The sequence below is a fragment of the Mustela erminea genome, chromosome 5 (assembly GCF_009829155.1).
Source record: "Mustela erminea isolate mMusErm1 chromosome 5, mMusErm1.Pri, whole genome shotgun sequence".
NCBI classification, from domain to species: domain Eukaryota; kingdom Metazoa; phylum Chordata; class Mammalia; order Carnivora; family Mustelidae; genus Mustela; species Mustela erminea.
Window position 1 is genome coordinate 102,911,864 of NC_045618.1, and position 256,188 is coordinate 103,168,051.

Consider the following 256,188-nt stretch of genomic DNA (forward strand, 5'->3'; position numbering starts at 1 on the left):
TCCCCCAAATTTAATAGGCTCTATAGCTCTTTTTTTCAAACCTGGAGGTAATCAAGGATAATACATTGCATATGATTGTTATGTGCCTTATGTCTCTTTTAATCTAGAACAGTCCTTCCACCACTTTTTCCAGACCAGTTGTCTTGGAGAATGTTCCTCTTTCTGGATTTGCCTGATTGTTCCCTCATGGGGTTCTACCAAAGGTACAAACAAACAAACATTCCCATACAAATATGTGTATATTGTATTTATAGCATTTTTTTTCCTTAAAGAGTTTATTTATTTATTTGACAGACAGAGATCACAAGTAGGCAGTGGGGGGTGTGGGGTGGGGAGCAGGCTCCCCGCTGAGCAGAGAGCCCGATGCAGGGCTCAACCCCAGGACCCTGAGATCATGAACAGAGCCAAAGGCAGAGGCTTTAACCCACTGAGCCACCCAGGCAACCCATATTTATAGAGACAAAGATTTGTTCGCTTTCTCCCATCCCACATAACCTCTTTCACTTCTCATTTCCCTTCTCAATCATATTTAATAATAACATTATTGAACACTTGCTATATGCCTGCACTGTCTTAGAGAAGCTTAAACATATTAACTGATTTACTCATATCAATAATGAGGTAGATCTGTTACCAGGTCACCAGTGAAACTAAGCATAGTGTGGGAAGTGACTAGTAAAAGGTCAAATGGCTAGGAAGTGTTGGGCTGTGTTCCAAGATCCAAGACTCTTGTTCTAGAGGTGGGATTCTTAATCACAAGAACAGGATCATAACATAGACATTATTCCACACTTTTATAAAGCTTATGTCTAGGCCAATACATGAAATTTGAATTATCATTTTGATTCCCAACAATTTGTTATAAACATGAACATACAAAAAAGTTAGAAGAATTGAATGTTAAACACCTATACACTCTAGATTCTACAATTAACATTTTCTCATATTTATCACATGTTACTTTACCTATGTATCCCTCTATTTATCCATCAATCCATCCTCTTTCTTTTTTTTTTTTTTAAGATTTCATTCATTTATTTATTTTAAAGATTTATTTATTTATTTGACAGACAGAGATCACAAGTAGGCAGAGAGGCAGGCAGAGAGAGAGGAGGAAGCAGGCAGAGAGCCCGATGTGGGGCTCGATCCCAGGACCCTGGGATCATGACCTGAGCCGAAGGCAGAGGCTTTAACCCACTGAGCCACCCAGGAGTCCCTCATTTATTTATTTGACAAAGAGAGAAATCACAAGTAGACAGAGAGGCAAGCAGAGAGAGAGCAGGAAGCGAGCAGAGGGCCTGATGCGGGACTCAGTCCCAGAACCCTGAGATCATGACCTGAGCTGAAGGCAGAGGCTTAACCCACTGAGCCACCCAGGCGCCCCAATAGACTTTTTCCAACTATAACTCATTTTAAAAAATAGCTGTGAAAGATTTATAGTACGGAGTTTTGATAATTTATCCTCACATTCCTCTACAGATAAGCAGTCTAGTGTTTTGTTTCATAAACGATGCTAAAATTCACATTCTTGTATTAACATTCTTGTATATTTTTGTATTCCTTGTAGTAATAATGCTTTAACTTCAGTAGGATAGATTCTTAAGAATGAGATTGTTGGGTTAAGGGATATGCCTCATTAAGTAGTTACTGTTGGATCGCTTTCCACAAGTACAATGCCACTAACAGTCTGGAAAGGTCTGCATTTCTTCTCCTTGTTTAATCTTATCGCTGCTAGAAGAAGTGTGGACTAAAAGTATAGAAACACGGAGTTCTCAAGACACTTTACTAGTACAAGGCCTCATACATCCTTCCTCCCACCAGATGCTGTCAGCGTTTAAAATTGTACCCATCTCTGTTCAAACTACTCATCCAATGAGCACCAAGTCAAAAAGCATCAGCTGAGCGGTGCCTTTCTGAATTTTCTGGAAAAATTTCTGCCTGCACGTTCTCATTCAACACTGTGTGAGGCCTTCGCCTATACCTACTGCACATCATACCTTGTAGTGAAGTGTGTGCGTGCACGTCATTTGTGTCCTTCACAGAGGTTGAAGACAGCGTGCCTTCCTCCTACCTTTGTATCCTCTGTTTGCCCAGCACAGCGATTTATACTCAATAAACACTTCTTGTTGAATGAATCAGTGAATGAAATTCGGGAGTCAAGTCCAGAGCAGCAGATAGTGGCCAAACGCTGGAGTCTTTGTATTTCAGGCCAAAGAGCCTGGAACGTATTCAATGTTGATTCAGAAACCACAGGAAGTGTCTGAACCGGACCTGGAAAGACTAGAGTTGAAGCCCAGAGATTTAGTAATGAGGCTGGAACAGGATCCCAGGAGGAAGCAAACAGACCCTTAAACAATTACTGGGAGTTGAAGACCCAATTTTTATAGTGCGGTTTTTTTTTTTTCTTAAAGATTTTATTTATTTATTTGACAGACAGAGCTCACAAGTAGGCAGAGAGGCAGAGAGGCAGGGAGAGAGAGGAAGGGAAGCAGGCTCCCTGCTGAGCAGAGAGCTCAGCAGAGAGCTCCACGCTGCCTTGATCCCAGGACCCTGAGATCATGATGTGAGCCGAAGACAGAGGCTTTAACCCACTGAGCCATCCAGGCGCCCCTACAGTGTGTGTGTGTGTGTTTTAAGATACTTACTGAATTTAAGTTTGGTCAGTGGTCCTGAGCTTATGCAGTGTTTCGTTTTGTTGCTATTTTAGTATATACGGTAGAAAAATTAGAAAATATAGAGAAACAAGGTAATAATTCTCAGTAATTCTACCATCCAGGGAAAATGATGAGTAGGTACAATTTTGGTGGAAATCTTTTTAACACCTTTTCCTATGCATAAATGCAATAAAATATATTTTAATATATAGAGGATATATCAAATTTTATTTATTTCAGCATTTTAAATTCTTATTTATTTTATTATTTATTACTATTTATTTATTACATTTTCCTTATAAATTAAGTATACTATATTTATATATTAAATACAAATATTATATATATACATATATATACATATATACACATATATATGCACACACACATATATAGTCTTTTATGTTAGAAAGAAAACACCATCTATCTTCAATATTGTGTCTTGAGGACCTGACACAGAATAAATACTCAATACACATCTATTAAATGACTGAATAACTCTTCATTGTCTTTTGCCTTTATGTGGAGATTTTAATAGTTTTACTAATTCATACAGCAAATAGTTAAAGATGACTTGTTCTAATGTCTCTATACCTAATGCACTTCTTTTTCTTATTTTATCTTATTACTACTAGAAGAAATGTGAATTTAGAATCTATAAACATGGGCTTCTGGAGATACCTTATTGATACAAATAATACCTAGACATCTTTTTTCCCAAAGATTTTGTTTTTTATTTGATAGAGAAAGAGAGGGAGAGCACAAGCAGGGGGAGCTGCAGAGGGAGAGGAAGGACCCTAGGATCATGTCCTGAGCTGAAGGCAGATGCAAAACCAACAGAGTCACCCGGACACCCCAATACCTAGACATTTTCTTAAGCAGTGATTTATTTATCTTTGAAATATTTGAACATGAATTATTTGATCAAAAGTATTATTATTCACTGAGAAAACACCAATTTCTTCCCTTCCCAGATTCTAGGAAGGAGAAAAGCAAAAGAGTGTTCAAAGAATGTTAATTTACAGAGCCTCTCTTGGTTGGAACATCATTATAGACTTAGTACTTGTGCTGTTTACTCACTGCCTAATGCAGTGCCTGGAACAAAGTAGGTGAACAATAGGTATGAATAAATAGAAAAATAGTGAACACAGACATATTAATAATCTCTCTTAACCCATATTTTCATTCCTTTTCTAAGTGGTGTAGAATTTTAGTACTTGTTAGCCACTTTTTTTTCAAGATTTTATTTATTTGTCAGAGAAAGAGAGAGTGAGAGAGCACAAGCAGGGGAATGGCAGGCAGAGAAAGAACCAAGCTCCCCGCTGAGCAAGAAGCCCAACATAGGGCTCCATCCCTGGACCCTAGAATCATGACCCGAGTCAAAGCCAGACACTTGACTGAGCCACCCAGGCGTCCCAAGCCACTGCATCATTATCCATAAAGGCTGGATAAAGGTTCATATGAGAAAATTCCACGTTTAATACAAAAACATATATTTAACTGTTAGTATTACTTTCCTTCCTTCAGTCTTGACTTCACTCAGAATAATGAAGCAGCATCACTGGGTTTTATCTATACTCCCTTTCTCATCAGAGAAAAAGGACAAAAGGCAAGGGAAATCACAAGGATTGTGAACCCACCAAACAAGGGGGACTAGCAACTCAGTTATGCTTATCTTTGTATTTCTCAAAAATAGCTAAAAAATTAGCTAAATCAAGATCTTTTTTTAGGTTAAAGCTTGGTGTAAGGTACATTTTTCCAGTAGGTGGCAGTGTTTTCTTTCTTCAGTAGAAAGTAGTAGACTTCAGTAGAATTCTTAAACATTTGCCTCAAGGTTTGTTGGTTTTGTTTTTGTTTTTTAATTTTACTATTCCTTCAGAAACCTGCAGGTGACAATAAATAAGTTAGTGAAACTGAGGTTTCTATCACGTTTTTATTTTCTTTTTCTTTCACTTCAAAAAAAAAATCACCCTTGTTGATTTCAAAAGCCTCAGATGCCCAACTTGAACTTCTGCTGCCACTGATAGCAAGGTATATGTACACCAGGGTAGATGGCTCTAATCCTCCTCCCCATTTCCTGACCCAAGTTATTACTAAGGACTAGCTAATAGATGGCAATGACTCGGAGCAAATGCCGACAAGATTTTCTGCCTAATAACAAAACAAAACAAAAATAAATCACCGACTTTAGAATTCTCAATTATAGGGAAAAGATTTATTAAATTATGCAGATGTCTTTCCTGGTTAGTTAATAATGAGCTTGAAAAATTATTCGCATACCCTATTTTAATGGTAACACCTAAACTTTTGTAGTTCCACAAGATCTCTGAATACTTCCAACAGATACGGGTTGTCCCATGTCTGACACGAAGTAAACGGTGCAGAAACTAGGTTTTAAGAAAGAAAGCAGGACTGAAATTCCAGTGGCATATGCTGGAGTTGAAAAAACGGAAATGTGAATTAGTGGGATAATATCTCGAATACTTTATCTACAAAAATATTGTGTTAGCCAGAGTAGGGAAGGCTGAGACTGAAGCGCGCCTTTCACCGATTTCTCAGAAGTATTCTTTTATAAACAAAGCTTCAAGTCACAGGAGAAAATGTTCAAGGGCTCAGTGTTTCATCGAAAACACGGAGAGAACTGGATTAGGCCATCAAGTCCCCCCCCCCCATGAATATTCACCTGAAAATAGAAGGTACAGCGATTTTTAGGATTTAGGGTTTTTTTTTAAAGCCATCCTCTACTTCCCAGACAATCCGGCAGCACTCGTGCAGCCCACCGGTGCCTCTCTGACCCGCGCCGCGCCCCCCTATTCTCTCCCGCACGCTTGGACCTCTGACCCAAGCCCGGCGTCGGCCTGGCGCACTGTCCAGGTCCAGGTAAACTGCCCAGCCACGCGACTCAGACGCGCTGACAGGTGGCCTCGCTCTCCTTCCTGCCGCCCAGGGCGGCGCTCTTCCCCACTCCGGGTCTGCGGCCACAGCCCGCGCGCCAGACACAGCTCCCAAGCTGGCCCCAGAAGGCCGCCGGCTTCCCCAGGGAGAGCGAGGCCCGAGAGGGGCGCCGGGTCTCCCGCGAGGCCGCGGACAAGAGCAAAGGGCAGCCAAGGCCAGAGCCCGGTGAGGGGTGATCAGGCCGGGCACTTCTCGCGCCGCTGGGACCAGGGACACAAGGAGCCCGACACCCACGCACGTCCAGCCCTGCGTACCGCCCCCTCGGTTTCCTTCGCTTTGCTCTGCGACCCTCGGAACCCGCCCACGCCCCCTTCACTACCAACCCCCCCCCCCCCCCGCCCAGCGGCAGTGACCCCATCTCTCCACCGCCCGCCGGCCAAACCGATCTGCTACCCCCGGGCCCCAATGGGACCTAGGGGTCACCCGAGTCGGCGAACCACATTCCCAAGGACAAGCAGCCGGTGGCAGCACCGCCCCTTCTCAAGTGCCCTTCGGGTCCTCTATGGCCAGCACGCCCGCGGCTCTAGGGCCCTGACCTCTCCAGGACTCGCTGGCGGCCAGGGGAGGAATTCACTCGGACCCCTCCCCTTCCCCAAACTTCTTCCCTCCGCCGGGCGGTTCTTCCAACCCGACCCCTCAGCGCCATCCGGCTCCTCCCTCTCTGCTCCCCTCCCCTTTTCTGGTCCCCACTTAGGAATCCGCCCCCCCCCCACCCCTGTCGCCGGCCGGGTCCGGGGATCCTCCCCCCGCCTCCCCCCCGCGTGCCGCCGCCGCCGCCCGGGTTCCTCTCCCCCCTCTCGGGCGCTCCCTGCCAAGCCCATGATGTAATGGTGTATGTTAATCAGTAGCATGTGGGGAGCTCCGGCTCCGGCGGCTCAGTCCTCCGCGAGCCGACACTGGAGGCAGCAGCAGCGGCGGCGGCGGCTGCCCGGACCCGCAGCGCCGCACTCTCTCAGCGCCGCCCGCCCCGACGGCATGGCCCGCGGCCCGCGCTCCGGGCGCCCGCAACCTCTCTGAGAGCCGCCGCGGCCCCCGACCCACGCGTGGGGCCCCGAGCCGCCGGGATGAGCCGCGCCGAGGTGAGCGCCCCCACCCTTCCGACCGCGGGAGGGGATCTGCCGGCCACTGGGTCTCCTTCCCGAGAGACCTCCCCCTCTGCTCGAGAACTTCTGGGAGGCGGGAAGAGGGATGCTGGCCCCTCGAGGGCTGAGCCGCTGGGCTCCTCTCTCCGCCGCTGGCGGCCACCCGGACAGGGATAAGAGTGGGGGAGCCCCCCGAAGCTGAACTTTCTTCTTTGCGGTCGTTGGGGGGCGTGTGCGGGCGGCGTGGAGCCGCAGTCTCCGCGGAGCCGCCCAGCCCGCCGGGGGAAACAGTGTTTCGGACTCAGGCGGTCTCCGCGCTTGGTGCGCGCCCCGGGCCGTGCAGTCTCCGGCCTGGGAAGCGCGGGCGAGGCGCTGGGCCGGCGGGACCCGCCCGTAGGCGGTGGCAGTCAGGGCAGAATGCCTAAAGCGCACAGGCTCGTACACACAAACGCACACGCACGCACACATCTGATCGCTCTGGGCAAAGCAGGCCCTTGGAGACCTCCCGGATGGGCAGGAGCGGCGCGGCGCGGCGCGGGGGAGCCGGGGCTCCGGCTGCGCCTCCGCCCGCTGGGCTCCGAGCTTTGGGTGGGGAGTTTATTTTTGTCTCGAGCTGCTGCCGCGGCTGCTCACGGCCTAAATCCAGAGGGGCGCCTGGCGGTGGAGATGCTGGCTGTTGCTGTAGATGGAGCTGCAGCCGCTCGGCTGCTTCTCCGGGAGGTGGAGGAGGAGGAGAAGAGGAGGAGGAGGTGGTAGAGGAGGAGGTAGAGAAGAAGGAGGAGGAGGAGGTAGAGAAGGAGGAGGAGGTAGAGGAGGAGGAGGAAGAGGAGGAGGAGGAGGTAGAGAAGGAGGAGGAGGAGGTAGAGAAGGAGGAGGAGGAAGGAACTCGGGCTGCTGCTCCCTCCGCCTCTGTTTTGCATTAGCCCCCACCCCCACCCCCGCGCCCCTTCGCAGCCGCATTGCAAGTTTTCCGCGCGAGGATCTGTTGCTGGTGCTGGCGTTTGCAGGCTCAGCCCTCGAGGCCACCCCGGGTGGGGTGTGTGGGGAGCACCAGCGGTTGGCGGCGGCAGCAACAGGAAGCCGTGGGGTCTCCTCAAGCACCTGGGAAAGAGCCTTCTGGCCATTCCCAGAACGGGAATAGCTCCTCTCGCGCATCCGGGTTCGGAGGGGGGCTGCCAGAATTGGGGGGGACCAGCCCCCCGCAGGGCGCCCCCCCCGCCCCTTCTGGTGCACTCGTTTCCCGGGCGCGCTCTCTCCCTGGCCGAGGTCTCACTGCAGCCTTTCTCTCCTTCCAGTGGTGATCGCCGCTCGGGAATGCGGGTGTGAAGGGTCCGAGCTGCCGCCCAGCGGGGAAGAGACCCCGGGACGCCGGAAATCACCATCCCGAAGCTGCGAGAAGGGGGGGAAAGAGAGCATTCTTTCAGTTTGTGTGCCTTGTGGGGAATTTTTTTAATCGTTATTTTTTTAAAAAAGAACATTTCCGTGCCACTGTCTGTCATCATCTCTGGGGAAATCAGCCAGAACCACCGGAACGTAACCGAAACCAGACGACAGAGGCAGGAGCCGAGGCCGTACCTGCAGCGTCCGGGCACCAGAGCCACCTTGGAACGGGAACGCGTCTCCGGCGGCCGCGGGGCTGCGGCTCCGCCAAACTTTGGGGCGGGCGGGGCGGGCTGGGGCGCCGAGGGGGCTTCGTAGACCGAGGGCCGCCCCCTAACCATGATGTTTCGCGACCAGGTCGGGGTGCTGGCGGGCTGGTTTAAGGGCTGGAACGAGTGCGAGCAGACTGTTGCGCTGCTGTCGCTGCTTAAGCGCGTGAGCCAGACCCAGGCCCGCTTCCTTCAGCTCTGCCTGGAGCACTCGCTGGCCGACTGCGCCGAGCTGCACGTCCTCGAAGGGGAGGCCAACAGCCCCGGTAAGTGCGCGGCCACGGCTGTCCCGCCTGTTACCCCCGCCCCCCAACCACCTTCCTCCTTCACCCACCCCCTCCTGCTTCCCAGCCTCCGGCCAGGGCCCCGCCCCCGCCCGCCTCCCAGCGGGTACGCGGAGGGCGCGAGCCCGGGCCCTTGGCATCCCACCACCACCCCCCGCCCCCACCCCGTCCCTGCCGCCCACTTACCTCCGCTGGCCGCTTTGGTTTTTTGCCCACTGTCAACTCCTTCAGCCCATTCCGTGTGGTAGCCACGGTAGCATGAATGATTGATTTTTCTCTCATGCAGTTTCCTGGGAAATAAGTAAGTCAGGTCACGTAGAGTCTGGATTTTCTGGGCTTCCCCCCCCCCCCCCCTTCTTCTTCTTCTCCTTCTGGGCAACGTGGCTCTCTGGATTTCAGCAACACATGAAGAAGCCGGACTGCCCTTCAGAAAGCCGAGCTTTGATTAGGCTGTATGAGGAATACATGGAAATTCAATTTTATCATTCGTTTCCCCCCATGGATATTCCAGTTTTAGAGCTCTGTCTTCAGACTCAGACGCAGGTGACGCTACAGACTATTAAAATGATATTTGCAGGTTGTATTCTATGGGGTTATACTGACCAATCACGACCTTATCGTGTTGATTATGGATCTTGTAGAAAGGATCTTATGGAAAGGGTCTCCGCGGAGAGAAGGCGTGAATCAGGGTCTGTCATGCTCTTTGTTGGAAAACTTTACTGAATATAACAATTGTTTCATACTTGGCTAGTATTTACAGACATCTCAACTAGTATAGAAAGTGAATATACTGGGAACGTGCTGCAGTTTTCTATTTGCTAGTATGGGTGGTGACAGACTGAAATTATATCTTGGGGTGGGGAAGTGGGGGTAAGGATGGGGGATGGGGGAAAGGTCTGTTGGTCGTATGATTTTGGATAGGGGAAATTCTTTCGTTTATGCTGCAGCAGGAGGGTGAACAGAGCCCCCAGTGTTTATGCAGAGGAAAGAATGCAGGGTCTTCTTCCAGCTGTTCCATGTTAAAGCCACCAGTCTGCAAGACTCAGCAGAGGTCTGGGCTGCCTTTGGATGACAAGGTCCAGTCCAGGGCAGCAGGGCCTGGGAGACACCAGAGTGAGTGAGTGTGCTGTCTGGGCAGCAAGAGGAGAGCTGGCCTCCTCCTCACTCCTCCTCCCTGGTGTGGTGCTCATGAGGCTGAAAACCCTTGGATGGGATGTTTCCATATATAGAATCATAGGCTGGAAGTGAGCCGGGAAATCCTCACAGCCCTTTTCTTAACCAGACAGGACTGGACCCAGAGGTCCCTGTGCTGCCAGGTGTGGAAGGCCACATGAGAGAGATCACACAGGCAACACTGGGATTTAGCCAGAGCCCAGACAGCCCACCCCCTTACAGGGGTGGCAGTGTGGGGGGGGACCCTTTCTGTTCAGTTCCACATTTATAAATAGCTGAAGGACCAGCCTCCTTCATAAGGGTGTGGAAGCATAACGAGGAAAAGGGATGATCTGCTCTCTTGACTTCTGTCCTTGATATGACAGGGTGGCCTGGTTCAGCAGCTCAATTTTGTTTTCTCAGGTTTGACAAACAAGGTTATGTAAACTTTCGGGTGTTAGAGAATGCAGGGGATTTCAGTATAGCCATTGATGTCCAATGCTTGACTTCACCGCTTGTAGGGACTATTTCAAAGAATGGTAATGAATCTTTAGGTGACTCAAATGTTAGAGCAACATTTTTACCCTTCCAGTTAAAGGAGACTTTTCCCCCACGTAGCAGCAGTTCAGTAAGTGAAAGCATTCAACGTGTGGTGCAAAAAGAAGTTGCTCGTTTTAAAAACCTTGCCATTGAATAAACCAAGAGAAAAATGAATTTCTCTGAGTTTTTAAAAGTCACTTGGTAATTCCCCCCCACCCCAAATTTTATCTCACTACACTTAACTTGTGTAAGCCTACCTGTTCCTGTTGCCAAATGCCATAGGGATACCAAATCTAGAGCCATTATGTAAGACAGGGACCCTTTTCCAGTTTCTGAATTAATCATTCCACCTGATTTTGCTTCCTTGGAAAACTTCACACTTGCTTTGTTGTATGGCCAGGACAGAAATTCATTAGTAAGGGTGTGTGTTGAGTCGATTTACTTCTCTAGGAGGATCATAAAGAACATCAAGCTTTGTCATTATCCATCCATGTCTGGAGTATGACTCTCTCACGTACCTGGAACCTAGCCAAGGGCCAGGAAAGGGGCAAAAGTACCCACCCAGCAATCAGAATAGAGGGCAGAAATTATGGGAGAATATTTCAAACCCTTTCTCAGAACATACTTACTCTTGTTTTAGACAACAGTCCTAACAATTTTTTTAATGGGAAAAATTAATCCATAGTCTTTTAGGGGTAGCACCTTTAGAATGGGATGAGGGGCTGCTGTCACCAGCAGTGCAAGGTGACCCTAGACAGGTTGGCCACCGGGAAGATGATAGAAGCATTCTTACTTTCGACACAAGAATTGGGAGCAGAAGCCCTAAGGTTTGGATATGTGAGGATAGAAACGCTCAATTGATCTTGCAGGCATTACTCTGTAATAATGTAAATCAATAATTACTATTTAGCATGAATGAGCGTGAACTACCAAAAGGTATGCTTTCAAGTACAGTCTTTGAGAAGAGAAGGAATTATGCCATAAACTTTGAAAATATTGACACTCAAGATAATTAACCTCCAAGGCAGTTTTGGTGTGTAAAGCTCTTACCCATTCAGAAAACTAGGCTGTGTGGAATGACTCATTCATTGGCTGGCTGGGGTTTCCTATACCAAAATCATCATGTATCACTTACTGTACTTTGTGATCATCAATTAAAAAGCATATATTTCTTTTGGTGTTGAGAGATTTTAAACCTTGCTGGATGGGAACTAAATTCCTATCTAAGGCATGATCTCAGTATAATAAAAAATTTAATTAGTCATAGTATGAACTTGGCTCTGTTTTCTCCAGGACTGACTTTAAATAGAGAGAGAGAGAGTTTTTCACGTTAAGCATGGCTTGTTTGAGATCTGTGGGATGTATTTTGATACTTTTTAGTCTCTTAAATTTAGCACTTATTGAGAATTTAGGGGTTCACTGGTTTATCCTTTGCCTTGAGTTCATGGTCATGTGAGATCCAAAAAAATGGTTGAATCCATCCCTGTGGGCTTGTGTGTGTGTGTGTGTGTGTGTGTGTGTTTCCCTTCTAGATTTACCAATGGGTATTGCTAATGGTCACCTTCCTAAGTAGAGGCTGAATTCCAGAACCCTGAAATCGTAGATTTTAGTGCACTTTGACCACCAACCCAGATTAACCATGAGACTTCCGGCCAGCCTCAGTTTGTAGGTGAGTGTTTCTGGGGCTAACAATTCCTTTGATGCATTAAAATGGCAAAAATGGAACCCACTGACTTTATTTGCAGTTTCCTAAAGAAAAATAGGTTGCATGGCATTGTTTATTCATGACTTTTGTCATTTGGACTTGAAATATGTTTTGCGGTGGAAACAGTTTTACAAATGGAGGGTCACAAGTGAATCCATGAAGACTTCCAAAACAGTGCATACTCTGGGGCAGTTGCATATGTTTGTGGTAAATAAATGGCAAAAAGATTGTTGCTTTACTTATAATTAATACAACAGAAAAGATGATCTGAAATGGCAGTGCTTGAGACAAAACCAGTTGTGGAAATTGTACAAGGACCTGTGTGCCCATTTACTTTCATTTGAGGATGAAGATGTTGACTCTGTGATTTTTATGGTGTTTGGTTTCCACAGTGTGGGTATGCCATACCCCAGGGTGCTTGTTTTTAGATCACAGATGGAGTCAGAGGAAAGCAGAGGATGGAGATTTTCCTGATGATCCTGGAGGAGACCTTATGTGTAGTTCTTCCTTTCCCTTATTCATTCAACATTCATTTTCTGACTGCCTACTACTTTCCTGCCCCTGTGTTATGCAGTGTGGGGCACAGGTGCCTTGCTATATTTCAGAGCCTGGTCCATAGATGCCCAGTGTCGAATAAATGACTAATACAATATCATTGTGCTGAAGCACAGTTATGGGAATAAAGAAGGTGGAGGAAGGGCTTCTGGGAGCATTGTGAACCTAGCAGCTAATTAATTGTCTAGGGGAGTCCGAGAACATTTTACTGGAAAGGAGATATGTTTGAGTTGAATTTTGAAGGGTGACTAGGAGTTGGTTCAATGTGTCCAAAGAATTGTAAAGAGTAGGCATGAAGGCATTTTTCAAGCAGAAGGGATAGCTTTGATAAGAATGTTGCCTCTTGAAGGGGCTTGTGCAGGAAATAGTGAGTTCAGGGTGGCTAGAGGAGAGCAGAATGTTGACCATGAGGAGGCGAAAGTTAAAACAGAAGCTGTGGGTGTGTGGGATTTGCCAGCCTAGGATGTTTGGATTCAATCCTGAAGAGATGTTAGAAAGCCCAAGAAGGATTTTAGGAAAGGAAGTAGAAGATGGAAGGGGTGTGTGTGTATTTGTACACTTTTGGGAAGGAGCTTCTAGTATTTGCATGATCCTCTGAGAGGCACAAAGGGAGAAGTGAGGTAAAGTGTGGTTCATTTCCATTTCCATTTCCATTTTGGTCACCTGGTGGCATCATCAGCTCTGGACAGCTTTGTTGCTCTCAGCATTGATCTGTGGGGGGAGAAGAAAGGATGGATGTGGAGATGAAAAGAAGATATTGTCCAGGTGGGCATTTATTATATCCATGGGAGGGCATCTGTTGTAAGGGATTCTTAGAGTATGGATTTTGAAATAAGAGTGGGCTAGTCAGTTACTTTCTGAGGCTCAGTTTTCCCATCTGTAAAATGGAGCTCATAAAACCTTGTTATTGTCCAGAAGTTACTTGTTAATAATCCACTGAGGACCTCTTCTATGCTACATGGCTTCAGTTTGCCTGTAACTTATGTGGGATTGCCTCCAGTGGATGTGGAATGTGGAATATGAATTGGAGATGAGAGGAACTCTTTTTCTCAAAAAGATGATCAAGAAGAGAGTGAAGATGACGAAGCCCCCGAAAAGATACAAGTCTACCTCCCTCCACCTTCTGCATGTCAGCTTTCTTCTATTCTTTATCATGTTGGGTCCTAAAAAAAAATTGACCCTGGCCCACTGTTCCTACATAACTTGGTGATGCTTTTATTTCCCTTCCAGTTGGTGAATGTGAAAAGCAGAAGTCGTTTTGTTGAACAAAATGTGTAAGGACTTTATATCTGAAGCACTTTCCACCGAAGGTGTCATTTTCTATGGGTCGGTCTAGCATGACAGGTGGCCGGTCACGCACGTTTATGCTCTCTGTTGTGAAGCACTTGGATTTGGCCGTTCAGCTTCCGTGCTCAAGGGCTTCAAGCAACGGCATATGTGTCATAAGCAGGTCCTGTGAAAGCGAGTGAGAGGTAGACAAACTTAACAGCAGTACCATCAGTGTGTTTACGTTTCAATAAACAAAGCGGGGTGAAATGAGGGTCACAGGGGCTTGAGAAGTAGCCGGAAACTTCCCAGTATATCCTGCACAGGTGTGATTCTAAAGAGAGCCGGGACAACACCAGAGAAGGCAAAATACTTCTCTTCCGTGATCTGAGGAGAAATTCAGAGGTTTGCATCTCTGAGTGAAGTGCTCTGTGGAACTCATCTGCCAGGAAAGGTGTGGTTTTTTGTTTTTGTTTTTGTTTTCTTTTTAAAAGAGAACTGTTGCCTTGAGGTTTTAGCTGGTTCCTTCTTTTCCCTTCCAATCATTCTTTCTAAGGCCTTCCTGACTTTTACCAGTTCACATAGATTAAGATGCCGAATCAGATGTCTCCTCTGAGCTATTTTTTTGCTTCTGTGTAAGCTGCCTGAGGCAGGGATCTCCCAAAGAAAGCAGAACTTTCAGAATGAGAGGTGAACTTTCCCTCTTGGTGAGTGAGTCCAATGCCAGGGCCTTGCTCTGAGGCCTGTACCCAAAGGCCAGCATGGGGTTTGGGATGAAATCGCCTCCTTTTATGCAGGAGCACATCACTTTGGGGACTCATAAGCTACTTGTAGGAATTTGTTCCCACTCCACATAGCAACATTGTAATAGAGTTTTCCTTGCTTGATTTACTAGGGAAAAGAAAAAATCAAGCAAATAATTTGGTGGTTTCTTTTACACAGTAAATGATACCATCAACTGGTACCTGGCAAGGACTAATGGATAAGAAACTGTGGTACCGGGGCACCTGGGTGGCTCGGTGGATTAAGCCGCTGTCTTCGGCTCAGGTCATGATCTCAGTGTCCTGGGATTGAGCCCCGCATCGGGCTCTCTGCTCAGCAGGGAGCCTGCTTCCCCCTCTGTCTCTGCCCGCCTCTCTGCCTACTTGTGATCTCTCTCTCTGTGAAATAAAATAAATAAAAATAAATAAAATCTTAAAAAAAAAAAAACTGTGGTACCAAGTTCCTTATGACCTATTCATTCCTCAAATATCAGAGCAGAGAACGAGGTCCACGTCAAAACATGAACTATGTGTAATGATTCCTTTTTTTTTTTTTTTTTAAAGATTTAATTTATTTATTTGACAGACAGAGATCACAAGTAGGCAGAGAGGCAGGCAGAGAGAGAGGAGGAAGCAGGCTCCCCACTGAGCAGAGAGCCGGGTATGGGGCTCTTTCCCAGGACCCTGGAATCATGACCTGAGCCAAAGGCAGAGGCTTTAACCCACTGAGCCACCCAGGCGCCCCAGGTATAATGATTCTTCTCAAGGAACTTACATTTGAGTTGTGAAGGTAAAGCAAACCTCAGTATATGGAATGGTTAGACCATAAACAGTTACTACATGCTGGGGTTCCCGTGACAGAACGAATATGGAGCTGAATGGAAGGAAGAGAACAGGGTGGGCTGGGTAGTCCAAGAAGTAATGAGCAGAAGGAATAAACCTGAACGTGTCATTTGAAACGAAGTGCTTTAAGACTCTCACACTTCTTGCCTTTGTAGTATCCGTAATGCAAGTTTTATAAAGGAAACCACACATATAGGGGGATTCTGTGTGTGAGCCATGAAAGGGGAAGACTTCCTGGGCCTTTGAAGGATGAATATGATTACGTTAGAGATAGGGGAGCATGATGTCTGTTGTTTATCAGGAATGAATTCCTGCATAGCAGGAGTAATCCAAACACTTCTGTGGTCTCTAACATTTAATTTTTTTTTTAATTTTTTTGTGATCTCTAGCATTTATTTATTTTTAAAAAGATTTTATTTATTTATTTGACAGAGAGAGATCACAAGTAGGCAGAGAGGCAGGCAGAGAGAGAGAGGGAAGCAGGCTCCCCGCTGAGCAGAGAGCCCGATGTGGGGCTTGATCCCAGGACCATGAGATTATGACCTGAGTTGAAGGCAGAGGCTTAACCCACTGAGCCACCCAGGCACCCATGTGATCTCTAACATTTAAATGAAATATCTGTTCCCCTAATATTTTTATTCCTAATATTAGCCATAAAATTATGAGACTTAGTCATAGTTCTCTTGGCTCCTCCCAGCAGAGTACTTTTAGATGTTATCTTGATTAGAACTCGTGTTCAGCAGAAACATTTTGAAAGGCATAAGTGGCTTAGACTAGTTCTCAAAATATAATGTGCTCATAAATCATTTGGGGATCTTGTTAGACTGAAGACTCTCATTGAGGAGGTCTGTATTTCTTTCTTTAGTTTGTTTTAAATTTTTATTTATTTATTTGACAGAGAGAGGGAGATCACAAGTAGGCACCCAGGCAGGCAGAGAGAGAGGAGGAAGCTGAGCAGAGAGTCCCATGTGGGGCTTGATCCCAGGACCCTGAGATCTTGACTTGAGCCGAAAGCAGAGGCTTTTTTTTTTTTTTTTAAAGATTTTATTTATTTATTTGACAGACAGAGATCACAAGTAGGCAGAGAGGCAGGCAGAGAGAGAGAGAGAGAGAGGGAAGCAGGCTCCCTGCTGAGCAGAGAGCCCGATGCGGGACTCGATCTAAGGACCCTGAGATCATGACCTGAGCCGAAGGCAGCGGCTTAACCCACTGAGCCACCCAGGCGCCCCAAGGTCTGTATTTCCAGTAAAGTCCCAGGTGATGCTGCTGCAGATCTGTGGACCACTCTTTGAGTGGAAAGATCATAGACTGATTAGAGATGGAAAGTTATTTAGAGGTGATTGGTGTACTGGCTTTCACGTCTTATGGATGCCTTGAATCAGAAGAGTTTTGTTTGCTGCAAATGAAACTTTACATGAAGGCTTATGGGAAGTGGATGCTCCTCCCCTCCCCCACCCTAACTCGGAGGAGAGCAGTTTGAGAATCATTTCTGTCCAAGCACTATGATTTCTTCCCCTGGCTCAGAGGCTTTCCAACCGTCTCTTCCCCAGCCCGAAATGAGTCTGGATTGGAGGAAAGCAGCGCCAGGCTTTGCGGTAGCATTTCCCTGAGCTTTTTCGAGGTAACCCTGCTGGAATTTAGGCGTTCTAATGATCAGTGTCCCATGGAAAATGAGGCTCCAGGAGAGATTCGTTTTTTGCTGATGCTGTGGGCTGTAAAGTTGAGCTGGAAAGAGCAGGAATGTTAATTCCAGAGACCGGATGGGAGAGATCTCTTCCTACTTCCCCAGCGCACTCCCATACAGCACAATCATCGGAATTTCTGAGGCAGCTCACCCTGGTCTGTCAGTAGAATTCAAGTGTTTGTGTGTACAGCATAAATACATATAGAACATTGACTTTTCATTGTATACTTTTCTGTCAGTGTGCATATGTGCACGAAATACGTGATGGAAATGTGTGTGACTAAAATGGCAATGTGGAACCACTTGTGAATTTCTGAAGAGTGGTCAAGGAATAAGGCAATCATGAGAACCTTGAGAAATAACCTTGTCTCAGTTTGTAAAAGAGCAGGAGAAAGTAGGTTCTGTGCAGGGACCTATGAAGTTAACACTAATCTTGTGTCAGATACCAGAAGAGTAATTGAAATTTGATTTGCGAGTGTTTGGATGAGGAAGTAGGAAGTGGCCTGGCTTTCATAAGAAGGGGAAGAATGGGTTGTGGAGAACTAATGTCATTTCCTTTTTGATGGGAGATGGGGAAAGGAAGGGAGATAGCATACGGGAGACTTCTGTATTCCGGGCAGATCACAGGAATTGGTAGCCAGCCCCTATCTGAATTTTAGCACAGCCTTTGACAAATCCCCTTGTTTCCTGCTGAATCAAATGGAGATGTGGAGACTGGGTCAGAGTCTAGTTATGTGGCCTCAGTGTGGCATCAGGAACTGACAGGCAGGCCTGGCTCGGGCGCTGTCAGCCTTAAGGGAGGAGTTTGGTGCCATTCCTCAGAGCTCAGGTGTTTTGTCTACCATCATTATTCGTGTTGACATGTGACTTAGCCTGGGGTCCCCAAGAAAGCAGAGCCCTAGGCAGGGGCTGTCGTTCAGGTAGCTTATTTAGGGCATTGATCCCAGAGACAGGAGAGGGCACTCTGGAGAGAAATAGAAGGAGGGAAAGCCAACACAGGATTATGTCATCCAGCTTCACTGCTGCTGCCCGTGCCTCAGAAGGGAGAGACAAGGTGGCACTGGTCCATGGCTCCCTTCTCCCCTTGGTCAAGGGCTGCCCTGGGGTACCAAGTGTCTGCATTACCCAGTTTGCACATCGTGAGTGCTGAGTCTTTCCCAGGGTCCCACACTGGGGTGACAGAGAAGCCAGAAGGCAGAAAGCTGGAGAGAAGTGGTACAACTGAGGCGTGGCGCTGTCAGGTCACACCCGCCCAAGGCTGGTGGCTACGACAAGGACTACAGCGTAAGCCCAGGTGTAGTTATCAAATCCATGGATGAACCTAGAGGGACAACCAGGCACCTGGTGACTGATTCATGAGCCAAAATACTTGAATGTAACAGGATCACTCTGAAATCCCTGTAGGCAGAGCCCTTACATTCGTATCCCCCAGACCCCAGCCCGAAGAGGGACGACCCCACAGTAGTGTGCAGGAAAAGGACTTCTCGCTTTCAGTAGACTTCGAGTTCAGAATGAATAACGGCATGATGCGGTTGCCCCAAAGCCACTGAACCTTTACTAATACATTGTATGTTTAATATAGTGTATAATAATATTGTCTTTAGAAACAGGTCTTCTCTGCCGGCCAGACTGTCCCTTGAGTCCGGAGAGCAGTTCTGGTGCACATGCTGAGGGAGACGGACAGGTGAGGTTGTAGCCAGAGGAAAAAGGATGGGGGACACTTGAAGAACCAGGGGAGCATTTAGGCTGGAGAAGAAGGTGGGCAGAGAACATGACAACTGTCATTGGTCCCTTGGAAGTCTGGCTTGGAGCTGAGGGCTTTAATTCAGTATCCCTGTAGAGGATAATATATGGAAGCTTAAGTTTAGCTCAAAGTAAAATTTTCTGATGGTTAGAGCTCCCGGACAGTGGCTTTAGTTGCTGTAGGAGGTGGAGGCTGGCTTTTCACTGGGGGTGGGTGAGCATTCAGGACAGCGCCAGACACCGAGTAATGCTTCTGCATGAGACCCGCTCCTTGTTATGGAGTGCGTGCTGTGCGCCAGGCACGATCCTGAATTCTTTGCATCCATTATCCCGGGCACGCATCCCAACAACCCTATGAAATGAGGTAGGAACTCTCATTATTCCCTTGGTCAGGGAGGAAACAAGCAGTCTCACTTCCAGACAGTCCCACGTGCTTCTCCACTGTAGGGACCCCATGGTTTTTTGTTGTTGTTTTTGTTTTTAAGATTTTATTTATTTATTTGACAGAGATCACAAGGAGGCAGAGAGACAGGCAGAGAGGAGGAAGCAGGCTGCCCACCTGAACTGAACGCAGAGGCTTACTGACTGAGCCACCCATGCGCACCCCCCACTCTATGGGTTTCTTTAAAAAAGAAACTATGGGGTGCCTGGGTGGCTCAGTGGGTTAAGCCACTGCCTTCGGCTCAGGTCATGATCTCAGGGTCCTGGGATCGAGTCCCGCATCGGGCTCTCTGCTCAGCAGGGAGCCTGCTTCCTCCTCTCTCTCTGCCTGCCTCTCTGCCTACTTGTGATCTCTCTCTGTCAAGTAAATAAATAAAATCTTTAAAAAAAAAAGAAACTATGACCTCCTTGATGACCTCCAGAGTCCCTTCTAACCTTAAGATTCTATGGCTTAGGCAAATCAGGAATAAAGATACGAATAACAAAGCTGTTGGGAGCAGAGGAGAAAGAGAGAGAGACTGCATGAGTGGTCTTAAGGGCCTTCTTCAGATTGCTTCCAGTGGATTCCTTCTGTACTTCTTGGCCTGTTGGTGTCCCTGATTTGTGGCTTTTGTTTAAGAAATATGTAGGGTGGGGCACCTGGGTGGCTCAGTGGGTTGAGCCTCTGCCTTCGGCTCAGGTCATGATCCCAGGGTCCTGGGATCGAGCCCCGCATCAGGCTCTCTGCTTGACGGGGAGCCTGCTTTCCTCCTCTCTCTCTGCCTGCCAATCTTCCTACTTGTGATCTCTCTCTGTCAAATAAATAAATAAAATCTTTAACCCCCCCCCAAAACCTTATAAACATTAACGCTTTGGTTCCCAAACTTAATTAAAAAAAAAAAGAAAAATATGTAGAGTGATTTTCTTTTCTTTTTTGAAGTAGGCAGTGAGGTGAGGCTAGATCACTATGATGAATCTGGCCATCCTATTTAAGAGAAGATGTGATGAGCTGAATTGGATCTTGTTTCTTTTGGGTCCCACCAGAGCAGTGATAAAGCCCTGCCAGCGTCAGTCACTTATTAGCAGAGTTAACTCATAATTGCAATCTCTATCTCTAAATCTTTTTTGTTTTCTCCATGGGGTTCTACAAGTGACCATATATAGGGTAATAGCTACCTTTTCTTTCTTTTTATAAAATTTTTCTTTTTAAGATTTTATTTATTCATTTATTTGACAGAGAGGGAGAGATTACAAGTAGGCAGAGAGGCAGGCAGAGAGTGAAAGGGAAGCAGGCTCCCCGCTGAGCAGAGAGCCCGATGCGAGTCTCGATCCCAAGACCCCGAGATCATGACCCGAGCCAAAGGCAGAGGCTTTAACCCACTGAGCCATCCAGGTGCCACTATAGAAAATTTTTAAAAGACTTTATTTATTTGAGAGAGAGATTGAGAGAACGAATGGGAGGAGGGGCAGTGGGAGAAGCAGACTCCTTGCTGAGCAGGGAGCCTGACGCAGGGCTTGATCCCAGGGCTCTGAGATCATGACCCAAGCCGAAGGCAGATGCTTAACCAACCTACTGAACCACCCTTGTTTTTTTAAAGAAGCACTTTCAATGTGTTGGGCACTGTGCAGATAGCTACACATAATACTCAGATGCCATCTCCAGTTATTGAACAGATGAATGATACAAAGGAGCAGAACTGATGGTTGTAAAAATTAAATGCACTATATTTCAATAATTAGATAATGTGCTTATGACCCAGAGTTTAGCACGTAGTGAGTGCTTATTAACTGGCTTCAAAATTATGTAAATCCACAAAGCAGATCTTATCTCCATTTTCTGGATGAAGGAGCTTAGGTTGAGAGCCGTTGGAAAGGTACTAAGGTCCCTGAGGTGTTTCTGTTCCAAAGGCCCGTGTTGAATCCTCACCACCACCTGAACGCTGCAGGGCTCTTCCAGTTCTTAGGTAAATAAATATGTTGGCGGTTAAATGAAAGGTACGTAAGGATATTTAATGATAATTTTAATAGGTTTCCCTCTAATATTTTAGAAATCTAATCTAGGAAGAATTCTTTGTGGCTTGTCCATTTTAATGCTTTGTAGCTTGATACAGTTTGGCTTCTTCTTTCCACTGGCATTTTTTTTTTTCTTAATTAGCAAAAAGCATCGATTCAGACATTTCCCTTCCTGTAAGAAAGACTCGTGGAACGGAGGCTTCTGCCGCCTGTGCATGAACGGGCAGGACTTGGGGAAGGAAACAGGCTAGGCAGGCTGCAGAGAGGAAAGAATGAGGAATGTGTTATCTAATAGCTCATGGCATCCTTGACGTTGACAAGCTAGCAATTGATGAGCTGGGTCAGGATCTCCTTAGGATCTGGAATTGGGCAAAGCACCAACTTGAGGGCTGTAAATTAAAACAAGCTCTCCCATTGTTTGTAAATGGTGGAAAATTTCTGAAGATTAGTTTAAGAAAACACATGTTACAGTTGATGTAAGAGTGAATCCCCCTTATTTTATTTTCGAACAGCATAGAATTCAGGAGGTGGGAGAGACTTTAACTATGCCAGCCCCTCTGTTGAAGATTGGGGAAGACTCAGGTCAGCTGGGGGTACCTGCTGGTGAGGAAGTTCTGCTGTTACCCACCGTCACCTTCTGACCATCTATGACCTAGAACTTGGTATCGTGCCACTTTCTGTGGCTGCTGCAGTCACCCCATTCAAGGATTATTGGATGCTCTATTTACTTGAGTGTCAGAGGCTGTTCATCGGGTTGGTCTCCTCGAATTCAGGTCCACAACCCATTCCGTTTTTTTTACTCACAGTAAAGCACAGATTCATTTTTATTGGAAGATGACTGGCATTCATATTTTGAAACACCAGAGAGTAACAGTGTAGAAAGTTTGGGCTTTATTTTTTCAGCATCATCACAGTTCCATGATGTCCTCTTGTTTACGGGGAATCCGACTCGGCCACGCTGGAGTCACTCTAAATCCCAGCAGAGAGCCGGCTGTTGTTCATGACTGTCCCCATGCCTACGAGAGGGATGTCATTCACTGGTTGGTGAAGCGGTTCCTTTGCATGGTGAGGTGGTGGACCAAGCAGGACTCCTCCAGAGGGTGTCCCCTGATCCCCTCGGGCTTGCCTGCACCCTGCAGGTACCTCCTTTAGCGGTACCAGTCACGGGGTGCTGCCATCATCCACCTTCTAGGCTAGCCCGTGTCTCGTTCACTTTCCTCCGCCAGTACCTAATAGCGTGCATGGCGCCTGGGTGGTCTCCGTATGTTGTTGTTGGAAGAATGGTGAATGAGTACAAAGACATAGAACTTCTAGCCCTAGCTTGGTTACATCTTGGTTGTGAGAGGAACCTAACTGCAAAAAGATTTCATAAGAAGAAATAGGACGTGATGATAATCCCGAGGCTGGTATGAAGAGGTAGGGGATAAAGGCCAGATGGGATGAGAGAAATAGAGGCTGTCACTTTTCAGTCCCTTAGAGAAGGCCCAGGTTGGGGTCTTGGCATTCTTACATAGAAGTGTGTCACCCTTGTAAACATTATTTAACTTCTGACCCTCCATTTCCTCATCTGTGAAAGGAGCCCCCCCCCCCCCACCGCCTCTTGGAACTCACAGGGATAACTCCCAGGATGAAGCGGGATTCTATAGGCAGGTAAGACTTGGGAAGCTGCATCACGTTCTACAAATGCGGGCTGACATTATTCTCAAAGGACTCACTGAAACCGTGGGATACAAAATTCAGGAATGTGAGTGTTCAAAAGGTCTAGGAAAACATAAGCATAGATTCTTTTTCAGATCTTTTGCTCGTTCGCAAGATTCTCTTGGTAAACGCTGGCCATCTCTGGGCCTGGAAAAAGGCCCGAATCTGTTGATTCGATCAGAACTTGGAGTCGATGACCCGCAGCCCCCACAGCCTGGCCTGGCTGTCACTTGTCAAAGTTCTGTTGGTGTCCACTTTCATCCGTTCAGTTGATTAGGTCACTGGGTGCATTCTCTTTGAGCGTGAAGGACTTTGATGTCAGTGCTAAAGAACGTCTTTTGGGGAAAGCTCCCTAAAATGCTGTGTTGTGACCATGATACTCCTGCCTTCAGATATGACACTATGAGTGTTCAAGAAGTCATTGAGGCATAGGGATTCTATGCATAAACTGGCAGGCCTAGATTCTTTGAAAATCTGTGATAATTACAGTTTGGGTTTTGTTTTGTTTTAGTATTAAAGAAGGAACTCCTCATAAAAGTTATTATTCAACTTAAAGCCATTGAGTGGGGAACTTTTGCATATTTTTGTGTACCTCAGCTAAACAAGAAAATATTATGCTTGGCTTTTTATTCTTTAATATTACTTCTGCCTTTACCTGTCACCGAACAAAATTTTAGTAGAAAGAGGAGAATGGTTTCTTGTCATTTGTATTTAACAAAACCTCCCTATTCTCACATTTCCTTTCTGTGGCAGAATGAGCTGTGTTAGCACATTTTCCAGATTATTGTGGTACTTGCCGATGATCTGAACACAGTTGAAATATTGAAATTGTGATCCGTAAGGTTGAACTTGAACCTCGTGTGTGATTCTGATATTACGCCACGGGTGGGTTACAGGGAAACAATCGTGTGCATATGTTGGGTTCATGGTATTGTAGAGGTAATTTGGAGGTGAATTGCTGCTGTTGGTTTTCTTTCAGATTCTCCCCTTTTCTCCTTGAGAGAGAGGGTGAGACTCTCAGAGAAATGCTTGGATTTTTTTTCCAATTAGGGAGAAAATGCTTGGATATTTTGTTGAACTCCTCAAGAGTTAAAACATCAGTATGGTTTGGTCCTTAGGTAGAATGGATATGGGTGGGTGAAGGCAAGAGAAGAAGATGCCCCATGGTACCCTGTGCCCTCACCCCCCACCCCTATACATCACCAGCTCAACACCTGGCATGCTGGATTGCAGTTACTGTGTTAGCTGAGGAACTGTCCCAGAGCAAAGGAAATCAACAGAGGGGACACCTAAGTGCAACAGGAGGTTCTGGAATGGAGCCTAGGTTGGGGGGAGGGGGCATTGCCATAAAGGATAGTGGAACAATTGGTGAAGTTTAAGTGTGGACTCTATCCATTTTAGGGGATAATAAGGATAACATATACAATTTTGACTTTTCTTAATAAAATTAGACCTTGATCACATCAGAAGATGTCCTTATTATTAGGAGATGTGTACTGAAGTCTTGGGATAAAGGAACTTGATGTCTGCAACTTACTCTCAAACGGTTATTTAAAAGGTGAACAAAGATGAAGAATTAGTGAATCCTGGTGAAATGTACAGGAGAGTACATTTTTAAAAACAACAAGTTCAAAATGTTTACCTTTTTATACCAATATCCTGCACTGGAACGTTGGCTCCCAAAGGGAAGAGACGTGTTTGAAGACCTTTGCATAGGACGTCCAGTTACCTTTGGACTGCTGATACCCTGTGAGCCATGGGAGCACGCTTATAGCACGCACAGTGCTCAGAAACTCTTCGTGATGGGTCTGCAGTTCAAGGTTAACCGGGGGTCCTGTGTTTTTATTTGCTGTGTCTGGCAACTCTGCCCTAAACGAGCAACGGCCCTGGTAACCGCAGCATGCGAGGCCCCTAGGACATGTTCCTCTGTTCCAGGAATGAATGCCGCGTCTTTTCAGAATTCTGTTCTGTAGCTCCCCTTAGGTAAAAGCCACTGTGTCAGAGCGTGGAGCTGGGACTTGGCCTGTTCTCGGACCTGCTTTCCTCCTCGTCCTTCTCTCTTTGAATGAGCTTTTCTCTTGGAGCTGCTTCAAGCTTTCTCCATTTCTCTGTCAGTTGGTGGAGTCGTCTGGGTTACATGTTATACTAAGTTACCAGCATCCTGACACTCCTGACAGTTTTAAGATCTTCTCCTAACACACTTGAGTAGAATGGATACTGGAATCTATTTTGACAGCTGTTGGAAATCTAGGCTGTTGCTCCTGCGGGTTAAGGAGGTTATTCGTAACACCGATATTATTCAGTGAACTTTTTGAAAAGAGGAGCTCGCTGCTCAGGCAAATAGTATTTTATAGAATTTAAATGATGATGATGTTCACGGTTAAATTATCAAATATAATGGTCTTAGAAATTACACACTTGGTAATATTTTCCAGTAACTTTCCCCACCGATGTAGTAACAGTGTATTACAATGTTCTCGATTACCAGTGCCCTTTAAAATGCAGGTGTGGAGTCTTTAAAGACAGCTAGTTTATTGCCAGCTGTCCCATTGATAACCTTCCCCTTCAAAGTGACCTTTGAGCAATTTCATAAAGAATGAATATTTATAGTATTTTGTTGCCGAGCTACTAAAAGAGGGGTCTATGCAAGTAACAGGTGGCTTCGGTTGGCCTGCTTTCACTGAAATGTGATTCGAATAAAGCACAGCATTATTTTACCGTTGGAATTGTGATTAAGTGCTAGGCTGACTTCATCTTTGGCAAATTGTATTTCAGTGTTGAGGTTTGGGTTCAGGGTGGGGTGTCTTGCATGTGCAGGAGTTGGAAAGCTTACAGATAAGACATAGCAGCTGAGGGATAAAGCATCCAGAGTCTTCTTTATGCAGCAGAGGAATTTTTACCAGAGGAACTGTTCTCCTGGGCTTTAGGCTTAAGGGCAACTGTTCAGATTAACCCCCTAGACTTGAATTTTCTTTTATCTCGGGTCCAAGGTACTGAAGAAGGCTCTGTCAAATTAATAATCGGTCCAGTGCTTAGCAAACAGTGAGCACTCAAAGTAAAATTTGTTTGATGAAATGTACTAGATAATTATGTTTGGGATGTTACTTAACTTCTAATATGATTTAATTATTGGAAATAGAAGATCTTTCAGTTACTGCCCTTTTCCCAATTGCTTGGCAACACAATTGTTAACATGTTTTCTGATTAAAATAAATGTTCTAAGCTAAGTTTATACCAGATCAGATTAGAATATAGAGAATTAGAAGCATTGAATGGATGAGATGGAGTTTGACATGAAAACTATTACTGAGAGGTCTATTTTATTAAGTATACTTTCTTCTGTGTCTGAAAAGATTTATCAAATTGTGCAAATCAGGTCCTAGCAAATTGGGTAGAAAAGTTCTTCAAAAGACACCGTTCTTGGGAAGAATTGTGTTCCGATGATAGAAAAATTGAAAAAGGGAGAAAATCACATCAATTAGCACCTATGATCCTGTTCTTCCTTTTATGGAATTCATTTTGTTTTCTTTCCCAGCACAAATACACAAATAAATTTGCTTACATGCATACACAAAATTAAGACCACATGAACGTATTGTAGTAGTAGATACGTGTTTATGTGCCGTTCTGTGAAAAAATCTTATTTAAACTGTCTGTTTAAACCGAGTATGTCATTCATATATTGCTGCATCGCCATGAATTGTCTTACAACAATATTTTTAGTGACTGTATGGCTTCTCACAGTACAGTTGTGCCTCCCATGGTCCTTCAGGTTATTTCCGGTTGCTCGCAATGCTGTGGTAAACATCCTTTAAAACACGGTTATTACCTTGGATCTATGCCTGTAAGTACAATTTCTGGGTCATACACTCTTAGAATTTTGTATATCGTGTGTTAACCATATCGTCCTTCTGAAGGTTTGGCCCAATGAACGTTCCTGTGAACATTTAAGTACTGACTTCCTGTACCCTTTTTTTCTGAAATGGCTATCATTAAAAACAAACACAATACCTCTTTTTGATAGACTTATTATTTTCAGGTGCATTTATTTAATGGTACTTTTTCCTATATTTATGATCCAGTTGTGGTTTTTATTCTCTCTCTCCTTTTCCGTGAGGGCATCTGTTTTTACTTTCTAATTTATGAGCACTCTTTCTTACATGTGTTGGTTTTTTTTTTTTTTTTTTTTTTTCCTTTCCATTCTTATAGTGTGACTGGCTTGGGAAGTGCTAAATTATGATGCAGCCTGTTGATAGGAAAATGAGTTTTGAGAGCAAGTGATATTTCTATCAAAAGCTTATTTTTCTCCCTCTGTGTGATGTCATTTAGTTTTCCAGAAGGAAGAAAGAGGTAACTGCTCAGTTTTCCTTTAATCCTCTCAGGAAGGTTTTAAGTTGTTAAAATGTATACAGCTTATATATTAAGAAGACATTTCTGTATTTACATTGTCTGAACACTATGTCAAAGAGCTCAAATTAGTACTTTATGCTAGAAAGTCCTCATATTAGAGTTTGGTTTATTTTATGCCAACTTAAGACACATTAGAGGTGGGATGAAAGTTAAAAGGGATCAATGAGTCATTGTGTGTGAAATTTTCTAAAGACAGACAATTTGTGTACTCATCTCTCAGGAATGCCGAGAGATCGATAGAAACAATGACAGCTATGGGCCAATCAAAACTGATGGTTTTCTGATTTGTAGACACCTGCTGGGTCAAAAAGCTCATTTCTTCACTCCAGTGTGTGAGAATCTTATAGCCATATGTAGTGTGGATACTTAATATTGGATTTTCCATGTTGTTATTTTTCCGATATTTTCAGCATCAAACTAATGTTACCAATTGAAGTAGCAAGACTCAACTGTAAGCAAATTTATTTGAGGCCAAATGATATTAACATCAGTTAGAGCTAGTGATTCTCAATTTGGGGAGGACATATGTCTTTCCAGGTGGTAATAAGGTGGTTTGTGTCATTCATTTTTTTCAGAATTTTTATTTTGTGGCATTCAGAACTATTTTTTAAATTTTATTTAATTGGGAGAGAGATTGAGAGAGAGCATGAGAAGGGGGAGGGTCAGAGGGAGAAGCAGACTCCCGATGTGGGACTCCATGATCATGACCCAATCTGAAGGCAGTCACTTAACCAACTGAGCCACCCAGGTGCCCCAGAACTATTTTATATGGGAAGGAACACATACCATGTTAGAAGATGAGGATACAGCTGTAGGCAAGACATTTTCTCTTCCTTCATTTGAAAGCAAAGTCCATTCCTTTGGTTTATTTTAACCATGATATATGTTAACTTTAGTTTTCAAATAATACAGGAGTTCCCTCTCATTGCTCTGATTCCCTCTGATGTCTACATGGATCCCTTCTTCATGTCCTTCAGGTCTTTGTACTCTCCTCAGAGAAGTCTTCCTGACCACCCTCTTTAAAACCCTTACCCTGATTTATTTTAGGCATCATGTTTATCACTGTAAGAAGTATTACGTTATGTATCTGTCATCTGAACTACCCCCCCCCCCCTAGAATGTAAAGCCCATGAAAGAAGGGTGTTGTCGATTTTGTTGACTGCTTTTTCTCAGCATCAGAAGGAGAACATCAAATATTGCAGGTATGCAATAAATATTTGTTGAATGAATTATTTCACTGAATATTTCCGTACCTGTGGTGTGGTTGACACTATGGTTGGTGGAAAGAGCTATGAAGAAAAATGAAGCAGGTTAAGGAGACAGAGAGTTCCTAAAAACATCTATTTTAAAAGTCCCTGGGTTATAAAAGGTGAGAAGACACTGATAAGGCAGTCTTACCTTCCCTTTTCTTTCTCCTGAGTGTCTTTGAGTCCTCCCCTTTCCTCTCTCCTAGCCCTGTCATGGCCACTCTGTCAGCTGTGCCGAGTCTCTCGAAGGAGTCACGCGACATTCTTTTCATGCCTCACTCCAAGTTGACCTTCCCACTTGAATGGCATGAAAACCCAAAGTGGTCAACTCTTGAACAGTGTACTTCCCAGACTCCCAGGTAGCAGGCTTTTTAGTAACTAGCTCCTTCCAGAAGTAGCCAAAGGCTATCTTAGGGGTTGATAGATAGGCAACTGTTAGTAAGCATTCACAGATACTTTTATTATAGTCTTCATTTTCTGTTCACATGATTCTGAACTTAATTTCTTTGACAGATTCATCATAGATTCATCTCTTCCACTCAGTTGTGTAACTTGTCATTCAAATCTTCCAAGATCTCAGCATCTCTCAAAAGCAGAGAGGTAGCACCCCGGAGAGGATGGTTGAGGGGCTGTGTTTTGGTTTTCACCATGACTGGATTTTAGCACCTGATGATAGGATACCCGGCATCGTACATTGCAGGAGACAGCCATGTCCCAGAGAAATTGGCCTGTCCACAATGCCAGTATTACCTCAGCGAGAGGTGCTGACTCTATCCCAGTGGTTCTCAGCAAGACTGGTTGTGGTCTCTGGGGAGTACCTTAGAAATTTGTGGGATGTTGTTGGTTTTCACAACATTAAGGGGTGGTTTACTAGTGGCATTTTATGGGCAGGGCCAATGATACTAGCAGCCCCGCAATGCCCAGGGCAGCCGCCCATGCCGGAGAATTGCCCAACATTCCCCTTGACATTCAAATGACCACCTGGCAACAGAGAAGGGAAAAGCCCTATCAATGCTTGTCAGAGCCTACAGCCAACTCTATAAGAAGAAGGTGGTTTTTTGCACAAGTTAAGTAAATGGAAGTGTGTGTTTTGTTTTCTTTGAGATTTTACCAGGAATCGCTTCCCACGTTGGCAGCACCATGACTTGTGGTCTGTAATGGGTGTCTGTGTCTGTATGTGTAACTTTACATGGTGATTGTAGTATTGGGGTGAGGATGTCTTCTCGAGATCTCGTGCCCGAAAGTGTACCTATGATATGTTAGACAGTTACAAACTATTTTCCTTTTATTTATTTTTTATATTATAGCTAGGCCGTAATACTGATTTCCTAGAATTATGTGTAGCTTAGAGTATATGAACTGTGATTTTCATTATAAGATTATAAAAGGGGCATGGAGTCTGATGAGGTTGAAGTCCTTCATTCCAACCTAGTTCGGCAGCTCTATTTCTCACGATTCTGCGAAAACTCTGTTTCAGCCAAAGTGCTTTACTGTGTGTTCCCCATTTTCTCTTCCCCCATGTGAACCTTAAACTCAAACTATCCCTCTTCCTCTAACTTCCTTCCATCTCCCCCTCTATAAATCCCACTCATCCATCAGAGCCCAGTTTCAGGCGACCTTGTGAGGCTGTCATTCCTCAACCACTAGAGCTCTGTGGCTTTTTTTTTTTTTTTTTAACTACTGTAGCACTTGTAAGAGCTCTTCATTCAACACCTATCTTCAGCCTGGTAAGGTTACGTATCTTTTTATGTTGAAGTTATTTCCTCAAATAGCTTGTAAGCTGCCTGCAGATGGTCAGCTTGATTTGGTCTTCTTTGGATCCCATGCTGTGTCCAAGCATGCGTTCTGAGGAAGCAGCTCCCTCTCCTGAGCTGTGCTCTCCTGTCCTCTTTCCTTCCCCAGATAGGAATTCTTCCCTGTCATTTTGCTAGTTATAAGAGTAAAATCCATACATTGTTAAGACGTTTTTAAATATGGAGAACTAAAAGAAGAAAATAACAATTATCATTGATCTGCTATCTAGAGCCACTCATTGCTGTCATTTTAGAAAACTTCTTCTATGTTGTCTTTTCTGTGTATATCTATGTTTTTGTTTTGGTTTGTTTTGTTTTTTATAAAATTAGAATTTTGTATTTTCTATAGTTTGTATTTTACTCCTCACCCATTTAGCTTGATATTGTATCATGAGCATTTCCTGTGTCACTGAATAGTTTTAGAAACTGTATTTATATAAAACATGTTTTATGGAAAATTTAGGCATGAAAGAGTAGGATAATATGATAAACTCTTAGATACCTGACATTCAGCTTCACTAATTATCAATAGTATGCCATTCTGAATGTGTAGTTTATAATGGATGCACACTGTTTTGTTGTTTGGATGATACATAATTTATTTAACCCCTTCTCTCTTCTTGAAAATTTCGATGATTTTTGTTTTTGTTATAATTTTAGATGCTTATGTTTTTGTATTTCTAGTCATAATTACTATTTTTGCTCTTTGGAGAACCTAATTAGTTTCTTCATTTTTAAGTAAATCTGATTATTAGTAGTTTAATGTTCTGGGGTTTTTATTGTATTTCATATCTGTAACTGGTTTCACTATCATTTTTCTTTCTCCATCCATCAGGTATTTCTTGCATTAGCCAGATGAGTCTCAAGTGAATTAGAATAACAAGTCATGTTTTCCTCTTCTTCTTTTAGAAGAAGAAATATCCAAAACTCACTATGTAGGAGATGGCATTTGCTTTCTAGATATTTTAAGGGGCAAACACAAGAAGAAAAGAGAAAATGGCTTCAGGAGAAACAATATCTGGTAAAATATAATCTTTGGTCAATGGAAAATTATTTTTTAAATGCTTAATTTTGCTTGAAAAATGGTTGAAATGGTGAGCATCTAAAATGTACCTGAACCAATATGTGTATTTCTTGAGCTGATTTAAATGTACATTTTAACAAGTGTATTTGGTATTTTTAAAACACAGCATCTTTAAATGGAGACTTCTGGTATGCAGCTTCTTTTTCAAAGAGGTACTATCTCAGGCAGTGGCGAGAGATGCTTTCCTTAGATGTGGCCCGTTGTGAGCTGTGGGAGGATGAGCGAACAGAGAGTCAGATGGGCAGTGGGATTACTGTTGCCCTCGAACTGATGGTTCTTCTGTGGCACCTGCTGAAATTTCTACACCGGGTCATACGCGTGAAGATGACTCATGTGCCTGCCTACTCTAAGAAAATGTCTTTGTTTCTTCTATTACAAAGTAAAACATGGTTGGGGCACCTGGGTGGCTCAGTGGGTGAAGCCTCTGCCTTCAGCTTAAGTCATGATCTCAGGGTCCTGGGATCGAGCCCCTCATTGGGCTCTCTGCACAGCGGGGAACCTGCTTCCCCCTCTCTCTCTGCCTGCCTCTCTGCCTACTTGTGATCTCTCTCTCTGTCGGATAAATAAGTAAAATCTTTGGGAAAAAAAAAAGTAAAACATAGTTCCTATAAAAAAAAAAAGACAGATAATAGGTTTTCAGAGATTTATACTAGAGATGTACAGAAAAGTGAGAGAAAGTGAAAGTCTCCTGTAATCCACCCCCCTTCCCACTGGATGACCACTCTTAGGAGCGCTGGATATGCTCATTTTGATTTCTCTAGGCCTGTATTAGCATATATTATCTGCATAACACACAGAACAAAAATGCTAGTGTAATCAGGAACTTTGAAGTATACAGACCACATACAGTTTCTCCTGGTTAGAAGTAAAATGATAAGTAGAAATAACAGGACAGAATTGATTATATATGGAAAATACAGCAGAAGGGGAAGCTTAAGAAAAGGAAGGCATAAGAGCTCAATAATGAAAGCAGTAGAATTTTTGCATGTGAAATCCCACTTTGTTCATTCATTAAAAAAACCTGCTCTGTGCTGTTATGTTCAGTATTAGAGATACAGACTTGTGAAACCTGCCCCTGTCGGCCCTTTTGGTGTTTTGCACATGCTTTCCCATCCATCTGGAATACCTTCCTCTCCTCTATCTGACAGCCTCTCTCTCATCCTTCATGTCCCAACACAAAGGTCACTTCTGATGTCCGGGCTTGTTAGCCCTACAGACTGACTTAGCAGATCCCTCCCAGCTCACATTCGAACACCTCTCTCTGAGGGCATTACTTATTGTCCTGTAACTACACAGTAATATAGATGTCGAATTCCTGGAGGTTAGGGCCTTCGTATGTTCATGGCTATAGAGTCAAAATGAATACGTAGTAGGTGCTCAAGACAGATAGATAGATGATAGATAGATAGATAGACAGACAGACAGACAGGAGCATACATTTGTTGAATAAATGGTTGAGTGAACTAAAAAGCTAGTAATGTGGACCAAAATCTTTGTATTCCTAACAGCAATACAATGAGTCAAGGAACAGTGTCAAGAGGAGTAGAGGGACAGTCTGACGTCCTTCTTAATATAGACTTTATCATATTTGTATATTTAGACAATGGAATTAAGCAGAACACCTAAAAGTGTTTAATGAGTTAAATGGGAAGAGCTTCAGTATAATATATTTTAGTGGCATGTCTCATTCAATGTTATTTAGGAATTGTTAACTGTCTTATGTGGACATTTTAGGAAGATAGAAGAAAAAAACCTTTGCCCCGTGAGCCTATATGATTTCCAAATTATATTTTTAGTGGGAGGATACTGGTTTTTGCCTTCCATGTTAACAGTCAAGAGTGGGACTGCTAATCTAAAGGTTTTAGTAATTCAGAAGTATGATTTAGAAACTAGAGTTCATGTAAGGCTCAAGAAATAATATTTTTTCAAGAAAAAAAATTAGTGTCAAGGTAGCTTTACTAGCAGATCTCTTTCCTCTCTGGAATTAGACTCACAGGTCTGGAAGGGAGGGATCTCGATCTTGTCTGTTGAGTATCTTAACTAGATCATGGTCTATGACCTGATATATCCATCTTCCTGAGAAGATGGATTGGTCAGGTTCTGGCAAGAAAGACATGGCTCGCTTGAAAGGGAAATGGAGGAAATAAAGTGATTATTAACAAAGATGTACGCAGGGGTCAGGAAAATCCACAAGAATCCTAGAGTTAACAACAACAGAACATCATTATCCCTGGCAGGAGCTGTGGCCTTTGGGGGAAGATTAGAGTCACTGCCAAAGCAGCCCAGCAGGGCAGGGACCAGGGGGGATAAATATTGCCACCTGTGTCTCTTTCTTCCATTCAGTTTCTTGCTGCCCGTTCTATTGGATGACCCAAATGGACCCCAGAAAGCACAGAGCCAAGAGAAGTAGTCTGAGGAGAGTACTCCTGGAGCACAGATCAGGGTGCAAAGTGGAGGAGTGTGTATCTGGAGGGACAAATGGAGAATATCCAGATGGGGGAAAAATCTTCAAGTTATGAAAAGTGGCCTTTATTGTCCATAGCATTCATGTGTTTGTTTGAGGGGTTAAATGAAGTGCTTCATTTGTTAGGATTTTTTTTGCCTGTAGGCCTCCAGATCAGATATTATGAAGGGGAGACCCATGTAGAGGTATGTTGTGTGGTTCATGCAGCGTTTTCTTTTAAAAACCACAAATGGCAAACTATATTGTCGCTGGGGAGATTCACCTCAAAGTCTGAGTCTCACAATTCTTTTGACAAATGGAAAATTTGGCAGCACTGAACATGCATTGGGAACAATCTGCGAAGCCTAGTAGGAGCTGCCCCTTTGGACAGATAGGAACTCTTCATTTTGCCTCAATCCCCACCACTCCCTATTGTTGTCTTTAACCCACATGGCTTCTGACTGATCCCCGTAGACATTTCAGTTTGTGACCCTTGGCCTTACCGAAGCACTTAAGAGAAGGAAGGATAGATAGATAAGTCACACTTAACCTAGAAAGACAGTAAGGTCTGTCTTGGAAGACGCGTTTCTCTACAGAGGGAGTAAAGAGACAGGGAGATTAATCTTGTCCCTGGAGACACAGCCTGAGTGTTTGTTAGACTATCTAGGAGAAGTTTTGCTAGATACATGTAATTCAATTGGATTTCTTAGATCAGTCTCTGTGTTTATCTTTAAACTTTTAATTCTTTTCCATAGGACAAAGATCGTTGAATAAAATATGTTCCAGTTTATTCCTTATTTCAGTGCAAGAGCATGCTAAGGAGAAAGAAAGGCTGAAATGAGAAAGAAAGAAAGAGGGAGAGAGAGAGAAAAAGCAGATAACTTGTAATATGATATAAACAAGCTGTCAGAAGCATCGTGTTTCTTATAGTTTTGCGAAGTTAGCCTGATTTCTTTAGCATAAATTCCTAGAAAAGGAATTGCTGCAGTAATGTGCATTTAAATTTTTGAGAGACATTCCCAAACAGCATACCTCTTTTTTAAGACTTTTAATTCTTATTGTCAAATTGACCTATATGTCTGGAGTAATAGTGAGGACATCTAACCCAAAATAAAGGCAGCCTGTTAGATATTTACGACAGAAACAGACTACATTTTTACCTACTAGGACCATATATTGTAAATAATCTCAGCACTTAAGTTTTGGAGGTTTTTTTTTTTTCTTTCTCATATATTCTTTTTTTTTTTTTTAAAAAAGATTTTATTTATTTATTTGATAGAGATATCACAAGTAGGCAGAGAGGTAGGCAGAGAGGAGGGGAAGCAGGCTCCCAGCTGTGCAGAAAGCCTGATGCAGGGCTCAATTCCAGGACCCCGAGATCATGACCTGAGCTAAAGGCAGAGGCTTTGACCCACTGAGCCACCCAGGTGCCCCTGTGAGAAGATTTTTTAAAAAATACTATACTGCTTTGGGGCGCCTGGGTGGCTCAGTGGGTTAGGCCGCTGCCTTCGGCTCAGGTCATGATCTCAGGGTGCTGGGATCGAGTCCCGCATCGGGCTCTCTGCTCAGCGGGGAGCCTGCTTCCCTCTGTCTCTCTCTGTCTGCCTCTCCATCTACTTGTGATTTCTCTCTGTCAAATAAATAAATTTAAAATAAATAAATAAATAAATAAATAAATAAATAAAATCTTAAAAAAAATACTATACTGCTTAGATTGTAGCAAGAGAAATGGGCTATGATAAAAGATTGGAATCAGAAGAGCTGAATTTTAATTCTGGGCCAGCTGTTTCTCTGTTTATATGATCTTGGACAGGTTAGTTGACTTGTCTTAATCTTCTCATTTACTCAGTGGAGAAGATACCGTAATTGATTCAGAGTGTTACTGTAAGAGCGACACACTACTATTGATGAAAACATAGAGTATTTTGTAAACTGCAAAAGCAATATACAAATTTCTTGATAATATTAGTAATAATAGTAATATTATTCTTAAATTTTTCTATGCAGTTCCTTCTGGTTACTCCTCAGGTTACAGATTAATTAGTTGGATGGACATTTTCTTGAAACTTGGTGCCTCTTTTCTTCTTAAAACACTGGATCTCTCTATCTTGAAAGGAACATTTCAGGAGAATTTATGAACCTGTAGTCTTGGAACTTGGAGAGAAGAGACACGTATTCCTGCCTATTCCCAGATCATTAATCCTGCTCTTAATTCTGCTCCCAACCTTGTGCCACATCATTTCCTAATGCCCAACTGCAGTGAGTAATAACAACCTTTGGGCAGATCGGATTTCAGTTTTTTAAAATCCAGGAAGCAAAGCTGTGCTTTGGTCTTTCTCCTTTTTAAATTAGAGCTAAATGTCCCTTTTCTCTTTTTAGGCGAGTCAGATGCCTGGCTTCTGCCAGACCAAAGGGAAGCCAGGCCCCTCGTCTGTGTATGTCACTGTCATAAACCCAGACGGTCTGGGCTTAGGAAGCAGCTACTTACGAAATCATGTTTTGGCATTAAATGCCTCACACCTGAAATGAGGGTCTTTGGAAGACATTTTCTGTGGTTTTGTGGTGGTAGTTGTTGCTTTTGTTTTTGTTTTTATGCTTGTTCCTGTAAGATCTTTATTATGAAGTATTTCCAGTGTTTCCGTAGACCTAGCTGCTTGGAATTTGGTGAATTGCCAGTAGGGTATATTTTCTCTCCAAATTTGTCATTCTGCTGGAACCATGCCGTGGTGGTTTTGTGATTGAGCTAGCCACCAGATAACCCCTGCCCTTAACTTTCTACATGAAAATTGTTTCTCTCTGTCATCCAGAACAGGTGGGTTGGTATTCCTCAGGTAACTGTTTCGCATTGTAAAGCTTATTAAAAGCTTGCTACCGAAAAATAATAGGACTCTTGCCTATAGGAGCCATTACAGAAGGTGAGAGCCCCTTTTCTGGTAAGAATTCAGGTCAGACCCCTTCGTTTCCTGAATGGAACAGCAGCTGATTGTACCCTATAGGCCGCACTCGACATGCTCAAGCAACCTTAATCATTCCTTGAGGAAGACAGTTTGCAGGGGGGTTAGTCATGAGTTACTGTATGTTCTCGAAGAGCTTCCATTTTATCATAGTAGCCCCAGTAAACAGCTTGCTTGGGCTGTGTCAACCAGCCGTGCACAGATACGCCGTTACCGAGCTGCATTTCAGTATCTGGCCTTTGGCTTCTACCAGCGGTTGAAGGAAGAGTCTGGCTTCAGCTGGAATCACCATTCCTTATTTCTAACTTATTTTATGGAGGGACTATGCCATAAATTCCTCTTTCAGCTCAGCAGTAGAAAATGGACGTTCCTTCCGACAAATCCATCTGCTTCCACGTTTATGAAATTGAGAATTCATAACCTATCATGTTTCCTTTTTAGCTTTGGTTTCCTAAGCTCAGAGCCAAAATTAGTGCTTCATTACAATAACTCTCGTCTCCATTTCCTGGTAGTTATCTCCCCTTTCTTCCATGGGGATTAGCTCTTCTTCTCTTTATTTCAGTGATCCTGTATGTGTGTTTATTTTAAGCCATTTTAAAGCCTTTATGGAAGTCGGTAGAGTTCAGATTATAAATAAAATGCTGTCGCTCGTATTCTTGTCACAGTCACATTATTGATTTATGTTTGGCGTTAGTCTCTTGCTTCCCTCTGAACTTCTCCTGTATCCTTTTTGATTCGCTCCTATTTCGATGGGGATGAAAACCAGAATAGGAACAAAAAAGGGATAGGATCCTCCACAGAAACCTGGCAACATTTTTTGTAGTTTAAAGTATAAAGTTACAAGGCTTACTGTACAAATATTTTTATTTTCATGTGAATCAGATAACTATCATTTGTCTTAGGTACAGCATAGGAGTTAAGAGTGTTTGGGTAGGGGACTTTGTTGAGGTTAAATAATGGACTTCATGGCCAAAATCTCCCCTGCAGCCTTCAGTGTTAGAATTACAAAGTGCTTTTTGGTTGAATCTCATATCGGTGTTTACAGTTCCTGTTCTAGGCAGAAACCAAGGCTGATGACGTGGAGGAAAGAGTCTGACCTTTTAGATACTCTAACATCACTATCCATAAGAACTCATGCATGAGCACTAGGGTTGGAAAGCCAGTCTGGCTAGAGGGACTTAAAGACTTTAGGATAAGATGACAGTTCTAGGTCATTGGGTAAAGAAAAAAACTCCAAAGACATCTGGCAGGAGTGGTGGGGAGAATATCAGGCAAAAACTATGTAGAAACCAAGGGGAAAGCAAACCAGAGATAGCAGGATCCTGAGATCCAGGTTGAACCAGAGGCTTCCTTCCTGTCCTCTCTCACGGAGTCTCAGCTGGGCCCTGGGGAGGGCTTGTGATGTAGCATGTGGGTGGGACAGTTGGCCATAGATTAGGTCCCCATGGAATCAGTGTCCTCTTTACTTGGAACATCTTTCCAGGACTGGACCATTCCTTTAGGGGGAAGTGAAAAATTGTTGTTGAAAGAGGAAGCACATTCACGTGCTGCTGCTTTATTTTAAACCAAAATAATTTGGTATTTGCCTATTGCTAGAAGACTGCCCTTCTAAAAACAAAACAAAAACAGAATGGCCCAGACGGTGGCTTTCAGGGATGAACATACTTCCCTTTGTGTCTGTTCTAGTCAAGCCTCTTCCAGTTGCATGGGACAGAAACCATCATGAACCAGCTTAAGGAAACAGGGATTTAGTGCAAGTATGTGATTACGTTCTTGGGAGAATGATGTGAGACTTTCATGGTCAGGAACCTTCCCAAACTCAGGGGAGCTAGAATTGGGATGCTTTTTTGGGATCCAGGACAGCTACGTTCTCACTTTCTCTTTCCCTTCATTGTGTTTGTCAGGCTCAACGTCTAGGTCCTGTTACTCCAAGTGGAGACTGGGGACCGGCAGCAGGGACATCACCTGCAATCTTGTAGAAATGCAGAATCTCAGGCCCCACCCCAGATCCGAATTGGCATTTTAACAAGACCTCCTGGTGATTTGTTTGCACATTAGGGTTTGAGGAACACTGTTGTAGTTCCCTGGCTATTTATAGCGATGTTCCCTTTACTCAGATGCCCACTCCAGTGTCATCATCTTGGGTGAGGGGATGGGCAGGGCCATGTGACAAGCATGAACTTGGCCTGTGGGAGGGAGAGGCCAGGCTGGCTCATCTTAGACAGTCTCTAAGACTTTCAGGCTTCCCTTAACTTGTAGCATCTGTTAGGACCATGGTGGGTTCCCAACTGCAGAGACAAAGTTAGTAGAGAAATCTTGCAATTTATTTAGGAATAAATAAAACTGGTTGCAGTGTCATTACTACTTGAAAATGTCATTGTTTTATTTATATCTTATGTTTCATTGGCTCAAAGATAGTTAAGCCTGGAAACACTGTAGACTGGGTATAAATTAGGCAGTTGTATGAATAGGAGTTTTTCGCTCTGACAAAAATGTGCTCAGGTGATTTAACACAAGCTACGTCTCACTTCTAGCTAGCAGACACTGATCAGTGCTAGCATTCACAAAGCTCGTGGTGCCCAGCTCTGTCTGGAGTCCCATGTGCATAGCTCTGTCTCCCATCATGCCCATTAGCCTGTGAAGTTGATTCTTTTCAATGATTATACAGGTCTTTGGCCTATAGCCAATATAGGACTGAGCATGTGAGTGCTGTTTTCAGGAATTCTGTGAGTCAGATCCTTCAAGGACCGGGGTGTGTGTGTGTGTGTGTGTGTGTGTCTGTGTGTGTGTGTATCAGTCACTTATGGCTTCTTTATAGATTGGTACATTCCACATCCTAGAAAACATTTTCTCAGAATGGAGAACTCTTCTACTTACATTAGTTTATTTTAAAGAGTTTTTTTGTGAGTTTTTTTGATTTTATTTTTTTAAATTTCTTCATATTTTTTATTAAGACTTTTTTTTTTTTTTTTTAAGTGTAGTCTAAGCTTCCCAGGAAAATTGGAGGGAAAGTACAAAGATTTCCCATATGCCCTCCCCCTCTACACAATTTTACCTATTTGAATGCTTCATTCCCTTGGCGTGCCCTTGCTGACCATACCTGTTTGAGGTGTGATTAACTGTTTGTTCCTTGCTTGGCTGGTTGAGTTTATGGTGTTTCAAGGTGCTGGTTTCTCCCTGCTTAGTTACCGTTCCAGCAAGAATAATGGATTTTCATACTGCCTTTTAAATAGAATAGGTCTCTGTAAGGCACATTGTCAGTTTCTCTCTGAATTTAATGAAGACACAAATTAAATCTATATCTTTATTGAAGCAATTCAGGTGATGAGAAAGAGGCTCTTGAATCAAGAAAAAAAGGAAGTACCAGGGGTGATGTCTGCTACACAGAGACTTAGGGCCACTCTTCTGAAATGCAAAATGAGCTTCAGTGCCAAGAAAACTCCCAGCTCTGAATAAGGAGTTGATTGTAAGTCCATGCAAGATGGAATTTTATTTCTGGGACATTGTTGGAAACCCATTAGATGAGATGATCTTCAGTCTTTTCTAGTCTGAAATTTTTGAACTCTTTATAAACGTTGTTTATAAATTCTAAATGAAGAGAAAAAGGGCTCCCTGCCTTAAATTTACATTCTATCTAATATGCACTTTAAAGTTGGAATTCCCATTGACTTCTGATCTTTTCTTAAATTGTGAAATTTATCACACATACAAGAGTATATCACATTTATGTACCGTTAAAGACTGATAGGATGAACGCCTCAGTGCCTACCACCCAGACCAAGAAAGAGAACATTACGCAGTGTCTTTACGTTTTTTAAAGATTTTGTTTATTTTTTTTTGAGAGAGAGAGCAAGAGAGCCTGAGCTGGGGGGAGGGGCAGAGGGAGAAGCAGGCTCCCAGCTGAGCAGGGAGCATGACTCGGGGCTCCATCCCTGGGATCATGACCCCAGCTGAAGGCAGACGCCTAACTGACTGAGCCACCCAGGTGCCCTACCAGTGTCTTTAAAGCTTTCTCTGTTAACGTGCATTTCTAGACAGCTCTAATGTGCCCCTTGATGTTTTATTTGTGAGCACTCGTTTTGGTGAACACCCAAGCGAGAGAGGCTCAGTCAGTTTTATCTCATGAGCAGAGTTTCTCTTATTTCTAATCTGCCTGACACTGAACTTGAAAACAGTTAAATTCTTCTTCTTAGAAACTGATCTTTAACAAGCTAATTATCCTGCTTAAAAATAATAGCATCCTTCACGACTTTAATTTTCCTGTTCACGTAGCAGTGACAGCAGTGGTAGCTTCCCTGAGCCCAGGCTGAGTATCCATCAGCTTGAGCTTCTGCTGTAGGGAAGTCGAGGGGCCTAGAAACTGATCTATCCAGGCCCGGGAGAAAGCATAGCTAATGGAAACTGCCTTTAAATTGTCGACATTAAATCCATTGAAGGTGTCATTATTTTCTAGATGTGTGACGGGGACACCAAAGTTCTACCCTGTCACTTCTGACGTGGATTTTTTGTTGTCACCTACAGTTCCAAAGAGCCAAGGTTGGATGCATACATTTAATAACTACATGCTTTGATGAAAATCTGAGTTTTGAAAAAGAGAGAGTGAAGGAATTGATAACCATTATATTATATCATTTAGAAATGGGCAGGGAAACCTCCCAGTGATGTGGAGGGCTAGTACGACTGTTCTCAAGAGGCCCGGTAGAGTGCCCATCCTGCTGGAGGTATGGGCTCATGGCCAAAGGCACTGGTTCTTTTTTAGGAATGAGCTGACAGTGAGTGCTTCCCGTGTGCCAGGCATTGTGTTAAGTGTCTCATAGCAACTGCTTTGATAAGGTCCTATTATAAATGAGGAAACTGAGGCCCAGAGAAGCTAAGGCACCTGCCGGGGTTGCATTAGTCACTGTCTCTACTACAGTCTCATAGAGAAAGAATTACAGAGTGTTTGGGGATGAGCACTGGACAGGCCATTTGGGTTCATGGCGCATTCAGCCACTTACTAGCTCTGTGACCTTGGCCAAGCTACCTTAACCTCTGGGTGCCTCATTTTTCCTCATCTGTAAAACAGGGATACTGACACTGCCTTCCTCTTAGGGTGGTGTTTAGGATTAAGAAGTAATGACTGTAAAATGCTTGGTCCAGTGCACACCATACAATGCATACTTAGGAAAGTCTAGCTATTTTGCAGTAAAGAGTCAGTGTGGAGCATTTCTCTAAGTCTGAGATTAGTCAGCTATTTTTATTTATTTATTTATTCATTTATTTATTTATTATTTATTTGTTAAAGATTTTATTTATTTATTTGTCAGGGAGAAAGAGTACACGCCAGCAGGCAGAGTGGCAGGCAGAGGCATCGAGAGAAGCAGGCTCCCTACAGAGCAAGGAGCCCGATGAGGGACTTGATCCCAGGGCCCTGGGATTATGACCTGAGCCAAAGGCAGCGGCCCAACTAACTGAGCCACTCAGGTGTCCTGAGTCAGCTATTTTACTATTTTAGAAAATAATTAATTTTTATTATAAAAGCAACTATTTGTTATAGAGCAATTTGAAAATATATAGAAATAAAATGGGGAAAAACTTCTTGCCACTATCCAAACATAATTTCTGTTGATATTTTGCCCTCTTTTCTGTACTACTTTAATATCATTGTGATCGTTATCATGCTTTCTAAACAATTCTGCATCCTTTTATACTTACAATGATAATATAATGATGATATGAGTATTAGCATCATGATATCTTTTTAAATATAATTTTAATGACTCTAGTAATTTCTACATTGCTCCACTGTTTGGTATTGACTGTTATAACTAATGTTTTCATAAACATATTTGTGAATAAACTATTTTCTTAAAATAGATTGGGCATCTAGCAGGCACACAGGTATATATAACTTTAAAAAGCTATTTTACTGAATTAACACTTTGCAGTGTTGCTAACTTTACATATACAGACCTTAAAAGAAATCCAGGCCTTTACAGTATCCTTGTTAGTTAAAAGCAGGTTATCCTTAACCTAGAATAAAACAGTAATGAACTCATTTCTGTGAGTATTAGGTGCCCATTTTTACCTTGGGACTGTTCTAACTACTAGGAAGGGGAAGAAGTTGTGCAAATAAGTTTAAGGATTAGTCCTATCTTTTGGAAAATATGAAGCCTGAACTTTCCACTGTAAGGAAGCAATCACGACTTTATCTGCCTTAATTCTGAGTGGGTGCGTGTGTGTGTGCATGTGTGTTCGTGCACACTTTTTTCTTTTTTTTTTAAGATTTTATTCATTTATTTGACAGACAGAGATCACAAGTAGGCAGAGGGGCAGGCAGAGAGAGCTGGGGAGCAAGCACCCCACTGAGCAGAGAGCCCAATGCGGGACTCGATTCCAGGACCCTGGGATCATGACCTGAGCCGGAGGCAGAGGCTTTAACCCACGGAGCCACCTAGGCGCCCCTAGTGCACACTTTTGCAGCGCAGCTTCCATGCCATGGGCTTCACGTGGTTTCCAGCAGAGCAAGTTCGAGATTAGAGAGCACCTTATTACCATCCTGACTGGACATCACAGATTGGTATGACGTCCATGTTTACAAGCTGTTTGCAAAATGTTGCTTGGTGCTGCCTCATCTGTGGCATGTGCCTCCTTCTCACACGTCCCCTCGAGGGAGGCAGAGCTGAGCCCGGGGAGGGAGGGTGCACCCCGCCCAGCCAGGCTGGGGGTGAGGCTGCTTCTCCCCGGCAGGCACAGTAACCTCGGGAAGAATGAAGGCCACGGGCCCCGTTTGGTCTCTGTGCTCTGGAAATCATCACTAGACTGTCAGCATTCATTCAGCACATTTCTTTGAGGTTTTCTGTGAAATGTCTTCTCATAATGTCTGGTTTAAAGGTTTAGCTTTCAACGTCCAGAGAGACTGAGTGACTCAGATGGCTCTCAATTCAGCACGCTGCATGCCGCCTGGCGCCATGTTTTTATACCCTCACCCCCTTCCTGCTTTCATTTGGTGGCTGAAGAGATTCTCTGGCTCCTGAAAGTGCTGCTGAAGGTGTATTGGTTTGTCAGCCCATCTTCATACATTTGCCAGCACTGTCTTTGGTGCTGTCCTAAGAGAGAAAGGAGCCGACTCTACTTTAGAGGGAAATTCTCCTCCAGGTTGTGTAACCATTACTTCTTGCCTGGTGGGGAGGCAGGGGTGAGGTGTGGAAGACAGGGGGGTGGCATCGCCCATGGAACACAGGCAGCCTTTAGAAGCTAGGAAATGCAAGGAATGGGATTCTCCTCTAAAGCCTCCAGGAGGAACGTAGCCCAGCTGACACCCCAATTTTAGCGCAGAGACACCCATTTTTGGACTTCTGGCCTCTAGAACTATGAGCTAGTAAATGTGGGTGTTTTAGGCCACTAAGTTTATGGTGATTTGTCATGGGAGCCAACAGGAAACTCAAGCCATTCCAAAATGGTCACCGAAAGGTATGCTATGTCTGTTCCTGATGGTTCATCTCTGGAGAATTATGTCCTTTCTGGCATCTGAATGCTTTCCTGGAGGGCTGATTTCTGCATCTGGAGGGGAAGGCGAATTTCACAGGACACAGGTTTGAAAGAAATAGCAGTGGTTGACCTGTACATCAGTACCAGTGCCTCTTGGCCACACTGTACTTCTCTCTGCCACATGATTACTCAAAGAAGTAACTGACTCTCAAAGAAGGTGAAGTTTGTTCTGTCTCTCGTGTGTTAGACTGATAGCAGAAGTTACCAGAATCATTTGGAAAACTTTGTTGGAGTGTTTAAGCTTGCTTGCAGCAACGGAGGCATGATTTGATCTTGGAAATAAAAGAAGAATTACCATGTCTTTGTGGTTTTCTTTTTCCACTAAGGAATTTATTGCTCCAAAGAGTGGGAGCCCATTATGACCTTGAAAATCTCCTTTTATTGGCACTGCTGCCCCTAAAGTTGGAGGTGACTCTTGGACACTGTGTTTCTAACTTCCAACCAGCTAGGGAGTTGCTTCGTCTTTCGATCTTTGGGTAACCTGGTTTTTGTCTTTAACTATAAACATGACCTGTCCCTTCCAGAACTAGGTGACTTCCATTTTGGCCGGAATAGTTAATAAAAGTTTCACAGGGAAACAAGAACTTCTGCAGGATTCTCTCTTCTAGACGAGCCAGGATGAAACTGAAATGGGGCTGTATCGGCATCTACATTTGAAATGACAAGAATGTATTTCTACAGAAATATAAACTGAACTTCACAATGTAAAGAAGGAACAAAGTCATCTATAGAAAAGCAAGCCCAGGCCCCAGAGCTCACAGAGTACCCATTATAGTCCTCCCAGAAAAGCGTTTTCTTCACCAGAGAACTTACCAGCTAGCTCGGCCTGGCACTGCTGTGGACGGACACCAGCTCTCACTATTCTCTCGACTCGGCGTCTGAAAAGTATTTATTTCTTAGCCCATGTCTCTCATCTCTGTGCCCTACAGCTGGATATTGCTTACAGCTAAATGTTTTTGATGACGAAGTTAATTGCTGAAGCTTTGATTTTTTTTTTTTGAGCCAAGTTGCATGAAACGTGCAGTTACTGTTGATAAAGTCTCATTACTATAAAAGTCCATTCTGATTTTAAAAAAAAAATCAGAAAGTTCAATTCTCCTGTGACATAATTGATAGTGATATAATTCTTTGACTCTGATACAATCTTACAATAGTTCAGCTCCAGTGCATTTTTTAGGGGTGAGTATGGAAAAAATAAACTATGAAAAGCACTTTTAGTCAGATGGAAAAAAAGAGATTTTTTTCCCCTCTGCCTTCGGCCAGCAGATAGGCCCAAATTTGTAGAATTAAAATAGTAAGCTCTTAGTGTTCACGATAGGTATGTGTTTTTTCCTAAGGTTTCATCAAATAAAAATGATTTAAAAACCAGCATGATGATAATTAGAATTTATAGCAGTTTAATTTATGCATTAAAAGTTATATTGATTGTGATTATGCATAGAGATACAGTACTTTAATTCATAAAAGGGAGCCTCTGAATCTTGGCTGGACATATGGGTCTTGAAGGGAAAAACTAAAAGATTCAAAGAAGGATCAATGAAGAAGATGAATGTTAATAATGCCATAGCTCACTCCCCTTTTCATCCATAAAGCCCCATTTATTAATCATAACAGCATCAAAAATAATGAGCATATTCCTTGTTTGCCCCATGGGTGGCCTTCGAGGTTTCTGTTGTGCTTGGCAATTGAGTAATGTTCAGAACTCAAGTTGCCTTCCAGAGTGGACAAAACTCCCTGGGGAGTGCCAGGTCCCAGCAAACCACTCCATCAGCCTTTACATAGAAGTCATGTCCTAGGGAATAGCCTTTTCCCCTCTGGGTTTGGCCTCTGGTTGCCTGTAAGGTTACAAGGAGAGCATGATACATAGATTCAGGTATCACACTGGGTTTGATTGGAAATAAACCAGCAAGAAATGTTGTCACAACTAATGATGAGTGTAGACAGATGTACTCAATCTGTGGATGGAAGCCCTCAGATCGGGCCTTCCTTTAACCCATCTGAATGTGCAGACTCCTTTGCTGAGCTGAACTGGGTGGGTAGTACTAGATACCCGTACCATTGAAATGGAGTTTCCTTTGGTTTCCAAATTGCATCTCTGAATAGCACAGAATTTGAATTATTACTTTAAAAGTTTGTTGTTTATCTTTGGAAAACAATAACTGAAAATTTACCTAGCAAAGAAAATTTTATTCAAAGAAAATCCTTTCCATTTTCATTTGGGTTACATATAGTTAGCCAGTTTCTTCTAATTTTTTTCATTTCTTTTACTCTATCCCTCAATGTCCATACTTTTGTGTTAGGATACCATCATTCTTGTATTCACTTGAGTTTGGTGAACTAATCTGCATGTCTCCAACCATCCTTTGAGTCATCAGAAGCTCTTCCTCCTCAACAGAGTTTGGGCTATTATTAGTTTTACCTCTTATTTAAAATCTTATCTTTCTTTGAATGTGAATGTCTTCATTTCCCCTAATGCCTATTCAGTCAACTCTAATTGCTGTTTCTTCAGTCTAGGGTCATCTTCATTAGTTTAATTATGGGAGAAGCCTGTTTCCTAAATGTGCTAATACCATGAAAATGACTTATTTCCATGTTCTCTGTTGTGCTATGCTAAGAAACAGACAAAAAGAAAAATTTGTACAAGAAGACTAGAAAGCATCAGTTTTCTAGGATGGCCTGTTCAAGCTTGCTGCACCCAGCCTCATCTACCTAGGAGTCAGGACCTGAGAGGGGGAGCTGAAGGTGGGGAAGGGGCCACCTGAGGCAGTCAGTAACAGAAAAAATCACAAGCCTCATAAGGAGGAAAAGCCAAGGAAAGCAAATACACTTGACACCGAGAACAGGATATGTATAAGAGCAGAAGTCCTGGGTCAAGAGCTAGGTGGTGAAGAGAGGGAGGTGGGAGCAGGTAGTGATGAAATGAAGCAGATAGCAGGCATTGCTTGGACGAGAAGTGGGTATTCTTGATTTGCCTCTGTTGGTAGGTAGGTTCGTGGAGTGTGCGTGCCAGGCTGGTTGAAAGGATTAGGGCTGGTTGCGAATAGTTACAGTGCAGTAAATGTCTTTACAGTGTCCCCAGACAAACTGTTAAAAAGTCATCCTCTGAGACGTTTGGCCTGTTAGGGTGCACCAACCCTTGCCAGGCTCCAGCTGGGGCCATTTCTTTGGTGCTTCTTTCCTACAGTGCTTGATTTCCAGCCCATGTCCACATGAAAGTGGACCATAGAATGAATGATTTGTTTGCACGTGATCATTCTTCCATTTCTTTGTAGCTTTCTTTTTACATTGTTTCTTGAGTTTCACATAGTGTCTCCTTTATTCTACCAATTATATATCTAAACAATTTGTGTCTTTAAAGTGAAGGTTCTTGGGGCATGTGGGTGACTTAGTTGATTGGGAGTCTGACTCTTGATCTCAGCTCAGGTCTTGATCTCAGAGTTGTTGGTTTGCATCCTGCCCAGCGTGGAGCCTATAAAAAAAAAAAAAAAAAAAAAAAAAAGAAAGAAGGAGAGAAAAAAAGTAAGTTAAAGAGGTGGTTCTCAAACTGTGGTCTGGGGAACCCAAGGGTCCCTTAGGCTCTTTCAGAGAATCTGCAAGATCAAAACTATTTTCACTACTAAGACATTGCTTGCCCTTTTTTGCTCACATTATCTCATGACTATACAGAGTATAAGTTCATCAATAAGGATTCAGCTTCCATGCCACAAGTAACCTTTAAGAAACAGCCAGTTGTCAAGTTTTAGTGTATATCAAAGAAGAATTTTAAAAAGGTTATTAAAATACTCCTTTCTTTTCCAACTACGTTTCTGTGAGGCTAGATTTTCTGCATATACTTTAACTGAAAGAGCAGATCACAAAAGATTGACTGCAGAGGGAGATAGGAAAATCTAGCTGACTTCAATCAAAGCAGACATTAAAGAATAGTAAATATGTGAAAACTGGCTCTTCTCACTAGTTTTTTTTCCCTGGAAGACAGTTATTTTTCACAAAATATTTTATTTATGTTAATATATAATTGGTTTACTGTTATTTTTAAATAAATTAATAAATATTTTAAAAGTTTCTTTGTTTTAATTTGTAATATGGTTCATCTAGATAGGTATAAGCCAAATAAACAAAAGTTTTTTGGGGTTCTCAACAATTCTTAAGAGTGGAAATGGATTTTAAGACTAAATAGGTAGAGAACCACAGCTTTAAAGTAAGCATGTGTTTATAACACAGAAATCTGGTGGTTTAATAACACAAATGTATGGTCCATAAACATACAGTTTCAAAGTCAGAGATTGATAATGACTTTTACAAAGTAGTTGGTCTGGGTCTCTCCTGTCTTCTGTGCCAGGAATTGCTACATCTCCCTCTTCTTTCTTGCCCTTACACACCAATAACTGTAAAACCTGACTGAAACCTTATATAAATATGTGGGAAACAGTTACTATGTATTCTCTTTTCATGAAATGTTTCAAGTTGTCAATAATACTTTAATAACAGCAAGCAGTTTTGCCCTTTTTGCCAGAGGGACACAGCTTTACGACAAAATTTCATTGATTCTCTGGTTATTTATCTGTTAAAATAAAAGCCAACGTATCAGTCTCCTAAGAAGACTGGAGAAGCCACATTATTTCTTCCAATTAAAGACATAGAACTTATGAAGTGGAAAGTGACATCTCATAGAGTCATAGATTTAGAGGTGAGACAGGTTGTTACTTGGTTCTCTTGAGTTCAGCTAAGTCACTGCAGAATGTGCCATCGTTACTGTCACCTTTCTTTGGTACTCTGCCCGATGTGTGTGTGTTTTTTTTTAAAGATTTTATTTATTTATTTGACAGAGAGAGATCACAAATAGGCAGAGAGGCAGGTAGAGAGAGGGGAAGGGAAGCAGGCTCCCCGCTGAGCAGAGAGCCTGATGCGGGGCTCGATCCCAGGACCCTGAGATCATGACCTGAGCTGAAGGCAGAGGCTTTAACCCACTGAGCCACCCAGGCGCCCCCCGATGTGTTTTTGATAGAGATTAACTATTGAAAGACTGTCTGAGATAGTGCATATCTAGTAGAGTGGGAGATGGACCCGAAGTCAAGGGTCCTGGCTTCTCTCAGCAACTCATGAGCTCACCCTGTGACCTTGGATAAGTCATCCAACCTTCCCAGGGCTTCTGGGTCATCTGTCAAATAAAGACATACTGGCCTAGAGAAGTGGGGGGCACCGCTAGTGTTTATAATGTAATTTATTTGTATGCTGTCTCATGTCATGTTTACAACAAACCTCGAAGTAACTAAGGCAGGTGTCATTATTTTCACTGTAGTTCAGGAAGTACCGGAGGTTATATGATTAGTAGGGATGACACTTCGTTCTCTTCCTCATCCTAACAGCACAAAACCTCTGCCACGGTGTACATCAACCGGGCTCTGGGTCCTTGAGAAGTGCGTGCTCAAAGCATAGGAGATGTATTGGACTCCTCAAGCTGGGGCTCTGAATGCTTTCCCATAGCGACATAGCTAGTTACAGGCAGTTTTTAGGACTGGATATTGTAAGAACTACATTTGAGGAGTACTGTGGGCTAAGTAGATATTTGTGGGTATCAACCTAAATTCCCAATCACCTCTTAAGGCATTGTTCCATAAAAGAGGTGTTTCTAGTTCCACACAACCTGTATGTAAATGAGCTTTTGAAATACAAAGCATTTGATAGTTGGGGACTATGTTCTTTTTAAATGTTTATCGTTTTCATTTTGTGACTTACTTGAAATCGTAATATGGTATCACTAAAAGTCAGAATACTTCACCTGAAAGCGATAGTTTTACAGTATACTATTTTATTTATTTATTTTTCTTTTCTTTCTTTCTTTTTTTTTTTTAAGCTTTTATTTGTTTATTTGACAGAGACAAGGAATTTGGGAACAAAAGGAGGAGGAGTGGTAGAGGGAGAAACAGGTTTCCACCTAATGGGGACCTGGATCTGGGGCTCTATCCCAGGACTCTGGGATCATGAACTAAGCCAATAGTATTTCCTCCAAAGTCAATAGCTTTACTTCATTATTTTATTTTGTAGAGGGAGTCCCCCTCCTCTGCTCCCTCAGAAGGCACATTTAATTTTATAATAGAAGTGAGTGGGGGGAAAATTCTTATCAGAGATTGCCTATATAAAAATAAAATTTTGACGTATTCTATCATCTTTTAAGTAAATTTTACTTGTATTTATAGGTGGCTGTACAGTCTGTGGTATGCCCCATGTGACTCTGTATAAAACTACACACTATTTCTAGAGGCGATAACTAAAGGCAGATAGCTGCCTCAATTTAAGCATATCCCATATAGAGAATGAAAATATAAACCCTCCCATAGGAGAGATTATAAATTGCCTTGTTCCCTCCAGTCATGCACATTTAATATCTGTCTCTATTGTTCTTTTTAAAACTATTCAGTTATACTTTCTTATTGTTAGGGAGAAAAAAAATCTTTCCATAACTCTCCCCTGAATTAGGTGACAATGCTTATTTTTCCTTTTTGATTCTTTCGCACTTCTTAAGTCTTTTCTGAACAGGAAGATCACATACTAATATACCACCCTTCTTTTCTTTTCTTATTCCATTAGAAGCCCATTCTGCCAGTTATGGTTTTGTGTCATTGTATGAAGCTCTGTATGTTTTGGTGATTGGGTCAATAGCCATGAAAGCATAGGATCTGAGTGTGGGAAAGCCCCCTCCTGCGTGAGGCCATTTATTGACTTGTTCCAGAATTTATAATATGAAGACTTGACTATTGTGAATTCCTCTGGTTAAGCTAAGCTCTTATAGAATTAAATATACTATTATTGATTTCTTTTTGCTAAATTGATGTGATTATTGTTTTGACAATTTTGAGGCCCTATGATGACTACGTTGTCACCAATCCTATGGTTGTGTATTTTTTCCCAACATAACAATGTGCAGTTTTAAGGGCACTGGATTTTCAAAAGTATGTGAAATTTCTTTTTATAAGGTAGCAGGAGAAAAATGATGTCCTTTAATTGCAAAAGGTGAATTTTGAATGTGAGCTATAGTGAACCTTGAAGCCAGAGCTGGAGTTTGTTTCTAGTGGATTTACATTTGAGTTAAATGTATCCTTACTTCACGGATGTGTCAAACAACTTATTCAAACTCTGATGAATTTTAAATATATATTTATAAACCAAAGGATTTTTAAAGGTGCTGAAACCAAATAGTTAATAAATGTGGGGATGTTTAGATATGGTACTCTTCTTTGTGATTCTGTGACAATAAAGGAGGGAACATGAAAGGATCATTCATTTCCTTGAGGTAATAGATTCTGTAGGATATATACGGTGTTTCCTTCCCAGCGGTATATGAAAAGATTGTAGCTCCCCAAACACGATAGGCTTTTTCAACCAAAAATAAGTACAACCGTGCATTCACGTACGTAAATGGTCAGTAAGTTATATTACGTGAACATGCAAACACGAATTTCTATGTCAGTAATTTCACTGCAAGTAATAGACCATTTTTTTCACTCAAAGACAGGAGTTCAGGCTGGTTTTTTAAATTATGTGAGGAAGAACCTGACAATTCAGAGGAAAGCAGTGTAGGAAGATAGTTTAGTTTAGCCCATTCCCTAGAGGCTTCACATTTTTTGTCTTCCGTGAAGTTGAGAAAATGAGCAAATGTCTGGAATTCTATGTACTGATTCAGTCATTCTGATGAGTCATTATGTTGCACCGTTAATTTCAAGAAGTCATCCAACCTCTTTTTCCAAGAGCGTTCTGACGACCCCTAGTCGCACATCATTCTACAGGACTAATAGCGAGGTCCTCTTAATAACTTTAAACTGGAGCACCATTCGACAACTATTCCCAGGAAAATTCTTACCTCTGCGACTCATCACTGTGCCTAGTGTAGAAGTTTCTTGAAAGTTGAGTACCTGTTTTAATCACAATATATACTATGTTTTCACAAGTTCATTGAGGACTGTATTGTATGGGAATGGACTCAGAGCCTTCCCGGCATTAGGATGGATGATGTCTTTTTGGTATGTCCCTGAGTTTTTGGAGATTCAGTAGGAGAGCGGGTGTTCTTTAAGGAGCGATTCCATTCATTAGCCTGTTTTTTTTTTTTTTCCCCCTCAAGGAGTTCACAGTTGATTGTGCCCAAACATTATTAGTCTTTTGGTGACAAACATGGTAAGAATACAAAATTAAATGCTTTCAAATTAGATGAGGTGGCTTCTGGTGTAATTCCGATTACCATTGGCCTAGAGCTTTATAGTGTTGCTGATGTGCTTTATCTGTACTAGTGTGCTGGAGACAATTCACACCAGCACCCAGGAGCTGACAGTGCACGCCTCTTTCCAATTAGACTTTTGAAGACTTAACTGTGGTAGCCGGAAATCAGCCATGTTGGGAGTCTTCATACCAAGGAAATTGGCACCCTGCATGTCCTCCTCTCCACTCTCCTAGAGCCAGTTATTAATAATACTTTTACTAACACACTGCTGCTTTCAAACCAAGACGTACAAACTCTGCAGTTTTGAGATTTTTAAACTATCTACCCAGGATTGATCACAAAGGAAATACCAAATAAGGCTTTTGACATTAAGAAATCACAGGTTTAGGGACGCCTGGGTGGCTCAGTTGGTTGGACGACTGCCTTCGGCTCAGGTCATGATCCCGGAATCCCGGGATCGAGTCCCGCATCAGGCGCCCAGCTCCATGGGGAGTCTGCTTCTCCCTCTGACTTTCTCCTCACTCATGCTCTTTCTCACTGTCTCTCTCTCAAATAAATAAGTTAAAAAAAAAAAAAAGATTTAAAAGAAATCACAGGTTTAGCCAAACTACTTCCCTCTACTCAAGCATTTATTAAACTTGCTTCTTTTCAAACTTAAAAATGAACAAGAGATTTTAAGCCTGGGTTAGAATAGATAAATATGTTTTAAAATGTATTTTTGTATTGTATTGTATTATTATTATTTTTTGTAATGTATTGATTTAATAGATACTTCTGGGTGTAGGTCTTTTCCCTTGGAGAAAGCCAGTTGCCGTTACTAAGGAAGATTTCCTTGGGACTGCTCATCTTGCCTGGCGTGCAAGAGAAGTGGGCCAACAAGATGCTTTCCGCTTTTTGTTTGTTTGTTTTATTCTTAAGATAACACTTGTTCTTTGGAAAATTACTTACTCAAAGATGGCTTGGGCAGAAAAGAAAAAGGTTTTACTTCACTATTTATTGGATCTCTGTAAAGCAATGTACTTCTTTCCTAAGGCTTTCCATATAGTAGGGCTAGCATCGTATAAAAAAGTCATGTCTTGAATAAAAATATATAGCTTTCATTAGAAAGATAAGAAAGAGTCCCTTTATTGACCAATATGTCACTTAAATATGTGTTGAGGTAGATTTGTAGAATTATTTCCAACATGAATACAACTGCTGTCTAATATATTCTTAATAATGATTTAAAATGGAATGAATTATAAATGGAAAAATTGCTAGGAATGATAATCTACTTATTGATATAGTTAATAGATAACTATTTCAAGTCAGTAGTTAATTAGCCAGGATCAGTTTCTGGTATTCAGATATAGTTGTTATCAAGACTGAAAATGATAACTCTCTTCCCACAGTATCCTAAATTATGTTTAAAATCCTTTAATCCCTTGGGGCAGAAGGGGTAATCTTGAGCTCCTGGCTTCTCATTTACATTTTTCTTTTCTAGCTGTGTCTATAAGACACATCTTAACTTCTAGTGAATTTTATATAACAGGTGTTCTTTCCGTATGTAGCATATATTGAAGAAATGACCAGAACAAATTTAATACAGAACACATTAAGAAATCAGAAAAGGGGAGCGCCTGGGTGGCTCAGTGGGTTAGGCCGCTGCCTTCGGCTCAGGTCATGATCTCAGGGTCCTGGGATCGCGTCCCGCATCGGGCTCTCTGCTCAGCAGGGAGCCTGCTTCCCTCTCTCTCTCTCTCTGCCTGCCTCTCCGACTACTTGTGATTTCTCTCTGTCAAATAAATAAATTTTAAAAATCTTAAAAAAAAAAAAAGAAATCAGAAAAGGGATCACGCTTGTGGCTAGGGATAACCTTTTTTGTTTGAGCTGGAAGACAAAAACAGAAACAGGCAAGTCAGTTAATTTTTAGGAATAATGTCTTCTTTTGGATTTGGGAGATGCTTTTCTGTTTTCATTGATCTCTAGAGAATGTTTGTCTTCTGGATGACCTTAAATGTAGCCCCATGAATGCTGCCACCATGTCTCTAATTCAGCCGCAGCTTGATGTGAGGTGATGCTTAGCCATAAGACCCTGTTGGTCCTCTCTTACACCAGGCATCCCACTAACACTCACAGTTACCTTTCGGTGGGCACAACATGAAGAGAGCCTTCCATACATCAATCCGTGAGGTCGGCATCATCATAGGTTAACTTGCCTGGGGTCTCACAGGTAGCAACTGTAGAGCCAAAACTCGTCTGCGAAGGGACCCAATATCACTGCCCACTGCAGAAGGTTGTTCTGAACACTGAAAGAATTAGCCATTGGAAACGGCCCGTAACATTGCCTCTACAACAAAAACAAGCAATGGGTATGTCTCAGCTGTTATCATCATCATCATCATCATCATCATCATCATCACTATTATCATTAAAACTAGGTCAATTTGGAAAAAAAAAAAAACTAGGTCAATTTGATCACAAATTCGGTGCTATCACCCCCCCCCCATGCCAGGTGAATAGGAGTGCCCCTCCCTTCCCTTCATGCGGCTGTGGTCTACTTAGAGGGCGCGGATTTATAATGGCGTTGGTTCTCCCTTGCCAGTTTAGAAACACTTGCTCTTGCTGCAAAGTGGGATGGTTTTGACTATTTTCAGGTCTGAGGTCTTTTTCTTGAAACTGGAATTAAACCAGATAGGAAAGAGGTCCTAAGGACTATGTGCTAAAGCCATGGTGTTTCCTCAGCAGACTGAGGTGTAATTTTAAATTGCACCTAAGAAAAGAAAACACTGCTCCTTTCCCTTTTCCTTATGTGCAACTGAAGTTTTACACCAGATCAGGTGACAAAGGAGAAAGGAAGAGCTGACATCTGAGAGCTGTTTTGAAGGCGTGACCTCTAGGAGAAGGTCTCGTGCATTGCAACTCACAGATTTCCTGTTCAGATTTTTTTAAAATAGCAACTCTTGAACTCAAACAGCACAGTCACAGAATAGCCTTCCCTCGCTGACACTCACCACAGAGAGCCCAATAAGGCTCATTTTAACCCACATGGTTAAAATGCCTGAAGACTGTTGCCTTCGTGTTAACTTTCAGAATGCCTTTTTGAAGTACATACGCGATCCTAGATTCCATCCTTTCTTTCTAGTTTCCCGTACCCAAAGAAAACATATCTACCACCTAAAATGTATACATATCGATGCTTTGTAATGTGTTGTCTAAGAGGAAAAAAAAGGAAAACCTGATTTCGAAACCATTAAGTGAGAACTGGACTCATTTTTGGTATGCCAGTGAAGCAGGGGAGGACAGTTTTTTGGGGGAGAAGCAATTAATCTCTTAATAATTATTTTTATTCATTTGGGTTCCTTTGTGTTGCTGGTAATATGTGAAATTTAGGATTAGAATAATGAATATGTCATGGAAGAATTTCTCTCTGGAGGAAGGGAAGTATTTCACTGAATTTTTTCTGTATATAAAAACGTGTTACCTATGCACAATCTTTGTGATATTGACTTAAAAAAACGAATTTTCTTGAATGGATAGAATTTTGTGGCAGTGACACTATGCTGTGGCTTGTAAATGAGGCGAAAAAAGCACTTTCTATGAAGGTTATGTTGTTTTGTTTAAATTAGAAATTAATCATTTAGTGTTTGTTATTTTGTCATATCAATTTTGGTGTTGTACCGAGAAGGCCACAGTTACAATGTCTCTCTGCCATTTTTGCGCTCTCATTATCTAGTTCTCAGAGAACAGTTTTCTCAGATAACCAGGCAACTAATGGAGGCACTATTCTGGGAAGCAGGATGGGAGATTACGATGAGCCTCACATGAACGCTTGCGATGTTATCTTCAAACGAGCATATCCGTGAAGTTGTACTTTGTGTTAAAGGCATTGGCTGGACACCTGTAAACCCTTAAAAAAATGTCCCGGTTTGCCTTGACATTGAGGACCTTCAAGCAATGGCAGTAGCCCAGGCTTCTGCAAGACAGAGTCTTGTTATGTGCTCCTGCATGTAAAGTGTAGTGATGCTGGCCAGGGAAAGTCTCCTGGCCCTGGAAAAGCATCTTGGCCAGTGGCCCAGGAGGCGGGGGGTGTCTCAACCTTGGCTGCCTATGGGGTCATCCAAAACTCAAAGTATTCCTGACTCCCTGTCCCAATCCCTGGGACTGTGATCTCCTGGGTCTGCCATATAGCCTGGAGACTGGGACTTTTACTTCTCTTGTGTGTGTTCTGTGGAGGAGCGGCAGCTGAATCAGCTGGGAGCCTGTTTCTAAGGCAGTCTCAGGTCCCACCCAGCACAACTGAAACAGAGACTGCATTGCAACAAGAGCCCAAGTATGTACATTCAAGTCTGAGATGCACTTTTGATAGCTCAGGGTCCTAATGGCACCTGGAAATGGTTTAATTCTGTAGCTGAAAAATGAGTTGATCCAGAAACTACTAGAACTCGCTGGATGGTGTCTAGAATAGGTTTTAAAAACAGGTTTTGAGTGGAATGAGGATAAGCTTGATTTGGACTTGCTGAATTTGAAGTAAGGGTAAATATCAATGTAGAAATATACTGAACGTAGTTGGGGATAGCAACCTGAGAGGTCCCGGCTATTACAGCATACCTGCCTTTGGAATCTCTTGACCTGGAATGTTCTCATTCTTTCTACTCTCCCTGAAGCATTGGAAGGAAATGGACGATGACTGCCCATGGCCCTTCTCCTCTAACTTAACAACCAGGGAGAAAATAAGAAGATCTTTCATAAGACCTTAGGGTGAGGGGACAGTATAATGGATGGTATCAGGAGGAACTGGTTTGATTTCATGTATTCCTATTTAATTTCCACCGAGTCCTCTCCCATCACATGATAACTTACATGTCAGTTTGTGATGTGGGGAGGAAAAAGACATCAAACGTTACAGAATGACGATTTCTTTTCTGGAACCACTTCCATTGACTCTTATTATACAAACCCTCACTGAGCCAGGGAGCCCAAGAATTACTGATCTAAGACCTTTTGGAGACCACCTGCTTTGACATCTATTTCAATGCTAGCAGGAAATTTCAGAAACAACCAATTTAACTGAGCCCAAATGATGTGCTCACTGAGGTTTGGTAAAACGCCTACAGTTGAGACCTAGAAAGTAAATGCAGTCTTCCCTCTGAGTCACTTGTGACTTTTAATAGATTTTGAGAACTGACAGAATTGCCAAGAAAGCAAGTAGTTTTATTCATATGACTGTGCAGTTATTCTCAATTACCAAATTCAACTGATGAACACCACAATTATTTTGTAATGTAAATGGCGACCTGAGAAAAGAGATTTTATTTATTTTTTTATTGGTGGGGAAAAGTAACCATAAATTACTAAAACATGAAGGATACGACAAAGATATACAGTGATTAAAAACGTATATATCAGGAAAATCAATACCACCTTTCAGAGTGCTTTTCAAATGTAAGGATTTTGTAGGCTAATAGAAGTCTTTGGAACACATATCTGGATTTGACAGCGATAGGCGTCTGTTTGTTCTTTAGGATGAATTATGGCATGGGTTTGGTTTCCCATACTGTCTCTAAATGCTGTGCTACTATAGCAAACAGCCCAATTATTTCTTTTTAACACTTATTTATTTTTTGGTGGATGGCTTCCCATGTTCCTCCTTCCCTAGGCGCTCTCCCCACCCCCACCCCGCCCCAAAAGGCTTTCAGGAGATTAGGCAACCCAAAGAAACTGCCAATGATAGTGTTTTGCTAATTCTATAAATATTTCTGTAAACTTGACTAGAGTGAGACATAATTTCAGCAATTGGAGTAATGGGCTTTCCTGCTGCTGTGTGCATCCAGATTACAAGCACTCCGCCTTGCTAAGTAATTACTCCCACAGTTGCTGCCTCGCGACACTGTCATTAGGCTTCCCTACACTAGGTGTGGGGTTGTAGCGAACAGAACGTAAACATCGCCGTTCTGAAAGGAGCTGCCCCCACGTTCAGTGAACATAGCCAGAATAAGTTTCCTTCCAGAACCCGGAGTACTGATTTGTTGGTAGACCCAGGTGGGGTTTGTTTGTTGATACACTGTTATTCTCCTGGTCCCCTGGTGATGTTTATACAAGGAGAGGTTAAATCCATCACGGGATGCCTCTTTAAAAATTTAGTTCCGGAATTTGCAGGTCTTCTCAGAGAGAAGGCCCTAAACAGTGGTTTGCCTGTTTTGAAATACCAAGTCCTCAGGAAGTACCGAAGGAATAGAACTTTGTAATAAAACAATTTTTTTAAATTAAATGTTCTGCGTTCCTGTGTGCAGCTTCGTTCGTCGGGCATGTTCAGCTCGTAACTACTGGTCTCCCTTGCCTTGTTCTCCCCACTTTCTTCCCTGCTTCATCTCTCCAGACACTGTACCTCTCTGTCCACCAATTTGATATCTCTGTGACTTCTGCTTAAAAACCTCTGGTTGGGGGCGCCTGGGTGGTTCAGTGGGTTAAAGCCTCTGCCTTTGGCTCAGGTTGTGATCCCAGGGACCTGGGATCGAGTCCCACATCTGGGCTCTCTGCTCAGCAGGGAGCCTGCTTCCTCCTCTCTCTGCCTGCCTCTCTGCCTACTTGTGATCTCTGTCTGTCAAATGAATAAATAAAATCTTTAAAAACAAAACAAAACAAAAACACTTCTGGTTGTTTCTGAAGCATGCTTAGCAGGGTCTGGGTTTTGAGCCTGACCCAGGTTTGGAATCAACTTGTGTGTCAGACCAGATGGCCACTCCTCTGTGAGGTACGGGCATGAACTTGTGTGTGTCTGAATGACCTTGTCCTTTTAGACCCTAGGTTTCAGGAGGTCAGGAGAGGTAGTAGCTCTCCTTTAATTAACACCCTACATTAGCCCGTGACACAGGGTCATTAACACACTAACAGTTAGATGTTAGAGTTTATCTGCTTTCCATAGAATTTCACTTCCCACAGGTTACTGTATTTCTTTCATGCTGATCTATATTTTAATGGCCTCTAAATTGTCAATTCAGAGGGTAATTAGTTCTAATTCGGTGTTAATGCTATGAACATAGAGTAAGCAACTAATTGACATGGCATACTACCAGCTAGAATTTTACGAACTTAAACTTCTTAACTCTTGCCCAGCAGTGAGTGATACGATGATGGAGGTGCCATGGAGGACGGCAGGGCAGCTCTTCCTCAGGGTGCTCTGGACCTCGTGAGTGGTGAATGCGGTGCTGATGGTTTGCTGACGGCCCACCACTTTGACTTTCCCAGTCCAACAGCACTCCCTTAAACCTACTTTAGGAAATACCGGTCTAAAAACCTAGATGCAGATTTGGTTAGCACATTCTTGTTTTCAGTTGCATTTGTTTGTTTTTCCAGCCAGATACAAGGAAATCCTTAGAGAATGCAGGAAACACAAAGCGAGAGAATAACCATTCCCTACATCCAACAAATCTAGAGTCTAATAGGAATGGCAGTACGGAGCACCTGGGTGGCTCAATCAGTTAAGCATCTGCTTTTGGCTCAAGTCATGATCCTAGGGTCCCGGAATCGAGCCCCGCATTGGGCTCCTTGCCCAGTGGAGAGCCTGCTTCTCCCTCTGTCCCTCTGCTGCTCTTCCTGCTTGTGAGTTCTCGTTCTCTGTCAAATAAATAAAATCTTAAAAAAAGAAATAAAGAAAGAAATAGCAATATATTCACCAAGCAGTGCTTAATATTTTATCTCAGACCTCTCCATGTGTATGATTTCAATTGATCTTTACCATGATTGAGGTCAAGGCAGGTATTATTATACCCATTTTATAGTTGAAAGTACCAAGGTTCGGGGAGTTTACCTAACTTGTCTGTGATTATGTGGCTGGTTAAGTGGTAGAGGCCAGCCAAGGGGTTGACTCTTCTGACTCCTGCACCAGAGCGTTCCCTGATCACATCCTACTTCTCCGGTCTGTTTATTTATGTAATCTTATTATGTGATTCTAAGCAATTGCTGTTCCCTTAAAAATTCAGAAAATTTATGTAATCATAACCCAGCGAATGCACCACCTTTTCCCCTCCGCACTCCCTGACCCTCGAGTTAACAAACCCCGGTCTTGTACTTAGCTCTGTTGTAGCCGGAATCTGGAAGACTATATTGGAAAAAGAGGTAAAGAAGCATGGAAAGCAACAAGAATCAGATTGAAGAGTTCTTCTTTTTTGTTTCCTTTAGAGAACATTTCAACTGCTGCCCTAAGATGTCAGTGCTAAGTTTAACCCAGAGTAGTTTCTCAGAGAGGAAGCCTGTCCGTCTCTCTTGCTGTTCCCTGGCTGATCGTAGCCTGGGTTAGTCTACCAGAATTTTCGTTGGTCCATTTCAGATGATTTCACACCTGCATATGTGAGACACAGTCTTCATGCCTGGTTTGTGTTCACGTGTTTGACTGTGATTTATCTTTTCGTTTACTATTGCTTAGAAGCTCCCCCAGAATGTTGGCAGGAAAACAAAGACAAGGAGATGGAAGGTGTGGGTTCTGCGTGGGTGAGCGGCTCTGCTATGGTGTGGGCAGGGTAAGGAGTCCCCGTGGAAGATGAGATCTATGTGTCCCCAAGGCAGTTTCTTTCATCTTTCTCTGCCGTCCTCTGGCTCCTCCCAGCCCCCAGGAGATGTGAGGGCCTGAGTTCTATTTGTGTCCCTCTGGTAGTTTATTTGTAAACTGCAGGTCAAAAAGTAATATTATGTATAAAATCCCGACTGGACAATTGCTCGTTTCATGCGGGGAGGGAGCGTTAAAGGAAATCAGCTGACTTCCTGACTTGCTGAATGAAGTGCGAGTTTTAGTTTCTATCCTGTTAGGAAATGACATGTGAATAGAATACTTGTAGAAGCAGGCTTTTATTTTTGTCAATGGCTGGAAACTTGTAAAAAAGAGAAGAGAGGTCTGTTTATTTTAGCATATCAAGGTTCGTATCTTCAAAACAAAGGCAGAAAGGAGAGAGCTTCTGGATCCTTTGGTGGTCTCTGTTGGTCCTGAAAATCCAAGTCTTCTCTCCTCCTGCCCGGAGCTGTTGGGTTGCCGCGGCAACGTGACTCCTCCCCCACAACCCTGTAAGATTAACTGGATACAGATTTAGCAGCAAGGGAGGCCAAGATCAAAATCCAAATTTAGGGCACTGATCACAGAAAGGGAGGGGGGGTGCTGAGGCCGAGGACAGCTCAGCGTCCCTCTGCAGGGCTGCACGTGAAGCGATGGGCGTTTGGCCCTGATGGCTTAGGTGCCGCTGCTCAGGGACCCCAGTCAGCCCTGGCGAGCTTGTCTGCCACTCAGCAGCTGGGGCGCCCCCAGGAAGGTCGTTTTGGATGACTGTGTGGATGAAGAATATTTAGTGCAATCTTTAGCGTAACCTGTATCTAATGAAACTGCTGGTGCTCTGAAAGTCAAGCATGAGACTGTTTGGGCGAGGAACCATAGAGAAGGACTTTGAGTAGGTGCTGCAAACATAAAGCTACTCTGTCTTCCAGAGTGCTGTCTGGAGGGGGGGGCCCGGTGGCCTTAAGAACCCTGAAGGTGGTGAGAGCGTAACCGTTGCTCATGTTGACTGGGCACGTCCTACATGCTCAGCACTTTAGAACACATTTACTCCTCATAACAACCTTTTGAGTTCGGCGCTGTTATTTGAAAGACAGGGAAACTGAGGCGGGGGCAGTTTGTGAACAGACCCGAAGTTCTGTGGTTTGTAAGTGGCAGACTGGGATTTGAACTTTTGTAGTGTGAACCTGAATCCAGGGTCTTTATTCTCATAAAACTGCCTCCAGAGGATCTTTACTTATCCCCTTGTGGGCTCGTAGGTAGAGTATTCCAGAAAAAGTAACTATTTTCTTAAACATGAATGTCGTTATAGGTTGAATTGTGTCCCCTCAGAAATGTTGACGTTCTCACCCCCCAGTGGCTGTGAATGTGACCTTATTTAGAAATAGGGTCTTTGCAGACGTAATGGAGCTAAGATGAGGTCATTAGGTGGGCCCTCGTCCAATGACCGGTGTCCTTACAAGAAGAGGAGAATACACAGTAAAGACAGACACACTGGGAGCATCGTGTGACCACAGGGGCAGAGGCTGGAGGGATGCAGCAGGGAGCCAAGGGACGCCGAGCCAGGAGTGACAGCCACCACCAGAAGCTAGGAAGAAGCAAGGAAGGATTCCACCAGAGTCTCAGAGGGAGCTAAGGCCTGCTGGCTCCTTGATTTCGAACTTCTAGCCTTCAGAATAAGGAGAGAATTTAAGCTCCTGCGTTTGTTAACAGCCGTCCTAGGAAGGGAATACAAATATATGCTTATTATACCAGAGTCAGTCGAGACATAGACATACAGAGTGACAGATGAACATTTCCTATTCCACTTTATCTCCCCCTTCCCACCATACTGCTAATTGCTAAGGATGATTTGTCTCCTTTATGCATATATATTCATATTCGTTTTTATATAATGGGCCTATATTATATGCATTTTGCTGTAAGCTTTTTATTTTTTTTTAAGATTTTATTTCTTTATTCCAGAGAGGGAAAGAGAGAGAGAAAGAGAGCAGGGGAGGAGTAGAGGGAGAGAATCTCAAGTAGGTTCTGCGCTGAGTGTGAAGCCCAGTATGGGACTCAATCTCAGGAGCCCAAGATCATGATCTGAGCCGAAACCAAGAATTGGATACTTAACTGACTGAGCCACCCAGGCACCCCTAGCCTTTTTATTTTTGAGTTTACTTGTGGATCTTGGAAATCTGTAAGTCTTTAGCTTATTTAATGGTAAAATGCATATAGCATGAAATGTACTGGCTTAAACACTTTTTTTTTTTTAAGATTTTTAAAAAATTTATTATTTGACAGACAGAGATACAAGCAGGCAGAGGGGCAGGCAGGGGCGGGGGGGAAGCAGGCTGCCCACTGAGCAGAGAGCCCTGTGCAGGGCTCGATCCCAGGACCTTGGGATCATGACCTGAGCTGAAGGCAGAGGCCTTAACCCACTAAGTCACCCAGGCGCCCCATGGCTTAAACACTTGTAAGTGGACAGCTCAGTGGTATTTACACTCCTTTCTTGTGCAGTCACCAACATCGCCCATCTGCAGAACACTTTTCATCTTGTAAAACTGAAACCCTGCGTCCATTAAACAGAAATTCCCCATTCTTCTCTCCCCTTAGCCCTGGGCAACTACTCTTCCACCGTCTGTCTCTAGGAATGTGACAACTCCGGGAATGTCCTAGAAGTGGAATCATAGAGCATTTGTCTTTTGGTGGCAGGTTTATTTCACTAACCATATCCCTCAGGTTCAGCCATGTTGCAGTGTGTGTCAGAATGTTCTTCCTTTTCCAGGCTGCATAGTATTCCACCATTTATCTCTACCATGTGCATTTCTCCATTTATTTGCTGAGGGACACTCGAGTGGCTCCCACCTTTTGGCAATTGTAAAGAATGCTGCTATAAACATGGGTGTGCAAGTGTCTCTTTGAGATCCTGCTTTCAGTTCTTTTGGTTATATATACCCAGAAGTGGCATTGCTAGACTTACAGTATCCTGTTTTTAATTTTGGGGGGACTTGCCATACTGTTCCCCACAGCGACACCAAAGTTTGCATTCCCATCAGCAGTCTCTGAGGCTTCCAATATCTCTACATCCTCACCAACATGTGCTATATTTTTTTATAGTAGCCATCTTAATAGATAGGAGATGCTATCACATAGTGGTTTTGATTTGCATTTCTCTAATGGCTAGTGATGCTGAGCCTCTTTTCATGGCTTATTAGCTACTTGTATGTCTTCTTTAGAGAAATGTCCATTCAGATCCTTTGCCTGGCTTTATAATCAGGCTGTTTGGTTTTTTGTTGTTGAGTTCTGACAGTTCTTTATATATTCTGGGATATCCATCCCTTAACAGGTATTCTCAGAAACTAGAACTTGCACTTCATTCACTCTTGCCACTAGCTGAGAATACATTCATACATTTTCATGGGAAGGGGGTCACAGATGGAGAAACACTGTATTCCCATCTCAGGCTTGTAGTGATAGGTAGTACCAGACAAGGGCTATTGCGCTCTGTCAGCTTTCCTAACAGAGGAAGCAGCATGTATTAACCAGGCTTCTCCAGAGAAATAGAATCAATATATGGATTATACTTATTATGAGGCATTGGTTTACACAATGTGGAGGTTGACAAGCCTCAAGATCTGTAGGGTGAGTCAACAAACTTGAGACCCAGGGGAGCCAGGGATTTAGTTCCAGTCTGAGTCCAAAGGCCTGAGAACCAAGAGAGCCTGTGTTTCAGTTTGCGTACAAAGGCAGGAAAAAGCTGATGTTCTAACCCGAAGTCGGGGGTAGGAATTCTTCCTTTCTCTGGAGAGAGAGTCAGACTTTTGTCCTCTTTAGACTTCAACTGATTGGATGAGGCTCACCCACATTAGGGAGGGCACTCTGCTCTACTCGGTCTACCAATTTAAATGTTAATTACATCCAGAAACACCTTCATGGACACATCCAGAATAATGTTAGACCAAATAATGGGGTACCCCATGGTCTAGTCAAGTTGATACAAAGTTAGTCATCACATGCACTGATAAATGATACATCCTTCTCTGTCTTGCTAATTGGTTTGAAAATGAAGAATATTCTCAGGATCATCATTTTTTGGTAGCTTTTATGGTCTGGGTCTGTTATTGGGCTCGGTTCTTTGTATCTGAAGATATGACCAGATAAAGCATATCTGTTGGGCTCGTGGAGGTTGTTTCTAGGGCAGATGTTCTCTTTAGCATCATGCAGCCTCAAAGAGGGAGTTTTCCCCTGACTGAATCAACAGTTTTTATAACCCAAAATTACATACCCAAAACAGTGACGGAAGCTTTGTAGATTTCTGTATAGCATTACAAAATCATTCCTGGTTTTTAAGCTTTGAATTATTTTTTTTTCTTTATAACCTTACCACTTTTTGCTCATTAGCAGCATTTTCTGACCTTATCTGACCCCAAGTAAAGTCCCATGGGAAGTAGGGCTCAGGCTTATCATTGTGAATATTGCTTATTTAGAATCTCTACTTTCAGCTGTTAATAGCATGGGCTCTTTGAACTCAAATCTTACTTTTTCATACTAAAAATTACTGTTGATCTGAAACATTAAAAGCTTTTGTGCATTTTTGATAAGAAGCTTCTTACTGTTTTGACTCTGATTATCTAAGCCTTAGCCTCTTGGGCACTAATTTTCATTTGTTCATTCATTCATTCATTCATTCATGGCTGCTATGCTCAGTTTTGGGGCTGTGGAACTGAACTCCTATTCATGACTCCTATGCTCGGTTTTGGGGCTGTGGAACTGAACTGCATGCACACAGCCCCTGTCCACATGGAGCTCGCATTCTAATGGGGTCTAGTGAGCTTGTATACTTAGTACAGTAAGTATTCACTGCCCTGCCCACAAAGAAAATACAAATAATTTTAGACAGTGACTCTAGTGAAGTCATAAGCATGCATTAAGAAATAAATCATTTATTAGTACATAGATAAAGAAAATACAACAGATGTCATGAGAAAGAGTGACGTGGGTATGCTCTTTTGTTCTTCTGAAAACCCTCAGCAATCTGTTTTCAATTATTTCGTTCTTTGAATAAGCAATGGGTATATATGTCTGTGTGTATACAACAGAACCAAAGGCACAAAAGAGTATGCAGTGAAATGTTGGTTTTCTTCCACCCCTGCCCTTAGCCACCTGCTTTCCTTTTTTAGGGTAGCCACTGTTTCCTACATAGTGTCCTACTGCTTCTTACTTGTCTTGCAAACATATATATTTGCCTTCTTTAAAAAGCACTGTCCTATACTTTTTTTTTTTACTTAATAACATATCTTAAAGATGAGTACATATAAATATGTTTTGAATGCCTTTAATGGCCACATAGTATTTCACCATGATACATGTACTGGGAAGATTAAAGTATAAAGACTAAGAACTTGGGGTCTGAATCCCCCCTTTACCACTTATTAGCTGCACTTCTTGGGTTGGTTACCTAAACTCCCCTTAGCTTTCTGCTCACAAAGAAGGCTTACAATATTACTTAGCTCTTAAGGTTATTAGGTATCAAATGCATTTACTTTATTTGTTATTATATATAATAGTTTATCTAAGGAGTTCTTACTGATAGACATTTAGGGTGTTCCCAGCCTTTTGCTGTTAGAGGCAACACAGCAATAAATAATCCTGTAATATATATCATTTCACACATGTACAAGTTTATATTTAGAATGAATTCTTAGAAGTAGAATTGCTGGGTCAAATGGCTAGGTATGTGCATTTAGGTTTTGATGGATATTGCCAACTGGCTGTCTAACGAATCCAAAGTATAGTGCGTAAGAGTGGGTACGTGGGTGGAGGCAGGGGCTACTCTACGTTGGGTGGTCAAGGAAGATTATTCTGTGGACGTGACATTGAGGATGAGTCCCAGATGATGAGCCAGCGGCCATGTGAGATCTGGGGTCACAACAGCTGGGACTATGCTACAAGGCAGAAGTAGTAGTCCTGGTGTGTTCAAGGACTGGAGAGCAGACAACCACAGCTGACGGCTAGTGGATGAGGGGGAGGGTGCCTGACTTTGAGTTGGACAGGAAGACAGAGTTCATATTGACTTAAGAGTGTGTTCTAAGTGGAATGGAAGCTATTTGAGGGTCTAAAGGTTGGTTTTATCAGATCACTCTGGTTGTGAGGTAGACACTAGACAGTTGGGGGCAAGTGGAAGGAGGCAGGGAGATTAGTGAGGAGCTATTGCAGTGACTCATGTGAGAGAGACCATGGAGCTCGGGGGCATGTGGTGGTAGTTGGGACGGAGGAAGTGGAGTCTGCCGGCTTTGCTGATGGATTGGATTCGGAGGACGAGGGGTGGGAGCAGAGTTGCAAGGAGGAGGAAGACAGGGAGAAGAGAACTCAAGGATGATGGTGCCCTCTTGGCTCTGTCACTCACTAGAGGTGTGACCCTAGACGATCATCTCACCTTTCTATGCTTTACTGTCCTTTATAAAATGAGAATAATCTCAGCATTCTCATATAGTGGTTATAAATAAGTGACTTAATGTGTGTGTGTTAAGGGCCTTCAGTTTGGGACATGTTGAATTTGAGATCTTTATTTACTTCCAAGTCCACTGTTAAATAAGCAGTTGGATATACAAGTCTAGAATTCAACAGAGTAATCGAGGGTGGGGATATGGACTTGGGTGTTGATTGCTCTACAGACCATCAGCCTGGCATGAAACTGCATGAGGTCACCAAGGGAGCGAGGGTAGAGGAGAGACAAGGACCAAGAACTGAGTCATTTTAGCATTGAGAGGCTGTGAGAAGCGTGGGAACTAGCAAGGAGGATGAACAGGAACCACCAGTAAGGTTATGTTCACTTGGTTCTAAAATCCTAAAGGATTCCCTGCAGATGAAATTTCCTTCCCAGTCGTTTTGTGTGCCACTCGAGATCTTTGGAATTCTTGAAATTCTTACTAAGAATTCTTCATATGCCAAAAAACAATGCCCAGACTCCGTAAACTCTCTGCTAATATGTTCCTATAGTAAGGAAGGACTCAGACATCAAAATAGGTCCGTCTTGCACCCAGTCCCAACATGGGTAGCTTTTTGCCAAATGGTCACCATCCATACATCCTTTCTTCCTGGAAATGGTATAAATCCCTGAGGCTATTTTTGCTACAAGAAGATTACGGCACAACATATGGAGTCCTCACTCTCCAGGAGCAGAAGAAGTCTTGTCTTTGCTCAAGCAAGCCACTTGGTGAATGCCACAGGCTTGGGGCAACTGTGAATCCTCGTGATTCACAGGTGATTGTACCAGGGAGCTCCAGCACGGAACAGCTGGTGTTAGGAGCATACTAACCTGATGTTTCCATAATGTTGTGCATAGAATTTGCCCCATTTGTCATACTGAGTTGGCTCTGTTGATCCTATACAAATTTCTGTACCCATTAATATTTTACCTTGAACAAAGGCAATAGAATTCTAGAATATTGACGTCCTGAGGGTGAATATTTAGTGATTGGTATTATAAACTTTTAACAATATAACTATCCTCTGTCTTAATGAGAATAAATGTGGGGAAAAAAGAGAAGTTAAAATAATTATCAAAGAGGCTGTTAAATTCCTTGATTTAAGGAATTGGTTCAGTTGGTTAAGCGTCTGCCTTCAGCTCACGTCATGATCCCAGAGTCCTGGGATCGAGTCCCACATCAGGCTCCCAGCTCCATGGGGAGTCTGCTTCTCCCTCTGACCTCTCCTCTCATGCTCTCTCACTCTGTTTCTCTCTCGAATAAATTAAAAAAAAATTTTTTTTTAAAAATTCCTTGGTTTCAAAGCATAGTCATCTATAAGTCCTTGGTTTTTAAGAAGATTCATCTGTAAGTAAAATTGTTTCCATTACTATTCTTTGGGCAACAAGAGAGGGTTTTTTGTTTGTTTGTTTGTTTGTTTTAAGATTAAGCCAGTCACTTACTATAATGTTTCAGGATAGGTTATACTCTGAGTTATAATAGAATCTCAAAATTAATTTCTATTCTCATGGAAACTATTCATAATCATTTCTAGCCAGGCTAGAAATTGAAAAGTTGGTTCTGTTATCCGGATCCGGTATCTCCTCATGTTCTAGGGGAGTGGATGTCCGGCCATGCCTATTTTCAATGCTGTCTTCGAAGAAACGTTCCTCCCTAAATCAAACAGGGTTGACTTTGCCTTTTGGCATGTTTTATTTTTTAAAATCTGACTAAGTTTAGGCTTATTCACCATAGGGCTCAGAATCCCATTCATCTCTCTAGATGCTGGAGTAAGGTTGGCATGCCAGAGGGAGGGGACACTGCTCCACAGATCTGTGGGCCATGACACATGGCACTCGTTGACCCCAGCAAAATACTGGAATCTCTCCAAGCTTCTGTTTCTTCACCTCTGTTATGGGGGAAATAACCTGCATCACAGAGTTATTGCGAGAATTAAACAAAATAATTGGCTGGAAAGTTCCTCACGCCGTGCTCCATGCTTAGGAGCTCGGAGCCATGGCAGCTTCTTGTGACATTCTTGTCGCACTCCAGCCTGCCCTCCAGTCTTGAAGACATAAGAAAAGAAACACGGTGGTTGAACCCCCGTGAAATCTCTCAGCATCTGTGCTTCTCAAGCATGTCTGCGCTCTTACCTAAAACATCTTGCCTTTACTTCACCACCTGCTACCTTCTGTCTCAACTGAGGCATCAGGGTTGGGGATGAGGGGATATCGAGGTGGTAGGGGGTAGCCAGCCTTGCTGGGCGGGGACGGGGCAGGGAGGAATGGGTGGGGGAGGGGGTCCTTCTCACAGCAGCCACCATCCAGGCCACAGGAAACAATGGCAGCCAATGTGGCCTAATGGGGTGGGTTGGTGGTTCCCTTCCTTCCCTCCAGGAGGGCTCCTCATACTCAGACTGTGTCAGCATTTCTGTGTAGACCTGTGTCCCTTGTTCAACCCTGGGGTTTTTAGATTATTTCTCCTTTGCTTGGGGATTCCAAACAAGTTAGTTTATCCCACACTGCTTCCATTTCCTCAGTATGCCAGCAGTGCCTGCTACTTGCCTACCTTTATTAGATGTTTTAATTGGTGTTGATTAACACACACACACACACACACACACAATTACTTGCTACCAGGTTGTGGTTGTAACACATCTGGGTCAGTGACGAGGTAATAAAGAGGTCTTAGCATTCGGCTGTCGACAAACTACTCCCTTTTAAAATGCCAAATCTTTGCAATTGTGTTTATTTTTGACAGAATACATTTGGCCGAAAAACGCCAGCATGCATTGGCTAATTAAAGCAGAATATTTGTGTTTGATAAAAAGATAACCTACATATTTCGTTTCCCGCGTGCTTTTAAATCATCATGTGCAAAACCTGTTACCCTGAGCAAATCAAGAAAGAGAGTGACTAGTGTTGGCCTTACCCCAATCAAACAAAACACAGTACAGGATTACTGCCTTTTTTCCCTTTCCTCAGAAATGTTTTCTTTCTCTATCTACCCCCCCGCCCCCGCCACACACCAGCCACCCTCTGTCTTCATCCCTTTCTTGTAATAGGACCTGGCAGCCTTTGTGCCATGGGCTTCCATGTTTTACTCTGGTTTTGTAAATTCTTTTTCATGGCCGTAAAGATCTCTGAAATCTCTTATCTGTGTTTGGGATAAGTCCCAATTGACACAGATTCAGTTACTTACTGATGTAGAAGGAGAAGACTATGGAACGGCAAAGACAGTGTCAGGATGTATGTATCTCCTTTTGGTTGATGGTCCCTTAAGACAAGCCTGTTCGGGGACTCACCACTGAGGAAACCTGTTGCCCGTGGAAGGGACCCCTTTTCCGAATTGATTCTCTTCTGGGTGGTCGTTTCATTGTGAAGAAGTTGGCAGTTTTGTTTGTAGACTTACTGTTTTCATTAGCAGTCTGGTGGTGACAGCTAGCTTTAGCTGTTTCCTCCTGTCGTTGCTCACAGGAATGGCGCTGAAGGCTCAGAGGGGGCACAAGCAGCTTCATCAGTGTGCTCTCACCCCAGCCCTCAACTGTCACAGCAGTGGGGTCGTGCCTCCGAGAACGAGAACATTGCTGATTAGTGTGCCTGGTGCACTGGGCAGGCTGTGAGGGAAATGCCGTGGTATGATCTCTGTTGATTTCCTAACAATTACATTCTCCTTGCTTCCTACTGGCCTTCGCCTTACACACAGAATACATTTTGTCTTCCATTATGAAGAATGTCCTTTTGGTCTTTCCCGGTAGGATTCTTGTGGGTTTCTTCCAGCATCTCGAACCTCATCCCACTCCCGATCTTGAGCCTTTCTTCTCTTTGCTTCACCCTTTCAGTCCTGCTGAATAAATGCTTTCCTTTCACGTCCTCATTTCTTTTAAAAGGATCGATTTGTTTACTTGAGAGAGAGAGGGAGTACTGGCACGATGGAAAGGGAGAGAGAACCTCAAGCAGACTCTGCTCAGCGTGGAGCCCGGGTGCGGGGCTTGATCCCATGACCGTGAGATCATGACCTGAGCTGAAACCCAAGAGCCGGGAGCTGTGCAGACGCCCCTCACTTCCTGATGTTTTTTTCCTCTCTCCCAGGAGTCTACTAAAAAAATAAGTATGCGCTCAGGGAGAATTGCACTTAACCATGAATTAAGCTCTCTGGGTCTTAGTTCATTTTCTCATCTGTGAAATGGGGATAATAACATTACTTACTTCATCATTGGGTTATTGTCAGATTGAACCAGATAAAACAGATAAAGTGCTCAGAATAGTGCCAGGTATATGATCGTCACTCAGTAAAGACATTATCATGTCCTTCATCACCACCATCTGTAGACATATACTGGGTCTACCGTCAGGGAGCAGTTGTCATTTTGATATTATGATTACGTGTTAGACCCTACAAATCACAACCCAGGTCTCCTCTGAAATGCATTTCCTATGGTGCCAATTTTCTCTTCTCTACTCAATTCTGGATTTTCAAATAGTCTTCCTGTCCTTCTTTTCTGCACTGTTTCACTATACTCACTCATTTATCTACATTTCATTCGACCAAGCAGCATTATAAATGTCACTGCACTTAATCTAAGTAACAGCACCATGAGATGCGGACATCGTGCTCTCCATTGTACACGAGATAAAATTTCAGATCAGAGAGAGTACATATATTGCTTAAGATAACCAGCCAATTAGAGGCAGACCCAAGCCTCAAGCCCCCTTCTGACTCCAAGTCCAGTGTAGTTTCTGTGTGGGTCCCCTTTATGTGTGTGTTTGTAGAGGAGCAATAACATTGAATATTCTACCTGGGCTTTTATCAAGAAGTCATTCAATTCTGAGTTCTTGGAAGGTAGATGAGAGTTCTGAGTCTCTCTCTACAATGCATTTATCTCATCTTCTCCCAGTACTATGGCTTGAACTTGCTCACTAGGTTTCTTTCCTGACATCTCATTGAGGGCTGAGGACTGGGGTCATGATAATATGGACAAAGCTTTGTGTAGGCTGGAAAAGTCGTGCTTGGGGAGTACAGCACAAGGGCTCCCATTTCACGAGGAGGGCACTGTTTACAGCTGGGGAATTGGAAGTGGGGAGAAGCAACACAAAAACAAGGGCCGGTGTGGCAAACCTGGCATGAACTGCTGCCCTCACATCGGTCAGGCATTGACTGTCTGTTGAAGAATCCCTTTTGAAGCCATCTGGCATTGACTCTGGCCCCAAATCCAGGCAAATCTTTGCTCATTCACCAGACATTCACTCAATACTAGCTACGTGCCTGTATTAGTCACTGAAATAACAGGGATGAAATATCCTGTTGAATGAATGATCCAGCTTCCTGGTTGCTGGGTGGGAGATGGGGGAGGAGGGAGACGGGAGGGAAGGGTCAGAGGGTCAGACGAAGAGAAAAGCATTCTGAGTCAAGGGGAAGTGAGTCTACTTGAACCGAACGAACAAATCCTACATTTCTGAACACGGTATCCTAAGTCCGTGAGCATTAATAGATAAAAGGAGATGTATCAAATGGGGTCACTTGCCCAACCAGAGCCTCTGGATGATGGGGAGCTCAGCAGTGGGCCCAACATGTGGCTGGAAAGTCCTGGACTCTATGGGAAAATAGTCCGTTTCCTTAAAGGTCTCAATGTGATTTACTGATTCAACCGCATCTTTAGTTCCTCTAATCTCTGTACAGGAAGGCAGATATTCAGTAAGAAGAAAGCCCTGGATCAGCAAGGAGCTTGGTAAAGATCGATATGACAACAGGCAGGAGCGGAAGAGTTAGAACCCTGCTCCAGGAACCCCATCCTTTAGGTAAAATGTGATCTATGTAGAGCGGAATATGATTTAGCCATAAAAAAGAAGGAAAGCTTGCCGTTTGCAACAACAAATGGACCTTGAGGGCATTAGGCTAAGTGAAATAAGTCAGACAGAGGAAGAAAAAATAATGTATGATCTCCCCTATATGTAGGATCTAAAAACAAACTTCAGCCAAACTCAGAGGTAGAGATCAGATTTGTGATTACTAGAGGCGGGGGTGGGGAGGAGGATTAGGTGAAATGGGTGAAGGTGGTTAAAAGGTATGCACTTCCAGTTATAAGACCAATACATCTTCCACATGGACGTAACGGGCATGAGATGTACAGTGCGGAGACTCCGTGAACTGGCCTAACAGAGTAGATCTGAAAAGTTCTCAGAACAAGAAATAAAATCTGTGATGATGTGCAGTGATGGACGTTAACTAAACTTATTGTGATTATTTCACAATATATACACATGTCGAACTATTATGCTGTACCCCTAAAGCTAATAAAATGTTATATGTCTATTATATCTCAATTAAAAAAAAAACCCAACAAACTCCATTGCCTGCTCTACTCACTTTCCTTCCGCTGCTCTTCAACAGATCTGATCTGGAAAAGAACTATAGGAAAGACGAAAAAGGAATACACCCTTCGGGATTGTTTGCCCTAATTGTGAAGGTCACAGAGTAATTGTTGCTCTGACTCCCTGCAAATGAATTGACTTCGAGCCTCCTTGGCTTGGTTGTTGGTCACAGCCAGTGCCTGCCTCACACCCTTGAGTGTTTGGTTTCAAAATCCAAAGCTGTTCTTTTTGAGTTTGTCACCAGACCAGATGCTGGCCAATGTCCGCCCTTTTATGGCTGCACCAGCCTTGAGCTAGGAAGTCCTCTGGGCCCATAGGTCTACAGCCTGAGCTCTCTGTAGGTTGTAGTTGTTTCCAGCAGGCATTTTAAAATATCCTCGAAATGCCTTGACAGTGGATTTAGATTGCTTGACTTCCATTTAAGCTGGTAGGCAGGGGTTGGTTTGCTGTTTGAAGTTTTGTGCCATTATAAGACACTCGAGAAATATGTGTGGCAAAGTATTCTAGGTATGTTTAAATTGTCAGTTATTGCTTATTCTGTTGTGCCTTCAAAGAATGTTTTTGTTAGAGGTCACAGGGGTTTGACTGACTTCTTTGCTCAAGAGAAGAGTGGAAAACTACCTTCTCCAGATTTGAAAAGAAATTACTCACAGGTTTTTTGTGGTTTGTTTCTCCCCCCTCCCCCGCCCTACCTTGGGTTTAGAGAACAGCGGTCGCTCCACCAGCAGGACAGAGAAAAGAGGGGGCTTTAATAGAGGGGCAGGCCTGGGACTTCACACTGGGCTGGAAAGGCTGGCTGGCCCAGGAGGGACCTGTTAGAGCAAGTTCTTGTTTGGGCAGCTAGCTGGAGAAGCCATCAGAATCGTTTGGGTGATCAGGAGAGCTGAGAACAAACCTTGACTCCCAGCCATGATTCAGGGTAAGCTAAACACAAAATCTATCTTTTGTTTGGGAGACTTCGCCATTCCACAGTGTTTTCACACGCATTCATTAATTCGAGCTACTCAGCCCTGAGTGCTGGGGAGAATGGGGCAGGGAGGTGCGTCTTTTCTTAGGTTACTAACTTGGGATAAATGCAGATCTTCGCAAAAGACAAACACTTACAATCAAATTTTAGGGTGGTACTATGTCTGTAATACGTTAAAAAACAGCCAGAGTTAGTGTGGAAGGTTCTAGATTGTGCCTAGTTTGATAATTTAAATTGTAATTGATGTTGGCTAACATTTACTGAGCACTTACTATGTATCAGGCATTTGGCTACAAATTTGACATCTATTATGTCATTTAATTGTCACAGTTCTATTAAGTAGCTAGGTAGTCTTTTTTTTTTTTTTTTTTAAATAAACGTATAATGTGTTATTAGCCCCAGAGGTACAGGTCTGTGAATCACAGGGGTTTACGCACTTCACAGCACTCACCATAGCACATAACTTCCCCGATGTCCATCACCCCACCACCCTCTCCCTACCTAGATAGTCTTTTTAACTGCAACATTGCCAATGGGAAAAAGAAGGCATCAAGAGGTTATGTGCAAGAAGTCTAATAGTCATTAAGTGGAGGAGTCACATTCAGGCAGAAAACTGCTGAGTTCCTGATCTTCAGCACCACCCCCCATGCCTCTGCTGCTTTGTATGTAGGTCCTCTGCCTGGACCATTGCTAGGTGCAGGGTTCGGTTACAGTGTCCAGCTTTAGTTCTAATGGAATCATGTCTGTGTAACACTTTAGTACCTTCGTGATGATGATTCAGATCGTAGATTAATGCATGAGTGGCGTGTAGAACATGGGATGGGCAACATGATAGGATTAAAACAAAAACAAACCGAGCGTAAACCAAGAAGGCCTGGAGCTCAGGCTGAGCCTTGCCCCGGTATCGGTAAGTTTGATGACATGGACCGACTTTAACCTCTCTGGACCTTGGTTTCTTCATTGGCAGTGTGACTGAGTTGTACCAGATGAGAGCCTTCTGCCATCTGGAGACAGTGCCCCCCAAAGTAGGCAGAGTTGGCAGAAACTGCTTCCAAAGCTATCGGGGGATGGACAATGAAATGGATGCCAAAGGTTAATGGTCTGGCAACATGGATTTATGACTTTCAAGTTCACTCATTTTAGTTCTGCCTAGTGTAGTTAAAAGAATTTTACAAAATATGTACAAAAATAAGCTTGAATAGGGCTTAAGAATTTAGAGGGGGAAAAGTAAAGTCTTATTTCTCTGTCCCCCAACCCCAGTCCCATTGCCCAGACATTACTACTGTTTTCTCCTTTCAGAAATTGGCTATTCATATACAAATATGCAATAGGTCTGTGATAAAAATTTGTGAAAGAGGGACACCTGGGTGGCTCAGTTGGTTGAGCGGCTGCCTTTGGCTCAGGTCATGATCCCAGCGTCCTGGGATCGAGTCCCACATCGGGCTCCTTGCTCAGCAGGGAGCCTGCTTCTCCCTCTGCCTCTGCCAATGCTCATTCTCTCTGACAAATAAATAAATAAAATCTTTTTAAAAAATTTGTGAAAGAATCTGCTAGTTTCTTTAAATTCTCTTATTTGCAAAAGCAGTGTATGACTATAGGCACCTTATAAAAAGATCTTCAAACGAAACCTGTTTTTAAAAAAGCACAAGAGTTCAGGGGCGCCTGGGTGGAGCAGTGGGTTGAGCACTTGTTTCTTGATTTGGACTCAGATCCTGTTCTGGGATCCAGCCCTTCCTTGAGCCGGTCTTTTGGTACAGAGTCTGCTTGGGATTCTCTCCCTCTCCCTCTTCCTCTGTCCCTTCTCCCTGCTCATGTACACACACACTCTCTCTCAAATAAATAAAGAAAATCTTTTAAAAAGCACAAGACTTTAAATTAATGCATGTTGAGGGGCACCTGGGTGGCTCAGTGGGTTAGGCCACTGCCTTTGGCTCAGGTCATGATCTCGGGGTCCTGGGATCGAGTCCTGCATCGGGCTCTCTGCTCAGCGGGGAGCCTGCTTCCCCCCACCCCTCTCTCTGCCTACTTGTGATCTTTCTCTGCCAAATTAAAAAAAAAAATCTTAAATTAATGCATGTTGAATTCCATTGCCTGCCACCAAAAGATGAGTAAGGCACTGTGCTGGAGAAAACATTTGAATTGTGAAAATGTAACTGAACATTATGGAAGCATCAAAGTATTAAAATAAGCTTCCATTTTGTCTTAGAGCCTTTTAAAAAATCACAACAAAAGTCACTGAGGGTGACTCTTGCTTAAAAGTACTTTTGAAGGATGAAAATTTGAGGTTGAGCATGTTTCTCCATTTCCCCTCTAAAAGAATTTAGACTGTTTGGAAGTGTTCTGTTTTGAAAAACCTCTGAAGAGGGCATCTAGTATCTTTACTTTTTGTTTGTTTTTCATATAGCTGGTGCGATTTTGTTATATAATCATGTGACTCTTTTGTTTCCCCAAACGAATTTAAAAATAAACAAGCATTGGGGCGCCTGCATGGCTCAGTGGGTTAAGCCGCTGCCTTCGGCTCAGGTCATGATCCCAGGGTCCTGGGATCGAGTCCCGCGTCGGGCTCTCTGCTCAGCGGGGAGCCTGCTTCCTCCTCTCTCTCTCTCTCTCTGCCTGCCTCTCTGCCTACTTGTGATCTCTCTCTGTCAAATAAATAAATAAAATCTTTAAAAAAAAAAATAAACAAGCATTAAGGGAAATTAGCCGCAGTCCGCCAACCTTTCTGTTGTTCCTCTATGTCTCGTTGTAGGTCAATAAGTCTTCTTATAAAGCTGTAGGATTCAGGGCCATGTAATTTTGACTCCATTCTAAATGTGATAGACAAAATGTGTGGTATTGTGAAGACTTGTTCGTGCCTTAGAGCCGTGGGGGGTCCTCTCTTCCTGGGCTCTGCTTGGTGTCGTTAATGAGTCCATTAATTTTCCCATCAGGGGATCATACCTTAGTGAGGGAAGCTGAATCTGTATCACGTGTCCAAACAAATGAGAGCCAGTTGAAGATATTTTCAATACAGTCTGTCCACGAAAAGGCCTAACGGCTTCCCTGCAGAGCTGCCTCCAGTAGAGGGCCCAGGTGCAGCCCCTGGTGTGCCTCCCAGGCTCCGGCTCTAGAAACACCTGGAGGGCTTCTTCAAACGCACGTGGGTGGGCCCCACCCTCAGAGTTTTCCCAGTGCGGTAGGTCCAGGGTGAGGCCCAAGAATTTGCAAGTTTCCAGGTGATGCTGTTGCTATTGGTCCAAGGTGCAAACTTTGCTAACCACACGGGCTTAGTGCCTTCAGAAGCCATCGAACGAGAAGGATGGATATCGGGTTTGGCAGAATTCATATACTGGCTTTGGCTACTAAGTATACACAGCCCCTTCTGAATTTGAACTACTGAAGGCAGGGAGAGATAGTTCATGCTCTGAATGTGTGGAATAGTGCCTGGCTGGCTCAGTCGGTAGAGCATGGGACTCTTGATCTTGGGGTCGCGTGTTCGAGCCCCACACCGGGGATAGCGATTAGGGAATGTGCAGAATATATATATTCATTTTAGTTGTTCACTGGCATGTGGACTTGGAAGCAATCAATACAAAAAGATGTCCACATGTGCTTTGAATTATGAGTCTTCTATTATTGTTTTGTTTTTTAGATTTTTTAAAAGACTAGTATGATTAGTTATAGCCTGCCCATTTAACTACTTTCCACATTTCACTTTTAAAATGAAATCATCCTTCTTGCATTTAACTAATGGAAAGTTCTTCAACTTGCCAAGCAAGGTTCCACTGTTCCTGAAGAAAATTTTCCAAAGAACTGGAAACTCTATGCAGTTTTTACACAAGAAGCAGAATAGAAATGGCTCAAATTTGTGTTACTTTGATACATATTTTCCACCGTTTGATATTTAAGTAATATCCATCACATTGTATCTGAAGACACTCACTTGACTCAGTAAGAGGAGCAGTTTGCATTCATGATTTCTTTTTCATCAGGCTTTTAACCCCCTCAAGTATTACTTAAATTTATTTTGTGTACAACTAACTAAAATCATTGATATCTTCAGCTGACATTAATGAGTGATCATCATGTATCAGCAATTGCTAAGAGATTTGTGGGCTCGATCCCATGCAATTATCACAACAACCCCATGTTCTCTGTCTTATGAATGTTTAAGCTGAGAATGAAGGATTAAGGAACCTGCCCAAGATCCAAGTGGCTAGCAAGGATCAGGACAGGAACTCGGAGCAGGGTAATTCCGAAGCATAGGTGCTTTCCCACTACGCTCTCACCCTTATTAAAAACACACTTTTTGAAGAGCTTCCTATACTTGGCATCATTAAATATTGGTTTTGCCTGCAAGGGCGTTCAGTCTAAAATAGTTAACGCTATTGAGCAGACAGTGAAGAGCAGATCTGATCAAACACTGAAAAAAAATTGAATAGTAATATGCAAATATTTGCACAGAAAAGAACTTTTGTGAAAGGAAAGTCATGTTTATGTGTGTTAGGGCGAAGGGTATGGTATTTATCCTTCCCTTAAAATTAGGGTGGATTGCAGGGAAGACTGTATCAGGAGCTCCTTAATGTTGAAGCGTGAGGTTTTGACAAAAATAGGTTGAAAGGGCTCATTGGTTATGGGATTTGTTCTCACAGAAAGGTTTGCTTTGGGAGGTGAGTAAATTTTCCAGAGGGGATAGGTTCCAGCACTGCCCAGTAGCACTATCTGTAAAGATGGAAATGTACAGCAGGGTCCCCAACCAGCCACGTGTAGCCCTTGAGCCCTTGAAAGGTGGCCAGTGCAGTGGAGGAACTGAATTTCGGGTTGTATTAAATTTTAGCTCACTGTAGTGTAAAGAGCCGTGTGTGGCTAGTGGCTGTCATTATTGGACAGCATAGGAAGAGTAAAAGGCAATAGGAAGTTTAAGTGGTGGGAGGCAGAGATGGAGGCTGACATGTGTGGACTTAAACTCGGGTATAGAAAGAAGTCCTTGTCTGCCCTCTGGAAGGACAGAGGAAGATAAGCGACAAGTGGAGGCGTGGGATTTCAGACATGAGATAGATCGGGACAGACACAAACTCTAAATTCAGGGAGGAAGAAAAAAGGGACAAGGTGATGTGTCCGGGGTAGGGGACATGGCAGGGTTTGGTCCATGACTGATGGTGGATGACAGTACAGTGGAGGTTGGCGGTTGGCAGCTGCCTCAAGGTTTCCACCCTGGTGATAGGAAAACGGCTTCTTTGTGCAATGTCTCATTTGTGTTGGCATAGGAACATCTAGCTTCAGATGCCTTATAGACAGAGTGTGTATCCTGAGGATGTATCAGAGAGCAGGTGTAGGTGGATAAACAGACTTAGCATTTGAATAGTGATAACATGTAATCCGTGCACCCAGATAATATTCAGAGTTACGTGTTTTAAAAAATAGTAGGAAAGTCAGTGTGAGTGGAGTTGGGAGAACAAGGCAAAGTGTGGTTAGAAATAAAGTTGGAGAGGTAGCCTTGTAGGTTACGGGGCTACTAGGGGTCATCCAGTCCTTATATAACTTTGGACGGTATTCTAAGTATGATGGGAGGCATTCGGAAAGTTCGAGAAGGAGCATGAGTTTTCTTGGGCTTTGTAAATGACCCCTCTGAATGGGGTTCAGAGAACAGACTTCAGTAACAGAGTAGGTGTGGAAGCTGGGAGCTCAGTTAGATAACTACAGTACGCCAGGTGAGAGAGACTGATGGCTTAAACTGATGTAGCCATGATGGAGACAAGTAACCGTTGGATTGCAGAGAGATATTTTCAAAGCAGAGTCAACAGAAGTTGTTGTTGGATGAGACATATGGTGGTGGTGGTCGAGGGAGTCAGGAGTGATTCTCAGATTTCGCCCTAAGCATTTGAGCAGTGTCCTTTGTTGCTATGGGGAACTCTGAAGAAGTGCCAGGTTTACAACTCCAAATCAAGAATTCTGTTTTGGACATAGTAAGCTAGAGATGTCTACTAGACATCCTAGTGAGGCTGTCAAGGAAGCAGTTGAACATGTGATCTTGGATTGTCTCATGAGTTGATGAGTTATGATTTGCTAAGGTCTTTGGGGGAAGGAAGGAACCAGAAGAGAAGGAGAAGCTGAGTGGCCAGAGTATTCAAGAGTGGGACAGAGATTTTAGGAAGTGTGAAGTTACAAGATCCTGTTTTGGAATGGAGGTGCTGACCCAGGGGGTGGGGGATGGGAGAACTTGCCATTCTGGTTATGGTGTTGTTGAAACAGACCAGGTGTTTTTTCAAGAGGCTGGTGTAGTGTGGTGGCAATCACTGGGAGAAAGCCCACGCTGGGAGGATTTGGTGTGTTCTCAAAGAAGGGAGAAGGCAGGGAAAGCAAAAGCCGACGATGGATTTAGGAGGGCTCCAACAGAGCACCTGGGTAGAAGTCAAGCTACAGCCTGACTTTGTCATGGCATAAGCCAGTTGTTGCCTGCTCCTTGTGCACGAAGGCATTTTTAGGCTATTTAATCAAATTTTTATGCCTCGGGGTTGAATAACAGAGTGGGAAGTGTTGACTTAAATTGTTTTTTCAAGCAAGCATAAATGTCAGAATTTAGGAGAATTGTGCGCTGAAAAAAGAGGAGTTTATTTTAGAAGAGGGAACTTTTTGCTAGTTTTTCTCATTTGCCTATAAGTATTTGTCACACGTAATCATCTTGCCTGCTTTTATAAATGTAGGATTTCCATTTACATGGAAATGTGTACTTCATATTTTTTTCCCATTAAAATGGCCAAGTGTTGAAGTATTCGGTATTCTAGTTTATTCTTGTCTCTGGTCTACTTAGGCTTTTAACCATAAGAATGTTTGCTATTTAAAAAAGCAAGGTTTTCTATTATAGTTGTTGGCTTCTAATGGACCAATAAGGGCAGTGGAAGGGGTTACTGAGAACTCTTACTAAGGGATTGGTTACTCCAGAGAGAAAGGTCTTGTCACTCCAATTACCACTTACCTCCTCCACTGATTCTCACCTGACAGTCAACAGAGGAGAAGCAAATGCAGGTAAATTAAGTCAAACAGACTCCCCACTTTTACCAGATCAACGGCTTGGAATAGAGGGTTTACATATTGTTTATAGATAAATCTTCACATTGCATATGATTCACCAGTCCATCCTGTTTCCAAACCTGTGTAAGTAATTAATAGCTGCTTGAGGAGATAAAATGAGAATTTCTTCCTTGAGTCCTGTTTCGAGACAGGGATCCCCATGTCATTGGCTCGTGCTTTTTCCCTTCGTGTGTTTGTTGGCATGGTCCCATCGTCAGAGGTCCGGGGCCACTGATCAGCAGTGACTCAATCTTGTCCCCCTTTGCCTCATTATAGTAGCTCCCGCGACTGGATTATACTTCTGTCTTGTGGGTTGGCAGTAGGGAAGAGGACTTCCTTCCGACATTCATGCTCAAGCAGCTGTTTCTCTTTCTCCAAAAACACCAGTTTCCCCACCCCCCAGCTGGTTCCTCCCTGCTAGAAGCCCAAATCTGCCAAAGTCATGGCCAGACCACGTTTGCCCTGTGACAGTGCAAAGAACACCAGTACCGCCACCCGCCCCACCCCGCCCCATGAAGCTTTTCCAAACATAAGCTTCTGTCCTCTTTGTCAAGAGCTTATTTTGTCATCTTGTTTCTCTTCCCCTATAAATAATCCATTTTCCTTCCACCACACTCCTAGGACAGAGGCGTGCCCCGTATCATATGCTTGCAGCGAGCATTCTTTCAGTGTTTCTTACTCGCTTGACCTTTCGGTTCTTTTCTTTTACCCCTCTTAGGATCTCCCAACCGAGGTCATGGAAGGTCAGAGTAAAAACGAGATTGACAGACTGCTTGTCTGCAGAGAACCGAGGGCCACGCTTTGTGGATACGCGCAGAAATCTTGCCTCGTCTGCAGTGACCCTCGCCACACATTTGCTTCACTATTTTTGTTTCATGGTCTGGAGGCCCTGGTGATAGGAAGGAACTATAAATAAGAACAACCCTGAGAGTGATAGGATGAGCTCAGATGATCCTTAACTTTTTGGCCTTTCTGCTGGCTTAGAATTCCTCAAGGCCTATTATAGTGACTTATTTCACTTGACTGAGAATACCAGTGGCTCGGAGCTCCTTAAGTCACTTACAGAAAGGACTCGTGGTGAGGGTGTCTGTCCACTTGCTGCTTGTTGAAATACCTTGTATTCTGATGCTCAAAGTGAAGTGGGCAGTAACGGAGTGATACTTTACAGACACACTTCAATGCCCTTAAGGAGTTCAACGTTACGGGAGTCGTAACGTCAAATAACTAAGTTCTCTACTTCTTTTTTGTTGGGCAAGTTCACTTGTCACTTCACAGATCTTCATGGGAAGTGAGCTTGTGCTGTCTAAGGGTGAACGAGTGCCTTGCCCTTTGTGGCCAGGGTGTTGGAATTGAAACATATTAAAGAGTTAATTCTTGTAAAAAAGACTTTTTAGTCAATGGGCGCTACCCACAAAGAGATTTTGAGAAAACAGTCTCTTCAGAATGATGACGATGGTATGTTCTCAGGCAAATACCATATTCTGTGATTTCCATGAAATCAATATTGACGTGGCCTTCTGTCATAAGGAATGCTCTGTCCGTGTGCCTGTGGGTGTACGTATATATTCTAAAGCGATAATATAGTCATCATAGAGTAATCCTGCTTAATCTCAATTAGGAGTCTGTGACCCCTGAAGGCAGCCTGAATGTGGAAGGACCATTGACTGTTTCTTGTAGAGAGAGTCCCAGGCTTTTATGTGGACATCCAGGCAAAGGCAGGTGCCGCAGCAGCCCTTCTGTGCCCGCTAGTTGCCACCCAGTCACCACCCAGTGCACGATTCCTTATGGCTCATTCATCTCGCTTCTCTTTGTTCCCCTTCCCCTTGTGAGGGCTTGGAAGATGAATTACACCCCAGAGTTAGAGTTTATCCACAAGGTCACAGCCCAAGTTGTAGGAAGAAAACCAGAAATTGGCCCTTCCACCCTTTATCTTAATTCCTGGCCTGAGCGAAACCTCTTAGGATCTCTGTCCCCCTCCTAGGATGGTGGGGAATTCCTGGGTCACTCGGCCTGAGAGGACTGTGGCACTGACACCTCCCCTCTGCATGTTTCCTGTCCATAGAGCAGAAATCGTGAAAGAATGAAGTGGTCCAGTCCCTAACCTTTCCATTTCTTTGCTTTATAAATGAATAACAGTGATCTAAAAGTGAAAGAATGTAGCTAACCAGTGTCATTTGGGATCTTCTAAAGGAGTACGGAAACTCTGCATTCTTCAGACCAACTTGGGGCACGCCAGCACATTCCTCTCCGATGAGGTGGAGGAATACTGGTGGCGGGGCTGGGATTTGTAGGGCTGGGGCGGGGAGCTGCTGTGTAAAAATACATTTAATTATATTCCTTCTCTGCAGTAATATTGATACCATTTTTAGCCCATTACAAATACTGTGATTTTCATTTAAATCACGTCCATTATCTTATTGACCTAGTTTTTATTTTGTAATCAAAATGTTCTATTTCTGGAGAGCTCAGCCCAGAATCATTTTTTCCCCCTAAAGGTTATAGACCTTTTGTGGAGGTTTTTTTTTTTTTCCTTTTCTCTGTCAGATCTGTGGACAGATGGGCCGCCTCTGTTTTCGCTGTATTATGGAAAATGGTACTATATTGTTCTCTAGAAGAGTGAGGCGTTTCTCTATTTAATTTGGCGGAATGCCGCGGGACCTCACATCTGGTGACGTTTTTGGTGTGTGGATGGTAGAAGAGCTAGGAAATTCTATTGCTATCCAAAATGAGACATAGGGGTCTGGTCCTTTCTTCCCCTTCTTTCTCTACTCTTCTTCACTTTTCCTGTTTTCAGCTTTCTCTATTCAAAGGATCACACTTATTGTAAGTTCTGCCTTTTCTCTGATTTTTTTCCCCTCCTCTTTTCCTTCTTTCTTTCTTTTTTTTAAAAGATTTTATTTATTTATTTATTTGACAGAGAGAGAGACAGAGAGAGTACAAGCAGGGGGAGCAGCATCCAGAAGTAGAAGCAGGAGCCCGATATGGGGCTCGATTCCAGAATGCTGGGATCATGACGTGAGCCACCCAGGTGCACCCTGGACCCCGCCCTTCCTCATTTCTTCCTGCTCTTTTCCTTATTTTCTCTTTCCTGCTCTCAGCAATGTAGGGCCACTACGTTTGCTCTGGCTGGAAGTTCACTCTGGGGAGACCCCTCCCCGGAGATGCCCCTGGAAACGCACCATGTTTCCTTTCCATGTTATTTCTTGGTGTCCTTCTTGATTCATGAGGGTACTTCACTCTTTGCTCCAGACAGCGAATAGAACCAGAGAATGTGAGGTTCGAGAGTGACCAGACATCTTCTTTGGCAAGTGAGGAAGGAGAAGGGCAGAGATTGATTTCTCCTAAGATTCAAGGGCAATTTAATGGTAGAGCCAAGTCAATGACCCCATCTCCTGTTTCGGGGTTCTCCTCTTATCCCTTTTAGCCAGAAAGTCATATAGATGTGATGCCTAGTTCTTTTTAGCACTCATTTCTCTTAGTCACCATCAGCCTTCTCAAATATTTTTCTGTGTAAATGTGTTTTCAGGGAATGGAGTCTTTCATGTGCCATTTTCTTGTGAAAAGAAGACACAAAAGATGGAGTGCAGTCACAGGAGTCCCTCCCTGGGTTGTTAGGGATTTTCTCAGGAATGGTATTTTGCTCCAGGCCATTTCTGTGGATGTATTCATTCCTAAGAGCCGGTAGATGACTATGACATATAATATTCGAGCTTGAACTCCTTCCTGCCTCACTGGAGTCTCTCTGTTAATCAGGAAACCACATTTAAAGCTGTGTCCTGAACTCTGCCCAGCATGTCAGCTTGGCCAGGAAGGATAGGGAATTCCTACTGGTAGCAGCAGCCACTGGGGACCCAGGGAGTAACTAGAGGTCAGATAGGAGCTTAGCAAGGAAGACATTGGCAGTGCAGGTACTTTTCTGAACCTGGGATTTTCTCTTTGTTTCCTGAATTCCCCCTGTGGTTGAGGTCGGACAAAATCCAGGCTATCAGCTTCCCGGGCCAGTGACCCCACACTTTGGAATTTTATGATCTAACAATTTTTTTTTTTTTTTAAACCGAGAGGCTTAACATAAGATTGTTAGCTTTTATCTGGAGAAGTTAGGATGTTAAAAACAGTAAGAGCAAAATTGTCATATAATGTTACAATCCTTTCATAAAAGAAAAGATATTTTAACACCAGAAGTAGGAAGAATATAATCTCAGAATAAAAGACAGTCCTCAGGCACCTGTGTGGCTCAGTGGGTTAAGCATCTGCCTTTGGCTCGGGTCATGATCTCCGGGTCCTAGGATCAAGCCCCGTATCAGGCTCCCTGCTCAGCATGGGGTCTGCTTCTCCTTCTGCCCCTCTCCCCCTGCCCATCTGTGCGCACGCACTCTCTCTCTTTCTCAGATAAAAAAAAAATCTTTAAAAAAGAAAAAATAATAAAGGACAGTCCTCTATACCACACACATACAGCTTCTGGAAAAAACCCTTTTGTATTGTATTGTGTTTCTCTTACTTAGCCATAGGCCAACATGAAGTTTGTCCCAGAAGCTGTGTTGGTCTGTGATGCATTGGAACCACAGCCCTCACTCTGGGGCTGAGAAGCCCCAGCCTGTCTCTCCAGGGAGAGGACCAAAGGATGCATGAAGGACAGCACAGGGAGCAAAACGCATCAGTGTCTGGCACATATATGGTGTGCGTTGAGTAAATGATGCTTGTTTTTATTCTCTCCTAGAAAAGTGAAGGGCGCTATTTTATGATGACTATTTCAGTTTGGTCTTCAAGGGACACTGTTCTGTGGAGCTTGTTTTCCTTGTAAAGTAGGGTCTGATCTTCAGCTACCCAGATCTTGAGGATGATTTCATCAGTAGTCTCATGGACAGTCAGGAAAGACTTGCCTTTCCCAAATTCTCAGGCAGCTAACCCATACATAAAAATACAGTTCATTGTCTGCAAACAGAAGATAGGCTTTTTCAGACCAGTCAATCGATTGGTCTGCCCAAATCCCATGTCCTTCCCACAGTGGGGTTGAGCTGGGATGGATGCTGGTGAGGCAATCACTGTGTTCACTTTCCTTGGAAAACACAGAATCCAAGCAGTAGGAATGTACTCACTGAATGTGTTCCAGCAAGCTTAAGGTAGAGCCCATTTTATTTCACTCGTACAGTTTTCCCCCTTTCCTTTGGATGTTCCTCTTCGTTGAAAGACACTGAAGTATAATGGTTAAGAGGACTCTGAAGCCAGAGTGGCCGGGTGTGAATCTAGGCATTGCCTCCTACTGGGTGTGTGATATTAGGCAATTTATTTGACCTCCTTATGCCTTTTCTTTTTAAGATTTATTTATTTATTTATTTGAGAGAAATAGAGAGCCCGCATGCATGTGAGCCCCCCAGGATGGGAGTAGGAGCAGAGGGAGAAAGAGAAAGAATCCTCGAGCAGATTCGCTGTTGAGCACAGAGCCCAAGGTCGGCTCCATCCTAGAACCCCAAGACCATGACCTGAGCCAAAATCAAGAGCCGGCCATCTAACAGTCCGAGTCACCCAAGCACCCCTGATCTCTTTGTGCTTTAATGTTGTCTTCTGTAAAATGGAGATAATTATAATACAATTTGCCATTTGTTTTGATAAGGAAAGGAGTTGAAACAGGTAACGTGCTTAGAGTGGTGCATAATCTGAATGATCAGCAATTATTTATTATTTATATTATTGAGGAAGCTAGTTTTGTGGTGGACATGGAAAATGGATAAAAATCAAATGGGCAGGGTTATAGATTCTAAAAAGTCAGATTCCCTTCCTATAGAGTTCACCTCTCCAAAAATCTTTGGTTTCTGTTTTCACCCTTCATCGTTTCAGTAGATTTTCACATCCGGTCACTGTTGAGACTGTTCTTTACTGATCACGTTTTTGGTTGGCTAGTCTCTGTTGACATGGAGACGCACTTTTAAGCTGTCAAGGCTTTTCTCCCCAAGGTGCTTCTTCGGAGAAGCTTCTGTTCTTGGTGAGGTGGACCCGTCCCAATGGGACTTCCCTAGGTCACCCCTTCCCAGCTTTTCCCCTTTTGAGCTTGGACTTGCCTTAGTTGGTGGTATTAGGAGACGCCCCCTAACTCGTGATAAGTCAACCATGAACCTGTCTGCTGAGATACTACAAGATGCTGAGATATTTGCACAGATATCCTCTAAAATAAGTAGCCAGAATTAGAGTAAAGCTGATTCTGGACTAGCTTTTTATGCACTTTCTCCTATTTTCTCAAGCCCACAAGGCAAGGTGACAGATAATGTGGGTTTTTTTGGTTTTCTTTTTTTTTTTTTTGGCCATTTCTCCTTTCCCTGAAGAAACCTAACATCTGTTGTCCAGTGGACGTCAATGCCAGGTTGATGAGATTTTAAGGTGCCTTTTATAAGAATGTAAGCGTTCTATCTACTCTTACACATGTGTCTAATACCTATAGTCTGGGCACTTTTCAATTTCCTCACCAAACTTACAGTGACGCTTATCGGCCATTAAAATACTTTATTATAAAATATTCCGGGTACCTTGGCCACTGAAACAAATTAGTCCGCCCACCACCTATCTGCAGTGTAATGAGAAACTGAAACTGATAATTAGCTAAAACTTGCCTTCGGTAAGTCACACGATCACGATGTTCTTGTAGGAAGATTTTCCTCGCTGCTCTGCTGCATTCCTAACCCTGTAGGTGCAACTCTCTTCCCCGACTCCTTTCTCGCTTTCCAAGGCAGCCAGAATGAACTGTGTGATTGGGGTCTTGCTTGCTCACTGCCGGCTGAGGGCTCAGAGAGATGCCAGGTTTTTGAAGGGGAAGAGGAAGGGTCAACTGGAAGTACGATTTCTAGCTTCGTAGTCAAGGTTTTTTTTTGCCAGGAGTGTTGCAGCCTTGCTGTCAAAATCCTGCCAGGTTCTCTGCTAAGGCATAGGCACTGTCCATCCTCTGCGGTGGGATAGTCACATCAGATGGCCCCCTGCTTGTCCTTACGGTCCAGCTGCCCCGGGAAGACAGTCAGCCTTACAGAGTAAGTGACAATATTAAGAAACTCCATGTGAGGACGGTTGAAATTAGCCAGTGGAGAAACAGGCTTCTTTCCACCCATTTCTTGGAGGTGAGAATGTCCACTTCGGGTTCTACTTTGCAGTTCTGTAGATCTGGCTAGTCTGAAGATTGCACAGTGAGAAGATCCCCCTTACCCCCCTCATCCCAGGACCTGGGGCTCTGCAGAATGAAGATTCCTTTAACAACACAGTTCAACTTGAGGTTCTGGGACCTTGAGGTCAAGAGTACTCTTTAACTGACTCACACAACATAAATGTATGAGGAGCTTAAAGGGAAGATGTCATTATTTAGCTCTCCAGTGAATTATAAATGTTAACCTGGGGCCACAGATCTTCCAGACCTCCTCATGGAAACTCAGGGACCCCTTCACATGCCGGATCTGGGCCGTATTCTCCTACAAGGCCTCAGCAAGCCAGAGTTTCGGCCTCCTTCTTTGGGCAAATGACTGCCAAATTCCATCTCTCGATGGCCTCCATCCTGACACCTCTGAAAGATTGTGTGACTTCCCGCTCTGGGTGGGTAGCCATCTGGCCCTACGACAGTCAAATCCCGACTGCCACCCCACACCCCCACCTCCCCCAAGAGACTCTCCCATCATCGCCTGGGGCCGGACTTCTCCGTGCCGTTTGTGAGATTTCCACTGTGGTATCCACTTGGCCTCCAGGTGAAGTTCATTCCATCTTGCCAGCCTTCCCCCCAAGCCGCTCTACCCTCTTCCCATTGCAGTGTCCTTACTTTTAACTCTTGGTTTCCATTCTCACATCTTCTAAGATGACTTTCATTAGAAGAGAAGTCAGACTGAGGAATTAGGCCCACCTCTGGCTGGCTATGGTTTACATGCTGTGCAGGAGGTAGAGAATGAGAGAATTGGGGCCAGGCTGGTGCTCAGAGGCACCCAATGTCACTGGGTAAGTCACTGGGCTTCTCAGAGGCCCCATTTATGCACCTGTAAATTGTGGCTGCCTTGTTCACAGGCTGCTTGAGAGGGCCTAATGTCATAGAGGAGGAATCAAGCCAGGAAATAGATGAAATGGGGCAGCCAAGTATCCTATCTAGCTCTGGCTCTTTGTATTATGAAGAGGAGATATTTGGGATTGCAGTTCCGCATTGCTGTGGCTGTTTTGGGGTCCCTTAGATGATCAGGAGCATGGAGAATGCTAGCGTTTGTTCAGCACGCTGGTGTCACCCAGCTGCCTCAGGCTGTGCCCAGCTGCTCGAGGTGTGAGAGGATCAGTATCTCCACAGACCTTTGACGATTCGAGGATATGTCATGATCAGGAACTCAGTCTCACAGGGCCTGAGAGGCCTGCCATCTTCCTGGGTGGTATCCATTCTTTTCAGGGCTGTTAGCAAAACGTTTTGTGGGGGGGATTTTTTTTTTTTGGTGGTGGCATTTGGTTCTTTTATGGCCCTTCCTTTATCTGGACCATGAATAATCAACTGATGGATCCCTATCCCTGTTCTCATTCTCATTCCTGGGGATGCCCTACTTGGTGCTTTAGGGAGCTAGAGGTCATGAGGTAGAACATAGCACCTGAAAACAATCATGGAGCCCAACTGTCAGAGTTCTGGCTATCTCTGGGCCCTGAATATGTCCTTTAGAAACTATCTGCTGCTGCGTCACTTCCTGGGACTATGCTTAAGACAACCTCAGCTCCCTGTATAACAACACACTGGGACGGAGCTTAGGTGGCCTGCTCTCACCACCAGGGAGGGGGCAGGGTGTGTGCTTGGAGCTGGGAAGGAGAAGTAGAGAAATGAGCCAGGCCCACTCTAGAGCCCCTTGTCAGTCTCCCTCCCTTGGTCCCAGGGTCTTGGCCAGTCTAATTTTCCAGGCTACCATGTATCTAAACTCTTCTTTGGATGGTGCCACACTGTTCTCAAATCACCTTTCTTCCTTTTATCCCTATAGGAATATGGGATGTAGGTATTATTTTTATTTTCTTCCTAATTCAGACGGAACCAAGAGCCCTCTGAGAAACTAGATAACTTGTTCTGGAAAGTGATAGGCTGGGGACATAAGCCCAGGCAGCTGTCACACTGTCATCTACTGCTCTCTCGGGACATTTGCCCCGGCATAAGTTTTGCCACAGGTGTCTTCTGTTTGCAAAGAACAGGAGAAAGTTCCTTCTGTGGCTGAGCAGTGTTCCTAGAGAGTTTGTGGGAGCAGGAACCTGGGGGCCCATAAGTCCCCAGGACTGAAGCAGCACAGTCCAGGGGGACAGCAGCTCAACAACGGGAGGCACCACCTTGGTCTGCCAGTGACGGAGAACATGCTAGTCACAGCGACTGTCAAGCAAGATTTCCATAATGAGACCACACAAGGGTAGCATTTGGAAGTGCTTCATGGAGAGAGAAGTGGGATTCTCTTTTGATCTATATGCATTTTTATACCCAGGACATGGATCTGCATTTACTTGCCTTGACTTCTGAGATTAATATAATATAGAATAAAAATTTTACATACCTATCTTCAGACACATAAAATAGAGGCTATAGATTGTTTTGTTGTCATTTTATTCGTGAAGAGTTCAAAGCCCTGCCCTTGGCATGTCTAGCATGTTCTAAGTCTGTAACTGGTTCGCCAGGTGGTTGGGACAGACTGCTGAGTAGCAGGTAAGAATGGATCACTGAGGTAGACCCTTGGGGAATCTAGCCCAGAGGTTCCTCTTCTATGATTTTCTTCCATTCCAGTCAAGACCAGCATGTGGATCATCTGTCTTTTCGTTAACCTTAGTCCTTCGTGAATCTGTTAGTGTGGGTCATGGATTCGTTCCATATGCATGCGAGCTAGCTGCACGGTCTTCTGTGGCCACGGGTCACTCCCAAAGACTCCAACAGCGGCTACCATTTTTGCAACGAAAAGCCAGGAGCAAGGGGTTGGGTGCTTGAACAGGGGGTCAGATAGGAGCAGCTGTCAGGCTCAGCAACCTTCAGGGGCTTTTGCTGGACCCACACATGGTAGTTGTTGCCCTGGGGTTCTAGAAGCATGCCCGTGACCAGTGTTTCCATCACTGGAGGTCTAGATGGAAAAACCAAGCATAGTAAAGTTAGGTGATCTGTTCAGCCCAGGAAGATCATGGCAAGTTGAAGTAACACCTGTGGATGCTTTGCTCCATTGGTTAGAGTCTTGACTGGTGAACCTGGAGGGGTGGGCATCCATAGAAGCTGAGACTGAGGCTTTGCTCATTCTCCTGTTTCTCACAAAGGGGTGTATGATTATTGAACGTATTGATGGAGACCCCTGCTAGATGGGACACTTATTGACAGCCTAGTCCTCACCAGGGAAGGTCCTCGAAGCCACTCTTCAGCTCCCTCCGCACAGGGTGTGGAACTGATGACAGCCTTGTGGGTCTCCACACCCCATGCCACCCCTGAGAAGTCCTGACACCAAAAGGGATGCCCTGGGAAGGGCTGCCAGCATTTCCTGTATCGCTGGGGCAGTAATCCAAAGGTCACAGACTCTGCAAAGGCACAGCCTTTGTTGCTCAGTGGAAGGCCCAGACCACAGGGGTCCGAGTTAATTGATCACACTGGGAAGACTACTCCATTGAAGCAGGATGAAGGAGAAGGGACTGAACTGATTAAGAATGGGCTTAACTGAAGAGCTAAGCTGCCTCCAATCCGCGGAAGTAGGCAGGATGGAAATCATAAATCATAAATAAGCAAAATGCAGGTGCTAAATAAAGGCCCTTTCAATCTACCATCCCTCACAGCTGCAAGTGTTGCAAGGTGGCAAAGCGGTGACATTGTTGCGGGTGACTGATCAGGGGTGGACACCCCTTGACACTGAGTCTGGATTCAGCTGCAGATACTTTTCATCCACAATAAGTTTATCCAAACCCTGGAGAGCAGCTGGGATGAGTAAAATGATGGACTTCGGTCCCAATGAATGAACCAAGGCGACTAGGTCGATTTCTCAATCCACCTGGAATTTTAGGGATTAAAGCGTTTAGTCAAATTATCTTAAGACAGAGTGTGAACCTCCACACCTCATGAGGCAACATCATATAAGTGCACACACACACACACACACACACACATACACACACACGCCATAGACCTGCATAGGTACTCTTATAGACATACAGACACACATATATGTAACTAAAAGGCAGAATACGTATAATTAAAAGGTGGAATATAAGAATACATACAGAAATATATATATATACATCTTAAAACATGTATAAAAAATAATATGTAAAAATATGTACTTTATGTAGAATATAAATATGTAATAACACTTTACATATAAACATAACATAAATATATACAATATATATTTTTACATAATATGTACCATTATAGGGGCGCCTGGTGGCTCAGTGGGTTAAGCCGCTGCCTTCGGCTCAGGTCATGATCTCAGGGTCCTGGGATCGAGTCCCGCATCGGGCTCTCTGCTCAGCGGGGAGCCTGCTTCCTCCTCTCTCTCTCTCTGCCTGCCTCTCTGCCTACTTGTGACCTCTCTCTGTCAAATATATAAATGAAATCTTTAAAAAAAAATATGTACTATTATAGTTGAATATAAATATAAAATATGTATAGTTTTATATATATGTTTTAAAGTATGTATACTTAATACAACACATATCTTACACAATGTATATTCCTCCTTTTTAGTTTTTCTCTGTTTGGCCAGAAGCATGACTACTTTTTCTTTCTGTTCTGTTTACAGCAGTGTTACTGCATCTTATAAGGAAGTTTATCCAATACTATGTAAGATAAAAATTGAGCAGACAGAAAACCCTTCAAAGCCATAGAAAGGCATCAGGTTAGAGACTGGCCTATAGTTTCTCCCTAGGGCGAACCTGGTCAGTTTTTATCCTCTCTGGCATGAGAATAGCTCACTAGCTGTTTCTTTGGTTGAGTCTCAGCTGAGATTCAGAGAAGCTCACTGGGTCCGCTCCCAACCAGGCTGTGCCCTGGTCCCCCAGCACACAGGCCCGATGCCTGTGTGCCTGGCGCCTCTGTGCCCGGTGGTTGAGGCAGCTGCTCTCTCGTGGCCCCTCCCACTTCCCTGATCTCGGCTATTGGTAGACAACTGAGACGTGTTTGTTCCCAAACCTGTTTACACCAGTCGTACTTTCTCCATTTAAGACATGTAACTAAATGTTATGTAAACAAATGTTGCGTGAGTGTGACAAGGAGAGGTATTTCTGTGAAGCTAAACCATTGTCTTGGAAAGACTTGTCAAGGCTGAACAAAAATGATGGGCAAATTAAGTAGAAACAAGATAGCCTTAAAAGATGGTGGGGAACATCATAAAAATCTAGGCAGAGTTCGTAGTCGCATTGCTTCTCAGCTTTCTTTGGAATTTTTTTTATCTTCTTTAAAGCTGGGGCGCCTGGGTGGCTCAGTGGGTTAAAAGCCTCTGCCTTCAGCTCAGGTCATGATCCCAGGGTCCTGGGATGGAGCCCACATCAGGCTTTCTGCTCAGCAGGGAGCCTGCTTCTTCCTCTCCCTCTGCCTACTTGTGATCTCTGTCAAATAAATACATAAAATCTTTAAAAGAAAAAGAAAGAAAGAAAGAAAGAGAAACTAGAACCTGAATATCATAGCAGATTTCTGGTTTATATAGGAAACTGGGACTTTCAGAGAGTGGACCCATTTTCAAAGACAAGGCATTACTCCTGTACCAAATTTGCGAAAGATAGTGTACACTCATATGTTTAAATGTCTGTGAATGTGGTGCTGGTTTTGGCAGCACATCTACTAAACCTGGAATGATACAGAGATTAAGCATAGTCCCTGAGCAAGGATGACACGTAAATTCTGTAAATCTATATAATAAGTATCAATGAGTATATCTAGGTAGATAGATAAATAGATAGATTGATTGATAGATAGATAATATAATGAGATATCATAGAGATAGATAATATAATGAGAGTATCACTTTTATGATTCCATGCTTTAACTGGTTTTTTTAGATTGAGTGTCAACCCAGTCTTGTACGGGAATGTCTCTTTTGCAGCTGTGGTCTGTTGTGTAAAATACACATGTCCACTGAGCCCGTCAAGATGCTTATACTACGCAGGTTACAAGAGAACTGAGCCAGGCAGGGGAGAGAGCAGACAGACACAAGTCTTCCTGATAGTGCTCATCAAGGACCCATGTAGCTGGGGGACGCTGTGGGCAGAGCTGTCTATGAAAGCTTGCTGACTTCACTCACTTTCTTTCTCCCACTCCCTGCCCCACCTCTTCTCTTTTCCTCTCTGCCTCTCTCTCCGCTCTCCCTAACCAATGCAGTTTAGTTCAGAGGACTCTGAAATCAATAAGGGAGAGAGTATTTGGAGTTGAACAACAGTATATTTCAAAGTGTGCTCCTTTCTTTCTTTCTTTCTTTCTTTCTTTCTTTCTTTCTTTCTTTCTTTCTTTCTTTACTTCTTTTTTAAGATTTTACTTATTTATTTGAGGGAGAGGGAGAAGCAGACTCTCTACTGAGCAGGGAGCCCAATGCGGGGCTTGATCCCCATGGGGGGCTCAATCCTGGGACTCCCTGAATCATGACCTGAGCTGAAGGCAGACGCTTAACCTACTGAGCCACCCAGGTGTCCCTTCAAATACTTGTTTCAAGAAAGGTAGTCTTGGCTTAAAAAACATTTGAAATATTTGTTTGTTTATCTTTGTTTACACCCCCTCCAACACACACAGAGGGAGAGAGGGAATTCCTGTAAATAATGAGATGATGCAATTTGATTTATTAATATGTGACTTCCATTAGATAGTTCAGGAATACACCTACTTCCCATGAAGTGAGATTGGGATATAAGGAAAGAATTCTTTTGTAGGTATCCCCACATCCAATGTGTTTTAAGTCAGTTTTCTATCCTCCCTGTCTACAAAAATTTTGGAAAGACCATCCTCTGTCTCTGTGGCTGGTGTCTTTCACAACAACAGTCATATGAACGTGCTTTAATTTATGCTAACCTGAAATGCTTAAAGTCATCAAACAGGTAGGATTATTGGGTTCCTGTTCATCGGGGGAATGCAGATCCCAAAGATAAGGATGCCAGAACACAGACATCGTGGGAAAGCATGCATACCCACCTCCAACAAATAAGACACCATCCTTCATTTCAGTAATAGCTCTTCAGGGTTTAATTTTGATAGATGGTGAGGTATTTTATTCTAGCACATAAACCAGATGTTTCTCTCAATTTAATGGGGAACAACTGATGGCTGCCAGATTAACTAGGAAAGAAATGTTTCTCTCTGCAGTTTTGGACAATAATGCAATTTAATGGCATTTCACCTGGGCGGACTTCTAAGATGGATGCGTTTGTCTTTTGCCTCTCAGGGCATAGGTCCAAATTTGGAGCAGATGGTGAAAAAGATGGATGGCCACAGAGATCTCCAGGTGAAATTGGTCGGATTTCCTCAATCCTCATTAATTCCTGGTTGACCATTATCCATCTCCATCTCTCTGACCCTCCGTAATGAATTCTGATTTCTGAGGATTTTCTGGTTCCAGAATAACCAAAATGTTCTGACTACAATCTGAACAGATTGAAAGAAAGCAGTCACCTGCTATTTTTCAGGCTTTTAGAAGAGAGGGGCTACCTCAGCCTGAAATCTTGTCCTTCCTTCTTTTCTTTCCTGGTAATGGGACAAAACTGGGCAGGGTATGAATTCGAAAGCTCAGGGAGTAAGTTTAAGACACAAGTTTCTTCCGCTGTTGTTCAGGGAAAGGAGAGACCTTTGGGTTCTTAGATTAAGTTTAATGAGAGACTCACTGCCCATCACTAAGCAAGACAGACGGGGTCACTCCTGCTATGGAACAAGGTATAAGGAGAAGCAGATGATTGTGGGAAAACCCCAGAAGCATTGTTTCAGGCCATGGAGGTAGAGAGGAGACCCCCAAGATCAAAGGAAGGAGGCACCCATGGGCAGTACTAGGAACAGCAACGCCTTGTTTGATTTAATTAAAACAATGCCTGTGTGAGCTTCTTGATCTATGGCCTGATATTCTCATTTACTCCCACATTAGGGTAGGCTTATTGACATAATTGTTTTTGCTCATATTGAAGACTTTCCTGCTAAACAATTTGTATTACTGTTATTTTTTATTGCAATTGTATTAGCCCCCGTTCTGAGCCAGATGCCTTCAGTTTATAAACATTGTCAAAGACACTTAATAAGAGGACAAATGATCCCCATTTAGGATGGGAACTTATGGGTGACTGACAAGGTGAGCGTTAAACCTTTGGTTGCCATAGACCTACAGACACATATGTATCCGCACGTGTTGGAGGAAGGAAACATACCGGTGAACAAAATCTGGCAGATCATAGGGGTTTAAGTCCACAGAAGAAAATGCCCAGGAGATGTACAGTTAGTTTTAAAAGCTAAATAAGTGGGGCATTTTCCATGGGCCTTTTCTTCACTTGAGCAGAATGACAGTATTTTACTAGTCAACCAAGACATGAATCAAGATTTAAACCAACTTCTCACCTTTCATGCAAAGCCTAACCTCAGTAGTTACTAAAAATAAATGAGATTTAAATAGATGTAGAAGCACCTATTTTATTTCCAATTTCATGCTCCTGTATTTTGCACTGTGGTTTTTAGATCTGTTTGTGAAGGCTGATTGGGGCAAAGAACAGCCCTGAGAGACAGCTGGGAAGGAAGCAGGCTTTCAGGTCCATGACAGAGTCCCAGGCTCTGGGTTCAGCTGTTACCAACTCACCAAGTGACCTCAGCCCAGTTTCCTCCCTTTGAAAAATGGGAACAGTTACACAAACTGTCTTTTTATGGGATGCAGTGGTGTCTGTGATTGGCACCATTGGTGGTTTTAGGCTGAGAGTCTGAGGGTGTAACTCTCCTCTCTTCCTCAGGGACCACGAGTGTAGGTCAGGGATCCAAGTCCAGGGAGGACATTGGATTTAATTTCTCTCTAGTCCACATAGCAGTTCCAGCGTCCAACAACCCACGGTCATTCGGACTGGAGAGTCAAGGAGAGGTACACGCCGTTTCTCCACATCCTGACATTCTCCTGGATTACCAGCTCTCTGTCATATTCTCCCTGCTCACAGGGCTGGTGACCTGGGCGAGGTCTCCATGGGTCCCCTCCTTTTGCTTTCACCTGCTATGCGTTTCACCAATAACTGACTTCCAAGTGAATAGTAATTCTTGTTCACAACTATTCTCACGCGCATTATTTTGCTTTCTCGAGAATGTGTACTAAGTTCTGATCGTGTGCAGGCACCGTGCTTAACACTTTTTCTGTCATCCTCTCGTTAACTGGAGAGAACTGTGGAGAAGAAAGGGGACAGGAGTCCCCCAGACCAGGCAGCTGTCCTGTGGGGGTGGGGAGGTTCCCTCCCCAGCCTCTCAGTCTTCAAGGCTGCCTTGTGCAGCTGTCTTCCAACTGTTCGCTCTCCACCTGGTCCATTCTGCAGGCCACCACCAGACAGACGTGTCCCCTGTACCGCCGTCCTGCTAGGGTTTCCGCCTTGTAACCTTCCCAGCGTTGTATGCACACCAGCCCTCCAAAAACTAAGCACGTCTCTTTTCCCTTCTGCTTTCCCCAAACCCGTTCTCATCTGCCAGCAAAATGTGCTGTTAACCCAAATACTCTTGTGCCTCTGCACATTATCCTTCTTTTCGGCAATTCCATCTCCCAGCCTCTGAGCTGCCCTTCAGGGCCACGCATAAATCCGGATCCCCGAAGCCTTTCCTGACTGGCCCGGCTAGAGATCCTTTCTCTCCCCTCTAGCTGTGGTACTGATGGTATGGTGTGTGGGGCCTGGCTGGGTACGCTTGCTTTCTGTTGTCACAATCCCTAGAAGGATCTTGGGCTTCCAGATGAGGAAGCTACAGAGAGGTTAGTGATGGTGCTGGGGCCAGAGGCCCATTCCCATTCCCACCAGTCCCAGACTGGTGATCTTTTTCTACTATAGCGTTTTACCTTCTGTCCTTCCTTGGAGGACAAGGACTCTACCCTGTCAAAGTTTACCTAACATCCTGCGTAGCATCTTGTATCTAGGGGTTAATCAATAAGTATTTATTGAAAGAAAGCAAAAGAAAGAAAATAAGAAGGGAAAAATCAGTAATAGCTACCCCTTATATGGCCCTTTTGTTTTAACTTAATCCCCTTTCTAGTTGACTCCCTTTAAGTCCCTAGGGGGCGCCTGCATGGTTCAGTCAGTTAAAGGTCAGACTCTTCATATCACCTCAGGTCTTGATCTCAGGGTCGTGAGTTCAAGTCCTGTGCTGGGCTCCATGCTGGGCGTGGAACCTACTTAAAAAAAAGAAATCCCTACGAAATAGGTCCTGTTATTCTCAGCCTCATTTTACAGGTGAGAAGACCAAGGCAAGAGAGACTAAAGTGACTTGCTCGAGGTCACAGAGCTGACAAGTGAGTGTCAGGACTTGAACCCAAGGGGTCTGGCCACTGAGCCTGTGCTCTTCTTCCACCATGTTCTGCTGCCAAGTCATAAAGGATGGACAGACAGGGAAAGATACATGAAGAAGGATGAGCCTCAGATCGGTGCCCAAGACAACAGAACAGAGGACATTTAGATGAGGCGGCCATGTTTTGTCTTCTTTGAATTTCCATTGAGAAGGAGCTCCACTTAAACATCAGAGTAATGGCCGGACCACGGGGTTTGTCCCTGCTGCCTGGATCATGGGTTGCCGTGAGACTCCCTGAAGGCATGGCACCCAGATTGCATGCCTTGTATCCCAGTCGTTATAGGAGGCTTGGTCTAGGGACTCTTAAACCGCTCCTGCGCCCCCAGTCCGGAGTCCCTTAGCTGGGGAACAGTTGCTGCTCTCTCCCCAGATGCTCCTTCCAGAGCTTGTGCTTTTCATGGAAGGCTGCCTTCAAGGGAACAGTCACAGACTTAAAATCACCACAACTAGACATGAGTAACAAATGCGTCAAGTTTGGCTAAAGCAAGCTGATAAAGAATATTGAATGGGAGCTTTTATCTTTAGAAGCATGACTGTTAATGTGGCTGATTTCTAACTAGGCTCCCAGTAGCTATTAGGATTTCTGCTCACACTGGTGCCGCTCAGCCTTACACACAGAAGAATCTATCTTAAACGTATTGTGAACTTTAGAGCACGTTAGCGGAAGTGGCCTATCATTCAGGAGCATGGGAAGATAATTTTGCCAGCATTGAGAGAACACTTTGCACCCAGAATCCTAGAGGGAACAGAATACTACTCCAGCTTTGATGAATCACAGCTGAATCATGTTTAAGTGTGTGCTGCATTTTGAGGGATTCCCTTCTCCCCCAACCCCTCCCCGCCCCTGCAGGGTGAAAAGCATTGCTCTTCCTGTGTAAAACCATTGTTTACAGCCAAGACCACGAAAATGTTTTTGTGGTGATGTTGTGAACGCATCAAGTGTTTGTTGTGGTCTAACTAAGACAACTTTATAGGTTGATGAAAAGTGATTTATCTTCCTTCTAAGCAGAACGTTTAGTTCTCTGTCTGCCTCTTGGACTCCACGCAAATCTGTCTGGCCCCACCCCTTGCTGCCCTCCCGCATCAGCACCACCCTCTTGGATATCTCCTGGTACATTTTTATGACCACGGTCCTGTCTGTTCCTAGTAATTAAGAACTCTCTGAGCAACATGAAAGTAGGTTACTGTTCATTTGGTTTCTTGGAAGCACTGGGTGTGTGCGAGGGTCATTTTTCACCAAAAGACAAAACCAAAGAGAGAGTCCGGGAAGTAAAGAATGAATGGACCAGGTAGCTTGCCGTTCTTAGCCCCCAGGGGACTGTAGGCATTGTTGCTCGAGTGGACAGAGCCCAGACCGACCCTGAAGGAAGATCTGGGTTCACGCTACCGCACTGGGTTTTAACTTCTTGTAACCCTGAGCAGAAGAATTAGCTTTTCCAAATCTCAGTTCCCATCTGTGGACTCAAGATGACAAGGCCTAGCTTACAGGGTTATTGAAAGGATCACAGACACTGGATGGGAAGTGCCCGGCACTAGTGTGCTGTCGCGGCTGGTGTCTTTCCTTGTTATTTCTGCTGTTGTCCTCTCTGCCATTACTACGGCCTCTCCAAGCAGCTCTTGTACTTGGGAAGCACCAAGGGGAACTTGACCCCTGCTTCTTCCCATGCATGTAGGACACAGCTTTAACCCGCCAGACAACTTGCTATCCTTACCAGAGCACTGTCCTTGCTCTAAAAACAGTAAAAGTAAACATAAAAGTGCGACTACATAGGGATGAAAACAAAGAATGACGAGCTGCTTCTCTCCAACTGGGGGACCCACCCACATATATTGACAGGTACCCATTGCCTTGTGCGGGGCTCACAGGTGAGCCCTAGGGGCCCAAATTGAATCCCGCGTGGATTCTGTCCTTATGAAGCTTACCATCCACCAGGAAGGAGGAAATGCCCATAAACATCCGGGAAGTTGGGTAGAAAATGGTAAGACCATAGGAAAGACAGTACTCATGGGCTATGGAGTTTGGGAGAAGAACAAAATTTTAGCTAGAGTTGGGACATGCAGGTTTTATGAAAGAGGCAGCTTAGTTAGGATCCTTAGGAGCACAGATTTTGGGGTTGGGCCATTAGGTTCAAACCTTGGCCTTACTACTTCCTTGTTTTGGGCTACTTGAGCAGGCTAGGTCACATCTCTGTGCCTCTGCTTCCCCATCTTTAAAATGGGTATAATAATATCGACCTCTCAGGGTTGGTGTAAGGATTCAGTGAGATGAGTGACATGCTTAGAACAGGTTTGAATTTACCCTCCAAGCAAAGGTGGGCAGAAATGTTGTTTCTAGATGGAGGAATAACATGAACGAAGGCAGAGCCTGCTCTGAGGTACAGGGTGGGAGAAGATGAGGGGGGAATGCCGCTCGAGCTGAGACTATGGATGTTGTGGAGTGTGGGCCAGGGGCCTTAGACTTTACTGAAAATGTGCACTGAAATCAGTCTTCTAGAGTTCCCTTGTCCGCGCGTGTGAAGCCAGAATCTGAACGTGTCTCCGGGTAGGTCTCTACATTTCCGTGGCAGGGAACATGGCAATGAACCAGATGCCAGTGGGCATGAAGTTGAAACTTGGATTAACAAGGCTCAACACATGGGCCTGAAATGATACCTCAGGGAAGACAGGCAGCGGAGCCTGAGCAGGAAGCAAAACCAGGGAGCGAAGGGAGGCGAGGGGCAGGAGGAGGGGGGCGGGGCGGCAGGAAAGGTCACACCATTACCCCCACCTACTGCTTCCTTTTTAGGGTACAGTTTTTTTTTCTTTAGGGTATAGTCAGCTGTTTTGTTTGTTTTCATGTGTCGTTTTATTTCTTTTGAGCTTTGGGATGCGTGTGTCATCTTTACCTTCTGTGCTAGGGTGGCGGGGAGTAGGGTGGGGTTGATTAAAGCTGACTTTTGGAGACTTTGGTTTCAGTGACCTATAGATGTATGCTTCTTCAGGATGTGGATGTTGCCCTCTCCTAGGCACCTAGAGCAGGATTCTGTAGGAACTGGGAAAGGGCTGTACAGTGTTCACAGCCGAGAGGATGACTTCTTCTTTTGGTCTTTAAATGAAAATTGGAGGGTTTGAATGCCTCAGGTTTGGTTTACTTTTGACTTTAGCTGTGTAAATGCTATCTTCAATTTTTAAAATAATCATCCAAATTATTTTACGTAAGTAATATTGTTTTCAAGTTTTTAAGTTAGATTCATTGTTTTTAAGTGTTACGGGGATGCGGGACAGTTCCTAAGACCCCATGGAAGTCTTTTAAAATTCGTTGCTGAATTGGGCACCTGGATGGCTCAGTCAGCTAAGTGTCTTACCTACGGTTCAGGACATGGTATCAGGGTCCTGGGATTGAGCACCGCATCTGGCTCCCTGCTCAGCGAGGAGTCTGCTTGTCCCTCTCCCTCTGCCCCTCCCCCACTTGTTCTCTCTCTCTCTCTCTCTCTCTTTCTCAAATAAATAAGTAAAATCTTTTAAAAAAATAAAATTTGTTGTGGAACAACGTAGTATACAATAAATCTATATAAGTACCACATCAAGATCAAATACCATAAAATGTCTGTGTGTAGCCTGGGAGCAGGGAAATGAGAAAGTGCGACTTATAACGTAATCTGTTGTTCTAGAACTCACTATGTATCTCCCCACCAAGTGACTGGGAGGGAGACACAAGCTTGTCCACTGTTGGAAGTGGGGTCTTCCGGTCCCGGCTGGATTTCTCCTGCAGTAGAAGCTTTCCCAAAGAGATCTTGAATGTTCTTCAGACTGGTGCCTGGGCCCTCTTTCAAGGGTTTCCTTGTAACCCAGGAAGGTCCACAAGCACATTCCTAAATGATGGGAAGTATTTGTTGATTTGGGCTTTAAAGGCATTTTTTCCATAGTCCTCTAGTGTCTCTTTATTAGAACGTTAGATTCCAATAGTCTTGGAAACTATTACTTATCCATCACACTCTTGCTGAAGAGTGAAGTTTGCCCCCAGCTGTGACAGCCAAGTTGCACTAACTTCAATGGGAACGACACATGTTTGTGCAGAGGCAGAATTTAGCTTTTAAACTTCAGCTTAAAGGGCCTGTTTAGTATATTATGTAAGAAGGAGTGAGGTCATAAAAAGAGCCATGTCTCCTACCTTGAACCAAAAGTCGTCCTTATTTGGTGTTTCCAAAACTAGAAAACAATACAGGCAACCAGCTCTCTCTGGACCAGGAGAGAACTAATGGCTTCCTTGTTCTCGACCATGGGTTTTGTGACAGTGTCAGCAAAGCAGGCTTCCTGCTGCTTTTTAGCACTTGAGGTTTGGACCAGTTTCATTTACCTGCTCTGTCTGCTTGGAAGGAACATTCTGGAAGTCTACTGAAGCCCCACCTGCCTTTCGGACACCCAGTATCATTGAGGGGAAGCTCTGCCATGAGGTCCTGGGCCTAGGATCCAAGGGAGGGAGCAGCAGGTGTCAGCCCTCCAGCCCTGCTGCTTCTGCAGGACCCTGCAGCCGCTGAGTTTCAGAAGACCTAGCATTACACTTCTCTTGGATCATCCTTTTGGCGGAGCTGAAGGTAGATCAAATTTCACCCTTAAATAACCGTCTTCTGTCTGTGTACACAGTCACAGCCATTAGTCTTAAAAACGTCAAACCTCAGCCCATGGATCTGGACCGGTTTCTTGTTCAGACCTTAACTTTGGAGGCCACTCTTTTCTGCTTTCTCAAGTCTCTGAGAATGCAGCCTACTCCACGAGTTGTAAAAACCCCATGCTGGGACACACGTGATTCAAGGGGGAAGCGAATGAAGAAGATTCTTTCACTTCTCCTTCCTGGGACCTACATCCGTTTTGGTATCCTACTTGCATCCAGCAAGAAATGCCAGAAGATGAAAGCATAGCACTCTCATTCTTTTTCTTGGGAAGAAGAGGTTATGCAAAGGAGGCCTATGTCCCTGCAGAGTGGGTGAGAAGCCTGGCAAGAGATTTGTCTCATTTAAGAAGTAAATATATTCAGTGGAAGCAAAGATGCTGCCAAGTAAATTTATTCCATTTTTAGGGAGAAAAGGACAGGAGCTTTGCTGCTCCTTTAGGTTGCTTCTGGGTATACATTTCTGCATGAGGTTCTCTAAAAAAGCCAGAACGCAACAGCAGCTTGTGTGAAACGTGACCACTTCAGCCTGCCCAAGACTTTGAGAAACAAAAGAGAAAGCAGAGGGTAATTGATTCTGTTCTCCAAAGGCCCATCCTGACACGGAACGGAATCCTGGCTTGGTTTCTTCCGTACAGGTGTTTAGTCTCTACCAGCAGGAGGACACAGATGGAGTCTACCTTTCTGCAGATGTCTTTAAATGTCAAAAACATGAGGAGGAAACCCATTGACTTTTGTCATCGTGACAGTGCAGTATATTCCTTAATACTGAGGTAGCCATGCCCCAAATGATGCTCCCATCAACGGGATGAGGAGAGATTTTATAAGAAGGCAGAGAATCTCTTATCATGGAAAGCAACTTGTGTCACAGCCAGGAAGCTGTGGAATCTTTCTCAAATTTTTGCTTGAGAGCTAGACGTGAAACTTATTCCTTCACCGCGTATCAGTTCTGACAAAGCAACAGTGTAAGAACATGAGAATCCATGCTTCAGCAATGGGAAGCTTCAAAATCTTCAGTCTGCTACTAAATGTAAAATTTAGGAACCCTGTGGTTTAATGAAAATGATTGCTTCTGGGAGCAGTTCAGTAGGGATGTCATGTCAAATTAAGTTTTATTTGGTGGGTTTTGTCCGATCGGGATATTCACCAGTCTGGATCCCAACACTGTACAGGCTTGCTGCATTGACAGAAGTGAAGCTAGTACCCCGTCCTTTCAATGAGGTCACCTTGACTGGCCTGTTTGAATGCTCTGTGGTTATGGGGACCTCATAGCCCCAGTGAACAAGCGAGGAGCCTCGTAGGAGGCAAATCTCATGGCAGAGACTCCTCGCTCGCAAGGTTTAGAAAATTCAGTGTCTTGCGCTGAAATTGTGCTTAACTAAATATAGAGGGCTAAAAGAGAATCCTTCCATGGGAGGGCTCCCTTAATTAGCGTGGTTCATCTACACTCCTCTGTGTGTGCTGACTCGTGCCTAAACATTGGAGGCCAAATCCAAAAAAGAGAAAAAGTAAGCCTGTGGCTCAGTCCTAGGAAAGACATAGAGCAACAGAATATAATCCTAGACAGGGGGAGCCTATGAGATGCCCGTGTTGGAGAGAGGGGCACCAGCTTCGCGGAATCACTCTCGTTAACTAACTTCACAGTGTGGCTTTGCAAGTGCCGATACCGTATTCAGATTTTCTCCACTTGTCGTGATCCTGCTGTTTTCAAAGCATTTCATGATCCAGGTCTCAAACGTCAGATAAGATCAGAAGTTCTGAGAAGGTGTTAGCCACTGATGCTCACTGTACTTTGAATATTTCCGCCTTGCCATTCCCCAAAAATGCTCAGATAAGGTAATTTTTTAAAAAGATTTTTATTTATTTATTTGACAGAGATCACAAGTAGGCAGAGAGGCAGAGAGGACGAAGCAGGATCCCTGCTGAGCAGGGAGCCCGATGCCGGGCTCGATCCCAGGACCCTGAGATCATGACCAGAGCCAAAGGCAGAGGCTTAACCCACTGAGCCACCCAGGCACCCCAGATAAGGTAATTTTTTTAAAAGATGGCCCGGATGACAGTGTTCTAGGCCTTCACCTCTTGAATATGGGAACAACTCTCAAGGAAAAGGAGGGCTAAAGAGATCTGGAGTCCTATCTCCTAGAACAGCACCAGGGAATAGGACAGAAGGCAAGGGTCCTGACAGTGTGGAGCCTCACAGAATGCACTCAGTTTCCCGCTGATGCCAGAGCTTTGTCTGTGTAGTTAGGGATCTTGTTACTGCTGAGACCCTGTCCCTGCTTTGCCCAAATTCTGGCCCTGCCTTTCCCTCCTTCCCTTAGCTGACTTGTCTCCCTGTGAGTCCCATTCCCGTGCGAAAGTCAGCTCGTGGAAGACACCTGAAGAAGAGAGCCAGGGCAAGAGAAGATGTTTGGGACTGTCCAGAGGTAGCACCGTGTGTGTTCGAGTGACTGCAGAATGGTCCTCAAAAAGCTAGAATTGATCCCAGCCAGTTCACGCACCCTGTGCTGCGTTTGGGTAACCAATTTGGTCCTGGTGTTAGAATCCTTATAACTGCATGGATCTATGCTTGCTGCTTTTTGGAGAAATGAATTTTATGGAAGTTTCTATTTAAGGAGAACCAAACAATAACAAACAAAAAAAAAGCCCCAATTCCTATTACCCGAACTCCTCTTCACACATAGTATTCTAATGCAGTTTGTTCCTGAAACTGACTCATTCAGCTTTTCTCCTGGAAGTTGTCAGTATGTGAGTCTGGTTAATGGAGAAAATCAGCGCAATGCCCAGGCACAAAGCCATGACTCATTCCTGGCATTTCAGGGGCTTTGTAATGGAAATCATAGTTGCAAGCTACAGTTCTTACCAAGTGGATATGTGAATATTGATGAAACACACCACGTCTCCCAAACTCCTGCATGAGCCTCACTCACCGGTGACTCAGTGTTTGCTCATGAAGTGAAGGTTTCTCTTCATAACCCACCGTGCTTGAACACCACAATATTGTTTTAATTAGTCTTTTAATGTACAGTAAAATATTTGGCTTTGGTAGAAGGAGGACATTCTCTCCTATGTTGGAACTGTTTGGTTAAAAGGGCGTTTTTGTCTACAGAATTAGTCTCCTGGGGTGTATACGCGTATCTGAACGCTTTTTAAGTAGTCTCCAATTCTTGCTCATTCATTCAATTGATCTACCCATCTGTAATTGTGTTTGTGTGTGCGTGTGGTGTATATACACACACACACACACGTGCGTGTGTGCACGGACACACACACACACACACACATAAGGTCTACTGGGAGAGCATAGAAAATTGAAACCCTGAATAATCCCAGCCTTTTATTTTACATTCTGTTTGATCCAACTTTGTCCCCAAACTTCTTTCTTTTCTTTTTTAAAGATTTTATTTATTTATTTGAGAGACAGAAGGGAGAGAGAGAGAGAGAGAGCACAAGCAGGGGGAGGGGCAGAGGGAGAAGCAGGTTCCTCGCTGAGCAGGGAGCCTGAGGTGGGGCTCTATCCCAGGACTCTGGGATCATGACTTGAGCTGAACGCAGATGCTTAACTGCCTAGCCAACGGGTGTGCCCCCCACCCCAAATTCTTTCAAGTAATATTTCCCCTTTCTTTGTGCATTGTAAAATTTAAAAGTAGTAAAATAGCCAAAAAATAGACTGCAGGAGGTTGGGCCCAATCAGGAGCACATGTGTACCTAAAATTGTGTGTGACTTGCTTATTAATCCATTGTATGTGTCTGAACCGCTTTTGGGGGGGGGTGGGAGGGTGCTACTTTATTTTTCATTGCAGTAGATCTTGCCTTCAGTTCAGGGTTATATGAAGAAATAAAAAATAAGCTTGTAAAACAAACAAAAAAAATAGACTGCAGGAAGAAGTGGGGGAAACAAGGAAGACAGGTATTTCAAATGCTTGTTTTTTATTGACTCAGGTTTGAATTTTGTGTCTGACAGACTAGTAGGACTTTCTGGAAACACAGATGAGCCAGTTTCTCATCATTCTTGGAGGCTGGGACAGAAGGTCAAATATTTAAAGTCAGTTTTTGGTGAATCTTATATATCTACGGTTCTTTGGACCATGAATATTTGGGAGCTGCTAATAGGAAAGTAGACATTGAGGAGCTATTTTCAGCTAAAGAAAAGAATGAGCAATATAGCTTATAACTCAGCCACTTTATTCTGATCCTGTCTTCTCTAACAATAGCTCCCTGCTCCGTGCTCTTAAAACACAAGTGCTAATATTACGAGAAATGAGTTACATGAAAAACAGTCTAATCTTTTCTAAAAGTGCTAAAAATACCAATCTGCAACCAAGAATGTTTAAACTCTCTTCCCTTTCCAGATGATGCAGGATTGATTCTAGGCAAACACTGGATTTCAGAGGATGCCCTGAGGCATGGGCATGGGGGAGTGGGGGTGGGGGAGGGGGAGCGTGGGGTTGGGAGAGATTGTTATTTATAGGAGTAAAGATCTTTAGACAACCATATTCAAAGTGGATGCCTTCTCACTCTCCCAGTACTGAGTCTCTAGAGATCCACACACCATTATTTTCCAGGTCATTGTTTGGAAGTGGCTGGTGGCAGGAAGGTTATCATGTTTTCTTTTTCTTATGAGAAGACCAAAAACTGAAATCTGAAATACAAGAGATTGCCTCCCAGACTAAGAACCTACTACTACGTCCCTGAGTACCTCTCTGCCATTGGGCACCTGCTTTTGCATTGCTGGTTCTTACACGGTAACTCTTCCATCTGCTTATCCTTACCGGATCAATCTCTCCGAATGGGCCAAGGGAAACACTTTTATGTGACAGCCTTCAAGATTTGGTTAAGAGGGGCGCCTGGGTGGCTCAGTGGGTTAAGCCGCTGCCTTCGGCTCAGGTCATGATCTCAGAGTCCTGGGATCGAGCCCCGCATCGGGCTCTCTGCTCAGCAGGGAGCCTGCTTCCCGCTCTCTCTCTCTCTCTCTGCCTGCCTCTCCATCTACTTGTGATTTCTCTCTGTCAAATAAATAAATAAAATCTTTAAAAAAAAAAAAAAAGATTTGGTTAAGGGATCTTGTCTGGGACCTGAGATAGAGAGGACAGGAGGGGGAAATGAGCTGAAGGAATTCGAGGTAATACCGGGGTGGGGGGTGCTGTGGGACAGGTGCATGTGTGTCCAGAGAAGATGGAACATGTGTGTCCAGAGTCCCATGGGGGCCATACTTCCTTGTCTTCTGCTCCTGGAGGGCGCATGCCTGGTCCTCCACCACCACTGATTCCTGTGTTGTGTCTGCCTGGAAATCTCACAAGCGAGTCTGGGGTCACTGTGTCTTTCTGCACCCAGTGATCTTTTCTTAGGTTTTGTGTGATTGTAGGATAAGAATTATTCAAGTGAGAAGTAACAGTGTTGGTCCTGTTACAACTGTCACTTTTTTTTTTTTTTAAAGATTTGTATTTATTTATTTGACAGAGAGAGAGACACGGCAAGAGATAGAACACAAGTAGGAGGAGTGGGAGAAGGAAGAGCAGGGAGCCCAATGTGGGACTCGATCCCAGGACCCTGAGCTCAACGACTGAGCAACCCAGGCACCCAACTGCCACATTTTCTATTTGGAAAAAAAGTTACTTCTCAAAATATAAAATTAATAACATGATGCCTGGCAAATCGGGCTTCAGAAGCTGCCACTCTTTTTTTTTTTTTTTTTTTTTAATGCATCTGCTATAGTGTTGCTTCTTGCCAGTGGGGTGTAATTTCCAGTCTGTGACTGAGATTTGGATGGTGCACGTCTCTGGACTGTGTGGAGAGACAGTCTTTAGGGTTGTCATGTGAGGACTGAGGCCTTTTTAGTGTACGATTACTTTATGGCGTGGTTATTTTAAGGGAAAGTTAACTAAGCTGAAGTTGCTTAAATTTAACCACATGTGTTAACTATCCTTTCCTAAAAATTGAAAAGTAACAAGTTAAAATACGATCCAAAAGTCTCTGTTCCAGCACATTCTTTAGTTTAGAATGTTAAGGGGTGAGGAGTACTTAAAGTAACCAGCATCCCTGAGACTTAATGAAGCAGTTAATAGTTTTACTTTTTTTTTTTTTTTAACTTCAGAAGCTAGTTACCATGTAAAGTAAAAAGAAACCGCATGCTTTTAATCTTTTCAGTTGACATTGCCAGTGAGAGTGTTGTTATTGTTAGATAATCATAATGGTATGTTCTGGAGGCTCTCCTCCCCTTCACCCGACACGCCCAACTCACTCACACCCAGCCAGCAGAGCCGCAGAAAAGAAGAATAAAGCAACGTCTTATTTGCTTTCAGAATTTGATTCTCTATTGTTTTGGAGACACGCTGGGATTTGCTCTTAAACGGCTGTGATTTTCCTAATGTCCATCTTGACTTAGATTCATGTGTAAGAAGAACCAAGAAAACAAATGAACTGGTCGGGCTGCACTGCGCTGACCCTTCTCCCGGCGAGCCTTCGCTCAGCCTTACCGTGAGAGGACAGAGACGCCGGCCCCGGGCCCGGGGAGCAGAGTCAGGGCAGCAGGGGAGCCCCCGACATGGCCCTTTGCCTCCCCCAGCCTCAGGGTCCCCACCCACTCATGCTGGTTTTGAAAATTAGATGTGATGATGTTTACTAAGAGTTGCGGAGTTTTTGAAAAAGTACTCCACAGACTAAGTTAGGAACTAAGCCAGAGGCCAAGTAGGTAAAAGTTTAATTCTATGTGTGCATTGACCATTATATGTGGGGGACACGGGTAATTTTGGAAAAGTTTTTAGTCGCTTTTCATGGGGCCTCAAGTGAAAAATAGGCAAGGAGACCAGTTCAGTTCAGCAGTTTAAGTTTAACCAAAGTGAGAATTGGAAATTTCCCCAAAGGCGAGCAGTAGAAGTAAGTTATGACAGACCACTGGTCCCAGTGATGGAAAGATTGATGGCCAACACAAGGTCCGGCTTAAGGAGAAACCCAGAGCTCTTGAAGAGAGCTATCATAATATACAACATTTTGGGGGTGCCTGGGTGGCTCAGTGGATTAAAGCCTCTGCCTTCAGCTCAGGTCATGATCTTAGGGGCCTGGGATCGAGCCCCGCATTGGGCTCTCTGGTCAGCAGGGAGCCTGCTTCCTCTTTACTCTCTCTCTGCCTACTTGTGATCTCTGTCTGTCAAATAAATAAATAAAAATATGTTAAAAATATATACAACGTTTGGTTACAGGGCTGGCCTTACAGAGGGTGTGGGGGTAAACATTAAGGAACACACGTGAGGTGGGCAGTCCATGAAAGGGGTGTGTGATCGAGGGATGCACAGATGAAGAAGGAGCCGTGTTCTCATCCCACAACATGGCCGGCTGCTCAGGGTCACAGGGAGTCTGCCGTGTGCATGGAAAAAGGTCAAAGTGTGAGTTCATCAGGGAGAAAAGTCCAGAAGTTGGGCTTACTCCCAGCACTCAGAAGGCTGCAGAAGCCGCTGGGGCTTTCTGGGTTCCATGTCTGCCTCCTTTCGCTACCGTTTCCTTCTGTTTGCTTTCTTCTGCGGCCTCTCCATCTCCCCAGACCGGGTCTGTACAGGAGGGACTCACAGAAAAACAAAGTAAGGTAGTTTGTCAGGGGCTGTTGGTTGCTGGTAGCAACAGTCGCCAAGTGACACGCACACACCATATCTGGGTCCCCGACTTAATCAGCACACAGCCCATTGAAGGCTCAGCTTGTGAGCCTGACATTCCCCAATTCCTGGTAACCCTGGTGGCATTAATACTTACTAATCATCAGTTGTATTTTAAGCATTTACTTTTGTTCCCAGAAATATTTAAGATGGAGTTTCTCAGCACGTAATCAAGCTCCTGAGGTGGGTCTCTGTACTCCGGCCGTGGCTGCCTTCCTAAAAAGATAAATAAAAAAGGTAATGGAATGGGGAATGAACATGGGCCAAATTAAAGCATCAAAGGACATAAATTAAGACCAAATCCCCACTCTGTTGACAATACGGCTGGTTGTCTTTCGGGCGTTCAGTGACTCGTGTCGAGCCCTGATGCCTCATACGTAGGCCTGGTGGGAAGGAAGGAAATGAACGAAGAAGGAAAACCACTGTGTTCAGCATTGCTGGCTACCTGGATAACCAGCCCTGGGTTCTCTGCACCTGTTTCCTTCCCTCCGGTACTGATCAGACAGGGGCCCTCTTGGGGAAGCTGTGTCCCCCGCCAGCACCCGGCCTGGTTCTCCAGGGATGGAGGGGTGTTCTGATGCTCTGGCCTTCGTGGGCTTAAGCTCCAGGACATTGAGGGAGGCTGTCATCGCTCGGAGTCACAGAGTCCTTTCCTTTCTGAGGACCCCTGATGGGAATGGGATAGCAGGTAGCCAGCCACTAATTCCAGGAAGTCTTATAGGCTTGGGCTAAGACCCAGGCATAAGTGGTTTTAAGATAGGACAGAGTCGGAGGCCCAGGACCACATCGGGGTTCAGGGAGAGTCAGGGGAACCCTTAGTTCTGTCTGGGAAGCCCGCAAGGGTGGTGGTGACAGCTGAACCTATCAGTCACACAGGATTCCTAAGTTCTTTACTATACAGGCTTGTGCAGAGATACAAGAGTGCTCGAGGGAGGCTGGTGGGGAATCCAGAACGACTCTTCTCTATCAGATGCAGAAACTTCCACGACTCTGGCCTTGAGGATCACTTCTCCGCCTGATTTATTCATCACTCAGAGCCCACCACACACACAAACTTATCTTCCCAACAGAGCTCCAAAAACACTCATCTAGCTGCATACTTTTAATCAGAAAATTTAGATGACTTATTGCAGATTGCCTGTCTCGTGAAGACGGGGGAGAAGATGGCACAGGAGTCTTTTTGAAAGGATCGTTTAAGTGATCATTTGAGCCCCAAAGAAATCACCTTTTGATTATTTAAGACAAAAGGCTCTTTCAAGCCAGCTGATTAAAGTGTGAATTATTCCACACCGGAGAACTGGAGGCAGGTCTCCAGGTACAGGCAGGTGGGCACAATCTTTTAGTGAGTGGCAGATACATGAGATCTTCTGTATGCAATCCCTGAGGCCAGGAGACTTACCAAGAAGGGATTTTTAAAAATCTTGTCATTTCAAACTCATTGGCATGGAAAAGAGTTTTCCAAAGTCAACCCATCATTGGCTCAGATAGTCGTAGAAAATCAGGAGTCAAAAAAAATTAGAAGATAGAGACTTTGAGTCAGGCCTGGTTTTAATTTACATGTGGTTATTCTAACTAGTCAGACAAGCATACCCTCCCCCCGCCCCCCACGAATACCTTGTCCCAAGGCATAAATTACTCACCCGTTAGAGACGAATTAACGTTTTTTTTTTAAGGGTTCCACCTTAAGGGTCATTAATTTAGCAAATTAACTGACATTCCTAGAAAAGCTCCATGGCTTGTGCCTGTAAATATTTACCCAGTGAGAGACACTTCAAATGGCACCCCAAAATCACTGGTCCACTTCCAAAGGGTGAGCAGTTTACTTTCAGGAAATGGATTACTCACTTGTGGAATCAGACCAACACCCAGGCTGCTCAGTTTCAACAGACTTTAAAATGCAAAAGGCAACTTTCCTACCTCAAACGTCCAAAAAGCTATTCCAGAAGGGATGGACAGGGGCGAGTGTGTCGAACCCAGGGAGGCTGATTCAGCTTATGGGGTGAACACCATGATGGCGGCTACAGACCGGTGGTGGGTGGCTGCCAAGGGACACCCCCGAGTGCCTGGAGAGAGATGCCTCCTGGGCCTGCCCTGTTTCCGTTTGCCAAACACAAGCATAGCGAGGAAAATCTGTGGAAAGGCCTGAGTGTGTTCAGCTGACTTGTTGCCCCACCTCAGGTCCCCCCATCTGCCCCCGTGCCCCCTCCCCTCTGCAGTTAGAGGAGTATGGCCGGGAAGCTGTGAGGGTCTAGAAGTCCTATTATCTAAGATTTTATTTATTTATTTGACAGAGAGATATCACAAGCAGATGGAGAGGCAGGCAGAAAGAGAGAGAGAGAGGGAAGCAGGCTCCCTGTTGAGCAGAGAGCCCGATGCGGGACTCGATCCCAGGACCCTGAGATCATGACCTGAGCCGAAGGCAGCGGCTTAACCCACTGAGCCACCCAGGCGCCCCCCATAGAAGTCCTATTATCTAAAGATTATTAGAAGGGACTGGGGGTTTGGAGCCTGAAAAAAGAAAATTCAGGGGACATAGCTATGTCATGAAAGGGGGAATAGAACTTTTTAGTATTTCTGATTGGAGTGACATGTACATGAAATTTGGCATTTTGATCATTTTTCAGTGTACGGTTCCATTATCTTAAAAAAATTTTTTTTATTTGATAGAGATCACAAGTAGGCAGAGAGGCAGGCAGAGAGAGAGAGGAGGAAGCAGGCTCCCTGCTGAGCAGAGAGCCCAATGTGAGACTCGATCCCAGGATCCTGAGATCATGACCGGAACCAAAGGCAGAGGCTTAACCCACTGAGCCAGGTGCCCATACGGTTCCATTATCTTATATTCCCACTATATTCCCCTCACCATCCATTTACAAAACTTTGTCATCATCCCAAAAAGAAACTATTCACACATTGAACAGCATCTTCCCCCCTCCCCTCAACCCCTGATAACCACCATTCTACTTTCTGTCTCTTTGAATTTGCCTACTCTAGGTATTCATACAAAGGAATCCTATGATATTTGTCCTTTTGTGTCTGGCTTCCTTTATTCAGCATAATGTTTTTGATTTTTATCCATGTTGTAGCATGTGTTAGAATTTCATACCTTTTAAAGACTGAATAGTATCCCATGGTGTGTGTATACTGTACTTTGTTTATCTGTTCATCTGTCGATGGACATTGGGGTTGCTTCTGGTTATTGTGAATAAGGCTGCTATGAACACAGGTGTGTACGTGTCTCTAGATTTATTCTTTGTGGTTTCAGAAAAATGACCTTTGTTGAATGGAAAGAAGTTGCAGAGAGCCCGATGATAGCTTTAATAATCCTAGCTCCCCTTGATGGTGGCTAGGGAGGAGAGGAGCTTGGCCCTGGTGACCGCTGGAGAGGAATCATGGGATGAGACCCCCACAGCTAGTAAAGAAGGAGCCAGACTCTCTGAGGGCCCTTCCATCTCCAGAATTCTGTGATTCTCAGGTAGATGGAGTGAGCATCCTAAGGGAACCATCCGGAAGGAAATGAAAGTGGTATTAGATCAACTTCCCTCCCTTCCCAGCTCCCTGCCTCCAGGAGAAATAGGAGAAATGGGATGGTAAATTATGTACCAGTCAGGAGAGTGACTTGTGGAACAGCCTCTGGCTGGGATTTGAGATCAGAGACAGATGATACTGTAAAGTTCAGAGGCTCTGCTCACTCTTGGGGAGAACTTCCCAGAGCTGCTTAGAAAACTTACTTGCACAGTAGCAGCCCAGGCTGAGGGGGTGGGAGGTGAAGTCCAAGGTTCTCAGCACAGTGCCCTCATGTGTACCCAGAGAGGACGGCCGCCTCTGGGAGACCTGGCTGAGCCCTACCTCCTTGGTTATGCTGGGTCCAGGACAGGGAGTTAGAGAAGATGGAGAATGCTGGGCCAGGGAATGTTCAGGAGAGAATGTCTGCTGAGGTGGGGATATCCTGAGATCCAACACAATTAGCTCCATTCTGTCACAGTTGGGGGTTTTCTTATCATTAGCTAGGGAGGCCTAGCCAGAGAATTCCAGTATTCCAGAGTGAGTTTAATTGTGGGTGATTTCATTCTGCCCTTTTTATGTTGAAGCCAGAGGCTTGCGTCATATAACAGTGAATTCAGGGAGATTTTTATTTGCATGTGAATCATAGCTTTTCCAGCTGAATGTCACTTACTTGGAATTTTTGTCTGATTTTGTTTTTGTTTTTGTCTCTTGGTGTTTTTCCATCGGGCTCTTTGGCTAACCAGAAAAAAAAAAAAAAAATAGAGGAAGGGCTCAATCTGACTGAGCAGGGTTTGAGTTGGCAACTCAAAAAGGAGAGTATTATGAATGTGAAAAAAAAAAAAGAAAACGGATGCTTTATTTTGCTTTGAGGGAGGGACCGAGGCCAAGTCAAATTGAGAGCTCTAATTTGGGAATGGTGTTATTACAGGTCACTGGGAGTTGGTTATGCTCTAAATTGGGAGGCCAGTCACATGAGGAGGCAGCAAAGACGGATCACATGGGGGACGGTCGGGGCCCTTTTACAATGAACTTTTATTTTATTTACTACACAGTCGAAATGTACCTCTGTCCCGTTGAGAAACCAAGTCACCTCACTGGCTAGTGAACAGTCCGTGTTTGGGCCCATCAGTGGTTCTCTTAGTGAGCTGGTTCTTCCGGTGTGTATGTTTTCTGGGGCTTTATTTAGGCGCTGGAATGTGTTCAGTGATTAGTGGAACAAATCATGTGCTAAAGGCTCTATGTCTGCTCTTCACCTTTGCCTATGGGTCTTACTGGGAGGGGCTCGCATCCTTCTGTTCCAAAGGCCCTTCTCTTCTTAGAACTCAAGGTTAAGACACTCTGATAGCTTCATATATATTTCTATCTGTGCGGGTGTATGTAACTGTATTGAGGTGATGATTTCTACTTATTAGATCATCTTTCATATTCTGTTACTATTTCTCTCAGCTTGCAAAAAAGAAACCAAAAAAGATGGGCCCTGCCCACCATGGGCAGTTAGGAGCAAAGTATTCTTCTACTCAAAACTGCAGATTTCTGATGTCCTTGGGGTCCCAGAGATGATCTGAAAAGGATGTGGGTGGTAAGCCGCTGAGTTTTCTTGGAGAATCGAAGTTGGCTTTTTTTTTTTTTTTTTAATGTAGAAAACCTGAGTTAGCTAGCTGTGTTTGAAGTAAAAACAAAAATATGGCCCTAGAAGGGTATCTAGAATTGAACATCACGTGCAAACAAGTTGTGCTCATGGTCCTAAATGGGGCGCGTTACTAAGTCCATGACACACAGAGTCTGCTGGTGCTTCCAAAGCATGCGGACCGGCGATGCTTGTGATCAAGGTTAGGAATAGAAGGTGTGTGGAAACTTTCTATAAAAGGCAGCCGGGGCCCCTGGACTGGTGTGGATGAGTGGTCAGGAAACTCTGGCACTGTTCACAGTCCTACCAGAGCATGGCTGCATGACCTTGGATGAGCGTCTCCATGCCTCAGTTTCCCCAAAGCATCATATCGGTTTTGAGAGGGGACAATGAGGGGTTCCAGAGATGTGTATGAAGTGTGAGATGTTACTGGTAAATGGAGGGAGCGTGGTGTCCCCTGGTGTCACGGGAACTGGAACCAGGGCCATGTATCCTCAAACACGGCTGGGCCGCCACTCTCTCCTCCAGCGTTGCCCGCAGTGGGGGATGCCTCTGACATCACAATACCCAGCTGGACACTCAATAATGAGGAGCCGTGCCTAGGGGCCACCAGAGGAGGGGAGAAAAGGAGGAGGACAAAGTGGAGAGGGAGGAGATGGAGCAATCCCTTATGTGATCATTCCAACAACTCACAGCTTTTCACCTAACATCCGGTTCAACTGTAATGTGTTCAGCTCCATATCACCTGTACAGCGTCTGTGCCCTCTCCCTCAAACTCAGCAAAATCTTACGGTCCTCTAATCAAGAGAGTTTTGCTCCTGTTGCTGCATGTCTCGTGTTTCACCGTCAGACCTGTGAGTTGATACTTTTTCACCAAAGGGCTCTCCGGAGCAACAGTCTAGAGGTAACGCTTCCCAGGCCCCCCTCCAGCCTTCTGGGAGCAGCAGAGAACTCTGCGGGGGGAGGTGGGGGGGGGGACCATGGGGAAGTGGTTTGGGAGTGGGTGGTTCTGTGGGAAAGATGCTTTAAACCAGAAATTCTCACCTTCATTTTATCGAGAGCTGTAACCCCAGGCCTGGAGAGACTGTACTGTTCCGACACGTCCCTGCAAACTCAGGGGAGGTGGGTTATGGCCTCCCTGTCTAGTGCTCACTCTTTTCTACTAGCACGGTTGTTTATGGATGGAAAACTGGAGAGATCACCCCTGTCCTAGAAATACGATGACATCTCGCTTGCTTATTTGTTGATGACTTTTTAAAAATTCAACAGCTTCCTCTTAAAAATAGGTCCCTGCCCTCCCCCCTCTCTTTGTATTGATTCCTCTTAGCTCCTCTCCTTGTAGGCAATTATTTTTCCTACCTGGTTACACATCAGGCCTAAGCTGCTGATCGTCCCAAAGCTGGAAATTGGAGGCCTTGATTTTCTCCTAGCTCCTTTGACCTGTGGTTCTCAAACCTAAGCCTGGATCCCGATCACCTGAAGGGGTTTTTAAACAGTTTCTGATTCAGTAGATCTAGGACGGGGTTCCAGAATTTGCATTTCTTACAAGCTGCCAGGTATGTGTGTATGGTGGTGGTGGTGGGGGGGGGGGTTGTTACACTTTAGAACCAGTGTCTTAGGCCTTTTCGGCTCTCCTGTCTTCTCTTCCTCCCCTTCCCAAGTCTGTAGGAGAGGAGTCCATGGAGCCTTTTCCTTAGATGATGGTAACTATCACTGACAATTACACACCATTTACTATGGGCCAGATAGTGGTCCCTTGCTTTATACAGATTAGAGAATTCCAACATCCTGACGATCCTATGATGTATCCCATTTTCCAGATGAGGAAACCGAAGTGTACTGAGTGGTTATGTAAATTGCCCAAAGTCACACAGCTAACCAAACGGAAGATCAGGATTCAAGATTCCATCCCATACAAGATGGCCATTACCTTTCTTTCCCTTTCCCTCAAACCACTTAGAGCATCTGATGTGCCTACAGTCCTTGGAAGTGATTACCTCAGAAGGGCTCCCATCTGTGTGTGTGTGTGTGTGTGTGTGTGTGTGTGTGTGTGTGTAGGTTGGTGGGAGGTGGCTGTTTGAGAGCCGACTGAGACTCAGAGATCCTCTGGAGGGACGAAAGTGAAGATTCTGGGAGCATCCACCCCTGAAAGGAGGCCAGAACTCCCCTTCTGCTGAGTCCAGTGTCCTCTCATGATTCTGCCCCGGTGCAGAGGTTTCCACTGTTAACACTGAGCACCCTAACCAGAGACAGACAAAGCTGAGAAGGGAACTGATCTGCTTTGTCATCGGCTGTGATAGAAGAACACATGGATCTTTTATCCAGTCTGGTCCAGCAAGCCTGTGTGATCAGCACTGACCTAGACAAGCATTAGAAGACACGTCAGGGGAGGCACTGTCCCTGCCCTCCGGGAGCTAGCACTCTCACCGAGGAGAGTGTCACACAAGTGCGTATGTCATTGAGCTGGTCTGTGCAGTACAGAGAGGCAGTGAGGGCCAGAGGAGATCAACGGGATTCGAGGGAGTTGGCAGATTCTTAAACCATGTCATGGATGATGATGGGGGTCAGGAGGCCAAAGGTTTAGATGTATACAGGCGTTTCTGCAGCAGAGAATCTTTAGTAATAAAAAACGTTCTCTTTTAAGATTTGAATAGCCAAAGTTGTCTCCATTGGTGTAGTGATGATCAATTAAGCTTTTATGTGTTTTTCCAGTAAACAGTGTTGGATGCTGGTTGGAGGTCTGCTGGAGGCTCTGGTGTTATTTTAGAAAATGGATTCTATTCCTTACAGAGTTGCCAGTTGGCTCTATAATTGAAGACCTTCTTAAAGTATTTTATCTACCTCTCTGCTCTGATTCTCTCCAAATTCTTTGTATTGCAGACATTTCTATGGGGTATAAAACTTTTCCCATGGTTATCTCTGAGCCTGCACACCCCATCGAAGAGGACAGATCTTAACAGTCACCATCTACATTGGAGTAGATGATAAAGATAAAGATAAAGACCCAAGAGCTTAATAAATACACCTACCCTTAATGGTGGTGACATAAAGGTAGATTAAAACAAAATAGGCTGCTGTGGTCACTCCCAGCTCTGGACCAATGTTGCCTAAGTCTTCCTACTGTCTTTGGGTCTTCCTTTGGTTTAGAATTCCAGACGGCATGTTTGAGGCTCAAGAAGGTTAAGTGAGAGGACTTCATAATCTTTCTGTGAGCTCTGAGCTCTTGTCTCTTCCGGCAGTATTCCCACAAAGTCTACTCAAGCAAAGGGTCCTCAGCTGGTCCGCGCTCCTTCTTCTGGTCCAGCCAGTGGCTGGTGGGCCTATTAACTTCACGGTGGGATGCCCAGAAGGAGAGAAACAGCCTTGGCCACTCTCATTTCTGGTTGCAGAGTTTTATCCCTTGCCATTGTCCTTCTGCTCGTCTTCCTTCTTATCCCGCTGCCTCAGAGGGCTTTAGAAATTAAAAAGGACCTCCCCTATTCAAAAAAATCTGTGAAAGCTTGTTCTGATTTCATCGACAGACCTACCAACCTGAACACAAGTTTGGTACACAGATAACAGGTGAACATAAGCTGCTTACCTTTGCATAAATTCTTGGATTTGGCTAATAGCTCAAGAGAACCCCAGAAAAGGAGGCATACCTCTCACTCCCTCTATGGGGCTATACCTAGTAAGGACAAGTGAGTGAGATTGGGAACGTTCTAGGGTTGCTCACCCAACTCTGTCCTTGTACAGAGTTGGACACGGGCCCTTCTTTTCAAATACAGTGACAGTTAATTTGTGACCATGGATTCGAATATCTCCCCTCCACAAAATCGTCCATTCTCTCCTCCGTGGAATAACTTGTACATGTATTTCAGATTTCATACCTAAATGAGGGATATATAAGTCTTACTACCAACTTTGCTGGCACGTCTGTTTTGGGGGTGTATGTACGCTGTTCCTTGGTGGCAGTGTTTACACACATCACAGGGTTCTTACATTCACACTTACACTTTGGATTCCCATCTCTGAAGATGGGAAATTTTGTCTAGAAGTTTTAAGCAACTTCCGCATTTTAGAACGCGTGGGACCCAGTGACTTAATGATCCAGACTCCTTTAAAGATGTAGAATGACTCCCTGTTGTCAAGAGGTAAAACAGCTCTTCCCAGACTTTGTGAGGTTTGTAAACCTGTTGTGGGAAGTGGCTCTTGTTCAGCTTGGTCTGTTTGGTCCGGCACAAACTATTCTTTGGAGACTTGACCTGTTTATATTCCTCCCAAGGCACTCCTTATTGACTCCCATCTGGACATTGCTGAGGATTTTGGTCTTGGGAGTTCTTCACTAACAAATATGATTGCAGTTAGGCTACCTGGACAGCAGGGTGCTGCTTGCAAGGTTCTCATTTCTAGTGCTTCTCCTCAAAGAAGGCTCAAATCTAAGTGTTGTAGTGCAAAGCATGGTTTTCTCCTCTGCAAGGTCAGTGTCAGGATTGCTAATTCATTATTTTGAAATACTATTGGAGAGTCATTTTGTGGTATGTGGGGTTTTGTTGGTGGTGGTCTGGGAGCATGAGAATGGTACTGAATATTAGTGAGTGGGAAAGCTTCCTGCTTTTGGAACATTTATAGCCTCTCCTCTGAGGGGTTTCTGATATTAAAAAATAGCCGAATGTGGTTTATAAGGATTTGTCTTGTATGTGTTGGGAGTAAGGTAACATTTTCTTCATCTCTAATTTATATGACTCTTAGGAGACCCTTTCCTGTGAGGTTTTATTAGAACATAATTACTCATGGCCAAAAAATTTGGATATACAATAGTCTTAACACAATCCTATTGGCAATGGTTTTCTTTCTTTCTTCAACAGATGTTTGCAAAAGAGTCATATTAAATACATCTAATTCTGCTGTCTCAGCCTAACGATACTTTATCATGAAGATTACTTTAATTGGTGTCAGTTATAATCAAGAAAAGCACCCATTATGCTTTTGTTTTCTAGCACGTAGGGAAATTTTCCATCCTAACAAAATCCTGAGAGGGGAATGGACTAAAGATTTTGAAAAATAAGTTCATCATTTTATTTTCCTCTTTTACATGTTCCTATTTATATTTGATATTAAAGCTAGAAATAATCAGAATTCTGCAGAACCAAATGAGAAACGGGTGACCAAACAGTTTTGGGGTGACATTTTGTACCCCCTATAGTCTGCAGGTCACCCACTCTGTCAGTCTTCATTTACAAGAAATTTCTAGGAAATGCTAAAGATTTTGAGTAAGAAATCCCAAAGTCTAATAAACCACTATCAAACAAAATGCCTGGGGACAACTTTATATAGCCATTATAAAATGTGATTAATAAGGAAATGAGAATGGATGGGAAAATGGAGTCATCATCACTCCCCTCACAGAGCCTTTGTCTAATGGAGGAAGACAGAAAATAGGTATTGTCCACACCAGGTCACATGATGAATGGTAGGGAGGAAAATAAAGCAGGGCATGGGGGATAAGGAAGTGTAGGGTGAGGCAGTGATGTGGGAAATTTAAAATACTATGGATATAAAAGTTCTCATCAAGAAGGCAACATTTAAGCAAAGACAGAACTGAGGGGGGCTAGATGTGGATCTGGGGATAACAGCAGTCTAGACAGGAAGCAGCAAGAGCAAAGGTTGGGGGGTAGGCACGTATCTGACATGTTGAAGAAACAGCAAGAAAGCCAGAATGGACTGAAAAGAATGAGAGACCAGTCGTCCGGTCTAGGGCTGTATCACAGAGGGCCTAATCGCTGTTGTATGGCTTTTACTTAGAGTAAGGAGAGAAGCCATTGGAAAGTTCGATCAGAGAAGTGACATGACCTATATTCTAGTATAAAAAGGATTGTTCTGATAGTTACGTTGTTTATGGGTCAGGAGGTGGATGGTAAGAGGTAGTCAGAATCTGGGTACATTTTGAAAATTTGGTGCACAGGATTGCTAACAGGTGAAATACGGGATGTAAGAAAGAGCAGTCAAGGATACTCGAAGCCTTCAGCCTGAGCTGCTGGACAGATGGAAGAGCCATTGCTGAGATAGAGAAGAGGACCAAAGGAGCAGATCTTGTGAGAGTGATGGGGGAGCTCATTTTGGGAAAGACTAACTTAGGAGATCATCTGAGTGGAGACATAGAAGATGCAATTGAATGTGTGGGTCGGGAGCACAGGGTGAGACCTGGGCTGGAGATACAAATGTGGGAGTTGTTTATACAGATGTGAGGTCAGAATGGAGGCAAGTGGTCAGAGGAGCTGGCTGGCTTTGTGCACCTTCTGGGAATGAGCAGTCTCAGTCCTACAAAAGTTAGCCATAGCCAGGAAGAGGTCAGAAACCTGGATGTGAATCCCAGCTTGAGCTCTTGGCTGAGATCTCAGAACTAGTTTACTATTGGACTGGGTCCTTCAGCTATGCCAGTGCCCAGGACGAAACGTGACTAAGATGGAAAGGCCCCATTGAAGAGATGACCAGATCACTCTGCAGTGGTAAGTGGATCATTGTAGGTATTTTGGAGTCAGGGGTACCTTTTGAAGATGGTCAGGTGTCTTTGAATGTCCAATAGCTAATGACCTTCATGGTCTCAGAGAAAACTCTAGTTTTGGGCTGTGAAGTCTGCTACACAAATCCCTTTCTTTTCTAGTGAATTCTAGAGACAGCATTTTTGAGTGATTTTTTTTTCTTTTTACCAAATAATGTGAAGCCCTAATTAGTTAACTAGTAAGCTATATTAGTTAACTATTGCTGTGTAACGGATTACCCCAAAACCCAATATCTTCACACAGTATTTCCCTTGCAGTTTTCCAAGGGTCCGAAATTTGAGACAACCTCGCTGGGTAGTATTGGCTTAAGGTCTCTCGCAAGATACTGATTAGAGCTGGAGAATCCATTTCCAAGGTAGCTCACTCACATGGCTGTCAAGCTGGTGCTGGCTGTTAGCCAGAAGGCCCGATTTCCCACCACTCAGGCCTCTCCCAGGGCTGCCTGAATGTCTTCATAGCTGATGTGGCTACCTTCCTGCAGAGTGAGTGAGCCAAGAGAGGAAGGTGGGAACTACAGTGCCTTTTATGACCTAATCTCATAACACCTTACCACACTCATTGGTCACATAGACCTGTTTGGATTCAGTGTGGGAGGAGAGTACACAAGGGTGTGACTACCAAGAGGAGTCAATGGGAGCCAGCTGAGAAGCTGGCAGTCACCCTCCTTGAAAACAGAGAAGGTTTCTGTCTACTCAGCCCTTTGTATCTGCTCGAAGCACCACTTGTAACAAGAGGAACTCAGTAACTACAGTCTGCCCAGGTCCCCCATAACATCTAGTCTAATCCTTATGTTTTTCGGGGCTTCACCAAATCATGGGACTGTTTCTCCAGTCATTTCTAGCTCAAGAAGTTATCTTGGGAGACAGTAAGCAAGTGTCAGTGCCAATACAAGAATCCCACCGTTTGCCATGTTGGTATTTGCCATTTTTAGGTGCCCTGTCAGCTCACACCCCTACCAAATGCATAGTGTGTGCTCTCTGTCCTTGAGTTGTGCAGAGTTGCACTTCATTTAGAAGGTTTTATTATACGATGTGTCTAGGATTGAGTTTGTCATATAGAGAGAATTTGACCATTTAAGATCCCCTTGTATTCCTGCCTTTTAGTGCATTTATTTGAACAGTACTTCTTATATGTGTGCACTTACTTTCCAGCCATCTCTCACATAAGCTAATTACCTAAATATACTTGTGAGAAACCCTTTTATAGTAAATGTTATTAAACAGAAAACAAGGGTATAATAAAATAGCAATTTAAGGGTAATTTACTAACAACTGGAGCACTTAAGTATTGACATACCATTGGGTAGTAATATTACCAGACTTGGTATTTAAACACAATCTTTGTCACTCTAAGAATCATTGGGACAGTTTCCTAATCCTCATGGTCTTTTATTATAGTTCCTTTAGGAATTTTTTTACTACTCTTATGTCACTTATAAATCATCAACTTTTACCCACTTAAAACATCTAGCAAATAATATCTTTGCTCCTTATCTAGAGAAAATATTCAGAGAAAGTAATGGAGGTGAGTTTGTACCATTGAACCTTGCCATTCTTGGACCTCTGTAATCCAGAGTGTCTACTGAAGAGAGTGATATTGGGGTATATGGTAACAGAAACTGCATCACAAAAGTGATTGACTAATTTAAACTTTCAAGATTCCTAAATCTTCCCCAGTGAGGAGAATCCATTGAATACACATCTCAGTAAAAGCTCCTTGCTCTCTGGAAGATGGCGCAGATGCCGCCAAAGAAGACCAATGGACAGGTGGGCAGGACCCAGAATTCATGTCCCAAGTTCCCACCTAAAGGACCTGGCTCCCATTTTGAGGTAGAGATGCTTACTCTCATCAGTGTCCTGGGGATGTTCACCCTAAGAGACTGACTCAGTACTAATGAGGAAGCAGGGAAGTAAACCCCACAATGCTGGCTTATTAATTTGCTATGAGGAGCCATCACCAGAGGGACCAGATGTACTCAAAGTCTATATACCATGAACAGGAAGGCAGCCTCCACAGAAAACCAAATCACAATCAGAAACCATTAAATCGCCCTGAAAACTCATCATCACAGAATCTAGAAATACCTTAAATCTGTGTGATCAGTTCATTCTTTCCCTAAAGACACTGGAAGATTAGTCACTGTCGGAAAGTTGTTGACAAATGGATAATCAGGATGAAGGAGGCTGAGGTGAATGTTCAAGGGCACCAGTTGGCTTCAGGAGTAGATCTCAGAATCTGAAGGAGTGAACTGCTCAAAGCCAAGTGGCTAACACTTCCATTTTTCTAGAGGAAAACTCTTGAAGACATATATTGGTTTTTTTGGGGTCACATAACAAATAACCCAGAACTTAGCGGCTAAAATAACATTTAACATGTTACCACATGCAGTTTCTGTGGATCAGGAATATGAGTGTTTCTGGCTCATGGTCTCCCAAATGTTGTCTGGAGTGTGGTCATCTGAAGGCTCAATGGGCTGGGAGTTCTGCTTCCAAGATGGTTCCCTCACAGGGCTAGCAAGTCACTGTTGCCTGTTGGCAGGAAGACTCAGTCCCTCGCTATCAAGACCCATCTCCCGGGGCACCTGGGTGGCTCAGCGGGTAAAGCTTCTGCCTTCGGCTCAGGTCACGATCCCAGAGTCCTGGGATGGAGCCCCGCATGGGGCTCCTTGCTTGGTGGGGAGCCTGCTTCCTCCTCCCTCTCTGCCTAGTTGTGATCTCTGTCAAATAAATAAATAAAATATTTAAAAAAAAAAAAAAAAAGACCCTTCTCCCTAACTGGGTGGTTTGAGTATTGTCACAGCATGGTGGCTGGCTTCTCCAGAGTGAGCAACCCAAGAGAGAGCAAGGTAAAAGCTTCAGCGCCTTTTTTTTTTTTTTAATTAATTTATTTATTTGAGAGAGAGAGAGCAAGTGTGAGCAGCAGGAGGAGCAGAGGGAGAGGGGCAAGCAGACCCCACGCTCAGCACAGAGCCCAACCCGGAGCTCAACCCCATGACCCTGAGATCATGACCTGAGCCGAAATCAGAAGTCGGATGCTTAAGCGACTGAGCCACCCACATGCCCCTTCAGTGCCTTTTGAAACCTAATCCTTGACCTCACACACCGTCACTTCCGCCACGTTCAGTTTGTTAGAAGTGACTCCCTAAGTCTAGCTCTGCCCTGAATGGGAAAGGAATTAATGAGGCTCCATCTTTTAGAGGAATATCAAGGAAGTGGTGGACATATTTTAAAACCACAGTAAGTGTCACCCTGTAACTACTCTTCTTCCTGCATGTCCATAGATGGCAAGTCTTCTGCTGATCCATGCACTCTATTCAGATATTTGTAAATATCATACACATCTTCACTTTTTACATATGGTTAATGTATTATGTATCTTATGTATTATAGAATCACATTTTACCTATTTCTAAACATTAATGTATCTAATTTATGGCCAAACTCTTCTAGCATGGTAACCATTATATATCTTTATGCTAATTTGCATACCCCCATTCTGCCACCTCCCCTGCCAGGGGGACTGGAGGCAAATGGCTTGACCTCTCTGCGCCTCTCTGTCCTCATGAGTAAAATAAGGCTGTAACAGGACCTACCTCATCAGTTCCTTGGGAGGATTAAATGAGTAATGACATGCACAAAGCTTACAAGAGTGCACATAAACCCCATTCAACACCATTAGCTGTAAGCGTTGTAGCTGTAGCTGCTTCAGGAAACGTTCGATCCAGTAGTACACCTCAGAAGACTGCCCTCAGGGGGCAGCCTCACGTCCAGGTTCCTGGTGGTAGTAAACAAAAGTCATGGTTGTCTTCCTGGCCACACCCCAGTTCCACACCACCCAAGCCCTGTCCCAAGGATAGAAAAAGACCCATTTCAGGCGTGGAAGGGACCAGGGCCAGGGCCCTTGTTTTCCTCTCCCCTTTGCTGCTAATCCCTGGCAGAGAGTACTTACATGGAGATAACGTGGTTAGTTTGCACTCCGAGTCCTATTTATGTTCTGTTTTTGTTCCTTTTTTTTTTTTTTTTTTTTTTCTCCCCAGGCTGACCTTTTGCAGAAGGGTAGAATCCCCAAACAGGAAAGTAACCTTGCAAAAAGCCAGGGTGTTCCTCAACCCCGTGAATTTGTATTGAAACTGGTTCCTGAATTTTCTTTCTACACATACATTTTCCAGATGTACGCCAGCCACATCTGCTCATTGGGCTGGCATCAGACACAGCTGTATCTTCCTCTCGGGGCCTTTTGCTTCTTGCCAGTGACTCTTTAGTTCTGTGGACTTAATGAATAGATTTCATCTTTGTCCGAAGCATATTCATAATTAAAAACATGCTGGGTGTTTCCTGAAAATGTGTCGATGGAAGCTGGAACGGGTGCTTCCTCTGTCTCCCAAAGCTGCTTTAAAAGGGAGGCCATACTCATGGAATGCACCAGGATTGTCTTTTGTCAGGTGGCAGTTAGCTAAATATAGAGTTAGGGAGGCGGGAGGGACCTGCTGAGGTCATGGGTGCCCTCCTGCCATCCTCTTTCCCCATCTGAATGTCTCCAGCCCTGTGGCTGGGCAGCCACACATGGCTTCTGAGCCCTTCAGCTGTGGCTAGTCCCAGTTAGAGATGTGAGGTCAGTGGTAATATACACCCTGGATGGCAACGACTTGATGGAAAGAAAAGAATGTATAATATTTCATCGATGATTTATATTAATTGCAAATTGAGAATGTTTTGCTATATTGGATTAAAGAAAATATATCATTAAAATTAATTTCATCTCCCTCTTTTCACTTTTCCTTTAATGCTAGAAAATTTCAAATACTGTGTGTGGCTCACATTACATTCTACCCAACAGCGCTTCCCTAGACCGTCTATCTCTATTCTTCAGGCCCCCAGGACAGATATGATAAAGCCTTCCTTGGCTACTCCTCTGGGTCTTTTGTCACTCTGACACTTCATTTCTTCTACACATCCAGTCTTAATCTCTGCTGCTTCCATTTGAAGACTTGGACTTCAAATTGCTGAGTCTTCGTCTTCTTATGAAATCCCCACATAGAGCATCTCTTCCTGTTGTTCAGTTATAAGGCTTGTTTTCTTTCACCCTTTGACTGACTTTCTTTCTTTCTTTCTTTCTTTCTTTCTTTCTTTCTTTCTTCTCACCCTTTGACTTCCTACCTCTTCCAACTCTGATATTTTTTAATGACCTTCCCCGGGTGGTCTTTAGACTCTATAATTATTTTTAAACCTCGGTATCTGAAACCAGCCCACAAGCGTCTAATGTGGGACCTGATCAATGTAGAGATGAGTAGAAGGCATTACTTCCACCATTGAGTACTTGACCTGTCATTTTGATTCATTACCATGCAAGGAGGGACAGATGCTGCTGGTAACAGTCTTAAATGATGGCACAATTGAGGCTCCTACAGGCAAAGTAACATACCGAGGTCCCACGACAAATTAAGTAGCAGACCTGGGATCCGTGCCCAGGGTTGCCTGATTCCAGAGCCCACATTTTTGCATTATATATCATGCCTTCCTTGCCTGACAATTTTCTTTGCATATACCCTTGGTCTTGACGGGCTTACGGTACTTGGCTGATGCTTCTGGTCAACAATGACTCTTGAGTGTGTCCTGATATGTTTGTGCCTCACTAGAATCGTGAAGCCCTTCTGCTAAATTCCACAGACTCTGCAGATACTGCATGAAAGCCAGGAGGACTGCCCTGCCCTACCCTATATAGGGTAATCAGTAGGCCAGAGACAATGTCTTCAGGTGTCAGGGGTGACTTTTCAGGATAACTACCAGTTTCCAGAACAAGCTACTTCTCAAAGGCTAGTCAAAGTCAAAGCACATTATTTATCCACGTTTACCTAAAGGCAACAAGTTGTGTTTTGGGTAGAAGGGGACAGGAAGGGATCCTTGAGAGTGTGTCACAAATGGATCTTCTCATGAAGGAGCCTTGAAGACATGACGCTAAATGACGTCACCAGTCACAAAAGGCCAAACACTGTAGGTTGCCACTGATATGAGGTAACTAGAGTGGTCAAATAGATAGAGACAGAAAATGCAACAGTGGTTGCCAGGAGCTGGGGGAGGGGAGAGATAGGGAATTGTTATTCAAGGGTTACAGAGTTTCAGTTTGAAAAGATGAAGAAGATTCAGAAATGGATGGCGGGGATGGCTGCACAACATTGTGAATGTCCTTATTGCCACACAACCGTACACTTAAAAACAGTGAAAATGGTAAATATTACGTTATACATACTTTACCATAATAAAGATAACTAAACAGGTTGTCTATATTTAAAGAAAAATAGCTTTGCTTCTCACGTGTGATCAGAAGTGCCACCTGAGCTAAGTCTAGCTTTGAGATCTAGCTTTGAGGTCACAGTGGTTTTCTGAGGCAGCTTCTCATGAGAAAGGTGTAGTCTTACTTCACTGAGATGAGGGGAGTCCTTTCTTTTCCTGACAGGTTTCTCTATCTAGGAAGTTTTGCCACCTTCACACAAATGCCTTGGCTAGGGTGTAAACCACTTTTCCACAGATGTCTTCAGAAGAGAAAGCAGGCTGACCCCCCGCAAGGATCCAATGAACCTCTGACAAGACAACACTTTTCTCTGTGGAGATTTTCTTAATCCTTATCCCCGTCTATCTGAAGGCGTAGCTAGGCTTTTCTAAGAACACCGCTCTGTAAATTCTATTTGATTGTACCAAAGTAGCTGTTGGCTCTTTGGAGACGTGAGTGGGAATTAGATTGGGCACCCCAACATCTAAGAACATTTGTTCTGTGTTTCTTTTATGTCACTGCTTCCTGACAACCTGGAGTTAGTTATCCAATCCAATGCATGGGCTGTTTAAAAAAAAAAAACTTAGCCAGGATACATAGAAGGAGACTCTAACCCATAGGAATTCTCTTTACAGTGTGGTGTTTCATGCTGTGGTGGGTGGATTTGCTTATTTGCCCTGTATATTTTCCCTTCCAGGAATCATTAACCAATGGCAACAGGAATCCAAGGATAAAGTGATTTCCCTCCTGTTAACTCATCTGCCTTTGCTGAAGCCAGGAAACCTTGATGCAAAAGTAGAGTATATGAAACTGCTGCCCAAAATCCTGGCGCACTCTATTGAACACAACCAGCACATTGAGGAGAGCAGGCAACTGCTGTCCTATGCTTTGATACATCCGGCCACTTCGCTGGAAGACCGCAGCGCGTTAGCCATGTGGCTGAATCACTTGGAGGACCGCACATCGACCAGCTTTGGTGGCCAAAACCGAAGCCGCTCGGACTCTGTGGATTATGGGCAGACACACTACTATCACCAAAGACAGAACTCCGACGACAAGCTCAATGGGTGGCAGAACTCTCGGGATTCTGGGATTTGCATCAATGCCTCCAACTGGCAGGACAAAAGCCTGGGGTGTGAGAACGGCCACGTGCCCCTCTACTCCTCCTCATCTGTCCCCACCACAATCAATACAATTGGAACCAGCACAAGTACAAGTAAGTTCCCTGGAAGCCCTCTAGAGCAGTCTGGTGTGGTGACTTGCCGTGTGTGGCACGTCTTGCTGAGAATGTCTGCTCCGAGACCCCTGTAACCCTGGGAGAGAGGGGCTTACTGGAATTGGCTGTGGGAAAGGGATCTTTGGATCCCGTCTTTGTTGCTCCTTTCATTCTGGAAAGATAAAAATGCAGGGGGTGGGAGGGGGTGGGTAAAAGTGATCGATGGTCCAAATATGGTTTACAAACACACTAAAAAATAAATAAGAGAGAGAATAAATGGTAAAAGAAGGAAACTTCCTGTTTCCACAAGTAGAAATGCCTTTTACCCACATGCCTTTCACCCTGGGGTTTTTGGATTTGCCAAGACACTGAGTTACGTGTGATTCTCTAAACCTGATTCTAACCCCTGGTTAACCAGACACCCTCATGGGATTTGTGCATTTTCTTTTTCTTTTTTTTTTTCCCTTCATTTTTTTTCTTTTTCTTTCTTTCTTCCTTTTTTTTTTTTTTTTTTTTTTTTTAATATATTTCACCCTGGAATGTTCCCTCCCTTGCATTTTCTGGTTTTTGTCCCCCTTGTTGGGGGCACTTTTTCCCCTGACTGGGGAAACAGGTTTGCTAACTGAGAATGCTGCTCTGTGCTGTGGCCTGGTGTGACTGCTGTGGCCTTTTCTCGCTCAGTCTAACTTAGGAGAGGTGGGTCGGGGACAGCCCTGTGGAAGGGGAGAGCAGAGGACAGCTTTCTGCTCCTTTGACCACTAAAGCAAAGTCCCCTGTGCACAGCCGGGACTAGGGCCAGGAGTCCTCTCTGCGGTTCCCCACGTAGGTTAAGCAAAGTGACAGACAGTGGTAACCTGGGACAGGGGCACCCGTCATTAAACGGAAATCCTTGATGCTAGTTGCTTGTGTCTGTGAATACAGTGTCAGCACTGAGATAACTTTCTCGGGGGAAAGCTTTTGTCACATCTTCCGTGCCTGTCAACATGCAGGACCCCCAATTAAAAGATCTAAGAGTAGTAAGAATTAACAGTGACGGCTTCTTGGCCTCAACCTCCACTCGGATCGCTCAGCTAATGGGCCCTTTGAAAGGGCTTTCTCAAATACATAGGAGCATCGAATTAGAACTACATTAATTGAAATAACCAAGGAAATACTTAAGATACTGTGTTCATAAAGCTACAACATGAGATTTTTAATTCTCCTTTTTTTTTATTTTTACACCGAGATTTCAATAACTCATACATTTGGGGAATTAAGGGACTACTGCTCTTTACTTGATAATGTAAGAGTCTGGGGGCAGTCTCTTTCGCAGACTAGTAATCCAGGGAACATTTTCACTAGCCGCTGTGTGACAGAGAACGGTGGCTGGGACTATTAAGGCAGACACATGAAGGCTGAATGACAGAGCTTTTTGGCCCAAGTTTCCTGAGTCCGGGACAGAATCTAGTAATTATTACAGAACTCTTTGATAGCTGGGAGAGAGGCGAGCTCCAGGCTGCCTGCCCTCTCAAAACTGAATTTTATGTCATTAATCTTAGGTCATCCTATTTCTGTCTCTCCTGATTTGCACACTCAGGGCTATAAGTCTTGACAAGATTAGTACTTTCGGGGTGGTTAGCAGATTGTTGTCCGTGGGTACTTTCATTTTTCACCATCGCCGCCCAGCCCCACAGAGGGGAGGAAATGCAGAGATGACTGTCATGGCCTCCCAGATCTTTGGGTCCCTGTGTAGTACTTGAGTAGAAAGAGACTTCAAGGTTTGACAAGATAACTAGATCACATATCTCAGGAAGAAGGAAGGGCCTGGAACCCTGTTTCAGAACGTTGGCAAAGAAAACTGAGATCTGTCTTCCAGAAACTTTCATGCAAACCCTTGGGCTGTGTCAACACTTGTATCTCAGTATCTCTTTAACAAAACAGTGCTACTGCTTTAGTCTTCTGTATTGTCTATGGTGGTTTAATGGTGTTTGTCAAAGCTACAAATTTTGGGGTCATTCATTCATTTGTGCCTCTATCACATATATCCTGGGCACCTGGGAGGTGGTTTGATGAAGTGGAAAGAACAAGGACTTTGATGTCAAAGCCTCACCAAGTGCAAATCTCAGATCTACAACTGGGCCAAGTTACTTAACCTCTCTGAGCAGGGTCTTCACTTGCAAAATGAGAACATTCATGATATCCATCGTGGAGGGGGGTGGTGAAGGCACTTGAGATTCTGTATGTGGATGGCTAGCCCTGGTCAGAGCTGGCAATGGTGTCTGCTAAGCGAATAAATGAGAGAGAGTAGGAAGGACACGGAGGAGCAAAGCGCTAACACTGACCCACAGAATCTGTAACTTCATTTGCATCTCTGATCCTCACCTGATGAAAGCACCTTTCCCTGAGCCTGGGCCTTGCAGAGTAGACTAGGGGTTCTCGCTGATGCCATGACCTTTGGCCATTTCACTACAATAGAAAATGGGTTGGGCTGAAGGCTGCTGGACCCCTCCTGCTGCACCAACAAGCTACATGTCTTCCTTCTTTCAAAATGGGGAAGATAGTCACACACTACAACAGGATTATAAATCACAGTAAGAGAACAGAGATCAATTGGTGCTTCACATTTTCAAATTACCAACCACATTTATGACAGTTAACGAAAAGAAACTAACTAGAAGACAACTTCCTTACATAGTTTTTGGTTTTTGATCTTGGCTTTTCGCATGAACGTTTTCTCCTTCGGTCCTTACGCTCCAGCAAAGTGCCTTAGCATCCATGACCACCTCCCTATGTGGATCCTGCATCCTCCATTCATTGCAAACACTACCCCTGTCCTGGGTGCCCAGCACTATGTTTGAGGCCATGGGAAATATAAGGAAGCTTGAAGAAAGTGATTCCCTTTCAGAGAACCAATAATATAAGTGGAGAGAGAAGATGTATCTCTCAGTCTCACAATTAAAAGTGAAATCTCTCCCTCTAGCCAGACTAATCTGCAAAAGCTTTACATAATAACCCATGCATTACATAAAAGTGCAGTTAAAAAATAACCCCAGTAGCTGCCATAGGGCAATATAGGGTTGTGTCAGCGGAACAGGGGGTGTTCCCTGTGAAAGCATAAAATGGAAAGATCCTTGTGGACCAGAGGGTCAGGAAAGCCTTTGCAGGTAACAGGTAATCCAAGTAAGCTAGGATAGAGATGGCAGGGGTCGGGACATGCATTGTGAACAAAGGCGTGGAGGTTGTAGTACACGGTCAGGGTTGGAAGACAGTGAGGAAGAAGGAGGGGTTCACGAAAGGAAAAGAGTAGTGAGAGAAGGCAATAAAAGTAGACTGGGGTGGGGAATTGGAGAGCCAGGTAATCCAAGTAAGCTGGTAGAGCTCTAAGGAGTCCAAGCATCCCACCATGGACATGGCAGTGATATGAGCAATGCTGTAGGAGGACTGGTCTGCTGGGGGCAAACCAGATGAGTGAAAAGTGCTGAGTTACCAAATCTCAGTTGTGTGGTAGTAAAAGTATCATGAGGATAGGAACAGGCATGGAGCAGAAGGAATGGGTCCTAGAATTGTTCCTAGGTGTAATTATGAGAATTAGGATTTAATACTGACTGGGATATACATTATTGATTCATTTATTTGTTCATTCATTCACTTAGAATATGTTTATTGAGCACCTGCTATATGCCTGACCTGTTTTAGGTGATCAAGGGTGCAGGTCAGGCAAGGATAAGACAAAGATACTTTCCCTTGTGGAGTTTGCAGTCTAGCGTATATAAATTATAATATATAAGGAAATTATATAGTGCGTTAGAGATTGGTGAGTGACACGGAAATTAAAAAAAAAAAAGAGTAGGGTCAGGAGATTCAGGCATAAGTGGTGAAGTGGTTTTAGTATTAAGTAGGATGGTAAGAATAGATCTCGTCGAGAAGGTAACGTGTGAACAGACTTGAAGGAGGTAAGGGGGTTAGCCAGGTGGAATAGTCCAGCCAGAGAAGAGGCTTAAGCAAAGATCCTAAGATCTTTTCCCAGCTTGTTGGGGAAAAGAAAGAAAGCCAGTGACTGAAAGGGAATGACTGAGTGAGGTAGAGAGTGGCAGGGGTTGCAGAAGTATCAGGGAAGGACAGATCCTACAGGGCACTGCAGGCCATAGCAAGGACTTTGACTTTTGGTCTCAGGAAGCCAAGAAGCCATTGGAGGGTTTCTGGCAGACGAGTGACATGGTCTGGCTTACATTTTAAAGGGATCACTTTGCCTGCTGTGTTAAGACTAGGCTGTACCAGGGCAAGGATGGAAACACAAAGACCAGTTCAGAGGCTATTGCAGTAATCCAGGTAAGACACTGCTGAGTCTGACCAGGATGGCTGAGGTAGAAGAGAGAAGAATGGTCAGAGTCTGACTGTATTTTCAAAGTACAGCCAATGGGATTTCCTGATGAAAGAGATGAAGTGTATGAGCGAAAGAATTCAAGAATGACTCCAGAGGTTTTGCTTATGTAACTAGAAGGATGGAGAAAGTTTCTATTAAGTTTGAAAACAAGATTGGGAGTTGTGTCGCAGGTGATGCATCTAGGAGCCCATGAGATGATCAGACATGTCTCGTAGGCATTTAGATGTATGAGTATGCAGTCTGGGAGGGTGATGATCTGAGATAGACATCTGGGATTTACCAGTGCAGAACTAGTATTTAAAGCTCTGAAATCGAATGAAATTACCAAAGCAAAGATGTAGGTAGAGAAGAGGACCAAGGACTGAGCCTGGGTACTTCAACATGAAGACTGAGGAAGAGGAGGATAAAGTAAAAAGAAACACAGAGAAACCAATGAAGTCAGGAAAAACTCAAGTGTGTGGGCATCTTGCAAAATGAATGAAGAATGTGTTTCAAGGGGGGAAAGTGATCAGAAAAAATTCTGCTGATATATCCAAGAAAAGGAGGACCAAGAATTAACCACTGGATTTATAAAAAAGGAATATTAGAGATAAATTGGGATTACTTCACACATGGTAGGCATTTAAGGGATAAAGAAAGTTGAGGTAGTGATGCCAAAGAGAGAAAAAGCAAGATAGGGAGAGAAACCAGCTACAAGCTCAATTTTGGAGTGTGTTGAATTAGAGAAGGTGCTAGAACATTGAGATGGAGAAAAATAATGTTTAGAGGATATTTAAAATGTACATGATGGTGCCATGGGAAGTTTTGTAAGGAAGGGATTAGCATGAGGCTAAGAGTAGGGGGCAAAAACTAAACCCTGTATGAGAGAATTAACCTGTTTTCATCCATTTAAGCAGAATCAAGAGTTACTTTTATCGGTTGCTGGCGTTAAATCAAGTGAGACCACATAAGATCTTTGAGCCAGAACTTCCATGAGAAAGCAAAGAATGGGTTGGGACAGTTGAGAAGTCAAGTAAACATTTTGGATAGCACCAAGGTGTTTCCGAAAAGCGTTACTGTACTTTTCAGTACCTCACTCTTCTTAAGGCTATTCACGGGTCTGATCACTAAAAGCAAGAACATGCAGATTCTTCTTCATGAGCCCATGGGACCAGAAAGAACCAAGGCATTGGCTGTCGCAAACCATACACAAGCCTTAGTCAACTTTGTTTTGGCCGTTATAAGCAATTCCAGTTGTAAAGTGCATAGAACCTGGCTTAGCATCTCTATGTCTGCTTCCTGTCTGCAGTCTGCTATAGAAAACAGTAAACCATTCAGGAAAAGAACATTCAGGAAAAGACCTCCTGGTTTTTTGAAGAGCCCATAGAATTCCCTTGTGTGGAGGTCAGTGCCACCTCTTTTATGACAGACTGCCTTTCCTTTTTTTCTTTACTTTTCTCTTTCTTTTTTTATTTTTTTCAGACTGCCTTTCTAACCATTTTCTACTCTTCGCTGGTGGATGTGGACCTAGAAAAAAACCATGTACTATGGTTACGAATGAAAGAAACTTTTTCTATTCAAATTGTTGCAGTACTTGATTTTTCTTCACATTCTTTACATTTGAAAACATGCTGCCCTTTGCTCAGCCTAGTATGAGGCAAGAACTCAGAAACTTTGGGTAACAGAAATTCTTCAAAAATGTTCCATTTAAACTGCTTCTACAATCTTATGGTACACTTTGGAACCTTAGCATTTCTTTTCTTAGTCTCAGTTGATTTTTCTTATAATAAAAACAATACCTTAAAAAATATTGGCACCAGAGATCATGAAAAGTAAATTAACAGTGATAGCACACTGCTGTGTATTGTTTGCTATGTGCTGGGTACCATTCAAAACCCTTTCCACAAATATTGACTCATTTAATCCTCATACCTCCATGATGTGGGTATCATTGTTATCCCGACTTGACAGAGGAGGAAAACTGAGGTACCAGAGAGGTGAAGTCACTTGACCAGTGTCACAGACCAACCAAGTTTGGATGAACCGGGGTTTGAACCCAGATGGCCAGCCTCCAGAGTCTGGTTCTGAATCCTCTGCCCTTCAGCATTTTCTTACAAGACTAGCAGCCATTTCAAGCTCATTCCGGTCAGTCTCCTTAAGGAGACATGACTGTCTCTCCTAATCCTATTCCCAGAGATCGACTCAGTTACTAGCTAGTAGACCCTTGTTTGACTCTGACTCTGAATTTGCCACCACATGGTTCTCCATAGCGCACAGATCTAAGATCCTGCCAAATTGGACCCCCCTTCCCTGGTACTTTGCACTGACCCTGATGTTTCAATGTCAGCCCTTAGCATTCTGTGTCACAGTTCTTGGCTGACATGTTTACCTTCCCTTGGGGAGGCAGACTCCTTGGAGACAAGGGTTATGTCTTCTCGATCCCTCTTTCCCAGCACCTAGAACACTTGCTTGGCTCAAAAAGTCACAGAAACTGTGGAGATGGTCATTTCCTGGCTCATGTTCAGCTCCCATCTTCTCGTGGTAGTGCGTCTCTGTTAGATTCTGGCTGTCTCATGCTCGGGCCAGATGTGGCCTCCCAGTCCTCCTCTGTAGACCCCTTAAGGCAGCCACTATAATTCAATAAGAGATGACATGTGAGCTGAAGCCTGTCTGCCGCCCTGCCGTAAGTGTTTGCTGAACAGTAGGAACTTAATAAATTCCTGGGCTCACCAGGCAGATGTTCTTGAAGTTAATGAATTTCCAAAATAAATGAGAAAACGTCCTTGGGAATTCACTAAATATCTGGTGATGATATTGATCATTTTGCCTTCTGTCATAATCCTCATAGTGACATTTGTCGTTACTCTTGCTTTTTTTTTTTTTTTTTTTTTTTGCGTGACTTATTTTGCCAACTAGGTCTCAGTACTAGCAGACGTTTAATAACATACTGTGATCGAGATTGTGGAGGTGGTTATATGAATTTATTCATGTGAAAAAAATGCCGTAGGGTTGTACGCAAATTTATAAGCACCCCCCCCAGATATGTGTACCAAACTTCTGAGACAAAGTCATGTCCGTAATCTCATTAATTGTATTGCATAAATGTTGATTTTCTGGGTTTGGGTTTGGTTTTTTTTTTTAAGATTTTATTTATTTGACAGAGATCACAAGTAGGCAGAGAGGCAGGCAGAGAGAGGAAGGGAAGAAGGCTCCCTGCTGAGCAGAGAGCCCAATGTGGGGCTCCATCCCAGGATTGTTAAATCTATAGTTACTTCAAAATTAAAAGTGAAAAAAAAAAAAAAAAAAAAACTACCGAGGCATCCAGTACCTGGATATTTCTTAGGCTTTTGTCCTTGTGACCTGGCCTTCCAGAACCGTGGAGGGTCCATTCATTTATGGGAAGGAGGGTGGCTAGGCCCCATGGAGCCAACACCTGGAAAAAAACACTCCAGCAGGCAAGGGGAAAAGTGAGGGTGAGTCTCAGGGAAAGTGGCTCCTTTGGGAACCCCTGGTCCGCCACTGGAGAAAACCCCTCCCGAGCCCATGGATTGACCCCTTCAGCCAGGGCCAACTCCCTTCAGAAATACATGTTTGGTTCAAGAAATCCTCTGCCTTTTAGCATTTTCTTACAAGACCAGCAGCCATTTCAACTCATTCTACTCAGTCTGCAGAAAACCATCAGAACCCAGGTATTCAAGGGAAGGAGGGACGCCACACAACTGTAGGTAGCCTGACAGCAAGCAAGGTCTTGGGGGTGGCCTCTTGGAAACTGAAAAGAAAGGGCAAGGCCTGCAGACCCCAGTTCTTCTTTGCAGGCTGCAGATCTTCTCCTTCCCAAGCCGCTGGTGCCGTATAAATAAATCTTCATGGAATTATTTTGTCTTTTACCAACATACTTCCTGGTTGGAAAATTTCTTCCTCCCCCAAATCTAGCCAAGCTGGCATGTAACTGAAAAATTCCATTATTTCCTTAACCCCTCCTTTGCTCTTCAAAGAGGTAACTCTAGTTGCTTTGCTTCCTTTGAGAAGCATTTATAACAGCTGGCATGATATATTTTTAGCCTCAGCTTCCTTCCCCTTCAGGGGAAACTTTTTTTTTTTAAGCATGGTGCTGGCCTTCTGGATAGTACGGTGTGAAGGTGGCTCAGCGAGATCTCAGAGGACCTGATATTGCCACTACCTAAGGCTTCCCTTCCAAGTATCCAGAGGTCTTACAGGACTGTGCTTTTCTTCACCATGCTTCATGTTCATTTTCTGGGGCAACAGTCAGAAAAACACTACAATAAGCAAGAAGTCTGCTGGTTTATTGTGAGTCGACAGAGATCCCACTGCTTGGGAAAAGTCAAAGACCTCCATGGGCTCCCTGCACCTTGGGTCGGGATGCTGTGCCTTCCGTCCCTTATCTGGGAGGATTTTTCTTCGACCCTAATTCTAGGGAGGGTTATTAAATACTAGATGAGCTATGTTCTAATTCTCTACTGTAATGCAAAAATAGGATGGGTTCTGGCTGGGGTACATGGCTTGGATTGGACTAGCCTGGAAGAGGGGAGGGAGGAGGAAGAAATGAACGTGGTTTCTTTAAGACTTTTTTGAGCCCAGTAGTCTGTTTTTTTTTAAAGATTTTATTTATTTATTTGACAGAGAGATCACAAGTAGGCATAGAGGCAGGCAGAGAGAGAGAGGGAAGCAGGCTCCCTGCTGAGCAGAGAGCCCAGGGCAGGGCTCAATCCCAGGACCCTGAGATCATGACCTGAGCCGAAGGCAGAGGCTTAACCCACTGAGCCACCCAGGCGTCCCTGAGCCCTGTAGTCTTACGATTTCTATTATTTCACAAGATTTAGGGTTATAGTATAACAAAGGCTGCTCCACACACAAAAAAAGAAAGACAGATAGACAGACAGATGGAAAGAAAGGTAAAAGAAAGAAAAAAGAGGAAAGGAAAGGAAGAAATTTGACAAGAAAACTTTTAATCTTATACTTGTTTTTTTCTTTTCTCACTTGTAAGACTTCCAGGGACAAATTCAGTTTACGTTGAAGAAAGATGTATTGTGAATGTACATTATTTGTGTGTGTGTGTGTGTGTGTGTGTGTGTGTGGTGTGTGTGTATTTGACATCTTTAATATCAGCCAAATTAAACCCTTGAATTTCATGGTTTCAAGTGAGGTTGAATCTTAATGGCAGTGCTTACTGTCAATTCGGGGTATATTTTCTAGCTCTCCAATACTGTACATACCATTCCTGCCACCCCCATTCTCAACATTCTATTGGGTAAAGTACGGTGTCCAAGTATAGGAAATCTGTGGCTAGGTATCTGGTATCTGGGTATCGGAAATCTCAGGTATAAGCCAATTAAGCAAAGGATATGGAGACGGGGAAGCAAGGAAGCAGGGAGTTCCAAAATCTGGAAAATGCTATATAGGATTTTCTAACATACCCTGGAGGAATCATTCTTTGCCAAAAGTCTGGCCCATTTCCATAGACGAATTCCATGGCTAGAATTAGAGGAACCAATGAGCGCACAGGGTTTGCTGTACAGATTTGTTTCACAGCCAGCCTTGCTAAGATGCATCCTTTCAGAAAAGCCCAGCAAATCCATATGGAGCTAAAAGATTCATAACAGATTATTTTATACTTCGGTCTACTCCACTGCACAGGAAAATGTTGCTGTGCAAAGGGAATTACAAGGCTAAGTGGAACATTAGATATTCAAGTTTGGGGTATAGATTACAGGGCACAGTCCATGAAGATCGAGAACATGGCTTCAAAGTCAGATGCTGTGGTTTTCATCCCATGAGTAGGTGTGTGGTGATGGACAAGTTACTTGGCCTCCAAAGCTTTCTTTGTCTGTGAAATGAAACTGAATTTCAGTAGGAGACCTCTTAAATGATTTGATCAGGATTGGTAGTTGATGTGTTGATTGTAATAGCTGTTTAAAGCAGGGAATCATAAAGGAATAAAATCGTAAATATTAACCTAAAGACTGAATAGATACCTTCTGATGCTGCTTCTGTGCAGAGTGATGGGCCTTTCCTTGAGGATAGCGCTCTTGACTGTGGCTGCTCTGTCTTTCCTGCATAATTCACACCCTGGGTGCATGATTGTGATCTCTTCAAAATGGAGCAAGAAACTGTGAAGACATTAACCAAAAAAACCAATCAGAGAACAGAATCTTTCTAGACTTTTTGTCTTTTTATCATTCAGCTTATAGTTTTCTCACTGAATTCAATGGATTTTTTAAGCAAAACAATGACTATTTCTAAAGCGTGTAACACAGTTTTTGTGCAATCAACTTTTCTATAATTCCTTTGTCATCATCTGTTACACTCTTCTCAGTGACATATTTACAGTAAATGCAAGTGGCATAAACAGGTTTGGGAACAAGATTAATGAACCCTTGGTCCCCCTCCAGGTTTGCTGGCGGGAGCAGAAGTGCACAATGAAATTTCTGTTGAAGAGTTGGTGTCCCATGGGCCTCAGGAAGTAGTCTAAGGAAAAGGAGGGTACTGGTTGGTCTAGCAAGTTGGTTAAATGCAGATGAATTGAGAGCTGCTTAGGGTTGTTGTGAGGATTTATTTCTTTAAAATATTTTTTAAATTTTTATTTATTTATTTGACAGAGAGAGAAACAGTGAGAGAGGGAAGAGAAGTAGAGGAGCAGCAGAGGGAGAGGGAGAAGTAGGCTTCCTGCCGACCAGGGAGCCCCATGTGGGGCTCAATCCCAGGACCCTGGGATCATGACCTGAGCCGAAGGCAGACACTTAACGACTAAGCCACCCAAGTGCCCCTGTTGTGAGGATTTAATGAGAAATGTGCGTAGAGCTCTTGCCAGTAGGAGACGCTCAACAAATAATAGCCCTCATTATTATTATTATTTCTGTACTCGTTGCTAATGCTGATATGGTAAGGATTGCCTCTTCCACCAGCCAGGCTCTGCAGGAAATGGGGGTGGACTAGGCTCCTGGGGTAGCCCTATGACAAAGCTCTTCTTATATGCTAAATTGAAATCAAGATACTTTGACTTAGCTCTATAAAGAGCTGGCCCTCCACACATATCAGTATACCCATAAGGATCGTTCCAGTGATTTATCTTAATGCCTTAAAATGGACTAGAAAAAAACACGAGTAGAGTAAGGTAAACATTTGTTGTTACTTCTTTGGGATCCACTGCTAACAGGAATAATTTTTTTAAATTAGTGATAAGTGTAAGGATATTATTCAAATTTATAAAAATGATCCTTGACGGGGGAGGTGCCTGGGTGACTCAGTTGGTTAGCGTCTGCCTTGGGCTCAGGTCATGATGATCCCGGTGTCCTGGGATCCAGCCCCACATCAGGCTCCCTGTCAGCGGGGAGCCTGCTTCTCCTTCTGCCTTCTGCCTCTTCCCCTGCTTGTGCTCTCCCTCTTAAATAAGTAAATAAAATCTTAAAAAAATAAAATGATACTTAAGGAACGGGACTGGATTTACGAGAGACAAAGGAGGCTATGCATATAGATACAGGCCAGGGAAGTGCTGCCGGTCCCAAGAGTTTAAAATATTTGGAAGGAAAAAGATGTGGCATAGTGAAAAGAGCAGTGGGTTGGGAAAGTCACCCCACTTCTAACTCAGGGTGTGTGATCCTGCAATCTTGGGGACTCCCACATCTTCATGAAGGCATTAGGTTGGATGACTGTAAGGACCCTTGTTAGTATTTGGATCCTACACTTCTAAGGTAGGAGCTGCTGCTGTTAGGTTGTGGTGAGTGGGGGTGGGGGTGGGTGCTGGGCTGGGCTGGTGTTAGAGCAGTGGCACCTGCCAAAGCCAGGGGGAGGCTCCCCGGATGTATTTGGCATTAACTGCACTCTCAGTGAGAACCTGGTAAGATTTCAGTTCCCGTCGTTGTTAAAAGAATGTGACCACCAGTAACTGCTCGCTGGAACTGAAAAGTCTGGCAGACAGGGACTGCAGGGGAAACACTTTTTGAAATGAGTACCATGTTAGTGCCACATACCACCTACTAAAAATAAAAAATATATAAAATGGAAACAACATGAAGATGTTCCCGAAGAAAGAGAGGAAAAAAAAAAAGATCTAAAAGAAAAGGCAGGGTGATCTAGCCTGGAATCATAAGGCTAAATAAGGAGTGATTTGATCATTGAGAAGGATGTCAAAGCACGTTAATAGGAAGGGCGTTACCATGAGTTCTTTGGTCTCTGCTGTATAGAAAGAAAAGAAAATTGGCAACAATGATAGGTAAAGATCTTGTTGGTGATGAGACTCCAGAGCACGTTACGATGACAAATGTGGATTTGCTGGAATTAAGACACATCAGAGGATCGACAGGTCCTGTTGCCCAGTGCCCGCATCACAGATGACCTGAGAGCCACTCTTTTTTGTGATTGTGGCATCATCTCGAGATTCTTTTGGGAGAAAGTGGACTGCTTGAAGGTTCTTTGTTTTCAGAGATCTGGTACACATTCGGCGTGCTACTGGTTATTCCTGTGCCATTAAGTCAAATATTTCCACAGAGGAAGTGGAGACATGCAGCTTTGAGGCTCTATGGCAAAAGCTACTACCCATTTTGGACTAAAACACACACACACACACCGACAACAATTTTTGTAATACCCAAGTCAAAATAAATTTAGACATGTATCCCTCAGTGCCAATTCCCTGAGGAGCAGTCTCTGAGTGGCATCAGTGGAGGGCAACAGCACCCAACACTATCTCACACAGCCCGGAAGTTCTGCTTCCCAGGGGAAGAGGGATATAGTGGTGGCAAAGAAGAAGACACTGAGCACACTCTCCTAATCTATCGTTAGTGTCAAAGTGAAGCCTAAGGAGAGAACATATAATATAGACAAGTCTCATTTACATGCTGGGTACATTATTTTAAAATGGCCTGAAATGACCTTTATTGGAATCAAATCATTTTTCCTTTGACTAGAACTTTCATTTGGGGTGCACATTATCCTGGTTTCTAATGATCTTCATTGGCAGGAACTCAGTTCCTGAGATTTTCTATCAAAGTTAATAATTTGTGAAGTATCTTAAGATAACAAATATTCGAAAGATTTCATCAGGTGATTTTTTTTTTTTTTTTTTTTTTTTGGTAATGTGTATTAATAGTCTTCTTTGCTAGTAAGGTGGAATTGTTTAGGTGGCTTTTTTTGGTTTGGGTTTGCTGTCTCTAACAAGTCCCTCGGGCTGCATTTCTAACTGTGGAGAGTGCCTCTCTCCCCCTGCCAACCCCCCCAACAGGAGAGATATTGACCTCGGGCGTTGGGGGGTGGGGGCGCGGCATGGGGTGGGGATGCTTGGCTAGAATAACGCCTGGGTCTGGATCCACTGGGTGCAGTGGGAGAACATTCAAGACCGCAGCATGTTTGGGAAGTTGGAAGAGTTGGGGAGTAGTCATTAGGCCTCAGGGAGCTAGGTTGTGAGGAAGGGAATTATTCACATATGTTCATCATTATCTAAGAAATTATTCTGTGCCTGTGATATTGTTATTAACTCTGCTGGTTTTAGCAGGATAATTTAAATATCCCAACTGAATGTTCTATTTAAGTATTATTCTAAAAACCAGAGCTCACTGCAAGTGTAATAGTGGCATCTTTGGGTAAAAATGACCACATGTGTACATTTGTTTACTTTGGGCAACGTAGCTCCAAATCCCAAAGCTCTGTGAGCTCAACTTCAAAGTCAGAGTTTTTGGTTCCCCGAAGTGTCTCTACTTGGGGTGTGAGCTGGGAACGTGATTGAGGCCAGCCGGTCCCTAAGGCTGGATCTGAGCTGCAGATCCTCAATTCAAGGTAAGTCTGGGTGCATAGCTCACTGTCGTTAAGGAATAAGAATTGTCAGTACTCGGAGAGGGTAGATGTCTTGCAAGCAAATGATGTGTTGCTTGAAGGCTTTCTTTTCAATCTATGAGATTTGCAAAAAAAAGAATGGAAAACTTTGTATGGTCATAGTTCTTTCCCTAATTTTCTGTGGGTGATCTCTCTCTCTCTAGCTAGAGACAGCTGCATAATTTTTATTTGCTTTTAGAGTTATTCTCTTGCTCCTCTTCCCCAGCCACTCAATCTGTATGCAGTTCTGAGAGCAGGCTAATTATGGGGTACTAGAGAAGCAGTTGTTTGGAGAAAAGCTCTTTAAGCATTCAACCAGGAGGGCTTGATGCCGAGGTCATGCTCATGACCCTCTCCTCATTCACGTCCCCACAGTCTGCATGGGAGCAGCCTTCCATCCCTTGTGCAGTTGCAAGAACAAACTTTTTAGAAAGGTCAACACCAGAAATAAATGTTTTTTCTGACAGGATGGAGTGAGCAGAGGATTTCTTGTTTACTTCTTGGGTCTTCACTCCAGAAACACAGCCACAGAGTGGCCAAGAGAAAAGACAAGTGCCTTTCCTTAACCAAGGCTTTGTCATTTTGGCTGTCCCTGCAATGGCTTGGGAGCAAGACGCTTTACACACTCAGGGTTCAAACTCTCAAACTGATGTGACTCTAAGCAAAAGGGCTGCTAAAATTCCTTGACCCAGCAGATTGCTTTTGCTTGCAGGTCAATGTTTTCAACTCCACTTTATTATTGAGTAAATAATGGTCTACTTCCAGAGATCCTCCTACCCTGTGAGACCACTCTGCCACCCTAAATGGTATGGACTGAGAGAAACAAAGTACCAGGGGAAAAAAGTTCATTAGGAACCCTGACTTCGAGGGGAGGGGAAAGGATCCTGACTTTGGGAAAGAAGGATGCAAAGGAACACCTTTCCCTCTGCCTTTCCCTCATTTAGATCAGCTTAGACCTAGGCCCTCGGAATCATCCAGATTGGCAAAGATTTGAATGGGCCCTTGGCCAACCTAGAACTCTAAGAAAAACCATCTTGATACCCGGATTTCTCTTCAGCTTAACGAATCCCTAGAATCCCAAAGCCAAGCCTACCCAATTGGAACTTTGGTGGAATTTCTAACTCAAACTAGTTCTTGATGATTGTAAGGACTCTCTAGGAGTTCTATCTCTAGGCCTGTCACAGAGCGGCATTGGCGGGAGCCTTCCTTCGGTGCTGGAGAAATTTGTTTCTAGGATTGAAGGGAGAGTTGGGGCAAATGACCCAGCACTTCCCAATATTCCCTCCTTTGTCATACTCTGGTGAATTCGGGAATTCATGCTGGTGGCACAGATCTGGCAGGGCCATTAATATGCTAGGCTACAGAAAGATAACAGAGTCAACAAAGATCTCAGGCAATACCAGTTGTGGTTCAGAACACATGCTTTGGAGTCAGACCGACCTGTGTTTCAGTCCCAGTTCCACTGATTACTAGCTGTGTGACCTTGGAGAAATGCCCTAACCTCTCTTGGCCTTGATTTCCTCATATTATAAAAAGGGGACTAATTGCCACCATGAGTGATTAAGAGAGTCTTCTGGGTGTTTTCTCTTAAAGATATCCCTTGTGGAGTCTCCTATCCTTCCGTTTCTGTCCTGGTCTAAAAACTTGTTCTTCATTTTTTAAAAAAAGTTTTTAAAAAATTGTTAAGTAGGCTCCATGCCCACTGTGCACCTTGACCTCACAATCCTGAGACTCAGAGTCACATGCTGTATCAGCTGAGCCATCAGGTACCCCTAAAACTTGGTCTCCTTTAGTTATAGAAAAGTTTCTCAAATTTTAAAAATATTTTCCTCTCATTCATTCTGTGTTCTCTTTTCTTGGAACTCCTTTTAATTACATAATAGCCTTTCTCTAATGATCCTGTTATCACCTTAATTTTTCCTGTCCTATTTCCAATCTTTTTGTTCTACTTGCTGGATGATTTCTAAGACTTTAGTCCTCCAAACCTATTATATAAACTTTAATCTCTGCTATCACATTTTGCTTTTGACAGAGTTTCTTTCTTGTTCTGTGAGTCTTCCTTTTTGTATTACATTCTGTTCTTGTTTCATGGGTGCAAAATCTTTGCTAATAGCTCTGAAGACATGACAATTGAGTTTTGGAGTCTTTTTCTGCTCCCAACCTTGTGCTTCCTTAGAGGTTTTTTTTTCGGTTTGCTTTGGACCCTGTCTCTCAAGTGAGAGTCCTTTCTTTTACTGGGAAGTTGCTAGAACCTTATATGTGTGAATTTTACCACAGGACTGGCTGCTTCTGTTGGAGGCTCACACAAAACACCCAGCCATAATTCCTTTCTCATGGACCAGTCCATTTCCCCTAGAGGAATCTTTGTCTCCTCCTGGAAGATTCAGGCCTGGCTGCAAGAATTCTAGGGACTGTTATGAGAAAGGTGCTAAGATAGTCACTTGATTTTATGGGGTGTGGGAGAGAATCTAGGGGTCTCCTTGTGCTTTCGATATACTTTCTACCAAACCTTTAATTTTGGCCCCTCCCCGTACTCCTGCCTTGAAAGATACCTGGTCTCTGAGTCCGGAACTTCTTGGGATTCCTGTGTCAGGAATAGTCATGCTTCTCCTTCCTGTGGACATACATGTCATCTTTCTTTGCTCTACTGAGTCAGTTATCCCATGTCCTTCTATTTCCAGTTTCCAAAATATTGACTTCTGGTGTCTTCTTCTGTCATCTCGTCTGAACTCTTTTCCTTATGGGTTTTTGCATTTGCTGTCATTTTAGTGAGCTTCCAGAAAGAACAGAGGAACATCTGCATAAATTGGAAGTATATTTTAATGTGTTTACTTGTTTGTGATCTGTCTCCTCCACTTGAATATAAATCCAAGAAGTCAGGGGCCTGGTCTTGTTCCCTGCAGTACTTTTATCGTCCAAACCCTGCCTGGCATATCACAGATGTTGAATAAATACTTATTGAATGAATGCATGAATGAAATACTTGTGATATAGATCTCTTTGTACAATGTCTATATCCCACTAAAAAATAATACCTTACCCATAACTATTTCTGTCTTTGAGGATTAAGCAGTGAAATAAAATTTTATGCTACTCATAGCCATTGATACTAAATGGGGATAAACCTGCTGCTTTTTTTCTTTTAAGTTTTTTATTTATTATTCTAAGTAGTCTCTATACCCAAAGTGGGGCTTGAACTCACGACCCCACAATCTAGAGTCACATGCTTTTCCAACTGAGCCAGCCAGGCACCCCAAATCTTCTGCTTTTACATTAAGATCTTTAATGGGGGTACCTGAAATATCTTTACCTTCCCTAGAACTTCCTTTTCAAGTTTGAACGTTTCCTAATGATGATCTTCTCACCATCAGTCTGGATAACTGATAGGGTGTCGCCTGTTTCCATTAAAGCAAGGGCTGGATTTGGATGCTAAGAGACTGTTGAAAGGTCCCATGGCCAAGTAGAAGGATTCCTGGAACTCAAGCTCGGTGCCTCTCATTTACGATGTGACTTTCAGCCTGTCAGCCATCTTCGCTCAGTTTCCACTCTGAACTAGCCTGCAGAGAAGAGAAATACTGATTAAATGATCTCTGAAGTTTTTTTCCAGCACCGAAAATGACAGACTCTGCAGTTCTGCTAATTACAAAGTGTCAATAAATAATAAATAACCATCTCTAAGGCCCATGTCAGACAATAGTGACATCCCAGTGAAAATGTCAAGTCTTTTCAAATGACAAATCAGTTGATTCCTTAGATAATTAGGTATATAAATGATGGCTTCTAGGTCTGTCTACATATAGACATCCTAGCTGCAAATCTCTCCATAAATGTATTATCTAATTAAAACCATGGAATTAAGGAAATAAAACCCAAACTGATGAGCAGGATTAATCATAGTAGAGAAAGAAGTCTTCCAAAGGTGAAGACTTTGACTAAAGAAGGTGTTGCCTTTTCCAATCTATAAACAATACTTGATTTCACATCAGTGGTGGCTCGCTCTCTGAGCAGTGAGATAAATATGAGAGGGTTCTGTGGCATATCTGGATTGGTGATGGCTAAACAGTGTAGACAGCAAATAGGAGGAGGACAGGTGCACAGAATGCCCAGATCCAGAAAATGCTGACATCTGTGAAGATGCAACAGCCCTCATTCTGGAAAAACTCTGATGGCATATGATCATTTTTCAGAGGTCCTCACTGTGTGTGGGTTACACTGTTCACCCTGTTGTACAAATCTATAGTCCTCAACATCTGGGTTCTACAATGTATTACTCTGGTGTTAAATGAGGGCTTATCTGTTTTAGATCACAGTTCTATTATTCTATTCCTCTTTATCAATATCACTGATATGAAGACTAATAACTGTCGATATAATATGAATGATGAAGACCACAAAAACATCAAGGCTCTCATCTTAGCTTCAGTATCAACTTTGTTGAGTGGCCTTAGACAGTCGCTGTATTTCTCTAAGCCTCTGATTCTTTAACTGATAAAATGCAGGGGTTGGGGGGCAGTGAAGGGAGAGACGGATGTGGAATAGATGATTCCTAAATCTTATTTATCAACTCCCTCTCTGCTTTAAAGTTCTGGAATTCCAAGATAATTAGGGAGTAAATAAACGAGTGAAGCAAATTGTAGTATTATACCTTCCAGTCTTCTGAAAATATTTTTGGAGGAAGGGCCCAAAAAATGTAGCACCATCATTAAAATTCCATCAGGACCAGCTCTACTGGGCACCCAAACAACAGCAACATCTACTTTTCAATAAAATGTTGGTGTTGCTCTTGACCAATTCTCCTGAGGTCTTGCCTCAGGAATGAAAAGCTCACCCCCTCGGGCACCCCCGTTGGGCTTCCTTCATTTCATAGGGAAACATTTTTGAAGCATAGCTTTTTGTTCAGGGACACATTATGTGGTTATCTTACTTCTCTGAAGGGAAAAAAAAAAAAAAGCCATGTTGTTTCTTTTAAGTCTGGGGCTCTTCCAGCATTTACTTTAAAATGAAAAGATCCTGGTTTGGCTTTTTTATGCAGATGATTGCCTGACTCTGCCCTCAGACTACCCACACAAGACCCAAACCATAAGCTTTGTGAGTCATTTGGGGAAAGCCCAAATGGAAAAGAGATGCTTTCCATGTGGTTGAGCAGGTGATTTCTAATTCAGTCATAAGGAATCTTCATGCATCTCAGATTCACGAATTTTAAATGATTGTACGGAATAGCCAACTTACAGCCAAGGAAACAACATGCACGTTTACTGCGGAAGCCAGAGAGAAGAGCTTTGACTTTCACAAGTATCCTGTTACTGTCATTCCAAAATAGAGGGCCAGGCCTATTACACCTCCTGGAAAACGCTCATTAGTCCTTGAGATACTTTGGTGAATTCATTGAAATTGAAATCACCTAAAATTTTTACTTTTTCAGCACTTCTTCACCTTCGTGCAAGGTGTTACTTAGAATATTAGCACTGCCTTAAGCTCCTTGCTGCAATGTGCTTCTCACCACAGCGGGCGGTGACTTAATACACAGTAGAAGATACTGATGGCTTCTGGCTGCCCTGTCTTCTGTTATACTCTCCTTGGCATCTGGGACCCTGGTGACTAGTTCAGTGTCCTATGCATACACTAAGTGTTTGCTGAATGAGGAGATTAGCTGAACCATCTCTTCCCAGGAAGGGACATTTAAAAGAAATTCCAAAAATTTTTTTGAAAAATTTCAAAAGCAGTTTTTCACCTATCATCTTAGTGGGTCTTTCTTGATCGTCCTTCCTAGTGCCCAGCATATGCTCTGACCACAGGGCACATGCTCAGCAAATGGATGGATGGATGGATGGATGGATGGGTGGATGGGGATGAAGCAGGGAGCATGTGATCCCACAGCAACCCTGGGAAGTCGGTAGAAGAGGCATTACCATCGTTAGAACTGTGTTCCACAAGAGCTCCTGAGACCTGAGGAGCCAATAGACTTGCTCAAGATTTTGGATATTGAGTGTTCAGGGTCAAGGCTGAAAGTCTAAGCACACGAGTTCTTTCTGCTGCAAGAAGCAGTGTAGTGCTGGTCACAAGAAGGCAGTCTCGCAAGTCAGAGGAACTTGGTCTTGAACCCTGGCTCTTGCCCCTTCCTAGCTATCTGATCTTTGATGAGTCCCTTACCCTTTGCAACTCAGCTTGCTGTCTGTGAAATTTGTGTTGGGCAGGGTGGAGGGAGGAGCAATGGTAGAACCTACCTCAGAAGGCATTAAATGAGTACTAAATGAAACAATGTCGATCTGTAGTTGACACTTAGTGGCATTGGCAAATTGTAGCTGGTGCCATGCTCACTGCCATGTGGTCTCTTCTTCAGAGAATGAAAGACCAGGAAAGGTGGTTCTTAGGGATGGGTCTTTTAGATTGCATTTGGGGAAATGACAGTACAGTAACCCCACCCTGGGGCAGGTAAGAAAGAAGCAGAGTTAGGGGATAGGGCATTCATTCATCCGGTCACCCTTTCGTGAGATCCTAAAATGTGCAGGGAAAAATGAGAGCGTTGGGATGAGCCAGGAGTGGGGAGGATGATAAAATTTAGTGCCTTCCGGTCTCCAGAACCTTGCCTGTAGTGAGCAGCTGGCAGATCCTTTACCCTGACACCCTTGGCTGGCTGTGCTATTGGTATTACAAGGCAGACTTTTAAAAAATATGCAGAAATACATAATGTGGGGAAAATACCTTGTCCAGATGAGAACGGCACTGCATCAACATGCTAATACCATTGCAGAAGGTTGGCTCAGAGAGGGGCTGAAAGAGCATCCACTGGGCTGTAATGGCTTTTTCGATGTTGTGCCCTCAGCTTTTAGAGCATGTAACATGGTAGGCACTCAACACGTATCTGATGACTGAGTTAATTAAGTCATCTAGTCCACGCCCTTGTTTTGCATATGAAGAACTCAGTGTTACCCAGCTACATAATAGGTTTATAGCTTGAATTTCTAAATATACTGGCGGTACTTAGCATTTTCAATAAGACTTTGGGCAATCAGTGTTGCTTACCAACATCAGGACAAAGAAAGAGAGGGTCTCATGAGGAGTTCTGGGTACTGAAATCTAATGATAAAGAAGGTGAGCCACATGCCCTGGCCCTCCAGAAAATAGAAATGAAACATGAACGCTAAAATGTGTGAGGGGAGGAGCACTTGGGTGGCTCAGTTAGTTAGGTGTCTGACTCTTGATTTCAGCTCAAGTCACGATCTCAGGGTCATGAGATCAAGCTCTGCATTGGACTCTCCTCTCAGTAGTGAGGGGCGGGTATGGGGGAGTCTGCTTGGGAATCTCTCTCTCTCCCCCTCCCCTAGCTTGTGCGTTCTCTCACTCACTCACTCTCTCTCTCTCAAAAATAAACATATCTTTAAAAAATAAAACATGTGAGAGGAAAGGAAAGACCCAGTTGAGTCAGAATCAAAGGAAGAGGATTCTGATTAGGGCAGAGAAAATTTTGTCAGTGTAAGAATTCTGAAAGAGCAAGGAAGATACTCCTTTTGGTATGACAGACCATGATGGAAATTTATCTCTTGTAAATCTGTGAAACACTATCAATAATCAGAGATATTTTTCATGTTGTCCATAATATGCTGAAAAAGATCCATGAATGTCATTAGATTGGCTAACAATTTGAGTTGATTTTTCCATTAGCAGTGTTGGTTTCCATTTGAGGTTTTCTTACTCTGACAACTAATAACTAGTATTTCTGTAGCACTTTACATTTTGCAACCCCCCTTTTTTTCCCAAAACCCTTTTATGTACATTAAATGGCCTTTTCCCAACAATCCCACACTGTATCCTTTGATATCTAATATTGGGGGAAACTGAGGCACAGAAAGGTTATATGACTTATTACACAAACCCCAAATTTTTCTCATTCTAGCAGGATGCTTTTTGTGTGGTTGATGCCTGTCCCAACATCAAGAGAACAGGTGCCAAGCTAGCAGGTCAGAGCTAGGTACATAGGCAGTGTATCTTAACCTTAAATATGCACACAAATCCCTTGGCATCTTAAATCAGATCGTGGTTCTCTGTAGGTGTGAGGTAAGGCAAGAGAGTCCAGCCTTTCTGCGAGGAAAAAAAAAAAAGGAAAGAGCTCCCAGGTGGTGTCCGTGCTGGTCAGAACACAGTTTTTGCTGTTTGTAAATCATTTCTGCTTTCACCAGCAGAAATTTCCAGACTTAGAGAGTTCAGAGAGGGCCTCCCGCTGACCCCGATCCTCTCTTCTTACTCAGCAAGAGCAGAATGGCCACAGCAAGAAGCAGGCACTCTTGTTCAGGAGTAAAAACATGTGTCTAAGGAGTCTTCAGAAATTTCTCCTCAGGTATCCTTCAGGTTGGAATTCTGGAAGCAAAATATTATTTATTTTATTTGGAGGGCAGAACGAGAGTGATAAAATCCTGAGCTGAAGAGCCCAAACAGAATTCTACATGTGAATCCAAAGCAAACAAGACTTGTTTGGTAGGAAAAGCAAAGATTTGTATGTTGTCCTTTAAAAGCCACTTGAAAAGGAAACAAGATATCCATTGTTTGTGGGCATCTTTTTAAGACCAGGCAGAAATGGCATCCAACCTGGGGAAGTTTGCAATGTCAAAGACCCACTTTGGGGGTACCCATAGGCCAAAAGATAGCCTAAGATAGTAGTTCTCAGCCTGGCTAGCTATTACAGGTCCTCAGATGCATTAAAAAGTACAAATGCTCCAACCCACTACAGGGATTGTCTCTTTCTTTGGTCTGGAATGGAACCCGGGCATCAGGTTTTTTTTTTTTTAAGCCTCCAGCAAGGTTGACTGTGTAGCCAAGGTGAAGAACCACTAGCCTAAGGAAAAAAAAAAAAAAAAAAAAAAAAAAAAATATGTGGCAAATGTGATAAACATGTCCCAGGATGGGAGGTGGAGTTTGTATTCAGCATTTGGATGAAGAGTTGGTATCAACATATGCATACAGTGAGTTCTTAGTATTTGCAGTAGTTAGATTCTATAAAACCACTGTGAACACTAAATTAGCAAATCCTGAACCACTGCTCCTAGGGGAGATAGAGGGTGACGTTCCTGCAAGCCTCACATTTTCATCCGCAGATCAGTACATAACTTTGTTTCATATGTGTTTAAAGACATCTTGTGTCTTATGTATTGTTGATGCATTAACCTTGAACTCAAGGCCAGCAGCACTATAACTCATGCTTCAGTGAAGCTTATTTAGCACATGTATTCTCTCTGTAAGGCACATTGCAGCCTTCCTGCACTTAGGAACACCAGGGAGCACCTCAGTTCTGCCACACTTGGGGCCATCAGAAATAGAAAAATCACCAAAGAAAAACACCAAAGAGAGAAAACCATGACCCTACACAGGCCTGGAAAAGGCCACTTGCTTACAGGATGAAAGCCAACACAGGAAGGCAGAGCCTCAGTTGGGAGTCTGTGCATGAGGGACTCCGATTTGTTGCCCCTCTGAGCACGTCCACGAATGACCATGAAAATGAGACAAGTGTTGATTTGGGGGCCTACAAATAAAGCTTAGCAGATCAGTGAATTCACAAGTATGGAATCTGTGAATATGGAGGATCCACGGCAGATAAGACACAGAATAGGAGAACAGACAACACGTCACACAGTTTGTGGGACAGGTGAGGGGGACCCCACAAACGTTATACAGTATGTGGGACAGTTGGCGAGGAGCAAAGGGAGGGGACCTATGGATCTGAACTGGCTGCCTGGGTTCTGGCCAGCCCTCCTGATGGCCCTATGGCCTCTTTCTCTCTGCCCCCCGGGATCCAAAGTCTCCATATAGCCCTTCCCATCTCATCTCCAATAAGAAATGAATGCTGTTCAATTCCTGTCCTTAAACTAGAACAGTCCCGGGGGCTGAATTATGCCAGCAACCTCGTGCCTGCAGTGTCTCTGGAAGTCTTTTATTGCAGGACTGATTTATAATACCCAAGTAGATGAGTTGAGAGCAATTACGTAAATGCTGTTTCTCTGGGGTAGAGAAGAACAGTACGGTTTAAGTGAAAAATGCAGTGTCGAGTCAAAAATTCAAATCTGTATGTGTAATTACAGGCCACAGTAAATCAATTTTACAAACACAGTACCAATATCACCACATTCCAACACCCACCGGAGCTGGCTGTGACAGTTTGGAATCTGAGGAGATACCAAAGGTGAAGCAAAGTGGGAATTGGGATGTGTGAAGCCTCGATAGCTTGTCTTGAATCACATGGTGAATTCAATCAAACATAATTAAGAAGCCAGGAGAGCTTAAACCATCCAATTTCTCTTAATTAACAACAACAAAAAATCATCTAATTAGCCATGTAAGCTCAAATTGTGGGGTTTTTGAATGGTCATTTATGTGTATTATTACATTTGACATTTAGATTGAATGCTTTAATGAAAACAAGAACCAGTTCCCTAATCAGTAAATTGCCCCGCGAGTCACAATGCTGAGAAACTCCAGTTCTCATTCTTCTATCAAGTAACTAAGTTAAGAATTAGTCAGGACCACATAATACATCCTAATTATTTATCACCCTTCTCCTAGCACTAGAAAGAGAAGAAAAAAGATTTCTGCTTGATCAAGGCAAAGTTCAGAGTTTCACGCCCAGAGAAATCCTGGCACGGGTAGTGCATTGGGCTGGGGTTGAGCTGAGCCCCGAAGGCAGGACTTAGGCATCTAATGATTCCAGTCCTTGCCTAATGAGAGCCATGACATTTACAAGCCATACCGGCCTCTTATCTGGGAGCCTTGAAGTTCCAGCAGCAGACTTCGCCTTCATAGACAAGGTTTTTAAAATAGCCTTTGTGAGCCCGTTTCAAGGGATTGACCTGCTTCTCCTCTGGAGAAGACTTGTTAGCAGTGTCAGGTTGTAGAAGTCATTGACTATTTGTTCAGCGACTCTGCTGTGGCCTTGGGAGCACTGATGCTCTGAGAGGGTCTGAGTTGCTCAATCATGAAATTCCCGCTGTTTGCAGTTCCATATCAGGATTGCTTTTCTGGTACCCATGCTCAGTGAACAGCCCCAACGTCATTAAACACAGGATGGACATTGCATTTTGTAAAGCTAAGAAGGACCTCCTGGGTAGGCATGTGAGCAGTTACAATTTGACAGCTGTCTTTTAAGAAAGGGACAGGAGAGATGTTTTTTCATCGAACATCTAGTTTTCTGAGTGTCTCCACTTTCTTCCTGAAACACAATGACTGGGGCATTTTTATGGATACGGTGGAAAATGAAAAAGAACATGCCCTCTTAAATCCACTCCTGGCCACTGGCTTGACTCAATTATTTACTCTACTTGGTGTCATCAACAAAATGATTCCAATTCTGTGTCTCTGTCTAAATTCTTTTCTGGATTTCATCTCTTCAAGTCTCTATGTGGGTAGAAATTCCATGGACAAGCCTCAGGGTTGAACGTGTGTAGGTATATAGATAGGAAAAGAAACAAAATGCAGGAAAGTAGAAGTTAACTCAACTTCAGAAGTGGCTGGGTTGATCCCGCTGTCCCTTGAATTGGCTTCAACATCTGCTTCCGTGGTGTCAGATTACTTCCATAGTTGATGTCATTGGTTTTGATGGAATGGAATGAGAGGATTTGGGCAGTTTCCTTTTAGGACTGCTTGATTTGAAGTTAAGCTTGTGAGTGAGACTCAACCAATTTCTATAAAATGTCTATATTGGCTTCTTGTCTAGCTTATTTCGTAAATAATGACAATACAAAGTCAAATAGCCGTTATCTAAAATAGATTTTCTACTGGATGACACCCAGTTTTGCCATTATAGAAACTGACAAAAGAGGACAAATGAAATGTACCAGAGATTAATGCAGCAATAAAAGTCTGCCAGAAACATCCTAATTTACTTCTTAAAAGCCCAAATGTTTAAGTGATAGCGTGAAGGCAGAAACATACATCTTTCCTCTGCCCAAAGGCTGAGCCGACCGGAGAGTAATAAGAGCTGACATCAGAGACAAGGACTCGCGTTATTGAAAAAGCCTCTCCAGGTGCTTTTCCCTGCATCAGAATGCTTTTGTTTCAATGCTGTATGAAAATGAGATTTAATAGGGAAAAAGAGGTTTGGCACTGTGTATTTGTCAACCTCGTCGCGATGTTCTTTGCGACTTTCTCTTCTTTCAGACTCTCCATTTGTTTTGTTGCTTAAGCAAATGTATATTTTCTCTTTCCTGAGAGTGTGTGGCTTCCCCTTTGGGCTCCTCGGGAACACCCCATCCACCGACCACGTCTTTGCTTTGTAGCCTGTTCTCTCCCCTTCCCCCAGAATGAGGTGGAGTCTGAAGCTGTTTTGGGGGAATCATCTTCTGGTGTCCAGATGTTGTAAGCACTGGTTTTCCAAACCTTTCAACAAGAAGCAGAGAGCAAGCATGCAGAGTTGAGGCATGAAACCTTCTAGATGGGCTTTCAGTTTGTTCCCTGAAGCAATGATGGCAGAGCATGTTAATTTTAACCTGAGTAATTAATAACCCCTTCCCCCTCCTTTTACACCAATCTGTACTTGGCTGTAAATGTGAGTGGTGTTATTTTGTCTTCTTTTGCATGATGTCACTGATCAAACACTCTGGTTTTGTTTTTGTTTGGTTTGGTTTTTTAATGTATTCTTGCAGTACTATTAATCTTTTCTTCCCCAAAGATTCCCACTACAGGGCCTCGGGTTACGGGTTGTGGCCCCACAAAACCAACTAAAGAAGAGGAATCCAGGCTCTGGTATCATTTCACCACTGAGCCTCGAAAATGCTGGCTTTTTTTTTTTTTTTCCCCTTAAGCAAATGCCTGGAATCATTCAAACAAGTGATGTTAACAGAACTCTACTCTTTGAAAATGGAAAGCCTTTAGTAGCAGTTCCTTAGATGCCCTGAAAGCACTCTCGAGAAATTCTTGGATGGCACCTGAAAAATGCCTGAGAAGCAGGCCTTAAATCTAAAGAAATGATCAGAATTGCTCCCCCAGTAACTTTGAAACAATAATTGAAGCTATTTTGTAGCTGGCAGTGGGTTGAGTTTTTTCTCCTTTAAACTAGTCTAGTATCAAACCCATCTCCTATAGCAAAATGTAAGAATTATATGATTGCTGTATACAGTAAATTGCTGTATACAGCAAAGGTTCTGTGGATACTCTGAATTTCTTTGGGGAGTAGGTCTAATAGACACTGTTAAAGTTACACCATTAGCAGCTCACATGTAGAATATTCCTAGGCTTTGTCATAGTGTGTTGACATGCCCAGCGTGTATCCTGAGAGTAGGGAATAGCCTAGGATGTTTTAATTTAGGAAAAAACTTTGAAGTTAATATTTTAAAATCATGTGCTGATGTTTGGTTTCCTCGTTCTACTTCTTCAAATCCCTAAATTAGAATGAGTTATTTTTGTCAAGTTTACTCGCAATTTTGTCAAGTTTTATCCCGTGAGCATCTAGAATTTGGAAATTTTGAGGAAGTACATGTTTTCCTGTGAGAAGGGCAGCTTGTTGAATTATAAATTGAGAGACTGCCTGAGGAGTAAAAAAGATTAAGATTTCCAATCCCGTCTGAACTCTTAGGGATGTGACGAGACAGAACTCAAGTTTGGGTTGAGAAATCAAGCTATTTGGTTTGAGGAAAGAGGGCGTGATTAGGAATATGGGAACACTTACTGCCCTTATACAAAAAGAAGTCAGCTTCTAGATTATAAACTCTAGAACGAAATGTTAAGACTATAAGGAGGTGAAAACACATAGTAGTAGCAACGCAGAGTGCTGGTGGACAGGACTGGAAGGAATATCCTGACGATGAAAGACATGCCAGGGACTTCGAGCACGACAGTGCCCAAGGCTGCCTTTACTGCCCATGAAAACCTCGGTCAGCAAAACAGAGAATAGCAGTTATCTCTACCATTTGTTGAATTTGGGGCTCCGTTGTTAATATATAAAAAAATAGGGGTCCCCAAAAAGCAAGAATTGTACCCTGAATCTGCTGATAGAAAAAAGGGACCAAAAGAGCTATGAACTCAGCAACATGTAAATTAATTTGTCTTTTATTAATGTTCATACTCTGCCTATATATAAAGATTATTTGCAACACAGTATTTCATTCATGAGCAAAGTGTGGTGCACACAGGGATTTTAAGGGAATTTCATTCCCCAGGGGCCCAGAGCTCATGACTTAGGAATTCTTGAATTACCTTTCAGGGGGCTTCCAGCTCTGAAACATTATGAATCTAGGCTCCTAACAATAATTTTTAAAGCAGAAATTGCATTCAATGCATAAGCTTCAGGAGGACAGGGAAGTATGCAATGTATCTTTGAAAGATGTCCATTAAAGTTTGTGAGGATAAAGTTTCGCTGACAGTGGAGTCCAATTATCTGTACTGTTTGCTTGTGGGGATCTCTTCTCTGCTCCACGGTGAGGTATAATGCTTAACCTAACGGTGAACCAAAGAGCTCGTGGGCCAGTACCTCCAAACTTCCTCTTTCTGCAAACCCTATTATTTGTCACATTAGAAAGCAGAAAAAGCAGTTATTCCTAATTTTCTTAAAAGAGTCTGTCCCCAAAAGCCTGTCACTGAATTTTGAGCTGAAATTGAGCTGAAGTCAAGTTTGGTCAAAGGAAAGGGGTTAAAAAATCTGATTTCCAGGCTTTTAAGAAAATACTTAAAAGAATAGGTCCCAGGGTCAGGTATGGTCTTTTCCTCTAAAAAGGCATTGACAGGAGTCTCCTTAAAGATGTTTTGAGATGAAAAAGAAATCATAAGTTTAAATAAGGTCAGAGAAATTGGCTAGCCAAGAATGATATGGCAGAGTTTATTGCCAGATTATAAGACCCTCTCAACCTGTATCACACGGCTCCATGGCTATAACAAGATTATTTTTAGCTGTTTTTTCCCCCCATATTTCAACTAGACTTATTCAGTATTTGTTATTTATTTTTGGTTCACTTGAATTTATAAATGCCCCCTAAATCACAATATTCTATTGGCCAACCTATGTGTACATACGTGAATATGTGGACATTCCTGAAATTTCCTTTAAGAAGACGTAAGCAATATTGAACCTCTATTTCCTTCTAAAAATAATAAACAATATTGAATTTATACTCTACACTATATTAAGTTTTAGCTTCAGTTTTTTAAGGGCAAAAGAGGCGCAACCTTTGTTCCCTGAGTAATTTTTAGTAGGATTTTCAATATAATAAATCCATCCAGAAACACGCTGTCCCTCCAACTCCCACTATTCTAAAGTCACGAATGCAATATAAATTCAGGACTTCGATTCTGCCGGAACCTGCTGATTTCTAATCTATATTGAGATTTTTTTTTTTCCCCAAGGTGTACTTAATTCTTCAGGGTTCGGATACCCAGGGGCAGCTTAAGTCTGAATGAAACATTGACTGTTGTCATTCTAAAGGTCTGCCTCTAGCTAGAGTCATTTTGGGACAGCTACCAGAAGACTATTTTCACTGCTCTGCCTCTCTACTCACAGGAAAAAGGAATTTTTTATTTAGGTATTTACTTTTGCTTGAATATCCATTTTTCCTCTATTTATCACCACATCAGAAGAATTCTTTGGTTAAAAAAAAAATGGAGTGAAGGGACGACCATCAGTGCTGTGCCTCTGGCCACCTCATTCATGCCACAGCGGTGAGGCCTACATGCTGCCCATGGCATTGATCATTGCCTCTGCCATTTTGTGCCGAACATGAAGTAACCCTAAAATTGGCCTTGTGGTACAAGCCTCTACCTACTATCTCTACCTGAAGAATTGTCTTTGCCCCAGAATGGCACATTGGACAGGTCACCTGTCACCTGCTTCTGTCTCCTTCACACTGGAAGACGAGCTGGTCTTGCCTCTGGGCCTGGTTCTCTTTGGAGAAATGAGGCATTTGCCCAGCATGACTTCACTCTTACTGGGGTGGGTCCCATGCCTGGATCTAAACACACGGCCATCTCTGTAAATCGGAAGCTGTGTGTGAGGCATTTTGCTTGGTTGCTATAGGAGGTTGACTCCTAAGGAGACCTTGCTGTTTGGGTGCCAGCTGCGGGAATCTTTATGATGCAGACAGGGTGGGCCTTCAGTAGAAAGTCACTGGGGAAAAGCCCTGGTTTTCCCTCGGCTATAATTGATTTTTTATTAGAGGCAGAGGCCAAGTGGATGCCATGTTCCCTGGATGTCAGTCAAACTCAGAGATACATGAAGACATGGGTGTAGTTATCTATGAGTAAAACCCGATAAGTCCCACTAAGTTAGGTAACGATCTTGTTCCATTCTCAATAACTGGTAGAATCCTCAGATATCGATCGACACGCCTCCCCAAGGATGCCCATCGATGGGGAGGTAGCATGGCATTTAAGAAAAATTTAGGTGGAAAGTTGCAAATGGATTCCATCCAGAAATGGAATTCAACTCCTACATATTTGGGGTATCGCTGTCAGCACCCAAAGAAGGGGATTCTCTTAGTGGTGTGCCCACCCCTGATTACATACAAGTTCACTTGTTACCTCTAACCAAGCTAGGTCCTAAGGGTTCTTCCAGTTCAAAGCTGGGTGTCTCTCTTTAGCCTGTTTTTGTGGTGTGGGGTTTACCTCTAATCCTGCTGTGAAGAGGAACCCCATTTCCACTTGAGGCACACCTGGTCGGAGCATCAACCAGTTAGATAGTCTGAAACAGTTGCCAAGGTATCAGAAAGCTAAGATGTCTAAGCTGGACTGTTCCAGCACTCAGTGAGCCCTCAACAAGTCTGCCCAATTTTATATAAATACTTAGACAGGCATGAAATGGATTTTCTGGATGTCTGGCTTTTTTTTTTTTTTTTTTTTCCTATTGGCTTCTCTCTTCATTTTTGCTGCTGCTTCCTTTTTATTTACTTTTTTCCTTTTTGCTTTTTTTTTTTCTTTTCTTTTTCTCTTGGTAATTCTGATCCAACCAGGTAGGATTGCGTTTTCCAGGGAACCTTTTTCAATAGTTTCTTCCCTAGCCTATTTAGTGGAAAGGCAAGCTGTTTCAGATTGTTAGGGTCAAAAAAATTTTTTTAAACAAAGTTCCCTTTGCATTTTTTTTAAAGTCCAGTGATAATTCCTTGCCTTTGATAGAATCTGCCTCAGGTGGGAATCTCTCAGGTTACAAATGGTAAACTCAGGCAGCTCCCTTTTTGCCTCCCTGTTCTGCTAATGAAGAAGCTTCTCGCCTTTCAGGCTGTCCCTCTTTTGCACAAGTTGTCTCCCTTCTGGCCACGTGAAGCCACATGGAAGGAAACATTGACAACAGAGATGTCACCCCATTGCTCTCAAGGCCTGGTTGAAGCCAGCTGACCATGAACTACCTTCCCACACCACCACTGCCCCCAAATATGCTTTCTGGAAGCACCCAGCCTTTTGGCTCTGGCCTTTCTCTTTGAAGTGGGGGCAAGGTAGTCTGCTGCCCAGGTCTTTGTGGTGTGGGTGCTTCTTACACTGTGGTGTCAGCTCTGCTTACTAAAAAACACAGGTTCACACCAGCCAGGAAGAGCTTGTCCGGGCCTGGGAGAGCAAAACCTCACTGTAAGGGATAAGGCCCGAGATGGAACTTAATGGCTTCCCTGAAAAATGTTTAAAAATGCATGTGGCTCAATTCCATGTGAGCGTGGCTGCAGTCAAAATACCCCAGACCTGTCAGGAAGCGGGCCTCAGAGACTCTTATGAATAGACTTATTTTGTAAAGTTACTTAAACGCCCAGAAAAACCAACCGAGGGTAACGCCGGCTCCCCGGGCATTGATTTGGGTGACCCACCGGCTTCTGAATGAAGGCCTTGTTACCTGGCAGTGTTGTCAGTGTGAAGTTTGGCATTAACCTGTGAAGCTGGGGAAAGAATCGGCCCTTTCACACACAGCTGCCTGTGTCCCTCACACACCCTGAGGTCTGTGTGCACCCTGCGGCCCCCCAGGAACCCACACCCCTCCAGAACTGAGAGGCTCCCCTGCTTCCTGGCTGCCAGGCCTAGTCCACCTTCTCGTCCAGCCCAGCCAAGATCCCAAACGGTGACCAGCCTGCCTACCCTTCAAGGAGTCCACCCCTAATGACATGGGTAATGTCGGGTTCTATGTGTTTCCCAAAAAAAAAAAGAGAGAGAGAGAATGTCCAGCCCATGTTCTCTTCACTCTTGGCCCATGGCTACTTTGCCAGGCTGTCAAGCCTTACCTGATTTATAGGCCTCCTGCCACAGATCCTGATTTCTAGAGTTAGAATGAAAACCAGATCCGGACCCACAGAGGTGAAGGCCAGATGGGTGGGGCCTGTAGGTTTAGCCTCTTTGGGGAAACCCAACCCACTAAGAGGTGCAGATGCATCCCTTTGAACCCCCTGAAGGGAAGGCCCCTGCCAGGCCTGTATTCAGCCTGCGGGGACCACAGATAGTTAGCGTCATTTCTCAGGGTTAAAAGGTATTGTGGGTGCTCTGTGGCCCAGACTAAAGGGGGGGGAATAACCTATTTCATTTTATTTTTTTTTTCCAGTTCTCTCAGGCCAGGCACACCACAGCCCTTTGAAACGATCTGTGTCCCTTACCCCACCCATGAATGTGCCAAACCAGCCTCTAGGCCACGGATGGATGTCTCATGAGGACTTACGAGCTAGAGGACCCCAGTGCCTCCCATCCGATCATGCCCCCCTGTCTCCACAAAGCAGTGTAGCCTCTTCAGGAAGTGGTGGGAGTGAACACTTAGAAGATCAGAACACTGCTCGTAACACATTCCAAGAAGAAGGTAGTGGTATGAAAGGTGAGTGACGAACGAGAAACCACTGGGAACAGAATCTGTCCCTTTATTTAGAGTCAGAAGGGTGAAAAGAGAGGTAGGTAGTCAGCAAGAGAGGAGCCCAGCCCCCTCCCCAGACTCGTGCATTTGACCCAGCCCTTGCAGAGCTCCAGGGTCCACCCTGGCGGAAAGGGCTCCGATTCCCCTTCCAGGGTATCTTGCCAAACAAAACCTGGGATGCAGGAACCAGAGCAGGAGAGGTCAACGCTCTTCTTTTTTTTTTTTTTTTTTAAATGCAGTGACTTGCAGGCAATTAAATGAGTCACCGCTACCGGCGGTAGGATCTCCTGTGCACGTACATTGCTCAGCCTGTCCTGTTTGGAAAGGCGCTGAGCTCCTCCAGCCTTCTACCTCATTGGCTGTGGCCAGGGAACTGTCAATAATTCAGCAACACAAACCACAGGCTCTTTCTTTTAAGTCTCTCCTAATGCAGAATGGTAGTCGTGCTTCCTTTCTCTCTCCCTTTTCTTTTGATATGCAAAGAAACTTTTAAACCCTTTCCTCTGCACCTGTTTAAGGAACGTGAACACAGTACCACTGAGAATCTATGTCAGGGTGTTAAGCCTGAGAACAGCTTCGCGTACAGTGATAAAGGCCTTCTCGTGCAGCATAAATAAATGTTTGTACATTGCCCTGTAAATCTAGCCTCTTCTTAAGCTACTCATCAGGAGACAGAGATTGCCAAATTACCCTCGACGGGTTCAAAGAGGATACGTGCGTTTTGTATTTTTAGACGCCAAGTTGTTCAAAGTCTGGGAAGTCCTCGGGGAAAGATGCTCGTCAGAGACCCAGGAATAACAGATTTAGATGGAGAAACAGTAATTAGCTTTGCTTCTGGGAGTACAATACTGCAGGGGGGCTCTGAGAGCGGCCCTCTTTGCTGGCATCCAGAGTCCTGAGGACTGGCTGTCTCCAACCTTTCCCTCGAGAAGGCTGTGTTGATGTAGGAGTCTCTCCACCAAGTCCCTTCCCCGCCATGGAAGCGTGGCACAGAGAGACACCCATGACCACCCAGGGGCCAGTTGTGTGAGACCACCAGGCTGACGCAGGGAGCCTGTCCATTAGGGGCACAAAGCTGCCGGAAGTTCCTTCCCTGGTGCCTTCCTTGAACATTCCTCTCCCTCAGCGGCAGGCCCGTTTGCTCCCATGCCACCCCCATCCCATGGTGAGTGCCCAGAGTGAGTGGGATGTGTCTTGATGCTTTCCTCCGCTGATACAAGTGGGTCTTTAAAGGTGTTTAACAGACAGCACAAACAATGGCTCATTTTGGCATGGAGGGGATGTGTGTCCTCTTTCTCTTTCACAGTTTTCGAGGGAATGTGTCATAATTTTGGAGACCTAGCAAAACTCATTTCTGAGTTCATGCTGTATGGTTCTGTGCTCTAGCAGCTGGGCCCCAGGTGATGGGTAACCAATGAGCCTCAGCCATGTTTTAGGTAAGCCTGTAGGACATCTGTCATGGGGACCCCCCAAGTACCCGAGGGACCCCAGGAGGCCGGGCCAGTCGTTCCTCTGGACTAGCTTCTTCCTAGGCCTAGTGGAGTGTCCGGGCAGCACATTTCCAAGAAAGTGTACGTGTGGTTCTAATCGGTGACTATGGGAAGGAGGCCTTGGCCCTTGTGTTCACGGGCAAGGAGGGTCCTACAAGAAGGTTGTTCTCTGGGTTACAGACATCTCCCAGAGAGGAATGCTGGTCCTGTCTGGTTATCAGAGGTCTGCTTTCTTTCCTTTCTTCCTTTTACTTTTCTTTCTTCCTTCCTTCTGTACATCCATTCTTTCGTTCTTTTTTACAGCTTTAATGTATACCTTCAACATCCTCCCAAAGTAGGTAAAGGTGTGCTCATAATGTGCTGTTGTTTTGAGGTGAGAAAAGAATAATGACAGAAAACCCGAATAAACTTCTTATTGCTGTTTTAGAATACAAGCCAAAATATTCCAAAGTTCAGGGAATATCCCCTATGTAAGCATCTTCTATTCTTTTCTTTAGAATTGATAAGAATTGTCTCCTCAGAGATCCTTCAGTCAGAAAGTGACACAGATAAGCTCTTACATCCAAGATTTTCTTTATAGGCCCAAGGGATTTGGTGACCAGGTAAAACAGAAGACTCTATATACACCCACCTTCTGCTGACCTAGCAAACTGTCCTTTTCCCAAAGAACTGGATCAGGATTCAAAATATAAAGTCTGTAGCAAATTAGAGGGCAAAACATATTTGAAAGAAGGCAGCAGAAACAACGGAGAGTTGTATTTGTGGGAAAAGTGTGTTTGTAGTTCAGCTGATAGGTCAAATCATAGAAACGTCCACACCTGAAACAGCGGCCTCCCAGAATGTGGGGGGGCCGAAGGCAGCCCCCTAGTGGTGCCTGGAGATGTCTTCTCGAGATGGCAACTCTGTCAGTGAAGCCTGTACAGGGTGGCCTCCCAGGACAGTGCCCAGGAGGCAGCCCTCACCAGGCCCAGCTCAAGAGTTTCTCATTTGGTTCCCAAGTCCGAGAGCAGACACAGGTTTAAGTTTCCAAATTAATTCATACTTTCTGAGAAATGAAATATGAAATCAAATGAAGCGCTTCTAAAAAGAGCCAGCTCTTGCCCTCAGATCCACATCCCCTTCTTCCATGTTTTTTCCAGGTTTTTTGGCAGGAGTATCAACCCTTTTAGGCTACTTTCTGGTCCACCTGAGGACACCATCAGTAAATTGCTATTTTTCTAAAGTTCTTTTAAAAGCCTGGTTTACAGAAACAACAAGGAATCTGTAGTTGAATTTGGAGGAGTTCCAAATCTCCAGAGGATGCGTGTCAGCCCTCTCCCTGCACCTTGGGGAAAGAATAAAAAGTCGCCATAATTGAGCTTAATTTAGTGTGAATTCATCTTTCTTGCCAACAGCTGTGCATACCTTGTGGAAACACGGTGTTCATCCATTCCTTCCTTTTCATCTGGACAAACTGGCCAGGCCTGGCTACGAATTGTCCCTTAGGAATGGGCCTCTTGGGTCAAGAGTGTGAAATAAAGCTCACAGCCCAGTATTCTTCTTTTTTTAATTTTTCACGAACATCGATCTGATCTCGCCCCTCTTTTTGTTTTGGGGTCAGCACCCTGCCAGGGATCATCGCAAAGTTCTCTCCCAAGTAGACCAGCTTGTGCTCTCAGGGGAATAACATCATCTGCCTGCTTTGCTTTGTTTTTCCTTTTATAGTAAATACCATCCCGAAGATGTAAGTCAGCTCCAAAGCCCAGATTGGCTATCCCTCCGGGTAGGGATCTCAGACTAATCTCAGGCTGAAGCAGGAGTGGGATCAGCTACTCGATGAGAAAATAACGAACAGAAGTAGGAAACAACAGGAATAGGAGTTTCCCCCTTAACATGCCCCGTGGAGGCTACTGGTTATACATTGTTGGCCCAGATATGCTGATTGGGGTTTCTAAATTCAGTTGTCCTCGTTGTTGGCAGAAACATCACTGTGACTTATCCCAGGGGAAAGATTCATGATTTCCAGGTTGCTTCTCAATCATAATACCCTCCTTTCCCTCGGCTCTCTTGCCTCTTCTCTCAAGCAAAGCCTTCAGATGGCCCAAAGGAAGAAAAAAGACATTCCCCTAATGTCCTGCAAGGAAGAGAAACCTAGACGAGCAGAAGTCTGTTGGTTGGGGAAACACATCTACCCCTCATAGCAGCATCATGTGCTCAGAAATAATGTAGAGATATGACTTCCAAAGACTTCTCAAAAGGCTGTCAACAGGTGGTGGGCCGGTGTTCTATGGAAGCAGAGAGAAGGGAAGAAAGACTGGTTCATGGGTTTTACTTTAGTTCTTATCAAGTCAGTTGGCTTTTAAGCACCTGCTGAGAGAGGCTTGGACTAGTTTACTGGGGACACAGAGAAGAAAGAGATGGGACCTGCCTCATGGGAGTTCCCGTCCCATGAGCCACAAACACGGACTGGACGCAGGTGCACAGCCATGAAATTGTCTTGTCTTTGGAGACTTGCCCTGGGTCAGGGTAGGCACCAAGGAGGGCCCTGATGCCAAGTCGAGAGACGTCAAGGGAAGTTCCTGAGGAGGAGAGGCCTGGACCTGAGTCTTGGAGCCTGATTACATGTTAGCCAAATACATAAGGTGAGGGAAGGGCATTCTGTGCAGAGGGAAAAAGATGCAAGAAAAGCATGGTGATGAGACAGATCAACCAAGTACCTCCTATAGCCTGAAGGTCAAAAGGACATGGGAAGGAGTCTGGAGAGGGGAAAGCCAGGCTTTGCGAAAGGTTTGGGGTTCACAGAAGCTGTCAAGGGCATTTAGTAGCAGAATGACTAGCATACCTTTGCTCCTGAGAAATCGGACCCTAGTGGAAGACGGGGAGGGGGGCATAGGAAGGGAGGAGGAGCAGGGGATTCTGATTTGGGAAACCAGCTGAGAGGTTGGGGGTTTTTAGTAACGGAGGAGGAAAAAGAGATGGGACCAAGGCAAGCAGCAGTGAGAATGGAGTCCAAGGAGTGTGTGGGCATGGTCTTTGTGCGAGAGAACTGAGACAGCTCGGAATTGAATGTGTCCTCTTGAAAGTAGACCGCGCAGGAGCGGGAGGAGTTTAGGACGATGCCCAGGTTCCTGCCGGGGCAGCTGGATAGCCCACGGTGTCCTCTATAGCAAAGAGAACAGAGGAGAAGAAACAGATCCTGGGCCAGTGTGGGGCCTGGTGAGTCTGGAAACCAGTAGGACACGCCGAGGAGCTGAGCCAGACCTCAGTGTGCCATGTTCTTCCCTGGCTGGTCTCCCTAAGTTCCAGCTTCTCTCCCCACCTGCGCAGGTTAGCACTCTGACTGCCTGTGGGGAAGCTGGTGTGGAGTCTCCATTCCAGATTTCTAGCTAGTAAGGCCCATAGATTCGGGCTCCTAAAAGTGGCAGGCCCCATGACTTTCTCGTCACAGCTGTCAGCAGGAGAGGGGTGGAGGTCGGGGGCTGTTTCTCTTGACACGAGCCTCAGCCTCACCATCAGGAGTGGACTTTGACTGGGTTGCCTTATGATGTGTGGTGCTCAAAATATGGAGGTAATAGAAATTGTTACATTATTTGTATTCAGACATCATACAGATTCAAAAGAAACTTGTGGCTCCAGTTACCTTGATAGAAACCTAGCAGTTAAGAGTGGAGGGAACCAGGGACTGGGAGTATAGGCGTGGTTGCCTTTTCTCGGGTGTCTTCAATGAAACTGAAGTAAACTGTTTTTCACTCACAGTGAAGGAAATGCATTGCCTGTTCTGAAGTAGCCAGTTTGGGGTTTCGAGTTGGTTTTGAAATGTAAACCTTTGAACTTCTCTGCCTCTCTTAGAATGCGATTAGAAAAATTATTGACAAGTGTGATCCTTTTTAAGATGAAGAACCCTGTGATAAAGCTTTGTGAGAAAAGTGGTGAATCCAGCATTTCTAGGGTCATAAGGGTGTGAGTGATGGGCTGGGAGTGTGGCCGGGACTCTTCTCAGCATGGCTCTCATGGGAACAAGCCACCATGTTCTGAATATTGACTTTCTAGATGCTGTCTTGAATTCATCTAACTTGAAGGCCAAGAGTTAGTAAATTCCCTTCACTCTCTTTATTCTCAAATGCCAGCCTATATCCTGCATGGGCAGGTCCTCATGGGCTCAGATTGTGCCCCCTTTTCTCAGGTAGGCCAGAGGCCCGTTGTCTTTGCAAAGTTTCAGGATTCCCCCAAATTCTAAAAGATAGAAGTCTTTTAATCACCATTCCTTACCAAGCATGAGTCTTCAGCTGTGGTGCTTGAAGAACTGTGCAGGCTTGGGGAGGGCAGCTTTCCACATGGAACCCAGCCGCCACTTAATGACGCAAAACAAGCTGCATGTAGAACACCACTTAGGAGTGTCACAGCTCATGGAAACATTGAGAAATTTAATTCCTGTGTTTGTAATTGAACGGTCTAAGTTAGTATTTTACTCAAACCATTCCTTCTGAGATCCACACAGGCTCCCCATCAAGGTGAGCCCTTCTTGGAGGCCACAGCAGATGTTTCCCAGGATTGAGGAACACACTCTCAGCTCCCAAGAATCAGAAACCAAGGCGTGTCTTTCTTTTGCTCAGAGGCTGGAGCAGCATTGAGCTGCTCCTTCCACTCTGACCAAAAGTAGACATGCTTCCATAATATTGATGCCGTTCCTGAACTTCTGCTTCATTTTTGAAAGGAATCTTTGCCCTCTCACTTCAACACTGAAAAGTACGTCTCTTCTTACCCTCAGCTGGTTTCCTCTTCTCTCCCTCAAAGATCAAGGATGCGCTTGTATCTTGGGGAGAGAGAGAGAGTTGTCTGAGAGTAGCTCAGCTCTCTGTGGTGAATGGAAGTTGCTCTCCTGTCTGCAGGTACCAGGACAACCACGGGTGAGGCTTATTGTGGAAACCAAGGCTGTTCATGTTTCTCTCTTCCAGTGGCACCTTACTCCCTGCCCTTACAAGTCTTCCCATATTGGGCCCTTCTGCAGTATTGTTCCATCTTTCATTCTTGTGGAGCCTCTTTGTTTGTGAGGCAGTTGATGCATGGCCCATTGAATGGTATATGCAGCCATTCTGGCAGCAAACATTTGAAAAAAGCAACTCAGGTTCTAATTGGACCCCAGCCTCTGTGTGAGCTGTTGTACGTGCCACAAAGCTTCTCTGTGGCAAACCAACATAATTGGAAATTGAATCCATTGGTAAAGACCAGCAGGTAAACATAGAGCATGTAAAAATTGAGTGTAACGCTATTACCAAAAATGGCCATGTGGAGATAAACAACTGTGGACTGCAGCAAGATCTAGAAGGAGCTTCATGAAAGTTGGACAATAAAGGACTTCATGAAGGATGGTGCTTGGGGACCCACCATCTGCATATGAATGGTGATACTTTCTCCCAGAACCTACCCTTTGGATTTGTCCTCCCAGTTTTCTTCCTGGGCTTCTCTTCTCATCCCTTCCCCTAAATACCTCATGCTCCCAAGGCTCTATCTTGGATCACCCCTGTTCTCACTCCATGTTCTTTCCCTGACTGATCTTACCACTTCCATGGCTTAAAGTTACCACCATATGCTGCTGACAAGTTCTCCCGTTCAGACCTCTCTTCAGAGATCTTGTCCTATCGACTTCTTCACCTAGATGGCTCAAAGGCAGTGTTATTCAGCAGACATGAAGTGGACCTCATCATTTCTCCCTTGTCACCCCAAATCTGTGGCTCCTCTATTCTTCTCTGATCTTCAGATACTACCCATTTTTATCCTATTCCTTGCCACTGCCCTTCCAAGCCATCTCCCAGGGCTTCAGTTCATCTCCTGGCCTCCATTCCCACATCCTCCAGTCCAGCCTTTACATGGACAGCCATCATCTTTCTAATATCCTCATCGGATTGTGCCTCTGTTGCTCAGATTCCAGCAGTTCTTCATCACCAAAGACCAGGTCTACCCTCCTTGTTTCAGCATTACGGATCTCAATCATCAGACCCTGTGTGCTCCACCTTGTACTAGCCATTCTCTATCACCCACCCAAGTGTTTGCTTGGCCCCAAATGCTCTCTTGGCTCTGTGCTTTGCTAATATGCTGTTCCTGCTTCCAGAGAGGCTTCCTCACTGTGATCTGCCCAGTGATTTTCAGGCTGCTCCTACTGTGAAGTTATCCCTCACTCCCCAAGGGAAATCAAAATGCTCATTGTTCTGTGCCCGCCTAGAACTTGGAGTTAACCTAGCACTTGTTCTACAACTGTTATAAATGTATTGTTTGAGTCAGTCATTCTCTCTGGATTAAAATTTCTTTTATGGAAGGGACATGCCTGGCCCTCAAACACTCAATAAGGGTTGAGTGGGCAAATATCAGGATGCTCACACGTGGCAAGGAAGTCAATCCAGCATATAGCAAAAGCATCTTAATCTTTCTCACACTGCGTAAGAGAGTGACTTTCTAGTCTGGGACCTCCGTTGGCAAGTCCAGCAGAAGCAGCCCAGTGGAGGCTAAATGGCTGTGTGCCAGTTAGAGGGGGGAGCCCAGGAGGCATGCATGCCTCCAATCATGTATCAGCACCTTTGAGAAACATCCCTACTTGTTTTTTTTGTTCAACCGTAGCCATAGCTCTTCAGAATGAAGAAACAATGTCTGAGGTTATATGAGATGGTTCTCAGCTTTGCATCCACCTGTAGCACCTGGACCATGGGAAAGGATCTGAACTTTCATTTAGGCTTCATCTCTGGGTAGCATCTTAATAGAATCTAGCATCCAAATTATTGGGATTCCTGGCTTGGGAGGAGTGGAATGGTGCGGGTGCACACCTCTCTGATTTTTTTTTCCCTCTCAAAGGAGTTTTGTTTTAATCCCTGGCAAAAGAAGGTGCCTTGTCTCCAAGCAGGGGGTGAAAGATTAATAGGCTGTGTTCTTAAGAACTGGGATTTTCTCTTCTTTGTTCATGTTTGAGGAAGGAGAGCTCTTTAAGCATGGAACACCAAGCAAGGCATGGAGACACTTGCTGTACAAGCAGAGTCAACATGTGCCTGCCTCAGGGAACAGTGGCCAATGGGTGCTTACCAGGAAGATATACACAAATAAATTCTCCAGAAGGCCTAACTCACCATGTTGTGAAGTTGGTAGGAAGACAACTCCCTCTGGCCCACATTTTCACTAAATGGGTGAGGCGGGCTCTTCCAACCCTCTGACAGGAATTCTAGTTGTCCAAATCTTTTATAGAAAGGAGCTGGTACTGACTGGAGTGCTAGTCTTGCTGAGTCAAGATTTATACCCTACTGTCCCCAACTCTCAAAACACCATATTGCCCTCTTGGCTTATAAAATACCCACTCTTTTGAATGATTTAGTAGCTCAGGATTCTGTTTTACCATGAGTGGCTTTTGCCTGATAACACTAGGGCACCGGTGAAAAGTCGGCCCATGAGATGCTCCATACTCTGTGACAGATTATGCCCAAGTGTGCCATGGGGTCACTCAGACTTTGCTGAATCATGATCACTGAGTTTTCTGAGCAGCAAGTTGGGACTTTTCAAAGACGTGAGTAGCCAACATGAAACCTGATGCCAAAGCGTTGACAAGTCACTGGCCCCAAAGCTGGAGCTGTGGTTATTTGCTGCTCACATTGCAGAAGGATCAGCATTGATTCAACAAAAAAACATGGTGGAGAATAAAGTCTGGTAAGATGTGTCCAGGATGCCGCAGGAGGGAAAGTACCAGAACCTGAGCTGGCAGGGCCTGGAATCGATGCAACCACAGTTTGAGTCAAGAAGGACTTAAGTAGTTGGTACTCTGTGCCTGGGGAAGCCTTGCCTCTTTGTGGTTCCTGATGGTCCCAGAGGGACTCTGTGCTTGTCATGGTAGAAGCAAGGGCCTAGAAGCACAGAATCAAATTGATTTCTTGCCTAAGATGACTGAGTTTGTTCTTCCAAAGGCATTGGGGATATCCAGTTCTGTTTCTCTATAGGTTCCCCTTCTTCAGCCTTCACATTATGGCAGGTCATGAGGTAACCTTACCAGGCCTACCCTCCCCTTATAATCTTTGAATTTGGGGAGATATCAAATACCCACATTCCATAAGCCTAGGTCAGGTTCTGTGGGGGGGCTGGGCCTGATTACACAGTGGGCCAGTTTTCTTCATCAATCAAAGTTAACTACTTTAAAAATTGGAAATTGGAAGTTTCCCACTCACTCTGGGTGTTCGTCAGTGCCTCAGAATAAAGCACTTGGCACAATAGCATCTTGTGATCAACATGGTTAGTAATGGATAATACTTGATAGGAGACGTGAATAACATTTACCCAGTGCTTTAACATTTCAAAGTACTTTGATGTCATTGTTTCCCCAGCCCTACCACTGATGGACTGTGTGGTCCTCCTCTCACAAGAAGTTGATACAAGGCAGGAAAAAGCCACGAGGCAGGAGGCCTGGTTCTAGCCCCATTTCATCATATACTTGCTCCATGACCTAGACAATGACTTAACTTTCCCATCTGTGAAATGGGTGAAGGGTGGGGGAAGGAGATTCTAAAGAATTCTCAAAGATCCTATTTGCTCAAAAACTCTGAATTAAAAGAGCAGGGGCAAGTGCTTTGTTTTGGTTGAACTTAGCAAGGTGATAATTCTCATGGATCTTGATGCAGTTACTATTTAATTTTCCAATTCTAGAATCCAAAACGTGGGCTTATTTCAGATATGCTTTGGAGATTCTATTATCCTATGATCTAGCCAATTTGGGGGCCTTTCCAGTCCTGGTATATTTGTGGTTAATATTCAACGAAAAGGTCTGAGACACATCCAGACACATTCCATGGCCTGGAGAAATGGTCACCGTGTGTGCGCACGTGCGCGCGCGCGCGCACACACACACACACACACACACACACACACACACAGGAGTAATGGTTTTGGAGTCTAGGATGCCCTTATTCCCGCTGGGGTGGAGAAAGGCAGAAGAAAGATTAGGCTAAGAATGACAGCAACTCCACCCATGGACTCTCAGGGTTGCCTGGGTGAGCTCTTTTCTGTGGAAGTGGCAGAAGGAACACATGGATAGCTACACTGAACCTAAAAGGAAATCTTGGAGAGGAAGCCTCATCCTATGTAGTTTTAACAATCTAAGTCACCTCTTTCCAAATCAGTAATAAATAGTCTGGCCAAAGCAGTGGTTTTTGTCATGTTTTTGGCCATGAACCATTTTGAGGATCTTATGGAAGTTATGGATGACCTCTGACCAGAAAAATACTCCTATATTTACAAATTGGGATATAATTCTAGGGAATTCCTATATGCCCTGCAGCCCATGGACCCCAACGTAGCAACCCCTAGTCTAAAATAGAAGAAGGGAGCCTGACAGTGGGAATGTCAGGGCTAGACCAAGACTTCGAAGTCCATAATTTGTTGCCAAAATGGAATTGAACAAGTAGTAACATAAAGGGTTTTTTCTTCTTTTTTCCCCTCTGACCATCACCCTCCTGTCCTCTCTCTATTCCCACATCTTTTGTCATCTCTTCTTGTTCCCTTTCAATTTCTCTCCCCATCTCTCGCGCACCTTGCCCTGCAGATGTTCCAGCCTGGTTAAAAAGTCTCCGCCTGCACAAGTACGCTGCGCTTTTCTCCCAGATGACCTACGAGGAAATGATGGCCCTTACCGAGTGCCAGCTGGAGGCTCAGGTAAGGGGTGCAGGTGACCATTCCCTGAGAAGTTGCCCCAGGTGGAACCTGAAGTTCCAGCTCAAGACAGACCTTGTTCGGACCCATACCTATCCTCACCCAGTAGCTTGCCTTGTTCTAGGAACTGCCAGGTGCTGGCCCACATTATGTGGTGAGTAAGGCTGAGTTCTTGTCTTCAGCGTCCAGTAGGAGGTGGGGGACCAACAGATAACTGGAAGGCAAATAAGGCTCAGTGAGAAAGAGTATGAAAAAGGTAATACCTAGATGCATGCTCTAAGTTCAAGGTAGAGTGGCCTAGAAAGAACATCTGACCAAGGCCCCAAAGAGTCTGGGTCCCTGCCCTTGCTTTTCCTGCCCCCTCCCTCCATCTGTGGGACAAGGGGTTGTTTGGACTATGACAGATTGGTTGTCTGTTGTCCAGTCTGATAAGAAATCAGCTAACTTCTAGTAGTTAGTAATTAGAAACACCAAGTCATGCCTCAGACCTTCCCCAGCACTTTTCCAAGAACATGGTCAGATTGGACATAGTTGAGATCAGAGTAAGTGGTGCCAAACATTTTTTTCTTCTAACTACCTTGAATAACATGGGACTGACGCAGAGAATGGGATTACCCCAGGTCTCTGGTTTCATTTCCCTTTTGAGTGCCATAAAAGAACAAAGTTCTCCCTTCCTTCTCAGGCATCTTTGCCCCAAGTCTGGATGCCAAAGGCTAGGCCAGTCACCGGCCCCCCGAAACTGACCATGTTTCCTAGCATGCTGTGCTCAAATAAATAAATCTGACTGATGTCTTTGTCTCCCTTATTTAAAATGCCATTTGCATGTTTCAAATTGACCTCAGTTTCTTTTGAGCAATGATTTAAAAGAATTAAATGTCTGAACAGGCTAATAATATTTCCTTCGCAGGAAGAGGAGATTGTACCCTTTGGGGCAACACTGCTCTCAACTCCTACCTCCCAGCAGATGCTGGTTTCCCATTGCATCATCAGTACCCTCAGTTAACCTCTGCAGGCCTGGCTGAATACCAGTATTGAGATGCAAGGCAAAGCCCAAAGTCACTGTACATTCTAAGAGAATGAAAAGCACTAATTTCAACTTCCCAACACTTCTCCCACCGCTTTTTAGCTCTTGATTGTTCCTTAATCAATCCCAGGGATTGATGAGACCTACTTCTAAGAGCATTTTTTGCTATTTGGGTCAGAGTTAAGAAAAAAAAAAAATCTAAGTCCTCAGTTATTTGACTTGAGAAAAAACAAGACCTAATTGACAGAGAGGGCAAAGCCAGAGGCATGCAGAGTAATTTAATTCACTTGAACCCGAAGTCAGGGCTAAAGAGAAATCTGCCCTCAGCACTTCATCTTAGAGAAGGAGTTTTGCTATCACTCGAGTGTTAATATCTCTGAAGGAGATGCCTCTGATGTTCCCATCTTTTCCTTCTGTAAGAGGAATCCTATGAGTCGGTGTAAGAAGAAATCACCAGAAGTTTGCCTTAGAGACCTGACTTAAGAAAGGACCTCCTGTTTGGAACTTTGCTGTATCTCTAATCAACAAGCACTGAACTAAATCCTTGGGCTCACCACTGCACACCGTTAAGACAAAATCCACAACCCTAACTGTGAATCCTCCTCATTTAGCTCAAGTGATGACTGAACAAGAGTTTTAGGTTCTTTTCTATTCTTGTTTTCCTTATGGAGACCAAAGATGAGCTGTAAACTGCCAAAAATTACCCTGTATCGTACGGTACCTGGTGAGAACCATTACCAGACTTCAGAGATGGGAAAACCCAGGAAAGGTTTGAGAAAACAATGAAGCTCTGTATGGGATTGGAACCTTCAAGCAACCTTGGGTGGGAACGAAATGACAAAATACAGAGAAGAGTGTATAACTTTAAAATGATCATTGAAGACAAGAAATTTTATGCTGGGTGGGTAATTGGCTGTTCTAGTTTTCTCTCTCTTTTCTCTCCTAAAGGTCACAGCCAAGGGACACAGGCAAATGTATAGCCAGATGTAGTTAGAACATTTAGTAAGGAGAGGTTTGTGACCGAGGGGACTGATGGATATTTACTAGTCCACAAACGTAGGAACCAAGAAGACAGTGAAGTACTGAATAGCCTCCAGGAGTCTCTAAACTGATTCTTAAAAATATGTTTTTAAGTGTAACTTTTATTTAATTACAGAATGTTACCAAAGGTGCAAGACACAAAATTGTCATCAGTATTCAGAAGCTCAAAGAAAGACAAAACCTCCTGAAGTCTTTGGAAAGGGTGAGTGACGGCCAGGGGAGGGCGTGTCTCTGCCGCCATGATGGGAAAAGTCTCAGCTGAAGGTGTCACGGGTAGACATACCTTGCAGAGTTTTTCACCTTGTTTCCTTACCAAAGGCAGAAAAAGAATGAAAGGATTTTAAAGTCAAGTTTCCTGGTTATCCACACTCCTGTGTAACCTGACCACTGCCATGTACTTATTCCCTGGGTCCAGGCAGCCTGTGACTGGCCATCCCGGGAGACTCTGGCTTCAACAGAAGGCATCAGAATCACTGGGGTGATAAGCACTTATCAGCTGCCACTGTCTCTTTTTGTTTGCTGCCTACACAGGTTCTCTTCCTATCTTTGTATCCAGACATCGCCCTCATACCAATATCATTTTTGGGATTTGGTGACTTTATGATTTCATCTGAGGGGCAAAAGAGAGCAAGACTCATTCCCGTGTTGCCTCTGCCCCAACCTGGAATTCTGGTGCAGGCACTGCTGCTGGGAGGTGCTTGGGATTGGTGGGCTGGGAGCTCTGTAGGCACATGCTCCCTGCACAGCCTGAGCAGTGATGTCCTTTCGCAATCCCAGGGTGCCTTTGGAAGGGAAGAAAGTATGGAGCTTGGTGGGGCTAACACAAGTTCTGTGAGCACGTAAAAATTTTATAATGCAACAGGATTTTTTTTAACTGATTTACAAAGATGTGTGGGTATAATTTTACATAGAATATATAAAGCTACCCTGAATGCATATCTCATAAAATATAAAGTAACATATACTTACAGAATATGCATATATAACTTTATAAGGAAGGTGGCTTTGAAAGCCTTGAGATAGATAGACAGGGAGAGACTACTCACATGCACGTACGTACTGAGAGGCCTGTCCTTAAAGTGAATCACAGATGACAAGCAACCTATCTGACTGAAACCAAGGCTATTCTTAATTCTGTTTCATTTACCAAGCAGTTTGTCTGACTGAGTGATTGTTGCCATCTTTAATATAAGAACCCATTCTGTTGTCGACCATGAAAATGCCAGTTTTCTCTGTCTCGGTTAGAAAGCCCAGGAAGTGTTCTGCCCAAGGACTAGACAGCTGAGTATTAGGCGAGAGAGGGATCAGCCCCCTTTATCTCTGGAGCTTTCCTCATAAACTCACAGGAACGCTGTCACTGAGGAAACACAAGGACCTGAGGGACAGAGACGGAACTGCTGTTTGTTCTACTCCCTGTGGCCTTGGGCCAACTCAGTGTGGAAACACAAGAGCAGCAAGGTGGCACAGGTGGCCTGACATGCCGCTCACTTTCTGCCTGGCCTTTGAGAAGCCTGTTGCCATTTCACACCTTGAATAATATTAATTCCACAAAAATAACTTCTGCCAGGCTCACTGGAATGGGAATTGTTAAAAAGATGACAAAAGTCACACAAAGTCTGAGGGCCGCTAATGGCCAAGAGAAAAGCGGTAAGGAGTTTATTTTGACATCTTGGGGGAAGAAAGCTTGTGTGTGTTTCAGACCAACGCGTTGACCTTGCCTCAGAACGCCTGATCTCAGACACCGGTATACTCATCCCTTCAGGAAATGATGGCCTGGGGGTAGGGATCCTGCATCCACTGAGGACTCAGGCCCTCGCCTCTGTTCTCTCTCCTCTGGGCCCCAGGGCCCTCCTGCTCTTGGAGGGAGGGAGCTGTCCCTACTGTGTTGCCACTTAGGTCTCCTCCCACAGACTCGCACCAGCCCTTTCTCTGGCATTCCCAGATGTCCCGAGCTGATTATGCTGTTGGAAATGCTGTCATCAGGCCCCTGCCGACAGCATTCTTACCTCACATAGAACCCAGAGATTTCTAAGGAGATAGCTGGGACCCCGCCCGTGGCTAGTTCATAATCAGTAGTCGCTGCAGGTAAGCTCTAGGTCCAGAGCACTTCCACTCACTCACTGAATACGTACTAGGCAGCTGCCTTGGACTAGATTTACCCCCATCCACGGAGACTAACCGTGAGTAATACAGAAATACGTGTTTCTTGCCTTTGCGGAGCTCAGATGCATGTTGCGACATGGATATGTCACACAGACATTGTGGTGCTCTCACAATCCCCTGTGATGGGCGCCATCGCCGAGGCTGGTGGCAGGGGCGGGGTGGGGGGCTTCCTGGGATAAAACCAAGCACTCTGCCGTGGGGAGGAGGGAGAGCATGGAGGGGCCGGCACGGGCTGGAGACCCGGCAGGAGCCTAGAGCCAGCCTTGGTGGTCCCTTGAGCTAAGGCGGGGGGGCGTGAAGGTGGAGAGGGACAAGGAAGGTCATTTAGCAGAAGTCCGGGCATTGGCCTGGGTGTCGTGCCGTTTGGAAACAAAATGTAGGAGGAGTTGCCAGGGCGGGAGAAGTGGAGGTCAGCTGGACAGATTGTCTGAGGTGCCAATGGGACACTGCGGCGCAAAGGGCAAGTTAGTGGCCAGAAGCACAACGCTGGAGTCCACAAGGGTTTGAAAGACTCACTGTGGTTCATCTGTGTGTAAATGGCAGCTGGTTTCCAAGAAGTGTGTGTTGAGTGGTAAGAGCTGAGGACAGACCCTGAGGAGCACCAGAAGATGGAGGGACTGAACAATGCCAGAGGCTGAGCTGCCCTGAGGGTCAGAGATAGTGTTTGCAGGAGGGAATCCCATTAGGGGTCCTGAATGTGTCCCATACCACGAGGACTGAACACTACCCACCCCAGCCCCCCGAAATCAGCCACTGGCAGGTCACTGGTAGCCCCTGTGAGGAGGGTCGCCAGGAAATGGAGGGATACAGCAAAAACCCGTGAGCCAGGGAGTGTGGATGGGTGAGAAGGTCATCGGGGAAAGATGTCCGGTGGAAAAGGAAAAGGGGAGATCAGATGGGTCGCTGGGACAGACTTTTCATTGATCTCTGATACTAAAAATGTTCCCGCATGCTTTTCATTCACTGTCTTTTTTGCAACTCACTCCGAAACTGTGAAAGGTGGACCCTTCTCTGGGAACCTGGCCTGGAGAAAGGAGACACACACACACACACACACACACACACACACACACACACATACACTTGGGCTGTGTTCCCACAGCTCCGGGTCCCAGCAGCATGCTAACACTGTATGGGCCCAGGAACAGTAAGCATCTTAGGGCGAGGATTCTGCTGAATTTGCTTTAGGTCATGGCTCCCGGTAGGGCTGAGCTGGGGTCTGGTGAATGAAAGGTGGCGAGGGAGCGGGTCTCAGCCAATGCCAGCCTGCTGTCTCCTGCATGAGAAGTCCAGGGCTTCCCGCGCAGGGGGAAGGGTGGGGCCACGGACAGTGTGTGAGTGCTGGGATGCTGGCTGCCCGAGTCCTGTCTTCCAGGTGATTTGCCCCTTGCTGCCATCACGAGCCTTGTGAAAGTTTCCAAAGCAGTCTTCTTCCAAGATCTAAGAAAGCCAGGCAAGGGGTGGGTCGGCAAGTAGCTCCCTTTCCTGCATGTAAGCCCTGAGTTGTGACCCCCGAGCCGAGCGCTGGGACAGGTCTCATGGTACCTGCTCTGCCATGAGCTCCTCGGCTCTGCCCATAGGTGAACAGACAGCTTCATTTTGCCTCTTTGTGTTTATAATGTAGGATTATATTTATTGTCTGAAGGATCAATAGAGACTTGGGTTGGTTCCCTATTTTTGTCAACATGCAGAATTAATTCCTATAGCAAGTTGAGGACACTGGAGTGAGTCCCACTCGGGCCATTTTCTAGCTTCCTTCCCAACCTGGGCATGGAGTGTTAAGTTCTAGAATGGATTTTGAAGGGTCATACATGTAACCCCATGGGGGCTGGCCTAAAGGGCATTGTTAACTTGTTGGTAGCCAGGTGTTTTCTTGGAGACACTGGTTTGAAGGCTGTGGGTGGGAAACAAAACAAAACAAAACTCTTCATGATTCCTGATAAGATATTTTACAGAGAGCATCCGTCATTATTCATTTAGGTTTATGGATTCCTTTCTGGGGCGGTTGTCTCCAGTGGAATAAAATGAGATTTGAACTTGGGGCACCTGTATGTTTCCTGTTTCTAGGAGTTCTTCTCTTAGCATAATCAGAATCTCCTTCCTCCATCACTGAGTAACTACAGAAGCCTTCTGGCAGGTGACAGGAGCGGGCGGGGGTTGCTTGGTGGCAGGTGACAAAATGTCAACTCAGTGGTCACTGGCACATCGGGTAGCGTGGCTGGGAGGCATGTGATCTCCTAAATAGGCTGGCCAGCTCTGCCTACTCAGCCTCACTCTGGGGGAAGCTTCATCCCTTCTCTCTCCTTTCCCCCTCCCCTGGCTCAGTCAGGGGGACAAGATCAGAACCCCCCATGTCCTAGGTGCCAGCCACGCAGTTGGCCGGAAGTGGAGGACCTTGACGCAGGGTTTCCCCAGTTGACACACAATTGAGTTGGGAAAGACAACAGGTGTTCTTCTGCTATGGGTCAGCTAGGTTAGCTCCATACACCCTGCCCAGGTGGATCACCATGTCCAAAGTCAAGGAACCATTTGCATGCTGCACCCTAGACTCTGGAAGAGGCTGGTCCAGTCCGGGCAGCAGGACAACTGGGAGTGATCAGGAGCACCCCCCAGCCCCACCCTAGCCCCACCAGGCTCCCACATCAGGCTTGCCAGCACAGGCAGTAGGCTAGTCTTAACTTCTGCCATATCTGCCAGGCTTACAAGGAAGGCAGTAGACTCTAAAACCCTCCTCTTTTTTTTTTTTAATATTTTATTTATTTGACAGACAGAGATCACAAGTAGGCAGAGAGGCAGGCAGAGAGAGAGGAGGAAGCAGGCTCCCTGCTGAGCAGAGAGCCTGATGAGGGGCTCGATCCCAGGACCCTGGGATCATGACCTGAGCGGAAAGCAGAGGCCTTAACCCACTGAGCCACCCAGGCACCCCTAAAACCCTCCTCTTTAAAAGAAAAATGGACCATCCCCTCTAAAATAGGCTGGACAGTAGCTCTGAGCAAGACTGAAACAATTCTGATGGCTACTTAACATTTCACTTTCCTCGATAACCCTGAGTGCCAACTCAGCTAAGCTTCTGCCTCCAGCGTCCTGAGCAAAGCAGGTTCCCTCCAAAGACGGGGCTGGGCTGTTGGTGGTCTACTGCCTAGAACTGAAATGTTGCCTGTCCAAGCCTCTCATCCCCAGGTTTCCTTTTTCTAATTGACCGATTGGGAAGTCAGGATGTAGACGTGATTGTGTTCCGTGGGTTTGTGTTCCTTGACATCATCCAACAATTTTCCTTGGTAAGAGAGGATCCCAGGAATATTGGATTGGTACTCGTGCTTCAGGCTTTTACAGCAACGTCCTTGCTATTCGGGGCTCTCAGAAGACCAAGTGCTTCATTAGTAATCAGGGCTCCAATTGTCAGTGTCCTTCCTGGGTCCCAGGGAGAGGTTTGCTGCAGAGGCACTGGGACAGCAGCGGGTCAGAGGGCCAGGCTGCTCACCATACCCAAAAGACTCCCAGGACCTGATCCCCGGCCTGCAGACTTGGAGCCTGTTCTGTGCCTCCGTGAGCTTCGGGGCCACAGATAAATGTCAATCAAAATCCACTTTCACTCCTTTTCTACTACATAATGGCCAGTAAATCAAACAGTAGGTACAGAAGGACCCAACTATATTCTACAATATATAAAGCCCTTTATATATTATAGATAACTTCAGGGGATCCTTGAACAACATGGGGTAGACAGGCACCCCCTGTGCAGTTCAAAATCCATGTATAACTTTTGACTCCCCCAAAACTTAAGTACTAATAGGCTACTGTTGACTGGAGGCTTTACTGATACCAAGAAGAGTGGATTAACACATATTGTATGTTATATGTATTATATTCTGTATTCTTAAAGTAAGCTAGAGAGTAGAAAAAGTTAAAATCGTGAGAGAAAATAAATTCATAATACTGCACCATATTGATTGAAAAAATCTGCAGGTAAGTGAACCACACAGAGTTCAAACCCACGTTGTTCAAGGGTCAGCTGTATCCTATACACATAGATTATACATATTTCTCTCTAGAATGATTCTTCCAAAGTGTGTCACTCCCCTGCTCAAAAACTTCCCTGATGTCCCGTCTCATTTAGAAACCCTTCCAGCATCCATGCCTCTATGCTCAGGCCCCGGTAGCAACTTGGACCTGATTTCCTGCCCTCTCCCCTCACCATCCGGCTCTATGTCAGACCACCTTGCTCTGCCTCACACTCTCCCGGCAGGCTCCCGGCAGGCTCCCGCCTCAGCCTTTGCCCTCGCCGGGCCCTAGAGCCGATATGTGTCCTTCACTGTTGCCCCGCGATGCCTGTGTTGGGGGCTGAGTGAAGGTGGGAGTGCACAGGTTCCTTCCTGCACAACAAATCATACGCAGGACAGGACGTTACCGTGTGACCCAGCTTTCTTATACAGCTCCTAAAGTCTGTATCTGTCGATGATATAAATGCTTTTTCTAGAAATGCACTGAAGAAGCCAGGGAAGGAAATGTGCCACATCCTTGTTTTTGTTTTTGTTTTTTTAAAGATTTTATTTGTTTATTTGACAGGCAGAGAGAGAGAGAGAGAGAGAGGGAAGCAGGCTCCCTGCTGAGCAGAGAGCCTGATGTGGGACTCGATCCCAGGACCCTGGGATCATGATCTGAGCTGAAGGCAGCGGCTTAACCCACTGAGCCACCCAGGCGCCCCGTGCCACATCCTTTTAATGATCACCTCTAGTTGGTGGGATTTATAGGTGCTGCAAATACGGATATGCCTATCCGTATTTTCCAAGTTTTCTACCTGGGCTAATCCTAGGACGATAAAATTAAAGTGATTGCACTTCCAAAAAACGTTGCGATGAGGGGGTCAGCAGCTGTGAGTCCTGTCTGGGAACAGCTCAGGACAGGGGAGGGGAGGCACCCAGTTGGGTCTCCCCTGTTCCTGCCGCTAACAGAGGTCTTCTCCCTCTGACCCTCCAGGACATCATCGAGGGGGGCAACCTGCGCGTCCCACTCCAGGAACTGCACCAGATGATCCTGACTCCTATCAAGGCCTACAGCTCCCCGAGCACCACCCCCGAGGCTCGCCGCCGGGAGCCCCAGGCCCCGCACCCGCCCTCGCTGATGGGCCCTGAGGGCCAGAGCCCTGATGTCAAAGACAGTGCCTCGGCCACCGGGGTCCCAGCAACCACCTCGGCTGGGGCCAGCGGGGGTCTGCAGCCACACCAGCTGAGTAGCTGTGATGGGGAGCTGGCCGTCGCCCCGCTGCCGGAGGGGGATCTCCCCGGGCAGTTCACACGTGTCATGGGGAAAGGTAGAGCCTGATTCTCACACCTCCCGCCTCTTCCCCCCCACCTCCAACACCACTAACCAGAGAGCCCTGCGTCCCTGAGAAGCTTTCCCAGAGTGCTGGATAAACCTGTCGGGGTAGAGGCCATTTGCCCATTTACTGACGAGGAGAGTGAAGTTCAGAGGTGGTCACTTGGATCTGAACTCTGACCCTCTAATCCCCAAAGGCCTTTCCTTACTCCAGTCCCCTTTCTTTCCCACTCCCTCAGACCGGGACTTGCTGGGCCCACCTGGTAGGGTGAGTGCTCGTGGAGCCTTTGGGCCTGTGGGCGGAAATCAGCCCTTGTGTGGAAGTCAGCCCTTATGGGAGACTGTGCCTGGCTGGCACCATGGCCATGCCTCATGCCTGCTTGAGGGCGGGATAGAATTCTCGTGTGGTCCTCTCGGTGAGAGAACCCTTTCTACCTGGACTGCCCTGGGCCTCCCCCGTGAATGGCACCATGATTACGTGATTATCCTTGAAAAGTCCCAACGCTAGAAGAATTTGTGCTCGATGCGGTGTTGCACGAGAAAATGTGATTATGTTAAAAATGCAGTGAATGCCCGTACATTTCCTTTGGAAGGAGAAACAATTTTTTCTTGATTGTCCAGTCATTTTCAAGAACCAAGCTTTTACCAAAAGAAATGGACACCTGAGTCTTACAGGTGCAGTGAGAAACTCCCGGTGTATACACATCCTAATAAAGATGTCCAGTCATAGAAATCTGGTTCAGAGATGACCTGTGATATCCTTTTGAGGGGAGATGCCAGTAGCTTGATGGCCAGGGTGGGTCCTTGGTCTCCCCCCACTCGCCTCAGAGTCCTGACCTCCCACCCCCGAGTGGGCTCTTTGCTGTGGGGGATTAGAATGGATGACCCCAAGGGTGAAGATACGTGTGGGGGTGGATGCCTGAGTCATCCATGGTGGGCTCTGTCCTCAAGACACCCAAACTCCTCTGGCATGGCTTCTTTTTAAACTTTGGCTACTTTCAAATAAATTATAAAATCAATTCATGCTCAACATAAAAACTCAAAATGAAACAATATGATGGAAAGTGAAAAATAACCTCTCTGCCCAAGTGCCACCCTCTTCCCCCGCAGAGGTAACCACTCTAAACAGGTTTGGACTGCCCCTCCAGAAACTTCCTAATAGTCCTAGACAAGCACACGAGTATCCTTTTTATCCACAAGCAAGTGTTGTTTACATGTTTTTCTGCAGCTTGTATTTCTACATTGTATACTTAAAGTATTTTGTCACTACCATAGCACCACCCAATCTCTTTTTCCAAGGTTGCATGCCGTGTTCCACTGTTACCCATAAGGCATAATTTGACAGGGCCCCAGAGAACGGACATGGAGATGGTCTCCAAATTTTTGTTAGTACAAACAATGCTATACTGGGAGTCTCTGTGCAAAGATAGGGTATAAATGGGATTTGCAGAATTCTGCAACAGAGTGGGTATGCAGAATTAGGGGGAGAAAGGAATCATGATGCCTAGGTTTCAAGCATGGTCTACCTGAGTGTAAGGCATTTTCCCTTCTCATGGACATCTTCTGTCCAACCACCTGTGCTATGGCCTTCAAAACTCCTCCATGGAGATCAGAGCATCAGAGCCTCCAGGACGAGATTTGAAGGGGCCATACTAGCGTGGCTGTGGGAAGCTCAGGGGGCGGGGGGGTGGTGAGCGGCAATGTGCCCTACCTGCAGAACCCACCCTTCTCTGATTTTATTACTTCAGTTACTTGTGTGTGTGGGTGGACCAACATGTGTGTAAGTGTGTTACCGCTTTGAGAAAATAACCCTCCAGTAACCGAGTAGCAGGTGTCCTGCTCGTGTGCGTGCCCACAAACCTTGTGTGCTAGAAGATGTGCCAGAGCTTCACGCCCCCAAATGAGGCGCGCAGTTCATTCATCAAATTATGGAGACAGCGCTCTGATGATGTCCACGGTCTTTGATGCCTTTGAACTCCCTTCTCAAAAGGAGCCTCTTTTTGAGAGAGGGCTCAGGATATGGCTGCATTCTTCTTCTCCCAGAGTGTCTGTCTCAGGCTGGATTGCAGAAGGCTTAATATAGAATGGTATGCCTGGAATTAACCGAAGGGGCTTCTCAAGGCGAGGGCTCCCGTGGCGACCAAGCCTTTGACTTCAGTGGAATGAGGAGCCTCCTGGCCTTTTTTGTGAACCTTACGTAAAACCACAGGCTCACATACCTCTCAAAATACTGGTCCTGAAAGGAAATCAGGGGCAGATCTTGGAGGTTGGAATGGTTATACATGTTTCTAATTCATCTTTTCTTTCTTGCTCTCTTTCTTGTTTTTTTGTTTTTTTTTTTTTTAACTCACAGTGTGCACACAGCTCTTGGTCTCCAGACCTGATGAGGAAAATATAAGTTCCTATTTACAGCTCATAGACAAATGTCTAATTCATGAGGTGAGTAGTAATGGGTTTCACAAAACTGTTTTTCTCATTGCTTAGGAATGGTTCTCAGAGGTTCTGTGATGTGATCCTTTGGGTCTCCAACAACTTGTTTTTGAAGACTAGACAAGCATAAATAAAACCCAGGCAGAACTCAGCTATGATGGTTTCAAACCTAAGCACAGCTTGTAACACGGTGGTGTCTAGAAATTCATCTAGATAGAGCTCTGATGTGGGGGTGAATGCCTGAGAGAAACTTTGGCTCTAGAAGAATCCCTGAGTGACCAAGCCTGAGGTGGGAATGTCCGGCCCTGTCACCTTGCCTTGGCGTTTTCGAGTCTTTTAAAATTTTTCTGTTGAAAATTTTTGCCTTTCGACTCAGGGAAACTTGGGGGAGGGTTGGGGAGTGTACAAAAGAAATAATGTGTTTGTGTTTATGTTCCATGTGGTTCGATTTGTGATTTTTATGGGAATCGTGTTGAGCCACATGTCCTTTGGCAAGAGGACCCAGGCAGGCTGGAGCTGTGCCCCGTTAGACTCAGTGTGAGCGCCATCTCCCTGATGGAGCAGGGCAGGTCCTGGGGGCTGCTGCTGGGACACCACCTGCCTGGCCGGCTGCCACGAGGTGCATGTGCAGACAGGGGGTGTGCCCCAGACCCGAGACTCTAGTGGCTTTTTGGGAACACCCCCTCCAAAGAGTCACAGAGACAAGAATCACAGTGTAGGCTTTAGAGACGTTTAAGAGCACTGAGGTCCTTTTGTTGGATTTTAATGTTAGAATAAGATGGTAAAGGCCCCCCCCCAAGTCTGCTCACAGTTGCTGGGTTGGCATCCAGAGCTCCAGAAGTGCGGTGGGCCCCAGCGAAAGGAGACACCCAGGGCAGAGGTCTAGCCCCCTCACCCACCATCCCACTCACATTGTCCCCACCCTCCAGCTGCCACACAGGCGCATCTGTCCAAGGCCAGTTCGTTGGGCCCTCCACCGTTCCACGGTCTGATTACCCACTGCTCACGAGCACGGTCTCCTTCTGGGTTTCCTTCCCAGCCACTGCCCCACAATCCCCTAAACTCTCCTTTCTGCTATTTCCTTTCTCAGCAGTGCAAATTCTTATGCGTCCCTCCCCTCAACCACCAACTCACCCTTTGGTGTTTTCAGTCCTGACACGGCACATTTCGGCCAGCAAAAAGCACGAGGAAGAAGAGAAGGCAAGGGCACTTAAAGAATTGTAGAACTCATTCATTCCATAGATCTTTATTAAACGCCTAGGCCCTGTCCCTGGCTAGGTAGCTAATGGTGTGAGGGTAGCGGGGAAAACTAAAGGAGGGTGGGTGATCACACATGTGAGGCTGGGGCTGTGCTGGCATCCCGCAGAACCCAGATAAGGAGCCAGACCACCAAACCAGGAGCCGGAAATGGCTTTGCCTCAGAGGAACCGCCTCCAAGCTAGGCACAAAAGGGAAGCCGAGTCTTGGTGTGGTACAGACTCACTGCATAAGCAGGAGGGAGCACTCCCCTGTGTCTTACTGGGCAGGAGAACATTTGGAGTGGGTTTTGGAGGGCACTGATGAGGGGATGATCTAAACTTTAATAAAGCAAACTAGAACCTTGCATGTTTTTCCACGCCCATGCTCACGCCGAACCTTCCAGACACGGGAGAACAAGTTGTAAGTTACCTTCTGTCTTGCCCATAAGACAAAGTAATGAGCCCTCCAGCGGCCTCCACTGGACAATGCTCATGCTTCCTAATTGGATCCCGCCAGCCCCAAAACTGGGCCTGATCCTTCTCACCTTCCAGCCATCATGCATGCCCTCCTTGGGCAACCTGGCTCTCCTTTTCATTTCCTTAGAACATTTAGAGAAACTCCTGGTTTTTTCCTCGCTGCCTGCCCAAGTGATTAAATGCAAAGATGGTGCCATGTAGACTCATCTGCTGGCAAGAGACCCCGATGACAGTAGAGGGACCTCTGGCTGATGGGGAGTCCTGGGCCAAGTAGAGCTCATGCCATGTCTGCTTGCCTGCATTCATGTCAGGATGGAGGGGGCCTGCACTCTGTCTTGGAAGGGAAAATGTTGTGCAAGACTTTTATTATTTTAGTTCAAGAAAGAGGAAACATGTCTGAATAATTTTGCAGAGGCTTGCTATATTCTGTGTGGGGACCACACTCCCTCCCTGTGAGGCTCCATGGAGGCACGACAGTCTCCATCCTGGCTGAATTTCACCTGGGCCCCATGAAACAGGACTCCCTTTCACAGCCCAAATAAGCCATTCCTTAGCTGACTGGATGGGAGCGGACTGACCAAACCTAGACACCTTCCTTCCTCCCCAGGGACAAAGGGACCAACTCCGTAGAATAACAGAAGAGAGGACAGAGAAGTTCTGAATTTCATCTCCTGGATTATAATCCCCAGCTTCTTGCCTCCTCGCCATCCCAAGGAGGTTCTGTGGAGATGAGCTTTTGCCCATTTATGAGCCCTTTAACTCTACACGAAAGTTGTAGGGTGCATCCTAGCCATCTTCGTCCAGACAGACTCATTGGTTTGGCCCTGACAGAGACAGAGGACTTGGAAGAGGCCGACTGGCTGTGTCAGTGTGTTGTATGGATGCTTCTTTCCTCTCCACTCCCTGAGGAAGATATCAACTCAAGCCAGAGCTGCCAGTGGTATGGCTGAAGTGAGGTGTCAGCCATCCCAGCTGGCAGAAGAGCTCCCACAATGGAGGGCTACTTTTCAGGCAAATACAGGCAAACCAGCTTTTAGAAATCCCTTATTGCCAGCCATGACCTCTAGCTCCTCTCCAGGCCTCCCAGCTGCAGCCTCCAAGACTGAGAAGTGGCCACCACACTCATGGACAGGGGCCTTAGTCCTCTCTGCAGCCTGGAACGAAATGAGCGTGTTGCCCTGTGTTGAGTGAATGAGCTCACTTCTCCGGGTGGTGCTGGGGTATAAACATTTCCATCTTCTTGGACGGTCTTTGCCACCACGGGAGATGTCCTGTATGAACTGGTGTCCTTGGAAGCACTTAGAAGGCCTGTCTATAGAGTGAGCCATTTCCTCTTTTGTCCCTTGGAAACTCAGGCTAGCTGTCCTTCAAGCTGGCTCCAGACCAGCTTGGTATTGTAGTTTTGAGAACTTGAAGTCATTTATTGGGGCTAAATGTGATTGCTGAATGCCAAATGTGACAAACACTCATATACCACCACCAAAGGTCTGGTCTGTGTGACCACAAAAACCTGAGTAGAGGATCTCCCAGCTGCAGTTCTAAGTGGCTCATTACTAAGCCGAGGCATGTCCTAAGTATTCTAAGTGTATCTCATGTGTTATCTCATTTAACCCTTACGACATCTCTTGGAGGGAGATAGTATCCTGGGTTTTTCAAAGGAACTGAGTGTCAGGTAAAGGAACTTGCATAAGAATGTGTAGGGATTCAAGCCCTGCCCATATCCATCCAGAGCCTTCCCCCGACCAGCTGGGCTGGACTCTCCTCCCCAAGTCATCTAGATCAGCACCTCTGCATCCTGTGTTCTCACTCAACCTTTGGCAGAGGAAGCCAGTCAAAAGCAGAATCTATCTATCCCTTTCTTTATTCGGCCAGTAGAAATGCTTGCCTTTCAGACTTTCAGAGGCATTCATGTATAGTTGGACACTCACCAAGTGTTGCCAACAAATGAGAAGGGACCACAAAGTAGAACCGTGGCCTCACCGTGTAACCGTGAGACCAACCCACCATGTACCTTGCACAGTGTCTTCACCTCTTTAAGGAAGCATGGAGTCCCTTAGTTGGGTAGCCCTCCTTGATGAAGATCCTTAAAGGCGTCTGGCTGAGGTCATCCAGGGGGAATGGGTTTTTGCAAGTCAGTAATTTTTTCACAACATAACATCTTTTGCTTTTGTTCTTATAGCTCTCCTGTGTTTAAGTCCTTAAAGATTAAATGTCACCTGGAAAAAATTAAGCTGTCATATTTTCTCTGTTTAAGGAATCTGTTTCCTTTATGGGAAAGACTCATATAGTCTGTTACTCTAAGTTATAGTTTATTGCTACTTAAAGGATTTCATGTCTTATTGATAAAACTATACGGGTATTCTATCACAGTTACTGCTAATCAGAGCTGCAGGCTCTCCCACAGCTTGTAGACCATGGTTCTAGGCACCTGACAGGACATTCCTATATTGAATGTAAGGCCCTTAACCCATGTAGAATGCCACATGCCCATGTTCCATTGGCAATGGAATTACCAGGGCACTTGCTGCAAACATCCTCTAGACTCCTGTCCAGATGTATTAAATCAGGGAAGGGACCTAGGAATCTGCATTTAATAGTTTTCTTAAGGGATTCTGTATCCCAGATTTGAGCGTCTCCACCTTGGGGACTCACAACTCCCGTAAAGTCACTGCCCAGGGTTCAGGGTACACAAAAGTACATGTGATACAGACGACAGTGTGTTATAAAGCAGGCAAAACAAGCCTCAGTGCCACTTTTACTAAAAACATGTGAAAAGGCATCAGATCTACCTGTTTCCTTAAACTTTAGGAAAAGTTTTGGTCAGGATTGGTGCACTGGAGTTTTTTGTAAGGCATGGGGCCCCTTAACTGGAGATTTCTCAGCAAAGCCCCGTGCCCTACAAAAACCCCAGTGCACCAGTCCTGGCCTATGGTATAGTATAGTGTAGTGTAGTGTATAGCGGAGACCATGTGCCATTTTTTGAAAGCCTGCAGACCACGCACGATCAAGCTGATTGATTTTTGGAGTGGTTTAGCATTTCCATTGATTATGAAAATGTAGGGGGCCCTGCAAAAAAAGCCAGATTATACAACAATCCATTTTTACTATTCATTCTCGGTTAATCTATAGAGTCCAGAGTAGAGTCAGGAAGAAGGCGAAGATGAGTACAGATCTGCCAGAAATGCAGCCAAAAATAAACGTCGTCGAAAGCTTAATGCACATACTTAACCAGGCACCTCAAATGTTAAATTGTCGGTACAGGTGGCTCCCGAGTGAAACTGACTGCTGTTTGGACCAGGTGGGAAGCAGGTGAAGCAAAGGCAGCTGCAGAGATTCTGATGTCCCCCCTATTAATTGCGTTTTCCTCCCTGTAATGCCAGGCTGCGCCACCCATTAAAAAGTCCTGTTTGTTTTTGCAGGCATTTACAGAGACTCAGAAAAAAAGATTGTTGTCATGGAAACAGCAGGTGCAGAAGCTCTTTCGGTCTTTCCCTCGGAAAACCCTTCTAGACATATCAGGATATCGACAGCAAAGAAAGTATGTTGGGATTTCATTCTTCTTAATGCACGGTGGTGGTTCCCTAGCTGGCTGCTGCCTCCCTTGATTCCTGTGCAGGACCGTGGCAGGGCACCGTTCCTGGTCCACAGGATGCCCTGTGAGGAGTTCCAGATCGCACTCCTTCAACAGATGGAGTTGGGAAAAGGCTATAGAGAGAGAGAGCGTTCCCAGAAAAAGAACCACATATGATCTTTCGTAACGCATTTTACATGATCAAAATGACAGCATTGGGCCAGATGGGCATCGAGGGGGAGATGGATACAGTTGAAGGAACTGCCCGCAAAGCACGTTGGGGGTTGTCCGCAAAAAGGGGCCCTGAAAGGGACAAAAATGGGTTGTTCCAGCAGCACCTTCTGAGGTAGTGTCATTTCTTTCTCCCTTCTCGCTGCAGACTAGCTAATTATAGTTGGTGGCAGGGTGAAGAGCCCAGTGCTGGTCTATTTTGGTCTGAGCTGCAGTCCCAGAGTGAAGCAGCACCATTCTTGAGTTTTCATAGTACTTCCGCTTCTTGGATGCGGTTAAAAATAAGCCTCGTTGTACTTTAGAACCCATTACCTTAATCTGGTTTTAAATGGAGGAATCCGATTGCATATTAGAGGTGAAGTACAGCGACAGTCCGGGGGAGGAATTTAGGGAGGTGTGGGGTAAAGCCTTCAGCAGTGACAGGCAGTTGGGGGGAGACAAAGGGTGACGGTACAAGCATCGTGAAAAATCAACTGTTTTACATTTTTAAACATGAGCGGGTAAATAATTTTTCACCTGCACCTGAAAAGTTCTGAATTCATTTCTCAGTGCGCACAGAGAAGCTCTGTGTCATTAACAATTTTGGCATTTATTTGCAGAAGTATGTCTTAAATCATCACTGTTTTATATCATCTGGGGGAGATAAGGATAGCTGGGATTTATGGAAAGTTTTCATTAAAGATTAATGGAAAAGTTGACGTGTTATCACCTGCCAGCATACATTACACTGTTATTTATTAAACAAACATTTAGCACTTCCTGTATGCCAAGTGGTATCCAAGCATTTTAGGAATATTAATACATTTAATCCTTGCAACAACCATATGAGGTAGAGTTGCTATTATTAACTTCCATTTACAGAGGACTCGGTAGGCAGTGGGTGTCCAGGATTTGGACCAGGCAGGCCAGCACCAGCTGCAGAGTCCGTGCTTTTAACCCACTACACATGCCAGGCAGCCCTCATGCTCTCCAGCCAATGCGCAGAAAAAACCATCAGGCAGAGCGGCCCTCTCATGGCAGCTCCCTGGATCCGAGCTCTCTGGGGTTGCCCTCCCTGGGGAGATGGGCTGGGACCACCTGTGCACTCTGAGGATTCCCAGGGGCCCAGGTGAAAAGCAAGACAGGCTAGTAGGTCTCTTGTCCTGGGGACTGCCCCCTTCCCAGGTTCGCTCTCCCTTCTTGTAAGGGCAGTCATACATCTCAGAAGCAAGAGGATGAGGTTCCAGATCCCTCTTGTATCACTAGGCCCTCAGGAAACATGTTGAAAGAGGAAGAAGGAATTTAGAAGATAAAGAGGAAGACAGAGCTTTGAGCTCTTTGCTTCTCTCAAAAGAGAAGAGCTGCCTCTGTCAGCTCTGCTCTGTCCGGGGTGCATATCGGAGTTCCCCTGAACCCTGAGCTCTCTAGAGTGTTACTAACTAACGTGTGTATTGGGCTACCCAAAGTTTGCTATATTGGAGTCTTGATGGACCTGTTTTTGTTGATGAGATAAGAATGAATTCAGTCATCAGTTGTGGAAGTGGCTAAAGCTCTAGAAAAATCATTTGTTCTCATAAGTATTACTTCTGGGGTCTTTTTATGCTATTAATTTGCTTTGAAGAACCATTTCTCCCATAATACAAAGGTAACTGGCGCCCAGCCCCTGCCTGAATGATCAGAAAAACCAACTTAATTGGTTCTTATTAATCAGCCTGTGCACGCATTTCAAGGTAATGAAGTCAGTTGGCTAGATTTAGGGAATCAGAGAAAGACACAGATGGGCTGAGCAAAAGAATGAGAAATGAAAACTGAACTAGTGTCACTTTGCTTCCCCCTCCCCCCCCCCCGGAAAGAATGATTATATCATTAAGCCTAGTCATCTTAAGTAACCCTCATAACTCTGGCTTTGTAATAACCAACTAAGGTTGTCACAGTAGGGTCCCACAGCCATTAGAAAGATGGCCTAGCCAAATTCTACCCCTGATCTAGCCTGATCCCATAATGTTCTGGGCTCTACCTGCCACATACAGCCCAGCTCATGGGTCCTAGCTGTTGGAGTGCCTAGAGCCCTGGTTTCAGTGACTAAGTGTCCCATCACAGAATCTTCTACCCACATGATATTGCTCAAGGATATCATCTTGCCTTCCTGGAAGCACAAATCATTTTAACATCACCCGTTGACTACTGTATTTTGCATATGAAATAACTTTTTAAAAATCCGACCAAAAAGGAAAATGAGCAAAAAAGCTATCTGCACTAAATAAGGAAAAGTCTTAGAATACTGAATCATCTGCCAGGTGGCCAAAGGACAAGTTTTCATCGCTTAAAAAGCAAACAACCACTTGATTCTTGTTTCCACCTGTCATGGATCTCAGACTGTCTGTCCTCCAAAAGAGGTCGTCTAGATCGTGTGATCTAGGAGCTCTTACACTCTCCAGGCCCAGGTTTCTTCCAAACCAAAAAATTTTAATGTTCATTAAAAAAAAAAAGAAGTGGGGGAGACCCAGAACTCATCTACTTACATGTAGATAAGTCCCTGACAGGAATCAGGAACCCTTTCCTTTGCCCCAAAAACCTAGAAGTGGGAAGACACAGGCCCAGAAATCAGTTGCAGCCAGCTCACCTGTGGAATTCTCTTCGCCGCTCCTTTTCCCCCTAGGAAATGTAGACGTTCTGGGGAGAAGAGAAACATTTTCTGAGATCACCTGTCTAATGGCTTAGATGCCCCCCACACACACACACACAATTCTCTTTCGCAGAATATTACTATTTTGCAACAGCCCCCCCCCCCAATCCCCATTAAATTCTTCAGCTGGTTAAACTACGTCATCATCCCGGTCTGCTGGAGTCCCCTCACAGGCTTGGTACGAACCTCCCCTGTGTGGCTGGGAAAGCAAGTCTGTTCCATCTTGTGGCCATTGGAGGTAAAGCATTTCGAGTTAAACATCAGTGAATGACTAAAGCTGACTCTTCTTGGAAAGAATGTGCTGGTTCTGAAACCCTACTGGCTGCCGCGCACCATCCCAGAACCTGAAGCATGTTGGAGAAGGAGGAGTTCTTGAGCGCTGAGGTCACTGGAGAAGTGGGAGCACGGTGTCCCAATGCTATGCCACAGGTCCATGGCGGCCTCCCTGGGTACATGTGGGGAAGCATGGGACCTCCCCATCTTTCTGCAGCAGGGAGGGCCTGTGGAGTTGGGGAGCCGTCAGTGTCCTAGGTCCAGAATACTTGCAAACATCATCATCTCTGATCCCCTTCCCCACTCTCAAGCTGGGAATCAGAGCCCCAGACATGGGGTCAGCGCTTCCACAGAGAGAAGCATCCTGATGGCAGAGGTGAATGTCCGTTCATTCACTCAGCCTGCATTCACTGTGCCGGGAGCCAGCGGCCTGGGCCACGCAGGACTGCTGAGAATGGATGCCGTCTTTTCTGTCTCAGAGCTGCTATCCTAGCGGGGCTCACAGGCTACCCTTTCCAAGTGTGCTACACAGATATCAGAAACAGACTGTGGTGTGGCAGAAGGTGCATGGATCCCGGCTCTGCGCTCTTGCTCTATGTGGCTTTGGGATGGGCACGTGAGCACTCAGGGTCCTAGGACCCAGCAGGCAAGACCGCTGAAGAGCACCCCGGCCAACCTCCCAGGCTCGTATTTCAGCACTGTCCCCTGCTGCCCGCGGGACCTTTGCAAAATCACGAAGCACTCAGTGTTCATTCACCAGCTGAAAAAGGGGGTAGGGCACCTACTTCCTCAGGTTTTCATGAGGACTGAAGAATCAGGGTCAAAGCCCCAGGATGGTGCACGTGATAGTCCCTCTCGGATGTCTCTTAGCTGTCATCTTAATCCTAGCCTTTTCCTGCACGCAGCTACCCTGTGCCCCTAGAGAGACCTCATAACTGTCAAAACGCAAGCAGACTCCGGGAAGGCAGCCCACTGGCAGCCTGGGGTTTGGGAACTACACTGGGTGGCTGACAGCCTCTCACTGCTCTCTTCCCCCTCGCAGCCGCGGCTTTGGGCAGTCCAACTCCCTCCCGACAGCCGGCTCTGTGGGCGGTGGTATGGGCCGGCGGAACCCGCGCCAGTACCAGATCCCCTCCCGGAACGTCCCATCCGCCCGCCTCGGCCTCTTGGGCACCAGTGGATTCGTCAGCTCCACCCAGCGCAGCACCGCGGCCAACCCCACCATCATGAAGCAAGGAAGACAGGTTGGTTCTGTGTCTGCGGAGGGGAGTAGGCCGCCAGGCTCAGGGCCCCAGGCTTCAGGACCTATCCCTACATGACCCCACGGTGAGCACAGAGACCAAGGAGGGCTGCGCTGAGATACAGGGGTCCCTGTGCTCAAAAGTAGCCAGTGGTTTGTGCTCTTTCTCTGGGAGACCGAGCAATCCCATGGCTGCACCTGGCTTCGTGGGATTTACTTAGGATGCCCTCTGGCCACTTTAACCTTGCGGGCCCTGCACATAGCATCCTGTAGGAGGAAATGCAAGACCTTTTATGTGCCCCTGGTCCTTGACCTGCCCCAGCAGAACTCACCACCTCCAGATCTGGGTTCCAGAGTTCTTTTTTTTTTTTTTTTTTTAAAGATTTTATTTATTTACTTGAGAGAGAGACAGTGAGAGAGAGCATTAACGAGGAGAAGGTCAGAGAGAGAAGCAGACTCCCCATGGAGCTGGGAGCCTGATGCGGGACTCAATCCCAGGACTCCAGGATCATGACCTGAGCCGAAGGCAGTTGTCCAACCAACTGAGCCACCCAGGTGTCCCTGGGTTCCAGAGTTCTAAGGAGCTTTCTTAGCCTTATTCACCGCGAAAAGCTCCTTTGTCACCGTCCCAGTTGAGTTGGGGAATCCAAAGAGGAGCCTGAGAGAGGCTGTCAGAGAAAGAGCGGGACATTCTCCACCTGTCAAGACCAGGCTGCCCCAGAGGTCTTTACTGTGTTATTTAGATTTGACTTCTGTCCCACGGCTCCCCACCCACCAGTCCCGTTTCACACCCTGCCCAATACCTTCCATCTATGTGCCCGGCTTTGTGGATGGAAAGGCTTTGTGGGGCTCCACAGTTTGGGGCTGGGATTGGAGGGGCACGAGTGGGTCTGCGTTGTCATGAGAAACTAAGGGATGATTGGTTTAAAAACAGGAGAAGAGCTCCCGGGAAAATGGGCAGGATTTCCTCTCCAGAGCATACACCACAAGGTCTGAGAAAGCCCCACTTGCTGACCGTTGTGGGAAGCCCCACATCAGTTCAAGAGGAAGTCACCACCAGGACACCCGCATAATAATAAACGCGAGCTCAGTGTGCCAGCTCAGTGCCAGCTGAAAGATTCTTTTTTCTCCCCCTCGCTTTGTAGTAAGTTGTAAGAATCTCAAAAAGAAAATCAAATGAGAGCCCCGAAATAGTTTGTGCTCTTCATTGCAAACATTTATAGAACTCTTTCCATCTCCGAAAAAAAGTGATAGGAAAAGCAAAGGCAACAAAAGGGATAAAAAGAGTTTTGGAGATCGTGAAGGAGAGAGCTGTCCAGATTAAGCTGGGGTTTAGAGAGGCCTGGGGCTTGGAGAGGGGAAGAAAATGAATGGAATCTCAACCCCCCTCTCTATAAATATGTGGATGGGCAGCACGAGCCTTCAAGCCCTCTCCCAGAAGTTAGCAAAGAGTTCTTCAGGGGTATCTGCCTCCGGCATTCTGGCTGGCGGCCCTGCTCCCCACCCCTCCCCGGACCCCAGGGTGTGTGGGCTAATGGGTCCCCCCCCCTTGTGTTTCTCACTAGAACCTATGGTTCGCCAACCCTGGGGGCAGCAACAGCATGCCGAGCCGCACCCACAGCTCAGTCCAAAGGACCCGCTCGCTGCCCGTGCACACTTCTCCACAGAATATGCTGATGTTCCAGCAGCCAGGTAGGGCTCTGCACTTGATCTCTCCCTCTCTCCTCCCCCTGACACACAGGGGAGGCCAGGACGCCAAAATAGATGCCCCTGTGAACCCAGCCGGAAAGTGCTTAGCCTCGACTGTCACCACGCATTCTTTTGAGCTTATAGAAGCCTTTCCTTTTTTAAACTGTGCCTTGCCAGCATGAATAGCGGCTGGTTGGCTGGGAGCCAGCACATGGAGCCCCAGAGTCGGTTGCAATCTGACGGGGATATTTTTGATACTAGTCATATTTCTAGATTGATTAAACCAGAGATATCACTGGAGGGTATCTGGGGGAGTTGGGAGGGGTTCCATGTGCAGTATGCATGTGCATGTCTGTGTGTGTGTGTTTACTTTGGGTGTATGTCGGGGGGATGTGCAGAAAGTGAAACAGAGAAAGAGAAAACTTCCACAGCATTGACCCTAAGAGACTTACCCCTGGTTGGGGAGCACCTTGCAAACATGACTTCTTGGACCAGCCATCTTCCCTTTCCTTGGTTAAAGAGCAGCGTGGTCACTTCAAGTCAGTGGCACCTCTCACCGCGCCTCCTAAAAGCAGGGTTACCAAAACGATGCACAGACAATGATCACTTGCACACTTTGTCTATGAGACAGCGACCTCTTAAGAGTCTGTGAGTAATATAGAGCCACCCAAACAATGACTGAATCTAGCTTGATGGCTTTCTAAGTGGGAAAATCAGACAAGTACAGGGGTTGTACCTGTAGGAAAATACCCACCCTAGGCAAGAGGGACGCTCTGTACAGCAAGTCTTAGAGGAGTTTGAGGAGAAGAAATGTCGCTGTGGCCTGGGTGGGCAAGAAAGCCTCTTGGAATTGGAGCTGAGCTTCAGGGGACGGAGAGTGAAGACGTGGAAAGAGGAGGGTGGAGTTGCACGCAGAAGGAGACAAGGGAGCAAGACCGCAATCGTACCAAGTACCTCAGTGAGTTCCAGAAGCCGTGGCTGAGCCAAAGGGTCAAGCTGAAGTAGCAGTGAGTAGAACAAGGGAGCTGGAAAGATCCTGGCTGATGACGGGGGCTCTGAGTCCAAGGCCAAGGAGCTCGGACCCCAGCCACTCTCAGTGGCGAATGTGTGGAAGATTCTGAGTAGGAGTGTGCCTGGTGGAGTGAGGGAAAGGTGGGACGGAGATCAGGAGACACTGAGGAGGAATGGCAAGGTGAGGTAAGGTGTGTCAGGAAAGGAAGATGGTCCAAATGCTTGTTTAAACTTGCTTCTTCTAGAACATTTACTGTTTGTGCATGTTTGTTTTAAAATGCCTTTGATACTTGTAGCTTCCCAGGAAGAAATATTTGATGAAATTTAGGGGTTGTGAAGGTCTTCTCCCTGGGTCTTGTAGTCGCAGCCTCTGTTTTCATGCAGAATTTTGTATAATCCACTTCCAATAAAAGAGAAGCTAGATGAGATTTGAAGATATCCTGGGCACGAGAAGATCTTTCACCTTGAATGTATCCTTCGACCCTGATCTCAGGCCCGGTCCTGGGACGACATACCAGCCACCCTGCAGCTTCATGGGAGGCCTAGCACAGCTGACCATTCTCCTTCTCCTTCAGTCTCTATACACCTGTGGCCTCCTTGCTCCTTTCTAAGCCCCTGTCCCTTCGTTTGGCTTCTTCCAAGTCCTCAGTCCTCTCTTCTCACCTTACTTTCCCCCACATTCTCCTGTGTGAATTGGGAAGACCAGGCCCACCAGGAAGAGCTGGGCCATCCCTAGGACGACTCTTTGAGTCTGTAGATACATATCCTCTATCTGCACCTTTGTCACTTGCTAATGCTCAGAGCAACTATAACCCTAAGATTGTTTCCACCCTCTTGTTCTTACCGTTAAAAAAAAAAAAAAAAAAATCAAATACTATAGAAAGGCTTTTAAGGAAAAGTGACTGTCCCCTTCCCCTCCCCCTCTCAGCCCCCAGTCTCATCTCCCAGAGACAGCCACTTAAAATTATTTTCACTTTTCCTGGTAGTTAACTCAAAGTCTCTAAATGATGTTCTTTATAAATGGGACTTAGAACTCCAGAATGCTTGGAGGTCTTTTTTTTTTGAAAGGAGGGGTTCAATTAGCCTCCTGCATAAGCAAATAAACTGGTGAGTACTGGGCAGGAGCTACTCTTAAGTCCTGCCCAGCACATTCAGCCCATGCTGGGTGGTTCTTCCCAGGACATGGTCATGAAGAGCAAGGCAGACAGAGCCACGACTTTGGGATTCCTGGCTGAAGGGAACAGACCCTGCACAGAGTCACTGCCATGGGAGGCGCCTTAGTCTCCAAGATCATTCCTGCCCCTGGCAGATCAGACACTGGTTTTTAAGACCACAAGTCATCATCAGAGCTCTTCCTTCTTCCTGAGGAGTCAGCCTTGTTGACAGGGCTACCACAGCTAACAGCCATAGTCAGGCCCAGACGAAGTTTTGTACTAGATAGACAGGGTCTATCCAGGATGGGACTTGCCACTCAGAGCAGCATGTCCTTGTTTGTTTGGCAGGTGTCTAGGGGCTGACAGCCGGGGGGGCATGACCAAACTACAAGTATCATGTCAGGGAGTCAAAATTAGGAAGGCAGCAAGTGGCTTTCATCTTTACACAAGCAGAAGTGGTAGTGAACACAAAATGGAGTAGAGATGTGTGACCAACCCTAAATTAGATCCTCAGAAAACCATTATAATACAGCACAGTGGCTTCCTCCTGGCCACTGGATATCTTTAGAATGTTCCATTTTAAATCAAATGGGTAGATCTTGAAGATGACAATTCAAACTTAAAATGCTTTCATTAAAATGATGGAAAATTTTAAATGTCTCCAAAGAATATAGAATAGTTGGGGGCTAGAACAAGCTCCCGAGTTGTGTATCAATTAATCAGTCACCTGGCTCAAATTTGCAAAACAATCTCTTCTTTCCTGGATCTACAGGATTTGTGGACCCCTTGAAGGCCACGTCAGGAGTGGTATTTTAGTTTATTCCCACAGGAACCGTTTTCTAGATGTTTCCTGGGATAAACAAGGAGAGCCACTAAGTGATCGCTGCCTCTCACTGGCCTGTGGCAAGAGTAAGAAACACTAAGCTGGTCCTCCCAGAGCAAGAGGGAGAAGGGTCTTCTACACTCACCAGTGGGGTAACTTGAGCTCAAAACAGGTGTGGTGCCTAGTGTAGTAATGTTCTCCCAAAAAGGCAGGGTGTTTTCCCAACTGGAAAATTAGTTTGGAAATCGCTTGCAGAAGGACTACCTTCTCTTGGAAGCAGATCTCTTCCTTGCTGACCAAGGCTCAGCCGTCACTGAGATCCAGTCAGAGAGGATCTCAAAACAGCCCGGGTGTAGCACTGAGAAGCCACAAAGTCTCCTCACCATCTGGAGGGCCTGACAGGAAGGGGCTGAGGGACCAGAAGCCGACATTGAAAGAAAAGCCTGAGGAAGGGCAGTCTGGGCAGTCTCACAGAGCTTTATTCTGGAGTTCCTTCCTGCACAAAACCATCTGCAAACCATCCTTGTTGCTGCACTGCCCCAGATGTGAGATGGGTAATAAAGTGCCTTGCATGGCAGCCGTTCATGAAGTATCGTAGTTGTTCGCCATAGCAGACCTCCCCTACGCACCAGCTCGTGACTGTATTTCTTCCACCATTAGAATGCTGCATACCAGGGAACACAGTGCCCCAAGCTGTTGTCATTCATTGCCTCCTTCGTGTGAGTTTCTCCCTTTCAGAGAACTGCCTTTCAAAAGAGTAGGGAGAGGGAGAGTGCCGTACATACACTGGGTCCCTTAGGGGAATGCAAGGGGCCGCCATGTAGAGGAAGGGACCAGAAGAGGGACCCACTTAAAGTACCTGGTGCACTTCTGCTCTCTGCCTTCTAGTAGGCCAGGGCAAACAATTCTGCTCAGGTAGAGAGGTTGATGAATGACTCAACTGTATCACAGCCAAGAACGCACCTGGGCCGTGCTCCCCTGCCTCTGAAAGTCCAACTGAGAGTGACCCAACCTCTAGTCTAGGTGGTCCCTCTAGGTCTGGAGATCTAGACAGTACAATATCGTCTTATATTCTCATCATTTTTCATGAAAGTGTGCGTCCTAGAGGATTTTCATAGCACAAACTTCTGCAGGTTTAGGAATGAGGCCACCAGAGAACAATCTGTGTTGCCATAGCAGACTCAGGGGTGCAACTCATGTTCCTCTGCCACTTGCCATGACCGCCATGACTGTCTCTGCGATTATCAGCGTGGCTCTCTTGCCCTGACCACACTGATTTCTTTTCCTTCTGTGACTACCCTCCCCCGTCCTGCTTGGTTCCCATCCTCCCTGTCTCCCTTTCTTTCTTATACCCCTTAACCCAGTCCGGATCCCACTTCTCCACCCTCTGTCCTGTCCTCCTCAGCCTCCCAGCAACCCCATTTTTCATTTAACTTGAAGCTTTCCTAGCTATTCAACAAGTATCCTAGGCTGTTGTTGGCAAAGTCGAATTCTAGCGGTTTTTGCTAGGATACCCCATTTCTTTTTCTAAAGTACTGAAGACACTAGCCTCTTTGCCACAGCCACAGGGACTGAGAGAGAGCTGTAGACTGTACCATACGTGCCACACATGTGAGACTCAGTTAGGATGGCTGGTTTCTGCCAAGAAAAAGCCACATGGGACCCTCCAGGTGGACCCTCCAGAAGCACTTCCATTAGGCATGGGCAGCTGCTCCCTTCCAGAATCTCCTTGACCTTGGGCCTGTACACGAGGCTTTCTACTTACGGGACTTCTGAAAAGGCACAATTTAAAAAGGCCCAGGTCAGCCTAGACCCTGGGCTTCCTAGGACGGAGAACTCTCACTAAATACTGGAATGTGCTGATGGTCAGGGGAAAAATTCCTGTTCTCAGAGATATCATCTGAGTTAAGGAAACAGGCCTGCCTCCAGCAACAGCAGAGAAGGCTCAGTCTTTCCCTTTTGCCTTACTGAGGACATAAAACTGCATCTGCCTGTCCCATTACAGCTAGGGACCCAGGCTCAATGCAATGAGCCTTTGGGGTAGCAGGAGCCAGAGCAGGAGCTGGCCTGGTACATCATGTGTGCCTGGGTGGCGGGAGCTGCCCAAATGCTTCCTGGGGCTTTGAGAGTTCTGCCCACCCAAGCCACACTTGGCTGAGGGCTTCTAGCCTGAGATGGAAGCTGTTATCTACCCAGCTGGTCTCCCTCTGTCTTGTATGTGTGGGGAGATGCCACGGATCTGTTTTTATCAAATACACAATTAAAAAGTCACACTATTAGGAAACTCTGGAGTGTGAACATATGGGCTTCTCCCAAGACTTAGAATTTTTCGGAGCCTCTCTGAGAGTGGTGGGGGTCGCGACACCCTGGCGCACCAGAAGGAAGAGCCAAGGGAGAAAAAGCAACCGTGCCAACTTTCAACCTAAAAGAGCAGCCACTAAGGTTTGGAGATGCTAGAGCAGAGAGCCCCGCATTTCTCAGCCCCCTTTTTGAACACGCAGTCCTAGGCTTGGAAAATGGCATTTTGCTGCGTGTTGGCAAGAAATCCTGCAGCTGAAACTCTTCTCTCCAAATGTCGAGCATCTTTATTTATCCAAATCTCTCCACAGTGTTTGTTTAAAGGGGAGTGCTAGAGAGTAAACTAAATTTTACAATGAGCATATGGATGGTTATAATTGCTGAGGGTTTTTTTTTTTCATATTTGCTAACTGGCTATATATAAAACTGTGTTTCTATTTTATAGATTTCACACCCTGAAGGCTGCTAATTTTGCATGCATATGATTTTCACATGAATGGATGAAAATACTAAAATACTCTTCCCTCTGGATTGTCTGATTGCCCCGACCCTACTCTGACAGCAACAATGGGTGGTGGTGGGAGAGACCCTCCCATTCTCCCTGGCTCCCGGCAGCCCCCCTTCCCGGAAAGCCCAGTCATCCTCTGTTCATGAATTGGCAACAGTTGCCTTTCAAACCCATTGATGCTGGAACTTGTGTCAGAAAGAACCCTGTCTGCTCCCCAGTGCTTTTCATATTGATCCATTTTGCCCATCTACTCAGAATTTTAAACAACAGAAATGATATCTGCCTCTGAATTAGCTGGTGATGGGGAACACAGATTGCAGAGAAAAGCTAAATGTGTAGCTCATCAAGGAAAACAAATACTTTGGTTTAGCCATTGGTTTCAACTTCCTATCCCACTAAACCACCAACCTAACCTCATTTGTCGTCCGCCCACCAGCCCCAAGTGCCCTCTGGTGGAGATTCAAAGGAGCGAGGAAATGGCCTGAAGCTTGGGCCACCAGGATCCTTTCCCCACTTCCAGACTGAAGAAGGAAGGCCCAATGAAGAAGAGAAGTTTCCCAGAGTCACATATGAAGACAGTGGCAACCTTGAGATTCCCAGGCCCTCAGAACATATCCCACTGCTGATTTCTGTCTGTCCCCTAACCCCCACTATAGGATTTCACAGTTCTTAGCTGTCAAGAGTTTCCATCTTTTTCATCACTCAGTAGACATGTGTGAAGTGTGCCAGAAGACCATCGCTGGAATTAGGCGAGGTTCAGAAAGAGATGAGAGCACTGTCGCTGTCTGCAAGGTGCTTCCAAACCAGTGAAAGACACTCAAGAGCTTCCCAGGATGACGGGGACTGGGAGAGAGGGACGTACTGACAGTGAGGGGCCCAGCAGAACAGAGGAGGAGGCTCCTACCGGCTGCCTCCTGCTTGGCGGAGGATGAACTGGAGCCTGGAGAGAGAGGGAAGGTCCAGATGGTAGAGGGGGCTTTGTGACTATAAGGCCCACAGCCTAGTCCTGGGCAGTGAGAGTCTGCCCGGTGGACATCTCTGACCTTCTAAGTGGCTGGAGGCAGCGAGGACTGACTAGCAACTTTAGTCGCTGCAGCATGCTGGGGAGAGCCAGCTCTGGAGTCAGACCCCTGTGGGTTCTGTGGGTTCTTGTGTTAGCCAGCCAACCTGGCCAGTCACTCCATAAGACCACTCGAGAACTGTGCCATGCTATGGTTTCTGTTTCCTTGTAACAAATCAGAAATGCGCCAAGCCCACTTCTAGGCACGGGGAGCAGCAGGGCCAAGTCCTGCTCCAACGAAGTGCACATGGAACTGGGAGCGGGCAGCAAATAAAGAATGGGTCAGATGTTGGTGAAGCTGTGGAGAAAAAGCAAGCAGAGGAAAAGGAATAGGGCTGGGAAAGTTCTACTTATCTCTAATGTCCTTTCTAAAGACACAGGAGAGCCAGAGATGTGAAGTCAGGGAGAGAGAAAGTCATGGAAGTATCGAGGGACCACGATTCTGGGCAGAGGGAACAGCAGTGCAAAAACGGGCAGAAGAGGTCCTGGGAAGGAAGGAAGGGCGAGGAAAGCTGTACACGGGGAAGGGTTAATAAGGGTCCGATCATGTGGGCCTTGCAGGCCATGGCAGGGGGTTGGCTGTTACTCTGATGGGAAGCTGCTGGAGGGTTCTGAGCAGAGGACTGACAGACTGACCAGCTATTTTTAGTTAGCAGTTTTCTTCCAGCTGCCCATGTTCACAATGGACTCCGTGCGCCTAACAGACTCATAGGTTGGTTGAAATCAGAGTGTAACTTGCCTCCATGCTGATCCTCAGAGCCCCCCAAATTGCTCCAGGGTGGACGGGGTGGTGCCCCACAGCACCATGCATACCTTCTCCTTGTTCTCAGAGTCTCTATCACCAAGATTACCCTTTGTCCCTTGCAGAATTCCAGCTTCCTGTGACTGAACCTGACATCAACAACAGGCTGGAGTCCTTGTGCCTCAGTATGACCGAGCACGCCCTGGGAGGTGAGTGAGTCCTCCTTGCTTTTTACCGTATGCCTGGGAGAACTAGCAGCCATCTGCTGTCTACACTCTGGCCATAGCTCAGGAGGAATGGGAAAGGCATAAGGAGAGGTAGGCAGGGGATAGAGAGAGAGAATGGCCTCAGGGTGCTGTTGGATCCTTGTCAAGCCATACCACACTGAGGAGCCCACAATGCCCTGCTCCTTCTTTTCTGGGAGGTGAGTCAGGGACCCGGAGACCAAGGCTGTCCCTTTTTCCTCAGAGCCACCCACCCACTCTGAGGTCCTAGCGCAGCAGCTGTCCCAGCCAAATGCTGGGAGCCGGAGGAGTCAGAAACACAAGACATGGCTTTTAGTGGCAACAACCCCCCCCCCCCGCCCCCCCTGCCGCCGCCAACAGAATTGGATTCTTTCCTTCTCGGCACTAGATCTCCCCGTCTGGTCCAAGCGTATCCCAGCTTGTTCTAAAAATAGAATTTTTGAAACAAAAATCCCTGCTTGTTTTTACATCTCCTTGCTCCAAATGGTTTCCACGATGCCTGGAGCCCCAAGCAGTCTGAGACGTCCTTCACAATGTGACAGGGATGGTCTAGTTCCATGTGCCTGTGGGCTGCAGCCCCGCAAGGAGCTCCAGAAGCAGCTGGGTTGTCCTCTGCCTGTCTGGTCGAAGCCCTATGTCATCACTGGAGCCCCGGGAGGCCTTCAGTGCCCTCCGGGTACTAACCAAGTGCTTTTCTCCAGCCTGAACTCTGCGCCAGCCCTGGGGATGTTTGGCAGGCAGAGGAGCAATGTCCACCCCTTCCTGCCAACCTCTGGGAGGCTCTGAGTCAGAGAGGCCTCCTGTGACCCTTCCCAACAGTCCTCTCCAGTCGGGATGCGCTCACCCTCCCTGGAGATGGGCAGTCAGGACACCTAAAGCCAAAATGTGCGCTATCTAGCCATGGTGGGGAGAAAGGCTGCTGTCAGCTGCTGCTCCAGCGGGCTTTGTCCTCCTGACCAGGGACTTTTAGATTTTTAGTCCCTGCAAACACAGTCTTATCCTGACACCAAATATGAGGCCAACAAATGCTCAGCATGGAGGAGATTGGAAAGCAAGGACTGTACCTACCTGACCTCAGCTGTTCAGGGCTCTCCATGGCCCAAAGAAATCCTCCACTCAGTACCAGAAGCGAGCTATTCCAAGGCCTCCCAGAGCCTCTGACTGAACAGATGGTGGGAAGGCACAGCTTCTAATGTGACCTCCACGGGGTTCCAGGAACCCTATTTGCAAACACTGCTCTCTCCCTTAGCCACTCATATCCTAGAAGCTTTTACCACACCATTGGTCCATTCCTGGTCCCTCTGTGGGGAGATGCCACCAACTGCTCTTCTCCAGCTAACCAAGGAGACTGGGTCAGCACACTGGTAGCCCCTAATGAGTAATGGGAAACAACCCAAAGGTCCATCAACAGGTAGAAATGGATGAACGAAATACATTATAGCCACACAGTGGAATATCGTTCAGCTTAAAAAGGAATGAAGTTCTGATCCATGCTACAACATGGATGAACCTTGGAAGCATTACACGAAATGAAAGATGCCAGACACAAAAGGCTGCACAGTATACGATTCCATTTAGGAATTTATGAAATGTCCAGAAGAGGCAAATCTGCAGAAACAGACAGTATGGTTTAGTGGTTGTCAGGGGCCAGAAGGAACTGCCAAGTGGATAGTGATTGCTTGATGGATACTGGATAAAAATGTTCTGGAATTAGACAGTGGTGATGGCTGCACAACTCTGTGAATATACGAAAACCTCGGAATTATACTTTAAAAGGGTGAAATCTGTGGTATGCACATTAGATCTCAATTTTTTCAAAAAGGGAAGCCTCCCAGGCCCTGAGCATTCAGGCCAAGCTCAGCCCACTTCAGGCAGCCCAAGCTCCCGCCCACCCAACGGTGGCTGGTGGGTGAGGAACTCCCTCCGCCTTTGAGAGTCAGCAAGGATAACTGACCTTCTTCCCCAGGGCTTGATATATCTCCGATAATTGGCACTTTGGGAGCCCTTATCAAACTGCTAAGTGCTAACATTATCATCATTAGTAGCAAGAATGCCAAATGCTCTTTATTAAAGGGAGGTTTTCATTGAAAAGGTTTCATTTTTTAGCTCATTCTTCTACTTTTACAGAAAACCTCTATGAACTGATGGGGTTTTTTGCTAATGTTTTCATCTTGTTAATCTCCTAAGCCTTCTTATTGCTGTGTTTTTCCTCAATAATCTGTCTGGTGGGAAGCCTCGTAAGCAGTTTCCAGAGCAGAGAATGAAAATTAAGTTCAGGGTGGCCCCGTTGGGCACAGTGGCCATGAGCCCACCCCACAATGAGACTGCACCTCTCTGCTGGGCCCACCTCTTCCAGGTGCTGGGAAGATGACCTCGCTGGGAACAGAATGCCAATGAATTAAATCATTTTACAGGAGGACATGTAATTATGGAGAGGAAAGCAAAGTAAAAGAGGTTCCTCTGCCTGTGTCTCAGGACAGGATGGGAGGGTGGCCAAGTTCTGGGATACCACATCCTATGATGGACTTTCTAATGTGGCTAGTCCATGGGGCCCCAGGCCTTGGAGGGGCCCATCCTTCTATGCTGACATCTCTACTCTCAGTGTCCTACACTAACTACAACCCTCCTGGTGCCAGTCTAAGCCATTTCTGTCTTTGGCTTTCCATTTCTGCTTCTTCTTTGCCCTCCCCTTGACCCCTCCAACATGAGGAAGCCAAGGAGGTGGGCTGCCTCTGCCATCTTGGTTGAAGGCTTTCATCTGGCTCTGTTGGACCTGCTCCTTATTGGTGGCCTGGCTGCTATCTTCCTCCTGCACAGAGGTTGTATGGGCAGGAACAGCCACGGCTACAAAAGCAAGCCTTGTCTAAGCAGGACAGAGTCTGCAGTGAATTCCATCATAAAGAGGAATGTCCCATCCACTCTCTGGTGGTCCAGGATTCATGGATTTCACATGAATCCCTTGCCATTCCTTCTCACCTTCTTTCCTTATTCCTTCTTGAGACTTAACAGCCTCACTTCTAGCTGATATGGAGACTTTTATTTTTTTTAAGATTTTATTTATTTATTTATTTGACACAGAAAGAGAGATCACAAATAGGCAGAGAGGCAGGCAGGGGTGGGGTGGGGGGCGGAGGAAGCAGGCCCCCTGCTGAGCAGAAGGCCTGACTCCGGGCTTGATCCCAGGACCCTGAGATCATGACCTGAGCCAAAGGCAGAGGCTTAACCCACTGAACCACACCAGACTTTGTGTAAATTAGAAAAAGGCTCTACTTTCTTAACATGCTGTTCTGCCACTGATTTGTTACTTGTCATAATTAACTATAAAACTCACAACAAATACATGAAAATGGTGCTCCCTGGAGTTGTACACCTTACACAACTGTAAATAGTGAATCTGGACTTACCTGTGGGTCATTTCCTTACAGATGAATACTGTCACCCTTGGAGGATGAAGCATAGGATTGGAATTAAGTGAAAATGCAGCTTAGGGGTGGATTAGTTGGGATTTTTATGTTTCTCGCTCCCCACTTACACAGCTATGAAGGGTTGGCATTAATGAGTAGGCCATGAGCCCTGGCAAGTGTGTGCACTTCACTCCTACAGACAAGGGAATGATGTCTACACACTAACACATGTGTGTATACTTAATGCACCCACTGTTTCCCATGACCCATTACCATTGCAGAACCACCATAAGAGGCTCAGGTTAACACCTGCAGAAGTCAGGGCAGCGTTATGATTGTAAGTTCACATCTGGGAGCCTCGAGGACTGATGGCCTGATTATCATAAACACTCCCAGGGTCATTTGCTTTTCTTTTTTAAAATCTCTCCAAAAACTACGTGGAAACTTATGGACATACACAAGTACAAGTAAAGTTGGGAAAATCCGAGTAAGGTCAGTGAATTGTGTCAACATCAGTATCTTCATGGTAATATTATAGTTTTGCAAAATGTTACCATTGGGAGAAACCCAGCAAACCCAGAAACCCGATACTCTCTTATAACTGCATGTGAACCTACAGTAATCTCAGTCAAAATTTCAATTAAACATGTCTCCTTCAACTCCTTGCTGGCAAGACACCAGACTGGCACCACCCATCGGGAGGCGAGGAGGCTTGTACAGTGGATTCAGTACTCCCCCCCCCCCCCCCATCACTTAGGTCTTCCAGCTTTCCCACAACACTCTGCCACTCCTCTCTCACACCTGAGTTCTGTCTATTGGATCTAGGTGCTCCTCCTGGTAAACCAGGTTTGTGACATCAAGGCTCAGACCAGGACATACCTGCTGATGTTTGGATATCAGCAAAACCAGGGAAGCATCCTGCTTCTCTCCCTGGCCTTCATTTCTAGCCACTGAACACAGTCATGTCTGCCTCTACAATGGCTCATCCATGCTTTTCTCTGCTCACTGGATAAGCCCTTGTCAGACAAGCCCTAGCGTGGACCACTGTAGGGGCCCTGCTGCCACCAGCCTTGTCCCTTTTTAGGTCTTCTAACACAGCTGCCAGAGAAACCATTCTAAAATCAGACCTAATTACTCTACTGCTTAGAATGCCCAATTACCAAGTCCAAGCTCCTGTTCATAGTATACAAGACCCTTATGGCCTCATTCTGGGGATCCTCCTATAGTCCCATGTGTTAGACAACTGTAAAGGAGCTAGGCAGCCTTCGGCTCCCCCAGCAGTTTGTCTCACTCATGGCCTCTGTGTCGGAAATGCACATCCTCCACTTTACAGCCTGGTCTCACTGACTCTCTGTGTAGACTGTGTAGACACAGCCTGTGTTGCATAGCATAGCATTCACCCACTTCCACAGGATCTTTCCTTTCCCAGTGCCCACACCTCTAACTATGCTGTCTGCCCCTAACCAGATTCTTGAGACAGAGAATCTAGATCAGTTTGGGTGAGCCGCACCCCCTGGGTCTGCTCAGCTGTGATTGGGGCTCAGAGTCACAACCACCTCATGCCCGGGCTTTCAGACTCGCTGGGAGGAGGATGCTACCAAAGAAAGGGATGTGAGCTAGACAGGTCCACCTGCATGTCTGCTTCAGTATCCCTGCCAGCTCTCAGCACCTCTCCTGCCACTCCTCCATTCCCCCATCCCACACCCTAAATAAACCTCCATCTAGCCCCCGCCCCACCAATTAATGACCAACACCACACCTGTACATGAGTTGTATGCCCTCCCCACACCCTCTTCCTTTCCTGCCGCCTCCTCCTCTCCTCCTACAAGCACCATCTTACAAAAGTTATCTTCTTTCTCCGTTAAACTGCACTTGACTCCCAGGGACATCTTGACTCTTCCTCCATTTTTCCTGCTCTGCCTGGTACATACTCCATCATAGCAACGATGCCTCCTACATCCCCGTGGCTTTACAGAGCTGTCCCGACGAGGATGTGTGTACTTACAGGGTGAGGACTAGGTCTCCTGTCTTGGTTCCCAGACTCATTACAGTTCCTGGAAAAATGGCTACTCCGCAGATGTTGAGTGGGTGAGTGTGTGAATGAAGGGGGGGATGAATGGGGAAGTGTGGTCTTCACCTGTCTTCAGAGACCGGGAAGCCCAGCGTGCAGGGTGTGCGACTAGGTGGCCGTGAAGGGAACGGTTTTGCTCAGCTGTGCCCACCGTGAATTCTTTCTCTCCCAGACGGGGTTGACCGGACCTCCACAATCTAGAAGCTGAAGATGAGAGTGACCGCGCTGGCCGTGAAATCGACTGCTGCGGGTCCAGTGTCAGCCATCTTCAGGGTTGCACAGAATCCTCCGAGATACTTTGCAGCCTTTTTTTTTCCCTGGTCCCTCTCCCATTTTGATTTTGTGAGAGCGTAGGTCGTCCTTGTAAACATATCAGTAGACCGGGGACTGGTTATTTTGTCATTTGTTTCTGTCACGGGATGGCTTGGTGTGCGGGGTGGGGAGGGGTCTCTAGGGAAATGTGGGGCCGGGAGGGGATGGAGAGGGAAGGCAAGTGGCTTCCTGGATGGAGAGAGGGGGAGAAACGAACAAAAAGAGTACCGCTGGCAAAGAGCTGGGAGAGACGAGGGAGGGAGGCTGAATCCTGGGCCCAAGCGCCCCTCACAGCCCGCCTCCGCAGTCAGGCCCCAGGACGCAGTCGTGGGCGAGTGCGACCAAAGCAAGATGGCGGCCCGCCCTCCCTGCCGCCAGGACCGGCTTTCCCTGAGGACCCGGCTTGGAGTCGAGCCGCAGCAGAGGGCCGCACGGCCCCGGCGGCAGAGCGGGGGGAACGTTCCCTCCAACAAAATTTCAGAGAAACTTTGATTTGTGTATTGTTTACATAACAATTTTAAAGGGTACATAATGTGTAAAGAGTTTGGATAGAACTTCTCTTCATACTATGGTTTTTGTAAAGGATTTGTTGATATGGATTCATTTCTTTCCTCTATTTTTATAATAGCAGCAGGGTTGTCTCTCAAAATGGCTGCGAAGCCGCGCTTGCCGGGAAGGCGGACGCGTCACGTAGGCCGAGGAGGCGTCGGTCTTTCCACCGCGGCCGTGCTCGGCAAACAGGTGGGCTGGTGGGGCGAGCACGTGACCGGAAGCGCGGGGAAGGACCGCACCGTGTGTGTGATCAGTTAGAGTCAGCTCGCAGGTCACCGTGAGACGCTGAAAGAATCCTGCGGCCCCTTTCTGGGCTGGATTTGCTTCCTCTTCCTCCCCACCCTATGGTGGGGTTTCATCCTATCGCCCTCTGCCTCACTTCACACACACACATACACGGGTTCAGGTTCCACGCTCACACACACACACATACACACACACGTGGGTTCAAGTTCCACTGGAGGAAAAATGACAAGGACCGACATTTTTCCCTTGCGAAAGGCCTTCATGTCAGATCAGGAGCTCAAAAGACCACTTCCACTGCGATTGCGCAGAGGGACCTGAGCCTGGGGGCCGCGTCCCCCTGGCTCGCTCACTGCTGAGGAAGGGGAGGAGAGCCAGACCCAGGACAGTGTCTAAGGGGTCAGTCAGCAAGTGGCAGAGAGAGCGTGTAGGGAGACGTGCAGTCCACGCGGCAGGGCGGGCTGTGAAGGAAGATGTGAGAAAGGGCGGCTTCAGGATGCAAACGTGGTTCCCTCCACGTGTACGTCAGGGGTTCGCTGTGTCGTCGATCAGGCGGCACAGAAGAGCGAGAAAACCAGCCCTGACCTGGCGAGATATTAACAAACTGTGCTTCCGCGAAGTAATAGCTCTGTTTCTTAAGGGCAAGAAAGACTACGTTTGGGATTCGAGGCAATGGAGGGTATTAAAGGAAATCAAAGAGGAGTTGTGCTTTGCACTGGAAAATTGGTTTGTGTAAATGATGGTATGAATGCTCAGCCAGAGGCGAGAGCAGGGAGACGGTCTAAGGCCTGTTTATTAAATGGGTGAGTCTGGTGCCGTTGCTTTCGGCGAAGGCAGCGTCGAAATTGGAGAGATTGGACCATGAAAATCACTGCGCTTGCCTACGGTTATTTAAAAAAAAAAAAAAAATTAATGAAGTAAATACAGATTTAAAAGGCCTTAATGAAATTTAAACAACTTTCTTTTACCTTCAAGATTGAAAATGTGCACCCAGTTCAGCCTTGCTTTTGAAGTTTTCTAAGGTTTAAAAAGGTGGGAGCATCTTAACCGTAGAGAGCCTTTAGCAAGGGAAGGGGGCTTGAACCTACCACATCACATTTTGCGTTAAGACAGACCGACCTCCCCTTCGGGGACTACATTCTAAACATGCAAATCCATGTGCAGAAAGGGGCAGCAATTTTTAGTGTGTTTTGTTTTTGGTTTTTGTTTTTTTGTTTTTTTAACCAAGTGCCATTAACATTCATCCTCCACACCCCTTTTCTAAACAAGCTTCCTGTTGCTTGGGGAATGTGTTGGGATGGACGATCACATGTAAGGCAGGAAGAAAAGATCAAAAATGTCGAAGGCCAAAGGTAAGACCAGAGGGTTTGTGAAGGTGATTTTTGGATGCTAAGAAACTTAATAAAGAGAAGAAAAAGCAAGGGTATTACACATCTTGTGGGGAAATGAGAAAGCACTCAGATCTGCTGCAAAACGCATATATCCATAAAGACTTGGGTTGTTCAGAAAACAGATTGTGAACACAATCACATTAGCATGAATCCTTTAAAAGGAAGAAGACCTTAAAGTATTTGCAAATCTGGATTTCTATTTATTCCTTCACTGAATATAGAAACAATGGTTATCTGATTATTAGAGATATTATTTTGGATATGTTACTTATTAACTTGCTATGGCTGGTAACCATGATAAAGTCTGTTATTAATAACAACATAATTCTTTTTTTAAAAAAAAGAAAAGCTTATTTTTCATTGACTGTGTATAGATTTATCTACTTAGTTGTGTTTTGCTATTAGTGTTTCAATTTTTCTTTTTTTTAAGTTGAGTGTTCTGATAAATTTTAGGAGCCTGTCCCCACCTTGTTTTGAGTCCTGTGTTGACTGCAGGTATACAGCTCAATTTTAAAATCCTAAAGCAAAAGAACTTTATTTATAAAAAAAAAAAAAAATCAAACAGTTGCATGCGTAAGGCTGTGAAGTCGGATATTTAGTAATAAAGCGGCAGTGCCTTTTTTTGTATTTACCCATTGACCCCCAAATGCAACTGTTTTATATTAATAGTAAACGTTTAAAAAATCTTAGAGGAAAATCTATTTCACTACATGTTTCCCCCCCTTTTTCTGATTTAAGCAGTATGTATTTGGCACCTCTACCCTGTCCTAGGGACAGTGGTGGTCTATGATATTGTTACCATGTATGATGTTTTATTGGTGCTTTTTATTCATAGTGGTTTCTTACCAGAAACAGTAGGAAGACACACATGAACTGTGTACAAGAATTGAAACATTGCTGCTGATATGTGTCTTTTTCCACACGCTTTTTGAGTTTCACTTTTTGAACAAGGGCCAGCAAGCAAAATAGACGCTGCTGGGTCTGCCTGCAGAGGGCGGCTGTTTGCACCAAGCTCTCAAATCCTGTGTATTGATGGTCCCTTTTTGGTACTCAGGATTGGAACTACAGCTGACCCCCCATCTCCCATTCCTTTGAAGAGACACTGAGGGAAACAAGGTTTTCTTTTGAGGTGTCATTGGCTGCCTTTTACGGAATGGGAGCCTTCTCCGGGTCCTGTGTTCTTCTGCACCTCTTGTAGCGACTGCCAGTGCAAGGTTTGTAGACGTGCGTTCCCCAGTTAGCACCGGGAGTCCCCCAAAAGGCTGGGCTGAATGCATAGGCATGCAACCAGAAGGGCAGCGAGGGGCAGAAAAGTAGGTCCCAGTCTCGTTGGCCCTCTGGAGATGTCTGCAGCAGGCAGCTGCGGCTTGGGTACAGGGAAGCAGCCTGACCAAGGCATTCAGGCGTGCCTGTTACAAGAAGGACCTGCGGAAGGATCATTTGCACATGGGGCTGTGATAACACTAATGTTGATTTTTTTTTTTTTACAAGTCATCAGAGATGTTTGCAAAGTGAGTTTTATTTTTTTGTAATTCCTTTATCTTTACTTAAAGGTGAATGTGTATTCCTCTGGGAGGAATAGGAAGAAAACAGGAATGTTAATAATGTCAAACAGAAGACTTCCTCCCTTATTAATATATAACCCTCATGTATTTATGCCTAATGTAAGCTGACTTTTAAAAAGCTTTCTTTTGTTGCATGCCCCGTGCAGGCATCCCTATTGTACATGCATGCCTCTCGTCCTGTTTTCCTGTATAAAGTTAGTGAACAAAGAACTATTTTTGCCTAGTTCATGTTGCCAAGCAATGCATATTTTTTAAATTTGTCATATATGGAAATAGCATGTTTGTTACATGTAAAGCTTTACTGATATACAGATATACTAATGTTTGAAGATGCTGTTCTTTGCAAGTGTACAGTTTTCAAATGTTGTTACCAGTGAAACACCCTTGTGGTTTAAACTTGCTACAATGTATTTATTACTCATTTCCTCCCATGTAACTAAGAATCATGGCTATATTTCATATCAATGTTATATTGAAAGTGAAGGGAAATGATTAATACAAGGTTTTGTAACACTGGTGTGTGTGTCTTTTCTCCTGTTTGTCGATATGATCGATTAGAAAGCAAGAACTGAATCTTAGAAATAAGCCAGCAAGGAAGAATGAGCATGACATCTTTGTAAATAATTACCACCTGACCAGTCTATGCAAACTGTCTTCAACTATGATTCCCTTTTTTTTTTTTAAACAAAAGAGGAGGGGTAGAGGTATAAAAATTTATGCTACTTGATATGTGCCCCGAGTAGTCAGTATATGCATCACCTGACTTGAAGGCATATTTTTAAATACAAATTCTGTCCTTGTGGTTGATAATGTTTATAGCTTCCTCTCCATTTTCAATGTCTTTGAGATCATATTTCACCCCTTAACCATGGTATAAAGAAACAACAGCTTCCTTGGAACCTTGATATTTTAACGACATATGGCTTGAATCTCATAATACCTCTGATTCAAGTATATCTGATACAAATAATGGCAATTAAGCAAATGGTTGAAGAGCCTAATGTGGGTTTGAAATCTCTGGCTGTGCAATATTCAACAAGTTACTTAACCTCTCTGAGCCTTGGTTTGGTTTGTTTTTTGGCCTATGATACTCAAGGTTTATATAATTAAACCTGTAATCCAAAAAAGAAGAATATGAAGACAAAAGAAACATAGTATATAGAAGTTATTGCCACCAAAATTTAGCAATCCAAGGCAACCACAGCTTGACGTTGTAAGAATAACCACACACTGACTCTCTTTTCACCAGGCTCAAGCTGCTCAAGTGACACACAAAATCCAAAACAGTCCCTGGAAACATGTAGAAATGCCTCATAAGCTGAAATATTAAATGAAATTCTGCCCAGAATTAAATTCTCATAACTCACATGAGATAGAGCTCAGTGTATGACCAGAGTATTCTAAAAAGAAAGGGATAATGTGCAAGAAAAAAGTTGACCCTCACTTTTCCAACACGTGAAATGAGGGTAAATGTGAAAGGTATAAGATGAAGAGAAACAGGGCTCAGCGTGGTGCCTGAAAGGAGTTAGTGATTTTTATCAGCAAAGCTGCAGCTCTTTGCCATTGACCTTAGTAATGGAATGTTCAATCCTGGAGAGGTTATTCACATAATAAAGCATTTAGGACTTCCCCTAATGGTCCTCTCTGTAGAAGAGGTGTAATTCCATTATTAGAGGGGATGAGTAACACCTCTATAGCATACTGGGTGGGAAGAGGCTATGGTGAGCTTGTGTAAGGAATCCAGAAGCAGCACAAGTGGGCACTATCAACTCGTGCTCTCTAAGCCAGTGAGGAGACTGCCAACAGGGCAATACAAGGAGAATCCGAACTCCTGTGAAAACACCTTAGCCTGGTCCCTTGAACAGTTACTACATCTAGCCACGACCCTGACTCCCTATCAGCCCAAGACTTGCAGAAGCTGAGAGGACGGCTTGAGAACAGCGAAGACCTCACCCATAACTAGAACCTCATTCTTCTCTACAAAGACGTGGAGTGGCCCGCGTAGATCTGGCCCACCGGGAAGCATGGTGTGACAGCCTATATGTCATCTGTTGCACTGTGCCCGGGGGGCAGTGCTGGCCCATCACACTCCAGTGTCCCCTCACACACGTCACTCCAAAGCCTTCCACAAGTACTTCTGTTCCTCTGTTTTCCAGCCACACGTCCCAATACAGGAAAACCACCCCTTCCCTAAGCACTTCAGCCTCTGGATTGTCAACGGCAGCTCTAGGGTGCCCTGGCTCACTCTGTTTTTCAAAACCATCTATGAATTGCAGTTGTGGCTATTTATTTTGAATCCACATAGTCCCAATTCTTTTGTAGAACATGAGAAACATTTATTTTAAAAACAAGTCCCCATATCATACTAGAGTCAACAAGATTATTCTGTCAAATTGCCATAAAAAAGTAGCATTGTGCTGGCTTCCTAAGCTCTTGGGCGAGTGTGCAAAATCAGTCTAGGCTATTGCCCTCCGGATGAGATGATGGATCCTCATGCCAGGTCAACAACGCCCACAACACAGTAGAGAAGTGCCTGTCGGGTCTGAGAAATACCCAGAAGTGGGCTCAAGAACAGTGATGGCTTTGTTCTCCACTCATTTCTAAGAGCTGAAAACAAACAGTTGAGAAAGGGGACACGTTGGAAGGGAAGGAAGAGGAAAATCCAGAAGGTAATGGGACTGGTGGTGGGAGGTGAGAGCCTGAACCTGGAGTCTCTGGAAATGGAACAAGTAATAGAGCACTGTTTCCAGAGCAACCCCCGAGATGTGTCTCCCACGCTCCGTTCTGGCCCAGATGGGTTGAGAATGGAGGATGGCTCTTCTGTGCCTGTCTGTCTGTCTGCACGTTTAGGATACAGGTACACGAAGTAGGAAACGTGGGTGACTGGGAAATTGGGGAATTTTGGTGAACATAAGCCTGATATCTCAAATATTGAGGTGTTCCACTGGAATCAGTGGTCTTTCACAGTGTCCTTCCAGGTAATAACTTGGCACAAGGGCTCCATCTGACCAGCTTTGCCCACAAGGCTCTCGCACACAGATAGTGACTTCTCTGTGATATAAACCTGGGAATTCAACATCTGAGAATTTCCTCCACGGAATATTTTTCACTCTTAAGTGGTTTCTACTTCAATTTTTAAAACTGACGGAGAAACATTTTGGCAGCCTCATAAAGCTCAGACTTTATAAAAAGACAGCTTTGTGTTTATGCTTGACTCAGAATGCATGTTTTTAAATAGTGTGTTCCACAGTTTTTTGAAGTTTTATTTTCTTTAAGTCCTATCCAGGAGAAACAAAAATCACAGCTTTGGTGAGTGAAATGGTCTCATCGGAGCTACTGGGTCTGGAGACAGCAGAGAGGTTCCAGTTAAGTCTTCCTCTGGGGACCACACCCCAGGACTAGGTGTCCCTGTTTGCGTCAACATTTTTAGGAGATGGTTCCAGTTTTCCATGCAAGAAAATTCTAACAGGCTCCGGAGTGAAGTCCGATGAAAGGACAAAACCCCCAAAGCCAGTCTGTCCAATCAGACCTCACCACTTTATTCCAAACTGGAATATGTACAAAGTCAGCAAACTGTGACTGAGAGAAATAAAATGTATACATGACAAATCATTTCCCCCATCCATCACCAAATGCATATATTCAACCCATGGGCAGAGAACACACACCCTATATGTCTTCCCCATCCCTGAACTCTGGGATCCTGCCTGCTTTATCTACTAACCCGCTCCCCTGTCCTTTCCTAAGACACAGAATCTAAGCCCTAGTTCACCGTGTTTATCCAGGCTGGCCTCTAAAGTGCTCAAGTTGTGACAGCAGGCCCCAGGTTTGCTGTCTTCCTCCTACAACAGGACTTCCTGAAGTCTGGGTGCTAACCAGCTGGCTATCTGAAGACCGAGGAGACCTTGCAAGACACAAATGCCAAGTTCTTTCTGGAACTGATAGGTGAAATTCAGCTACAGTGAGGCCTCTTCCCTACATCTACCTGAGAAAAACAGAGATGCCCCAGCAGTCCCCCTTACGGGTCTTGTGAGTCTCTTAGCCTGAATGAGATGAGCTCAGGGACCGGGGTCCCCAAGAGTGCAAGAGGGAGAATAAGGATGGTTGTAAGAGTCCAGAGCCCAGGGAAAGCCAGTGGGCAGAGCTCTGTACTCATCTTTGGGTTCCCTGGGGAAGCCAAGCTCACAGTAGAGGAACTTCAAACACCAGCCTTGTCATTCAGGGCACAAGGCAGAAAGGAAACAAGAAAGAAGAACAAAAAAACGGGAACTGTGCAGAGAGCCTCGGGGCATTCCCAGTTTGAGCCAAGAGAGAGCATGTGAGTTTAAGCAATGGAGAGGAGTAAACATGGGACTGGTGTGGAGAATGCAGAGAATAGGGAGCCGTGGGAGGTCAGGGGCAGGGACGGGATGGAGGCAGAGGTAGGTGGTAGAGGACTTTATAAACCAGGGTGAAAAACGGAGACTCTGCCTACAGGACCATCGCTTTCCTTGTTGGGGAGTGATACGATCAGACATGAGGGATTTTTGTTTTGTGAAAAAAAGGGCCTAAGTAGAAAGTCTCCCTCCTGTCCCATTCCCCAGTCACCACTTCTCTGCCCTGGAGGCATGCAGTGGTAGTTCCCGGTATGCCCATGGAAAGATATTTTATATATTTATAAACACTGAAATATCCCCCCTCCCCTTTTACACACAAAAGAGCATACTACGCCATTCCTCACTGTGTGGCATTTTTCTATTTTCTCTTCAGTCGGTTTTGGAAACCATCCTCTGTCACTGCCTCATACTCATTGATGGTTCCACAGTGCTCACTTTGTGGCTTAACCCAGCTTCTTAACCAGCCCCTTACTGATGGACACTCAGATTGCCTTCTTCGCTCTGTTACAAACAGTGCTGCGATGAAATAAATTGTACATGGGTCATTTCCCTTGTGTGCAAATGTTCCCACAAGTGGGAAGGCAGGGTTGCTGGATTAAAGGATATCATATCATTCAGGATTCTCCAGAGAAACAGAACCACTAGGAGATCACAGAAGAGAGAGAGAGAGAGAGAGAGAGAGAGACTTATTTTAAAGAATTGGTTGTGAGGGCTAGCAAGTCTACAATCTGTAGGGCAGACCCCAGCCTGGAGACTCAGACAGAAAGGAGCTGATCCTTCGGTCTTGAGGCAGAATTTCTCCTTCTGCCAGAAGCCTCAGTATTTGCTCTTAGGACCTTCAGCTGATTGGATGAGGACCACCTACATCAAGACACATCTCCTTTACTTAATGTCAGTTGATTGTAGATGTTAACCACATCTACAAAAATACCTTCACAGCAACACCTAAATTAGTGTTGGATTAATTAACTGGGTACGATCGCCTTTCCATGTTGACAAATGACACAGGCATCACTGTCATTTCACTACTTTTTCCCAAGGTGACTTCCATAGAGTTATACATCCAGCAGCAATGAATGATGATGCTTTTTTTTACCTACACTCTCAGCAATCCCTATGTCATCAGCATTTTTTATAGTTTCCAATCTAATATGTGAAAACATATCAGTGTCCTTTTCATCTTCATTTCTCTTAGTTGAGTGAGGTTGAGCAGATTTTTACGTGCTTAACCGTCATTTGTATTTTCCTTTCAACACTCCATATATTTGCCCATTTCACCATTGGGTTGTTGCTCTTTTTCTAATTAATTTGTAGAAGCTCTTTGCATGTTGTGGAAATTAACCTTTGGTCTGTGATATGATTTACAAATATTTCTCCCAGTTTGTTTGTCTTTTGATTTTGTCTATGGCAACTGTTGCCATAGAGAATTTTTTTAAGTTGCATTTCTTGATTTTTTTTTTCCTTTTTGGCTTCTAGATTTTAAGTCATATTTTAAAAGGCCCCCTCCACTTTGAGATATGTTATGTTTTCCTCCAGTACCTTTACTGATTCATTTTTTTACAATTATATCATTGAACCATTCCTTGTATGAAGTATGAGGTATAGATCCAATTTTATTTCTACGCAAGGATGACTACCCAGTTGTGCTTATGCTATTTATTGAATAATCTATCTTTCCTCCACTAATCTGAAATGCTACTTTTTAAAATATATAAACTTCCTTTGTATATTGAGGTCTATTTCTGGACTTTCTATTTTTCTTTCCATTGATCATGTTTGTCTATTCATGCACCAGCACCCCTGCTGTTTTAATCTATAACAACTTTAAAATTTTACTTTCATATTGGTAGGGAGATTTGTGTTTTAGAGACATCCCTCTACTTTTTGGGAAGAGGATTAGAGGAGCATCAAAGTGGGGAGCTGGGGAGACCCACCAGGGGCTTCTGCTGAGTGCAGACAACACTCAGCATAGGGGGCGGTGAAAGGCAGTGGCAGTAAGAATAGGGAGAACTGGGCAGATCTATGAGATTCTTAGGGGGCATACTCATCATGGTTAATGATGGGTTGGGTGTAGGAATTAAGGGAGAGACTAAAGACTTTGGAATGCCTCCCAAGTTTCTAGCTTAGGCAGCTGAGGATTTGGGGTCCCATGCCCCAGGGAAGGAGTGGGCTGGGGTAAAGGCAGCAGATGGAATTTGCTGTTACTTCACCTACCTCATCTCTCAAGACAAGTCACCTGGGAGAAATAATAATTAGCCAGTAGTTATGCAGAATCTACTGTGCTAGGCCAATAAGGCCAACATCAGATGACCCACTTTGCAGATGGCTCAGAGATGTCAAGCAAATTGTTTCAGGTTGCAGAACTGTTAGAGGGAGGGGTGGGGTAGAGCCTCAAATCCAGGCCTGTCTCCCCCGCCAAATCCTGATAGGATGGGACCATGGCTGCTATGAGCCCTCACACTAAGGAGAGACCCTAGTGCATCTCCAGGCCTTTTCTTTCCAGCGTCGGTTGTAGCCTGAGACACAAGGTTGTGTGTAGGCAGCAGATTCTGCAAATTGACCATCTCGGGGCATTGGTGAAAATATGGTCCCCAGTGGAAGAAGAGGAGCCCCCAAGGCTCCTCACACGGGGAGCTTTGTTAGCTGCTGGCACCGGCCCGCCCTCAGAGGCTCTGACTGGGTTGGTCTAGGGCATGGCCCAGGCATGGGGCTTTGAAGCTTCCCGGTGATTCTAAAGTGTAGCGAACGTGAGAACCACCCATTAAGAGGACCTGCTTCTCCTCTTTACTCAAGTGGCCTCTGATATGCTTTTGTAGCTTTAACAGATGAGATCAAAAGGTGGCTGTTTCCATTGACTCATTACAGAACTAAAAATAAGCACCTGACCCATCACAGTCCTTGGGTGTCCTACCTACTGAGAGTCTCTAAGCCAGGCGGAATAAGCGGTGGGGTTTAGCTGCTCGGAGCCACTTCCCAAATTTCCTCCCCAGTGGCTTGCAGTGGTGCGTGCAACGTCTACCACGAAGACTCCATCTGGGAAGTCCTGTGTACTCTCTTTGGGTTCATACATTTTGTCGCTTGGGATGCCTAACACACTAGTCTGTGTTCCATAGTCAGTGTTCATCTATCTGCTTATCCATGTATGTACCAGTGCAATTATGCTGCATTAACAGACACCCCTCAAATCTCAGGGGCTTAAAACCACAAAGACTCAACTTCTCAGCTGCATGACCCTCACAGGCCAGCTGGGCCCTCTGTTTCATATAGCACAGTCTGGAACCCCGGTCGGCACAGCTGCCCCCCATGGGAGCACTGACGTACGCCTCAGCCATGGGAAAGAAGGATGTGGCTTCCACCAGCTCATTCTTCATATGCCACAGAAATTGTCACGGCTGCATCTGACTGGGAAGTACCATCTACCCTCGGCCATGATGGATAAGGGACCCTTATCCTTCTCCTCTGGGACCCTTGTCTACACAGTGTCCATCCCCACCATTGAGGAACATGGGTCCATTACGTAGACACGCTCAGATCATTTAATCTGGGTTCACTGCCGCTCTTCAGTCTGGAGGAGCTTGAAGTGATATCATTAGGCTAGGGGGTGTCCTGAATGGCAGGGTGACCTCCTGTCCACCCATGCTGAGGAGTCGCCAGGGTCTCCATTGCAGGCCCGGCTTCACATTATCAAACTCTCCTCCTCGGTCAGCTCCCACAGGACTGTAAGCAGGCCAGTTTCTTTTATCACACATCTCCAGCTGGGCTGCAACCTGTGGCTCACTCCAGGTTCAAAGACTCAGAAGCAGAGGAATTTAATGCTCTGAAAGGTGCTTTTATGAGCTGCAGTTCTCACCTTCGGGGCACGTTTGAGGCTGCTCGGACTCAGTCTCCCATTCAAAGGCTGGGTTCTGTGGAGAGCCAGCAGGAAGCCAGCAAACCTGGTCGTTTGAGGGACTGGCTCAAAAAAAATTATTAAATTAAAAGGAACCGCCAATACAGCAGCCAAAGTGCCTGCAGCGGCTTCCCACCCACTTCCACTACCAGAGCTGTGGGGGAAGAGGCTTCAGCTCCTCCCCTCCCTGCAGCTGGGGGAGGCCCCGAGGGAGAACGGCCTGCCCTCCCCGGCTGCCCTCCCCGGCTGCAGAAGGTGTGGGAGGCCTCCGCAGCCTCCTGCGGTCTCAGCTGTACCTTCAGAGACACTGCCCCTGAGACACTGGTTCCTGAGCAGGAAAGGGTCTCTGCTCCCAGCATGCGCCCCACCCCCAACCCCAATTCGGGGCCCATATTCAAGGTGCTTTGTTTTTCATGTTTATTCTGAATGGGGAGTTCCTCAACCAGGACAGCGGAGAAAATCCCAGGAAACTGGAAGCATTGTATTCATTTTGGAAGCTAGCTTCCTTCACCTTGAAAATAGATTTCTCCCCATCCGGGTGCATTGAACAAATGCTACCAGCCTGAATAGACTGGCTTCAAATCACTAGGGCTTTCAGCTCAGTTTCCTGAGGTCAGTTCCTAGCTATGCCCCTTCCGGCTATGTGTCCTCAAGTAAATCACATCCCATCTTTTTGCCTCCATGTCCCTATCTGTGAAATAAAGGTAACACCCAGTGGGGTCTTAAACAGCTGGCAAGGCAGAAGATTAAATGAGGGGATGTATTCAAAGCACCTAGAACAGCACCTCACCCACGGGACTTGCTCTTGAGTGTTCATAGCTGATATCATCATTATTACAAACCCCAAGTCCCGTCCAGTCCACACCACGTTAGTCAAAGGCAGGGGTCATAGATGGCCACAAGTCAGAACCTGGGGTCATTCCCAGCGCCCTCCCCCCACCTAGAGGTGCCTGCAAAGGCCATGACCATTTTTCCATTCCTCTTGGTATCCACAGCTGTTACCTAGGCTTGGAGACTTGATCTTAAAGTCAGGAGCTGTGAGCTCCCATGAAGCGGTCACTGTGAGGCTCCTGGGAGAAAATGTCCTCTAGCCCCTCTGTGTTTGCTGTGAGTGGGGAGGTGGAGGCAGAGGGCACAAGCATAGGCTACTCGGTGCCCCAGCCAGCGCCAGCAGCAGCACCAGCAAGGGCCGGTGGAAACCATCCTGCTGAGAAGAGCATGTGGAGCCTGGAATTCTCTTGGGGATTCATTCCTTCTCCTGTTTGGGGGAGAGGTTATTAAGAAAGCTGTGGGGCGGTGAGAAATGGCAGATGAACAGGACCAGAAAGAAGTTGGGGTCCAGGGGAGGAAGGAGGGGATCTGGGAATATAAAGCGTCCTCCAAATGTAAGGTATGGGTCCTATAGCCTGCCTGCCAGGGGCAGAGAAGCCTGCCTGGGGCAACTCAGTCCATTTCAGGGCAGAAGGCCCCTCCAGGCAGAGGCTAACGGACCGGAACTCACAGCCCAGGGCCCTGTACTCACACATCTGTACGTTTACCATGCCTGCTCATGCATACACATACCACACAGCCTAATGTGTACACACATACACCCCCACACACCCATGCAAATGTGTGCACAGACATACACGCGTACACCGTGCAAGCCCTTGCATTCACATCGACACAAGTGCGTGCATGCGCGCGCACACACACACAAACACACACACACTCATCCCCAGGGTTATGCCAGTTCCTGCAGCCCTGCTGGTGATTAGGAATCCCCCAGGCCTAACAGCAACCAATAAGCAACGTATTCATGGCCACCGTCAGGAGGAAAAGGTCACCTTAGACATTCTCCCTGGCAAATCTCCTGTCACACTGTGACAGCCCAAGAGATTCCAGAAAGGAGAGGGAAAACGACGCAGCCGCAGACGCCCTCTAGCGGACAGAGTAGTCTCAGCTACTCGTGTGTTCGCCGGCCGGAGACCGCTCTGGAAACGGCACAACCCCAATCCTCCCAGGTCCCCGATGCTCCAGGCGTGGAGGGGATGAACATGAGAAGGCGCTATCTTCGCCCTTGAGGTGTCCACGGTCTCCCCAGTCACCTCAGCGTGGGATTGTTCTCCCCACCCTGGCATCCAGATGCTAACAACTTCAACAGTATCATAAGCAATCACGGAAGCTCCCATGGCTGAATTCCCCTCATGCGCACATCCCGCACCAGGCACTTCTTACCCGTTAGTTCCCATCATTATTGCAACGCCCTGAGGTAAATCTTGTCTGGTTTTCCAGAGGAGGCTCATCGAGGGAAGGGACTTGCCCAAAGTCACACAGCCCATAAATGTCAGAGACTTCATTGAAATATACTTTATTTTAAATACATACAAATAGTACAAAACTCAAATTTTACAAAGGAGTTTACAGTAAAAACACATCTCTCTCCCACCACTAGCCCCCCAGGTCACCGCCCCAAAGATATACTGGGTTTTCAGTTTCTGGCTGCTTGTCCATACCTATTCTGTGTGAATAAAAGGAATCTTTTTAATAAAGCAAACGCTCTTCTCAGCTTCGTCTTTTTCACTCAATATCTCTAGATCCTTCTGTAGCAGTAAATGCATAGTGCTGCCTCATTCTTTTTCAGAGTTTGTCGTATGGAAGAACGGCTACTGATGGGCATTTAGATGTTACTGAGCTCCCACTACTACAAACACACCACAGAGAACCTCCTTGTGTGTATGTCTTTTTCCACAAGTGGAGTTGCTGGATCAAAGGATATGTGCATTTGTGATTTTGAGTGATGTCATCAAACTTCCCTCTATTATCGGTGTACTGACACGCCCTCCCCCCACATTCTGCTGTGAGGGAATGGAAGCTGGGATCTACGGATTCCAAAGCCAGCCCCATCTCCCCCATGCCTGCCTCCTCTCTGACACCCCCCACTACAAAGTCATGACTAGGACTCACCAGGTGGATACTCACCAGGTGGCCAAGCTGCACCACTAGGCTCTCATGAACCTCCTCAGAAGCCCCAGGTTTTGGGGTGGGTGGGGGAGGAGGGTCTGCTTGGCTCTAGAGATAGAATGTCCAGCCAGTCAGCAAGCAGTAGCTCCTGAACAGACTAGGCTCTTGGGGACATGCCTTGGCCTCTCCAGGCATTAAAAAGGAGGCAGAGAAGTGACCTTTGTCCCCAGCTACTCCTTTGGCCACTCTCCAGACACAATCAGGCCTTTGCTGAGAGGAAAAGGCTGTTATCAGGGACTTTTGAGACTTTGACCCCACTACCCTGGGTTCCACACAGGTGAGCCCATCTACGTGGTCACTTACTACTGAATACCACCTGTCTCTGAGGAGAGACAGCAAGAGAAGAACCTGGCACGTCTCTATCCCCTCATGCAGTCTTCTCCTCTGGCAAGGTTCCCTTGCCTCGTTCCTTATCCCCAGCTGGGATCAAGGGATACCTGGTTAGCCAGGGCCAAACCAGTCTTACTTCTGAGGAGACCATTGTGTATGGACAATAGTGCTTTCACCAGCAAGAGACAAGACAGTCAGTCAGGGAGAGTCACACCACACACTGTAGAGGGCTCCTGAAGGGGGTCAAGCAAGGCAAGAGTCCCAGCAGGACCAGCTCTGCCTGCCAGCTCTGGGGGCTCTGGGTGTCAGGAAAGCCCGGCTGTCTCCTGCTGAGCACCCAAAAGGAACCATGACTGGAGCCTGGCATGGCAGGTCGGGGAGCACATGACCAGCATCAGCACACTCTCCCAGCCTCCAGCACATATGTAACCAGGCAGGGGATCTACTGTCATTATTTCAAGCAAACACCCCTGTGAGGTAACTGGGGCAGAAGACCTCATCTGTCTAATTCACTGAAGAAAACCACACAGCACATAAACTGCAGAGCCGTGAAGGAAACCCAGGTTTCCTAACTGGACATGTGAAAGCAAGCATCATTTCAGGGAGCCCCCAGAGTGACGTCATACTGGTAGCCCCAAAGACTATTCCTAAGAAACTCAAGGTCTGCTCCCTTCTGCCCTTCAGGTTAAAATATAAAATTTGTTTGAGAAATAAACAGAAGGCTTCTACTACAAGACTCCCAGATTCCTAGGCCTAAGAGCCAGGGACGCTTTTGCAATGCACATCATCAGTCAACAGACTTTCTGCTGTTTTCCTCTTGTGAGGGTGGATTTCCAGAAGTAGAGCTCCTGTCAGCTTTAAAAACAGACATCCTCCTCCAACATGTGTCAGGGTGGCTCCTGCTGGCTGGCGAGGGGACTTTCCCCTAGGACAGAGAGCTTACTACCATGGGCCTCACACTTGATTCTGCATAAGAAACACCCAGAAGTTATTGTTCATTTTTTCAGGTGGGGTTTGATACTGTGGATATTTTAATTAAAAAAAAAAAAAGCTCTGCTCTCTTAGCCATACAAACTGACCTATCTATAGATGACATAATGGGATGTCTGGGATTTGGTTCAAAATTAATAAAAGTCTGGACGCCTGGGTGGCTCAGTCATTAAGCCTCTGCCTTCACCTCAGGTCATGATCCCAGGGTTTTGGGATCGAGCCCCACATCAGGCTCCCTGCTTGGCAGGAAGCCTGCTTCTCTCCCTCTCCCCCGCCCCCTGCTTGTGTTCCCTCTCTCACTGTCTCTCTCTGTCAAATAAATAAATAAACTCTTAAAAAAAAAAATGAGTCACTTAACCTTGGTAGGCTTGATTCCTTATTTTAAAAAATAGTAATACAAGGAGAAAGGTGGGGAGATGGTTAAAGACAAAACAAGATTGTCCATATCAAGATCTGTTGAAGCAGGGCTGTGGATACATGGGAGTTTGTGATGTTATTCTATCTACTCTTGTATATGTTTAAATGTTTCCATAATAAAAGTAGAATGTGGAGGAGGAAGGCTCCTCTCACCAGAGGGCTTGGTGAGAACTCAGCTTCCTCAGGTCCCTGCCCCAAAGATACTGAATGAAGGTATCTGCTTTCATCAAGCTCCCCCAGGCACACTGAGGCCTCAGCCGTGGGGCCCTGAGCCAGGGAGCGCTGGGTGGTGAGGGCAGAGAGGGGAGACCTGTCAAAGGTGGAAGATGCCCCTGGAGCCCCCTGCAAAGGCACCTCTGTTGTCAGCCACCATGCAGGTGACACTCACCCATCAGCGCCAGGAATACGAATCGCCTCAGGCTCAGGCTTTTCATTCCTGCCCTGCATCACTGTCAAGATCACAATAAGAAGAGTGGCAGAATCTACGCACAGAGCTAGTTCAATCTTTATTAAAATCTTTTTTGCGCACAATGTTCCCAATTTGTTTCTTTGTTCCCCGGTATCTGGAGTCCCACAGCTTCTGATATTCGTCCTGCAGATGGAGTAAGTTTGACTGACACGCCATGGTGATGGAAAAGTGTTCATATCCTGAAAACATTTTCCATCCAGCAAGAAACATCATCCCTGGAGCGATGGGTCTGGTCCACCTCTGAGGGGCTGGGTCTGGTCTGTCTGCAGGGTCTGGTCCACCTCTGAGGGGCTGGGTCTGGTCTGTCTGCAGGGTCTGGTCCATCGCTGAGGGGCTCGCCCTCTGCCACCAGCTTGGATGACCCCCCGGAAGTCTTCCAGCACAGCTAGCAGAGACGTGGGTAGCCTGAACCTGGACAGCATCATGGCTACTCTGGCAGGCCCAGAATTCAATAGAAAGTCAAATTCAGCCAAACCTCACCCCTGCTTGTAACCTAGAAGGGGTCTTCACTCTGTGTGCCCTTGGCCCAGAGTGGGCAGAGGTGCCTCGGGGCTTCAGGCTCCATGCACTTCCCCAAACCTCCAGCCAAAGCACCTGTCTCCCTATTTGCTTTACTTCCTGGGGAATCTAGGTATGGCCTTTTTTATTTTTAAGGTTCTACTTCTTTAAAAAATTTTAAATATAGATATATCTTTAAGCTTGAAAAGCACCAACTTTGCTGTAAGGGAAAGAATGGAAAATGAGTGGCTGGGGATATTGAACGACTGGGACTGGTGAGGATGCAAAATGCTACAACCATGTTGGAAAACAGTTGGCAGTTTCTTAAAAAGTTAAACATACACTTACTATATAATCCTGCCAATCTCCTCCTAGGAATTTGCCCAATGGAAAGAGTCAGTGGTGAGGAGGGTCCGAGTCCAGAACCCTCAAAAAGCCTCAAAAGTCCTGATCATCCAATAGGAGCCATGAGTTGTTTCCTGGGGCTGTAGACACATACAAAGGCAGGACGACTTGGACCTTGTGCAACAAGGTGTGAATGTGTATTCACATGGAGGTCTTCCCATGGACGAGCCCCGTCTTCACAGAGACAACCGCTGAGCTCTGGGGATCAGGCTCAGCCAAGCTGAGGGAGTTCCTGTGAGCGTTAACATCTTTTTAGATGAGGCAGAAGGTCATCCCAGGACACGCCCTAGTCTGAAAGTCACCTGTTCCCTGCCTTCTAAATTGTAAACTATAAAGGTAGTTTGTAACTATAAGCATTTATAATAAACATAATAATAGGCGGGATACTAGGCTTTTATGGAGTCCTCACCAGGCTCTAAGAACTTAATTTGCTTTCAGTGCTACAGATATCACCTGATTCAGAATTCTAACAATGCTATATTCTTCCCATTTTGCAAATGAGGAAACCACAGTTCAGAGAGGTAGAGTAGCTAGCCCAAGGTTACACAGCTGATGGGGGCAAGGCAGAGACTTAGAGGACAGCATTCACTCTTTCAAATCTTGGGGACCCATGTGAGAAGTCACTTTCTTGCTCCCTTCAATGCCGTTGAAGAGATTAATGAAATTCTCAAGATCAAGTTCTCCATTTTGACCAATTATTGTATTATTGTATAAACTCACAGGTCTGGTTACATTTCCATCAGCCCCTTCCAGAAGTACATAGAACAATAGCCCTGGTACTCTTTACCATGTCCTCAGCAAAGCCACAGAGGTGTAAAGTGGGAATTCACTGGAACCTTGCCAGAAGATAGGGACAGCAGGTAACCATCCCAGGCTCCCTCCATCTGAGACATCCAGTATTCGCGGTCATTACTACTACTGTCATTATAATACTTAACATGCAGGGAGTATTCACTCTGTGCTCTAAGTGCTCTTTTTTTTTTAAAGGTATTAACCCAGTTAACCACACGATTCCTTGAGTTGGATACTATCATTATCTCATTTTACAAGTGAGAACGAAGGTCAGGAGGGTTCAAGTCAAGCAGCAAGGATAATAACTCTCAGGTAAAAGGGCCTCCCACTCCAGTTACACACAGACCCTGGGACAGAAAACAAGACCTTGATGCCTCCAGGTGGAGTGGGAGGTGAGGTTCCAGTGGCACCTATAGTGGTCCCCTCTCCCCACTTATCCACACGGAACATGTTCCAAAGCCTCCAGGGAATGATTGGAAGCACCGACAGTACCAAACCGTCTGTAATATTATGTTTTTTCCTATACATACCTACCTACGATAAAGTTTAATTTATAAGTTAGGCACCGTAAGAGATTCACAACAACTAATAATAAGATAGAATTATAACAATATGCTGTAATAAAAGTTACGTGATTGTGATTTCCTTTCTCAAAATATCTTATCATTGTGGTCTTCCAAATCCATCCTCAGACCTTCTGACTGAAATGAAGGATGTGAAAGCCCATTTTTGTATCATAAAAGCAGCGCTGTACTTCTAAATCTACTTCGTCTTGTAATGACATGCGACAATGAAACACGTACATGAAAGAGATGAAGTGAGATGAATGACAGAGGTGTTCTGGCGTGGCATTGGGCAATAGTGACCTTCTGACAATATGTTAGAAGGAGGATCATCTCCTTCCAGACCACAGCGGACCCGCGGGTACCTGAGATCCCAGAAAGCAGGACCACAGATAAAGGGGACCGCTCTCCTATGGTCTGACTCTGGGGTCTTCACTCTCCCCTTTGTTCCACAGCACCCCCAACAGGACTGAGGGTCCGTGCCTGACTCCTTACACATGTGCTACCATAACTTATAAAACACACGTACCTTCTTCTTCCCCACACCAGTTATAAAATTCCCCTCCCATGAGCCTCAGCAGGTGTTCAAATCCCAATTGAAAAGCCAAAATTCAATAAACCTGTGGTAAATATTTTATATGATGAAGATCAAATTAGATTTACAGGAAAAACAAGAAAAAGAAAAAGCAGTTTCACTGTGATGAATAAAAAAGCCTGGCCCACCACTAAGTTCAACCGAATGCCTCCAGGTTCTTCCAAGGGGCAGTTCTCTTCATGGCAGCCAATTGCATGGGCCACCAGTCCCTCCCAAATCCTCTCCTGTGTGCAGTAAACACCGAAAGGCCTTATGTCCCGTCACACCAAGGAGTTCACTTATGCCAAACTTGTTTTTTCCACTGCGAAAATCTTCATCTCTGTGGCATGATGTCACCTTGCAGATCCCTTTTCACATGCTGACAGCAGGGAGCTTTGGCCAAGTTACTTTAGAGTCAAAACCCACAGTGAAAGATGCTATTTGAATTCCTCTCAGCTTCCAGCTCCTCAGAAATGATAGGCATTCATGTTTAATTCTCCTGCCTGTTGCCTCTTTGGGCTTATTTATGACTATTTTGGATTCTGAGGAAAGAAAATTATACATAAAACCTCCACTCTCTTTCCCACATTCCAGGTAACGAGGCCGTTTCTCTCACACCTCAGCGGCTTTTCTGGGAGCACCTGCCAGTTTGGGATGATGGAGGGGCCATTCTAGCCCAGCCTCACAAGAGCTGCTCACACCACCTGCTTCAGCTGGAGGGAAGCCAGAATCCCCTCAGACTTCACCACCTCGCAGGCCTTCCCCACAGCCATTGCTTTTCTCCCCCATAAACTTGGTTATCGAAACTGGCAAAATAACTCATGATTTCTGTCTTCTAGATCCACCCCTAGACCTTCTAATTAGAATGAATGCCACTAAATTCATTTTTGTATCATGAAAGGAGCACGGTGCCACAATATGTCCTCAAAGCCCAGCCACACCAACCCGGGATTGCTGGGCCACCCAGCGCATCACTCATCACAGCTCACAGATCTGATCCGGAGCGTACGGCACGCCTGTAAGGCACCTCCCAAATCCAGCTCCCCTGCTGTGACCTCTGTCCTCACCTAGTCCTGACGGCCTACACGCCTAGGAGCAACAGAAGCCTGGCAAGTCCTAAACCACCTCCTGGGCAGATATCCACCCAAATCAGACACAAAAATATCAGCAATAGCTCCAAACACTCAAGTGACTCCATCATTTAAGGGAACTGACACCACAAAACAAAATGAAAGCTATTTGATATGTGACTATCTGCATGAATGAGAGGAATAAAATGGAGGGATGATGGCAGGTGAAGGATATCGATCTATTAGTGAGCCAGGTGCCCTGTCTGCATCCTGAAGCCATCCCAAGCCTCTTAGGTCCCACATCGTGCTCCACCCAGTTCTGTCCTACAGGAGGCCCGCTTAGCAAAAATTGAAAACAGACACTTAGGGAGATTGGTTTTCGGCTCCTAAGGCTAATAGCAACTAATTTCACTGCCCTCTGCTGCCTGGCAGCACACCCCAATTTCATCTTCCTAAGTGGTAACTAACAACACTTAAACTCCATCGTCTGGAAGCAGGGGAGCACAAAATATCCCTGCCAGCCGCTTAATGACAGAGAATGTTTAACCTCGCATAATCCAAGGTATTAAAATTAACAAGGAGATGCTCATTTTTCATCCATCAAATTGGCAAATACATTTTAAATTGTAATAAAAGGCATCCATATGCAGTTGGTCAGAAATACGTCTACCCTTTCAGGAGAATGATTTGACAATATCACAGTCTTTTAAAAAATGGGCTAAACTTTGACATAGCTCAAGGGTATTCCTTACAGCAATGATTCTAATGACAAGAAAAAAGTATTGGAATCAACCTGAATGTCACACAATAGGGAATTGGCTAAATAAACCAGAATGTGTCCATATCACAAATGACAGGCAAACAAAATGATGATGTAGACTACTTTAATGGCACAGGAATGCCAATATAATCTTAATGGGAAAAATAGGTTACAAATCCTTTCTTAATTTATACATATAAGCATATGTAAGTGTGGGTGTATCTATACGTGAGTAGAAAAAAATCCTGAACTAGATATTTCAAAATGTTAGTAATGGTATTCTGTAGTTTAATGATGGGTTATGGACGATTCTTATCTTCTTTATGGTACTTTTCTATATCTTCAGCATTTTTCACCATGACACTGCAATAGTTGATCATCAGAATGTTGTAAAAGGCTCTCACTGTTAAAGGTGCATCACCATCTCTGAGGTTCTGACCAGTCTTCACTTTGAAGGAAAAGAAGAAATCCGAGACCCTAGAGCTGGCCAGGACATTTCAACAGAGGTGGAGAGAGAAACAATTCTGAATGAGGAGAGACTGTCCCCAAAACACAAGGCTGCTCCACTGACATGCCACTATTCTAGGTAGGAATGGTGTCTTCTGAGGTCCTTGGAGAACCAGGATGTCCTGAAGCTGTTCTTGTTCTGCCCCAGGAAGCTGCCAGTGGGGGCAGGGTCTTCCTTCTCCTTGGAGGACCTTAACCCAGGTTGTCTCTGTACCAGCTCAGAGAATTCAGATGGAGTTGACTCTTGGAAATGGGCAAGTACACAGACATGCAGACATGTTCTTAGCAGGTCACCAGTCGTCAAGAAGAAGATAAGCAGAGCTAAAGAGGCACTCTTGAGGCAGCTTGGGGCCAACTCACTCTCTGGAAGTCTTTTGGGCAACAGACCAACATGAGTCATGAAAGATCCACTGAAAGAAACACATATATTCAACCAGTGGTGGCCCTCCGGAGAAATGGAAGAGGCACTGTTTAAATATGGCCTTCAAATGGAAGGGATACAAATCATGAAGCTGTTGATTTAACTTATTATGCAACCAGTCGGTAGTGAAAACATTTGGCAAAGATAATTATATGTTATATGAAAACTAACCAATAAGACCCAAGTACCAATGCAAGTTCATGTGAAAATAGTCACAGCTCACAGCTACACAATGTTTGTAAAGCACTACAAAATGGGATGGGTTGGTGATTTAATGATTGAATATAAATATCCGTTTGTTAACACAAAAGACGGGACTGAAGTTTGACCCTTGCTTGGTCAAGTGTTTCCTGAGGGATACATGAAGGTGGTGTACAAGGATGTCTCAGTCAGATCAATGGCCACGGGTTCGTCTTGTTCTTTCAGAGCACAGCTTCCCCCACCCCCACCCCCAGGGAGACAGACCCATGCCTACCAACTAAATGGAAAGAATGCCATATGGAAAGTTTGATTTGAAGACATCTGAAAGTCCTTGTCCCATCTAGGCACAGCCATGTCTCATAGCGCACAACAAAGGCCAGAAGAAATTCTCCATGTTCTTCTGCCTAGAGAAGATCAGGACTGGTTAGGTCAGATTATTGAGAGCTACCAGAGAATGGAGCTGAGATCTTACCTCAGAGCCAACCAAGTCAAACACACCCTCTGTCCTGCAGGCATCCCCCTCCAGTGGCCTATAAGCTCTTCTTACCAACCAGAAGTATGTGGGTGCCCTCCTATCCAAATGAGTCTTGAAATATAATCTGCAGTTTACGAAGAAGATGTGATTGAAGATACTAATTAAAGAGGAATTCACTCCCTCATCCCTTCCCAGGAGATCACATCAGAGAAGTTGAAGGGAGTCCTTTCAGAGAGGGAGTTGTGGAGGACCTTTGGGCAATAGATGTCTCAACTCCCTGACTACACTTCACCCAGCATAGCTACTGGGTTAAGAAGAGCCACAGTGGGGAGATGTGATACACACATGCTAGGTCCCCACCTGCAGAAACTCAGGGGGCCATGGAGCTACTGCCTCACTCCCTGGGTCTGTGCCCTGGAGCTCTACACCTTGTGGGGCCATGAGGATACTAACGCTGAAATGGACATAGATGGCCCAGGACAAAGAGGTCCAGGATGGCAAGATGCTATCTCTGATCTACCCGTGCCCCTTGCTTTTACTAGCCTCAAGACTATAGATTTCCAAGATAGGCCCACACACAAACATACATACACTCATACACACATACAAACACCCACACAGACAGACACATGCACACACACACCTAGCATCTGGAAGGGAAATTCTCTCTCTTGCTTACAACCAGATCACCCTGTTTCCTGACCTTAAAAGAGAACCGGTTTTTTTGAAGGTCTCAAACCATATTAGCCTCAGTGGGAAATGATGCTTGAACAGGGCTGTGATGGTCTCAGCCTCAGGCGGCTGTGTACGCAGCCATATTACTTAGCAACGCCGTAGCCGTTTAGGTTTAATTTCCTAGCTTGCCTGATAAGGAGGCTGCAAATGTAATTTGTGATGCTGTAAGCTGGGCAAACTCACCGGGCTATTAGATGAGTCACTGGGTGATCCAGGCCACTATGCCCAGCTCTGCGGAAGAAGAGAAATGAACCCTGATCTGTGGGGCTGATAGAGCTCAGGCAGACACAATTTTCTAAGTGTCTCGGAGCTGTGCTTCCTTCCCTCCTGCTTTCTGGTTTGGTGCCATTTTTTATTAAGGGACGTTTCACTCACCTCTCAACCCCTGTTAGAATCATCTTCCAGCTTTCTGAAATTCTCATGGCAAGAGTTGCAAACTCACAGCCCTGCCAGACCAGACAGATAATAATACCTACAATAATAGCAAACGTTTTTGAACATTTAGTAGACACCGTGCATTCTAGTGGCTTTACGTGAGTTATCTCTGTTAAGTTTCCTAACACCACCAGGAGGTAAGTACGACTGTGATTCTTCTTTTCGAATGAGGAGACCGGGATTGAGAGAGAAGAGCAGCAGATCTGAGAGAATAGCAAGTGGGGGGTGTGCCCTACCAGAGGGGCCAACTGTCATTCAGAGCCAGCCAGCCCTCACCTGCATTGCCAAATCTTCCACTTTCCTAAAAGAAGCAGGAAATCCAGATTTGTATATAAAATCCTACTGGTTTTAAATATCAACTAATTCAGTTGCTTGATAAATACTGTGAGAACCTAACCAAACATGTCTGCAGCCAGATTCTGCCCAGGGGCCACCAATGTGCAACCTCTTCCTCCTTACAAGTAGACACATTCATCAATAAATACACTCTGAGTTTTATCTTTGATGCCATGAGTCATTGGGGTCCAAGCCCTTTGGTCACCCTCCCGGTGACTGTATCCCTTCTAGAACCTCTGCGGGAGCTCCTTTCTTCCAGTTGCTCATGCTCAGTCTTGGAGTCATCCTTGCCTCTTCCCTTCTCCCCCCACCCCACATGCAATCTGTCAACAGGTCCTGCTGGCTCTACTTTAAAATGCATCCATAATCCCTCCACTTCTCAACCCCTACCATGACTGCATTGGTGCAAGGCACTATCAGCTCTTCCCTGGAGATCGTGAGCCACTGATTATACCCAGCTTTCCCCACCTACTCCGTTCTACTCCTCACCTACTTCCCACCTAATCTCCACACAGAATAGCCCTATAAAACCTAAGACCCATGTGCAACACTTACACACTCTCAACACCCCCCCAGTGGCTCAGTGAAAGTCACTTATTGAAAGTCAATGTCCTAAATAGTCCACAGGGCTCTTCAGACCCAAACCCACTGCCCCCCACCAACTCTCCTACACTCCCTTCCCTGCAAACACACTGCTTCCTCCTTAACAAACTCCCGTCTGGGTCCTGGACACTCACTGCTTCCTCCGAGTCTCTCCCCACAGGTATCAGCGGGGCTCTCGCCCCCTCTCCACTCTGTCCAGTTGCCAGCTAATTAGAAAGATCTTCCTGGACCACGCACCCTAAATAGCAATCTCTTCATCCCTTTCCCTTATCATTTATTATTACCATATGCCATATGTTTATTTATCTGTTCATGCTCTCTGCCCTCCCCCTAGGATACACCCTCCATAAAAGTCGGGGATTTGTTTTCTTCTCTGCTCTATCCCTGGTATTGGCACATACCCCAAATTCTTTATTAAAGATTTGTTAAATGAATGAAGAAACGAACAGTCCATGCAACAGGCCCTTATGATAGACCAGTCTGTTCTCTGATGGCTGCACACGACTTAGCCTTACCTTCTCTTTACTCTTTATGCACCTAGAGAACAGGAGGCCTCCCCACTAGCTGTGATCAACTCTACCCCCTCCACTATGACCCCTCCTTAACTGTATGAGCTCAGTAAGATGCCGGATTGATTACTGGCTGAAAACTCAATGAGAAAGCCACTGCTCTCACCTACCTGCCACGTGGAACAGGAACTTGTGATTTGTGAGCAGCTTGTCCTGGATGGAAGGAACAACTCAGTCGTGGCAGTGATGAATTCTGTAATTAGTCTTGATGAGACATGGCAGATTTTCTGTGAGGGTGGAGCATTTTAATCCTTAATTATAAAACTGGATAAAAGTGCTTTGCCCATTTATCTACAGAATTTGTCTGCCTTATTTATTTCTGTGTTTAAGTTCATATATCCTAGGAAGATAAATATAGTTGAGTCCTCAATATTTCCTTCACATAAATAGAAAGAGAGGAATATAGACTGAGTGGTTCCCACTCCATCCAGATCCTCCAGAAAGTCTGGATAGAGCTGTAACAATTGGCCCAGGCTCACCCTTCCCCCACATAGATCTCCAAGGCTCTCCTGCACCCCACATAGGGCAGCCCCTCCACAAGGTCCAGGTGCCTCTTCCTCTATGGCAGGGCCCACCCTGATCAGCCACGGGTAATGACCTGGATATACCTCCTTCCTTGGCCACCGAACAGCACAGCTCAACAAAGAGAGTGAGCCAGGATCCCTGGGTGACCCTCCCCGAATCTGAAGCTTATCTGGGAAGGAATCACAGCCAAGAAGCCAAGACATACACATGCATGGGAGAGAAAAGCTTCATCTACTCGCTCGGACACTAAAGCTGATGGGAGAGGATCTAGGAGGGTGTCCAGGGGCATCACCAATTCTAGGCCATATGTGGAGGGAGCAACTCCTGATTTGTTGAAGGAGCTGGCACATGGAGAAGACATTCCCACTTGACTACTTTCTCTGTATCCCCTAGTCTTGCTCTCACCACATCATTTCATTACTGTCTCAGATCTCTCAATTCAGTGTATTTCCTCGAATGTGCATTAACCAGGTCCCATAGACCCTGCCTGTCACCACTGCCCTCTCCACCCCAGCTGCCCTTCCGAGGCGATTATCATGGGAGTCATCCTCCACCTTGCCCCCTCCGCCAGCCTGCCGAAACCAAACCTGCCTCTTGTCAGGCAGGCGTCCTCCCCTCTGCCTCCCCCTCCCAAAGATGGAGGAGGCTTCCTTCTGAAGGAACGGCTGGGGCGAGGGAGAGAGGCCGTGTTGGGGAGGAGCTTGAATTATGGAGTGTGGTATTCTGGGGCTGTGGGAGGTAAGATGGATGTGGTGGATGAAGGTAAGAGGTTTTATCATTTTTTCTACGGTTTATGGAACGGGATTGTCTTGAAAGTTTCAAAGAAGGTTCAACAGTGGACTTCAGCTGGTTTGGCATTGCTTTTGGCTCCTGAACAGTATTTCTTTTACCACATCACCCTCCACTTAGGCCCAGGCTTTGAAAGGGTGACAAGCAGATTTAGATGCTTACTCTGGTTTATTCAAGGAGAAAGGTTGCCACTAACAACTGGGTGACCTGGGACAAGTCATTTGAGCTCAGTTTCTTTATCTACGAAACGAGTGATTTGATAATGAAGGAACTCTGAGATCGTATCCGCCCTAAAACATTATGTTGTTTGAAAGTTCCGCTCTAGGGGCGCCTGGGTGGCTCAGTGGGTTAAGCCTCTGCCTTTGGCTCAGGTCAGGATCCCAGGGTCCTGGGATGGAGCCTCACATCAGGCTCTCTGCTCAGCAGGGAACCTGCTTCCCTTCCTCTCTCTGCCTGCCTCTCTGCCTACTTGTGATCTCTGTCTGTCAAATAAATAAATAAAATCTTTAAAAAAAAAAAAAAAAAAGAAAGTTCTGCTCTAGTCGTGATGATGACAATGATGACGATGACCTAACATTTGCTGAACATTCATTATGTGCCCAAATCTTTAAAAGTATTCTCTCAAGAAAAAAGGTCTCAACTTTTTATTCTGGGTACCATAATTGCCTCAGAAGATGAAGGCCTCTCAGAGCAAGCCTCCGGCTCCTGGACGTGGAAATGGGACATCTGGACAAAGCACAAAGTGATCGTTCTTTCCCAGCGTACTGTCCACAGTATGTTCAAACCTGGAGACCCAGCAGCCCACAGAACCTCTCAATAACACAATACCCTGGGGGAGTTGGAAGGCACAGAAGCCCACTTACTTTTTATTGTATGTTTTGAGACTGTTGACCCAGGATTACTTGGGGGTTCTGCCTTCAAGCTTCCTTCCCCCACCCCCCAGGTTGACTCATCTGGCCACTGAATCCTTGCTGCAAAAACTGCTATCCAGTTGTAGTAGGGCCTTGTGGGGTGGGGTAGGGGGCCCTTCCCCAGAGGAGTTAGGACAGGAAATAAGGCAACCAGGAAGTCAACGCATCTACTGTTTGGGATACAGCTTCAGATAGGAGTATGCAGATCAGACTCAGCTGGTATCCTCAAGTAAGGATAGGGCCCTTTTTTATATAATCTTGGAAATTTCACAAAAGTATTCAGAATCTTAAGCTTCCATTCCCCAGCTTCAACAAATGTCAATAACTCACTGATCTTGTTTCATCTATCCCAACCCTTACCCCAGCCCCTACCTACCCCTCTTCCACTGCAGTACTTAAACGTGGATTTCAGACAAGAAGTCATCTCACTCCAAAATGCACGTCATTGGCTCCCTCTCCACAGTCACTCATCATCGATTTTGTCTGCATTCTTTGTACCCTCTTCCCCATCTCTTACCCACAGGTCATCACTAAAAGCAGCTCTGGACTCCTCTTCTTTCTCCTCTTCTCCTTCCTTGCCCAGTCAACAATCCTCTTCATACCTGTAACCTGCAACCTCTCCTGAGATACCGATTCTTCTTTTATTTTTTTAATTTTTTTATATTTTTTTATAAACATGTATTTTTATCCCCAGGGGTACAGGTCTGTGAATCACCAGGTTTACACACTTCACAGCACTCACCAAAGCACATACCCTCCCCAATGTCCATAACGCCACCCCCCTTCTCCCAACCCCACTCCCCCCAGCAACCCTCAGTTTGTTTTGTAAGATTAAGAGTCACTTATGGTTTGTCTCCCTCCCAATCCCATCTTGTTTCATTGACCGATTCTTCTTTTAAACATAGGGACCTCGTCAAGACTCCCCACCTGAGAAAGTAATTCTCTCAGCTACTTATCCCTGGTAGACATGGCCCCCTTGGTCTCCCTTTTCCTTCACAGCCATCCTCAAAGAAAAGTCTAAACTTGCAGTTTCTACTTCCTCTCTTCCCTTTCACCCCTCAGGAGCTTTGGCACTACCAAGTTAATGACTTCCACATGCAGAATCCAATGGGCATTTCAGCAATGTTGTCCTGCCTCCTTGGCTGGGTCTGTTCACAAGTGTCATACAAGTTTATTGAATACCATTCAGAAAAGAGAGAAGGCAACTAGGACAACTTAATAAATAATAAGAAATAAGAAACAAATGCTAAAATAGTATTTCCTACTACTCGTTTTGATGTACTTTCCACCAGTGGTTCTTTTAAAATAAATTTTATTTATTAAAGTTTATTTTAACAAATTTTATTTATTTATTTATTTAAGAGTGAGAGAGAGTCACTTAGTAAGTGACTCTCCATACTAAGCACAGAGCCCAATGTGGGGCTCAATCTCATGACCCTGAAATCATGACCTGAGCTGAAATCAAGAGTCCAGTGCTTAACTGATTGAGCCACACAGGCGCCCCTGGTGTTTTGTGTATATATACATTTTTCATATTTTAATAGCTGCATGGAATCCTATCATATGGTCATACCATGATTTAGTTCCTGTTGTGGATATTTAAGCTATTTCAAATTTTAAATATGAACAATGCCAAGATAAACATCCTCATAGATATATTCACCTTGTACACACATCCACCTTGATCTCCTCACATTCTCTCTTTCTGGAAATCCCATCTGGACACTGAATGCACGCATGTCTCTGAGTCCTAACTGTGGATGGTCTATGGGGAGTTCTCATTTCTCCAGTCTCCTCACTCTGTGCCCTCTCCCGACTGACCTCGCCTCCAGGCACAACTCCAGCAGCAACTGGTCTGCAGTTGACTTTTGCTTCTCTGCCTCCAGCCTAGAGCTCACTCTTAAACTTTCATTTCTAGACATCTGCCGTTGGGTTTCCCAAAGGGACCTCAATGATCATGTCTAACTGAAGGCCTTGCTGCCCACCCTTCCCCCACCCTGAGGATCCCCAGATGCCCATTTCTCTTATCATTATTAGCTCAGTGATCAGTGCTGCTGTGATTCCCAGACACCCAAGCTCCAAGCTGGGGATTGTCCCATATTAATTGTCTTCAGCCATTTGAGGCCAGGCTCTTCTGTTTCTACCTCCTAAATCTATCTGCTGTCTCTTCTTCTCAGCCTCCACTGTCACTGATCTAGTTTGGGCTTCATTATCCCCACTGAATTAATGCCATAGCTCCCTAAACTGTCCATCCTCCAACTCTGATTACAACCTACACTTCTCTGCTTTCCAGAGCTTCAGGATCAGGTCTTGGACAAGGCATAGGCAGGGTCTTCTGTATCCTAGCACCTGTCAACCTCCTTGACCCTCTTTCTCCATGACTTCCATCTCCATTGTGGGCTCTACATATATTAGCACTCTTTATCCAAGTGTTTCACGTATTTCTCTACATATGTCCCTCACTAGACTCAAGATGGGGCAGTCTCCCTCATCTTTATATTCTAATATACAGCACAGTTAAACCAAAAGGAACAAAGTCAAGTCTGAGAAGATTTGTGTCCTCCCCATCAATAGCAACTATTGGTGACAAGGAAGAGGGCTGTGGGGCTGTCTCTAGGATAGCCCTCTCAGGGCAGGGAGGACCTTTCTCCCAGGACTCACCTGGTCTGGTCACTTGTGAGTGGAGACAGGGCATGATATCTATGAAGCCTCCCTTATAACCAACCCCTCAGAAGTTGCTGGAGCCTAGGTGCCCCAATCCAGCCCTCCTGAAACAAAGAGAACCCAAGTCTTTACACCATGACCTCTTGTATTCTTTCTTTCTCTGGTAATGAAATTTCCAACAATGAAGGAGTCACTGAAATACAGCTTCATTCACAGGGATGTTTCTATAAGCTAAACAATAAAAATAAATGAGAATAGAAAAGGGGAAGAGGAGAAAAGGAGGCCATAAGGACTTTAAAGCCTTCTATGGAATCATTTCCATAGCTGTAAATGCTGGGAAATTGATGCTGATCCACTTCAGGTTAAATTCTTCTTACAGCCCACATGGCTGCAGCTCTTTGCTATGCATGGGAGAGAATCACACAAATGTGTTCAGTCTAGAGCCAGGGTCTGCAGATTATGGCCTGTGAGCCAAATCCTGCCCACACCTGCTTTTTTGTAAGGTCCATAAGGTACAACTGGTTTTTGTATTTTTTCATGATTGAAAAAAATCAAAAGAATATTTTGTGACACATAAAAATTATATGACATTCAAATTTCAGTGTCCATAAATAGAGTTAAATTGGAACATAGCCATGCTTACTCATTTACACATTGCCTATGGCAGCTTTCACACTACAATGGCAAAGTTGAGCAGTTGCAACAGAAACCACGTGATCTGCCAAGTCGAAAATATTTACTATCAGCCACTTTGCAAAAAAAGTATGCCAACTAGCTTGATCTAGCATACCAAAAGGACTGTGAATTACAGAGAAATAAAAATGCAAAAATTCAGGTCAAATAAGTTTACATGACAGCAACGCTTTCTTTATTTTATCCAAGAATTCACATTCTTCCCCTCTATCCTTTTTTCCCCAAAACATTACTCTAGCTGTTTGAGGATATTTCAAATAATCACTACAAACACTACACTTACCTTTATTCTCTTGGCTCCAAATATATAGATAAAAAGGTATATTTTTAGCTTTTAACAAAATAAATACAGGCGCATAATTTTTTAAAAACTTAAATAGTGACAGAAGGTTTATAATATAAGAGTCCTCCACACCTCCCCACTTAGACACAACTTCTTTTTTTTTTTTTAAGATTGTATTTATTTATTTGACAGACAGAGATCACAAGTAGTCAGAGACGCAGGCAGAGAGAGAGGAGGAAGCAGGCTCCCCGCGGAGCAGAGAGCCCGATGCGGGACTCGATCCCAGGACACTGGGATCATGACCTGAGCCGAAGGCAGAGGCTTTAACCCACTGAGCCACCCAGGCGCCCCTAGACACAACTTCTTAAAAGTGGTTTATCTGTATCTCTTTGTAGTTACTTAACTAAAAATTGTCCTTAATTGCTCTTTCTTGATTGTTCAGGTTAGATATTATCTGAACTGTATCATTACAGAGGAAGATAAAGTTTATCTCACAACTTTTAGTTAACTCAGTAATGAGTGTTTACATTATTATTTGTAACTATTTCTTTTTTTAAAAGATTTTATTTATTTGAGAGAGTGAAAGAGTGCACAGGCACCCACAAACATGGGGGAGGGATAGAAGGAGAAGGAGCTGGCCTTAGGGCTCTCTCCCAGGCATGACCTGAGCTGAAGGCAGATGCTTAACCAACTGAGCCACCCAGGCGCCCCAATGACTATGTAACTATTTCTCACCACAGAAACAAGGACCATTCCATGGTTATATTTCTCACATCCTTCTTTTTGTTTTGTTCCACGTCTTCAGAAGCTAAGAGGAGGAACTCTGTGTCCCAATACTGTCAGAAATTCTAGGTCTCCAATAATGATCTTCTCTAAACTCAGTACACTGCAAATTATCAGAGCAATTACATATCTATAAAACAGATTATGAAACACAGATGTTGCTTGAAAAATAAACAGTCTGTTCAGAATCACAGGCACTCAGATCTGAACTTCCCTTCCATGTCATAATACCCTCGCATGGCTTTTACATAAGAAAGAGTTTGAGCCTTTTGCTTTCAATCCTAAAGGAAAAGAGTAAGAAGAAAAGAGTGAGGAGGACAGGTCTGCAGCACTCGCTTCCTTGGCTTATAGACCATGTTTATCAAAGACCCAGTACCCCCCCCCCACCTCCCTGTTCCAGCCTCTTCAACTGAAAGCAAATCAAGAAGGCCACGCCTCTTGGTATTCCTAGAACGAAATGCTAACTAAGATCTTTAAAGCTCTCACCAAGAACCACCCTAGTTACCTGCCTAATCTCAGAACTTTATTCAGTGTGAGACGGAGAGATAAAAGTGGACAGGGATCAGAATCTGATCTACCTCCACATGGAGGAACTTTAAAAATCACAACCGAAACCTCAAATGATCATTTCACATACTTTGGGTTTAGAGCTGACTTATAAACAAGAGCTTTCTTGTTACAAACAGTGCTGCAGTGAATAAACTTGTACACAAACGTCACTTTCACACATTCACAAATACACGTAATGGATAAGTTCTCAAAAGTAGAATTGTCGGGGCAAAAGATATATACATTTATTATTGCTTTCAATGACAAATATATATAGGGTCTTTCAGAATTTGATCTCTTTTGCTTATACTTCCTATATGATTTCTAGACCTAAAGTGTGCATGACTCACATGGTTAAAGTTAAATTGCATCTTCTATGCATCGTATGCATTCATTTTTCCAGGCTAATTAGGGAATGATTTATCACAGATTGCATTTCTAACCCTAGCACCTCCCCATGCTGTATTTGCCTGAGAGCAGTCCCTTCTGATGCCACCTGTTCATGATCTTCCCTCCAACACTGTTCTTTATTATCCCCTCAATTCCAAGTTCACCCATAGAGTGTTGTTTATAATCTCCTCAATTCCAAATTCAGCAATGTTTGACTTTAGCAGAAACAGTGGTTTATAATAAAGGCAGATCCACACCAATTCACTGTAGACCAGTAATTCTGACCCCATGAAAGGGGATATCATGCCAGGAAATGTGCCACAATGACTTGGAGTACCCTGACCAGCAACAAGGAGAAAGAACATGATCATTTTTCAGAAAGAGACTGAAAGGGCCCCTCCTCTCAGAGATTACCTCCTCTCAAAGAAAATAAAATTATTTTTCATTAAACTGTACTCAGAAAAGGTAAGTATCCTTTGATTTAGATCAAATCCCTTTTAGAAATAATTTTGGCCAAAGTCTTCCAGTCTGCCCTTCGATAGAAAACCCCATTAAGCAAAATATGATCGCCTCAACCACATGAGCAGAGTAGTTAGTACCAGCTTTGTTAAAGATAGAAGTCTGAATGCTGGGGCACCTGGATGGCTCAGGGGGTTAAGCCACTGCCTTCTGCTCGAGTCATGGCCTCAGGGTCCTGGGATCAAGTTCCGCATTGGACTCTCTGCTTAGCAGGGAGCCTGCTTCCCCCTCTGTCTCTGCCTATCTCTCTGCCTACTTTTAATCTCTGTCAAATAAATAAATAAAATCGTAAAAAAAAAAAAAAAGAAAGAACGAAGAAGTCTGAATGCTTATTGTTTTTGGCAGCTTGGTAATTAGATTTTTGCTGAAAATAATGTTTTGAAGTATTGGACAACCAGAGAAATGAAAGAAACGTCTGCCCTGTATCCTCTAGGAGAATATTGGCAGTATTCTTTGAAACCCAATTTGATAATAAATGTATTAAAAGACTTTAACACAAAGGTAGAACAATGAAAATATCGTTCACTTAGTAACATATTACATTTTTTAAATGATACTCAATGTTGGTAATACCTTGTCTGGAAGCAATTTGGAATGTTTATCAAGAGTCTTTGTGTAAGTGTGTGTGTGTGTGTGTGTGTGTGTGTGTGTGTGCGTTTATACGCACTTAAAGTTCCTCCTGAGAATAGTTTTCAAATAACCTCAAAACACACCCTTTCATTTACAAATAATTAATATAATAATCACAAATCATTCTCATCTATTTATTAGCTGGTATGAAGCTACACATATTTCAAGGTCTTCCTTACAATGCCCTAGTGATTTTTTAATTTTTATTTTAACAAGATGACTTGTGGTTTCTTATACTGTCATTAGAAAGGACTAAAGACCCCAAGAACATCAAAATGCAGAACTCAGATCTCAAGAGTTGTTTTTTTTTTTTTAATGTGAGGAGGAAGAATACGAGATTATAATAAAGCAATACAATGGTTCCTTGTGATGTTAGAATTGCTGAGTTATTTTGAATGTGGTGGTGGATACACCAAACCACATGCTTATTATTAAACTTAAGAACAAGTAAAATGGGGAAAATCAAAATAAGATTAGTAAAACGTATCAATGTCAATATCCTGGTTGTGATATTGTATCATTTAAAATGATTTTTTTTAAAGATTTTATTTATTTATTTGACAGAGAGAGATCACAAGTAGATGGAGAGGCAGGCAGAGAGAGAGAGAGAGAGAGAGAGAGAGGGAATCAGGCCCCCTGCTGAGCACAGAGCCCGATGTGGGACTCGATCCCAGGACCCTGAGATCATGACCTGAGCCGAAGGCAGCGGCTTAACCCACTGAGCCACCCAGGCGCCCCTTAAAATGATTTTAAATTTAGCATTGGGGGAAACCATTGCAGAATATAGAAGGGATCTCTGTGTAATATTTCTTACAATAACCTGTAAACCTACAATTGTCTCAAGAAAATATTTTGTTTAAAAATGTGAACTTGCCAAGATAAATCACTGTTTTACCTAGGGTGTCCCTAGGTAAAAGAAGAAATTAATGTGTATGTTATAAAAATTTTAGCTGTAAGAAAGTTCTATAAGAGGATATCTACACATTGCTGGGGTTGGAAGACATCATGACTAGTCAAGAGAGGTCATCCATTTTTGTTAACTTAGGATAGGGGAAGAGAGAAAGAAGAGGAAGGACTTTTTGTTTCAGTAAATCCATATCTAGAACCTTTTCTTGGAAATACAGTAAACATTTCTATACAAATGTTTACTATAGCATTATTTGTAATAATAATAATAAAAAAAACTGGAAGCAACCGAAAAGTCCTTCTTTATAGAAAGGAGCAGTACATTATTGTATTTTTACCATGGAATGTCACATAGCCATTTAAACAAAGCTGTAAGATGTACCAGGATAAGATAACAAGAGAGGGAAAGGCTATATGTACTTTACAGTATCCAAAGAATTACAGTTACACAAGGAGAAGGAGGAGACAAAAGCTGGCAGAGTATGTATCAAAGTGTTAATAATGAACTCTGAAAAGAAATTTGAGACAATCTGGGAAAAGGTCAGTGCTGAATGGCTATGATACTTAGTAATCATTGTAGATTTTTGTTACATGTAGTAGTGTGTGTGTGTGTGTGTGTGTGTATGTGTGTGTGTGTGTATTTTTATTCCTTCCTTGCCCTTTGTTCATCAGTGTTAAATACTGAAGTAAATACAGGTGAAATGAAATAACGTCGGGATGAATTTGCTTTAAATATTCCAGGAGTGTGCTTATGTTATTAACACAACGTCAAAAGTAAAATAAAACAAATGTTAATAGTAGTTATCTCTGGACTATGTAATTATGCATAGCTAGTCGGTTTCTTTATACCTTACTATATTTTCTAAATTTTCTATGATGATCAACTAAAAAATCAGAAGGGAAAAGGTAAGCTATATTTGGAAAAATGAAACCAGAGAATTAAGTTATTTATACACAGGTAATTGCAGCACTGATTATATTAATCTGGAGACAGTCCCTTTTAAGGAGCAATTTACCTTTAGGCTTATCAGCTGAGTAGTTGCAGATGCCCTTAACCGTGGATGGTGGAACCAATTGCTCACAGGTCACAGAGTGATCCATGCAGCTGTTCTCCTGCCCAGATCACCTGGGCTTGGGCCCAGTGGCTTCCTGATGTGCCCCATGGGCCTGAATAGTTATATCTTAGGCTAGTGGTTCTCAACCAAGGGAGCCTACCAGAATAACCAAATACAAATAATAAGGAAGGAAGGAAGGAAGGAAGGAAGGGTACAGGCACATGTGATCTAACAGTCCCCAGGTGATTCTGATAGCCACACATGGTCAAGAATCCCTGATTCAAATAAGCAAACACACATATATTATACATAATATAGGAATAATTCTGTGTATGAGTTTGTTTATGTGTGCCTTAAATATTTTTGGAATTATATGTAAGAAAGTAGTAAAAAATAATAATTTGAGGGAAAGGGAACTGGATGGCTGCGGACAGAGACTTTCCACTGCAGATCCTTTCATGCTTTTTAAATTTTGTGCAAATGAATGCATTAGCTATTCAAAAATGGTGAAAATTGAAAAAAAAATTTTGAAGAGCCTCTGCTTTAAAACACTCAGCTCATCAGAAGCACTTTTCTTTGCTAAAGTGGTCACATTTCTGTAAAGTGGACAAATTTTTTGGCAGAATCTTTTGCTAAAAAAATTTTCCAAAAAAGCATCTAATGTTGATCTAAGAACACTACAAATGATAATCTTAATGGATCTTACATCCTGATGGTTACAGAAACCACTCACTACTTAAGAGCCACCCATGTTACCATTAGAAGTACAAACAGCCTACATGGGGGAAAGAAGGGTTTTCAATTTGAAATAACAGTAAAGCATTTCATAAGATATCCCTGGTGGTAACAGTTGCCTGCTTTACTCAAGGGCAGAAGTGAAGGTAAGCTTTTCCTTAATATCATTTTGTGCTATGTGAATTTTGTGCTAAATACAGGTATTACCAGTATAAAAAAATAATTTTTTAAAAATGTGAGCATTTAAGACTTACAATAAGATGGAACTATACAGGTAGCTAATTCACACCCCTATCTTAAAGTTACTCCCCCAGAGCACTGTTGAGTTCAAAGGGGGAAGCCAATTGTAAACATGTTCCAAAAATCTGATTCCAATTCAAAACAATGGGAGCTTGGAGATACAGAGGTCAACTGGAAAAGATTAACCAGCTGCAATGATGAGCTAAAAGTGATCTAATGGCCTGGGCCCACTGGTTAATAGAAAGACCAACAGATGGAGAGTCAAGATAGGAACATCTGCTCTTTAATCCAGTGACAGTGACGCAAGTCATTTAAGTCTCCTGGAGCCCAAACTTGCTCACTGATAAAACAGAAATGTTCTTTACTCAAAATAGTGTTGAGAAAATACACTGTGAGAAGTACTATTAAAAGTTTAATATACCCCATTTAAAAAGAAAAAAAAAAGGTGCCTTATAACAACTATTCCAGACTTAATGTTGGGTACACATGCACATGTACACACACCACGTTAGATCTGGAAAATTTCTCTTCGATCTCCATAAAACTAAAAGGCAGGAAACATAAATTGCCATTTCTCAGCACTCAAGGTTCAACCTTGATTTTAATTTTTTTTATACTGCTCTAGTTGAAAAGGCCATGAGAATTCAATGTTGACCTACTTATACTTCAAACACACAAGACCTTTTTCATTTTATAATTATTTTCTAAATACTAAGTTTATATGGAAATTTCATTAACAAAATGTTCAAGCACTGACATAAGTCACTCTCCCCCTTACCTGTTCATTATGAGGTGATTCTGACAACTGCTAAGCAGGGCACGGTCAGTAACACTTGAATAAGGATTTCAAGTACCTGGCTTCTAGCTCCCAGGTGAACCAACTTTCAGGAGAATTGACTTTCAACCCAGAATTGAGAAATGAGAAATTTTGCTCTGAAATTAGTTGTCTTTGGTTAATATGACTTTCCAAATGACCAATATGAAATAAACCTGAGGTCCCTCCAGTTGTTTTAAACTGATTTTTTCCTTACTGGCTTTTCTGTCTTTTCAGTTTATTTCTAGGTTTTAAATGTGAAACAGCCTTGCAAAGAGAAAAATCTCTATAAAGAAATTAACCAGTCAAATGTGTTATGGTGAGTGCTGTGAAATGCGTAACCGTGACGATTCACAGACCTGTACCCATGGGGCTAATAATACGTTATATGTTAATCAAAATTGAAAAAAATGACATTTACCAGTCAAGATAGAGGATAACTGTAAAAATTAGTATTATCACATATGTAATGGGAAACCCCACAAAAAGACAAATTAGAGGGGCGCTTGGGTGGCTCAGTGGGGTAAAGCCTCTACCTTTGGCTCAGGTCATGATCTCAGGGTGCTGGGATTGAGTCCCGCATCGGGCTCTCTACTCAGCAGGGATCCTGCTTCCTCCTCTCTCTCTCTGACTGCCTCTCTTCCTACTTGTGATCACTGTCAAATAAGTGGAATCTTTAAAAAAAAAAAAAAAAAAGACAAATTAGAAAGAAAAATAGCCATTTGCCTAGTCATTCAGTGCATTTTCAAATATGAAAAAATCCAGAAAAAAAGAGGGAGAAGACACTCATCCCAAAGTCAAGAGAAAATCAACAAAGCCTAAGTGTGATGGCATTAGAGGAAGTTTCCATACATGTCCAGGCAATTCATCACAAGACTCCCTCAACAGAGCCTTCTCTGTGTTGACCAACAGCCAAACCACATCTCTCTGGGCAGGACAGTCAGTTCCAGAAGTTAAAGGATTTCTCAGAAGGTCAGTGCTGTGGACACATTGCTCAAACCAAACAGGAGAATGCCGAAATAAGAGGAAAAGCGGGGGTGGGGGGGTGTGTATTAGGGCTATGTAAGGCATGTGCTACAAGTTCTCCCAACAGGATTTGTAAACAAGTCAGAACTACACCGTTCGAGAACAAAAGAAGCTACTTAAACACAAGACACAGAGTGCCGCTTCCTTCTCCACCCGGATCAGCCAGAGCCTGCCTGGCATCCTTACTCAGAAGGCCAAACAAATGTGACTGCAGTCAGGTACCCAAACACTCCTACCGTCCAACCCAAACCTCGGAATTCCCCAGGGGTTCAGCCCTCAAAGTGATGTCAAGTCTTGGGGGATTCACTATTTCCAGTCCTACAGTAAACCAAAATCTTGGCAGCCAAGGAAACTACCACACTGTGGGAGCCAAGGAAACCGTGTGGTAAATGTTTTAAAACTGAAGCCTATCCAGAAGGTTAAGACACTCCAGCCCAACCCACCCCAAGGAGGAGTAAATTCTTTTCCATACCTAGGAGGGTACAAATTAAAAAGAGATGTGCTCAACTTGAATACCGAGCAGTGCAGGCTGACCTGGGCTGTCTCAGGAATAAGAATTTAAGGATATATGGGACACCTGGGTGGCTCAGTTGGTTAAGCGGCTGCCTTCAGCTCAGGTCATGATCCCAGCGTTCCTGGGATCGAGTCCCACATCGGGCTCCTTACTCAGCAGGGAGCCTGCTTCTCTCTCTGTCTCTTCCTGCCATTCTGTCTGCATGTGCTCTCTCTCTCTGACAAATAAATAAATAAAATCTTAAAAAAAAAAAAAAAAAAGAATTTAAGGATATGAAGGAATGTTGTAGCAGATAGCAGCCCTTTTCCCTCTGCTCAGCTGAAGTCCCTCTTCATTCAGACCGTCACAGACATAGCAGCTGTTGACATTTCCTGGGGTACACATGGAGCTTCTCCAAAAGCAAATGACCAAATAAATTGTAAGGAAAGTATGAAAGAAAGGGAGAAAGAGGTGAATCTACAACTTTAAACAGACTTATGAAACATACCAACCAATGAACAATCCAAAGAAAAATTAAGAAAATTCTATTTGCAATAACACCAAAAAGAATAAAACATGATGAATGGAACACAGATGATATTTAGAGCAGCAAAACTACTTTGTATGACAATGTAATGGTGGAGGCAAATTATTATACTATATTATTATATTGTCCAAACCAACAGAAGGTACAGCACCAAGAGTGAAACCTAATAAAAACTATGGACTTTGGATAGTTACTAACTGTCAGTGTAGGTTCATCAGTTATAATAATTGGGGGCTGGTTATAACTGGGGAGGCTACACATGAGGAGGGCAGGAGGTATATGAGAAGTCTCCATATCCTGCACTCAATTTTACTATGAACTTAAAACTGTTCTAATAAATAAAGTCTGTTAAAAAAGAAAATAAAATACTTAGGAATAAACTTAACCAAGATAGGGAAAGATTTGTACAGTGAAAAAACTATAAAACAGTGGTAAAAGAAATTTAAGATAAAAATAAATGGCAAAGTATCTCATGTTCATGATTATTAAATATTATTAAAATAGTCATACTATCCAAAGCAATCTACATTCAATGCAATCCCAACTGCCTTTTTTGCAGAAATGGATTCATATGGAATCTCAAAGGACCCCAAATACCCAAAACAATTTTGAGAAAGGAAAACAAAGTTGGAGGCCTCACACTTTCTCATTTCAAAACATACTACAAAGCTACAACAATCAAAAGAGAGTGGCTCTAGCATAAAGACATATAAACCAATGGAATAGAATGGACAGCCCAGAAATAAATCTGCATATATATAATTAAATGATTTTTCACAAAGGTGCCAACACCTCACAGTGGGGAAGGGATTCTCTTTAGCAGATGGGGCTGGGAAAATCAGACATCCACAAGCAAAAGAATAAAGTTGGACCCTTGCCTTACACCATACACAAAAATTAACTCAAAATGGATTAAAGATCTAAATGTAAGAGCTAAAATTATAAAACTCCTAGAAAAAAGCACAGAGGGAGAGCTTTACAAATTGGAATGGACAATGATTTCTTGAATATGACACCAAGAGCATAGGCAACAAAAGCAAAAACAGACAAATGGGACTACATCGAATTTAACAACTTCTGTGCACCAAAAGAAACAATGAACAGAGCGAAAAGGCAATCTGTAAGATGGGAGAAAATTCTTGCAAACTATTTATCTGATAAGGGGTTATAAAGAACTCCCATATCTCATCAACAACAAAAAATAAATAACCTGACTAAAAAATGGGCAAAGGGGGCGCCTGGGTGACTCTGCGGGTTGAGGCCTCTGCCTTCGGCTCTGGTCATGATCCCAGGGTCCTAGGATCAATCCCCACATTGGGCTCTCTGCTCAGCAGGGAGCCGGCTTCCCCCTCTCTCTCTCTGCCTGCCTCTCTGCCTACTTGTGGTCTCTGTCAATAAAAAAATAAGATCTTTTTTAAAAAAAATGGGCAAAGGACTTTGAATAGACTTTTCTCCACGGAAGATATACAAATGGTCTACATGAATTTGAAAAGATGCTCAACATTATGAATCATCAGGGAAATGCAAATCCAAACCACAACGAACTATTACTTCATGCCTCTTAGGATGACCACAATCCAAAGAAGTCGGAAAATAACAAGTTTTGGCAAGAATGTGGAGAAATTGGGACACTTGGTACACAGTTGGTGGGAATGTAAAATGGTAGCGCTACTATGGAAAACAAAATGGAGGTTCCTCAAAAATTTTTAAGAAATAATATAGAGAGAATATAAAAATTCCGTAATCCCACTGCTGGGTACATATCTAAAAGAACTGAAAGCAGGCTCTCCAGGAGATAATTTGCACTCCCATATTCATTGCAGTATTAGTCACAATAGCCAAAAGGTGGAAGCAATCTAAATGCTCATCAACAGATTGATAAATCTTTAAAAATGTACTATATAACAAAAAAGGTACTATATACCGGGCTGCTGGGTGGCTCAGTGGGTTAAAGTCTCTGCCTTCGGCTCAGGTCATGATCCCAGGGTCCTGGGATCGATCCCCCCATTGGGCTCTCTGCTCAGCGGGGAGCCTGCTTCCCCCTCTCTGCTTGCCTCTCTGCCTACCTGTGATCTCTGTCAAATAAATAAATAAATAAATAAATAAATAAATAAATAAATAAAATCTTTAAAAAAAAATGTACTAGAGGGGTGCCTGGGTGGCTCAGTGGGTTGAAGTCTCTGCCTTCGGCTCAGGTCATGGTTCCAGGGTCTCTGCTCAGCAGGGAGCCTGCTTCCTCCTCTCTCTCTACCTGCCTCTCTGCCCACTTGTGATCTCTGTCTGTCAAACAAATAAATAAAATCTTTTTTTTAAAAAAAAAGTACTAGATACTTACAGTGGAATATTATTCAACCTTAAAAAAAAAATCCTGTCATATGCTACAACATGGAGGAGCCTTGAGAACATTACGCTAAGTGAAATTAAACCAGTTACAAAAAGACAAATACTGTATGATTCTACTTATATGAGGACTCTAAAGTAGTCAAACTCAGAAATAGAAAGTAGAATGGTGATTACCAGGAGCTGAGGGGAGGGAGAAAAAGAGTTCAATGGATATAAGTTTTCAGTTTTACAAGATGAAAAAATTCTAGAGATCTGTTTTGCAACAATATACATATAGTTACTACAAAACGTACACTTTTTAAAGAAGATTTTATTTATTTATTTGGCAGAGAGAGATCACAAATAGGCAGAGAGGCAGGCAGATGAGAGCGGGGAAGCAGGCTCGCCCGCTGAGCAGAGAGCCCGATGGGGCTCGATCCCAGAACCCTGGGATCATGACCTGAGCTGAAGGCAGAGGATTTAATCCACTGAGCCACCCAGGTGCCCCACTAAATGTACACTTACAAATGTTTAGGATAGTAAATTTTGTGTGGGTTTTTTTTTTTTTTAAGATTTATTTATTTTAGAGAGAGTGTGCACCAGGGGAGGGCGGAGGTGGGGGAGGAGAAGATCTCAAGCAGACTCCCTGCTTAGTGTGGAGCCCGCTGTGGGGCTCAATTTCATGACCCTGAGGTCACAATCTAAGCCAAAACCAAGAGTTGGGTGCTTAACAGACTCTGCCACTCCGAAACCCCTATGAATTTTTTTTACAATTAAAAAAACATCAGACCAACCAATTGCAACGTATGGATCTCATCTGTACCTTGATTCAAATAAGCGATGAATAAATTTATGAGACAATAGGGAAAAACTGAATGCTGACTGGATATTTGATATTAAAGCATTAATTTTTGTGTGATAATGAATGGGCTTTTCTTTTATGTGGTTCTTCTCCTTTTTGATAATCTGAAATATTTTATGGCTGAAATAATATCTGGAATTTGCTTTGAAATAATCCAGTGGAGATAGGGAGTACAGGGGAATGAAGATGGCCATGAGCTGAGACTTACTGAAGCTGGGTGATGGGGTAGAAGAGGTTCATGCAATTATGTACAGTC

The 256,188-nt window shown here is 44.6% G+C and overlaps 1 protein-coding gene and 1 non-coding gene across 6 annotated transcripts; both read left to right on the forward strand.

Annotated features, from left to right (window-relative positions):
• Positions 1-6,595: 6,595 nt before the first annotated feature.
• SAMD4A (sterile alpha motif domain containing 4A) lies at positions 6,596-214,755 on the forward strand. Of its 5 annotated transcripts, XM_032344267.1 has the most exons (13): positions 6,596-6,688; positions 7,987-8,606; positions 130,437-130,955; positions 163,601-163,864; positions 174,935-175,044; positions 177,222-177,308; positions 184,247-184,580; positions 186,939-187,024; positions 192,150-192,268; positions 196,513-196,714; positions 198,276-198,402; positions 206,121-206,204; positions 211,888-213,765. In XM_032344267.1, the coding sequence occupies exons 2-13, from the start codon at positions 8,411-8,413 to the stop codon at positions 211,914-211,916; spliced, it is 2,157 nt and encodes a 718-aa protein (XP_032200158.1). In that variant the 5' UTR covers positions 6,596-6,688; positions 7,987-8,410; the 3' UTR covers positions 211,917-213,765. The 5 variants fall into 5 exon arrangements, with proteins under 5 accessions (XP_032200158.1, XP_032200159.1, XP_032200160.1 ...); XM_032344268.1 differs by lacking the exon at positions 163,601-163,864; XM_032344269.1 differs by lacking the exons at positions 6,596-6,688; positions 7,987-8,606 and adding an exon at positions 117,498-117,834 and having other exon boundaries at positions 211,888-214,755.
• Positions 94,778-94,882, forward strand: LOC116592156. Its single transcript, XR_004286343.1, has one exon. It is a non-coding gene; the product is annotated as a U6 spliceosomal RNA (small nuclear RNA).
• Positions 214,756-256,188: the final 41,433 nt, after the last annotated feature.

What these genes read in the sequence shown, in the direction of transcription:
- SAMD4A (XM_032344267.1), top strand. Translation starts at nt 8,411, where the DNA reads ATGATGTTTCGCGACCAGGTCGGGGTGCTGGCGGGCTGGTTTAAGGGC. An exon ending in AGGGGAGGCCAACAGCCCCG is followed by an intron (nt 8,607 to 130,436) that starts GTAAGTGCGCGG and finishes TTTCCCTTCCAG; the next exon opens with GAATCATTAACCAATGGCAA. An exon ending in GACCGAGCACGCCCTGGGAG is followed by an intron (nt 206,205 to 211,887) that starts GTGAGTGAGTCC and finishes TTTCTCTCCCAG; the next exon opens with ACGGGGTTGACCGGACCTCC.